We start from the raw sequence: 256,080 nt of genomic DNA, 5'->3' as shown, positions 1-256,080 counted from the left end.
CTCACCTCAGTAGTCCCGTTGTCTAACAATGAAGCTATTCTTGATATTTTAGAAGATATTCCCACCTGCTGAGGTATGAAGTGGTCAACATGATAAAAGGCTGATATGGATTCAGATATGGACAGAGCAGCTGTGATACACTATTATGTGAATGCTTAAGAGAGACAATGCTCACGTATATATCAGATAGAGCTGCTTTCTGGGCCTTTTGCACCTTCAAATTTTTAGTCAAGTTTTTTTAATTGACTCGCTCAGACAGAACTGTTTTAGCCTAAAAACTAAATGTGCTCTCTGTCCTTTAGGTTTCCCAATAAGTGATCACACACAAAGGGGATATTTACTGAGGGGATTAGTTCCACACATGACGCACCATTAAGTCACAGGTATGTATTTATGGTTTAACGTTTGCCACGGTGAGTCCCATGGAGATTCAAAAGAGTATTATCTGCTTATGCCAGATCATAGACTACAAGGCCGATATTCTCAGCGTGTTTCGTTTTTTGAATATGTATATATATATATATATATATATATATAAACATAAACCCTCAGTTTTCAGAAAAACGCCTCAAGCATGCAGACTGATAATGAGCCCTGTTCACTTACACCCTGTGTTTTTTCTCTCCCAGGTAGGATTATGTAGCTGACCAACAAAAACAAGGCCTGTCATTGTTGCTTTTTTTTTTTTCCTGCATGGAGATCTCATTCAGATGGTGATTCAGCATTTTTGTTCAAGGTTGTCACATGACAGAGAAACACAGATACTTACTCTTTCTCAAATTCAAAAGGCTTGAAAGGAATGCTGGTAAACTAGCATCTTAGTACAACCAGAACTGAGTACATGGATGATTCTTGTAAGTGTCATCTTTGTAAATGTGGTTTGGATTAAAGAGAACACTTTCCTCCAGAAATCATGTTTCTTTAATATTTATTAATATTTTTTACTGTTATCTGAGACTCAACAGGAGCCTGACAAGATGTTTTCAGCAAGAAAACTGATTTTCAGGATTTTTACATCTGATTCAATTTCATTTTCACGCAATTTCATAAAAAGAAAAAAATAATTAAAGTATCCCCAATGCGGGTTTAGTTTGAAGGTAAACATGATGCCACCTTAAGCTGACTCCACCTTCAGTCGTCAAAGCTCTATAAAGAAGGTGAAATCTGTTTCTCCCTCTCTTTTCTCTCTCACTAAACGTCTTACGCAGGACTTTGAGTCAACGAGATCCGATATCGCCTTCATCTCAGGAGGGTTGAGCCTGCGGACACAGAAGGCCTTCTATCCACCGAGCCCAGGAAGAGAGTCTTGTTCAGCTCCTTCTTCATCCTCCAACTATGTACTCTGCAGGCGTGGAGATCCTCGGGATGATCCTGGCCGTGGCCGGTTGGCTGGGGGTGATGGCGGCCTGCGGCCTGCCCATGTGGCGGGTGGCCGCCTACATCGGTCAGAACATCGTCATCTCCCAGGTGATCTGGGAAGGCTTGTGGATGAACTGTTCGGTGCAGAGCACGGGCCAGATGCACTGCAAGGTGCACGACTCCATGCTGGGGCTACCGGTAGACCTGCAGGCGGCTCGTGCCTTGGTCATCGTCTCCATGGTGATGTGCATCGTGGGCATCGGTCTGTCAGTGGCTGGCGCGAAATGCACCAACTGTAGCCGGGATGTGAGCAGCAAGCCACGGCTGGTGGTGGCTGCTGGAGCGACCTTTGTGGTGGCTGGACTGCTGCTGCTGGTGGCTGTGTCCTGGACGGCCCACGCCATCGTCCTGGGCTTCTACGACCCACTGCTGGAGGAGACAGGGAAGAGAGAGTTTGGTAACGCTCTGTACTTTGGCTGGGCTGCCTCCTGCCTGCTGATTCTAGGGGGGGTCCTGCTCTGTTGCTCCTGCCCCCCCAAATCGGCCACAGCACCGAGCGGTGGCGGCTCTGTGCCTCCCCGGGTGGACTACTCAGCTGTCAAAACCATGTCAGTCAATGGATACACCAGAAGAGACTATGTATAAACATGTGACATGTGAGTGCGGATGAAGATACACCAGATAGACAAGCGTTGATTAATCTGTGGTCAGTGGCTGGAAGCCTGATGACATGGATTTTAATGCAGCATATTGGACTTGAACATTAAGTATGCATGCTTCATGACGTGTCCTTATTATGTTGTCTTTATTATGTTTTTTTGTAGCGGTGGGCATCTTATGTTGCTCTTAATATTTCATTTCTACTATTACTACATTTGATTTGTAGATTTTGGATTTTTATTTTATTAAGATGTGTTTGGTGTTCAGAAATTCACACAGTTTCTAAGCAGGTAATTCCAGACTAAAGTGAGTTTTTACAAAATTATAAATAAAAAAACAAACTTTCAAACCTTCTTCATAGTGGAAATGCAGTTTGTAACTCGGCACTTTAATGCCACAGAGTCAGAAATTGATGCTTTAATTAAGTGTAACATAACCACCATTTCTGCACAAGTTCTTCAGTATGCAGAAAGAGGGGCGTAAGCCAGCTGTAGGGCTCAGCGCAGTCTGAGCGATAAGAGCTGTACTGGTGCACACCGAAATTAGGTATTTTATTTCAATGCAAATGGAACACAGGAACAATGGTGGGCTTGTTTTAGAAGAGCACCTTATGCTTCCCTTCCATTGTGGCCTGTCCTCCATTTGCGAGAGTGAAACTGGGTCAGAGATAAAGGACTATCTGCAAGGGGATGTATCCCGGACTGTAATTGAGCCCAAACGGAGCCACAAAGACCCGGTTAATCAGCTGGTTTGCAACTGTTTACTTTGCTTCCAAAATGGGATTCACTTAAATAAACATGTATCTAATTGCTCAAAGAGTTACTGGAAAATCTAAACAAAATCAGGTACTGTGGGGAAAATGTGTGATGTGATTGAAACCAACTATGTTAAAGGTTTTTTTTTTTTTGGGCACCTGTCCTATCCTGATTTAATGTCAACATTTTGTCAATATGCTGGAATATTGACATTCCTAATATTCCTTTTAAGACTTCTTAAAATCCCTGTTCAGCGACAGTTTTCAACAAATTCTACCTACAACTTATAGAAAATATGACTTGGTAATTCAGCACTCCTGGTTTGCAAGCAATATTAAAAAAAAATGAAAATTTAAGAAACAAAGACACAATTTGAAAACATTTCTTGCTTTCTTAACTTGCTTTGGCTTAAGCTATGTGGCTAATGATCTAAAGAACAGGCTTTTAATATACTGAAAACTGCAGCACTGTATTCCTGAGTCCAAGAGACAGCTCAGTCAGAAGAGAAGACAAACCACAAGATCTACCAGAAAAGGGCACCAGCTGGTCCGTGTAAGAAAGCCTGAATCATCTGAGATAGTTCATCTTGTGCATTAGATAATGTGTCTTTTGATACTCCTTGGACAACACAGATACAGATATTAGTCAGTTCGTAGCACAATGATATGAAAAGGAGCCAGTCCTCAGGATTTTACACATTTCATTTCATGTCGTTTAAGTGAGTTCAACTTTTAGCTGTGTGTATGTGTTAGTGTTGGCCTCATAGACTTTGTCTGCCCAACCAAACAGTGTCTGAATAATTTTCCTGCCCTGTTAGCTAGTTAATACTAGCTGTGCTACTTAGCTGTGTTTCCATTAACCTGCTAAATCCACAATTTGAAACTGCAAACTAAAAAAAACAATAAATGGAAACACATGAATTTTGAAAAAACTCTGAAATGTCACAAAAAGCGACATTTCGCACAACTGAAATGGAAACACTTTTTCCGCATTTAAGTGACATGACATGAGTAGTCACATGACATCCAAAAACATTGCAGACTATTATCTCCCATAAATCCCTGATACATATACAATATAAGGGTTTTGCTTCTCCGTCGTTACGTGCACCACATGCCCACGTCACCTTCAGTTAAATACTACAAAAACCTCTTGTGGTTTATGCAATCATAATCCCCAACAATTAGCAGATGCTGGAAATTCACCGTGTTTAATTGGAATGATTTTGCAAAAGGAGAAAACCCAGCTTTATTCACCGAACATAACTCAATGGAAACACTGACCATTCGCAATTGTGTTTTGTCGACTTTTCTGAACTGCAATGGAAACACGGCAACATTATTAAATGAAAATGTTACAGTCCTTGGGGTTAGTAGTGTTCTGATACTTAAAGGTCCATGTTTCCTTCAGGACTTTGAGTAGCTATCAGAAACCTTTTGACAGATGTTTAGTTTGTTGCATAGTCATCAAATCCAGGTCGTTTTTAAAGGTAAAGTACAGCTTTTGAACACCATTACCACATGATGTTGGTAAAGCAGCCTCTCGTTATGATTTAATTCAATTCCGATCCGATTCAAAATTCAATGCCGTGAAAGTAACATGAGAGATCGAGATAAAACTACTGGAGTTGAAAGTGTATGTTTAGGAGGAGCTTTCCCTGTGGCACGTGCAGTAGTTAAACTGAGGTTGAAACCCCTGATGCACTATGTGACCTTCAGGACAAGGACACTGATAAGACCACTGACCCACCGACCCACCGGTCCATGTGCACACGCACACAGACAATTGTTTCAGCTTCCAACACACTGGCCCACCCTCGCTTTGTGTGACTGGAATCACCATGAGAAGCATGTCTTTTTCCTGAAAGAAATACGTTATCAGTCCTGAATACCTTCTCCGTGCAGATACTGCATATTTAGAGGGGGTTTGTGTAGTTTGCATTGCTGTTACCGCATGTGGTCTCAGTTATTAACCTCCCACGGTAACCAGTGAGACAGATCAGTCAACTGAACATACTGTCAAGGCAACAGAGAAAAGCTATTTATCATCACAGATCAGCACACCCCAACGTTATTACGTAATATTTCATCATCGGTGTTGTTCTGAGATCTGCAGATTTGTTTTGAGTGGAGAGAAAAAAGTTTAGTTTATCATCATCAACATCCTCTCGTATGGGAAGGTACTTAGGTCAAGAGTAGTTACTGGAAACATTTTCGATGGTTCTCAAAGATGTCTAAAAGAACTTTTCTACACCCCCTCACCCACTCACTGCAATAGTTGGAGTCTGTAGATAACACCTGAACACTTCCTACGAATCTGCAGTTAAAAACAACCCAAACATTTTAGTTCTTATCTTAAGACGTTAAGCAATGCTGGTAAGCTACAGTAAGTGGAAACGTGAAGGCTAAGTTTTATCAAATTCACTGGAAAGATCCAGAGGCTGACACAGGACAGATAGGAATATACTCTTTGAATAATCACAGCACTCCCACCGGTTTCCAAAGAATTATCCCCTTTTCACCGCTGCCATCACGCCCCTCCTTTCCTCTTCCTCAGCTTCAGTTAATATAGTTCATATAAATAAGGTATAATTAAAGCAAAATATGATTCACAACCTTTGTGTACAACTCTTAATGTTAAACATCTGTCTCGCAAGTACAATGAGAAACCTGCAGCTCTTAATATTGTGCCTTCCACTTTCAATCATTCATCCAGAGATCTTTACCATGTCTGTTACACTTTAACTACTCCAGACCTTAGATACAGACCCTCTGTTTACTCTCCCCTCACCCAAACAGGTGGGAGTGCTACCGGGGGGCCGAGCAAGTTGAATGATTAAGCTGAGGCCATTCACATGCCAAGGCTGGCTTTTTTTGCCATTCAAACAAGGTGGGACAGATGATGATTAGAGCATGTTCCTGGCCAATAACCAAGTAACTCCACCTTCTGCTGTAGAGACATGCGCTGTTTATATCAGCAATCAGCTCCACAGAGCCCACTCACTCAATCAGCTTCCATCTAGAGAGAGCATCTGTGCACTTTGACTCACACATAATTCAGACATGCCTTCAGTGGGACTGGAGATACTTGGAGTGGCTCTGGCTGTCCTGGGATGGATCTCAGCCATCGTGTCCTGCGCCTTGCCCATGTGGAGAGTGTCTGCGTTCATTGGGGTGAACATAGTCACAGCACAGACCACCTGGGAGGGCATCTGGATGAACTGCGTGGTCCAGAGCACGGGTCAGATGCAGTGTAAAATCCACGACTCTATGTTGGCTCTAAGCGCCGACCTTCAGGCAGCCCGTGCCCTCACCGTCATCTCCATCGTGTTGGGCATTGTGGGAATCCTGGTGGCGATTATGGGGGCAAAGTGCACCAACTGCGTGGACGAAGAGACAGCAAAGGCCCGTGTGATGATAGCTGCCGGGGGGGCCTTCATCTTGGCCTCTCTGACCCAGCTGATCCCTGTTTCGTGGTCCGCACACACTATCATCGCGGAGTTCTACAATCCCGTCATCCCTGAGGCACAGAAGAGGGAGATCGGCGGAGCTCTGTACCTGGGCTGGGCTGCAGCTGCATTTCTGCTCATTGGAGGGGGCATCCTCTGCTCCAGTTGCCCCGCACAACCTGAGAAAAGGTACGGGCCTCCGTCGAAGATGGTGTACTCGCAAACCAGGTCAATCGCCCAGAGCGACTACAACAGGAGAAACTATGTCTGAACTTACACCTGCTCTTTTCTCACACCCTCTGCCGTCATGGACAAGACTGATCAAAGAGAACTGGAGAGTCATTTTTTATAAATTATACACGTGTTGTCTTCATGTTGAGATGGAGAAAAAGCTGATATTCATGTCACCATATGTCCCTTTGAACAAACTTGTTTCCCTTTGTTAATTTTATTGTGTGCAACTTTGTCACTGTTGGGAGCCGCGAGGAGAACAACTGTATGTTAGTGATGTGTTGTCACCTTTATTTTATACTTACTTTATACTTACTAAAATGAATTGTATACATTGTTACACAAACTTAGAGAAAGGTTGGTTCTAGTTTTTTGTATTGACTGTGTATGTGTTTCATGAAGAATTTCAGATTTGTTTGGAGGTATGTGAAGCCACATAATGTAGTTTTGTTATCTATACATTTTTTAAAATCAGTTCATATGAAATGTTTTAATGTTTGACGTGTTTTTTTCATTAAAGGCCTTGATTTTTTTGACTTAAGTTGTCTGTTTGACACATTCTGTATTTCAAAGTTTGAAGAAATTATATGAAATATCAGACCAAAGACCAAAAAAACTAAACATTATGCCCTGAATCCTACTGGGACCTTATAGGTGGCCTGAGCCCTCAAACTGAGAACCAGTGCTCTATTACACAGTCTATACTGTTTGCGCCCATAGTGAATAATTCAAAAAGCAGGTCATGGTAGATTGAAGTCATACGTTGTCACACATTCATCTATAATCTTTTCATAACAGAACTGACAAACATGAGGAAATTGGAACTGCACAATCCAAAATACATCTAGGACGATGTTTGCTCTGTATAGAAACAGGTGCAAAGAAAAATGTCTGACTCCGTGCACCCTGCATACCCCGCCATTAGTCTGACAACTGGAGCACCTATTCACCTGGCTGTCTCCCATATGTCTGTTGGGTCTGTGATAACAAGAACCACAGCTTTGTCAGCTGCCACCACACTCGACTATCTGCACTGCGCTCCCAAACAATGGACCCATTTCATGTCAGAGGGGGAGACTGGGTGAGTGGGGGGGTGGGGGTGGGGGTGGGGGTGGGGGGGTTGTCAACACTGGGGCCACAGAATGCTAAAGGAGGTCGGGGCATTTCAAGGGAGACAGTCCCAGCCTCAAAGAATTTCAAGGGCATTCTGCAGACAGACAGACAGAGTCGTTAGGGCCTATCAAACATAACAGGTCAGGACCTCGTAACTCCAAGTTATCATACTTTCCTTTAAAGTTTAAGAAAGTTCTTTTATCCGTGGTCTCAGGAAACATTTAAAAAACCTCATTGCATATATGTCAGTCAATGTGAACGCCAGATGTATTTCGGAGATTCAAAGTTTGCACCATGCAGCTCTGATAAGACGGTGAGGAGGCTGTTACTGAGAAATAGAGGTTAAGCATTCTTAAATTATTAGTCATTAAAAAAAAAGAAAACATCACGAGAGCTGCAGACAGAGACCTGAGCTCACGATGAGGAAGCGATCTATGAGGTACTTTAGTTTTTCAGTGATTAACACGTTCTGGTTCAAATGAGGAGAATCCATTCACAACCTGTTTCATGAGCACGATAAAGAAAACTGTTGATTTATAAGATAAATCAGCCGATCTTTTTGCACTGAGGTGTGTACAAATATGAACACAACATTACTAAATAAAATGAAATACCCACGTCTTCAATCATACAATAAGAGAACTGTTTTGATATAACAACACGTGCAAAGCTCGGTGCCCTTTCAGCTGTACAGGGCCTCTTTGTGGCCAGGCCCTTTGTGAAGCTGGCCATGTAAGCTGATAGCAGAGACTTCTGAGAGTGTCTAGGTCCTTCCTCCCCCTTTTGGTGATGTCAGCTCCCTCAGAGACTCCGCCCCCACACCTGATCTGCCTTATAAAGGATACTGGTGAAGTCGAGGCAACAGATCATCACACACTCACAGATGCGAAGCCTGAAATTAACTTAATTACTAGTTGGGATTACTGGTCTCTGGTCGACTCTTCCACTCAGCAGATTTTTTTTCCTGTGACTTCCTCACAGGTGTGACACACATTCAGCAGCAGGACAGGAAGGCGTTTCAGTATGTCTATAGGGCTGGAGTTGATAGGTATCTCTCTCTGCATTTTGGGATGGATTATTGCCATTGTGGCATGCGCCCTCCCCATGTGGAGGGTGACGGCCTTCATCGGCAGCAACATCGTGACGGCTCAGATCATCTGGGAGGGTCTGTGGATGACCTGCGTGGTCCAGAGCACAGGCCAGATGCAGTGTAAGGTCTACGACTCCATGCTCGCCCTCTCCCAAGACCTCCAGGCTGCCCGCGCCCTCACCGTCATCTCCATCCTGCTCGCCATTCTGGCCGTGCTCATCGCCATCGCCGGGGCCAAGTGCACCAACTGCATTGATGACGAGGCATCCAAGGCCAAGGTGGTGATCATCTCTGGGGTGTTCTTCATTGTATCCGGGGTCATGCAGCTCATTCCTGTCTCCTGGTCGGCCAACACCATCATCAGGGACTTCTACAACCCTTTACTTCCTGATGCTCAGCGGAGGGAGCTCGGGGCCGCGCTGTACATCGGCTGGGCAGCTGCTGCCCTCCTGTTGCTTGGCGGCGGACTCCTCTGCTGCTCCTGTCCGCCACGTGAGACCAGATACAACCCTTCAAGAATGGCTTACTCTGCCCCGCGGTCTGCAGGCGGCCCCGGGTTAGAAAGGAAAGACTACGTATGAACGAAGGTGAAGAGGGAAAAGACATTACTGAATCTCACACCTGCTCCCCCACACCAAGCTGAGGGCGTACTGAGGAAAAAAGGAGACTCCGCAATTAAGAATTTTTTGAATTTGCCTTTAATGTTAAGTATCTCTGAATTAGGCTCCTTGTTTTTCAGAGACTGAAAGGGATTTGAGTGGAATTTTGTTTGTTTCAAAACAAAACCAAAAGATTTTGTTTTTTAAGGTTTACGAGCGTTTACGACTGAATAGTTTTTATAAAGATCGCCATCACTGCTTCATGTGTTACCTTCATAATAAGGCACTTCTGTGTACAAAATGGAAGAACTGGATGTGTTAAACTGAACAGCAGCATTACCAACAGGATCATGTGTTGTAAATACTGTAATCTGAATATCATTGATCACCTGTAACAGTCACAACGACAGTAACTGTGTTAAGGGGGGGTGGGGAGGTGGCAGTGTGCACTGAGGCAGCACAAAAGCACCACAACAATGATTATCTTTGTGTCTTATATACCATTGCCGTACATGTATCTCACAAGTGTTTTTTTTGTTGTTTTTTTTAAATAAACATGATTTTTTTTTTTTTAAGATACTGCTTGTCTTGTCTTTATACACTTCAAGTGTAAATTACCCTTTAATTTGCTTATGCTTTAAGATAATGCTCCGTTTAAGGTTTTGTTTTTGCGTATTCACCTCAGCATGAGTCAGTAAACCGGTAACGAAAATGACGGAGTGCGTTCTATCCTTTGTAAGAGAACCCTGACATTCAATCCTGAGGGCCACGTTACCTCCAACTGGCAATTTAACCACATGCGCGCTAAACAATTAGCCACAGGATCAGTTAACGGGCAGGGGTGAGAAGTGTGAGCACAGAGGAGTGGAAGTCATGCTGGGCAGGTTACATGATTTATTTGTTTTCTCGCCCTTTTGACTTTAGTTATCATTGGATGCTTGGCTGAGCTGGCATGTTTCTTTCTAACACCCTGCCACATATTTATACAATTACACACATTCATTTGTGGGAGCTGCCCTGTATCACCACACACTTCTGCTGATGACTGAACAGGATGTACTGGTAAAATCAGAGGTGCCTTGCAAAAGCACAGGGTATTTTTAGGTGAAAGACCTTGTCTTCCAGGGAACCAGCCTAAACTGTTCCAGCTTGGAGCCTCCTGGCAGATTCCTGGATGTAACTTCCTTCCACTTTTTCACTGTCCTGTTTTACAAGCTGTTTCTAATGAGGAGATGCAGAAAAGCAGCACACAGTTCTTTAGACTCCAGAATATTCAAAAGACCCTATGAGCCAGAGTTTCCATGATAGACGTGAGTCGAGTCTTTCAGTCTTGTTCCAGAAACACATGCAGTCACACCTGATGACGGCAGCAACTTAAAAAATTCATGAACATCTCATAGTAAATATGGGAGAGGTCCCTTGCTGTATCACATTACTTTCCAACTGTTGTCTCTTACTCCAATATCAGTATCAGCTCTCACCAAGGACAAGGAACTGCTTGACATCTGGTCATCACTACAGTAACTACAGAGCATTTTAAATTGTAATGAGTATTGTTAGTTAGTTGACAGAACAAATGAGTTGGATGGAATATCTGACTTTTGTAACAGTCGTTTAGACGCATCAAGACAAAAAGATTTCCCGTTGCTGAGATTTTCAGAATTCAGAAACATTTTAATTTACACTTTTCCTGTGTTTTATTTGAAGTGTTGATCAATAAGAAGATATATTTGTGGTTTAAAGCATCAGAAACCATCTCAATGTAGTTTTACATCTCCTCTCTCAGGATTCTTGCTGGGAGCTCTAGTTACAACAGGTCGGTGAGCCAATCAGAAGAGAGGCTCTGGCCGTGCTGGGGGCGTGGCTCAGGGCAGTGAAGGTATAGTTGTGACATCACAAAGTTCCAGAAGTCCTGACGGCTGGTTTTAAGGCTCAGTCTCTGAATACAGGCTGTGTGTATTTCTCTGTGGACTGAGGCTTTGATACTTTCACAGTATTAAAATAGAACCTAGACCTGCTTTATAATCAAACTACACATGGAATACAATATGGGATCTTTAAGACCGTATCACAAATGAGGAAATATATTTCAGATTGGAGAATTGACAAAACAAGTTAATTTTTGATTTGTGTTCAGATGAAGTCAGAAAAAGCTGTAATGTATGTCATGGTAAATGCATAGCATGCTAACATGGCCGGTTGTGTGACCTTACTAAAACATAAAATGCATAAAATTGCAGCAATCTTTGAATGTATTACTAGTTATTAGAAATTCATCTGCTGAAAAAAATCTTCCTCTCACTTAAAATTAAACAAATGCTCCACATTTTCAAATCTTTACTGTTTGCTGTCTAATAAACTGTATGACGGTTTTCTTTTGTATTTTGTTTTGAGTTCTTTGAGTGAGAAAGGTCAAGATTTTCATGTTTTGACAAGAAACTCAAAAATCGTCAATCATGTACCAACAAAACTATAAAGCAAACAGTGACCACGTAAAAATCCCTGAGGCTACGATGAAACTGAATCTCATCAAATACCTAAACCTGGGTGACTGAGGAAAAGGGCTTTCTGTGAGTGTCTGTGGTCATGCTCCGCTGGCTCAGGCCAAACTCTGGTCACATGACCGATACTGGGGAATGTGAAGGGCAGAGAGGTTGCCTGGCACCTGAAGTCAGAAAGGAAAACCCCCCCACCCCACCTCCCTGAAAATAACACAGGCTCACTGTGTCCATTCAGTGGGAACTGAGGTTTCTTACCTGCAATCACAAGAAACCCGAATCCAAATCTAAACAGAGCCACAAAGGAACTGATCCAACAAATTCAACAAGAAGGTTTCACAACCATGATATTTACTGTTATGCGCGCACGCGCACACACACACACACACACACACACACACACACAGACACACCTGTATCACTCAAATTTTCCTATACTTGAATCTCTCCGTCATGTTTGTTCCTCTCTGAGACAGAGCGCTGTCTAAAAGTTCAAAACATTAAAACATTAACTGTAAAGTTTGTTTGTTCATAACAGCCACAAAACCGAAAGTCTGTCTAAGCTTGAAATCTGATCTGTGACTCTGCCAAAGGAAATACTGTAGGCACAATAACAGCAACAACACAACAGCTACACAACAAAGAAGGTATTGTTATTAAATTGAATTATATCATGCTATTTTATCCATTCACTTTAATTTGTCCATTCATTCTGACACATTAAAATCACCTTAATATTGTCATTGCTCCTAATGTCTTTAGCTGGCAAATGCAAATCTTAAATGCTGTGAGAATAACTCTCACTCAAATCTCTTCTTGAATAAGAATAAGTTTTGTATTGCATTCCAGTTATTTAATGGAATACATTTAAGTAATTATGTATTCTACATTCAATTTAAAGAGTACAATTAAAGGTGTGACAGACAGGATAACCAGATTATCAAACTGGTGTTTTTCTTTCAAGCAATTTAAGACAAAGAAGATATAACACTGAAAATTAAGATTTGTTTTTCTATAACTCCAAAATGTACAACATAATCTGTTCAATAGGAAGAAGCTGATCGGGAGGTGAAAACCCCATTAAATCTCTGAGGCAACCATCATTAGTCTTTACCAAAATACTGTGAGGAAGTTAAGGGAGGATGGCTGTGCAGAAAGGTATGTGCCACAGTATTACTTAGGTCAAGTTGTACTGGCAAAATCCGTATGTGTGTGCACGCATGTGTGTGTGTGCGTGTCAGCCTATTAGGTCATTGGTGAGGAAAAAAGTGAGCAAATGTACCTGCTAATAAATCCAGCTCCCTCCCTTACATTCCAGCACAGTGTTTGTCCAGCTGTGCAGAGATAAGAAACACTCACTCTCACCACCGCTCAGGTTTGTGGTAGAAATAGTAACGTTAAAGCTTGTTTTGGTGAGACAGGAATCTATGGAGAGAAGAGAAAAGGTGGGTTATAAGGTTGCCGGTTCAAAAAGTAACACCACCACATTAATGAGTATCCTTCTCCACTCACTGAACTGCTGCAGGCCGAGAGGAGTTCAGTGAGGCACCTTAAAAATGAAATGAATGTTAGGATATCACATCAAAAGATAAACACAGTGCATATATCAGACACTTTGACAGATTGAGGTCAATCAAAAAAATTCCTCCTCAGTCAGATTTGAAGGTCTCAATGTTACAATTCAAAGGAATTGTTTTATTTCTTTTATCGTATTCTTCTTAATTTTAAAATGACTGCATCAAAAGAGGAGAGTGTAATAAAACCTGCCTGTCACAATAAGGCACACGCAGGGGGATTTGTCCAAAGAAACAATCAGGGGAGAATATTCTGCTGCCCTCAGGTGGTTGGATTCAAAATCTGCAAGAAATCTTCAGTTGCAGCAGTTTAATGTAAAGCATACTACACTGGTTATTATAGGTTGTGCAATAAGTGACACAACTAAAATGATTAATTTAGACTGAAAGCACAAACTGTTCCTCTTCCGCTTTAAAATCTAAATCTCTTTTTCTGTGTCATTCGTTTTGTTTTGCAAAAATAAGAATTATGATTTATTTTGAAAGGGGATGATGAGATGGAGGAAGTGGCATAAGTGTGTTTAATGCATCCTGATGGAAACCTGAGATTTTTGTGATTCTGACATCTGATTATCTGATGATATAAAGTTTCTCCAGGTGTTTCAATTACTTTTTGACTAACTCTAATTTTGCATTCAAAAATCTAAAAACTTTTTATTATAGCACAATTGAAATACAACAGACAACTACTGGATCTGCTTTACTTGGTAATTACTTAATTTCAGATTACAATTTCCTGTTACTTTGATTTTACTCAGTATTTGGCTACTTTGAAGTTTCTTTCTTAATGTGTAATTATTGGTCTGTAAATTAAAGGGTTAAATTAGACATGGTACATTTCTTTGTATTTGGATAATAAAGAAAAATATTGCACTTGCAGATAACAACTTGATGCAACACCAATGTGTTAATACAGATGTAACGTTGAACTGTAGTTTATCATTGCAGACGCAGAGCTGCTGCAGGTCCTCACGACGCAGGTGTCCAACAATGTGTCTGTATCATCCATTGACACATATCATCTCTGTCTCTCGCGCACACGCACACGCACGTACGTCTGTAAAAGTCATGGCAACAGAACGGTGACGCTTGACCGAGGTGACGTAAGAGCTGCAGACCTGTCCGCTCTCTCATTTGCACTTGGACTTGACCTGAGTTAACCCCTTTGCAAGACTTGTGTGTTGAAAAGTTGAACTCTTGAACAGCGGATCCCCTGGAAGACCTCTGCAAACCTCCTCAGGAAAACAACCTTGGAAAACTACACAGAAGAGACACCTACAGAAAACTCCTGCAAATTTCATCTGCTGAAAATGACTTTGGATGGGACCCCCCATGGAGGAGCACCTGCTGACCCGCATCAGACGGTGGATCACCTCCTTTGCAGGTAAGACATCTTCTAATTTTATGCCAAATGCATTAATTAATCTCCCGGATCTAAAAGAAGGTGTTTTCAGTACAAAATTAGCAGTAAATAATTGTAACTTGTTGAATATAGAGATAAAACATTAATAGAATGTTAGTGGGTCTGTTAGGAAAACACAGTTTTTTTGGTGTAAAACTTTTATTACACAGTAAGAACGTGCTCAGTTTCCCGGGTCAGGTGTGGAGTGTGTTAATAATTGTGTGTTGACTTGAAAATATTGTTATTTTCGTTTGATTGCGCCAAGTTTCCAAATTTGGCTTCGAAATTTTAAGGGGAAAAGATGGCGACCGGGCCTTTTTTTAAAAAATGCCCCCCAAAAAATGTATTGTTGTGACCATGGAGACGATGGAACAAACATCGGGACGTCAGAACGTGCAGGCCGAACCAGTGCACGGTCCGCTCCTCTGTGTGGAGAGTCCAGTTTGCTTGTTGGGATTGTTGAAATTTAGCTTCAAATGTTTCCAGAGACATTTAAATTAACAGTTTATCACATTTTTTAACTAATTCTCCCAAAAACGCAGCAATAGATCAGTGTTGTAAGTGAATAAAAGTGTTATTGAACTGAGGCTACAACAACAGTCCAGTGATCAACTCTTACAGCTTGTACTAGATTAGAGAGGCATGTCATTTTAATAATTTATTGCTGTGCTATGCATAGCTGTATTGAAATATGATTTGGTATTTTCAGCACAGCAGCATCAAGAGACTAGTTGGTTCACACAAAAGTACAGATGTTTTTATGGACGTTGTTAATACATGATTTAATTAAAATGCCAGTCGTTCAGCGTGCGTAATTACACATGGACTTCTGGTACAAGATCACTCAACTGTCCACATCACATGCCTTTATGTAAAAAAATAAATAAAAAGTGGCATTAAGTGTAATTATCAGTCTGATATCTCAGTAATTTACTCATTATAAACCTAGAATACACAATAACATAAATACAATCATGTATGATAATGTGTATACAGAACGAGCTACATGCATGTTTATTCATATAATATCACATATTTAGCACTTCAAAGATTACTGGTCTGTCTCACTGATCATTGCTCTTTGCTCTGTCTCTCACTCTGACCCCTGAGCTGCTGTTCACTGACGACAGAGAAGGTGAGCATGAGCTCCTGACTTGGAAAGAAAGTGACTTAATCTATAGAATAGTTTATGATATGAAGACATAGTCATTGGTGTTAGTGCTAGTTTGTAGTATGGTCTACGATATGAAGACGTAGATAGAAATTTGTGTTATTGTTTATTGTGTGGACCTCTTTACTAAACCCAAGGTCTTTTCTTGTCTGTGTCACTAACTATTATTTATTGTTCTTCCTTTTTACCACCTGAGCTGCTGCTGTAAACTGTGATAAAGGACAATAAAGGGCCGTCCTCTCCTTTTACTCTCTTGTGGAAACATTATTAGAGAATAAAAGTATTTATTGGGAGCTTAACAGTGTGTGGACATACTCTTTTGTATACTGTTCAGCTGAAGGAAATGATTTGCCATCCAGCCTTAAATGTCCTTGTATTCCTAGATTTGAGTGTGAGGTACAGCTGTGAATCATCAGCAAAGACGTGACAGGAGATGTTGACTCCTTAAAGCTTAGATATCTTGTTACCATTTTCTTCTTATTACTTTGCTCGTGTTGAATCTACCCATGTATTTCAAAGGGAGGAATGTACATTACACTTTACAGGCAGTGGAAAGGTGACAGGTGACATTTCCAGTAGCTGCCACATCTGTCGTTCACATTTGGTTTTCATCTGTATCAACAACCCCTGAGAGGCAAATTAAATTCTTTTTCTCTGAGAAGATGCAAGAAAAAAAATTAGAAAAATTTCACAAGTGTAAATGGTAATGTTTGTTCAATACACCAGGAGTGTGGGTGTGGGTGCAGCAAGTCTCGTCACCTCAGATCTCTTTTCCTTTCTCTGCTTGGTTTCTCAATTCAACAGAAGCTTCTTCAGACTTTTCCTCTCGTTAGTCCAACTCCTGCCTCAGATTTGGTTTTGATGAATGCTGATCTATCCCCCTTATGATGTGGGGAATATCTTCTTCCTGTAATCCAGATGAGATTTACAGCATGATACAGCTGCTGCTCCTGCTGCCACCTAGTGGAGAAACAGAAAGTAAATCATTAGAGGAAAAACACCTGTTGCATAAACTCAAGACAAGAAGCATGTTTTCTGAGTAATTTGGATCATTTTGCTGAGTCCAGAACTACCTCAGATCCTGAGGATGAACCCAACTACAATGATCTATAACCCAGTAAAACTATTAGATTTGATGAGTATCAAGTTCATTCCTGTAGCTGTTTCCTTATGAGTTTTAGGTTCATTAGATTTCCTGGAATAAAAAATACTATGTAGGAAAAAGATTTATCTTCACAACTACTCTTGAATGGCAAAAACTGGAGCCAATTGTACCAATATGGAGATTGCATCAATACTGAACTACCTGACAAATCCTCACACACACAGTAAACCTGTTTTAAAAACTATGAGCTGAGCTGAGCTGACAGCTGTGCTCAAATCAGCTCCACCCTGTCACTGTTGAATCGAAGCATTATGTAGAAACATGCTCAGTGTTACCTGGAAACAGAACCGAAATTCCACAAACCAGACGTGCAACTGGTAAAATATTTACCTTCGTAAAACAGGTTGTTAATTCATTTCCTTTAGTCCATCCTGCTGTGTGAGGAGAATATGTCAAAACTGTCAGTGATAATTAAATCATTCCTTCTCATATGCCTTTACTTGGCTGTATAATCTTTGGTTCTTTTAATAACTATTACGAATTTATAGCAAATACAGAAACGAAGCACAAACCTAAATGAAAGTTATTTTTTTTAATTTGATATGTACAAACAAAAAATACTTTAATAAGTCAAACACAAACTGGTAGAAGGAAGGGCGGGGCAGAGGCAAAACCCTTATAAAAACACATTCAACATTGTCCCATATTACTCATCCATTATTTGTGCAAAGCTCACAACAGATCCAACAGGCACTGCCACATTTCATACACAGAGCTCATTTTGTTAAGAGGAAACAAAACACAACTAAAAAAAAAAAAAAAAAACACACACACAACTAGGTAGCATTTTGTTTTCAACAGCGTTAGCCATGTCGCTTAATTTTTTAGCACGACGGGCAGCAGACAGACACACAGACGGGATGTGCACAGTCAGTTGGGCCTCACAGCTTTTCCCCTGCATCAATCAGTGGAGTGTAAAAGTACGCAGCATCGTCCTCCTCATAGATGATGGCCACAGTCTCACCAGCCTCTGTCACTGCTGCACTGGTCTGTATGTAAGCCTGAGGGGAGGGGGAGACAACAAAGACTCAAGGCAACGTTTGACATTTTCACACACCAAAAATATACAAGGACACTTTTATTCTGTACAACACAGATGAACGGAGAATTCGGCGCCAGCTAGAGGAAACCTGAGAATAACAATCAGAAGTTTTATTTTGAAATAACTTTATTCGTGTCAGTACCCTCTCGAGCAGCTGCAGTCGCTCTTCGTTCAGCAGGTTGCTTTGCCTCAGCTGGCTGACCGTGTTCTCCAGACCCAGAAGTTTCTCCAGGTGTCGTCGGTGTCGCTGCTGCAGCACTTTCACCTTTTTCTGCAGCTCGGCCACAATCGCCTCCAGCTGCTCTTTACTCAGGCTGTTCTTATGGTAGCTGTTCATGTAGGAAAGAAACGCAAAGAGACTGTAAAAACTGTAACAGTGAGAAAATACAGGAGAGTAAAGCATGAATACTTGAACTGCTCTTCAGCAGTAATTTCAATGGTTTTATGTTGAGATGCACTTTTTGTGTCAGTGCTCACCAGTGCTCCTCCAGCTGGTGATCCTGCCTCTCTAGGCTATCGTCCTCTGACTTGTCATCATCTCCCTCTCCGCCGTCTGTGTCCAGTCTTTCCACAGTGAGAACCAGGGACGCGGGGGAAGGCGGTACATGTTTGGACACTATAGGCAGTGTGGATGTGATGGGCTTGGAGCTCAGAGCGGACGACAGCACTGTGTCCGGGGAGAAGGTGAACTTGGTGGAGGTTTCACCGGGGAAAACGTTTGGTATCGTCTCAAAGTAGGCGATGACCTGAGTTTCATGGCCTTCTTGGACATCTAAGAACTCCTCCGTGGTACAAGTCGCATCTTCAACACTGAGAGAGGCCGCAGCTTCATCCGCGCCGCCAAGTGTGGAGTCACTCGAGACCAGCCCGTGGCCCTGAGTTAAAATGGCAGCAGCGATTCCACTCACAAGCTCCTCTTGCCCCTCGCCAACGGCGCATTCAGACATCACTACCACCTCTGTGTTCTCTCCACTATTACTCAGATCATCTACTGTCTGGAATAAGGTTAAAGGGAAATTTGCCCCCGTTTCGAATCCGTCGAATGATGCCAGCGTGTTCAGATCTGTCCTGAGAGAAGAATCGGATTCTCCAACATCGCTCGGCTCCACCAGGCTGGCTTTGCCCTGCTGTGATGGGTCGACGGTGATCTCGTACAAGTGCACCGTGTGCAACGTACTTTCCACCTCCACGGCGTCGACAGCCCCCGTCCTGTCACCTGACACCATTATGCTTTGATTACCGTCAGCGCGAAGGCGTTTTGGCGTCTTCTCGCTTTGATCCGTGGCTTTCCGTTTCTAAAGAGAAGCAGCAACTTAAGAGTTTATTATTGTAAGAGCAACACTTTCCTACTGACTCAGGAACGTCATCAGAATTGGCCAAAGTGTGGTAAGTCTTTGTAAATTGCAAATGATCAATTCAATATATACATGTAAACATCATTTTAAGTGCAGAGAAATAAAAAAGAGGTGGTGAATTTACTGTCATTTTTTTTTTTAACTCACTCTGTTTAGAATAATAAAAACCTTCAAAAACCCTTTTCTGCCTCCTCTGGTTTAAGAGCTGCACATTTAACTGAGCAGAGAAAGAAGCTTCCATGCTGCATAAAGCTGCAAATGCTTCAGCCATTTCTTCATGACTTTGCTATTCAGCACAATAACACAGATATAATTACTTGCCAATCTTGTGCAGCCCTAAAATCTCAGTATAAGACTGTGGTAGGTCTCTTTGTTTTACCTCGGCCTCCTGGAAGACCGTGGGCACAGCGTCGCTCTCCAGGTAACGGATCCCCCATCGCACCTTGAAGCACGAAGGTGGAAAGTGTTCGTGGCAAATGTACTGATGTCGAGAGGGAGTCCAGTTCTCACGTCCCATGTTCCTCAGCCACTGCTGCAGTCGGACCGGGTCCTGTAGAGGGAACCTAAAAGACGATACAGATGTGAGACGCTGGTCCCACTTGAGCTCCTTCAAGTGAAATACTGCTGAGATGTTTGGAAATCGGAGCTTCAAAGCCGATGCTGCCATCGGGTAAGTGACTGACTCTGTGGACTCATCGCATTTCGGCTTGTGACACGGTACAGAGTGTAATTCAATCCAGCTCAGGCACTTTTGGGGGCAGTGGTTAGTAGTGATGCTGTATTCAAGTCAAGTCAGTTTCTATTTATGTAGCACCAAACCGCAACAAACGTTATCTACAGGTCTAACCATACGCTTTATAACATTGATTACAGAGACCCACCCATTCCCAATAATCCCCTGTATGATTAGATACACAGTACCAGTCAAAAGTTAAACCTTTCTAGTGTTTTGTGAGAGGTCGACAGAATATCAGAAAGACATTTTGAGATGATACTGACAAATACAACAAAGCCACAGCGCTCATCGTTCCTGCAGAGCTTGGCTACTGCATTCATTTTTATTTTATTGAATCCATTAAGCCTAGATGTTCACTATAGTCCATGTTGTTCTGCCATCAACATTACTGTAAACTCTAACTACTAAATGAGTGTCCAGGCTCTTTCTCTCGCTCTCTTCACTTCCAGATGTTACGGACCTGGATCTTCGTCCTCCGGGACTCCCAGCCTCCTCCTAGTTTCTCTTTCTCCAGCTGTGTGTTTGTTTCCTTCTCCTGGACATGTGAATGATGTGCTTGGTTTTGCCTCCTGTGTGTTTGTGTAGTCCGTCCTCTTTCCAGGTCTTCATGGTGGAGAGGAGAGTGTGTGACTCAGGTCCTATCTGTTGGCACCACCTGGGACTTGCTTGACGTCCAGCCTGACCATATTCTTCATTAATGTTTACAATCTTTAATGTTGTTATCCTAATTGTCCATTGTGTAAATCTACTTTGTTGTTGTATTTTGTACACATGACATCTATTGCATGTCTGTCTGTCATGGAGGAGGTAGAGACAGACTGTTGCTCCTCCTTAGGTTTCTTTTTATATTTTATTTTATATTCAAGTCAGGTTATTGAGGTTTAATTATTTCTTTGTTGTTTTCTAGATTGTTAAGCTTCAGGCAAATTTATGATTTTAAGTAATAGATCAAATTTGACCTGCCTTTACTTGACTGATCCAGCTAGAGGCTTAAGATGATGACATCACTACAATTTGTCGTGTTGATCGATAAACCATGGCTCAAATCCACAAAATAAAACTGACATTTCCAGTTGGCAGTTTATTAAGCTGCTTCACAGAGGTTTTGGTCAAACTGTTTGAGGTCACATGATAAAGACTGTGGTGCTGGTGAACTCTATTACATTACACAGAGGTGTTTCTGATATTTGGCCTATACTCATTGACAAAAACCATAGAAACTCCGGCTCCACTAACTGACCATGAAGTTGGAACAACACCTTAATTCAAAAGCAATTTCAATAAAAACTGCTTATAAAGGTGGCGATTATAGCTTTACCGAATAAACTGCAAGCTGAGTATGTCTTGAATTTGCCCGTCAATCAAACTGAGGCTCCATATCGTGATTGAATCAGGACTGTCAAAGATCAGAAGACACAAACGATAACGATAGCGACAACCAAGCGATCACACGGCGCGAGTAAATGCTCATTTCCTACGGTTGCCATGTTTCACTTCATATTAATGGGCCAAACTATTGTAAAACTCGACGTGGTGAGACAGCGTTTCTTAAAGTTAGATGATGCGTCTAGCAGCGGCACCTGATCAGCGAAGTGATCTAGCTAAAAGACTTTTTCTTTAAACTCAAACATCTTACTTGTAGAAGCTCTTCCTGTCGCTGCCGTTCCCGGAGTCATTCTTACAGTTTGGGACCGAGCAGTATTTCGGCATCTCGGGTCGGCGTCGTTGCGGCCGCTTCCTCCGCGTCCAACTGGGTTCACAACAAGGTGAAACTCGTGCTGTGTGTTGTCAACTCGTGGCGCACGGTTGACGACTGCCGATCAGCTGTTCAGACGCGTGACGTCAAATAAATGCGACTAGGAGAAACGCAACTCTGGCAATGACAATTATGTGTAATAAAATAACATAAGGTAGTTTTTTTTTTTTTTAAACGAGCATCTTCATAGGTAGAAGGTGAAAACATAAAGAAAAATACCAGCTTATTTCTAAAATCACAGGACTTGTTTTTTTTTTTAATTCAATAATTTTCTCCAAACATTACACGGAATCTTTAAATGATACAGTATATATACATATACATCAGTGTATTTTATCTAAAAAGTTGAGGGCCATTGGACAATGCAGCTGTGCGTTTCAAGACAGGATTGCATTTTGGACGTTTGTGTACTGAAGACATCCATATGGGGGGGTAATAAGTCACCAGTAATCGAGTGCCATCAGTGTTTGCCTTACACCAAAGCTAGTTTGGAGAGTAGACTGTGCGGGAGCTGCCGGGTGAGTGGCACAATGACGGTCAAGGATGAAAACATGGAGAGCAGCAGTATCTTCCTTGACAGGAAGCAGTGCAGCAGTGCAAAATAAATGTTACCAGCTACATGAATGAACCAGCTAAATACACCACTAATGGCAAACAGCACCTTTCAGAGTGTACCCAGAGACAATCCATCTCTTTTTTTTGGACTGGGATCAGAACATGTAATTATATTTTGTATTCCTGCAAAATAAAAAATAAAAAGACTGACATACTGTAGGATGGTTTGAGAAACACTGATAGACATGCTGCTCTTAACCCAGTTTACAATGCTCTAAGCTGTGTACACAGGCCAACAGTACAATGCTAGGTTTCAGAGTCACAAGATGCATCTTGTAAAAACTGAACAATCATTTTCATCACAGATCTTTGGTACATACCATCTGCTGAGTATAACAAATATTTAAAAACCAAGCAGCTCCAAGGAAACTCATCTCAAATTCTCAGGGTTGGTTTCTTTACCCAGTGATGGAACACATGAGCGAGTAAAAGGACAATAGAAATGCGGGGGTTTTCCAGTTTTAACTAATAACATGGAAGGACGTGTCCAGTTTTGGACTGGGCTGAGCTGGTCTGGTCTAAGTGATCTCTTCCCATTTGAACTACACCACACGTTTTCTGCATACAATTAGTGGAAGTTGGTCGGGGAGAGGGATCCCTTAGGCTAAGCATGAATGAGAGCATGTCCAAGCACTGGAGGAGTGAGGTGGCTGGGATGGTTCAGGTCAGATGGGAGGTCATCAGTGTCACAGACAGATTAGCGTGGCCTCTACATCATCCCCAACTGCATTAGCGTGTTGGCATATGCCATGGGCTTGACATTCGGATGAGGCTGTAAAGGAGAATGAGGGGAAGAGAAACATTAAATCTGACAGAAAATTATGAAAACAAGACTAATCTTAGTACAAAAACATATTTTAAATTAGACTCTTTACAGTACAGCATACTGACCACAGCAGTGAACTGGTGAAATTCTGGCTTGAGGTCTGATGCCCTGAGGTGAATATACGCTCCTTTGTTTCCCATCTGATCACTGCGGGAAGGCAGAATACAACACACAATAGTCAAAGTGAATGGCTACAGTAACAGTTGACTCAACACTTTTAAGATAGCCGGCGTGATCACGTACCAGTAGTTGGGTGCTGAGAACACGGTGATGCACTTCCCTGAGTGAGTGACCTCGTAGCCCTCAGCTTTGACCTCATGACTACGCACAATGAAGTCCAGCTTGTTCTGTTCCAGGAAGCGCTCCGTCACATCTGGCCCGAACTGACAACTCACGCCTCGCTTGCTGATCGACCGGCCATTCTGCATGAGGGAGAGAAAGAGAAATTGTTAATCCAAGATAAAAGTGGACTCAGTGCTGCTCTTACATAAACTACTGGATACTCTCAATCAAATCAAATACACCACATGAGGTGCTGGGTGGGTGGGAACTGACCTGAGGCTGTGGATCTGACCAGAGGAGGTCACACATGGGACCTGTGAAAAAGCAGAGGAAGGTGTTGAAATGTAGCCGTGCTCCTTTCTAGAGATGATTTCTTGAATACCAGTTTTATACTGATGGTACATTTGCAGTCTGACCCTACCTGAGTCTGGAGGCTGTCTGTTCCTGTCAATCTTCCTGAGGTCCTCCAATGTGACACCATCTTCACTGAACAGCCCCCCATGCATAACCTGAGATGGAGAATTTCATTAGTACTGTGTGTGTAACAGTACAAAACATCAAACCACTGCAGATTGCAAAAATCATATAACAACAGCTAGTGTCAGTAAGATTCAGGTAAATTATGGCTGTTTGTCAGTCTTCAGTAACAGTTGTGATATTTAAAGAAGACACAGTGATTGTAAATGAAGTCAACTTGCAAGTCTACTATTTGTCTGCCTTATAATGCATCTCTCCTGGATAACAAGGCATGCAAAGATAAGACTTGTTAGTGTAGTATCTTTACCACACCAAACTACTTTGAGGTAGAAAGAACATCTACCCTATTCCGAAACCTTTTCTGAAAAATAACAAAACTAAAATCTCTTAAAAAGCAACTTTAACTGTATGAATGTTTTCAGTGAAGTGACATCTACAGTTAATCATTTTTATAAGTTTTAGTCCGGAAATTATGAATTCCTATTTTAATGTTAAGTTAAATGTTTTGGCTCCATCAGACTTTTAATATGGAGAATTGCTTACCAGTACTTTGTTATTGATACACTGTGCAAGAGGCAGCCACTGGAAGACCTCGCTGAACAGCTGGAACATCTGGGCTGTGTACTTGGCCTTGACCTCCCCTTCAAATCCATACATCTGGTTCATGTTGTCCGTCTCATGGTTACCTGCAGGTACAACCCTGGTTATTATCGTATAATTCTGTTTAAACGACTTTGTACATAAATACAAAGTCTGTAATTCAACAGCAGAAACCAAGTGACATGTGCATGCAAAATGCCTAACAAATGAGTTATTGTGCATTGAACTTAATGCCCACACACATGTACTAAGTGTGACACACTATTATGACATACTCAGCAACATCTGCAGATAATACACATGCATTCATTCACTCATACACATGCAGGCAGTGAGTGCTCTCACCCCTAAGCAAGTGGAAGTTGTCAGGGTAGAGCAGCTTGAAGCCAAAGAGGGTAAGAATGACCTCAACAGAGAAAGAGCCGCGATCCACAAAGTCACCATTGAAGAGCTGAATTCTGTGGTTAAGAACTATGACGCACAAGTTCTCCATTTGGCTTTTGGCTTTTGGCTGTTGTTGTCATATTAGACACAGAATAGTACAAACACGTAGGAAAACCACATTCAACACAGATTTAAAGCCTGATGTGTGACCGTCTGCAAAGAGAAAGGATACATAAGGGTTGGTCTCTGAGGGTAAGCCGTTCAACTTGAAGATGTTGAGGAGATCGTAGTATTGCCCATGGGTGTCACCACAAATTGTTATTTTTTCTGTCTGTGGCAAAGAAAAACAGAAGACTTTAAATCAAGTCCAAATAAAAGATGATAACTGAAAAATAATATTTTGTATTTATTTACTGTTGTGCTGTAAGTCTATAGTATTCTAATGTTGCACTCAATGTTCATGACCCAATATAAACTTTTATTCACTTCACTAAAGACCAAGTCCTCACCTCTTTTAATGTGATTTCAACCAAACTTGGTAGTTTCGATAGAACATCTTTAACTTGCACCAAAATCTGAAAGAGTACAAAAATGTTTAATTACAGATACAAGCAGGTTTCCCTTAGTGAGTGTGCTGTATTTCATATGAACAAACCTGTTTACCTGATAAGCACACTTTCTGTGCAGCTTCTTCTGGTCTTGGAACCAATCCATCATCTCATTCATGAACTTCATTGAGACCTTCCCATCTTCCAGTTTGGGGCCAACGTAGTCGTCCTCGATCGCTGCAATACAAGGTCGGCTTAATATCAGATGAAAATATAATAAATCTCATCACTGCATTTTGTTATCCTTAGCTCCTGTTTCAGATTGTTAGGATTACAGATGATATATTTTTATGACTTACTCATGTTTTCAATGTCCAGTGAGTCAACAACAGATTTTTTTATCTCATCGCTGGCGATGGCTCTCTCAAAAGCCTTCTGTTTCACAATCTTGTTACATTCCTGATACTTCATCCTTGCATCCTTGTCATTTGGTCGAACTCTTACTACCTATCATCAGAACAGAGAAAAGACATATATTAAAACACACTGGTTCATCATGAATGGGCATTAAGGCAGACATAAGGGAATTCACTCAGTGTAGAGAATCAAATGTAAATGGTAATAAAAGTATATCAAGGATCTAATTTCTTTATTATGCAAACACTTTCTTCTGGATGAAAAATAATTGTCTGGTACTGTAAATGTACAACATTTCAACTATTCAGTTATTCACTGTACCTATATATTTTAGAATGTATGGGCAATCTATATGGCATTTAGTTTCAGTTACAGTCTATAAATACATATAAATCCAGTTCCAACCTCTCACAGCTTCATGAGGATTAACTCTCTGTTGTCATGGTGCTCTGTCTAGTTCGTACAATAAATTGCTATGACTATGGCTGAGCTTTAGAGGTCTTTGTTGTCACAGCCCTGGTATATTTACACTGCTTGTTATGAGACGGCACGAACAACAATAGACACCAAATTAGCAGCGTCTTTACACTGGATCTAATTGGCATCATGACTGGATTAAAGGATAATCCCTATTTTGGGCTGTTAAGGCAACATGAAGAGCCTAACTCAAGGTGACAGATCAACAGATGGAACTGGAGAGCTCCTTCTTTTGAGAAAACAGGGAAAAACATTTACTTATACTGTGAACATGCTCGTGTCCTGTATGTTCTCAGTTCAGAGTGCATGACAGCTAAAAGTCTGCACCTACTAATAGCCAAAGATCTTATATTTCTTACCGTCTCGTAGTCCTTAAGTGCAGCCTTAAACTTGCCCAGTGCCATGTTGGAGGTGGCACGGCGATAATACCCCTTAATGTAGTTCTTGTCTATCTCCAGGGCCTTCGTAGCATCCGCCAGGGCATAGCCATAGCACTCTGTGCGTAGGTATGCCAGGCTTCGGTTGCTGTAGTAGATGGCATTGGATGGATTGAGCTCCAAGGCCTCCGAGTAGTACTTGATAGCATTTTCATAGTCTTTCTCTGAAAAACAAATGTCACATCTTCACTGGACAAACATGAACTTTGTAGTTCTATAAAGTCCTTGTAAAAATGTCAAACATGCTGCAGAAAGTACAAATCACTGCCTGCAGTTTCACTGTTTACTGTCAATCATGTTTCAAGTGAAAGTACCAAACATTTCTTGGTATCTGCTTTAGTTTTTCTAATTTCACAACTAGAATTTGGGTTTGGGTTTCTGACATTGAGACAAAACGACACTTTGTGCTCTGGTGACTCGTGTTCAGCAGGATGTGTTTGATATTTTATGTACATGATATTTATCTTATTAATTCAAAGAATTGTATACATTGAAAGACAATGAAAATATGCCTTAATTGCAGCTGTAAGTGAAATAAACAATATCAATAATATGCTTCATTTAAAACCTCAAGATGGATAATTTAACAATAATCTGTATGATCTGTATGCTTTTATTAAATATTTAACCTACAGTATGGATGGGTGATATGGGCTGTGAAGAGTAGTAATGTAGAGATTGTTCATTTCAATCTGCTAGTACAGTCACAAAAACTGTATCAGTAAATCCAGGAGCAACATTTTAGGTATATCACAGTGTTAGACTAATCAAAATCATAGATGACATTTGAGGTCGAGTTACCATATCAATAGTTTTGTCAATAGATGCACAATATTTCAGCTCCAAGCCAAACACACTTACATCAGTTCCTGGACAAAAGGGAAGTTATGATACACAGTGAAAATCATCCTTTGATCCCATTAGTGAGCATACTGTAAGGAGGTAGCCACACCACTGCTAACCAAGTGCACTTGTGCTTAACAGCCATATAGTCTGTTCAGTGTGACCTGCTGTATGTGATGGAAAAACTGCAATAGCTTAGAAGCCAATATCACCACTGTGATGCATGTTATTCTTATTCCCACTCAGCATGGAGGACAACTCCATGTCCAATTTAATTGCTAAATATAACAATTGCTATTGTGTACAAAACCCAGAATGTTATTTTAGACATTTCCTGGATCAAGAGTCCATTTGTAAATTCAGCACACAGCTAATATGATAATGCACTTTGGAATGAATGTGCAATACTTGTTTCTACCCACTTGGGCGTACTTGATCATACTTGTTGATCTAATTTTGTTACAATAACTTTATGAACAGGTCATACACCTGCCTTTACCAACACACCACAAACTAAATCAGATTTTCCAATAATAATATGTATTAATATTTGACAATAAGCCAGCAATGCATGACTGGCACAGTTTTCAAGTTTGACATGATGAAAAATGTAAAATACAAAAAATAAGTTTTATATTGGGATAGGTGATGGCACATTCAAACTGCAACGACTCTGGATGATTATTAATAAATAGCTAACCTTGTCCTGTTTATTATTTTACTGTAGTAGACGGAGGGTAAGAATCCTGCCCATCCTACTACAGACAGCCTTTCCATTACATCTGCTCTGACTCATCACGGCGTCAGCCCTGGTAATGCCCAGGCCTCTAAAACCCCCAAACTTCACCCTACAGGAAGCATGTCATGAAGGCACACTCTATAACATGCCACTGGCAAAAAAACTCCAGTGTTTTGCTTTTGGGAGGACATATGGTTGAAATATACTTAGTTTAAGTTACAGGGCACCAACGGCAGAGGAGTTGACTATGCTATCGATGCTCCTCAGTCAAACTAAGTCTTGGACCAAAATGGGAGTTCAACGTGACTATTAGCATTTAGTTACCCTTTTCCCAATGAACTGACGTCTAGTAAGAACGGATACATCTAAGTCGAAATTTTATGCATTGAAACGCACAAGCAATACAACGCTGAACGTTACGAGCCTCGCTGCTGCTCACATGCGTCGCTGGCGGCAGAAATTTCTAGTTGTTGTATCTGAACCTCCCATAAAACTACACAATAACCCAACAGCACGACCGAATAAAAATAAAGGGGTCACTGCTGAAGCCACCAGAGAAGATACCAAATCTGAGCAAGTGCACAAATACAAGCCACGCGTGACCCCGTGGGTTAACAACGATGCTTTAGCGTTAGCTGAACTAGCTAATCCAATGAATGAGGTTTACAGCTAGCATGCTTTCTGAGCGATGTTAGCTTAGCTTAACGTTAGCTACCGGCTCCCGTTGGAGCGTGTTGCAACACAATCATGTCCTCCTGTAATTAGCGGTGACATCTTTATCTGTTACAAACTGCAAACAACAGCCACTGACTTGACAGGTCTGCCAAATTACCTTTGAAGTACTTATTCGCCTTCTCCTTGAGTAGCTCTGCATCATTACCTCCCTCCGCCATCTTCTTCTCACTGCCGTTTACTGATTCGTGCGCCATTGGCTCGACGGTCGCAAAGGTCGCAAAGTCTAAGTTAACTTTAAAGGATGAAAAAATGTCACTGCAAGAGGAAGATTACGTCTAAATATATGGAAGACACAAAAAGTATTTTTCATCCATAAGAAAATTATAATTACATGTAATTTTTTGAGCGTAACGTTTGTTAAAACGTTTATTACTTGAAAAATATAACTTTTATTGTTATCAACACAAAGAAACTTCAATACAAAGACAAAACACAAAAGACAAAGTTGAGTCTTTCTTAATTAATAAGCCTAATGCAAAACTACGGCAATAATACACCAGGTTACATTAAACTGCACCCTTCTGTTGTTATCTTGTGTTGAGGTTTCTATGCCTTAGATGAAAACTGTATGTTTTCATATTGACTGTGGCTATATTCCCGTGTTTCCCTGTCTAGCAGTTATTTTCTTTGGTGTCCCATTAGTTCAATTAAAAGTATGTATGTGAGGGACACTGACAATGTCATCTAAAAACGAAAGGTAGAAAACATCAAGTAGGAATATTTCCATTTGAGTTCTTTTGATTTATTACCCAGCAGGGGTCAGTATAGACCTTCACTGATATGCCCATGAAATGCTCATGAAACTGGGCAGCATAACCAGTTGAATTTGTGGGCAACAATGAGGCTGCTGATAGAGGGAACTACATTCATGTTTGGTTAACCAGAAAAATCTGCAAATGGTGAGTAATGAGTCATTGAATCATTAGTTAACGATTAGATTAGTGATCCATGAAGCCAAAGTTCCCTGGCTTATCTTGAATTATGGTTTTAATTTTCAGAAATAGCCTGTTCTCGAGTCTCGATCTCTCACTGAGCAGCAATAAATTTCCAATTAATTAAAATGTAGGCTTGTGTAACAGAAACCTTCAGCCCCACTTACAATTCTTCTTGGTCCTCTCCCAGATTCCTCCAGACAAGTTTCCTTCCATCTGAACACAGCAATGTTGGCCTCCGGAAAACCACAGCTACACCAGTGAGGGGACAAATATGGCACAGGTGCACATCCCCACAACTTTACTCACTCACACATGGCATCTGACGCACCCCAGCATCACATAACTGGTTTGCAAAAACATCACGCAACCTTAAGCGAAAACATCCAAGCTGAAACACCTTTCATTCACCAGAGACTCCACACTGTCTGTGGTCAAAAAGTTCTGTGGGATGGTGAAGTCAGGAGAGGGACATTTGTGTTGTGTACCAGAAAGGAAAAGTCAACCCTTTGAGGAATTGGTTTGTGGTTTGGTATGTTTGGGTTTTAGATGGTTAGGGTTAGAAGTTCAACAGAATAAGAGACGTTCGAGAGAACCATATGACACGGAGGATACAGCCCAGTCCAGTCTGCTGCCCTGACTCACATGCGACATCCCGCAGTGAAGAGTAAGAGGCCAAACAGTCGGGTGACTCACTGTGACCCTTGTCGAGCACTTACTAACCCCGGAGTGTGAGTTCACTTTCTCTTAGCAAGATTACCTATGACTCGTCTCTTTGTCTGAGCGTCTACGTCTACTTCTCTGATGGTTTTAGTAGTGCTTGAGGGAGGGGGGGAAAAAAAAAACACGGTGAGATTGAATGAGAACGAGCTGACGTTACAGCCTCAGCCCCACATGAGAGTAAACGCAGACAGTGAGTGGGAGAGACAGTGTAGGAGGGAGAGAGGCAGAGAAAATCTGGCTTGCGAGGCGAGGAGGACGGAGGAGGGAAATTGCTGTCCTCTTGGGTGTACGATGCATGAGCGTGGGCTTTGGAGGGGTCCTGAGAAAGTTAAAACAAACACAAATGGAGGAGTGCAGAGATATACGAGCAACCAGAGAAAGAGACAGATGAAGGTCAGGGAGAATGTGAGTGACATTCCAGGGCCGCGGGCCAATGAATGATGAGGCCTCAGCGTGAGTGGAGTATATGTTACATAGGCCTGATCCAGACCTTCTTACTATTTATTATCCTGTAGCATGTAAGACCATTGCATAGTGTTTTGAACATCCCCTTTTAGTCTTCTCCACCCCTTTAACTGTCATGCCAGTGTTTTGTAGAAGCTGAAATTGCAACAGAGTCTTGTTTCCCCTCCTCTGCTCCACTCTGTCCAAATAATTCACTAATGAGAGCTTGACTTCAGGGGGTCTGTGGGGGGTCGCACTTATTTGAACCACATGTTTTTCTAGTGGGCAGAGCAAAGGACTTCAAGCTAAATCAAAGATAAATTGAGAAAAAAAAACTCATCCTCTTGAGCCCCACCCTTCCTCCTTTTTCTTATTTCCCTCTATCTCGCTTGTGCTTGCTTCAGATATTTGGTTCAAGTGTAAGCTGGCATTTTTTTTTTTTTTTTTTTTTTTGGCTGATGGTCTCTGAGTCATCTACGAATCGCGGGGATTGCTCACATTATACGGCAGCATTACAAAGCCTCCCGTTCATGACCTAGTGGAACCTCCTGTTGATCAGTATAACCATCTGCCAGTGTGTAAATCAACGTCCTGAAATGACACATCACATGTTCACTGAAAGTTGTTTGCGCTACGGGGGAGTGAGGGGTTGGAAATTTCATGCAAGTGGAAAAAGAAACGTGATGCATACCTGCCTAAAAAGTCTGCTGCTGGCTTTACCTTTCCACATTAAACCCCCCCCCCCCCCCCCCCTTCTGTTTCCCCCTGTGTTTCTTGGACTTGTAACCAGGGTGGTTAGGGGTGGGGACAGGAGGAGGGTATAGAAAGCAATTGTGTTTATATTTTGTTGAGCGTCTGTTTACATTTCTCGCAGGGCTGCTTTAAGTTTAAAGTAAAGTTGTTACCTTCACTGCTCGCAATGAAAACAGTCGCAGTGAAAGTGCTGGTGAGCAGATATGATTTTATAAGAATCCAGATAAACATTTTTTTGCTTTATTTACTTCTTAAAATTCTTTTCTACCGTTTCTATTCAAACACACGACATAGTTAGACTAACAAATATGAAGTTATTCAATACAGTCTTAGTTAAGCGGTAGTGACTGATGCTCTATGGTGAACTTAAAGTTAACTAAGTGTAACAAACGACAATCCTCAATAACTTAACCCCACATTTAAGAAGAAGAGTGTTTATCTGTGAATGCTGGTATTCTGTTCCTTCTGTTTAGATAACAACATTGCATTGCATAACATTGCTGGAGTATTTGGAGATGTGCACGCTGCTACAGTCTAGTGTCTACTAAATCCTAAATAACCGCTCAGTTATTTTCTATACTTCATTATAATGACAAAAAATATAAGTTTTGCTGATATTTATCCACAGCTTGAGAAAACAGTGACTGTTTCTGTTGATATGCTGTTTCTCCAATAAAAAGAGGATTCATAAAACCTTTCTGGCAATTAGCAATAGAATAAATCACCACTTTTTAATTACCTGTCTCAAATGACTCTGCCATCCCTCATCATATATATTATTTTGTAATTTCAGCACTGTAACTTCGATACCCAAAAGCAGTGTTTCTGCCATATTTGCTGGTAGAACAGACTGTGAGTATGCACTGGCATGTGGTTTTATTTTTAGAGGATTTTCCAATCAAACAGGCAGTTTTGACTCATGAACTAATACAATAAGAATAGTTGCATTGGCCACTGAAACCACGACTCCATACCTGAGTATGAGCCCACACACAGCCTAAGTGGAGTCAATTCTTGATGGTGGAAATGTGAGGCAGACTATGGGAAGTTGTTCTTTTCTTTTTTATGGCACATACCGAGCAGCCCCCTCCTGATCGACTGGCACCACAGCCTTGTTAAAGGAAATTTAGAAAATGACCGACTAAACAGATAATTAGATTAAATAAAAACGAATTGCTATGGGAAGTGCGAACAGCAAAGATTACTTAAAAATTAGATTAGGAGGAAAAACGATTTTGCAGTATGAACTCAGTGTTTGGCATGAGTCTGGCCTTATTTGGCCATATCTGTGGACATTATTATAATTAACCACTTTGTATTTCCTACTTCTTTTTCCTTTGGTTTTCACTGTGTCATCAGTCAGGATTTTCCCTTCCACTGTCCTCACATGTTCAGCCTGATTGTCTCCACACACCCCCCTCTGGCATTCACATCTACTTTTGCCATCATTCCCTCATTTATATGCTTTCTGTGCATCCTCCTGGCTGTCTCGATTTCTCATTTTGAGCAGCGTGAGTGTTTGATGTGTGCTGGGCACGAGAACAAGGGATCGGATACACACCCCAAACAGGAAATGAGAAATTCAAGCAAATAGACCCATGTCTGTGTGCCTCGGAGAGAAAGAGAGAAACTCGCAGGGAGGAATGTAGATAGATAGAGCCGAGCAGACGGTGGAGGATGTGAAATAGACACACTGAACCACGAGGCTGTACATTTTCAAGGTGAAAAGGTTGTTTCATGCTGTATGTGAGCATGAGGAAAGAGAGAGGAGGAACACCCCGGGTATGATATTTATAGACAGTGACCACCCCAAACACTGCCCTACATCGCCCTATGACATCAACCATCCTACTGAACCACCAATAGTGACAAAGACTTCCATTTAACTGTAAATGTGATCTCGTCCAGTCATAGTACGCCTTTTTTTTTTTTTTTTCTTCAGCTACACTTTTTCAGTGCTCATTCTAAGGCTCTGGATGACACCCAGAGTCACACAGTGCAGAATCTGTTTGCTCATTTAACCTGGAGGTAACACCAGCTTTGTGACAGACAGGCTCTGCATCACAGCCAACGTGCACGCCAGCAGCAAAGAAGGAGAAGCCCCGGGATTATCTATCAAAGCGACAGTGGTGCTCAAGCAGAGCAGTTGTGTGACCCGCTGCCGCCCTCTCATCTGGCAGTGTGGTTGTTGTTTTCACGCCAGTTAACGGTAGCGACGACATGTTGTGGCAGCCGGTTTATTTTACATCACAGGCTGCGCTCCTACTGTTTATGAGCAATGAGCGATCGAGCACAGCACACATGGTCAAGATTTCCCACAGAAAGGAACCCGCATCATAAGTGACTCAGGATGTCTGGGTGCACACACTCTGACCATTAGATGACTATGGGACTTAAAAGGGGAAGGCAGACTTAAATAGGACTCTGCAAACAAGGTGGAAAGAGAAACGGGTTGTTGAGAGAACCGGCCCAGCCTCTCATAACGAGACTGAATTGTCTCAAGTGGCTTGGATAGCTGAGATCTGATGTGGCAAGACAACAATAACAAACAAGCAAAGCAGCAGACGGACAACTGTGTCAGAAGTGTTCACGACGAACTGTAAATATCTGTCAGTGTTACAACATTACTTTCCCAACCACTGCATAATGGTGGATACACACAAGCTGGAACACAGATGCTTTTAAAAGTTACTAATGAGACACTAAAACGTTTGCCATGTCACTACCAGCTGTGGAGCACAAATACAGACTCTAGATACCCTGCGCAGCGTCTGAAAATATCCAGTCACACATAGGCAGGCCATCCAGGATGTTGTGGGGGAGAGTTTCCTCTTCCTGTTGCTCTTACTGTTGGACTTTCCTGTCAGTTAGCATTAACTACTGACAGACCTTTGGGTGCCTTCCAGACTCATCCCGGAGTCTTTTTTTTTATCTCTAGGGAGTAAAAATTCTTTACTGTAAAGTATTAGTTCACATCCTGTACACTTGGGTGGCCAGGCAGGAGAGGCAGCGTCAGATCTAAGGTACTCTGTGAAGCCTCTTTGCACCTCTTTGCAGTGCAGAGACCAGCGGGTGTATCTTAAGAGAAAATGAGGACCACACTCTGCACATGTGTTCATCAGGTGGTGTGAACCAGAAATCAACCGCAGATACACCAACCTCCAAACTCTCACTGGACCTCAGTGGAAGGCGGTAGACGTTTTGATCTCCCTCCTTATCATCGCTGTGGTCACAAAAACGAATTAGAGATTGCTCAGATCCCACTAGGGAAAGCAGCTGTGTGTGGAGCTCTCAGCCGTTCCAGTGTAATGAACTTTAGGCTTTGTGATTCAGCAGTGTCAGTGGGCCAGACTGTGATACCGATGCTAAGATTGACCGGCTTGAATAACAGCCCAGTTTTGAAGTCTGAGTTCTATTATACCTGCCTTTGTGTTAGTGTGTTGAGCATATGCTACTATTTATAAGTGTGTGTATGTGTGAGCGTGTATGCCAAGTCTGATTTGTTTATTCGGTGCCTTAAAATGCAGGAGGCATGGTGTTTAAAAGCAGTGGTGGAAAAAGTATTTAGATGCTTTAGTTTAAGTGAAAGTAGCAATACCACAATGTCAGAATACTCTAATTACAACGACCTCTCAGTCTTGCATTTATAATTTTAGTGTTATAAATATAATACTAAAGTATTATCAGCAGAAACGAACTTCAAAACTTCACTATCAAAGGTAAAAGTAACATTCGGCATTATACTGTGTTATATCTGGTTTTGGATTATTTTTATTCACAAAGAAACAGATTGGGATAATTTACCTACTTTGTATACTGTAGTTTAATATATAGGCAAAATCTGCAAAGTTTACTCATATATTACGCAAATAGTTGAAAAAAAAAGGACGATCTGATATCTAACTAATGAGGCGTATTTGTGAATAAAATACTCAAGTAAAGTGCAGGTATGTCAAAATTGTACCATACTTTAAAATATGAAAGAACATATCAGATGAAGTGAAAAAGTACTGAGTAATAGTAAAGTTCAAAAATACACTGAAAGTCGATATTCTCAAACAGTACAGATGTGGCAAGTGACCTATTGCGTGTGCGGCTGCCAATATAGTTATGAGTTCATGTATATGCATGAGCACGTGTGTGCATATATAAACTGAACATTTATGCATGAGTGTGTTTGAATATGTTCTCATGGGTGTACATGTATAATGTGATTGCGTGTGAGAGTGCACTGAATGGGAGGAGAAATGAGGAAGCATTGCATAAACCAAACACATAATTTCACCCTGCTGCCCACTCCCAAAGTGCCCCGATCACAGGAAATGGGTGTAAAGGAATGACTAAGCTGGGTTTGACCTCCACTACCCCCCCGGCTCCCTAACACCCCCACCCTCTCCTTCAGGGCTGCTTTAATTAGAAAAGCAACTCGTTTGTTTTTCTTTGTCTCAACACCGAGTCTAGCCCCTCTCGATCTCTGCCTTTTAAAATGAGCGCATCCCAAGTTTGGTGATGACTCATAGCTTTCTCCTCCACCCATCGCTCTCATGCACTCTCCCTGTCTCTGTGTAATTCGATTGGCCTAGATTCTGCCTTTGGTGCAGAGATGTAAAAAACAGCTGTCACACAGATGCATGGCCTTATCATACCTGTTCAGGTGCGTCCGATCTCCAGAATACACTCACATCACTCATACACACACACTCCAACTTTGATAGTGTGATGCTGAAACGTTTATGTAGGCTCAGTTGCTCAAGGCTACTACACACGCACACATTTGTGCACCCATGCACATACACGTACACAAACACCCACCATGCTGCTTCAAAGGATGGCGTGTCATAAACAGAGGGACTGGGAAGGAGGAATGTGTTGTTCATTGGGGAATTCAGAGCCAGTGGGGAGAGGGAGGAGGGGTGGGGGCACGTTGACCTAATGTCCCTCTCCAGCGGAGGCAAAGAAGGAACTGGCTGCCGAGCGTTTCTCTCTGCTGTCATAACCCTTGTACGGCCATCAATACAGCTGAAAGCCCCACCGACACAGGAGGCCACAGATCATGGCTGACTAATCTGAAACAGACCCAGCACCAAGCTACCCTCGAAAACTTAACACCTCCCTAACCTCCCATTTATCCAATGAGAAGAGTCGGGTTACCATGTGATACAGAGTGTGTGTGTGTGTGTGTGTGTGTGTGTGTGTGTGTGTGTGTGTGTGTGTGTGTGTGCATATTGGGAATGGGAAGATGATATTTCATCCTGTCCACTGTGTAAGTTTAACACCGGTGTGTGTGTGATTTGTGACTTTAGTCACACCTCTCTTAATTGGAGTCAGCAGCCGTGCCCCTGCTTTTTACTCCGTGTGTGTGTGTGTGTGTGTGTGTGTGTGTGTGTGTGTGTGTGTGTGTGTGTGTGTGTGTGTGTGTGTGTGTGTGTGTGTGTGTGTGTGTGTGTGTGTGTGTGTGTGTGTGTGAGAGAGCAAGCACACTCTTAGATATACATATATATATATATACATGTATGGACAAAGGTGGCAGTTGAATGAGTAATAGAGCGTGATTGAATTTAATTCAGTTCAGCCAAGCTCACTAGGGGTTTATAGAGAGCTGAAGCCCCACCCCCTTTCCTAGCATGCCTTATGTGGCTTCTCCACGGCTGTGTCCAAAATAATTCACTATTAACTGTATAGTGCACTATGGAGTGTAACATTTTGCAGTGTCGTCCAAATGTCCAGTTAGAATTATCGTACCCTTTGTAGACAACACAGAGGATCCAGCAACGTCACATTCAAGGTATTTATCTCTGCTGACCAATATATTTTTAATATTTACAACAGTATTACAGCAGGTCATAATAACATGCAATTAATGATCATTAATTGGCAGCATGCTGGTGCAGTGGTTAGTACTGTTGCCTCACTGCAAAAGGGCTCTGGGTTCGAACCTGCCCTGCAAACCAGCTGGGGCATGTTCTCCTCGTGCTGGCTTCCTCCCACAATCCAAAGACATGCAGTTTACTGTCACATGAAGCAAAAAAAAAAAGCAAATCCTCTATAAATTTTCTGTTGATGAACTAATCAATTAATTGACCGTTCATTTAGATGACATCATGTGAAAAGGGTTTCATCACAGTTACAAGTCCACTGAGAATACTCTGAAGCTGTACGCAGCCTTTCAGCCTGTTTGAGCTTTGAGCTTTGGTTTAACCGACCCTGTGTTCAGCAGCAGGGAGCTGTTTTCAGCAAACTAAGGCTACGTCCACACTGTTACATTTTCATTTAAAAACGCAGCTATTTTGCTACGTTTTCGCCTCCTGTCCACACTACACCAGAATTTTTGAGCAAAGAAAACTGAGACTTTTGGTACCAATGACGTAGACACCCATGGTTTCTCCAGTGGTGAATACAACACGGTTAATGAATTACAAGTGTTACTGACCTCGTTGTCTTTGCTTGCAGATGTTGAGGAGTTCAATTCTGCATTTTAATGCTACAACTGTCTTTGCTGTTCCTTGTTCGTTGTATTTTTTGCATGGACCGGTGTGCGTGATTGCTCAAGTATGTAAGCATTTTCATGATAGCATGGATGGAGATAGTTTCTGGTACGGAGCGGAGACATCTAGACAGAGATCGTTTTCATTCTAAAATGAAAGAATAGTCATGTGGATGTAGCAATACAGAGCAAACAGGTTAGTGAGTGTTAGACTTGCGTAGAGTTAGTCATTAACAGTTTTAGAGTGACTCCCAGGTGACCAAAGCAAAATCAAATTATGCACATGTATATGTATAATAGTTGATTGACATTTTCAGTTTTTAATATGGACAAAAAACCCCAGAAAGATCTTCAGGGTTTTTACAAAAACAAACCCTCTAAAAATAACTCATTGAGTTACAGATGCTAATGTAATAGAGACTAGCAAGGGACTGCATAGCACAATCATGAGACCCTCTAACCTCAACCCCTACCAATTCTCCCCCCTCCCACCGTCACCATCACCCACAGGGGTATGTTCCTGAGAGATTAAACTGCTATTTAGGGGCTGACTCTCCTCTGGGTATAGTTCCTATGGATGTTGTTGTCTTTTCAGACCCCAGAGTAAAATTTATTCCTCTGTTTATTACCCAGGGAGATAGTAGCTGTTTATAGGGACATATTTGCCCCTCTGCATCAAGAGACAGAGACAGAAAGAGAGAAAGAGAGAGACTCTGAGAAGGAAGGAAACAGAGGGGCGGTACCGTGAGAAGGAGCCAGTCCAGAGATGTAATTGGTACCTTTCCTTTTTTAGAAAACATTTCTTACTTACTGAGGTCCAGCAAATGAGTCAGGGCGCAGCGTGCTTTATAGCCACACTCAGGCTCTCTCACATGGTTTATCATACTTTCCCTTTGTAGTTTTCCCCTTTGAAGAGGGTTTAAGTTTCTCCTCTGTTTTTGATCCTCCATGTATTAAGCTATGATGTTAGCTACTGGTTATGTGCATGACAATAGAGCACATCTGGTGAACAGGAAAAGAAAGATTGTCATTTTTAAATATGTTGTTTTTTCCCAAGACATATTTGCTAAAACATTTTAGCTGAATACCTAACAAGCAGAGGTGTGTGGTCTTTTATTCCACCTCTCCCTCATTCATTCACTCACGCACATCAGTTTTCTTCCCCTATCACATGCCTTGTTGTTTAGTTCAGGCGATAACTCAAAACGGCCAGGGGGTCTTCAAAGAGCCAGCAGGGGTTAACAAAAAGATGAGAGAGGAAACGAGAGAAAAGAGGCTGAGTCAGACTGTGATAACCATCTTGGCTTGTGCTGCAGGTGTGAAGTGAGAGGGATGGCAGTAAAGAGAGGACAGGTGGAGAGGGGAAAACCTGTCAACTCACCACTAACCCTTTGTGTATTCAGCAGTGCTGCCTTCCTGAAAACATATCAGTACTCAGTAAATCAGTAGGCGCTGTGGTGAAGTTCTCTGACCTTGACAGTGAGGACGTTTTCGCTGGTCCTCACGTCCTCAAAGAGCTTGTTTGAGGGTGAAGATCTGAAAACTGTTGATGAGACCACAATTAATTTAACTCAACAATAATAACAATATGGTTGTGCTATGGCTTCCAGACTAATTAAAACAAATTCAAATGTAATTACATAAAATAATGTAAACCTAAATAGATAAATAAATTAACACTGAAGGAGCTATTTGTAAGTTTTGCTATTGCTATATAGCCAGCATTAGCATGAACAGCTGTTTAGGCTACCTGCCGGTTTGCAGAGTGGTGAGTAAAGGAATGGCGTTTGATGCTGAACTGGAAACATTTCTTCTACACTGGTAAGTGAACAGCTGTTAATGCTACCTCTGCCTATATGTCAAAAGAAAACTTACAAATAGCTCCTTTGAACAAAATGAACAAATATCGAATTCAAAATCCAGGATAAAGCAAAGACAAAGATGTGTGAAAAGCATTTACTCAGATCCCTTATATCAATAGGTAGATTTCCCAACAATGAAAAGTTTACAGTGAACACATGATGTAATTTTAAAGACAATTCACTAATAAATAAATAATAAATATAAAAATAAGTCTTACGGTAAAGAGAAATGGCAGCCTTTAATCAAAATGTTAATTAATATGAAATAAATGAAATCACATTACAATTATAACTGGGTGTAGGAAGGCATGTTTGTTGATGCATGTGTATTTGTGTGTGCGTGTACACACAAATACACACAAAGATTCAGCACCTGGAGCAACAATGGCTCTGAGCAGCTGTGTGTTTGTGAAACTGAGCTGAGCAGCAGCAGGACACCAGGGTGTGTTATTAAGGTCATACTCAGCTCCGTCTGAGTCCACAGGAATTACACCAGGCCGCTTCACTGTTCCACTTTTAATGACCAGTTGTGGCAAAAGATCAGTGGACGTATAATTGCAAATGTCATAGATGTTGTAATAAGACAGAACCCAAAATAGCATTTCGAGACCGACGTCGTGGCAAATCAGCTTACATCCAGCACGATCAGTTTTCACTGTGAACTTGTTATAGTGCAACAAAGGGAAAAATGTTTCAGGCAGCATTACATGAAAAAGGGGCCTTTCATTTTTGCAGATGAAAGAAGAAATGAGAAGAATGAAACACAGCACATGGATGCAATTAAAGGGCCAATTATGTCAAAATTGAATGACTTACTTGCTCTGATAAAGTGCAACAACAGAACAATTTTCTGGTTACTCATGCAGTCGTATAAACTCGGCACGTGGATTGCGTTAGTGGTAAAAGAACACCTGCTTGACCTGGAAATGCTTCAGGCATCCATCTTCACGCTTTCTCTTGTATAACACTCATACATGAATTCAAGTGCCCCCTGTTTTTTTTTTCTCTGTGGATGGAGCGTTTCTGGGATGTGCTTCAGTCCGTGGCAGGAGGTGTCAGCAGTTTGTTTCAGTCCCATAAAAAGCCCGAGGGCTCGAGAGGAAGCAGCTGCTGAGAAATGAACATTGGTTAGAAGGACAAGCCTACTTGAGTTTGACTTCCCTCTGGGACTGTTCCATTAACACCATGATAGATTTATGGGCCTCTTGACATTCATACCCTTTCTTTGGTCATTACAGGGAAAGTAAAACAGGTGGAAGTGCTGGCGTTTTTAGAAACTAATTTTAATGATCTTGTCTCCTCCAACAAACCTCATGTTTTGCTTGTTTAGGTTCGGTAATGGTGCTGTTTTCTTGGAGAGAAAAAACCTTTTAACATTCCGATTACATTTTCCCTGCCAAGATAACACGGTACATATTGTGCTTGAGCACCATTAAAAAATCAAGACCTGGCAAGAGATCTGTCTAAATCATTTTGAGAGGTGAGACAAAAGGAGATTTAATTATGCTGATCATGTTTCATTTTACTTTGTTTATCTGCCTTTGATGAGCACTTTCCAAACAAGCACTTCTCTGTGTTGACTCGCAGGAGAAAAATTCCTGCACTTTCCAAAGGAACCCTGGGTAACACGACCAGCTTTGGAACAAGACAGCACAGATTGCTGTCACCTTGTTAGCATCACAAGCATCCCCCACACCACTCACTAGCACAAAGCTTATGTAAGGCATTTGACGTTGATGTGCGAGCCGCGGCTGTGTGTCAGTGGGTTCAGTGTTTTCATGTGCATGTGTACAGTATGTGTGTTTAATTTTCCATGTAGTCACTGCCCTTAAGTCTGGGACTTACTAACGGGTCTGGACCTGCTCTCCTCATTCCCAATTCAGTCTCATGGGCTGCCAGTAATCCCTTGAGTACTGAGTGAGAGGGGTGGGGCTGGCAGAGTGGGGGGTGGGGGTGGATGAGGTGCATTGAGATAGTAAAAAACATGGTGTGCATCCCTTCAGGTGAAGGCAGTGCCAAGAACAGGGCTGTGCGTCCGGGATTTCTGGTGCTGGCTCAGCCAACTGTGAAGCCCAGCAGGGCTTGCTGCTCGTCTTCAGTCAGTCTACAGTCGTCCAGTGTAAACAGGCGGCCAGTGGTTGCCCAGAAATAGACCACACGTACCTGGCACCAGCCACCCTTTTCCACTGGTAGGTCTCTCTTCTGATGTTGGACAGTCATTGCTAACAGCACAACCTGGATTCGTAAAAATTTTGCATCATGTGTGTTCTGTGCATGCTGGGAGAGGTAATGAGAGACATTTAAGTAGAAGAGTGACCTTGTACTGAAAAAGTGTGGGAGGAGAAGGTGGGGGGTATCTGTATTGAACTACAGCCTTGAATTACTTTGGCTTACTTTCAGTTTCCCACACATATCTCAGTTTTATACAAAATAAAGTTACGTTTTCAGCAAAGGTTCTTTACCTAAGCTAACCATACCCATAACTACTTGCAGTTACCATTCGCAGACCAAACCATGCCTAAAACTAACCAGAGGACCTTTCATTCACATTTTTGCATGTGTGCTCATTTTCTGAAATTACAAAAACACATACACATGCATGCACTGACAAGTGCAATACACACACTTACACAACACAGCCCTCTGACAAGTGGAAACATTGCATGTGGTTTTATTTTGCTCACAAAATCTTCCACTCTGACGTGATAATTTAACATCAATGTTTATTTCAGATTTTGAAAATATTTACAGATACAAATTTCAAAAGGTAAGTGTGCTATAAAATATGGTAAACTGAAAAAATGGGCTGGTTTTATTGCTAAAACAAATCATAGAAGCTGAATTAATTTGTTGTGCAAAAAGCATCACACTTCAGATTAAAGTAAAAACTTTCAAAATAAAAGGCAATAAATTGCCCCTAATTTACTATGGTAAAAAAAAAACAGCAAACATGTGTAAAACCAACACCACAACCACATCCCCTGACCCTCACCATCTAAAGGCTGGCTGTAAATCCCAAGAGGGAGAAAAACATGGTGTCATCACTTTTACAACCACTGATATTACTCATGGCTATAACAGCCCAAGGACAAGCTGACATTCAATTATGAACACAAACACAGGCATTGTAAAAAAAAAAAGAATCATGTGGGCTGAACAAACAAACAACAGCAAGTGAAACTGATGGACGATTCCTGTGAAATGTTCCTCAGTTGGCTGACAGTTCCAGCCTCTCAGTCGGAGGGAGATCCCCAGGTCGGACTGTCCCCGTGACTGTCTGCTGTCCTTTACGCTGGAGCTTTCTCCAAAAACACCTGCAGCATTATTGTCCAGGAAAACCCCACCAGCCACTGTTTTCCATACCTGGGATTTAGCACCGTTAACTATGACCTCTCTAGGAAGATGATGTGGCAAACAGAAATGTCCCAGACAGTCATCTGTAAAAACACAAATGTTCTTCCATCGAGGTCATTTTGGTCCTCTTGTCCTTTTCCATTGTCAAACTGACACACTTTTACACGTGTATCACTTCTTTAGAAATCTGTCCATCCAACAAATAAATTAATTCATTTCAAGACAGATAGTTTAGTACTGCAGGGGAAAAGTATATACACATAAAAAATATTATCTATCTCTATCAATATAAGAAGTCCATGGTTCGGTGTGCCTCCAACATCATAATGGCAGAGCTCGGGGGGGGGGGGGGGGGAGCTTGACCACAGAGATCCTGACTACTTTGAATATTTTGTTCCCATTGTCCACATTATTCTTGTCCTCCTTTATCTCTGTCAAATGCTCCTCTCTCAAGTCTCAAACATGACTTCTTCCATCTGTGTGCATGTTTGAGGGGAGGCAGAGCGGTGTGCTGTGTTGTATCTTTAGCTACACTTGCAGGACTTCACAATCATATTGGACAGCTGCTCTACCTGAAAGAAAAAATCAGCATCAGTGATAAATCATCTGTAAGTGTTCACATAAAATGTTGTGTAAACATTTCACCTCATAATGAATGTTACTTGGCTGAAGTATAGGTACCTTGTGTTGCCTGCCCACGTAGTAGAGGATTGGCAGTGGCTCCAGTGCCTGGGGGACGCAGCAGGGCTGGGCAGAGGCTCCTGGATTGTGATGCTTGTACAGGGCCAAAATCTGTAAACCATTAATATGATGGGAAATACAAGAAAACATCGAACTTAGCTCAACTTAGCTTGACATGTGCCAGAGCAACTGTTGACATTCAGCTTGTTAAAATCCAGGTATTAGCCACAGCAATTGTTGTTTGTTGAACAGTGTTTGTAATTGTTTAGAATAGTAGAAAGTAAAAGTAATAAATTCATTATTGATGGATGCACACTGTTTACCAGAGTTTCCTTAACAGTTGAATAGGAAGTGATATTTTAGAGGCTGTTCCATCGAAAACATAAATATTTCAGTACACTTTGTGAATAACTGTCACACACACATTATTCACACAAATGTTATGAATGCATGATTTCAGTTCAAGCCGAAGACTTTATATTAGTGGCTCTGTGAGGCTGTACATACACACAACAGTGCTTTGAGCTAAATATATCAATGCTAACATGCTGATGTTTAGCAGGTATAATGTTCACCATGTTAGTGCCTTTTATTAGCAAGCTAACTGTTGCTGACTATTGCTAATTATCACTGAACACCAAGTACAGCAGAGGCTGCTGGGAAAACCATTAGTTGTGCAGGTTTTTGCTCGTGACTTTGACCAGATTGTGGCGCAAAATGAAGTCAGGGGCTCATCAGTGTGATTATAATTCATCCTGAGGGGGCAATGAATGTGTTTAATATAATGGTAATCCATCCAACAGTTGTTGAGATACACCAACACTGTCTTCCCTAGAGCCATGCTGCCAGCGTGGCTAAAAGTTAGGCCTTCAACTAATTCTAACTGTCATTAATACTTAGTATGCCATTATTATGTTATTTTTCTGATTATTGACTAATTAATTGATTAAAGTTCCAGGTAATTGTGAAAAATTTTAATCTCAATTTCCCTGTTCCCAGAGTGACGTCTTCCAGTTGTGACCAATTATTAACAATGATTATTGTTTCAGCACTAATTTAAACCCAAGCCCCCTCTCTCTCATACAGCACAGACTTCACCACATGATGTGTTCAAACTAGCATTCAGATCGGTAACTAGGAACCGGAGAAAATCAAGTTGAGAGAATTCTTTTGGTCTGAGCTGCCAAACCACTCCCGAGTGCCTTATTCAACCACATGATCAGATGTGGATCATTGCACGCCGCAGTGAGGTGTTGCACTGTACCTGAGAATATTTGTTTTCAGCATTCCAGATGTAGGTGCAGGACCCCATGCAGTAGTTGGCATAGTAGCCTGTGGGCTTATGTATCCACTTCCAACCCAGATCTTTCCTGAAGTCAATGTACAAGCTCCGCACGCAGCAGGTCTCCGTCTGGCTGCATAAGAGAAAACAGTAAAACACCTTTTGTGAAATGGGGTGTGTGATGAGACGCCATAGATACTTTTAGAGCCTGGTTGCTGTAGAAGGTGCATTTTTAAAAGCAGTCTGCACTGAGGATAGTTTTAAGGTATGAATTCAAACCCATCAGCTCAATTCAGTTCCATCGCATCAGTGTACAAATTGCAGTCTTCCCATCCTAAAGAAGGCCACTAAGAGTTACAGCATTTGCCTAAATGAAAGTCTGCTGTCTGATATACCAGCCACTGTTCTGAGGCTCCCGAGGATCCAAACTTCAGTGTAAAACACAAAGAAGTCTGTCTTACAGCACTGAGCTAGTGCTCCAGTGCAGTTGTAGCTCAGAAGGTCGAGGGTTTTGGGTTTGAACCCTGGCTCCTACTGTCCACACATTTGAGTGTCCTTGAGCAATACAGAGCACCTCTATTGATCCTGATGGCCAGGCCATCTGCCTCGCTTTGCAGCTTCGCCCTGCGTTGGTGTGCGGGTGAATGAGAGGCAAACTGCTAAGTGTCTCTCAGTACAACTGCAGTCCATTCACCATGCAGCTATTAAAGTGACCGCAGACTTAAGGTGGATAAATGGGAACAGTTTGAGAGTTCTTTTACTCATCGTGGCAGGTAGCTGCAAATGGGTTATGTTGCCTGGTACAGCGTTAAAAATATCAGTGAAATAAAATACAACAGCACAATGTGTTATGTGTAGGATCGCTTACGCTGTACACGTATCCGTCGGCGTCGCTGACGTCGTCACGGCGCGTTTTTTGCGTGAGGTGACGCTGCTGGTGTTCTGAGGGATGGACATGGTCAGGATGTAGGGTGGTTGCTCCATCTGCTTTTGTATTTGTCCTGTGTCTCCTCTAACACCCTTGGTCCCAGATATTTCAAAATTGAAGCAACTCTCAGTACTTTGCTCGTTCTCGCTGCATCCACAGAACAGCCGCAGTTGGAAACCCTGCTCATCATCTGGTGAGACAGAAATTTACAACACATCTGGTTGGTTACTTCATCTGTGAAGGTAAATGTACCATCAGGATTGCACATGGGCTGAAGTAAACAGAGGGACAGGCCATTAGTACTAGATGTAACTCACCGGTCCCTTTGAGCCACTCCTGCAGGGTCTCAGTGACATCGAAGGACAACCATTTGCCTTTCCACTGGTTGGTGATGAAGCGGGAAGCGAGGTAGCGGGGCGAGGTCCCCAGACCCCGGTACAGCTCCACACGCTGCTCAGAAGGTATTGTAGTATGTCTGATTAACATCCGCAGCTCCGCACTGGTCAGCAGGTGGCTCTCCCCCACTTTTTGCCGTATCTCAGAGATGTTGAAGAACATCGGGATGCTTTTGGTGGTGTTATTTCTTCCTGTGCGAGTTAAAACAACCTTTTCAGACAAAGCAACTTGAATAAATGCATATGAGAAAGACACATGCGAAAAAGAAGTGTCCTATGAGCTGATCTGCTTGTAATTAATATATTATAGCTAATCAATTACTGATCCTTTGTGTATTTCGTACCAGCTGTCATTTAATAAAGTGTCTTGAAGGAGACAGGGAACCACTTTGGAGGGGAAGTGTAATTCAAATGTTTGTTTAAGTGTGAACACTGTGGTATGTGTTTTTAAGAGCTATATTTTTTGTTCTTTTGTTCAAAACTGTAGAAAGATAAAACTACTGAGCACTGTCCAGCTAGATTATGTAGGAAAATATAAATATTGGATCAGGAATCTGTCAGCAGATACTACATATTACACTCCAAAAAAAAAAAAAAGAAAAACAGTACTGAAAGGTTTTCTGTGGTCATGGAGGGGTGGTGGAGTTCGTGTGAGCTTGTGATCATGGAGCTCTGGTGTGTTTTTGATAGTTGGAAAACCACAATTATGGTCTATATTTTAAACTTTACACTAAACACTAAAAACATATGGTAATATCTCTTGGCAAAAGAGAGTATGACTTTTAAATAATGGAACATGGCAGTGGGACAAATGGGGAACAGTTAATGGGCATGAGGGTCAATCAAGTCTTTAAACTTATAAGTTAAGATTCTTTTAGCTATTTTTCTGTGTAACACTGTATTCAAAATGAATTTTGTATTAACTAGTATTTACTATATTACCTCTATTATATACATATACTTGCTGCAAACCGCACTGTAATTTACGGCATAATGTAATTCTGAGATGTTTATTAACCCGTTTTCCATAAGTAAACTTCATGAAAAGTTCTTTCAGACATGATTTTCCTGATTCTGCATGCACATTAATAAAATGGAAGAACCAAGTTCACAGGGTTACTCAATAATCTGAACTGCAGCCAAACATTCATCTATTCCAGCTGCTGTAAAGTTGACCATAGAGAGCGTTTTGTGTTCTTACAGTATTGCTGCCCATATTTGCAACTTTTATTCCTGAGCCTGCCCATATCATGACAGCAGGAACATTCCCCACGCAGAGCTCAACAGAAAACAGAGCCAAGCTACTGAAGGCTTTAACACCATAAATCTAGCAGCGTTACATTACAAAGGATTAAGTCAGGCGGAGACGTGCAGAGATAAGCGCAGGAAGGCAGATGATCGAGAGTGAAACGCTGTGTAGAAAGAGACACTGAGAGGAGGTGCGGGGGGGGGGGGGGGGGTGCAACTGGCCAAATGCAAAGAAAACAGCAAAGTGAAGAATGCACTTATATGAATATAATTCACAATTGTGAGGGGTGGAAGTGGAAGGGCTGGTGTGAGCGGGGGTGCGGAGAAATTGGAGATGTGTATCAATAGAGCCTGGGGCCTACTGACCGTCTACTGTGCCTGAGCCTGCCAAAGCACTACTCTCAAGTCCAGGAATTACTCTTTGACAGCAGCTACAACCCAGCCTCGCATACTTGTGCTGCATAGTGGATCCAGGCTGCGTCAGGATCCTCCATGTCACGGCTGCTTGTGTATCATTTACCACTATGACCATCTGTGTTGTTGCTTAGGTAGTGTTTCACCCCTTGTATTGAAGCCAAACTGAAACTGAAAAGAGCTGGTGTGGAGTGCAAAGGGAAATGAGATGACATTTTACTGGTCCCACCCAGAGCAGAGTCAAATGTTTAGTTGTAAGAGCACGAATTGAAACACAGAGCGTCACAACCCTGTACAGTAAGTGGAGAGAGGTGAACTGGAAGTGATGTACCAAGCAACACCAAGCACAGAAAGTCACAATCTCTAGCTAGTTTCAGTAAACTGAGATAAATGTGTTAAGGGTTAGAGAAGCGTTTACAAAACAGGAAATTAAGTCACTTCCCCTAAGAAGCATATTGGCTGCAGCACCACAATTAGGATGAAGCTTTATCCTCACTTCTACTTTCCAATTAACACAGCTTGTATCGCCTCTGGCGGATTATCTCCCCAAACTGTTCATGTGATGAAATTACAACACTTTGAAGGAACAAAGTGTGAAAATTCCTTCTCAAGAAGATAAGATAAGGCCTCGCTCTTCCAGACAAGAGGAAAGATAGCACCCTAGTCGGCGGACTAGCATGGGTGTGGGGGGGGATTTGTGTGTTGAATCAGGGCCTATCCGCAGGTAAGCTGGGGACAGCTGTTGTGACAGGTAGAGAGACAGGCCTGTAATTACCAGTGGGAGGAACCAGATTCCAGCAACAGGCTAAATACCTGCCTCCTTCATATGCTCGACTCCACCTTCCCACATCCCACTCGTCAACGTCTTGTTTCCCCACCTCACCATGTTTAACACACGGTGTCTGACGCCTGTTGCTACTCTTCTCCATCGTAGGGTGATAGCAGCTTTATTTACTCTTAAATATAGTATTTGGCCTGGTTTCCAAAAAGGAAAGAGTTCCCTCTATAAAACGAGCCAAATTACATTTGGACCAAAAACCATGTTAAATGCAAGAGGTGAATTTGTGTGGGCTTTATTGGAAGGATGTTACTTCTAACTGGCTGAAGGAATTTAGCCTAATGCCCCACACAATTACCATGATGGAGACTATTAGTATTAAGTTCTAAAATGCTCTGCACACAAATATGCATCCCTGTAGGCTGTTTTGGAGAATCAGGAAAGTGTGAGTCGTGCAGTAAAAAGAACCACAAACTGAAATGACGAATTGATAATGAATATTGAAAAAAACGTATTCTCCAGTGGAATTCTATTTTAATTACTTTGTTCAAATACAGAGCAGAAGCTGGCTTGTCTCACACACACCCTTGTATTGAGTGTGTTTGCAAAACAGTTCTTGCTAGGCCTATACACGTACACTTGGCGTTTACCCTTTCCCAGTGTCTGCAGGCTGGCTCTGTTTTAAGGAGCCACAGCGAGGGTTAAGACAGTGGATGGGTGTTCTCTGGCATTCCACAGAGGTAGGAAACACATGCTCCCCATGGGCACCGCTTGCACCGGACCTGAGTCACTCAAGATCTCAGTGGCCATCAGCCTGCCTTCCTTCCTGCCAAGCTGCCCTGTCACAAACACGCTGCAAACACACTGATAATAGGCTCAGGAAACCCAGCAGAGAGAAGCAAGAGGGGAGGAGAGAGAGGGGGGGGGAGAGACGGGTAATCAAGGGCAGAGAGACATGGAAATTAAATGGAAAATGGTCAGGACGAAAGAGAAAAAGATATGATGGAGAACAGGTGACAGGATAAGCTAATAAGGGAGAACCCAATTCTCAAGTTACAGGAAACCCCCAGTCCCTGAGGGACAGGGGGGGGGGGGGGTGAAAGAGAGAGGGAGGCAGGGTGACGGTGAAGGAGTACATTTCATGTCTACTCTAATCTTATTTTTCTATTTTCCCCTCCTGTTCTGTGGTTGTCATCTAAGCAGAACAAAATCATGCCCTTCATTCTCAAAGTTCCTTTGTTCTCCCTGTGCAGTTGCACACTCCTGAGCAGGGTCCATCCACTCAAGTCTTTCTTTTGAAGTGCTGGATGAAAGAGGGATAGTGTGGATGCCTGCCTGATGGAGTGAGGAGTATAGGCATGTAGAGAACAATGGAGCAAAGAAACAAAACCAAAAAAATATGTTTATCATAACAGTTTGAGAGTCATTGCGCAATTAAATCCAAAAAACCATTTGGCTGAACAAACAGCATATGCAGGCTAGCCAAACAAACAGCGCTAATAAAGCAGTAAAAATGCCATAGATACCACGAAAGCAACACAGAGCATCAGACCAGATGCAACACACAGTGCTGCTAACTTGTAACGCCTGTGATCTCTGAACTCCTGGAGCTGCCTGAAGATATTGGGTGGAGATCAGAAGAGGTACACATGTTGAGGGAATTTATGGATGAGATTGGAATTGACACCAGTCATCAGGCAAATGGTGATTATTTTGGGCTGTAGCTGCTAAGTTCGTCTATGTTAGCAACTATTTTAAGGCTTACTTATGCTGAAACGTGGGCCAACGAAATTACATGGATAAAAAATGGATTTAAACAACACTGTGTGTGTGTGTGTGTGTGTGTGTGTGTGTGTGTGTGTGTGTGTGTGTGTGTGTCTTGAGCAGTGTGCCTTACGTGCCTGTAAATGCAGGAGCATAAATCAGTCATACTATTACGTGACCCTCTCAGTGCTGTAGTTAAATCATCAGAAACTGCCTCCATTCTTGACAATGGGTGTTCATATGTGCACAGTACATGACTTATTGCTGCTCTGAGTTATCTGGTACTCACTGGTCGTGCTGAACTTGTGCAGCACCTTGGCGAAGTACTCCTCCTCCTCCTGCTCTGTGGAGATGTGTCTCTGGGTCTGAGTCTGCTGCTCCTTCAGTATCTCCTCGGTGCTGTTGTAGAGCGACAGCAGAGTGGACGGGATCTCCTCCTCTTCTCCAGCCTGATCAGGTTCAGGCTCTTTAGGTAAACGCAGTTTGCTGAGGATCTGGCTCCTGATGGCCTCGATGCGCTTTTTCTTCACCATCTCCAGGTCCACCGTCTTACATGTAGACATACCGCTTACGTTGCCCACCAGGTACACAACCATGAGCATCAGCAGTGCCAGCTTCATTGTACCAACCTGACTGTAACCACTTAGGTGCTTTAGTTCTTGGCTAATCCTCCGTCACCTTTTCTTTCACTGCCTGCCTCCAGCCAGGGATGCTCAGGGAATAGTGAATCACTCCGTGAAGAGTTGTGACTGACGCAAAGTGTTTACACACCACAGAACAATTAAAGTAGTGTGGAAAGTTCAGGACTATCCGGTGCCACCGCTGTCGCTACTGCTGTGAAAACCACCTAACACTCGTGACTTCTTTGCATAGAAGCAGGTGGAGAGAATCCCAGTGGGCAGACAGACATTGAGCGATGAGCCAGCCTCTGACTCAGCCACACAGGTAACACAATGACGTCCTAGACATTCAAGTGAGTCCAGAGCGGAGCTGTCAAATCCTCATCCGAACATGCACACAGACAGCGCCCCCAAGACTCAGAACACCTCTACAGCACCCATCAGTCCAAAACAAGCTACCAACACTCAAACACTCCACAGAGCCGGTTCTGTATTCACACACCAACTTGTGACTGAATTTTTTCAAGCCTCTCTTTACATGTCCCCAGAGACAAGCAAATCTGAAGGGGGCTGTACAACACTCAGAATGAATGAGTGGTGTTGGCAGAGTTTAACTTACTTACATTCGAGGCTAAGGCTTTTCAATGGACACAGCTTCCTGTCCTCTTCGACACACAAGGTTTCTTCAAAGATCACTCAGGACTATTCTGTTCATAGATGTAATGTGTACTGCCTCTGTTAATGTCTCGAGGGAAGAGAAGATAGCGATGATACGTCCTGTGCTGAAAGTGTAGAAAAGGCCTTCCTATTTCTCAGTTTTTGAAGTTTGATCAGATGACCTCTGGCTTCCCTTACAGCCGAGATAAAACTCTCAGGGGCTTTGTATCCACAGTGAAGGAAAAGAAAGTATGATGTAGTATTTAAAGATCTCACTTCCACTAACTTTCAAAGACAGTCACAAACCTATGCAGTCGCGAAGAAAGAAAGAAATTTCCCTACAGTAAAACATTTGACAAACTTGTACGCTCTCCACTCTGACTACCTCTTTTTAGCACTAACAGCATGTGATCTGTGTACAGCTGCAGTTCACTAGAATTTGCTTTCAACGCCTCCGACTCATGCCTACTTCACAGAGAGAGCAGCTGTCTCTCTATCTGTGTCATTCTCAAACACAATAATACGATAGTGTATCTTCTCAAGCCTGAGATCAGAACAGCTACCAGGAGATAAAAATACAGCAAAACTCTCCTTCTGTCAGCGAAATACTCTTCAGTAACAAAAGACTAAGTTTGACAAACCTTCCTTTTAAATGAGTGTACCATCCAGACACAGCAGCAGTAACGACAGCAGTAGCGAGAGTAACAGTCCCTCTTAGCTCACGCTGTTTTGGGAATCAGATTGCTGTCTCGTCTGGGTCCTCTCTTCCCTCTATCCATCCATCGGTGTCACCTCGTTTATGCCCTCTACAGCTCCGTCACACCTCCCCTCTTGAGCCTCCTCTGACACAACTCCCTATTCACACCTTTGTATAACTCCCTGCCTTTCTGCTTGTGCGCTCCCTCTCTCCTAGTGCTTGTCAGAGCTTGCTGGTGACAAAGTGATTTGTGGGAGCTCTGAGCACAGCTAACTTTTCTCTCGCACTCCCTCGCTCTGCCTCTTTCTCTCTCTCCCTCTTCTCTTTTTTTTCTGGTTCCTGTTACTCGTCTAATAGAGCGAGGAGCTCTCCGCCCAGGAAATGAGGGTAACGGCCGCAGTGTAAAACATCTGCTGTTTAACAGAGTTGTGCTGCCTGCCTCCTGTCCACATCAGGAAGCCAGGAGCTGAACACGCTGAATTAGTGACTTCAGAGGCACCAGTTCTCTCTCACACTCTCTAGCCTGTCTGAGATTGAGGCAATGATGACTGACAATGTCAACAAGCCCTGCACGGCACTAGTGTCTCGCCAACCGACCGCCACATTTACCTGGTGGCTGTGAAGGGTGAATGCCTGCCAGGCCAAAGAACTGAGGCACTTATGGGACAAGCTGGTCTAAAAGTAGAAGGGTGAATTTCAAGGGATGGAAAGCCAACAGGGCAGGACTGTGTGGTGCACTGCCCTTGGTCTGGGTGCTTTTTAGAGGTTGGATTGTGTATTTTCAAAAGGAAGGCCAGACTAAAACAAACCGGTGATGGTTTCAATCATTTCGTCTCTGTTTGAAGGATGATCCAATGCGGAGATATAAAGATAGTAAATTGCCATTGTAGTCTTTTTTTTTTTTTTTTAGCTTTTGCCCAAATGTCTTTCCCATGGTGTCTATTGTCGTCCATTCACTTGCACAGTTATGACGAATGAGCAATTCATCTACCACTGATAATAAATGGTGACATTAACATGAGGAAACTCAAGGCAAAAATCCCCCAAAACACCAGCTAGCTTACAATAACAACAGACAACAATGATTGTCCTGGAGTGAGAACTGCACTATCTCTCTGATTACCATCATGATAAGATGTTGACAGTAAAATTAGGGTAGCTATCAAATGTCAACTACTACAACTGTAACTTGTCTTGTTGTGTGTGTCTGTGGGAGCTTTGATGGGTGTGCACTGCCACCTAATGGTCAAAGATGGGATGTCATTTATAGGAGCTCATGATTTTTCCTTTTGTGGTTGCCGTCAGTCATCGACCTCAAGACTCATGTTTAAATATTTTGTTTATATTTTCTCATATGTTTGTATTTCTATCTATATATTCTTTTTTGCTCGCATAAAATAAATGTGCAGTACAAATGTATGCTGTCATTATAACAGTAGGATAGAGAATAGTCACAACAGACATAATTACAGATCTTATCCTTGTATCACATTGTCTCAAAGACAAAATAACATTAGCAAAATTAGAAACGAAAAATCTTGCACACACCCAGAGGCTTTTCCTTGATGAAATTAAACTTAAGGAGCATTTCCTCTTTCACTCCTTTAATCAGAGATGTATTCTGTGACAGAAATAAGGACTGTGTGCTGTCAGACAAAGAAAATATGAAAGCTATATTAGCCGAACAGAGGAAACCAGGGAACCGATGTACTAAATTTTGCTGTGACAACACGTTCCAAGTATATTATATGCTCTGACCTATTTTCTCTGTGCTCCACTGGTCTTTTAACATTGGCCTATGAACATAACAGGCATGAGCCTTACTGACTCCGTACAACCAACAGGTCTCACCAGTCTGCCATGCGGCATTTCATACCCTTCACCACAAGGCCCTGATGCCAGCACCTCGAGGTGTCTGTGTGTCTCCGAGCACAAGAGTGCAACAAGGTCTGCTTTCCCATCATTCACTGTGAAGTCCTAAATGTGTGATTCTGCAGAGGATCCCACAGAGCTGTGGAAAGCCCCAAAGTCTTTGAGCCAGACGAGCCGAGGGAGGATGCTGGGAGAAGAAATATTCACAGTCAACAGAGAGAACAGTAACAGTCTACAACTCATGTTACCACATCTGAACTGGTCCAGCATATTTAGGTAGGTTAAGTAAAAGTAGAAGTACACCAATGCAAAAAATACTCCACAACAAGTACAAGTCCTGCATTCAAAAGCTTACTCAAGTAAAAGTATAGTCTTATCAGCTAAATGTAAAGTTAAGCAGTTGAATGAATACTGTCAGTGTTATATTATCATATAACCTATTCTTAGATTATTATTTCATAAACTTCCAGCAAACCTCTGCCAAAACAGCATATCGTCAGTTAAAGGCTAACGGTCCCATGTACAAATAAAAATAAAAAATAAATAAAACAGTAGTGGAGTGAGACTTACCTGCGGTTCTGGAGTCTGGTGTGAACTTGTAGATGCATGGTCCAGATATGGATCCCGTCAGGTTTCTGAATGTTAATAAATCAAGCGCACCTTCTTGTTTTTTGTAGCTACTGTCCATTGTAGCACATAGATAGATAGATAGATAGATAGATAGATAGATAGATAGATAGATAGATAGATAGATAGATAGATAGATAGATAGATAGATAGATAGATAGATAGATAGATAGATAGATAGATAGATAGAGATAGATAGATAGATAGATAGATAGATAGATAGATAGATAGATAGATAGATAGATAGATAGATAGATAGATAGATAGATAGATAGATAGATAGATAGATAGATAGATAGATAACTTTATTTATTCCCTAGGGGAAAGTCAGGTGTCCAGCATTTATTGCGTTTCTGGCTACATTAGTCGGTCGGAAAACAAACGGTCGGGGTGCTTAACCACCTCACCTGTCGGCCACCTGTCTCCATGGATACAACGCACGTGTATTCGCATACGTTCTAACTTACGTAGTCAGCTCTGTGAATTGGTATCCAGTGCTGCGTCTTGTTGCTGTTGCTCTTTTCTGCGCAGTTTCTAAGGGGTAAGTCAAACATCGTAATGGGCGGCCGATTATTTCAGTGTGTGCAAATGTAGGAGACAGAGTTTCAGCACGAGGAGTGAGTAAAAATGAAGACTGAGACCGAGTGAGTGGACTGTACTGAAGGGAAATACTATAGCAGACAGGGTTACTAGGGGTGACGACGCACAGGACGAGGAGACAGCGGAGAGAGTGAGTAAGTGAGTAAACAGTAGCAGAGAGGGAGAGAGAGGGTGAGAGACCTCTATAACAATAATCCCCAGTGAAGTTACTGAAGTTAGACGTGGCTGCGCTCACATATATGTCGCTTTGCGGACTTTTGGTGGATTTAAATCACCCGCAGACTCGCGGCTGACTTGTCCATGAAGACCCTGTCAGATTGTGGACAGGTGAGTGAGCCTATCAGCCTTCAGGTTGTGATCGTGAGTAGGTTTTGTATACAAACAACACGCGTCTTCTGGACTGTGGGATTATCTCTCAGGTGTCACAGGTTTTGTCACACCTTTTGAAGAATAATAAAAAAAAATTCTTCGATCAGTTTTCTAAGGCGACTGTGTCCCAGTGGAAATAAACACCATAGAGGTGCATCTATTGATGTTATACTACTTTACTTTCTTTTACTTTTTTGAATGAAGTTTGAGAAAACTTTTTGCCTTTTGACAGGTGACAGCTTCTGACTGCCCAATGGAGAAATATGAAAAGCTGGCCAAAATCGGTGAGGGCTCCTATGGAGTGGTGTTCAAATGCAGACACAGGGATACTGGACAGATAGTAGCCATCAAGAAGTTTGTGGAATCTGAAGATGACCCGGTCATCAAGAAGATAGCATTGAGAGAAATACGCATGCTGAAGGTGAGCAGAGACTATTATCACCCTCTACTATCAAGTTTGTTCACACTGCAGGTGGACATGTGCAGGCACACAGGTACACATACATGCTGACACAGTGTCCATATTCTCTGTTGGTCCTGCAGCAGCTGAAACACGTGAATCTGGTCAACCTGCTGGAGGTCTTCAGGAGGAAAAGACGGCTCCACTTGGTGTTTGAATTCTGTGAGCAGACGGTCCTCAATGAGCTGGACAAACACCCACGAGGGTAAGTCGGCCAACACAACAGTGTGTGCAACAAAACTGTCACCTCCTTACATGTTTGTACGTATTCACTCTCTGTAAGCTGTTCTTCATTAGAACAGCAGTGACTTCTGGGAGATACTGAAGGGCCACATGCACAGAAGCTGAATATAATCATTCACTTTTCAGTCTCGGAGGTCTATCAGGTATCCTCTCTGAGAATCCATGACAAAATGTAGAAAGTAACCAAGCTCATTTCCTCAAGTACTAAAAGGTACTTATACTTTACTTGAGTGCTATCATTCTATGCTACTTTATATTTCTATTTGGCTACATCTCAGTGTTTTAGACCACTGCCTTTCTGTAACTTCTAGTTACTTTGCAACTAAGATTTTGCCTTTTGCCTTTATGCAGCCTTGCTGTTGCATAAGTGGTACTTTTACTTTTGATACTTTAATTATATTTTGCTGATAACCCTTCCGTATCTGTGCTGAAATACGGTTTTAATGCAGGATCTTTAGTAGTAATGGAGTATCTTTAGATTTTTATCTAGTTTTAATTCATCTGTTTACCCTGCAATTTAGCAAAGAACTCACTGTTTGCATTTATTCATTATGGGCACTGCCCAAACAGCAGCAGAAAGGAGCGGGCTGAATTACAAAGAGGGAGTAAAGACGGTTGCCAAGAGATTTCAAAGACATGGAAATGCCAGCAGCAGAGTCAGGGAGGAGCAGCTCAATCTAAAGCAAAAGATTAAAGTATTTAGGGAAAATGGTTCTTCTCTTTGCTCCATGCTTTGAGCACACCTCACTCCATCTATGGTCATAAGATAAGATTTTAGTTTTGTTTTTGTCATGTGAAGTCACATAGCAAGGCTAAGCTACAATGGCTACTTGCTGTCTGACCATTTTTCTTTTTCTCTCAAGGCTGTGCAGCAGAAACTCTAGCTGCGCCTGAAAACAAAGGCGCTGTTGCTGCTAGAGACAGGACTAGAGTTACCTAGGTGACAAGAGGGCTGTGTAAAGCACCACTTCTTTTTTTAAATTGTGGGAATAATAGATGAAGAAAACTTGTGTTTTGTTTCTCTTACAACAATCAGTATTCCTCTGTCTGTTGTTCTCTGCAGGGTACCCGAGGCTCAGCTGAAAAGTATAGTGTGGCAGACTCTGCAGGCTGTTAACTTCTGCCATAAGCACAATGTCAGTATATTTCATTATTATATTCTCTGGGGTTGTAATATAGGTTTGGGGTTTTCAGGACTAACTTGGAATAATACTCTCATGACATTACATTGAAGTTACTGGTCTCTGTAATCATTTCCTCCTCTCCATACTGGCCATTAAGTTATCCATTTCTAGTGTGACTACACAGTAAAAGATAGGGGACAAAGTCCACAGCTTCATGTTGGCTGAAGTTGATTTTAAAATGCATTTTCTTTTTACAGAACAAGTATTGTGAATTTTGTCCAACATATTTTACAGAGCAGTTGAAAAGGAGAAATGTCTCTAGGAACAAATGACTCTCTACCTCTGGCATCTGATTATTGTTTTATAATAGAATCTAACTACCTGAGCACTTTTAACCTGAATCAATGAAATTACTATTAATCATTATTATATCATGGTAATACTGTTTGCAAGAGCAATCTTATTTTAGTGTAGAGTGTATGTTGATATTATATACAGAAAGGTCCAAAAGTCTCAGACCACCTTCAGGCCAGAATGGGAACATAGGCATGTTTAAAATGAATGAGAATTAATAAGAAAAATATATATAAACATATAGAATTTTTATATACATGTTGTTTTAATAAACTTGCCTATATGAATTAAATATATATTGTTAACATATATGGTCACAACATGTTACACCATATAGAAATTCATCATATTTGTAATATATGTACATATAATAACATATCCCCTTATAGGGACATATATATCATACATTACATTTCTGTGTGGGTAGTTAACTTGCTCACTGTGGCTCCTTGCTTGAAATATGTTTAAATCCCAGAACTGTGCAAAACCAGCTTATATCTGACAGGCTCTTTTTTCAAAACAAAATATTAGCTTGGAAAACTTCTGAGAAGTGACTGAAGCTGTCCATCAGGAGCCCAGGTTTCAATATGAAAATGTGTATAGTTGCTATTGTTCTTCCACATTAATTCCTATTCTAGTGAGCGTTAATATAAGCCTCTTTCTGTGTCACTAAGAGTCTGTGTATCATGTTGCCTAAATCCCTGATCCCTAAGCCTTTATGTTGCAGTGCATCCACCGTGATGTAAAGCCAGAGAACATCCTCCTGACCAAAACCGGAGTCATAAAGCTCTGCGACTTTGGCTTCGCCCGCATTCTGAGTAGGTCATCCAGAGAGCCAGTGCTTTATGTGCATTTAGTGTTAATGCTCCTCTAATGACTTATTCAGCACGGAACCTTTATCATCTCCTGCTGATCTCCTCCTCACTTTCAGTGTTTCAATAAATGCATTGCAAAGGAGGAGCATCCAGCCAGTTAGTGCGTCTCTGTGTAGCGTGTCTCTGTTTACCCTCCCTGCCTTAGGTTTCAGTGTTATGTTACCATACATTAACATGTAGTCAATCAGCATGCCTTGTAATCCCTTCTTCTACAATGTACTTGTTATTTAGTGTTCATTATTCAGTATCTTAAGTGTGTATTGTGTCCATTCAAGTCATCTACATCTGTGTGTGTGTGTGTGTGTGTGGTTGCTATACTCAGCGGGACCAGAGGATGACTACACGGACTACGTAGCGACCCGCTGGTACCGGGCCCCTGAACTGCTGGTTGGAGATACTCAGTACGGGCCTCGTGTGGACGTGTGGGCTCTGGGCTGTGTCTTTGCTGAGCTGCTCCACGGGAACCCACTCTGGCCCGGGAAGTCTGACGTCGACCAGCTCTACCTCATCCGAAAAACTCTAGGTACACCGATGAATAATCTACCTGTGGATGCACTTGCACAAACTTACATGCATAATTATGAAGGTCACTATACAGATCACATGACATTACTTGACAGGTCCCAAGATTAGCTGATGGACTTACTCATAGCTCAGTTTTTAAATTCATGTTAGGATCACAAAAAAAAAAAAATCACACACTGCTGTGGTTTGATTCTTTTGCTTTCACACCACAAACAAACTGCAGCAGTTAGCTTGAGAAACAGATCTGCCTTTTCAAGCAGTCTTGGTACCGTTGTTTGGTCACCTGACAGCTTTCATAAGATAACTAAGACCTAACGGGAAAATGCAGCAGAGTTAGTTTGAACTGGACCAGTTAGGTTAGGTGTGAAAGAGCCTTTAAGAAACATGAGTAGGAAACTCTTTTACAAGGCTTCTACAATACAAAACTTCTCTTGTGGGTTTGTTGAATCAGTATAGAAATCAGGCCTTGCTATTTTATTTTGAGTGCACCAGTGACATGTACTATGGATGTTTTAGATCTCAGTTCAACTTTCGCTTAAGGTTTCTTAAGGTTTGTAAACCATTTACCACACGCAACCACTGATGCAAATTTTGGCAGCAGATGAAGATTCTGATTCTCTCGTTTCTGACCTCAGGTGACCTGATCCCTCGTCACCAGCAGGTCTTCCGCTCTAACGTTTTCTTCAGTGGAGTCAGTATTCCTGAGCCTGACACAACGGTACGAACCCACTGTTACAACTGGGAAGGAATGATGTTGTTACCGGAGAGGTGATGGAGTGTGGTGAAGGTGTAGTTACTCCCCATTTGTTTGTGCTCTTAGGAACCCTTGGAAAAGCGCTTCCATGGAGTGTCCCCTCACGCCCTGCAGGTTATGAAGGTATGTTACGTTTATGTTTAATAGATACGAACCCACTGGAAATGACTGGTATGCGGTATACTGTATGTTGGCCAATAAGTAATAAAAAGTACAGAAAAGCTAAACTACTACATGTTTTGAGGTATTGTATAAACAGTGCTGCCATTACATACTGTCACAATACTTTAATAATCAAAATTAAGGTATCCTTTTAGAAAAATATTATAGTCGTTTTTAGGTTAATAAAGGAGTATTTGGGTATTGTATCTGCCAATGCGTCGTGCTAACTCTGTACATCTCTGTGTTGAGCAGTCATGCCTGGTGATGGACCCGTCTCTCCGGCTGTCCTGCGAAGAGCTGCTGGAGCTGCCCTATTTCCAGGAAGAAGGAGGAACCAACTGGGTCCGCGAGGGTGAGCGCCCAGGAAGACGACACGACAAAGGCACCCGGCGCCGACAGGCAGGGGTAAGTATGAAACATGGTGGCTTCGGGTTAATCCTGTAAGAAATCATTTCCTAAACCCCAAACCTACACCTAACCTCCACCTGCTTTAAATCTGGGTCATCCAGCTGTACTCCACCCAAAATCTGCTTTCTTTTATCTATTATATATTATTATGCTCCAAACTGCTAAAGTATGATACACAGCTTACATTTGTCGGTAATCTGAGAGCTGCTTCCAACAAGCTACTTCCTTACTATTGCCATAGATTGAACACTTGCATGAGTTCAGACTGATCACAGCTGCTGATCTCTGAGATAGGAAACTACCAGCTTTTAGCAGCCACAAGGACAAGGACAATTCCTCTTACTGCATTTTTATCACTAGCCACCCTGTCCGAGCATCATCAATTAAAAATTGTTTGAGATGTGCACAGAGGATAGCTCATGTGGTTTACTCATGGGATCTTTCCCTCTCTCTCTTTCTAGGCGCAGTACCTGCCTCAGTTACCAAACAGCAATATCTCACCAGCACCAGATGTCAAGAAGCAAGTGAAGCATAAATATCACCTGCCCAACATCTAACAAAGCAACAAACTGGTCTACAAGTTTGTGCCTGAACTGAAACAACATGGACGCTTTGTGCAATTATCTGAATACAGTTTAATTTGAAAATACTTATACACTGGGTGTGAGTGAGAAAGTATTTTTAATTCTGTGATCGCGTTCACTTGTCCACAGACATCATTATTTTATATTCTTTACATAACAAACAATAGTTAGGGCAGTTGCAGGTTAGGCAACACACTACGATTACCAAAGAATGCACACTCCATGTGGTCGGTGCTGAAGACTGTTTGCACCAAACACAATGGGCGCTGCATTTTAACACCTCTATAAGGATCATATAAAATATAGATTAGAATCACCAGTGTGCCATCATCACTTGGACATGGATACTGGAGTTTTCTTGTTTTCTGCAGTAACTGATTCCCACACAGGTTCATACTGGCCATTGACTATGTAATACAATACTGTAGGATTAATCTATTCAACAAGCGAGTCAATAAAACACCATTTCAGTTGTATTTATGTTCAGATACATTTCATTATAAAAATATGATGATTAAATGCATTTAGCTTTAGGTTCAGTAAACATATTGTTCATTTTGTATTATAAAAAGGAACTGATGTGTAACTTCCTGACTCAGTCTTGCTAAGGTCTAATACAAGCTGCCATGAAGGCTGATACGCTACGTAATTTGATGGGTTCTAATCAAATCGCAGCCCCAGTCTTCGACAACGATCCCCGAGGTCTGACATGGACGTCCACTCTGTTGCTCAGACACAAGACAGTGATACACTGGAACATGCATCAACACACTGACAGCCTGACACACCGCTTGACTGATCACCTGACCTTGAACTTATCAAATTACTGACGCAACTCCTTGTTATACCTCACTGTGCTGAGGGCTGTAAACCTGCAGGTTAAGGCCCTACAGCTGGTCTCAAGACGATTGATGGAATTTTAGTAAATATGAGGTATTTCTTGTTTCATCAGTAAATTAAGCATGAAGATAACTGTATACTGATATATAGTGTGATTCATGCAGTTTTCTTCAAAAGCAAACTACCCCAGAAAAAGTACATGCAGTCAAATGTATGTGCACTGTGTATTCTGGGTGAGAAAAAAAAGAGAAGCAGCATAATGACAAACAGGAAGCGAGGTATTAAGTGACTATTACACTGTAAAATAAGGCACTGGCACATAGAATATGTGTAAACGCGAAGAGGACGTGGTCAGACAAGACCATTTTGGTGAAGTCATGGCATATGTCAAAGTTACAAGCACAGGAGAAAGAAATATTTGTGTTTGAAATTGTTTGGAATTAGGTCCCTTGGTATCCAATAATCAACTTTTCAGAGGTTGAGGGTCAGATGAAAGGCTGAAAACAGAGGGCCGTGCCGTCACCGAGGCGTGGCAATGATGTCGTACCTGCGAGGCACATTGGCAAAGCCACTGCACTCAGGGCTGAGGTCTACACCGTCAGGTCCTCCAGGGCAAGAGAAGGTGAAACGCTGCAAAAGTGACACCAAGAAGAGGAAGATCTCCATGCGAGCGAGGGACTCCCCGACACAGGATCTCTTTCCTGAAAGATAACCACAAACCAATGAGAATGAAAATTAAAATTTATTGTAGGGACTGGGTTTATAATTAGCCTTTTAAGCTCGGAGCTTAAGCATGACAACACTAACATCTGCTAAGCAAGCAGGTCCAATGTTCAGCTACAATGTCTTGAGCAAAATCAAAAGGGCAGTTACTGCATAATTTACCTGCAGAAAACGGCAGGAACACAGGATTTTTCTTAAAATTGCCATTTTGGTCCAGAAAGTGCTGTGGGTTGAAGGACCATGGGGTTTCCCACTGTTTTTCCTCTTTCAGCACAGAGTGCAACAAGGGAATAATCACTGTATCCTGTTGAGACAAGACGTCATATCAGATGGAACATGTTGTGTTTTCTGTATCAATAACACTGTGTGATGAAACTAGAATACCTTAGGGATTGTGTAACCCCTGAAAGAGATGTCCTGGAGGGAGTAGTGAGGGACGCTAAAGGGGGTAATATCCATTAGACGCTGAACTTCATGGAGAACTGCATCTGTAAAGGGGAGGGACTTCCTGTCCTCCATAAAAGGACAACGCTCCTGTCCAATCACAGCATCAATCTCCCGCTGCATGTTCTCTTCAGAATGAGGAAAACACAGGTATTTAACTAGTGCAGAAACACTTAATTAATCAATTAGTAAATCAGTTCTCATTAATCATTTAAGTGACTCATAAAGCAAAAACACCCTGCCAACATTTATTAATTGATTCTAGCTTTTATATTTCACACATGCTTGAAATTCATCTCTGGAGTGAAGTACAGTGAATGTACGTAACAGTAGAACACATGCTCATCAGCATTCATCAACATTACATGCAACCAATGACAAGAGCTACAATGTCCTGAGTCTATTAAAGAATATTTATGTGAACCTACAATGATCATTGTATAGTCAAGATGTGTTTAAAAGAAAGAAGGTTAAAAAATGTATTTAATGTAAAAGTCATTAGACCAGTTTCTAGATTCTCTTTTAGACTGGTTTCCCCTGGTTGAGACCTACCCTGTATTTTGGGGTATTTGATCAGCACAGTTATTGCAAATCTGATGGTGGAGCTGGTGGATTCTGTTCCTGCCAGGTACAGATTCAACACTGTAGACACTAAGTTGTCATAGTGGAACTCGGTTGTGGGAATGTGCTTTTCCTTAAAGGACAAAATAAAAACCATTTGACCGTTATGACAATACAACTTTACAGCAGGATCAACATTCAAGATGTTAAAACACACTCCGGTGAGTTCCTCTGTGCACACAGTGGTCTGAAGTTCTCTGTCATACCTGACCGAGTCTCATGAGGAAGCAGTCGATGTAATCTCTGGGTGAGCTGGGGTCCAGCGTGTCCTCATGTTCCTGGATCTTTTTCATGATAAACTCTCTCACCTCTTCAATTTTGGCAAACATATTGTGATGTCGACCCGGCACCCATTCCATCAGCCGAGGGAAGATATTATACATCTGTGATGGGGGGGGGGGGAAATCACTGAATAATGTATTAGCTGAGTAAGAAGTACCTGCCAACCTTTGGTATTTGAGGTGTTACATAGAAAAAGAAGCACTGACCCTCACTGCATGCAAACCTCAAATCATTCCCTAAGGGTCTGACTGAAAATAAATCACCACCAAAAAGAAAGTTTTTCTGTATCATGGCAACTGTACTTTTGCAGGAGGAATTGAACATAATAATGGGTTAAAGAAAACAGAAACAGGCGAAACACAAAGCAAACATGCTATTTAGTTTAACATATACTGAACATAACATTTAGAAAAAAAAACTGCAATAAAATTGAGCAAATTAAACAAATTTACCAATTTGACAACTGCAAACACAAACCTACAACGATGCTGCGCTTCAAACACAAAAGACTTGATACAAAAGGATTTAATAAAATGTAATGCTAGGTGTACAGACAGTATCTCCAACAGTATCTGAATGATTGGTGAATGTGCTTGTTGCTTGAGCTTGATGCAGCATGTAACATCTCTTTCTAATCAGCTATAGAAGTTATTGCAGTTATAAATGAGCTAATGGTGAGGTTCCTTCAGTATTAGTAAATATCAGATCATTAATTGCTCATTTAATGCTGGAGGATTTTACTCAAAAGCACAAAGGTTCACCCTAACCACCATCCCACCCACCCAACACTCTGCATCACATTCTCTGCACCACCTCCTCCTCTTACCTGACCCCAGGGACTGCTGATAACTTTCAGGACTTCTGAGATTGTCTGCAGAAGGTGGAGGAAGTGATCATCGTCATAGCTGAAGCGCTGACCAAACACCAAGCAGCAGATCACATTGGACACAGTGCAGCTCAAGAAGTAGGTTGGATTAAAAGGTGTAGCTGGAAAAAAGGAGGAAAAAGTGCTCATTAAATGTTCAGTGTGACCCGTGGCTTTCGACAATTAGAAAAGAGAACATAATCAAAATCATTTCACTACCTGGGAACAAATCTTACAATATCATAAACATATAATACTGCCATCATTAGGAAGAGAATCAGCAACTGATGAGATCATTCACACTTCTAAACTGTAGGTAAACCTCAGTGTTTTAAAAGATTTAATAGGTTTACAAGACATTTTATAAGATGGCTAATTTAATTTAGCATTCTATCGCACTAATAGGACACATATTAAATTATTAAATAAAATGTGCTCCTGCAGAGAGGAAAAGGATCAATTGTGGTATCAATAATACCATCGATAATCACATATTCATAAACTCTCAGTGTGATTTCAGTGAACAGATGACATTTCATCCTCCTACATGTTCTGCAGAAACTACCAAAAGATCACCATGTTAACAGTCAGGCTACTGACGACATAATAACACTGACTTAATTGTGTTACTGTGTTGCATAGACTTTCCATTTAGACAGCATATACTACTACACCATCAGCACGCTTGAATGAATAACTTCAGCTTGGGGAATCAACCATCAAATACTTATGTACGTGACAAAAGTATGATTGAAAGGTCCAGGACAGATACTAAATGGACCTTGTGATAAGATTGTAACAAATTAAATTTCAGTCTCAACTATATCAAAGTTCCTGTTTACAAGGATGGCAGTGATGAATTGGTCTCAGGCAAAACATCATCCCCTGTCAATACAAAATTTGGAGAATACAATCATTCAGTATGAATCTGCATCCCAGTTTGCCTCGTGGTATCACACACACACACACACACATTAGCTTGCTCTCAGTTGAGTTTTGGCAGTGAGAATAGAGAGAGAGAGAGATCTGTTCTTGCACATTTAAATCTGTATATCAGGGCTGTATATATATCAACAGAGCAAACACACACACAAGGCATGCACAGTCATTCTCACACATACATACCTTTGGTACTGTTTATGTGGGCCACCAGATGCTTGCTCTCTTCCTGGATCCACTCTTCCATCCCCTTCCGTCCCATTCCAAAGTCTCTTAGGGTTGTGAGGGTGAAACGTCGCAACTGCCGCCAGCGTTCTCCATTGCTGATTCCCAAACCTTTTTAAAAATGTAGAAACTCATTATAAATCATGATAAACAACTCTTGCCACATCCAGAAATGCTCAAGAACAGACAGGAAGAGGAGTATAGGGATCTGAAGATGGCCTTCAGTGAATGGGAGAACTGCCTCCTTCTGAACACCTCCAAGACCAAGGAGATGGTCATCGACTTTCGGAGGTGTGGGCCCACCCTTCAGCCAGTCAACACTCGAGGGAAGGACAGTGAGGTGGTGCACACTTATAAATACCTAGGTGTGCACCTGGACAGTAGACTGGACTGGTCCCTGAACACGGATGCCATCTACGGGAAGGTGCAGAGCCGGATCTTTTGCCTCAGGAGGCTCAGGTCCTTTGACGTCTGCAGTGAAATGCTGCACATGTTTTATCAGTCAGTGGTGGCCAGTGGACTCTTCTATGCTGCAGTCTGCTGGGGCGGCAGCATGTCAGACACGAAACCAAGTAGACTGGACAAGCTGGTAAAAAAGGCTGGGTCTGTGCTCGGGATCAATAAAATATCTATCTACCTGGCCTCCACCTACAGAAGAAGCAGGCAGTGCCCCTGTCTGCACTGATAAACAGTCAGTAACACTGTTGGGGCGGTAAGGAGCAACAGGTCACTGTCTTCCAACTTTAAGCCAGAAGAAATCAGTGAAACAATGATGCGCAGCCCAGTATTAAGGACAGAGAAAGTCCTACCATATTACCATAGCCCTTGGTGACTCTGATCAGGAAAGGAAGAGGAACTCTGCCACTGAAGTCCTCTGCCTGGTCCAGCAGTGCCTCCTTCACAGCATCATACCCCACCAGAACCACAGTGCGCTGCTGGCCCAGGTACACGGTCATCACGGGGCCATAGGTTTCACTGAGCTGGAGGTTAAACAAAGCAATAAATATGCACTGGATTCTTGACAGGGTGTGCAACGAGAAAGACAAAGCAAACACACCCAAAGTGCACAGCAGCGAGCAAAAGGGGATCCTGGGAATCTTAGCAAACACATATCACTGACACACACGTCATGCAAACATAAAACTATAACCGAGACTTAGTAAGAGAAAAATAAATCAGCTGAAGTACACTTGAAATACATATACTACATATATTTCTTTTGACAAGTGAGAATGGCAAAAACTGAACTGTGAGTCAGCAGAGTAATTTAGGCATTCAAGTAGTATGACTCAGTGTATTTACAGACAGTGGCCAGAACAAACGAACAGGACGTTACACACACAACCAAGGGCAGCAAAGCTAAATATTGTTATGTGCAGACAAGTAGGTGGAAAAACATGACAGAGCAGCCAAACCTCTCACTCTCACCTTTCGCAGAGATTTGAACGGAGCTCTTTTGTCCAGCTGAGGCAGATTCCCTACGACAGGCAGGCCTGGGGGTCCCGGGGGTAAACACAGCTGACTGCGGCTCTTCAAGCTCAACAGCCACAGCAAAGCAATGATTAGTCCCGCTAAAATCAGCGTGCCAGAGACCTCCATAATACTGCACAACAGGAGGCATCGAGCTGTGTCCTCACACACGTCTAACTTGTTGTGGACCGATTATGTAACCGTGTCAGCCGCCCAACCTTTGGCCTCATTTTTCTGTTGATTTATGGAAAGCGGCCTAGTAGGAAATAGAAGTTAGTAATTGTTTTTTTTTTCCTTGTTTTTTGTTTTTTTTTATCTTTTTTTTTTTTTTAGAAAACTTTATTTACACAGTGGACCATACAAGTTGCAACAACAGTAAAAAGGCAATGTGTGGTCGAGGTGCACAGATCATAATACGTAAAAAATAAATAAATACATTCAAATAAAAACATTCATTACATAAAGCTTTAGTTTTCACAGTTTTAGTGTAACAGTATTTTAATGTGTTCAGATATGATTTTAACATGTGCACCTGTTTCCATTTAAAGGTTCCTCAATTCAAAATATAAAAACTTCCAATGTTTCCCATCGGCCCTTTCACTTTCGGGCCATCTTTGGGTACTAATTTATTGTTAAGGTTGGTGCTATTTGCAGCACAGGCAGGTCCAATGAAGGAACTTCAATAGACTGATGAGGACCAGCCTATAACAGTCAGATGAATGAACATGCAGGTACAGACAACAGGTAACTACTCGCGGGTAGGGGAACACACTGAGACATAAAACGCTGGGGGGGGGGGGGCTGGTTAATGAGAAACTGGGAACAGGTGTGTAAGTGAGCAGGGAAACTCAGGTGATTAAGAAAATAGAGAATAGGTGAGCAAGTGGATCTGGAGACAGAAAGAAAGTCTGGAGACCTCTGGTGGGTGGATGGAATATGACAGTTGACAGTACTGGAGGGAGATGGGGTAGGGGGAGATGGCAGGTCCAGAGGAGGGAGACGGGGTAGGGGGAGATGGCAGGTCCAGAGGAGGGAGACGGGGTAGGGGGAGATGGCAGGTCCAGAGGAGGGAGCAAGAGAGCCCAGGCACAAACCACGACCGTTATGTTAGTTTTGATAATTCAATTTAGAGATACGTTAAGTAAGAGTGAATTATTGGGCTTCCAGTAAGCATTAACCAGAAATCTTTCAGAGTTTTTATATTAGCCATCTATCAACATGATCATTTACAGTAACATTGAAATCTCCTCCCGACATAATCTTCATACCCTTCATAAAGTTTCAAACAATTCCTTGTTTTTCTTAGCATTGTTAGCACCACAAACATTGCCAGTTAGAAAAACCTAGATTATTGTAAGAAAGAACCATGAGAATGCAGAGTCCATGCGGGTCAGCTTGAGGGAGGATGATCTTCCCACGGAATCTGTGTGTTTCTGATGAGTGCTGATTTCCAGGCAACATCCACAAGTCCTCCCCCCACTGTGATTATAATCTTCATCAACTGAATTATTTTCCCTTTTATTGCATAAAGGAATAATGTGTTTACATATATTGTCCAGGGCTTTCTTTAAACAGAATGACTCTCACTGTAACCTGAGAGCTGTTGTGTAGAAAGCAGAACTTATCCTTCTAGCTGAATCAGTTAGTGTTTCTCCTTGTTACCCACAAAGGCTCTCTCTTTCAGGTTTTTCACAATCCTCTGGAGTAAGATCCTCCTTGAAGCAGAGATGTCTTTGCTTCAGGTAATTCGGTGCTTGGACGTCTTCCAGACCATGTCAGAAAAATGTCTCATTGAGAACTGAAGGCTGACATTGAAGACTTGTGCTTTGGTTGGGTGTTTTTCTGCCAAGCCTGTGAATAGAAAAAAGTCAATCCCACATACTTCTCTTTATAGCCCAGAGCTATGTTTTGACATATCGCTCACCTTCACTCTCACCTCCTCTTCTTTTACAGGCAGATCGAGTAGACACAGATCCCTCCTCTTTTTTTTTTGAAGCGCACCACCTCCAAAACTTTGCTTTCCAAAAGCTGGACCTTTTCTTTGTCTTTGTATTCTAGCTTTTATGTCTTGCATGTCTGCGGAGAGAAAGTTCATTGAAGATTTGAGCCCCATAACAGACTACAATGTTGTCTGCTGTTGCTTGTTCCTTTTTCCTTTTTTTTTTTGATAAAGGCAATTTTGTAGGAGTAACAAGTGGGTGGCCTTCACTTTTCATTTTAGCTTTGGTATGTAATATTACTGCAATTCAGCAGATTATGTCTCTGATGTGGTTCTTTGAGTGCTTCTTTGAGCCGCCATCTTGGCCTCGACTTTCTCATTACCCAGAGTAACTCACGTTCTCGGAGTACTGAGCACATGCAGAGCCCTCAAACTGTTGTTATATAGAATTTTTCCTCTGCAGGAACAATCGTGTATATAGTGATATTTACATTTGTGTAAAAGTGGTTCATGTAAGGGGCGCCTCAGTGGCTCACCTGGTAGAGAGTGTACCATTAGGACTGGGCTCGAATCTGACCCACGACCCCTTGCTGCATCCCCCCCCCAACCTTCCTGTCACTCTCTCTCACTGCTACTCTAATAAAGGCATAAAAAGCCCCCCAAAAAAATAACTTTAAAAAGTAGTACATGTGGTAATAATAACAACAATACATTTTTATAGAAGTAATTTACTTTTGTTGTGTAAGAAAGCATGTTAATACAATTAATACAGGCACCAATAACTGATTGAAATATACACAAAAAGAAAAATACATATGAAAAGACAATCTTAAAAACCCTTCAAAATTGTGCCTGGGGAGTAGCTGTTCTTTAAATTCTAAGTCTGATGGGCTGTCTGCTATATCACAGAGGTAACAGCAAATATTCATCACCGCAAAAGCCATGTATGTTGTATAGAGATTCTTGTGTGTGACTCAGAGTGCTTTAAGCAATGACAGACGGTCTGAGTGGAGCTCCTCTTTTCACCGTGGCGTGGCGATGATCTGGTACCTGCGTGGCATATTGGCAAAGCTGCTGTACTCTGGGATGAGGTTTATACTGTCCGGGCCCTCGGTGCAGGATACGGTGAAATGCTGCAGCAGCGACACTATGAAGATAAAAAGTTCCATACGAGCCAGAGACTCGCCGATGCAGGCTCTCTTTCCTGTGAAGAGACAGTCACAGACAAAACATTGTATCATAAAAAAAATCTTTTCTTGTGATTGTGAAGGGCAGTGAGTGAGAGCACAAGGTAACATGGTTGTTAACATGCTTGGCCAGCAAGTTAATAGCATGTTAACTGGTGATTTGTAAACTAATTATGGACTGTGTTTTACCTGCAGCAAATGGCAGGAATGCAGGATTTTTCTTAAAGTTGCCATTCTGGTCCAGGAAGTGCTGGGGGTTAAAGGACCAGGGAGTCGCCCATTGCTTTTCATCTTTCAGCACAGAGTGCAACAAGGGAAGGATCACTGTATCCTGTAGAGACAAGATGTCAAGCATTTTTTTCTCCATTCAACATCATGTTAATCCATGCAACGCTGCGGGGTATAGACTGTGATGAATATGATATCTCAGAATCGAGAATACCTTGGGAATTGTGTAACCCCTGAAAGAGATGTCCTGGAGTGCGCAGTGAGGGAGGCTGAAGGGGACGATGTCCAGAAAACGCTGCACCTCGTGGATGACGGCATCTGTGAAGGGAAGGGACTTCCTGTCCTCCATGTTAGGGCAACGGCCTCCTCCAATCACACTGTCAATCTCCTGCTGCATTTTCTCTAAACAAGGCAAAGCAAAAATGTACTCTCTGAGGTTATGAATGCTGTTAGAGCGGTTTATCTACAGGCTTACTCAGCTCTTGACCACACTGTATTTACAACTGGTAAAATAGGATGACTGTGTCTTCTGTCGGGGGACCTACCCTGTATGTCTGGGTATTTGATCAGCACACTGAGGGCATATCTGATGGTGGAGCTGGTGGTTTCTGTTCCTGCCAGGAATAGATTCATCACTGTTGACACCAAGTTGTCGTAGTGGAACTCAGTAGTGGCAACGTGCTTTTCCTGAGAGGACAAAGTGGTAATAGTGCTATAAGATGCACCGCAGAGCAAAGATTCAGATTATTAAAATGCAGTTCAAGCAGAAGGTCTCTTTTTTTTTTTTTTTTTTATTGGATCATTTGAATAACTAAACAGCAAAATCAGTCACAGCTACACCAAGAAAACAATTCTTAGTACCCAAGATAATATTAAGGAATTATTTTAATGTTTTTTGATGAAACCCTTCAGATGAAAGTGATATTGCTCACGTTGCCCAAACAAAACAAATGATCCTGAAGTTCTTTCCAACCTGATTCATTCGGATGAGGAAGCAGTCGATGAAGTCCCTCGGGGAGCTGGGGTCCAGTGTTTCATTGTGCTCTTGGATCTTCATCTCGATAAACCCCCTCACCTCCTCAATCTGGGCAAACACAATGTGCTGGTGGCCGGGGAGACGCTCCATTATCCAGGGAAAGATGTTGTACATCTGTGGGAGGGAAGCCGACAGCACGCTACAGCTTTGTCTCTCAGGGGATAATAATGTGAAAATGCGTTCAGGATGTTGAAATGCTGTATATGCATTTTGGGAAATTATCACTCTCTCTTAATATATCTTGAGGACACCATATCGTCACCTTCCTAAAATAATGGCCTAAGTCATGTTTTGACAAAAATGTTTTTTTTGCCTAAATCACCCCCTCATGATGCTGGCCACCTCTGGTAAAATCGCCTGAATCCTCAGTTGAGGGGAACATGCAATTCTACCCCCGGTTGTATAATGGCCTATGTCAAAAGTGTGACTCTTTTGTTGAGTTTTTTGTGTTTCCTGAAAAACCTGAAAAAATGACTTAGGCCATTATTTTAACCCTTAGATGCATGAGTGACTGGACCCTACACTCTTCCATAAGTGGGTCAAAAATGACCCGTATTAGAATCAATGTGTTTTTATGCCATTTTTGTCATTTTGGTTAAGAATAATCCCTTGTATAATATTTAGTATTATATTTAGGACCACACAAGAATGATTTCATGTTTGAAATATCTTTATTTTTCACTTTTTAACATTTTTGAAAAAGGTAAGAGGCATTCAGGGTGGCGATGTCAATTAGGTTATACCACAACACCATGGACCACCTCTGTGTTTGGCGCTTGCAGGTGTAGGCGCCAACCATCTGGTCAGTGGTGTCTACACCTCCTTTCGTCTTGTTGTAAAATGTGATCACTTCTGTTTTTTTCTTTCTGCTATTTTCATCCACTACTTTGTCGTGGTGCATCGTGCTCAGGAGCACAACAGCTTTTCCTTTCTTTCTGACATAGCTGACCATGGTAAGGCTGTCGTTGAATCCAAACTCTGTGCTGTGAACCTCCCTGGACTTGGAAGGCTTCATCAGAGGAGGGATGTCTGGCTTGTTCTGACGTAGAGTCCCCACAATAGTGAGATCCTTCTCCAAGAGATGCTGTGCAAGAGGCACACTGGTGAACAAGTTATCCATGGTGATGTTTCGACCTGTGTTTCTAAATCTACTACACAACTGCTGGACAGTGTTTTCCCCCAGATTCTTCTGAACCTCTTCCCCTGGTTGTCTCCCTGTGTAAACTATACCATCTATTGCATAGGGGATGCGTGCATCACAAACCCAGAAGATCTTTAGGCCGTACTTGGCAGGCTTGCTTGGCATGTACTGTAGAAACTTGCACCTACCCCTGAATGGCACAAGCTGTCCGTCCACAGTGACACAATCACTGGGGATGAATCGCTGTCTGCAGTTGACCAGGAACAGGTCCCATACATAGCGGAAGGCTGCCATATGGTCTGTTTCCAGTCGGAAGGCTCTGGTCCTCTTATCGTCGAAGCGCCAGGTACGGCGAATGTCTTCAAATCTTCCAACAGCCATAGTGGCCTTGTACATGGGATCATGTAGAGGACTCCCAAACAACTTACGGACTGATACATCCCAGTTCTTCTCACTTCCTGCAAGCAGGGTCAATCCAATGAAGGCCATGAATTCATCTTTGAGGACATTTTCCATTCTTTTCCTCTAGCTGTTGCTACTCTCCGTCCTTCCAAGTTTGTGCACTTCATCACCTCTTGTATTATATCATTAGTTTTAGCTAGTTATAACGTAGGCTAATTTGTTGATAAATAATAATAACAACAGTCATGAAAGACACACACACAATATTATATGAAGATAATACTTACACGTATCAGCTCTTGCTTTGTAAAATAATCTTCCTGAGGGGTGACACTTCTGATATAGTCTGTGTGATCCAAAGTTAATTTATTCCTGACAGCCTCAGTTGATAAGAATCAAAGGTTCCCATTGGATTCCATAGAAAACGCATGCGGGTCATTTTTGACCCACTTATGGAAGCTTGGGGTAGTAATACAAAAACTACAATTTCTTAAAATGTATAAAAGGTAAGTTAAAAATGTAAATGGCATTATATCAAAAACATGTTTTTTGAGGAATACCTGGAATATGAAATAATAACAATTTTTCATTACGAAGATATTTCAAGAAAACAACCTCACCGGGTCATTTTTGACCCACTTATGCATCTAAGGGTTAAGAGGGTGTCGATATGAAAAGCAGAATAAAAACATTGTATTTGGAGGACCATCAGCCGCTCACCTGACCCAGAGGGCTACTACCGAACTTTAAAATCTCAGATATGATGTTGAGGAGGCGCAGGAACTGCTTGTCTTCATAACTGAAGCGTTGGCCAAATACCAGGCAGCAGATCACATTGGAGACTGTCCGGCTCAACAACAACGCTGGGTCAAATGGTGTAGCTGAGGAGGGGAAAGGTCTGTTAAAGGTACTAATCAAAAGAAAAAGGTGATATTGGAGAGTTTACAAAATTCACTGAGGGCATGTTTTTACCCAACATGCACATGTTTTTCTAACGCCAAAAGCAAGACGTGCAAACTCTCTCACTGGACATTTCAACAACCCGCTGTAATCAGTTTCAGAGCATCAACAGTGACCTGGGAGAAAAGTTTGCATCTTTAAATCTGTCTTTTAATCATTTAATTTAATAATTGACCTTTAATGGTCAATATTAAATGTTAAAACATCAATCAAATGTGTAAATTCACCTCCAGTGAGACAATTCACCACACATGCTATTTGTTCAGCAGAATGCAGTTTAAAATGCCCTGTTTGTTATCTTTGTAAATGAAGGCTTTGACCGAAGCTTCAGTGTTTTAGCTGGTTATGTAACATACTCAGTGGTTACTTTGCACACAGTGCTATCAGGCAGAGATAAAGATTAAAGATCGCACAGAGGAAAATACACAGAGCAACCCAACAGAGCTTCTACACTCTTCTTTCAGTTGCTGACCAATTATCTCATGTATCACCTACTTATTTTGTGTATGTTCAGTGTATTTTGTTAAGGCTCCAATTTGCTGTCAATTTGTCCTCTGCAGACACAATAAGTTTTTTGTTTTTTTTTTTTGGCTAGAGGTGTTTATGATTAAACTTTTATTTATTCTCAGTGTCACTTAGTCGTCAGATGTAAGAGTTAGGGCTGAAAGAACAAAGTAAACTCTGCTTGACAAGTTCTGCAGTAATCCTCTTTCACATCACCCCTGTGTGAAATACGTGCTCTTCACAAACAACAGCTGAACACACACCTTTGAATGTTCCTATACGATCCTTCATGTGTTCGCTCTCCTCCTGGATCCACTCCTCCATGCCTCTGCGTCCCATCCCAAAATCTCTCAGGGTTGTCAGTGTGAAACGTCGCAGCTGGCGCCAACGCTCCCCGTTACCGATCCCCAAACCTGACAAATGGAAGCGTGTGCTTGATGACCAACAGAGACATGAAATAAATAAATCACTGGTACCTGGACAGAGATGACAGATTTGAAGTGTTACCATAGCCCTTGGTGGCTTTGAGCAGAAACGGCAGCGGCCCTCTGCCTGTGAGGTCATCTGCCTGGTCCACCAGAGCCTCCTTCACTGCATCATACCCAACCAGCACAACCGTCCGCTGCCAGCCCAGGTACACTGTCAGCACAGGACCATAGGTCTCACTGAACTAGAAACAGACGTCATTCTTTTTAGGATAATAAACACTCTGATTCAGATTTCTGTTATTCAATGTGAACAATACCAAAGAGAGTTCCTGCACTCACCTTGAGAAAGCTTTTAAAAGGTGCTTGTTTGTCCAGTTGTGGCAGGTTTCCTATGAGAGGAAGTGCAGTGGGTCCTGGAGGCAAACGATACTTTCGACTGTTTTTTACACTAAAAAGCCACAGTAGAGCCGAGATTAGCCCTGCCAATATCACTGTTGCAGTGAAGTCCATAACGCTCTGCTCGTGTCTCTTCACCTGTCACTCTGTGACTGTCTCTCGTATCCTGAATATTTGCCTTTATACGTGACAGGGGGCTGGCAGGAGTGCTGCATTAGGCCACAGGTGAACCATGTGACTCTCCTGTGTACCTTATTACACTTTCACCTGATTGTTGTTTTTCATCAGCTTAAAGCCAGTGTGAAGCGAGACGGACGAAGCGAATTGTTTCAACATTTGAACTGAATTACCCAGAAGGAGAAACTTGTCATGCTGACATTGTTTCCCAAATGAGAAATCACACACACACACAGACACACTCACACACACACACACACACACACACACACACACACACACACACACACACACACACACACAAACACACACACACACACACACACAGACACAACTTCTCCCTACTGTCTCATTCATTGTTTACACTGCATAATTGCATTCTGAATACAAAGCAAGTAAACAACCACTGTTCTGAAATCTAAAGGACCTTCCCTTTCTTGTCATGCCCTATAACTAATCAATCCAGTCTTTGTAACAAATTGGTGTCACTATTTCTTTTCAGGGAGAGAGAGCGTTGGCTGTATTGGTTGTATTACAAATGCAGAAGCGTGTGCACGTGCCTTGAGATGGACCTGATGAAGCCTTTCAGAGATGGAGAGAACTTCTCCTGGACAGGTAACACGGGCTGATAACTTAGTTTCCCTCTAATATCTTGTTTTTCTTTTTTTCTCTGCCTGCACCAGCTTTAAATAGTTATGTAATATATGTATATTTTGCCTGCACTGCTATCAGAGTGAGAGAGGGATAAATGCACTGTGCAAATCCAACAATGCTTTCAAAGCCTCTTCCTACGTATATATGAAATATATGGATTAACAACAACAGCTGAATTGAATGTATTTGTGGTCCATAATGCGTTCCCACCAATCCCATAACGTTTTCTACATTTGGTATTGTTGTTGTCTTCTCATCAGTCTCAGTCATGCTGAATTACTATTTCTCTGTTTCTCTAGTATCTGCATTATGTTTTGTTTATATTTAACGGGAAGTTGGCAGGAGCTGAACTGAGGTGTGAAATAGTAACAGTTATAATAACAGCATGTTTTTTTTTAAATTCTACATAAAATATATAAAAATATAAGTTCAGTATAAACTTTAAAAAAGCTCTTGAAGTTAAACTTTGTTAGACTTTGGTCTGGTTGGCAGTCATGCCAATATTGAGCAACAAGGCTTTGAGGTATTTTATAGTATTCATAATATGAAAAACTTGAGTGCTGTTTGTGGTTAAGAGAGAGAGAAAGAAAGAAAGAAAGAAAGAAAGAAAGAAAGAAAGAAAGAAAGAAAGAAAGAAAGAAAGAAAGAAAGAAAGAAAGAAAGAAAGAAAGAAGGAAAGATTATTGGGCTTTTAAGCAGAAAGATTCACATTTGGAGGGGAAATCTTCTCCAGGATATCAATTATTTATTTTCATACAAGTGAAAAATAACGATTTCTTCTCAATTACAGTTTCATGATGACAGTCAGTTGAGTCCTTTTTATATTTGACAAAGGAAAACAGCAAGAAAGCATAATGTGATCATGCAGATATTCCACAACGCCTTCCTTGCCCTCAGTGGTTTGTGAGCAGGTGCTGGATGTTGATCTCAGCACATAAAGCTAATCCTGGTGCAAACACTGAGCACACACACAAACACATGTACACAAGTCCACATCCAGCCCATGAGCTTATTTTTGCTGTGAGACAAAATCTCAGATAAGCACACACGGCCATTCAGACTCATCATATCCCCCCTCGTCTGCAAATCTGCTCCTTCCCTCATCCCTCCTCTCCAAACGAGGGCCTGCTGTCTGCGCTGCTGCTCCACGCCAGCCAACAAACAGCAGACGGATCTAGAGAGAAAGACTCGCGGTCATGGTGACAGCGGGATTTATTTAAGAGTTCACCTTTGGACTGCATTTCATGTACGATGCTGGTGTGTGCGGCTGTTTGATGATGTGGCGATTTCTGAAAGCAGGGCAAAAGGAATTCAAGCAAAGTGACATGGAGAGAATGTGGATGAGGAGAAAATATTCACAGAGATCAAGTTATTAAAAAAGTAGAAAATGAACACAGTGATGAGACAAACAGTTGAGAAACACTATTTATATCATTCTTAGACTAAAGTTTCCTCATAAATAACTGCATTGCTGTGTGGAATCATTATCCCTCAACCTCAAGCTGTCCTGTGGCATGGAAAGAGTGATACATCACAGACAGAGTGTTCAGAGGAGTCAGGATCATGAATGATTTACCTGAGGAGCATGGGCGTAAGGCCAAGAAGCACACCTTCATTAATTTATAAATTAGACATATAGATAGCCCAACGAGTGATTAATTAATAACAATGCCTTTATATTATAAAGGAATAGCAACACAGGGATCTTTATGAGAACAAAACGTCTTTGCAACAGTTTCTAGTCACAACTAAAAAGCAAATCCTCCACAGTCGAATGCATCAAAGTCGGAGTCTCCTTCAAAGTCGAAGCTGTTGAAGTGCGGGGAGTCGACGTCCTGGCTGCAGGCGTGGAAGGAGCCTCCTGCAGGGAGCTCCGAGAAGCCTCCTGTGCCGTGGGCGATCTCCGGGCCTCTGCTGGCAAGAGGAGAGGACGGGGAGCAGGAGCTGAGGTAGCCCAGAGCAGAGGAGGCCGCTGCCCCCCCCATCAGCAGGCACACCGCCCTCACTGCCCGTGCATCGCTGCTGTTGCCATGGCGAAGACAATCTGACACACGATGAGGGGGGGCCACAGAAACACTTCGTAGAGGCCGCCGGGGTCCACTGGCTGTAAAGTCATTTGAATAACAATATAAACAACATGCTGCAATATAGAATAAACTAATACATCCATATTTAGAGAAGAGTTGGATAGTTGTCATATTCCCTGTTTAATGTGTAGCTTGCAGTTTTGGAGATTTTTACTTGTTTGCTCTTTATTTATCTTCTAGACTGATGTTAATGCTAACGTTGACTATGTAGCAATAGCATAAACTTACAAATAGCTCCTTAAAGCAATATGATTTATAATAACATTGAGTCAGTTTGCTATAAACCTCCTTCTCTGCAGCTGTCTTTGCATTTTTCTTTTTGCTCCCTGTTTAAACTCAAAGCAACAGAGAGCTAAACTAAGAAAGAAATGGCTGGTGAGGCGTGACCGGCATTTTCCACACAGATATTTATCACAGCAGTTGGTCTGCAAGACTATTATGAAGATTAGACTTAAATTCATTAGATGGAAACAAACATGCTATGACTCCAGTGAGATGCTCATGTTGTCTGCTGGATGTGTTAGCAGAAAACTACTTGATAACATGTTAAGCATAATAACGTGATGTCACCGACTTTATATCCAGATGTGTTTTTCCTGACTTTTTTTTTTTAGACTTCACGCTCATCATCTCACTACACTGAGGCCTTATGAAAACACAAACAGGATTAACTGTGGTGCCTGCAGATATAACTGTGATCCGCACATCTCTAATCAGGGCACAGGGTTCTGCACAAGAGCCTGAAAATCGTTTACAATGTCTTCTAAGCCAATTTTCACAGCTGTGTTTATTTCTGATCAATGTTCTGATTTCCCATGCCCCCCTGGATCTTAGTCCCTCTGCCACCTAATTTAAAAAGTCCTGGACTTGCACCTGCTCTCAGGCATTGTACTACATTCTCAAATGCAGTTCAACTTGTGATTTGCACCACTGCTACGTAACTACGGACGACCTGATAGCGGACCTTGGTTTTGGCCTCTGTCTCTGAAGGAGCCTCCCCGTTCAGTGACCTGAGACAGAGGAGGAGTGGCCTCACCGACCCTGGGTGACCCGGGGTCTTTGTCGCTGGAGGAGTCGGGCAGGGGGTCTCTGTCGGTGATGCAGGGAGTGATGCTGCGCTGTCTCTGAAGAGTCAGGGGTGACATAACACCCTAGGCAGTGACACAAACACATCGCAGAGGTATGTAACTATGTAACAGTAACACAAAAGAATAATATATTCTGAAAACACACAAAGAAGTCCTTTAGTTACATATTCTTCACTGTTCCAGATATTATTAGACATATAAACATAGTACTAGATATTAGAGGTGAGGTGTTTAGATAAAGACATTAAACAGGACTGAATGAAACCATGGCACAACCAGACTGCCAAAACTGCTGACTCACCTCTCTTACTTTTCTGATCAAGTTCAGCCAAAGACTGAAAGATAAACATGACAGTTTAGTATGTGGGACAAAGGAGACCTAAATTCACCATGTGCAGTTAAACATCTGATATTGAGTTGGGCAAAGGGCATTTGTGATCCAGTGTGTGTGTTTGTATAAGAGAGAGAGAGACGCACTTGCAGTCATCGGGATTGTCTGTAAGCAACAGGAGGAACTTGTTCTGCGGCAAGATGAGGGCGAAGCAGCAGTCCCTCCTGCCCCCTGGAGGCAACTTGGGGAGGTCAAGGATTTCCCTCCCCTCTGCGATGGACTCGCAGTTGGTTTGTAGTGCTACCACCTGATCGGGAGGGGATTCTGCATCGCGGCACACCAGCAGGCTTCCCTCCATGGTCAGCACGAGGTACTTCTCCTTCCACTGTTTAAACATGAAGCCCCCTGCAGACACACAAAGAACAGACAAAGGCATGTAGGTGGAGGTGGTCCTTTTATATTTTTGATGTAGTCAGGTAATAAATTATCTGAGGTGATTAATGGTAAAAGATAGAAGATAAAATGAGAGAGTGGAGAATCCCAAACTGAGAAAATATGAAGAGAAGAGTTTTTTATTAATACTACCAATGATCTTTGAAATTACTGCCAATTGTACAGCTGTCTGCATTTTGTCAGCACAGTGGAGAGTTTGTGACTGTTTCCCTCTTCACTTGTAGCCATTTGCTGTGATTCATTTTTGTTCAGCATGAAAAACAGCTGTCATTTTCACAACATTTTCCTGGTCCAGACCGCCTGTCGGCGTAAACATGAAGCCTGTCACCCTTTCTGTTCTATTAATATTTAATTCCCCTGTGTAGTTTCCCATTAATGCTGAGTCCTCCTTTAGATGTTTGTTTTTTCATGTTGTGCTTTGAACTGCACTCTATTGAAAAGTGTTTCTAATTCAGTATCATGTCCAACTCGTTAATATAATTGGATTGATATTACGATGAAATATTACAAATATACCAACATACAGAACAAAACAACAGCATCAACACAATGCAATTCAATACAACAGAAAAAACTACAGCCTTGAGAAATTACTTTTGAGAAAGATAAACACTTCTCTGTCAACAATAATACAAAACAGATGCATTGCGCAAATACAGTATTGTACATTACTGCATCTTTAAATGGCACTGACAAATCCATGTCCCTTCAGGAGAGCTCTCTTTAACAGAACACCATTGAAATTTAAAATTAGAGCTGTTCTAACCTTGGCACAATGTCAACAAGGACAAATAAGGCAAACAAGGGAAAAAATGCAATTGCATGTGGCCTGAAAATCACAGGAGAAATATAAACTAGAAATAGTCAGTAAGATGACAGCGCCCCGCGGCATAAATGTGTAAAAGTTACGAATAAATGATTATAACATGTAACTCTGCCTGTCCGTGCACCACTGTTAGTTACTCAACTTTAACCTTTAACCTTTCACCTGTAGAAACAAAAGGAAAAGCTTCTGTTTTTGGAACAAACTGAGTTTTTTCAGGACAGGACACACATGACAGCGCTAGACTGTCAAGTGTCCCAGACAGCCGTCCATTGTGTAATAACGATAATAGATGCAGAGCACATGTTGATGGACGGGGAATACTTGCTCTATTTCTCCATACAGAGGATTAAAGATGAACAGGTGGATTTTGTAAAAGGGAGAGAGAGAGGGAGAAAGAGAGAGAGAGAAAGAGAGAGAGAGAGAGAGAGAGAGAGAGATGTATAGGAGTTTAGATGGACTGCCTGTTCATGTACATGTACTTGGAAACACTAGATTTGACCCCACAAAGCATTACTGTAAAGGCATTTACTATCATTAGTTCTCACAGTTGAGAGAGAGAGAAAAGGAAAAAATTAATCTGATCTGCTGACATTGCTAGTAAACAGTAAACAGTGTCCTCTGCCTCAGTCCCCAGAGCCGGCATGACTCTACTATCAAATGAAATCGAGGGAGATATAAAACAGATGTAACATAAGCACAAAGACATGAAACATTGGCTGAGTCTGCAATCATAACTTGGCTTTGAAAATGAACATCTCATCATTCTGTAAAAACACATCTGGCAGCAATTATATCGCAGAGAGTGACTCTTAGACTGATGTCACTCATCTCAGAGTTGGATTGTCGACAGTATTCCTCTGCAGCAGCAGGGAAAATATCACAAGCAAAAGCTCATCATTTGGTAAAATAAGTCTAAATAATTGGTTTTAATTCTGATTGTCAATAATTTCCAAAGGTTTTTTGCTTTTCTGAACAATTTGAATGGTCAAAACTCTCCACATACACTAAAGAATTACTAATGAACTGCTGGACACCTGAATTACCCTTAGAGGACGAATAAAGTATCTATCTATCTATCTATCTATCTATCTATCTATCTATCTATCTATCTATGACATCAACTCTGCTCAACAGATTGTTGCACAGTATAAAACACACAAACAGCATGGCATACAGAGCTAATAGCACAGATTTGAAGTGCAGTCTGGAAACTGCAGGTGGATAAGTTAAGGAAACAGAACTGTGTGTCAGTGACCTCAAGCAAGTGCAAAGAAATCTACTAATCATCTTTGTTTATGTCAGTGCATTATTACAAAGATGATTAGTATGACCTTGGCCTCTGATTTATTCAGACAAATAGAGACACATCTGACATTTCTGTATGTGATGGCAGAGAACTGCATAGTGACGAGGGAATCAAAACAGGCCTACCATATTTCCTGAGGAAGCCTCGGTGAACGCCTGCTGTGCTCATGCCTGTGGTCATCATAGCAATAGGAATTGAAATGAGAGGCAGAGCATCTGATGCAGAAAAATAGGGTAAGAGAGGGAGGGAGAGAGAGAGAGAGAGAGAGAGAGAGAGAGAGAGAGAGAGAATAATCCCCACTATTTAGGCCTTCCTTCCTTAAAGCTGTGCTGTTGTGAGTGGAATTGGAGCCTGGCCCCTGCTTATGTGCACAGAAACATCATATGAGTGTAAGAGGCCCAAATAATCATAACAGCGATGGATAAATCCCACCAGAAAGATCCTTTGATTTTCATCGTGGCCATCAGCAGATGTCATGTTGGCCGTTCCCATACTGCTTCCTCTCTCGGGAACACGCACAGATTTAAGCCTCTATTTGCGGTCCTGCACACAACATATGGGCGATTCATAATAGCTTATCATTAAACTGTCATCAAACCTGTTTCTCAGTGTATCGCTGTGCCCTTGGATGGCCTCCGAGCCAAGGCTTGGATCACCTCCAGCTCAAGCAGATTAAAACAGAGGGATTATTATTCTTGCACAGCTGGAAGCCTGTTGATGCAGTGCTGTGGATAGGCCCAACCAAGATTTCAATCTGCCCAGACCTGGGATACCTCCACAATCTTTCTCAAAGCAACAACCTCCAAGATATTATCTCTTTTTCAATGTCATATATCCATGGGGGATTAAACACCAGTCACTGTCCAATCAGAGCTCGCTTATCACAATTAGAATAACATTATATAACAGGATGGATCTCAGAGAGACACAGCGGTTTTCACTTTGTCCTCAATCCGGGAAGTCAAAGGTCATGCTAACCTCAGAGATCCCACCTCCAGCTAAACAAGGAGCTCAAATCTGGGACTTCAGGTTGAGTAATGCTGGTCTTTAGGCTACTGAGACAATGGTCCTACAGTTGTATTCAGAGGCTGATAGCGGCTGATGACATTGTAATGCATTTACACTTTTATTCAGTAGAAATGATCCCTGATCAAGAAGAAGGAGCAAATCAAACGACACTGAAGACTTTCTATGTGTTAAAAGTCTCCATCTGCAATGACATGTGCAGGCAGATCCGGTCGCTTGACTCATTTGCCATCTGGGGTAGTTCATGCAAGACTATGGCCCTCACTGCCCTCCCCAGGTCACCAAGTCAAGTCAAGAAGACCAAGTCAAAAGTCAAAGCTCTTTGAGACAAGGGGAAATCATGAGTTTTCCATGTGCGTTGAATACTCGCCTTGAACTGAGCGTGTCATTACTGGTGGTACACACGGTTTAATGCGGGTGTGGTTTCACAACAAAACCATGTGCTGCTAACATACATTAACAAGACATGTCAAACCCATCACCCACATTATGTTCAATCATAAGGACAAAATGTTTGTCAGTTTATCTGAGGATATGAATATACGCAGTGCTGGAGAGCAGTGAGCTACATGTAATTAAACTAGTAGATTAGCTACATTTTGCAGTAGCTTGCTGCTAGTTCAGCTATATGTGCATGGTAGTTAAATTACTTTTTTGACATTTTTCTATGGTTAACAATAAAAACTACAACAATTTTATGCCATGAAAAGAAAGGAATGATTTTTTTGTTTTTCATTTTATCATTGCTTCTCTCTCTTCCATCCTGACTGCAGTGAAGTCATACCCAGGCAATGCATTTGTCAGGCAGCCACCACCACACACTCGACCTTTGTGTAGTGCATGTGCAAAAGCCAAGGGCAGGTGTTGCTCAGTGGTCGATCGACATCATCATCATGAATCTCAGCCTAAGGAAGAGTTACCATGGTTGGACTTAAACAGCTATTTTTTATGTATGGCCTGTGAAAAAGAAGGCACTTTTTGCAATGAACTGGCTTGTGACTTTTTGTGTTATATTTTCTTATAATTTCATATCACATGTACACTGTCAATATGATTATTTTTACAAATGTTTCTAAGTAGCTTAAGTTAACTAAACTGGATTTCTTCCCATGTAAAGTAATTGATAGAATTGAAGCTATGCTATATTCAAAGTAGCTTCCCCACCACTGAGTATTCGTGTGTGGTCCAACGATGGCTGGCTGTGTAGACAAAGCTTCCAGGTTCATGGTATCAGACGGACCCCACTCTCCAGTATGTGTTATAACATAACAATGAGTTAGTCCAGGCTAATTCAGATATAAGAAAAATGTCCTGGCAGAGGAACAGACCTTTCTAAAAACACGCTAACATCCCATAATGTTAGCTCTGTGCTCTGCACTCTATCACCATCCTGGCAAACAGGTCATCTGTTTGCCAGGATGGTGTGGTGACAGTGTGGGATATCTTAACAGGAAAGGCCGTCATGAAGTTTAAGGTCACGCCTGTTCAGCATGTTGGGCTCACTGCCATGTCATTGATGGACTGCAGCACAGTTTCCCAGGATGGGAAAGTGAGAATGTGGAACCTAAACAGTGGAGCAGAGTTTGCTGCTCTTCTTGTGACCGTGCCAAGGGAGGTGACAGGTATTGTCTACATAAACAATAGTATGTTTGGGTCAGGAAGGAACTCAAAGATCACGTTGAACCTAGATATGGAAGGATATGAGTGGGGCTGTGTTGAAAAAAATAAATTCTTTGACTCAAATCGATCTTCATTTGAATAATAAAATATCAATCTTTTAATATCTTTTACAGTCTCCTGTGGATGTTTGAAGCTGCAGTTATGTGTGAGCCTTCTCACACAACAAGATCTGGTCGGGAATGCAGATATTGTTATCTGGGACGCCGACACTGCCGAGGTTCTCTACTGGCTTAATGCCAGTGAGAGCAAACATGGCAGATAAACATGCTCAAGGCCGGACTGAGAGTCAGGCTGTTCAGAAGAAGCCAACAAGTGTCATAGACACTGGGGAAATTCCTCTACATGAAAAATCTACAGCTCTGACAGAGAAAAGCACTGGTGTGAAGAGTTGACACTGCCACACCGCTGACTTCTGCAGATGGCTACATCTACACTTCATTAGGAAAGTTCAGGGCTGTGAATGATGAAGGTGCAGTCATTAGCACAATGTCAACTGATGTCAATCAACAGATACTATTGACAGGGGACAGTACCAGAAGGATTAGTCTGTGGGACATTCAGGGATTTAGGTTTAAAAACAAGTGGACAAAGGGCCATTTGAGGATATTAATGAGTGGCGTGTGTGTGTGTGTGTGTGTGTGTGTGTGTGTGTGTCACTGTGTCCACCTCCACTGCTGGGTTCCTGGCAAGCTCATCTTACAGAGATGGTGAGAGTTGTATGTGATCTCACTTGTAAAAACATAATCACTACAGGTTTGGACTGCAGCGTCCGTGTCTGGACAAACACAGGCTGCTGCAGAGGACTCAATGGGATGCTACACAACACTAGAATGCTGACCAGGATCGGGCAGGAAAACCACACACAGCAGAGATAAGAAAACATTCAAACAACACTCCCTGGGTCTCCAATATCATCATCACCCACATCACAATATCTGACTTTACAGACCTCTGTGAAAGAATTAAAAAGGCAACCACAACACCTAAGATTATGCCAATACTAAGTGAAATATAAATGATAAAAAAATAAATAAATAAAAACAGTATTTTCTGCAAGTATTTAATTCATTTAACAGTTTCATTAACAGGAATGACTCAGTTGGCTGTTGTCCAGTGTTTTTGCAACACCGTACTGTTTGATGATTTGTCTAAATCACTTTAGACATCAAGGTGACTTTTCTTAGAAATAATGTCTGTACACTGTACAACCTCATCATGGTGTGTGATGCACCCAATACACCCATACATGTGCAACAAAACAACAAAACAAAGTTTATATTTACTGTATGTATGTGTGCTATCATATGATCAACATGTGGATGTTCACAAATGTTTTCCTCTGAAACGCTCAATATACATAGAGAAATATATACATGTAGCATATATATTGTGCCTTATGAAATCGGCCATCTGGTGATCTGGCACAAGCAGAACAACCTGGAGCTCAATGCACTAAAGGCAGTGGAGATGATTGTGGACATCAGGAAGAGCCCAGTCCCACTGACGCTGTGGATTGTAGGTAAAAGAAGAAATTGAATGAATCGCTTTTACATGATCTATCACCGGAGGCAGGATCCTACTATGAAAGGTCGAGGGACTATCTAGATTAACATATGCTGCCCTGTCTTTGCATGTTGCACAACTGCATCGCACACGTAAAACCATACACGTGAAAAATATCTTTAAATTGCTGTAATATCTAACAAGGAGTATTCAGTTCCAAATACAGAATGGGGGCTTTGCATTTGTTACCAGCAGGGGGTAGTAGAGCCTCTCCAAACATTAAGCAGTCACATGTCCATTATAGTCCTTGTGATGTATCATCAGGTTGGGGGAAGCACTTTATCTTTGGCTGCATCCAGGCTGCAGAAAGAGGATGAAGAAGAAGAGAAAGGCTAACTCATTATTAGCACCCCCGGGTGGCCCTGTAGCTGGGAGAGCAGCAGGAAGGTGTTTCCCATGTGTTGCAGCCAATAAGCACTCTCCTTTGAAACGAACAGGTTGTTATGTTTTGCAGGCAGTGCAGCCCAACAAGGATATTGGTGGTGTGTGCTGTGTTGGGACTGCACTGTGTCTGCCTTTGTGAAGGAACATAATAACTGGTATCCATGTAAGTCATTTTGCTGGTACAAGTGGCTTTGTGACTGGAAGCATGTGCTTTCATCTCTGTTAATCCACTAGCCTTATCTAAAAATCTCTAAATCTTTAAGTCTCGGTATTCGGCGAATCAGGTTTGCAGGATTTTGTTGTTGCTTAAACTTAAACACACCAAGTCCTGCAGCTGATGCCCACCACCCCCAGACTCCAAACATTCACTCCTTCCAGGTCCATGCAGCCCCCAAACCTTGTGTTTTTGAGCAGAACACCCCTCTTTCTTGTACAGGACCCCCTCCGTGACCCTCCACCCTCCCTCCCCGCCATTCTCTTTCTGTGCTTCTATCTGGGAGCAGTGAGAGCACCATTGCTCAAGCTCCTATTGAAAAGAGTGCATATACAATGGGGTCTTTCTCAGTCCCTCTCTGTCTCCATTAAAGACCCTGGGAACACAACACTGTCCACAGAGCCACTCTTAAAGGGCCAGTGGGACCCAGGTCTTCGCAACCTGAGTCCCAGAACCTCCCATCGTTTTCATGGGGGGAAAAAAAAGAAGAAGAAGAAAGAAAGAAATCTACGCAGCAAATCAATTATTCATGAATGGTATGTGAACTCTGTGGGGCCGTCTCATATGCAGGCAGAGAGCACCAGCATCATCCCTGTTCAAACACACACCTACCCTCAGACATTACAGTCTACAACAACACAATAAACCCCGCTCTGAAGCTCCTCTGTACATCTGATGGGAAAGAGGGACAGCAGCATTTGTTTAGGCTGCAGCTGATGATGCTTCAGTCTGTTATGGCTGAAACATGTTTCAAAAAAATTCCCAGACACTCTGATGACATAACCCTAGCGATGTGGAGTAGCAAAAAATACAAACACAATAGTCCGAGTATTTTTACTGTTGCTTTAATACATTTTTATTTTCTTGGCTGGCTGTCATTGTAAATAAGACATTGATATGCCTGGTTATAAATGAAGGATTAAACATTTAGCAGCAAGCTATTAAAAGTTACATTGTATTAGTAGAAGGCAGAAGTTTTTCCTTTCAAGAAGTCAAGGAACTATTTGATTTTCTTGATTTTTAATTAATTAATTTACATAAACAATGCAAATTAATTAACTATGGTGTTGATGGGGCTGTGTGATTTAGTTTAATTGACTCTGGGCATGATTTTGTTAACAAAAATACAAAAGCTGTGAAACAAATTATGCAAAAGATTTAAGACAAAAAGACGAAACACAGGCCCCCAGGCTGCCCTGCAGCATTAAACCAGTAGATAGGAAAACAAGTAACACTGACATTAATGTATCTAATGTGGGAATTCATTTAATAATCAAGCAAAGTAAGTAAATCACTTCTCTACTCTCTTACCACAGTGATGCTCCATGTATCTATAAGAAAACAGACTCATTTATTCTCTGCCTGGACACAGTGTTGTCTACACGCAGCGCACAGGTCTGTGTTTGTCACGGACTGACAGTGTTTCAAGCGGGAAACGGATAATTTACTGGGCTATTTACAACTTCTGGAGACCCGTGCGTAATTAAAGAGCGAATGGGGGATTGTGTTAAGACAATCAGCATGCCGCAGGGTTTCTCATCCTCTGAGAAAAGGAGGGAGACTCAGGAGGAGGCGGAGGAGGAGGAGGAGGAGGAGGAGGAGGAGGAGGGTGGAAAGAACTTGAGTTGAGGAATTTGAATCCTGTTTGAAGGGGGAGAGAGGGAGAAGAAAAAGCCAGGGGAATGTCTGAGTGAGTCTGAGGGAACCGGTGGGCAGGAGGGAGACTTTGGACGACAGGCTGCAGGAAACACTGGATTAAAAATACTCCCTCTGTTTCTAGAAATAGACTCGGCTTCGGACAACTTAATCAGCTGCTAAAAAGTCGCTGTGCGCTTTTCTCTGGTGACTAAAAGTTTGTCGGACAGCTCTCCGTGTTGGGATCAAACCAAAACAACAGCACAGGGGGAGAAAGCAACAAGACTTTTGAGCAGCGCAGACTTTTTTTTTTTTCTTCTTCTTCACGGTCTGTCTCCTTTGAAAAAGGGAACTGAAACGATCGGATTCGGCTTGCTTTGGTCCCATCTGCGGATAATCACATTTTCAGTATCTGCCGGAGTCAAAGCAAAACTTTTTTTGTTTTCCTCTCCAGCGCTCAACTTGTGGATCTGTGAGCAGCTGAGATGCGGTGATGGAGTCCGGTGATGTTTCCAAGATGACTGCTCTCCTCATGACGCTTATTTTCAGAGGTGATCTCATTTCAAGAAGAACCATGAGCGGGTTTAAATGGTCACTTTTACTCCTCGCCGTCATTTTCTCCGCTGTGAGGCCGGTAACCGCCGGGACACTGACAGGTAAGTTGAACTGGCACCGAAGCAGCAGCAGCTTTTTATCCAATCTCACTGTTGTTTGCCAACTCGAGTGCGAGGAAAACATCGTAATGAGCAATTAGCTCAGTCAGCTTTCTGCTCCTAGCTCATTAAAGCAATTTGCTCTGGAGTGGAGAGTGCAACCACAGCTGCAAGTGCCTCCAACATCTGGCCAGCATGAAGGAATTCATTACACTCGTAAAAAAAAAAAAAAAAAAAAGGCTTTTTAAAACAAGGGTATCAAAGAAAACAAATAAAAGATCACTTTTATTGGTGCAGTCAGGCTCAGGATTTTAGTGCTTTGGATTCAAATTCTGCTGATGTGGAGTCAGTGACAGCAGGTAAATGGTGATGGAGGCCTGGTTTTATTCTGGAGAAATGTTTTTCTTCACTGGCATCCAAAGGTAGAGTAAGGAAGGATAAGGATCATGTTTTGAGATCAGGTGCAGCGGCACCCTTCTGCAGAATTTTCTACTCCTGCTGGGACCTCATCCAAACCAGGTATCCAGGCCAGGATTACCAAAACTGAGAGATGTTAGAGATGTATTCCAGACAGGGTAGCAGTGAGGGCTTAAATACACCCTGTTGGGAAGTGAGAGAAAATCATGAAACTTACCCAAAGCATATAGGAAGGCCATTTTACATCAGGGCCACAAGTCACCATTCAGAAGTCCTTATCTGTTTGAAAAATCTACTTAACTGTTGAATGTTTTGACTCCATTAGCTACTGCAGCCAGTGGATGAAAACATGGAGTCCCTACAGGGGCCTCCACCTGTCAGCATGTGTTTTGACCATTATAGTCAGGCTTTCTCTCTCGGAGCTGTACCTCTGCCCTCAGTAGATGTATGACCAGGAGGGACAGAGATTACTAGACACTGCTGTGATTTATAAGCTCAGACTGACGGTTTCAAAGGAGAATTTTTCCCGATGTCTCAGCTCCTATTTGGATGTAGGTATGGCAGGGGCCCAGGAGTGAGGGGATGTGAGGGATGAGGAGGGGTTCACGGGGCCGAATGCTTTGGTTTGTGAGTCAGAGCTGCTCTGACTCAGACTCCAGCAGTGGAATGATGGATGGGGTAAGGGGGCAAGAGTGGAGGAGAAAGAGTAGGGAGGGGAGGTGGCAAAATGTGTAGCGATGAATCCGAAGAATGGCATGAAAAGGAGGCTGAATGAGAGAAGGGCAAAAGGCGCGGCAGTGAATGGAGGGGTTGAATTATGTTGCGTTAAAAAGGCAGAAAAGGGGGGAGTGAGAAGGAGGATAAATGCTGGGACTGTGTTGGGTATTTTTGGTATGTGCATGTCCACTGACATTTAACATCTGAGCGTTTTCCACGAGAGACAGAGAGAGAGAGAGTAGGAGTTGAGGCAGGGTGGAAAAGAGACAGATAATGAAAAGCAAAAAGTGTGGGACCTCAAGCGAATTTAGGGGACAAAAGGGAGGAGATAAGCACAAATGAATCCGTGGAGACAGGCCACACGCACACAAACTTACACACACACACACACACACACACACACGGACACAGTTTGACCTAGCCTGCTCTGTCTCTCTACCTCTTCATTCTCATAAAAGGTTTACGAGCGTATTATTTTATGAATGCAGCACTAAGAGACACAGAAAGAAAGTAGGGCTGTTTTTGTTCAATATGGCACTGAAAAAAAAAAAAAAACAAGTCAAGGCCACGCAGATTCTTGAAAAGGCTCAGCCAAGCTTAAAAATAAAGGGAGGAATGACTTTTAACGCCAAAAAGCACACAGAGACAGAGAGGCGGTGAAGCAGAGACTCTGCGGGCCCCTTCATTTATTGCACACTCCCAGTACAAGCTTTTTAAAAGCTGGGTTGTGTTTGTGTTTATGTGTGTGTATTACATGTCCATTTAAAAAATCAAGGGCATGTTCTACATAAGAGTAAAATAAGTGCTGCCAGTATGCGCGTCTTACTTTACAGATATGTTTTCAGTAGCTGAACGATGTGTGTTTACGTGAGATGGGTTGCAGTGGAGTCCTCTGGGGTCGCAGTGAAGGGGTCAAAGGTTGAAGGTTTGCCATGAAGTAGACTAGGAGGGCGGGTTGACAAGCTTGAGAAAATCTTTACAGGCATCACTCAGTGAAACAAGTGTGATTTATTCTTGCCCTGAGATTCAACAGCTCAAACCAAGTTGGAACATTCTCAAATGATTTCATCTTTTATCTATTGTATCAAGTGAAGGAGTGATTACTCATGCCTTGCCTTGGCCAGCTTCATGGATGCTTCTCATTTTTATTTGATGCCATAGAAGAAAGAAAAGCGATCCATATGCCCATTGCATGTGTCCTTGCCAGCTTTGTGTTTTAACAAAGCTCAAGGGTGTGACCGTCCTCCTATCTTTCAAGCAGCATGCATGCCTTGCCCTCAGCATCATCAGGAAGGAATCATCCTCTCACGTCTGTTGAAAGTCTTGAAAGTAAGCAAAGCCAGAACCAGGCCAGAGAAGTTTATAATCATCATATTTATGACGATTCTCCTCGTGTCAGTTTTTTGGAAGTTGAGCAGATTCACAGACATCTTGGCAGACAACCTGCAGGCCTACTGCTGTTTGAGAGAAACCCTGAATATGCTGAGTGTTTGTGTTGAGCTCTCTGTGCTCTGCCGGAGCAGCCGTCCTCTAACAAGGACCCTTTTGTCCCAGTATCAGCTCTGTCCTTCTCAGGTCAACCCCTCTATCAGTGAGAGACACAAGATAACCAGACTCACCGAGAAGCCGGTGTAGTGTTGGAGAAACTCTGGCGTTACCTGCCGTTATCATATTTCAGCGACGGCAAAATCAAGTCCAGCGTAAATGAAGATGTTTATCAGAGCGAGCACACAGGCAAATGAAGCTTTTAGTGGTGAAACAATTAGTTGATTAATTGATATGTCAGCAATAATTAAGTGTTTAATCATTCATTAAACCAAACAGTGCTAGTTGCAGCAAGGTTTGCTTCTTTTCTGTGATTTGTATCAGTATAAATTGAATATCTTTGGGTTTTGGACTCTTGTTTATTATTCAATAATAATTATTAGCTAATTAGTATTTAATCATAATAACTGTGTAGTTAGATGAGTAATTTATCAAATAATTGCACTACTTTTATGTATTTACCTTTAGTGGGGTTACGTTTGCTGTGTTCACAAGAGCATTTTTGAATAATATTTTTTGTCTTTAAAGAGTCCTTTCTATTCTAAAAGAAAATCGTTTCTTATTTTTTACAAGGAAATAAGGAATACAGCATTTTTTTGATGGAGTTTTCTGGATGTGAAAAACTTTATTGTGTTGTAAACCAACCCCTACTCCTTCCCTCTCTTCATGAAAGATTTGGAGTTTGAGCGGAGTCCCGCCACTGTCATCTCCTCACTGGGAAAACCTGTTACGATGCACTGCTCCCTGAAGGGCACAGGGGGTGAGGAAGAGGACCCCCCTGATGTTCTCTGGCTGAGAGACGGCGTGCCGCTTCAGTACGCAGACACAAACCAGTTCCAAGTTCACACTGGCAGCAACAGTTGGACGATCATGAGCACGCTGAGGTAAGCAGCAGTTTAGTTTTGTCTTCTACACTTATTAGTTGCTTCGTTTACATTAGTTGATGCATGAGATTTAATGATAATGATGATGAATGTTGTGAGGCGGCCACACCTGACCTAAATATGTCAGGCGTAATTCTATTTGTTTCCTGTTCCTCCACCTTATCCTTTCACCTAGCTTAACCAGTTCTGTGGCTGTATTACATCACCATGTTGACTTCCAGCCACTGTGGAGCACTTTGAAATTAAGTCTGAAATAAATGATATAACCCAAGCAAAATCCCATGCGTCTCTCCTGCTGTAGCTTAATGTGTTTAATCCCAGTATGATTGGATGGCAAAACCTGGAAGGAAAGTAATCAGGGTCTGTCTTTCTGCCTCTGTCTCCCACTTTTGTCAGTTTGGTTTGTCATTGCTTGATGTTTTATCATACCATTTTATGCACAACAGTATTGAGAAGGTCCAGCTTCCCGACATGGGCTCCTATCGATGTGCTGTTCTCTTAGAAAGCCAGCAGATTTTGTCTGAGGAGGGGAGCATTCAGCTGGAGGGTGAGTCTATCTCCAGCTCCCTCACATACAAAAAGATGAGCACACTCTGTTTTATTTGGATTGTTAAAAGAGCGGAGGGTCTGATTCAGCTGATTCTCTCTCAGGCCTTCCTCATTTTTCTGTGGAGCCCCATCACACGTCTGTAGTGGCCAACGTATCCCTGAGCCTGAGCTGCGTGGCCCACGGACCTCCAGAGCCAGTCAGGGTCATCTGGCTGCAGGATGGTGCACCTCTCAACACCCTGGCGGACCCGGTGGCCCTGTCGCCCTCCACTCTCAACCTCACAGGTATCATCTATGACTCTTATTACCTCAGCACTCAATGACACATTTGGACAGCTTAGTTGTAACATACTCACTTTGCACTGATACAGCCCAATATTCAGTGATCAATAAATAAGTCTGGGAAGCAAATGTTTTAGTCTTTAAAATATGAAGAAATACTTAAAAAGATGTCCAGTACATGTTGACAGAGCTGAAGGTGATATTTTTCAAATATTTTTTTCTCCAACCACCAAACACGGAGATATTCAGTTTACAGTCAGATTAAATACAAGAAGACTAGGTCAAAACCACGTATATGGCTGGACCATGTACGATCAAGGTGCAAAGTTGAGGAGTTGAAAACTGATGTCGTGTTGTTACATCATTGCATTCAGTCAGCCTAGTGTCTTTATCTGTTTGCTTCTCTCCTACTCTCTGTGCTCACATATACAGTATTTAAAAACAGTCAATATAATGACTGAAACGCAGCCCATTAAAACTACATGTTAACTTAAAAAATCCTGATTATATAAGCACAAAGTTGTCTGGTAAAATCACCAAACACATAAGTTAAAGACAAAGACTGTGCTGTGATTTCAGCTGTATTTACTGTAAAACGATCACTCAGAGAGAAAGTTAGAAACAACAGAATATCTGTCTTCTTCAGCCTCTGTCTGGGTAACAAACAGCTGCTCCACCTTTCTGCCACTTACTAACAGAATAGGCGCCAGAGAGAGGGCATTACTGGCGACTCTCTTCTAAGTAGCCAAGGTTTTTCCAAAGAATTTGTCACTAGATTTGTCACTAGGTGTTTTTTGGGGGAAAAAAAGTGTAAATCTAGTGACAACTGTGCTAAGTTGGCAACACTGCAGGCTGTAAAGACCCCCTAAACCTGTAAGCGCCAAGCTCTTTGGAAGAGCAATGGTCAATGGAGAAACTCCAACTCAGTCATGTGGCATTCGGCTGACCAATGATGGAACTATGATCACTCAACTCTCTCAGTCAGTCAGTCAGTCAGTCAGTCAGGGACACAGGGCTGGCCATGCTATTGTAGTCCAGCCAAAAGAACAGCAACTCCTCACATTTGAAAAGCTGGAACCAGAAAATGTTTGGCATTGCTGACCAACTGACTGATTAAGCGACTTCTCTTTTCAGCACGATTAGTCGAAGATGAAATTGGTTTCAGTTTGGGACCCAAGTAGCAAAGTTTTAAATTACTATAAAGAAGACAATTTGAAAATCCTTGGTTTTCATTTAATCCATTTAGGCTGATTATAGTGTACTCCTTCAAAAGCTACACAGCAACCATCTTCTATAGTTTCAAAGACTTCCAAATCCCCCCCTTTATGGTTTAAACAAAACCACCAAATAACTACCCTCCCCAGAGAGAGAAGGCTGGCTGGCACAGTGCCAGTGGATCCATTGAGGATGTACTGTCCCTTGTGGTTGTGTGGTTGATGGGTAAAGGCAGAGCAGCATGCACAAGATGGACTACTGGGAGATGGAAAATAAATGGGCTGAGGGCATAGAGAGATAAAAGAGAGAAATATTAAAAGGAGGAGGGGTCTGTTACCGCCTGAATGCAAACCACAGCTGCGTGCCAGATAGCTGGCCTGTATTAAGTCCAGTAGTAGGAGGACAGGCAGAGCAGGCTGAGTCAGACTGAAGGAGGGAGAGGCAAGCGGCAGCGGTCGGTTGAAGGATCTGGTTTGAATCATCAGAGTAGACTGCCTGGTGCTGACCAGCACCCATTTGACAGTAACGTACACTCACATGTCTGGAATGGACAGCTGCTCTGGCAGAAGACAGGTCCAAACCAAGGCAAACACAATAATCTTTCAATAGGCCCATTAAGAAAAATGGCATGAACCAGTAAGGAATCATGGACAACACATGCCCCTATACCTTCAAGAGTTTCCATCCGTATCTGACGGACAGAGTAGGAAAACCCCTTTTATTCCTAGTTCGCCAATTTTAAGGCCGAAAGCAATTGCATAAGTGAACATAAACCAAAAGAAAGTCCTCATGTTCTGTTTCATGTTCTTGCTTTTTGGGCCTAAAATCCCCAAAATCCATTGTGACTGCATGTTTACGATCACTGTCCTACTGAAGTCAGCACTTTTAACCTCATAGTTTCATTTCAACTCCAATAAGTACTGAACTGTTTGCGTCATTCATCAAGCAAGAATGTGGAAACACTCGCTGGCTCCTGCTTCTTATCGGAGGATTTGATACATGTCTCTGTCTCATGTATTTGCAAACTGAATATCTTTGCATTGCACTGGGTTGTTGTAGATAAAACTAACAACTTGAAAACATAACCTAGAATTTGTGATGGGTATTTTTCACTACTTTGTAACATTTACAGGCCAAATGTTTATGAAATGTATCAAGAAATTAGTATCTTAATCAACAGTGAATATGATACTTAAATCCAATAAGCTGGCGCACATAAACGAAACTATGAAAAGCACAGTGTGTCACAGTCCTAATACTTTTTGAATGGATGGTACACTATACTATACTGTGTCATTCCCAGCTGACATTAACAGTGTTGGTCAGAGCTGTGACGAGCTCAGGAGCTCTTCCTGTCGACCGACATTTTCAGCTGGTCAGGGGATGTTGTGTTGCAGTTTGCTGATGGGGAAGGAAAGAGACAGAAGGGCAAGTGGCGCAATCTCGAGATGGCCTGATGAGCAGTTCATTCACCCAAGCAGCCAGTGATCATCCCTCACCCCTCCCTCCCTCCTTTTCCTCTCTCACAACCCCCTGCTTCACCCAGCGAGGATCGTACCCCCTGTTCTTTTTCCGGCCGCAGCACAATGGAGGCATGGTGCCGTCAGTGCAGGGCAACACACTGCATGATTCTGTGTTTGTGGCTGATGGACAGTGTCGGGGTGTTAGATAACAGTGATAAAACTTGAATGTCACATGTTTCAGTGTGTGTGTGTAAGACCGTGTTGTCTTGTGGAAAGACTTGAGTGTGTGAGCACACTGTGAGTCACTTTGTGAGAGGACTCATTCACTGTTGAATGCGAGTATGTGTCACAGTGTTGTGCCCCCTTCAGAGGAGCCTCGGCCTCTTGAAGGCAGCAGCTCAGCATTTTACACCTGGACGCCAACGGAGCCGCTCTCTCTTTGATCTCACAACTACACTGCAAGAAATATTAAGATGCAACATGTTGCCAAGCAGTCTTACAGTCTGCAGGTTAGAGATTCTCAAGTTAAATCAGGAATTGTCACCCTGTAAGTGATTTGCAGGTCTAAAGACGAGTAGGCCCAAATTTGGTTGAAGGTTTTTTTAAAGGTGCTATTGTATACACACACACACACACACACATACATTGATATATGTTTTATATATATATATATATACATATATAAAATCAAACAATTTTAACAAGATGAGTATGTGTTGGATGGAGGGGTGGCTGAACTTTACCTCTGTATGGTCACAGCTGCTGATCTGATTTTGATTAAATGTAGCAGAAAGATGCTTGACACTGATTGTTTTGCTCTGGTATCATTTCTGCAAGACCTGAAAAATGTTATTGACAAAGAGATCACGTTACCTTATGGAAACTATTACCCTCAGTGTTCCCACTTCAGTTTGAACTTTCACAACATTTCTCACATCAACATTATATTCCAGTCAGCATGCTGAGCAAGGGTTCTAGGTTTCAAAAGACCTCAAAAGTTCCTGCTTCACACGTGCGTGTTGTTTCTTTTGTCTGTCCAGGTTTGAACACGACCAGCACCTTCTCTTGTGAGGCTCATAACCGCAAAGGTGTGGCCACGTCCGGATCTGGTACCATCACAGGTGGGTGTCACATTATTGAGGCACTGACACTTCTAACAGCTCTCTTCATTCAATTTGGATGAACTGTTCCTGCTTAAAATTGTTAATCGCGCAATACCTTGTTGTTATATCTCTATATCTTCTTTGTGTCTTTCTTTATTGTCTTTAGTTCTCCCATCACAGCCTCAGAATCTGAGAGCTGTGGAGATCACTCAGACAAGCCTCCGTTTATCATGGCAGCCTGGTTTCGGAGGAGACTACCCGATAATCCGCTGCTCTGTGCAGGTGAGACAACGTGAGATACATGTGAGAGGAGATACCACAACTAGCTGAGAAAACTAGCTTGGAAAAATCACTGCAACTGTTTGACCTGCATGTTAAATAAACTTACCACTCACTCTCTATTTGTGGGACTGTGCAGACAGACCACAGTCTTACCTTTCCCAAGCCCGATATTAAAGAAAAGAGAGCTTGCTTTTCTTTTCTTCTCTTAACTCATCCTCTACCCCTCCCTGCTTTATTCATGTACCAGTGGATCGGGTTTCACTCTGGGAAAGTGGCCTCCTGGACCAATCTTATTTAGCACCACTCCCTCTCTTTCGCTCTCTCTCTCTCTCTGTCTTTCTGTCAGTGTCTCTCTACCACTATCCTGCTCTGTGGCCATTACAGCTCGTCGCTGAGAGGAGGAACATTTTCTCCTGGAGAACGGAGCAGTGCAGCACCACCCCTAAACGTCTGGTTCTAATAAAGCTGCCCCTCATACCTCTTGCTGTTCTTGCCCCCTCCTCCCCCACCCCTCCCCTCCCCTCAGTCTTCCCTCACCCCCTCACCCTCACAAGGGAACAAGGCGAGGGGCCGGCTTCAGCAGAATGGGGCAGAAATCTGAATTTAACGGTTAATTTGTGTGGCGAAGAGAAACATGAAAAAGCCTACAGTGTAGAGAGAGAGAAGAAGAAAGAAAGAAAGGAAGAAAGCAAGAAAGAGAGAAAGAAAAGAAAGAAAGAAAGAAAGAATGAAAGAAGGAAAGAAAGAGAGAAAGAAGGAAAGAAAAGAAAGAAAGAAAAGAATGAAAGAAAGAAAGAAAGAAAGAAAAGAAAGAAAGAAAGAAAAAGAATGACTTAAAGAAGTCAGTTAAAGAAAACTGGAAGAGGCAGTGACAGCAGGTATTGTGGGTCTGAGCCATGTGGGGAGAATGCAGGCTGAAGTGTGACTCAGGGCTGAGTTGCACAATTAAATTAAACACACTTGTTTATAGGCTGGACAGTGATTCATCAGGTCAGGATTGACTCTCTCTCTCTCTTCCTCTCTCTCTGTGACTCACACACAGCCATTTATGCACTCCTCATTCATACAACTTAATATTCCATGAAATCAAACCATGTAACTCACATTATGAGGAAAAATGACTCACCCGGCGTCTGATATGAAATCTGAATTTTCCTGTTGTTTTTAAACTCATTATCTAAGTAGTACATAACAGCGTCTGCACATACACACACGCAGTAATCTGTTTGGCTGATCATAAAATTTTTAGTTTCATTATGTATACTTCTTATGTGTATGTATCTTCAGCTCTGACTGTGAAGCTCACTCTGTGAAATGCAGCCTGTAGCCTGGAGGAGCCGCTTTATAATGAGCAACGCAACAGAGAACAATGGTCCAGACCAGCAACTTTAATGTGGTTTTAAGATTGCTGCAATGAAAGATCTTTCTGCCTTGTGTTCCTCTTTAAATGTGTTTACCACAGAGGGTTTGCAGAGACAGCAGGTTTCTGCCTGTGATTTTTGGTTAATGACTTCTGCTTTCAGTGCACCTTGCTGAGCCCGAGTTAAATCACAAACAGCAATGAAGCAGATTTGACACCATTTTTGACAATTAGCACCCAATGACCCCACCACCACCACCACCACCATCATCATGCACAGACTCTTTCTTCCACAACACATCATAAGCAATCCTGTCATTGAGTGTGCATTAAGAGAAAAATAATACTAGAAAAACAACTTAAGAAAGTGTTTTTGATTGAAGAAAACAGTCATGAATTATCAAACTCAGATATATATAAACTTAAATAACTTTCTTTGAGAAACTGTAACATAAATTATTACAAAAAAGTCACTCAAAGTAACACAAATTGAGTTAAATATGCGTGACGCAAATTGAAACAAACTTTGTCAGATCAGCTTTTTCATCAAATGTTGATTTCCACTATTCACAAATTATTTTAACCCTTTATTCCCTTTATTAGATATTGATGATTAATAAAAGTTACCCCGTGGTTGGTATTAGTAGTGTTTATTAAGAACACATTTCCCATTTGAATCCAGTTGCTTTCTATCACAAATATTATGTTTCTGCATGTGGTCGCTCTGTACCATTGCTATGTATATGTATAGTGTAAGTCTTCAGTGGGTGTTTTTGGCTTTATTTAAAATTATGAACATGTTTGAAGCAACGTGTCCATTTGTTTTTCAGTTCTTCTTCTATATACCATTGCTAAAAAAAAACTTTCGCTGCATTTACACTAAAAGAACAGCATCCTCTTCCTGTTTGTGCTGCAAAGCAATAAAACACATTGCCCACCAGATCTGACGAGTCAATCTGAAATCCACTGTAAAAGCATGTCGAGGATGCAGCAAATTAAAGTCTGGTATCTCAATGTTCCAGGCCAAACATTCGGGAGAGTCCCTCACAGCTGGCCCAGATAAGATGATCCACAACCAGAATGTGAACATCCCACCAGCCACCCACCTCATTGGGGACCTGGAGCCTCACAGCCTCTATACTGTGAGGGTGGCCTGTCACAGCAGTCAGGGCCCATCTGACTGGTCGCCCTGGGTGGAGCTGCGCACCAAAGAAGGAGGTGAGAGCCCTCCAAGTGAGGAGATGTTTGTTTTCACCGTGTCTTGTGTGTGTGGGATCGCTTCCTCTGAAGTGAGTGGAGGTCAGGGCTGTGTTATCTGGCTACCGACTGAGGTTCAAGTCCAAGTCTCCTCCCATTCCCGCTGTGTGCTGTAGCAGTACCTAACTAATGCTACATAACAGCGAGCAGGAACGGCTGAGCCACTGTTTTAAGTGTTTTCGTCTGTACCAAGGATTGTTTTATTGAACTGTAAAGTAACATGTTTGCCCAGTTTGCAACATTAGAATTTAGCTATATTTGTTTACTGCTAAAAATACCAGGCCCTACAGAGAGGCATTTACCAAGGGAAAAGTCTTAATGCTCCTCTTCAAAGTCTCATTCAACCAAGTACAAGTACAAGTCATGTCAAAAGTCTTCATGGGCCAATTGCATCTTTTTCAGCTGCCTGAATGCTGACAGTTAGAATCATGCAGCTTTTGAACACTTTAAAGATGTGTTTTTATTTTTAGCTATTATAGCTATAGCTATTATAAGGTGTACAGATCTGATATTTGATTAACTATTTTTGCTCAGGATAGTTAAAGGCTGTGGCTGTGTATGTGTGTGTGTTGTGTGTGTGAAAGAGAGAGAGAGAGAGAGAGAGAGAGTTATGTTCTGATTATCTCCTATGCTTTGCGCTGTCTGTCATAAGCTCCTGGCTTAGCTGAGTTTAACTCACTGCAGGTCTGAGTCTTTTGACTGCTTTTTAGTTTTATTGTAAGTGAGTCAAGACTGGGAACATACTGTATGATAACAAGGAGTCAGAGAATCGAGTTACTGTGCACTATTAGTCATAATATTCCTTCCTGTGCCCCTTTAACTTAGTCTGTGTTTATGAAGAGCACCAGACTCGAGGCCCTGCACCTCTGTGAACCCTGCTCCAAATGTAAACTCTTACTTGAGGTAGAAGGCAGACTGGTATTGAAGGGACAGAGTAGGTGGAGACGGAGACGGTGGAAAAGGGAGGGAGGCTGGACATTAAATTCTCCTGAAAGGCTTCAGTTAGGATCGCAGCGATCTGTCCAGACTGTAATGCTAGGCTGGTGTGTGTTTGAGTTTAAACTGAGGTGGGATTTTCCATGCCAGCTCATGCTGTCTCTATCCCTGCATGAATAGAAATGGAAATAGCGTACACTAAGAGGAGAGATATGCCACAGGAGGGATGATGGGGGCTTTCCATGATGGAAGCTGCTCATAATCTAAAAAACTCTGCAACGCAGCATTTCTCACAAACAGAAGAAGGGAGAAGTAGCACTCTTTGAAATGCCACTGTAATGGAGAAGGATGAAACATGGTTTTTAGATGCTCTCGTTACAGATTTTCAAGTTTCATTTCTTCATTATAACATTCTTTGTTTCATTTCAGTGGAAAAATCCTCCTTTTATGCCAAATTATATAATTTCCCTTTGGACAAAATCTTTTTATTCCTCCTGCGGCAGCTCTTTCTATGCTCCTAATGAGTCAGAGTATGAACAAAAACAGAAGATGGGATTCAGCTGGTGGTCAAATATAGTTCAGGAAGCAACGAAGGTCAAAAGGAATGAGTGAATGAAGGGGAGAGGTAGACTGCTCTCTTCTCTTTCTCTGTAGTTTCAGTGCTGAAGACTGTGGCTCTGTGAGAAAACTTTTTCGAGTCTATTTCTGTTCCATTTGTTTCTCATTAGTAAGTTGTGCAAATACAGTATGTGCTGCACTAGCTCATGTGTCATCCTGGCACAGATGTCCCCATTTGCTACTCCTCTGTCTCCTTATTAATTCTTACATTTTACAATTCATTACAGACTCTCCTCCTTCTCTTGCCAGCATCAGGCTGACTCCCTCTCATTTTGTTACAATTGTCTTTTCCTTCCTCAAATCTTGCTGAGGAATTTATTTCCTGCATTTCCAAACAAGCTGAACAATTATTTTTTTCTGAATCCAGTCTTTCAACTTCTCTCCTTCACCCCCACCCCCCCACCCCACCCCCCTTTTTTTTTGACCTCAGATGACCTGTGACTTCTCTTTCCAGAGCACACAGCTAGGCACTGTGGGAAAAAAAAAAAAAAATAGCGGGCTGATGATGAGAGTAGGCAAGGGATGGATGGAAGAGCAGGGAAACGGGGGAAGGGGGCGCTTTGAGAAAACACTCATTTTGCTATTTTCCCAAAGCCCACTATTTTCCCCGGAGGATGAGAGCACAGAAAGAGAGGGGGGAGGGAATTGGCGGGTGGGAGAGGAAGCGAGGTGACCCATGTCGCCCATGGCCCTTCTAATCCTAAAGCGGCAATGAGATTATGTTTTACGTTTCCAGTCTGTATAATGCATTTTCCTTTTGCTTCCTAGAAAAGCTCCAGAAAAGCATCTTTCCAAAACACAAAACAAAGTGAAGTGAATGAACTAAGACTGGGTGTAACAATGTGGTTATAAAATACTTACAAGACGAGTATCATTGTGCACTTACACATGTTACATAGTTTGGTACGCTAAAAACACAACTGAGGAGCTCCTGATTTCCTCTTTACATTTGTGAGTCTGTAGTGACACGAGGATTAATCCAGAGTTACAGGACACAATACACACAGGTGCTTCACATTTGATTGTATTTAATGATACTCCCAGCAAAAATGCAACAGCAATCATTAAACGTCCCATATTTTACACTTTCTAGTGTTTTATTTTAAATTTGTTATCCATAAGAAGATATATTTGTGGTTTTAAGTAGAAAAAAACATCTCAATGTTGTTTTACATCTCCTCTCTCAGGCCTCTTCCTGGGGCTCTAGTAACAACAGGTGGGGAGGCTCTGGGCCTCTTTTCTGATTGGCTCACTGTTTTCTGAGTATTTAAAAAATAATAATAAATAAAAATATATCAGATTTCAGGAAAACACAAATCCTGCAAGGTTGGATGGTGGGTCCAGCTGGGCGGGGCTTGGTGCATGGCTGAGAGCAGTGACTGCTTTGTTGTGACATCACAAAGTTACAGATGTCCTGACAGCTGGTTTTAAGGCTCAGTTTCTGAATACAGGCTGTGTGCATTTCTCTGTGGACTGAGGCTTTGATACTTTCACTGTATTAATATAGAACCTAGACCTGATCTATAATCAAACAAAACATAGAAATCTACCTTTATACAATATGGGACCTTAAATTACTCTGTTTGTTAAAGACAGACAACATTATTTTCCGCCATATAAATTGATGCGAGGCGGATGTCAATAAAAGCTGTGACACTTCTGATGACACTAACATTCATGGTCCGACTGATCTGGGAAACATGTTTCCTGTGTAGTGCTGTGTTTGTTTTCATTTACGGAGAACAGACTCCAGATCCCAGGGTTATGAGTCAGTTTTTGGCTGAAGGATGACCCTTTTCCATCCACGTGCTGACCTATGCGGAGGCTCAGCAGACTGAGAGGACAAGATATAGCAGAGTAACAGCCGTGCCTCTGAACAATGTTTGACTATCAGACGCTGCTTCTCTAATCGCAGCATGCTACACAATGAGAAACAGTAGTCTGCCTTGGATGCAGATGTTAACCTTTGCTGTTGTGAACTAATTGTGGCTCAGAAGTGTTTGTTTCTCAGCCTACTGCCAAGCCAGCGCTGCTTTCATGTGGAAAACAAAGGAACTACAAGAAGCATTTTTTCTCTGTAGATTCCGCATTTCAGAAAAACAACAACAGCACACATCTCCTTTTTTTTTTTTCAAGTGAGACAGTTTTTTTTTTTTTTCCCTCCAAGTTTTACGTCAACAATTAACATTTCTGTTGACTTGAGCTCAAAAAAGAGAGAGGCATTACCACAGAGAGGGCAGCGAGGGAGAAGAAAACTTGGAAAGGAGGAGATGGAATCATGTTGGACGGGAGACAGGGAGGGAGAAGGAGATGACGAGGGGAGGAAAAGGAGAGAAAAAGATGAGTGGGTAGGCAACAAAAGAGGTGGAGAAGGAGGCAGAGAGATGACGGAGCATAGGTGGAGACGAACTGCTGGAACGAACTTGACTTGGAGGTTGTTTTTGTTGCCGCTGGAAGGCAGAGCAGGGACCACATGTGGAAACAATCACCCGCCAAACGCTTCCTGATAACATCATCCATAGGCTGGGCCATGTTTCCCAAACTCACACTGACTTGGTGTGTGTGTGTGTGTGTGTGTGTGTGTGTGTGTGTGTGTGTGAATGTGTGTGTGTGTGAGTGAGTGTGTGGGTGTGTGTGGGTTGTCCAGCCAGTTTGTGTGACTTTGTAAGCCTGTAGACCGTGTGAGAAACAAAGACAAAGAGAGCCTTAACTCAGACTCCCAACAAAGAAAATAAGCGCTGTCGCCTCCTTGCGAAAAAGGTTCTTCGATTTCTGTGCTATCCTGAGCATCAGTCACACACGAACACACGAACACACGTATGCACAAATACCTCATACTATTTCTGGCATGTTATTCAGCTAGGTTTTCTCTCCACTGGGTATTTTTTTTTTCGCTCTCTGCTTCAGAGAGCCAGGAAAGAAAGAGGCAGCCGAGAGAGAACAAAGCAGAAGTAGGGATGGAGTCGGGACAGCATGAAACAGGGAGACACAGGCCTCGGCATGTGTCCATCTGAGTTCGCCCAACCATGCCGACACAGAGAGGGAGCGCGCTGCCTGCTGAACTCAGCTAATCGCCCCTGTCTGTGGTGCCCTTAGCCTGCCTTTTTTGTCCTAATAAAGCTGAATTCCCCACATTCTCTGACATCTGCTCCTTCCAGCTGTTGTAGTTATCCACACCCTAGAGGCTCAAGGCTGTCAAAACAACACACGCCTGGCTAACCCCCGGCCTACTGGCCCCTGGCCGCTGAGCCCGCAGTTGCAACACTGACTCCTTCCGACTCCCAGTTCATACCCCAAAGTCTTTTGACACACACCTAACCTTACAACAACTTTACAGGTACAAATGTAACTGTGCGAGAAGTGAAACGCCTTCATGTCCTTTTGCGTTTTGTGCCTCAGTGCCAGAAAACCCACCTGTGAACGTGACCGCGGTGCTAAACGGGACAGAGGTGCTGATGGCGTGGGAGGGGCCTCCGGGGAAGCTGAACGGAGACCTACAGGGCTACATGGTGGAGTACAGCACCCCTGTCACCCAGCAGGTCAGTCAGACACATACCTTATCAGATACCGGCAGATATAAAGAAAATCTGTGCGATGCCGACGGTCTCACCCTCTTTTCTTTTGGTGACAGTTGGTGGTGGACACTGGATTGGACACCGAGCTTTCAATCAATCTGTCTGTCCCGCTGACCAACGTGTCTTTTCGAGTGTGTGCCTATACAGGAGCAGGGCAAGGACCCTGGACCCCCACACAGACCCTGACACTTATTGCTCCTGGTGAGTGAAAACTCATAACTACTAATATATATTACTGCTAAATTAATGTTTTAGGATTTAAAGAGTACACAGATTCTTTAAGATAACATTTCTCCTTCAAAACTGCTGTCATTTTGTAAAGAAAAATTCACAATAATACCAATTCATTTTTAACAAGAAGGCCTGAGATTTTCTTACAAATAAATGAATAGTGTAAGCATGTGTTATTTCAGGTTTTCTCATGAGAGCGAAAACACTGACATAAGCTCTGCTCTTCTTTTCTTCTGTTCCCCACAGAAATGGAGGAATTCAGAGGTGAGTAATGACCAGCGTTGCACATGCAAACCTATCAGCACGCTCCTCTGTGACCTCTGTGAGTGGCACGTAATGACACAGTGACAGTAGAAGTGAGCTCATGGTGTTTGTTCTGCCACTGGACTTCTCTTTCTCATTCTCTGTCACTGGGTTCCTTCATCACAGTTCCTTCCTGTGAATTTCAGAAAAAAGGGAAGGAAGAGAAAAAGAAAAAAGAGAAGAGAGGATCTCAGAGGGATGGGAAAGGGGAAGAGGGGTGTTGTGGGGAGGGGGTGAATGGAGAGACGCATCATAAATATTTATAACAGGCAGGAACAGTGCAGCATCTCTGTTTGCTTAGTCTAATAGAGCCAGACAGACAATTCAAACAACAAGAATGGCAGATAAAAAGAGAGGAGAAGAAGGGAGGAGGCAGGGAAAGTTGGGGGAGGATGAGTGTGAATGGGAGGAAAAGTTGAAAACAGTAGGTGGGTGGAGGATGTGAGAGTTTAGCAGTAGCTTCCAGGAGTGGCTGGGAGTAACTTTAATGTGAGAGATGGGACAGAAAGACAGAAAGAACTCATATTTAGTAACAGAACAAATATTTCGATTGAGCTCAACAACTATGGAGGGCAGGACCTAGTCAGGTTGACCGATTGTAATAATGCTACATATGTAAGAAGTGTACACTGTCTTATTACAAGCCTGTAAAACTGTTTAAATCAGTGTATGAACTTAACTGTCAATGTGAGGAGAGTTTGTCCAGCACATCCGCATGTAGGAACAATGGAAAGAAGAAGAGGAATTGAACATTGTACATTTGTATCTATTTACTATTATATTACACAGCAGAAGACCCCACCCCAAAAGTGACTTAATACATCAGTAGAAAGCACAGCCTAAAATTGAATTAGTGTTTCTGTCACTTTAAGAGCTCCATAATCCTGAACGCTGACTTCATAAAAGACTTACATTGCTAAACTCTCGTCTGTCTCTGTCCACACCCCTTCCCTCAGGTCCGTCATCGCCCCCAGCCTTTTCCTGGCACTGGTGGTATGTGGTGATGGCCATTGCCGGCGCCGTGTCCATAGCTGTGCTCATGGCTGTTTACGTGGCCAAGCTGCGGCGCAAGGAGACGCGCTTTGGGTGCGTAGCCTCGTGGGTAGAAGGGAGGAACTCGGTAGCTGTGCCAAACCAAAAAAGTTTTTTTTTTTTTGTTTGTTTTTTTTCTTCACTTTCTTGGCCTGGTTGAGCCACTTGTGCATGCACTCTGAAGCGTTTAGATGGAGTAGAATACGTCTGTTTTGAAATTCTCATGATTTATGGAGCAATGCCACGCTCTCAGCAGCGTTCACGTATCCGCTGCGCTGACCTCTCATTGTGTTTTGTGTGACCTGTGTTTGCATGTACAGAGAGGCATTTGAACCCATGATGGAGAGCGGAGAGCTGGTGGTCAGGTACCGTGCCCGCCGCACCTACAGCCGCAGGACCACAGAGGCAACATGTGAGTTCCTCTCTCTCTCTCTCTCTCTCTCTCTCTCTCTCTCCCTCTGCCCCGGCATGCCCCTCAAGAGAGACGACACTTGACTTCGTGCTGCACCTATAGCAGCAAGAGATACTGTAAACAGCATGCCCAAACCTGCGTCTGTCCTCAGGATAGATAACAACACCAAAAATAGCATAATAACACCTCCTCTCATGCCCTGGGACTGAGTCCACCAGTTCAGAGGAAAGAAACACCTCCTTGGCTTGTTTGGTTGATAAAAGGCAGGGCAGCGAACAGGAAAGGGTTAATTCATTCCCCACAGCTGTGAAAACAGCCCGGGAGAGTCCAGCCAGCTGACACAGCCCACAACAACACCGTGCCCCTTATACTATATAATGCAATCTTTTTATAGTCGTATTGATTATCTGTGCAGTAAATCCACTCGTCAAGTCGTTCCCTGTGCAATCAGGCGTAGACAGCATTTTACTGAGAAAGCAAAAGGAGGAGGGGCAAGGAAGGTGAAGCTTGAAGATAACAGCGTGTTGGAGAAGTGGGGGATGTAGGAAAGAGGATACAGTTACTTCAGGAAATGTAGTCTGCAGTGACTTGACAGTTCAAACTGACGCAGCCTGTAACAACAGATGAGGTGTCGCAACCACTCTGACCGGAGTGAGGAGGTCATCTCACCTCAGGGGAGTAAAAGCGGGTGTTTCAAGTCACATCCAGGTGGAGTGACAACGACGTAGTGGTGGAGTAGAAAGCGGTGGTTTGCAGTATGCTGTCAATAGCAGCCCCTGTGAGTCCTCATGATTACAGACGGAGATACGTAGCTCTAAACACAGCGTACAGACTCAGATTTCACTCAGCTGGGTCTCATTCAAACCCTTACATTGTCCCTGGCGTACACACAATATTTGTATAGACCTCATACACAAGTCTCAGCTTGCCACAGCCACAAAGAGGCCAGGGGGAAACTGCAGAGGAAAAAAAAAAGCCCAAAAAATGGATTCAGTGAGTAAAATGAGAGGAGCCAAGAGAAAGAGATGTGGAGATAATGTACTCTGAGTGAATGGTGAAAAGCACGCTGGGAATAAAGCAAGGGGTCAGATCGGAGGGATTTGGGCGGGATCTATGTCGCTGATGTCGACTTGTAATTTTGGCCAGTTCTCAGGACAAAGTCAAACCCTGGGGCTACGGCTATTGCATGCATTGGCTAAGAGCTGGTCACAGCAGCATGTGTTGGAACATGCCTGTGGACTGAGCACATTGTTGTCTGACGGAGACAGCAGATTGATAGTGTAGCAGCAGCTGGAGGGGGATCTCTGAGCATGTCCTGGCCTTGTCATGTCCTGGCCCAGATGTGAAAGCGGAGCTAACGTCTGTGGCGCAGTCTGTTCGCCAGCGTACACCTCAGTGACAGCCAGCTGGTCGAAGGGACTCGGAAATGTTAAAACCAGCTTAAATCCTCTGACCTCATCTTCTGACCCTAACCTGATCCCTGCAGGATCACATGGTCCCGCACCTGAAAAAATGACCTCAGAGCACAAGGAGGCTCCATATCAGATTCTGTCTGCATAGTGGACTGCCTTTATATATATAGTTATATAAAGTTATATATATATATATTATATATATATATATATATAACTTTTTATAAAGCTTTTAATTCTTATTTGAACTGTCCTTTTTTATTCATTATAAATGCCATTTTTCAAGATATAATAGAAACTGTATGTGGAACAATGGTTTTGAGTATTTTGTGTGTTGCCTTTTTTGTGAGCTTACAAGTAGACAGGATTGTTTTATTTCAGTTATAGTTTTATTTTCATTTTAGTCAGGCGATGTTTATTAACACTTTGTTTTTGGCTTAGTGTCGTGCGTTGTGGTTTTGGAAAAGCAAGGGAGGCTGCTCGGTACAATCTGGCTGTTTTTCCTCTCTTTTCTATGTTGTTCATTAAAGTGCTTTGGGCTCCAAACACCATTAAAAGCCTTTGTTTTTTCCTCCTCAGTGAACAGCCTGGGCATCAGCGACGAGCTGAAGCAGAAGCTCCAAGATGTGATGGTGGACAGACATAAACTCACCCTGGGAAAAACTCTGGGAGAAGGTACTGCTCTGTTTTGTTTTGTTTTGTTTAGTTTAGTTTTTTAGTTTTGTTTTTGTAAGTATGTGCAAGCCTCATTTCTAGGACAGCCTGGTGTTAATATGTACAGTATTGGTACAGGGAGTGTCTGACAAACAGCGAGGTGAAAAGGGCATTTGTAAACACTTTCATATGAGCGTTGGTACACAGTACAGAGACAGGACTTATCTGCTACAGCACCAGTGCATGCTGCTCACTTATCTCCACTCATTTCCTTTGACAGTATTATATTGTGACCCTGGGCATAGTGTCACAGTTTGCAATGTGATATCCTTACAGCCCTGTTCACTGCATGCTGAGGAAAGAAACCACTCTTCACTGCTGAATAAGAGATTTAATGTTGTTGCAGCGAAAAAGTGCGTCTGAACTGGGCGTTTGTTTGTGTTTTAATTTCTTTCTTCAGGGGAGTTTGGCTCGGTGATGGAGGGGCTGCTGACTCAGGAGGAGTCTGTTCTCAAAGTTGCTGTCAAGACTATGAAGAGTGAGTAGACAGTAAAAGTACTCAGCAATCACTACAATGAATCCCTTCATGTTGGGAACACAGGCCATTTGATAGACAGTCCCCTCGGGTCAAAAAGTTGTGTTGGGGGCAAAAATCTCAGTTTTTGATCAGAAAACGGACAAAGACACATCTTGTAAAAAATATTGGCAGTAGAGAAAGTTGACCCCACAGAGTATGTAGTGCCAAAGTAAAGACAATTGTAAAAAAGCTCCAGAGTTGAACTGAAAAGATGAATTTTGGAGGGAATCAGAATTGGGGCAATAAACAGCACCGCCCTTTTCTGATTCAGATCTCTGACCGTTTCAAACTGTGGTGAAGGAGTTCAAACAAACATGGTGGTAAAAAACTGCTACCATGTATAAATTCATAGTTTAACGAACTCAGGAGCCAAAACGTCTTCTTACCCTGGCAACCTCTCAACACTGGCAGAGCCCGCGCTGTGTGTTGCCCACTTAGCTGCACAAAACCACTTTGTCTCACCTCTGCACCGTCTGCTCTCCAGTTGCCATCTGTACCCGCTCAGAGATGGAAGATTTTCTCCGTGAGGCTGCCTGCATGAAGGAGTTTGACCACCCCAATGTTATGAGGCTTCTAGGTGAGTCAGGCTGCTCCCCTTACTCCTTACTCACGGGGTTTCTTAGCCCAAGTTTAGAGATAGAAATACGTTTAAGGGTAAAAAATGAAGAAGAATGTGTGCGGTCTGTGTGTATGACACTGAGCCGGGGTGTTTTTACAGGTGTGTGTCTGCAGACTGTGGAGAGTGAAGGTTACCCCTCCCCTGTGGTCATCCTGCCCTATATGAAACATGGAGATCTGCACAGCTATCTGCTATACTCAAGGCTGGGAGACTGTCCGGTGGTTAGTATGATTGCAAACAATGAACGCATCATGTCAGGCACACAAACACACACAAACACACACACACAAACACATATGCACACATGCAATCCCACACAATTTAACAGCTTATGGGTTCAGGGTTTAGAAGTTCACTCCAGTGTCTGTCAGCAAAATGGGATCCAAAGTTCAGCAAAGATGTAAAGTAACTGAGTCCCCACCCGTACTGTATTGGCAGCATGTACATTCTGAGATCATGAAAACACAAGATAAGAGTCTATCGTAGCTCTGTGCAGTTTTATTTATTAATGAATGAGGTGTTACTTGGATTCGATGACTGTTATACGCAATAAGTCCCTGAAGAGAATCATGAGCCTAATCAAAACAAGATTTTCGACATAATGTTGAAAACATCCATGAGTTCGGCAAACAATCAAAAAATAAAGTGGTGTTGAACCCTTTTCTTCCCGGAGGAGGAGGAGGGGGAGGAGGAGGAGGAAGAGGAGGAGGGGGGGGGGAGCCCTCAGTTCAGACCGATCACAGGTCCTGAAAGAGACGAGCTCTACTGCCCTCTACTGTGCAGAAAGTAAACACCAGCTGTAGTGGATAATGTGTGTGAATAAAACCTTTTTTCTCTCTCTCTCTCTCTCTCTCTCTCTCTCTCTCTGTGATGACCTGCAGTACCTCCCGTCTCAAATGCTGGTGAAGTTCATGACTGACATTGCCCGAGGGATGGAGTACCTCAGCAGCAAGAACTTCATCCACAGAGACCTGGCCGCGCGCAACTGCATGTAATCACAATCTCCGCTTCTGTTTTTGACTCTCTCAGTTCCCGTATGTGTCCTCCTTCCTCCTTTGTCAATCCTCTCTCTTTCCTTTTTTACCCTGCATGCAATGCTGAAGCAAATCTTTAAGAAGAACTAAGAGCAGACCAAAAGACTGTTTGGGAGAGGGGAAGCCCAAAATAATAAAAGCTTAATGTGATGCAGAAAGGCATGGCACATACAGACAAAGTAGAAAAATTAATACACATTAAATTATATCCTCCAAGATTATTGTGTGTTTACTATGTGATATCTTAATCTGTAATGTCACTGTAGCTGTCAAATAAATGTAGTGGAGTAGAAGCAGAAGAAGCAGAGGAAGTACTTCAGAATTGTGCAGCAGGAATTCCCCCTTTTCCAAATACCGTACAGCGCTGTAACACTCGTGTCTCTGCGCCTCAGGCTCAATGAGAACATGAACGTATGTGTGGCCGACTTCGGCCTCTCCAAGAAGATCTACAACGGAGACTACTACAGGCAGGGCCGGATCTCAAAGATGCCTGTCAAATGGATCGCCATCGAAAGCTTGGCGGACCGCGTCTACACCACAAAGAGCGACGTGGTGAGTTTACCTGCTGTGTGTCTGTGTTTGTGCTTGTGTGTTGCCTGTATTAATCCCACCGTGGAGCACGAATCTGCTCATCTTTGTGGGGTCTCCCGTTCCCACCTGGACAACTAAACAGTGGCTCTCAGAATGGTACCACTGTATTTTAAGTTGAAGTCTTGCTAATTCGGGTTAAAGCGTTTGCTTTTTATCCGTATGACACAGTGGTTAAAGTGATGCCGCACCTAAAATCTGTCTTTTACATATCAAGAGACTTAAAATGACGCTGAAACATGTATGACAGTTCTTACAGCACTCCTGCAGTATGATCCTCTTCTCTCCTGACCCACAGTGGGGAAGGAGACGATGCTGCAGGAATGTTTTATTAATTTTTTATATTTTTTTCCCCCCCGTCGAAACTGATTTTTATTGCCAAGGAAGAAAGTACTGTCCAAGTCTTTTACAGCCACCTGTGGCAGTTGAGTGTTTGATAATCAATAATAGATTATGGGTTACTGTTGCTTTGAGGTCACAGTAATGTGAAAGGGAAAGGAGGGGCCAGAGTTAGGCGTGTTACTAATAAGGTAAAGTTTGGTGTAACCCTTCAGGAAATGAATGTAAGTCAACACAATGTCCTCACAACTTACAAAGATAATTTGATGAAGATAAAGTTTTACGTAGTGGAGTAATATTTTCTGTACTGTTTGTCTTCCTGATAAATGGACCCATGAACGTAGAAGAAAATCGTTTCAATGTATTGACCTACACGTCTTCCATTTGAATTAGAAAATACAGTGATACCGCTGGATGTTTGAGGGAATGTGAAAGTGTGGTCATACAATGTGATAGGGTTGTGCCATCTTATCCATAGTCAGATCGTCCTATCGTCACGCTGTGAAATTGCCAATAGCCGGGTGTGGGGGGATCTCGGTGATCGAGATCACCATCCATTGGCACAAACCTACAATGTAAGCATTGACAATGACGTGTATTCTTTAGGAAACTATGCATGAAGTGGGATGTGTGTAAAGCCTGGGCAAACATGGCTGTGTTACTTCCGTAGGCAGTATTTGACAAGAGCAGATTCATGTTTGAGCAGTGTGTGGCAAGGTGTGTGAGACCTAAAGGAATTCAAAACTCCTTAACCCTGTAATCTTTCATCTCTCTCGCTCACTCAGTGGTCGTTTGGAGTCACCATGTGGGAGATCGCCACGCGGGGCCAGACTCCGTACCCCGGGGTCGAGAACAGCGAGATATATGATTACTTGAGACAGGGAAACCGTCTCAAACAGCCTCCAGACTGTCTGGACAGCATGTGAGTGTCGGCTCGGTCGCTGCACAATCCTCACAAAGCACACTGAGCTCATTACAAATGCCTGTTTTTTTTCCATAAAGCAATCAAGGCCAGAGAGTAAAGGCAGTTCTGGTCTATCAGCTTTTCAAGAGGCGCAGTTGATGCTCTGAATTTCTTCCATGTTTCTTAAAGATTCTTTGATAAACGCAGTATTACTGAGCCATTTTGTACCTTTCCCAATTTGGAAAGCTGGCTCGCTTCCTGGTATTAAGCGTAGGACAAAAAATATTTTTCAGATTTTAACATTTCTTTGCCCTCTCCAGCTACTCCCTGATGTTCTCCTGCTGGCTGCTGAGCCCTAAGGATCGCCCATCCTTTGAGTCCCTGCGCTGTGAGCTGGAAAAAGCCCTCGAAGATCTGCCAGACCCGCAGGACCCCGACGAGATCCTGTACGTCAACATGGACGAGTCCTCCATGGAGCTCGGGGCCGTCGGTGGTCGTGACCCCATTGGTGGGCCGTCCCCTCTCTGCCTGAAGGGCCTGGACTCTGTGACCACAGTGGAGGTCCATCACCCCAACCGCTACGTCCTCTGTCCCCAGCACGAGACTAACCGGGCCCTCTCTGACTCCCTGGAGAGCCTGGACATGCCGGTGTCGTCCTCCACAGCCACGTTGCCTCTACAGCCGTCCTGCCAATCCACTCCCAACCCCACCCCGGCTCCGACGCCAACTGTGGAGCTGCTGGAGGACAGGGAAGCGTCCAGGAAAATGCCCTGGCAGTGATGACTTCACTCTAAAAAAAAAAAAAAAATGACAAGACTAGTCACTGCCATAGTGTGCCACCCTTTTACCACAGTCCAAGAACGAGATCCAGCCTCCTGCTACTGACTGTAAGAAACCTCACGTGCCCCTGCAGACACGTTTTGCACAAACACACACACAGCCGAAGGCATTCCAAGGAAGTGAAGGATTGGGATTATTTCCTTTGCTAAAGCTCCCCTCTCTTCTAAAATGAGCACAATTCCAAGTGAGTGTAAACATTAATGTGTGATCGCTGAGGAACACTGTTACCAACAATAAACAGTGGGTGAACAGGTTTAGAGCACATGTTGATGCCCACACACACTGCAGCACAATCAGAGAAAATTAACTCCCAGGCAATAAAATACCAGATCAGCACAACTACCTGAACACAGCAGAGCGATCTCCTCCTCGTGATTAAGCTAAAGAAAAAAAAGAAAAGGAAAAAAAAAAGAATCAAGCGTCTCCGTGAAACCAGCTCAGACACTGCCAGACTGAACCTACAACTGAACAAACTCAGGAGCTTCAACTTTCCAGTGAGTAAGCGCTAACATGGAGGACTCGCTCCACCCGAGAGAAAAACTGTTCCTCTGACGGAGAGAAACCTCACCCACTGCTGCTCCTGAGGGGGACTGGTGGGGAGGAGAGGAAGCAGCCGAGTCTCTGTCATCTGGTGAAGACAGCTGCCTGCTTTCAGGTTATATTGAAGGACAGCACAAAGATTTTTTTTAAGGTTCAACTCGGCGACGTTGTTGTTGTCGGGGTGAAGCGTCACAGCTTCACCTGTCGTAGCTTCACCACACAGGAAGACTTTTACCCAACAGAATGAAATATGAATTTAAAGAAAATCACATCTGAAGAAGAAGAAAAATGAAATTTCGCTGTGGGCTTTAGAGACTTGTACGTGAAGCTGTTATGAATGAGGAACCTCCATCTTAACCTACAGCAATTTGTATCACAGCCTAATGTAGCGCTCTAACAAACCCCTGCATCTTCTCACCGGGTTTTACTGCTAGCTGTGCACGAAGCACTGTGAGCCGCTTGTAGTTCACACTCTTTCCTCACTGACGAGGCCTGATTCAGCTCGTCTACACGTCTTTGTCATAACTCAGGAACCTGAGACTTTGCTCTACAGGGACAGAGGTACTAGTCAAATCAAGAGGGTACAGATAATAAAAGGAAGGCAGGCGGACTGAGGGTCGGTACGGACATGATGGCGTTACCCGAGGCAAATGGCAGGATAAGCTCCTCACCTTTGTCTTTGGCGCAAGCACAGTGTTATTACACATTTTGTAATTTTTTTTTTGATGCTGATCTTTGTTTTTCTACAACTTTGCACTAATGTTTTTATATCAATGTATGTTTATAATTTGTATATCTTTTAAGCTTGTTTTAAATTTTAATTACCTTTCGTATATTCTCAGTCATTCTGTAGACACTTCTCATCCAATCTCTTCACATATAACAACTTGCATGTTCATGAAGGCAGAGAACGGCCTGTGAAGGCGTCACGGTGTGTTGAACTCTATTTAAGGGAGTCGTTTTTTTTTTTCCTTTCTGTAAATGAGCGCAGACTTGGGAAACATGACTAACCCCGTCATCTGACATCACGCTGCCACTCTTTTATTCGGGGGCATTTTTGTTTCTCGAGGTTTAGCACTGTAAATAGAAGTCTGTTACCAGCAGAGAGGAGGAAGAGGAGGAGGAAGAGGAGGAGGAGGAAGAGGAGGAGGAGGAGGAGACCGAAAGCAGCAGCTGAAAACCGAATGGAAGTGAAGATCTCTTCCAGCCCTCTGCTTTGAGGACGTTCAGCTGCAACTTGACATCATGCATGCACTTATTTTTATATGCTTTAGTTCATTATTCTGCCAGTGGAACAGACTTGACCATATTCCAACACACATTCTGGGAGAACAGAGTTTGTTTAAATTGTATACATCCAAGGTACTTTATATATGGGGCAGTATACAGTGGTATGTTATACCTGTAGCATTACTGAATTCCTTGTTTAGAGAGCGTGTACATTTCTTGCGATACCTTTGGTACTGTATACTGAGCGAGCAGTAGTCCTACATCGTTTGTGAACCACAGAAAGTAGTGCTGAGACTGAGGCGCTGGTCTAATTTGGTCTGTATGAATAATCACCATTTTGAATGCAGATACAGCTGCTGCTTTAAAAAAAAAAAAAAAAGAAAAGAAAAGAAAAGTATCTATCTGTGAACAAAAAGAAAAACTCCAGAAAGAAAAAACTGAAACTCCTTCTTCTTGATCACACTCACAACTTTACCAAGTGCCTTCAGAGAGCCAGTATTTTTGCATCGCAGTAGATGTGTGTGTGGATTGTGATTCTCCTGGTGTGTTGAATTGGGAGAAGACTGTACTATAATTGCCTTTATATTGTCACTGTCATGATTTGTAAACAAATTTTTATACAGTGCATACAGTATTTTGTATAAGAAATAAATGTGTCCATTTATGAATGTTGTCTTAATGTAGTCAGTATTGATCATTCACATCAAATGTGCTAGTAACATGTTTATTCATTCAGTTAACAGGACAGCAGATGATGAGGTAACGTTTTTTCATATTAAGATCTAAGGTGAAACAGCAGGGATATTAAGATCTGGACAGGAACATATCCATGAAACATGAAACAGTTGAATAATGTAGAGGGTTTATACATCAGTGCATGTATGTGTGTGTGTGTGTGTGTGTGGTCTCAGAAGTGGATGTAGGAGATCTGCACGTCGCCATCGATCTCCAGCATGTCGATCTCACTGAAGGACTGCAAGCGGTGGAAGAAGTCAAACAAGTGCTGCCCGTTCACAAACACCTTAAACCTCTGGTTCCCACAGCGAATCGACATCTGAGGAGCGCAGACACAACACACCCACAGGCCGTCAAAACCATCAACCAAACCACGTAGTAATTCATTACGACGGCTAAATAAACAGCATGAATGACGGACACCACTTACATCAAAGTACTGTCCCTCCATGAAAGGGTTCAAGCTGAGCTCTCTGTCCTCCAGGCCCCAGTTCCCTCCAATCATGCTGTTTCTCACCACGACCCCCTCCCTCACCCTGGGGTTCATGTGGAAAGCGATGTCCCGAGATCTGCTCACCACGAAGTTGATGCTGATTCTGAAGCGCACAGACAGGAGTAGAATGAGTGTGTGTTAGTGGTACTACGACACTGTAGTGTAATGTACAGTATACTGTATGCACGCTCACACACACACGCACTTGTCTGCTCTGTAGGGAACCATGCCTCTGATGATGATGGTCCTCTTAGGGAACATCCCTCCTGGGATCATGTTGGAGTAAGGCACAGGCTGAAAACACACAGCAAACAAGTTTCTGTTGTGGTGTGGCGTTTTACATTGTTGTGCATTTGAATGCATTAACATGATTATGACTATCTTTATTCATACATCTAAATAATATTAACAATCCATATTAACCGCTGTATTATTCTCAGCGAGGAATGTGTATGTGTAGGCTCTGACTGTGACCATGGAGATCAGTTATCATGATCATGATCATAAACACACAAGCAGGTCAACAGTCAGGTAGACATATTAAATAAATACAAATATCAATTATATTAATAGAAGCGGACTATATAATAATCATGAATAATTATCTTATGCTCATAACACACTGTTGACGACGTGTCATGGCAAAATTTTTAATTGCCTCACATCAAAACAGCAAAAAAAAAAACAAGCGACCACTACAAACAAGGCCTCATACACAAGTGTGAATCAAATGTTACTTACAGGGTTGTAGACTGGCTGTCCACCCATTCCCTACAATCAGATTCACAGATACATGAATTATGTAGAATTATCAGAAATATAACTTCGTATATAAGCACAAACTTTATCATGCAATATTCTTACGGGCAGGTTTGATCCGGGGTATCCTCCCTGACAGAGGTAAAGATAAACAAACATTTACAAATGTGACACCACAGTTCACTAAACGCAGAGTACTGATCGCATACAAACTGTTGTTTATTGTACACATGCACAACTAGTTTGGCTTAGTTCAGTATAAAATTATGAAATATGAAGATAACACAAAAAGAACGTAGAATATGATGTAATATGAATGTTTCATACCCCCATACCACCTCCCATGCCTCCTGGGTATCCACCCTGCATAAAAACACATTATTTTGTTTTGTTTTGTTTTATTCGGATTTACTGTATTGTATTTTTTAAATGTATTTCAATTTGAGCACTAATGAAGATAATAAATCAAAACTTTATTCACCCCCATGCCACCTCCTGGGTAACCTCCCTGTTGAAAAGTGGAGAACACGTTAAACACTGCTAAATGCTTTTTTGACACTTGGAGAAATATATAATATCACCATCCTTTCATGAACAAAGGCCTCCTAAGTATACTTACTTCCATTCCTCCTCCCATTCCTCCTCCCATTCCTCCTCCCATTCCTCCTGGGTATCCTCCCTGGATATCAGTAAGAAAAAGGAAGGGTCAGTGAAAATCTGTTCATTATTTCACTATATATAAATATATTAATAAATATTTTCCCAACAACAATGACATACCTCCATGCCACCTCCTGGATATCCTCCCTGTTGAGTGGTGAACATGTTAAATACTGTACAATACTGCATGTGTTGGTCAATTTTTACACTTTATTAGTGGCCAGGCACTTACTCCCATTCCACCTCCCATTCCTCCTCCCATTCCTCCTCCCATTCCTCCTCCCATTCCTCCTCCCATTCCTCCCTAAAAGACCAAACAAAGTGTAAAACTCAACAGGCAACAAACTATTTAACATGTGTGACATAAAGTGCACAGAGAGCGTTGTGTGCTTTATCAGGAAAAACACATACGGACACTCAAAGCTGCAGTTGTTGCTAATAGCACTAATTCATGTTCTACTACTGCTACCACTACTGTATTATTGGGAACACATTACATTACACCTTGTCATAACAACGTCACAGTAGGGAACTATATGTGTAATAACAGGGGAATAGTTGGTAATACAGCAGTAATAAGAGGACATTTCTTGGTAATAATGAGAATGTTAAAAAATTAAATCGAAATGCAGCAAAACAGAGCAAGAGCAAGCGTTTCCTTCATGCAATATAACATTCACTGTTTTACTCACTCCCATTCCTCCTGGATACCTATTCATTCCACCTCGAGCACCCTGACACAGGAGCAGAAAGCGTTAGCTGTTCATGATTTATTATTTAAAACTCTGTATAATTTCTTTGCCCCAGCAAAGCCCAAAGCATTAAGCTGAAAGCTTCAGGGGGTGAAGGTCTCACCCCTATGACATTAATCGTCTGTATGGACACATCTCCTGCAATCTGCATCGCACAAACTCTCTCCACAGGCACACGGTGTTGAAAGGTGTGGAAGTCATTCCCATTGACTTTGATCTGCAACAGAAACGTGAGTTTGATCAGAGGGTGCCACGTCATATACATTATATACATTATACATGTCATATACGTCATATACATCATTATGGTCCAGTTCTAAGTAATTTATATCAAACCAAATAGTGTGTTTGTGTTAATTAATGCATTAGTCATCAGCTATAACTCCTCCTGTTGGCACCAGTAAACGGAGGCTGGCGTATAAACAAATGATAAATGACAATAGTAACACAGTTGTATTAATATGTCTTCACAGGGGAATTTATACCTGTTGACAGATATTATACGTTTATAAACTGTTTATTAAATGTTTATATAGTGCTTGTAAATGCTAAATAGGTGAGGTTAAAGTGTTACCTTGTGTGAACTTCTACATACTAACTTCTGGTTGGTCTAACCTGGTAGCCTTGTGAAGTGACCATGATGACCATTTCAAAGGACTGGCCTTTGCAGAAGGGCATACTACGAATCTTCTCCTCAGACTCCCAGGATCCATTCTGACACGTGTTGAACACCACTTTGTCCCAGCCGTCAAATCGAGGGTTGAAGTGGAGGGCGATGTCGCTGGACTCAGACTCTCCACAAAGGAGGTTGACAAAGAATCTGCCAAAAGCAACGGCGGGGGAATCAGAGACATTATATCACTGAGTCCTGGAGTGACTGTTGAGTCAGTTGAGTGTTAGAAAACAGAAGAAATGCAAACACTGCAGGTGAGGCCGAGTGCACAAAAACCTGAGGGTCTCTCCCCACAAAGGAGCTACAGGTGTCATGATAGAGTCCGGCATGTGCAGTGTTTACTTTGGCTGCAAATGGCCTGTAAAAGTACCTTTGACATGTCAGATATTACTGTTTTGACAAGGGGAGGGACAAATGATAAAAGTGGAGCTGTGAGTGTTACAAGTCTGCTTTGATATCCAACAATGCAGAGAAACCTGCTCCACCCAGACTGTGATCACACAAGCGTTACCTCAGTTTTGGTTAGAATAAACTGTCGCAGAGGATATAACACAGTTGCCTACTTGGAAACGTCTAATACAAAATGGATTGATCACACCCATATGTATTTCACTCATAAGGAGACACTGAGTGAAGGACAACACAATGTGACGGATTCTTTTTTCTAAACTCACCTGGTGATGTCCTCGGGAATGGACCCCTGGAGGTAGATGGACGTGCCTTCCCTCAGGCCTCCATGGATGGGCCCCAGGTAGGGGATTCTCTGTACAGTGCATAAAGAAGAATCAACTACATTGTAGAAAGCAAACAGTCACATCAGACAGTAAACTGTCATTCACCAAGTGCGGTTCAAGCGGGACAGTCTCCATGAAAAATAGTGGAGCAATGGCTTGATTTCATTGTTTACTGTCCTTGGATGCAGAAATGGAAAGTACTCAAATACTTTATGTTCTTTACTTTAGTATTTTATGCTACTTTACACTTCTACCTTTCTATGTTTGTTTGAGTAAATAGTTATTTTTTTCAGATTAAGATTTCACCTGAAAAACATTTGATAAATCTAAAATGCATTGTTACAGATAAAACCAATATTAAAGTTAGTGGCTTGTGACAAAGAGTCATGTTTCAGATGTCTGTTGTTATGATTTCTAATCTTTAAACTTCTCAGATGGTTTCATTTAAATAACAGGTTGAGGTAAAATATTTCACAATAAAGCAAAAATAAATGAAACATCCTTGCTTAGCAGAACTTTAACCACTGGATTAAACTAACTAAATATTAAGGAGTTAAACTAGTTCCTCAACAATTCAGCAGCAGCCAGTGCAGATACTTACAGGACCGTAGATTGGCTGGTAGCCAGGAGGAGCAACAAAAGTCATGGCAGCGGTCAGTCAGTGAGGTGGACGGGCGGACGGAAACAGGAGGGTTTTGCCAGAAACTGATCTCTGCTGGAGGCCTGGTTTTATACGAGTGATGAGGGAGGGGCAGAGCAGGGTACCAAACCCAGGCCTGCATCACCCTGTTTACTTTGGAGGCAAAAAATGCACATTAACCTTTCACCCCAGCAGAGGAGTGGCACATTACAACGAAAGGCAAGAGTGTGTGTGTTCAAGTGTGTGTGCAGCGTGTTGAACGAAAAACCAACAAAACTGAAACATGTAGCTGCTATTCAAGCTACGGAGTATCCCCTCGACACAGAGGAGGAGGAAGTACTCCGACTCTTTACTCAAGTAAAAGAAGCAATTGCTGCAAAATAAAAGTACGCCGTTACAGATTAAAGTAGAAAATTTAGAGAAAATGACACCAGTGAGTGTTTTACTATTATATCATTGGATCATTATTACTGATGCGTTAAAGTGTAAGAAGCATTTTGCTGTTGTAACTGGTCGGGTGGAGCTGATTTGTTTTACAATGCTGGGAAATCTATCATATTCTATCAGCTCGTATGTATGAGCTCAATCTGCAAAGTAACCAGGTACTAAATCTGATAAATAAGTGTAGTGAAATAAAAAGTACAGTTTCCTCTGAATTCTAGCAGAAGTACATCAAATTTGTACTCAAGTACTATTCTTGAGTATGTCACATTATTTCTACAGAAAATTACAACTAACTGAATATTTGTTGTCCTTTTTGGTGACGGAAACACAACAGACTTTGTGAAAGTTGAAACGTGTGTAGGAGCCACGATCTCTGTTCAGCACATAACAGTATTTAAAAGTCATCAATTACAAGTTTTATACCCCTAGAGATGAAAAGAAACGAGGGTGTGTGTATGATTCAGAAAATTCTCAGAGGAGCCTGTCGACCAAAGGCAAACAGAAACACAAGTAACTCTTATCTCTCACCAGTCATAGTTCTAGTTCATTGAGGCAAAGGTTTTTCCAGCAAATGCTTTACAAAGTAAACATACAAGCTCCTCATATACACACACATGAACACACATAGACACACAATCTTTCAGGGAACAAAAGCTGTCGTAGTGACACATGGGTGTTTCCAGAAAAGTCTAAAGCACAACTTTGATATTTTTTATATTTGATCTGAAAAACACCATGAAACTCAAACACAGCCACTGAGAGGGGACATTTAATTTCATAAACTATAAAGTAAACAGTAGTATCACTTTATTACAGGAATTATATGGTGCAGAAGGGTATTTTCTTGTATAAACAGGGCGCTAAGGGGAGTTAAATTATAATTTAAAGCACTTTATTTATCTAATACTATTTCCATACAGTATCTACATTGCAACTATTATTGTTTTAATGTATTTAGATAGTTCTGCACATTTGAGGAAATACTGATGATCAGGTCAGTCAGAAAACACCATGGAACAAATAATGAAGACAAGATACACAAACAAGAGTTGAGAAATATCTTTCACCGATTCATATAAATGCAGTTAGTGAATTAAAAATCTATTTAAATCTGGTATATATGCAAACTAATGTTGATGTCCATGTCATTTCTCTGCAACATTTAATACTTTGATATACCAAAATACTTGAACATCTATACCTGTGAGGACCCATAAGCTATTCCCTAACCCACACCCTTAGCCTGAACATTATATCTTAAGGTATTTTGGGGGCAATTTTTATGCCTTTATTTGACAGGGAAAGTGGAAAGAGACAGGAAATACAGTAGAGAAACATGCAGTAAAGGATCCAGCTTGCACATACTGTAAGCATCCTAACCACTCAGCCGTCTGGTCACGCCAGACCCTCTTTCTAACCTCAAAAATATTTTTTAACAAGAGGCCCTTAGATTGTCTTGTATCCCACCATGAGCTTCATGGCAAATGACCACATGCTAACAGTTCTACTAGTAATATTTCATTAAAAAAAGCTGTAAAACATGTATATAAAAAAATATACACACACACACACACACACACACACACACAGATTTATGCAGCAAGGCATAAATCAGATCAGGACTCCATATGGGTACCTGCGGTGTAAATACAACGTTTCTTCAATGAATCGTTCTTAAGGGATGTTCACAAGTCACCGACATCAGCATGACAACATAATGTCCAGAATACCATATAACCAATATCCTCACACTCAACGTCCTTACAAAAAAACTGGTCCTCACAGAGGTAGAGTGACAGCAGCACGCGCACACACACACACACACACACACACACACAACACACACACACACACACACACACACACACACACACACACACACAGACATTAAGCTGATTGCATGTAAATGAGGACACATGTTCCAGTTCTCCTTAAAATAATCTGTTTATTCTGTATTGAAACACAGGGTTCAGTCAGAGGACGCTCAGTCCAGTGGAAAGTAGTGATCTCCATCTAGCTCCATACCATCAACTGCCTCAGTGAGGACCACAGCAGCCAACACACACCTCAGAGTCATCAGCAAACAAAACACTGCTCTGTCTCTGACAAAGTGAGTCGTAACATTGAACACAAGATGGAGAGTTTGTGAGTTTGTGAGTGTTCTGAAAGAGGCAAGGTGATACAGAACTGTCCGAGATCAACGCGTCACACATGACTTTTTTGATTGAGAAAAATAACTGATATGCTGGATTCCTAAAAATATCTATCATAAAAACCTAACTAGCAAAAACAAAAGCTAATTTTTTCTTCTGACTGCAAACTGGGCATTTACTTCAGTGTGAGACCGATTCTCTTCACCATCGTGGATTTCACAAACAGGACGCATGACAATGTTTGACAAAGTAGCACGGATCGTTGAAATTCTTCAAAGCCCTGAAGAAAAATAAATATATGTATCTATGATTTATGTAAAATATGTCTGTTCATCAAAAGGCCTCTAAGCAGCCTAGTCATTACCCAGTTATACAGATGACACTTTGGCCAAAATGTATACATTAAATACATTCATTACTTATTTTAATGCACTGACAAAAACTTATTTGTGCATAAAGTGTCATAAAACAGACTGTTGGCCAGAAATACAGACGGGCTAAAACGGTCGTCTTCAGAAGATCTGATCTGCATATAAACAATAAATAAATAACCTTGGCATCCTCCTATATTGTATGTGAGTGTATACATCATCACTACCTTATATGGCACAGAGACACCAGTGGAGATAGGGGACCACATACATCTCAGGGACGCGTTGTAAGACTTCAGAGTGCAAACTGGGTTTGTGTATACAGCTGTTTCACACTGGTATGCGTCACATACGCAGATGATAATCCGTTTATTATCTTGACAAGTCAGTCCAACAAGAGTGTCCGTACATGATCGCTTGTTTGAAGACAAGTTTGTAAGTCTTGAGAGAGGAAGAAAAGGAGTGAGGGTGGGGCCTCAAATGTTCACAGCTCCTTCAAGGATCTCAGAGGTACGACTGTGAGCTGCTGAATCATTTCTTTCCAAACGCTCTCTCTCACTGAAAACACCAGAAATCGGAAATGAAATACTAGATGGCAGCAGCCACATACAAAAAAATCTTCAACCTTACAAACAATATAAATAAAACATATACACTCTAAGTGTCAAAGCTAAAAATCTAAACTATTTGATCGCTAAAGCAGTGACATTGGTATAGGCACTGTAATGTTTACAGCAGTAGCGACTGAAACAGCCCATTGTGTATATTTCACACAAAAAAAGGCCATGTAGTGTATTCATAGCGGAATAAAAAGGCCCCTTGCTTCTTGTGTCTTTTTATGCCTCTCCGATATTATTATTCTGCTCTTCACAAATCTAATCCATCAACATCCTGCAGGTGGTACAAAAGTGCAGTCAAAGTGTGCATAGCTTCAACGGAGGAGAGAAATGTGCAGATAAAGGACAAAACTAAGACGTAGACGTGTTCGATCTCTCTAATCTTTCCTCACTCCGAATTTCCCTCCCCTCCCCTCTCCTCTTTTTCTCCTTCACAACGCATTGACGACGCAGGAGGTTATCCGAGCTGATCCTCATACTGCTTCCTGAAGCAGTCTCCAGCCGGGAAGAAGTCCCAGCATCGCTCTTGGTACATCTTCCATACGTAAGACTCCTGACAGTCAGAAGAGGAAATGACACAACGTAAGACAGGATGGTTAAAGAGGAAACAGAAAGACAAGTGAGGGCTGCACATTTAATTTATGTACCTCATTTCAAATTATTTTATATATACAGTATATGCTGAGTCACAACATTAAAACCAGCTACTACTGACCTGTCCTGTGTGTTCTGTTTCATCTTTATTGATTAGATACATCAGGAAGAACCTGAAAGAGAAAAAGGGGATTAGAGGGAAAATAGTGAAAAAATTAAGCGACATAATAACAGGGAAGCGTGTTTGGAGAAATTCAGTAACTTGTTATAGTATTTAGGGGAAAGAAAATACATTTTTCCCATTTGAGTCAAGAAGCCAAATTCATGAGGATTTCACTGAAGTGTAACGTTAACGGTGCAAATGTCTGGGATGAGAGCGGTGAGGGAGACTGAACGATTTGTCAACAGTAAGCATGAACAAGTTCAAAACAAGTGAACACATTCTGTATCTAAAGGAATGTAATTGTCACATCTGCACTTTAAATGAAACTCACATGTAGTTGGCTAAGTTATGTTCTTCTAAGGTGTGCGTCTCAAAGCCATGCGGCGTCGTGTCAAAGTAGTCACTTCCTATTCCACAGATGAAGCACTTTGTCTAGAGGGAGCAAGGACAGTTCAGATTACACACACTCCTGTCTTGGAAGTGAAGGGGAACTGAAGGTGGATTACGTAAAGTGACCAGTTAAATCTCTCAGAAACTCATTATCTTACCTCCATGTCCTCTCTGACCTGCTCCTGCTGGTCTCTCAGCTCTCCAAAGGCATCAATGATCAAACCTGACACACAGACACAGCATTATTTCTCACTGGACTGAAGCTCAGAGCGATTCACATCAGAGTTATTGTTTGTTGACGGAGGTAGGGGTGATTTCTTTGACAGGTTTTCCCAGCTGGTCTAGAATTCAAAACTGCAACCTTTTTCTTTTCTGACCTTTAAAATGCCTCTGTCTTCTTCCTGTATTTCTTCCTCCAAGCTTCAACCACTCCTGTTTATTCAGGAGGCTTGCCTATCTTTGTCATAACTTTTACAACTACACGCTACTTATTGTTTACATTTTATAAGCATAGTTAATTGTATATAATGTTTTATATGTATTTTTATTGTAGTGTTGTTTGAATTCTTGTAGCATATAATTAACGGCCACATTTGCGCCTAGTGTCAGACAGAAGAGAGCCACTTTAAATCAAGAGCAGTTTTCTCAGTTGTATTTACAGCCATTGTTACACAATGCAAGTGCATTGTAATGGCTTGATGCAGGAGAGTGTCTAATTATCCACAGGCAATATAATACACTTTTATTTAAGAAAATAAACCCTATGTCAGAGACAGGACTGTTCATACCCTGGATGATAGCCAACAGGATGACAATGACAAAGAAGAAGAAGGTAATGTCAAAGACCACTCGGTAGAGTTCATATTCATCCCCGGCCGGGTCCTCGATTTCATCTCCTATACCACCACCAGCACGCACGCCGACGTACATGTGGAACAGGTAACACTGCAGGGGGGAGTGAGCACAGAGGTCAGATTACAGAAGTACGTTTTACAACACATCAGAATAATCAACCCAAAGTAAAGCTGACCTCCCCTAAATCCTGCTCCATAACTGTAGCGATTAGTCCTATTACTGTAAACATGTAATTGCCCTCCACTCACAGTCATCATGTCATCACACTTCATGTCTGGTTCGTCCTCGTCCTCGCTCTTGTTGTAGAACTTGCGGAAGAAGTTGAAGGCCACCACGGTGTACAGGTAAACCACTACTGCCAGCAAACCCACTGTCATCATCAGCTGCAAGGGACAGATAGATATGTCGTTACTACAAGGTCAGTTTTGTCTTGAGTTCCTAAGGGAGTGCAGAAAGTCTCATGATGCGTCACTGTAGTGGAAATGTGCAGACCTGTTTGCCGTTGTGAGTAACGGAGGACAGGATGGTGCGCAGGGTTTTGACACCCATGGCAATGTCCAGAAGATGAGCGGCGAAGAAAAAGTTGTTGTAGTGTCCGAGCAGAGACATTAACATGTACCACACCAGGTAGAGGAAGGTCTAAAAGATTAAACAGGGCTGTCAGTAACAGCATACTCAAAACAGATTCTCTGATTGTCTAAATTATATCACAAACTACTTCCTCTACTCACATTGTCAGTGAACACAACACCAAACTTCCAGATCTGGTACTTGATGTCAATAGATGTTATCCTACAGAGAGAAGGACAGGTTTGTTCTGCAGCATTTTGTAAACGATAAACCTGTTGATTACATTGCCTTTATAAAGAATGAACACTACAAACCAGCTGAACATCGAGGTGTCTGGTTCAGGCTTCTTTTCATGCGTCATGGCACTGACATCTAGAGAAGCCAGGTCCATACCGAGCAACTCTGCAATCCTCTCTCTGCCGTAGATGTCACCGTATTTGTCCAGCACCTGGTTATCACACACAGATGTCATTTTCCTGCAAGACATATCCCTGCAAAAACATGCCTGACATTTTGGACCAAAAACTGTCTGAATAAATCATGTCTCACCTTTCTCTTCACAAACTTGTCCCAGTAATTGTTGGGGAAAGTGCTGTATTAAAAGAGACACATTTCACTGATAGTTATTCACAGTTTCTACTGCTGTATTTTAGAGGTCTGCACACTGACCCAAGTATGATTTGCAAGTTCAAGCCTCATTCAAGGTCATTCTCATATGAATACTCAGGGTTTGGGTCAGGTTCAGGTCTAACATTAAATATTTCATTAATATCAATATTAAAATGGTAAAAAGTTAAACTATGAATACTGATGATTTTTTTTCCCCCTTGAGTTTGTCATTATGCATGTCTCACCCTGACACCCATGCACCAGGATTAATGCCAAGAGGTCATGACTGGCCAGCTAGCATTAGGTAATCATTATGCTGTGTTGGACGAAGAATATTTAAGGAGCTATATTGCTGCACAGCCAACGTTAGCATTAACAACTTACAACTTCATTCCTTTACTCAACAAGAGCTGTCTCCAGCAGTGGAAAGCAACCCTCTTGGTTTTTGCTTCTATTTTTAACACTTAATTTCTTCTAACAAACTTAGCATGCTAACCAGCTAGCTCCAGCCTGGTCGGAACATCTCAACATTTTCTGATACCGAGTCCCCGTGCACTGAAGAAGTAGAGCTGCTCAGAGGGCGTATTACCACCTCCTGTATTGTAAACACAACAATGGCTGAAGCCCTTGGCAAGGAAGGTAAGTAAACAGCTGTTAATGCTTACGTTTGCTATGTTATAGTACAAATAGCTCCCTTAAGAGTGAAGATTTTTCAACAACAGGTTGTGGATGTCTGTTCCTTGTTAATTTAGCAGATTTGTGAAAACTTGGAAAACTGTTGATATTGCTTTCAGTCATTATATTCTTACATCGAGAAGAGAACTGAATAAATGATAAATACATAATTGATAAATAGGTTTATCATTCTCAGCATCTTAGGAGAGAGCTCTGTTGCTAAATGTTGTTGATGGAATTAAACAGAGTGGGTTTTCAGGCCTGTTCAATACTCTATTACATATCCATCCACCTATCTGATAATGTAACAGGGGCTTACGGAGTGTTGAGCACCAGTCTGTCCCATTGGCCCTTGATGTCATCATCCTCTGGCTGCTCAGTGACATAGACTCCATCAAACTCCAGCTTTCTGGCCAGCTCCTTCTCCCTCTTGAAGATAACCAGAGGGACCTGAAAGTACAGGGGGAACAGCCGAAGACATTAGTCTCAGAGGACGATTAGCATTAAACCTCCAAACTAACACAAGAACACAGGTGGATCTTTGTGGAGCAAAGCACAACCAAAACCGGGTACCTTGAGGCAGTTGTAGCCGATGATGCAAAGGAAGGAGATGATGGTGTGGACGATGCCGAGGAAAGCCATGGCTGGTTCCATGTAACCCGTGCTCTCCTCTAAGAAGTAATACATGGGACCTTCTTCATCATCATCTTCTCCTCCGTCATCTAATCCAGATCCGTCCTCCTCAGCACCAGAGCCTTCAAATAAGCCAGAGCCCTCAAACAGACCAGAACCCTCAAAGTCCTCCTCGCCTGGAGGACTGTCAGACACCTGGAAACATCACACACGGAGTAAGTAACCAAATTTCAAAATTTCAAAATTGTAAAGGACTGTTGCAAAAATAGATTTGTCATTATACATTTAATGCTACCCACTTATTTTTGGAGTTAACTTTAATCAAGTCCAGGAACATTAGTGACGTGTATAATGTTTGTAAAATTATATGCGAGTCTGACTCGTGAACAAAAGTTAGTGTAAGTTAATGACAATTAAATCTATAATCGAGTAGTGGCAATTCCTGCTGGTGAAATGGCATCAGATTTTGCAGGATTGCTCAGAGTTGACAATGTATGTGTTGTGTGTTGTGTATGTGTATGTTTTATCTAAGGGTAGAAAAGCACAAACCTTGTAGAAGAGCAAGATGAAATTGAGAGCGAAGGCGATGAACAAAGCCAAGAACCGAAGGTTGTAGAAGTTACGAGAAAGGTAGTTCTGGCGGGTAGGAAATAAAGAAGTCAGTAAAACTTGAGTATCATCCCAGCAAAGCACAAAAGCCACATTTTACTCAATGTTTCCTCTGAAATGGATTAGCTAAGCAATAGCACGTCATGTAGTTGCCAAATATCTTGCACGGGTTAATTAACAGGAAACAGGCTATTATAACAGATCATTTTATAAAAAACAATGTTCTGTGTACAACACTACACTACCTCCAACTAACTGGCTGAACATTTCCAGCAATTACATTCCTCACAATACAAGTATGTCACAGCACATATCAGACTAAGGCACCATGTGGCAGATAACAACATATATTCAAAAATGTGCAGTTTAACAGAGAACTGCTCACCATGAATTTGATCCTCTGAATCTCCAGCTCATTCCACAGCTCAAAGCCCTCCTCAGCAGGTTTCTTGTCCTTCTTCGCCTTGGCCTTCACTACCTTTTCCTCCATCTCCTCCGGCTCTTCCTCCTTCACCTCAGGTTCAGGTTCTTCTTTCTCTGCCTTCTCTGACTTCTCTCCATTCTCAGTGCTGGAAACGACAGATGAGGAGAGAAACGTGTGCTTTTTTTCTCTTTGTAAACATAAAAATATTCTCCAGACTCAGGACCAGCAGTATAATGAACATTGAAATGTCTGGACACATTTCTGTACAAAAAAGTGATTTGTATCCATTTTACATCCGATATAATCAGCAAATGACAAATCACATTTAGACATGTATAAACTCAAAATGTGTATTTACTTGTAAATTTGATTTAAATGTGCCTAGTTGTAATTCTTCCGAGCTGAAAGTGGTTCAGTATTAAGACACATTATCTTTAACAGAAGCTGTTCAGTTTTGATATTGACAGGCAGACAACTTACTCTGCTTTCTCAGTCTCCTGAGGATGCTCTTCTTCAGGTTCAGCGCCTTCTTCCTCGCCTTGTCCTCCCACTGCAGCAGCCAACTGTTTCAACAACAGTTTGCGGTTAACTAACTTACTAATGGAGTGCATACACATTACACAACAGTAAACCACCATGAGACAGAACAGCTCACCAATTTCCTCTTCAGCAGCGGCGTGCCCTCTGGAGTTGGAGGCTCTTCAGTTGTCGTCTCCCCAAAGTCTCCGAGTCCCCCAGGAGCATTGAAACCAGGCAGGCGTCCACCTTCCCTGTCCTCACTGTCCTCCTCTTCCTCCTCTCCTCCCACAGCATCTAAGTGTTCGGCCGCTCCATCTGCATCTTGAACCTCTCGAGCTCCCGGTTCAGGTGGCAGATCCCCGTGAACTTCATCCTGTGTTGGATCTGGCATACTTGCAAGGATCTCTGTCACTGTTATCTTCTTGGCGCCCTCCACCAAGCCTCCGCCGAACAGCACCTTCCATATGAATGTGAAGAAGCCCTTACATATACTATAGACAAACATCAGGATACCCATCACGACAGTGTATATAAATGTAGCCAGGCCGACCACCATCTCCTTCACCGTCATTTTTCTTAGCTTGCGGTAGCGACGCCGCAGGTTACGGAAGGTGAACATGTTGAAGAAGTTAACCACGCTCTTCAGGAAGTCTGCAAATGCTGAAGTTGACTCTGGAGCTTCACCTTCTCCATTGCCTTCCTCACCTTCTCCAGACTCCGCTTCTTCTCCTCCACCCTCCTCTTCTTCCTCATCATCTTCCTCTTCTGCACCATCTCCCTCAGGCTCAGAGATAGATGCAGCAATGTTCATCTCAAAGATGGTGTCCTCACAGAAGTTCACAAACAACTCCATCTTCTCACTCTCGCCACCCTCATTGACCACATCAAATATGAACTGCCGTTTGGACTCTCTGACTTGTGGCATTTCCCACTGGTTGCGGTTCGCCTCGCTGATTTCAAAGTAAATGCGCTCAATCTTCCTGCTGGCTCCCATGATCTCAATGCGGCCAAGGAAAGGGCGGAAGTAGTTGAGCACGCTCTCAGCCTGCTCCAGGAAGTTCTGTAGGCGAGTATCATGAGGTACGTGCTCTGACAGGTTTGTGAGCAGAACGGCGATATTGAAACCGATGTCTTTGGCCGGCTCCTGGAAACGATCAGCAAACTCCTCAAAATTGATCATCTCATTCTCGTCAGCCTCTGAGCAGGAGAGGAGGAACTGGATTTCTGAGGGGGAGTATTGCTTCTGGCTGTCCATAGCCTTGGAGAAGTCCTTCTTGGAGATAAGCCCACGGGGGTCGGATACGTAGTCTCGGAAGGCATCAGATGCCACTATGTCCTTGAGTTTGAGGAACATGTCAAAGAACTTGAGGATCATCTCCACGTTGCTGGACGACTCCACCAGCATGTCAACCATCTGCCTGGCAATGGTGCCATTTACCACATTGCCTAGAGAGGGGTACAAGGTGATGGGGGTGAGGCAAATATAGAAACTATGTGACAAAAAGAGCAGGACATCACCAGACTGGGGTGGACATCATACCTTCAAGCAAGGACAGAAGCATCACCACCATGTCTTTCTGCAAATCCAACAGTTCCTTCAACAGTCCAATTTGACTGGAGTCCTGCAACAAAGCCAAACACAGCAAAACACAAACACACAGTAGAGAAAACAATATTCTTAAGATGTGCACTGACTGAAAATTTCAATTTCAATATATCACAATTAATTTGAGAGGATATGTGCTTCTTTCTGAGACATAAAACATGGAAGACGCTACCTCAGAGTGTGCTCTACTCCAAAAATGATCCTGGGTTTGCATTTTTAAATAAAGAATACGCATTTTTAACATCAGAAATAGTACACTCAATGTGATGGAAAGCAAGACAGACACTGGAAGACAGGTATAAGAGGAGCACCGCCTTTCCCCTTTATCTGAAAAAGTGGCTGCAGCATGGGAGCAAGAAAGACATCAACGCATTTGGAGACGCTGATCTTAGCACTCCTGAAGACCTGCACCAGCAGATAACAAGAGCCACAAATATTTTAGACGGTCTAAAGTGGTTGTCAGGCTGGTGGAGATCGAGAGGAAGAGGGTGTCAGGACAGGCAAGCATCAACCATCAGTGAAATCACAGTGGTACCTTCTAATACCTCTACAGAAACAAGACAATACATACAAAACAACCAAATACAGCTAAATGAACAAAAGCAAAGCAAGATGTTAAGATGCTTGAGGGAACAACGTGAAATAAATCAATCAATAATCTTTTGCGTGAAAGACTCTTCATGATCTAACCCAAGAGCAGTTCAGCTACTTAATATTATATAGGCATATACAAAATGGAGTTTTTCACCTCTAACTAAGGAATAAGAATTTTCAAAATGTTGCTAAACCGTCACAAATTCTGAGTGCAATTTCGTACTTGACTTGTCCTTGTCAGCATTTAGTCAAATGCTCTGGATGGACGGGCAGTATCTGGACCTGCTCTACAATTTCCCTGTCTTCAAGGACGATTTATGACTGAGTTGATGGCTTGTTAGAAAAAAAAAAAGCTGGTAAACGCAAAGGAAAAACATGAATTGCTGCAGATGGAATTCACAAAGAGGGAAATGATGCATGTTGTTAAGCTGCGTAATAAAAAATATGGTGAAGCATGGGATCTTTAAAAAAGCATGAAGGTCTAGAACATGAGATGGCATTCGCAGAGAGACACAGATTCTTACGCCATTTCGTTGTCCAGGATCGGGGTGCATCTAACAGGGTTACACATGGAAATAAAAATGTTATCCATCAACATTTTTACTTCATTTTTGTATTTTTTTTTTGTATTTGATGTAAATGCTACTTTGATAATTAAATTCTAAACTACAAGCCCTGCCTCTAATTATAGTCATCAGACCAACGTTGGAAAAGCTTTTTTAACCTTTTTGAATTTCAGAGTCGGGAAATTAGCACAGACGTTTTATCATCCAGTACAGAACATGAGATATGACATATAGATGATATGTTATCAAAGCATATGTTAAAGTAAATTCTTCGGTGTAAACACAGGGTTTCTGGAAGCCTAAAAATGACCACAACTTTGTGAGTACTGTTGCAAAATCTACTCTGTCTTTTGCTTTGTTTGAAAAACAAACCCTAATAACCTAACATCAAAAACATATTCAGGATATTGCAATACAAAAATGCATTTTAAACAGCAGCGTCAGTAGCAATCAACACTGTCACACAGAATTAGGCTGGGCAGGAAACACTGCAGCTCCTTGTTAGGTCAAAGCAGACACACATTATTCAAAGCAAACACACGCTTGTCTAAAGCACAATCAAATCCTAAGCACTGGTCAGTATGAAATGAATAGATACTTAAATTAGACGAGGTGGACTAACTGTATTATACAGAATCAGAAAATGTAAAGAGAGAGAAAATCAAAGGGAGACAAAGGAGGAGTAACTGTTTTTCCTCAAATTATTTCTGCCATCTTTACTCGAGCTCACGTTGACAATCTGAATCAGGTGAACTGATCAGGTCATTTGGGAAAACGTAATTCAAAAGTTGATTGGTATATCCACTTTATCGATACAATTCACTTTTTATGCTAATGTAGTAACCAGTAAACAGTAACCACTGCAGTTTTCAGAAAGAATGTTATCTGAAATCTGAAATCTAAAAAGTCAAAACATATTATTTCATTATTCTCATATTATATCATTTATTATTACATTAAAATGTCAAATATACCAGAATGTAAATGTGAATCACAGAGGAAGATAACCCATAGGTATCTCTATCTGAGCCCAACTACAACATGACATATACAGTGTATGTCATAAAGTATTTGAACTTTATATTCTATAAGCTATCATCACCTTTCTAACCCTGAACATCCTGTAAAATGGCTCAGTAAAGAGGCAGAAACAATCTGACAAAGAAAAGAGGGGGAAAGCTGGTTAAGATTTAAGAACAGTTTAATAAACAAAAGAATAATCAAATAAATACATACTTTACTCTGCAGGAACCATGAGAGAGACAGTTCACAAAATTAGTATACTCAAAGTGGACAAATGAATTAAAATATACTAAGTTTAATTTTTAATGGTTGATTTTATTTTGAAATTTCTTTGATTCATCTTTTGGTCAACTGTAAAAAACACTGAGAAATTATTTTATCATTCAGAATCAGTTCTCTACAGAAATTATCCCTGAAATGGAATAATGAAATACACAGAGAAAATGAATATATTTATGAGGATATCTCTTACCTGAGCAAGTTTCATCATCATATGAGCAAAGACGTGCAGGAAGCCCACAACAGCGTCCCACAACCTGCTGTGGGCCAGAGACTGCTGGTTACCGGTGCAAGGACCCTGATAGAGACATCAAGTGGAAAATTACAATAATAGTCGAGTGCTTTCATCATTTTGGGAGATAAATTTGTCTGGTGCGTCAAAGTAAATGTTCTGACACAAAATCTGTGTATGTATTAGTATTTGTATCAAATAGGGAGGATGGTTCAAACATTAAGCCACAGCAGATTAAAATCTAGCTATGTTGTCAGTTTCATTTAATTGACTTCAGTGACTTTGGTTTGTAATACACATCTCCCAACATTAAAATACATACAGAGAAATAGGCTTTATAGTTGATAAAATATAGTGACAAGCACATGATCCCTCACTGGCTTCCCATCTGAGGTGTCCCCTTGAAATCATGTCTCGTATTATGATTCAATATTTAGTCTGTCTAGCATTCATACAGAAGCTTTCTCACCTGGATGTACTCAGTCAAGCTGTTGAAGACCTGTTTGGCCACAGTCATTGCTTTGGAGAAGTTCCTCTTACCAGGCTCATCGATGATGTCTTTTCCTGAGTAGTACCAGTAAAAGTCACTGATCGACTCCTGCAAACAGACAGGAAGAGAAAGAGTAAATGATGTTACCTCTTCATTCTATCTTAATGCTGAACTGCCCCAAGTAAAATGTTAATATATAATTTGAATGTATGGACTTCAAGTATATTTATATATATATATATATATATATATATATATATATATAATATATATATATATATATATATATATATATATATATATATATATATGTTTTGTTCTTCTTCATGTACTTTCAAACACAGTTTTTAAGTACTTTAGTATATTTAACTAAAAAAATGCTGAATTTTCTGAAAGAATTTTATGTGATGAATAAACTAAAAACAATTCACATCAAAAATCCTACAGCAAAGGAAAAAAACTCTGAAATGTACTGCATGACAGGTCTGATTTTCTGATGTATATGTTTGAAGACTTGTTTCACTCTGACTTTTTCAGTTTTTTTTAGTAATACCCTGGTGTGTCTGCTGTGGGGATAAAAATCACCTAAACAAAGTTGGTCTTTGCAAAATCTGTGTATTAAGAAAGGAGGCTTGGGTCAGTCAGTGGGACTAAGATCAGAGTATCAGTATATCAGAGTGACCTGTAGTCGAAGCAGGTAGTCCACAGTGCAGATGATGATATTGATGGTAGTGGTGCTGCCCGTCTGAGTTCTCAGGTAATTCTGAAAATCTGAACACAGGAAAAAAAAGCAAGATTCACTTTAAACTTAGTTTCCAACAACTGAAATACCATAAATTCTTAAAATCTGGGAATGTCCCAAAACAGTCAAAGTCGACCTTTTAGCATGTAGAGGATAATAAATCAGGTGTATGTACGGGGGAATATTACTAAGTTAGTTTGAATATTTATAGTACAAGCACTGAACTGACATTCTTATCTCCAGTTTAAAAATGGTGAAGAGAAAGTGGTTCATTGCCGTTAGCAAGAAGGTGAACGAGCACTCTCCTTACTGGAAGTTCACTTGAAACCAGCATGATGTTTGGAGAACAGACTCACCGTTATTATGGCCCTCACAAAGTAGCTGCAGGAAGCGGAAGAGGTCACACGTAAATTCATCGTCTGCCATCACTTTCTCATCTGGGCAGAAGAACAAAAGAAATGCAAATGAATCTTTGCAAAAGAAAGTTTCAACAGTCCCAGTACACAGTATATGTGAGCTCTGTAATTTTGCTGTATCACTCTATTAGAATACAAAGTTATAACAAGGGATTAGGTGTATTAAAAGAAAATACCAGTGTATTTTTTGACATAGTTCTTAATGACTTATTTTCTCCTGCATCACTGTGCTCATAAAAATTGAGCATTGTTTTCTTATTTTCATGGAAGATAACTTTATATATATTTATATATATTTATATTACCTAACATTACCGTGCAGAAAAAAGTAATTAAAAAACATTTCACCAAAAAAATTTTGGAGCAAATTATAGTTCTACTATTCCTACAAATTCCTACAAAGGTATATTCAGTTATCACTAAAAGGATCAACAAGGTTCTTGCAATAAAATAATACACTGGTATCAATCTTAATCTTAACAAGTCATTTAATCTATTTTTAGGTCCTAAAACCATTATTTTCACCAATTTCAAAGACAAACAGTATCAGTATTTTTTTCTGAAACTACAGCAGTGACCTGCCTTACTCTTTATGAAAATCTGGATTCTCATTCCTTCCTAAAATAAAAAATCTTTTGACAAGGAACTGTGTGGAATGTCCCCATAGTTTTCTCTTCTTCTCTGATTAATAAGTCTAAATCCCAAACCAATGACTTGTTAAGAAAGATTGTTTGAGCAATCTACAGTAACAGATTTGATTTTTAGGCCAGTCATCAACTGTGTTAATTAATAATCAATACTTGTGAAATGATGATTACCATAATCCAACCTTACATTCTACATATACTGACACACACCGAACACTGCAAAATGCTCCGGTGCAGAGCCAGCTTGAGTATTAAAATGTGTGTGTGTGTGTGTGTGTGGGTGTGTGTGTGTGTGTGTGATGACACTGAGGGACAGTGATTAGTGCACTTGTATTGTACGTATGCTATGTGCCTGTTTGTATGCATGTTGTCTGTGATTGTTTCATGTACAAACATCTGGTGCAAGAACAGTAAAATTGTTAGTACAGTCACCTCATACCACTCTCCTGCTTTCATTAGAACGTGTTAGTGAAAACCACAAAGACCTCTGAGTCCCTGTCCTCCTGTCAGCAAGACGGGGAGACTGAGGCTTCCACACTGACTCCATTTTTGTTTTTTCAAACTTTACCTCTGTTTAGTTCTTCATGTATTCAACAAAACTCAAACAAACAGCAGGTCACGTCATATTCATATGGGCATGAAACACATAGATAAATGAAGACAGGAAACCATCAAACAACAACAACAGACACGTACACATACAACTGAGGAAACACTTGTGACACAAATGTGAGAATGAACACAGAAATAAAGCGATAACTTCACGGCACACAGCCATGCAGGACAGATCTACTGAACTCTGCAAACTCCAATAAGCTATGAGTATGGATGTTGGGGGAGGAAAAACACTCAGTCCACATTAATGTATATCTAATGCTGGAAAGTGCAGAATCGGCAAGTTAGTGCCTGTAGTTGTCAGGATGGAAGTAAAGAATGACAGCTAATCTTCTCACAGGAAGCTTCTTTCATTTCTTTACATTTTAAATCCCATCCATTGCAAAATACACAGTTTATGTATCTCCAAAGCATTCCATCAGAAAGTGGCTACTTTAAAAAACATGTCTTTATCAAAAATGCACAAGCATGCTCGATTGAATCACGACAGTACATAAACAATTTTTTTTTAAAAAGGACAAAACTGGGCGGTGATGCTGGGTTTCATATTTTCCAACAACAAACATGAACACGGTGCCAGGGGTAAAAACTGTAACCACAGTGACTACTGTTAAATAATCCCACATCTGGAGCAAGCAAAGGGGTGGGACCACATACAACAGAGTCGACAGGTTATGAGTACAAAATACGTAATTACAGTGTTGGTGATTCAGCAACAGTTAGTGCTGGAAAACCTTCTGATTTCAATACCAGTAGTTTGGACTATCATGTTGCGCATTATAAAAATTATGAAAAGTTAGGGAATATTCTTATGGAGAGCAAGGATTTATATGCAGTGGCGTTACACAGACGGTGTAAGATGTGTGGCTCTATCATTTGAATGTTGTGAATTAGAGAGATACAGGGCTTAGAGAGTTCCTGCTCCTGCTGCAAATCATTTCAGAGTTTCTAGGACACACGGTCAGTGCGGTTCTCTATGATCTACTTATTTAACTAAGTGGGAGAGGAAGAATGAGGTTATTGCTTTTCCTTCCCATTGATCAGTCTCAAGACTGAGCTGTCAGAGTTACAGCAGATCTGTGATAAAACACTCAAGGATGAAAAGTAAACTTTACAATCACTTCAAGAGGAAAGGTCAGAGATACAATGCACGAGTATTGCTACAGCAGCATGTGTATCATTGTGAGCTTTCCATTGTAATGTGAGCAAGTGAGTGTAAAGCTTGATTTCACTGATTCTTTGAGTGTGAAATGAAATGCATATTAAGTTCACAGCAAGGAAAAGGCTAGTCAGGTGATTCAGAGCTAAAAGAGATAGAGGACAGAGAGGAAAGAAAGAAAGAGAGAAAATATATGACAGCAAAGTTTCATTTACCACGTTCTAGCTTCATATCTGAGAACCGCGAGAGCAGCAAATTGATGAGTGGGAAAGACATGGGTATGAGGGGTAAAGGGTTGAAACGGGCAAAGTGAACGAGATGTGGGAGAGAGAAAGACAAAGAGAGACGCAGTGAGTCCAAAAATCTCATGGCTGTCAGTGGATGATAAACAGTTTCATACATCAACAGTCAAAATGCTGTCGTGGTTTTTGACATTCTCAACACACTTACGTACATGAAAACATACCTGCAACCAGGCATCCGTGAACAGGCAATCAGACACACACAGATGCACACAAAAAGAGACTAGACAGAACAGCTACAACAATGTCAATTACATACATAGATACATACATAGGACGTGTGAGATGTGTGAGATGTGTGTGACGTGTGTGTAAATATAAATGTCTGTATGGCAGTGTGACCAGATACTAAGTGATACTCACTGGTGCCTTCCTCTGAAACCATCCCAAGTCCTTCTGCCTTGTTCTGCCTCTCAAACGCATTCAGATCCAAAACGCTGTCAATATCAAACACTCAGTCAGTTTAACAATATCCAGCCCAACACAGTTTTCTTCCACTAGGACCTTCTCAAAATCATGTTTACAGTACAAGCATCTTACAAATCTCAAATATCAAAAACAAAAGAGGTGAACAACAAAAGTGTTGCATATGAACTGATCTCGTTACAGACCTGCAGGTCTGCATCAGAGCCTGAACGCTAAGGAAGAATCCCACATCCTTTTTATCCTTCAGATAGTCCAGCATTCTCTGCACACAGAAAAAATGACAGAAAAACAACACTTTTCTTGTCAACAGAAAACTGCAGAAAAGAGTCTTTCATTTATTAGACTGAGAAATATATTCTTTTATTTAGCTCTGTATTCCTGCTTTCTCATCAAAATATAATCCCCTAAATTCTGTGCAAAGCCCTCATAGGCTCTGTTTACCTGCTGTACATTACTGTTGCCTCCATTGAGGATGGAGATTCCCAGTTTGAGTGTGGAAGAAACCATGGCTCCTGGTTCACCTGAAACAAGTCGACACATCAGAGGTGTGCAACAACTTCTGACTCAACAATGCGGTCAGATTAGAGATGGATCATCGCTGACATCACAATAAACATTTCAGATACTGCTGATGGAGAAAAACTGCGCATCGCATTCCTCTGTGCTGGCATTTTTTCAACTGAACTGCCATACAACATTACAGCATTTATTATCATTTATCAACATTATTTACAAAAACACCCGGGGAAATGATCTCCACTGAGAGTGTGTGTTAATTCATATCTTGAACGCCACTAATCTAGTTGGGGAAAGTGCTTCATGTCACATTAGGATTCAAGCATTTAATGTTACATTAACTGGCCCAGGGGGCAGTGTAATGGGCATATGGCTAAATATGACATAATTTATAATTTGTGGGTATTTACATTATTAATGTTATTTGTTATAGGGTTGAAACATCATCTTGAGTTGTGCTCAGGTTGCAGTAAGGTATGTAACAGTTATCGCTAAAATTAGGGCAGCCTTTAGTGACATAATTTAAATAATAATTTAAATATCCTCACAAGTGACAGAACATGTGTGTGTGTGTGTGTGTGTGTGTGTGTGCATGTGTGTGTCCACTACCTTTACAGGCACTGATCATCTGCAGCACCATCTCTGCAGCCCCACGGTCGTGTAGACGGGACTGCTGGTACAGAAGCCTCTGTTTCTCCATCTCCTTTTCCTGTGGAGCAGAGCAAGAGAGACACAGCTGTAACCCTGCCAACACAGACTGCACTGCCCCCCGCACGCACTCACTCATACACTCACACACTCACAAATAAACACACACACACACACACACACACACACACACTTCTTCATAATTATTTCCTAATGACCATCCATTGGCTGCACATAGTTTCAAGGCATTTCTAATGGAGCATTGACATAAAATACATCCCAGTTTGCTGAGGTAGCTAGAAGGTTTTAATCAACAGCATTATTAATTTAATTATTTTCATTACAGTCATATTTCTGGGATGTGTTAGCTTAGCTTAGCACAAAGACTAGAAACAAAAAGAAGCAGCTAGCTCAGTTAGCAATACATGATAATTTTAGGAGCAGTTGAATGTATAAAGTTATTTTCTTGATAAATAACCAGTGCATTTCTTCAGCCCTGCCCCAGCAGAGGGGGTCACCAGGATTGGTACTGTGACACCTCCTCGCGACACATACTGTTGGAGAGGTGCAGGTGAACAAAAACATGGAGGTTATGAGGAAATATATTAAACTACTAAAAACACACTTTTAATTTCTACATATAACAAAGCTTTTTGAATGTGCATTCTTCTTAGAAACAGAGTTAGATTTGCTGCATCTGATCGTTCTGCTAAGTTAAGTTAAAGTGGCCTGATTCTCAGTCTTTATACTGGACTTCGGCCAAGATGACGCACATCTGTATTTGACCAATGTCTGATGTTTAAAAAACGTTCATGGTGCCTTCCTTTTATGACCTGGCTTGCTATGTCACTAATTTGTAACATCTGGAGAGGATAAGATATTCTGTTTCTCTTCACTCTACAGCCTTTGATATACTGTGGCAACCACTTCTGTCTTATTTATCGAGAGTGGTCTAAACTATCTGTGTAAGGAAATGTATGTTTGTGCATACAAATGTGTACACATGGTATATTTGTATATGTACTGTATATGAGTATATATATATATATATATACTTCTCTTGGTAAATGTAATAAACTGTACTCATCCATTTTCTGGCTGGCACTGATTGTTATGTTAACTGTAATGCCTTGTAACCTTTAGGAGCAGGGGTTTTTTCTCTTTTCGTTTTTCTTTCCTTTCCTGTCTTTGTCTCCTGGAATGGTAAATCCCCTTTGTATTTGTGTTAATAATTGAAAACTTACAAATAAAAAAACACGTTCAGGGTGATGGAAATACTTAAAATCAGACATTACTGCTCGGATCTTGGCCCTTATTCAATGAAAAATAAATCTAAAAGACTAAAATCACACACACACACAAACACAAACACACACATGCACACACACGCACGCACGCAAGCACACACGCGCACACACACACAGACACACGCACACACACACAAAAACACACACACACACACACACACACACACACACACACACACACATTCTCTTCCATGGGAACACAGTGTATATTAGTGATGGTAATTGTTCCAGCTGTTCTGATCTTCCAGAAAAAGCAAACATTTGATGGCGGCAAACTTTCCTTCCCAGAGCATAACACACACTTCACACACTCTTCCAAGGAAGCAACAGTAGTTGTCTGAGTAACGCTTACAGCATGCAACTCCTGCTTCCAACACGAAGTGCTGCAGCAACATCGTGTGGTTCTTATCTGCTTTTCAGTTTAACTATAGGACACACTAAAACTGTGCCTCTATGAACAACCATCCTGTTGACAAAAGAGGTTAGATTTGACCCACCCACTGCAGACCATGCATAAAGCCCCACCCAAACTGAACCTACCCTCCGCCCCCCTCCCTCTGAGCCTGACTGTTATGTAGCAACTTTCCTCCGGTTACAGAGGCTCTGATCGTCTTTGGAGCAAATTGTGTGGGGCGTTGTGATGAGTGAAGAAAGATTGTGTATGTTTATGAGTGTGTGTGTGTGTGTGTGTGTTTGTTGTGGATGTGTGTGTCTGTGAGTCAATGCTTGCATGAGTGCATGTGTGTTTGGGTTTGGGAGAGTGTATGTACGGCTGACTGTGCAGGCTTTTACTGTAGTCCTTGGTGAGCACAGAGAGGGAGACTTGTTTACGTTGTCCAATTCAAAGTAAAGACAAACAAAATCAGTCAGTTGTTAGATCTCGAACGAGAGTTATCGGGTGAGTCCGTGTGGGTGAACACAGCCCAATTAGCAGGTGAGTACTGGAGGTTGTAAGTCAGGAAAGGGTGGTGCAAGTCGGGGAGAGACTGACCACAGACACACAAGATCAGCACAAGAGAGCTGGTTCTACTCTTACGAAACCTGCTGCATGGTTTGACTTGATAACTGTTATCAAAGTTTCCAAGAATAGCTGCTCAATTCAGTCTTGAATGGCAGCATCACGTTGCTGTGCAAATACCACATACCAAAAAAGGAAGAGTAATGATGTTCCACTGATTAATATAACCTGAAATAAAAATAAACTTTGAAGGGATTCTTACAGTACAGTCAGGAATTTGCACTGCAGATGGGTGTAATGCTACCCTCCAGGAAAAGCCAGGGGTCTCTACAGCTGCAACATTACAGTGCCCAAAACTGGCCTTGAAGGCAAAAGAAATCGGAATATTTACTGCTGCATTAATGTTAACAATGCTGGCAAAGTGATAGGTAAGTGACACTGCAAAAAATTGCCTGTTTTGGCTGTTTGAATATTACTAGATATGTTTACAGCAGCATTTTGGCCAAAGTAATACAAATGTGTATTTTACTTTTGAAAACTTAGGAGCCTTGCGCACATGTGCATTTATTTAACTGCTGCTGTACTTTGATATATACTTAGATATATATAGATAAGTATTTAGTAGGTATGTTAAACCATGCTGATAATTTGAGGTCGACATAGTCAATCAACCCCTAAAAATTTTGAAGCACATCAGGATTTTGAAATAAACCGCTGGCAAAAACCTAAGTTTCATTTTGTTGTCTTTAGCTGCACCATCTCTCTGCACTCAAGTCATGCAATTTAGGACATAAAACAAATTGAGTCTGCAACATTGAGACGACTGTTGGGCCGAGTCCAGCAAAGGCATGCACAGGTCAGTCCACCATAGCAGGAAGTAGACAAGTGGTGTGAGTGAACGAGAGAAACGCCAGGAAGAGAAGAAAGAGAAATGTTGGGGTGGGGGGGTGTGCCGAGTGTGATGGCGTGGTGTGGTCACTCAGTGCGCGGGGAGTTGCTTCTCCGCTGAATCCCCTGTCTCCCTTCCCCTGGTCCCCCCATACCATCTCTGTCTGTCGCACCTCAAAGGATGGCTCCTCCCCCTCCTGTTCTCCCCCTTCGTCCTCCTCACCAATGTGGCAGCTCTGGAGGGAGATGACAGCAAGTAAGCGACAAATGAATCCAAACAACAGATTGAACTGTAATTCTCAGTTCATGGGGCTCTCGTGCACAAAGCTTAGTTCGCATAAATGTTGAGGAATTTAAATGATTTCAGTCAGAGATGCGAAATCTGATGATGCTGATCAGCAACCATCCAGAAGTCTTACCTTTGCCATAATATCAGCGTATGACATATAAAGATGGTCAACGTCAAGCTTACTGTAATGAGAAAAACATATGACAGAAATCAGTCGGTCACACTGAAGAACAGGTCACAAAGTCGAGTCGCACAAGGAGCTCAGGACTCTTACGTCTTTTCTGTGAGAGCTGTGCGGCTGAAATGAAGAATCAGCTGATGAAGGGGGTCAGGCTTCGTCTCGGTCTCCTCTTCCTCTTCCTCTTCTTCCTCCATGGCTTTCTAATTATTGTAAATAACATGAATCAATGTGCCACAAATAAACCAATTGTGCATTTTAGAAATAAAGGGAGGATGACTTACTGATAAATCGTCAATCATCTTATCCTCAAATTCGTAACCCTCGGTCTCTAACCAGTTGCGCTTGTATGCATCCAAGAACATGTTGGTTGCCCTGTGCCTGTAAGACAAGACGTCATAGAGACTTAATTATGCAGGGTTGCAACGTCTCATGAAAGGTCCTCTGATTTTATTATAGATCTTTTTTAAGTGAGTATGAAGGAACTTATTACGTGGGGATGTTGTACAGGGGCGTCATCCTGAAGCAGGCCACCACTGCCCTGCGACGCTGTTTGGACAGCAGCTTGTGCCACACCATTTTCTTTGACTTGAAGGGATGTTCAGTCTGAAGCAAGAAAAAATGTCTAACAATTAGGCTGCTACTGACAACCAAGTAATCCTTTTCAACTTGTATGTGCATGTCATGTGTGTTTAGCATCTAGGACTTGAGTTTGTGTCTATACTCACCACCTCAATGTGGTAAAGGACAGCAGACACCTCTTGTACCCTTTTGACCACCTTCTCAGGGTCCTCAGCATCTTCAGCCTTTCCAGACATCTCCTTATAAAGAGACATCTGCCAACGCATAGCTGGGTCTTCCACCTGAAACCAAGGATCATATGTGTATAGCCACATTCAAAGAAATCTACAAGAGAATTTGTATATTTATTCTTGTCTTTAATTTGTAAAACAATTAAAACGTCTACTCACTTTGCCTTGAAGGTGCAGATTGTTGTGCAAGAACTCCCTCACCTCTTCATCTGTGTCTTTCTACAAGGGAAGACAACAACACATTCCAAAAAATGTTTTTCCATTCAAGACAATCAAAATATCCTACAGTTTACTAACGAGCAGTAAACTGACATGTATATATGTATCTCAACAAATTCTTAATAGAAAACTGAACTGATCAAATGTAACTTAATAGGAGATTGTTTTATATAAAATAAAGATTTTAAAAAAATGCATTATCTCATATGAGCCAGTTATTCCATTTTTGGACAGAATATAGTCAGTCAGTTGGCTTCAAATACATCAAAGTACCAGCGAGTATCTGATCTTGGCAAGATTGATGAGCTCCTGGTCTGCAGGAGAGCACATATTGAGGCCGATGGGAAGCATCTTCTTTAATGCTGCCACAATAAGGGAGGTCTGCACAGAGTAGCGATCCCCCCGGCGCTTCTTCTTGGTACGCTCCTGCTCTGAGCCTCCAGACTAAAAAGAGAAAGCAAGTTCAGACCAATACATCACTGTCTGGGATAAAAGCCCCAACACCTCACACACCACAAATTTTCTATTCAGACAATATTTTATGACATCAGAGGCTTTTGAGCATATTTAACATAAAAATATAAACTAGTTCTGATACAAAATATAAAAGGAAACTGAGACAATGAGATGGCAGGAACCAGCTCCCAGTAACATTTTACACAATAACATGCTGATACAGTGAATCAACAATTAAGTGAAAATAATTATACCTCGGTTGAAGACAAACCAACAATGAATTTTTCTCGTAAACATCAACCTCTGATGAGGTTTCAGGTGCTTCACTGCTGCATCAGCTAGAGTCGTTACACACAGTGCAGCCTCACTGTTAGTAGTGCAGCGGCCAGACAGGGCACATCCTGTCCATCAGACAGCACATAGAACAGCACAAGTCTATGGGGCCAGCTCCATCGCTCTGGAGCTCTTCTCACACACTCCTGTCCTGGGGCTGCCAACGCTCATTACTGACTGTTGTCTGGCCTCACGGCACCCTCTTTGCCCTCAGTGTGGGTATGTGGGTAAAAACTTTGGGCAAAGAGAGGTGTTGTGATGATCAGCTAACAGAAGCTCACTTCAGTAATGCCCATCTGATAGCCAAGGAGAGGAGGTTTTCTTTTTTTATCTTACAGCAACCATGTAAAACATCAATCAAACAGTGATTAGATATTCAATGATTTAACAATTAAATGGTGTCAATGAATTAGACATGGAGTGGCGAGTCCAGTTAGTAAATATGATGACAGCCATCTGGTGATATCGAGCTAGCTTCAGTTTCCCAGACAGTCCCAGCTAGCTACGTATGCTACAGATGGACCAAGAAAATGTAATGGTAACAGCAAGGGATAGTACGGCTTTTGGTGTAAACAGGTAGCGAACACGAAGCCAATGATAATATTGAAAAGAGAAGAGTCCCCCGGTGCAGGAATCTTTACCACAAAAGCTGAAAGAAATCCAAGCGTCAATAACAACATTTCAACATCACAGATGGCACAGTAGCACGGGCTCCACAACCGTATCCAACAGGGACGATATAAAGACAAACTGTTTATTAATCAAACAAAAACAGAGTGATGGTGCTCGGCTGCAGGAGTGCACAGTACAAGTGAGATACACAACTGCCCAACCGAGCGCCATGAAACCTCTCAGGCCACTACCATCTACTGCAAAGACCTTTCATCAAGCCGCTCCAGACCCCTACTCACACATATACAAACACACGTATAAAAACATAGCAGCACATCTCTATACCACACACACGCACGCACACACGCACTCATACACGCACACATAAAACATTCTTAACATTATATCTACATTATACATTGCATCATTTCACCCTTAGATATGCATTATTATAACACTGACATTACTAAATGTCTGATACTGTGTGTTTATAACCCTGTGTGTGTGTGTGTGCATGTATGTGTGTGAATATTGGGGTCTGTGTGTAAGAAGTGTGGTAGTCCGCGGGTGAGCTTGATGAAATGCCTCCCCAAACTCAGGGTGCCATGCGATCAGCACAGCGCTCGTGCACAAACAGTCTAACCTCTCCATCTCCGGCCTAGTGGCCCAGCGTCCAACCCCGACACAGGATACAAGGAGAAAACACAGTTAGCGACACTCCTACCACTGCCTGAACGCTACATACTGCCACTTAGATTGTCCTGGAAAAGGATGTTATTAGTTATGTAATAGCCTATTACTATAACATTTATTCAAAATTCTTATTATTTACAGAATAATCATTTACCTGACATTCTTATCCATAGCAACTTAAGGGAAAGAAAGGAAATTATGGCTGAGAATAGATAAAAATGGGTTTAATCTTTCCCTGATTGAAATGGGTGGTGTTAGTGAAATATTAATCATTAGAGTTTAGTTTCTTAATGAGTTACAGCTCAAGATATGTAGTAAATGATTAAGACATCTTATTATGTAACAGCTATGTTTATCTTGGCCGTTCATCTGCTTGTCCACTCTCACCTTGCTCATCTTGCTCTTACTGTCAGCAGTCAGGAAGGACATGTTGTTGATCTCATTCATCACCACAAAGTTCTGCTCCTCCCTTTTAAAGTTCTGTCATAAATTACACAAGAAAAGGGTTAAATGGCAAAGGACGATCAGGAATCACAGAATAGCAAAAACAATTCCAGAAAAACACCACAGACACCAGAAAACTCACATGGGATTTGGACCAGAAAATGAAGACCTCTCCCACCATCCTGAAGAGCTCTTCTGCATCTGGATCTGGGCAGGTCAGCCACCTCGCCCTACAGACGAAGACAGCAATGGCAGAAATAGATTAACTATCAAAGTATCAAATAGGTACAAACAAATACTGGATGTATGATCTCCTTTTAACTGGCATAGGTGCTTATGCTTGGCAAGGTTGTTGTTGCTATCTCTTGGTTAGAAGTAATCAACAGTAAAGCTTATTTCATGAAATCTGAAGCGTTGTCACTCAAAGAAACGATTTGATGAAAAGTAGTCAGGTTAAGCACTGGACACTGACACATCTTTTATACCAAGAGATGTAATCACTCAGAACAGTAATCAGTAATCGTGTTTCCATTAAACTGTTCTCAAAGCAAACAGTGTTAATTGATTATACGTTACTCAGGAGAATAGTGTCATCTAAATTTTAAACTAAATTTGAATACAGCTACCTGTTGTTGTCCACGTAGCGGATGAGCAACGGGTAGAGAGCATACAGGTCCCGGCACAGCACAGCAAACTCATCTCGGATGGTCCCGTTTTCACTATCCACCTCTGTCTTGCCCTCCATGCGCAGGTGATCCTCCTCGGCCACCACTTTTCCTGAGCGCTTCTTCAGCTTTTCCATCGTAGGGATGAAATGAGATTTAAGCATCTCTGGTTTAGCCCTGCTGACAATCGGTTGGGCAAACACTGGACAAGGGGTACACAGGAAACAACTGTCATCAGTGGTAATAATAGTGAGCATAATTCTTTCTAAATATTAGATGTACAAAATGTGAAAATGTACAGTATAATACGTGTACTACTTGCATGCAAACTAAAAATCACTATGAAAGCCTATTTTATTAGTTTTCAGACCCAACATTGCAACATTTGGGATTCACAAATCAATGTAGTAAGGGAGCATTAAAAAAATCCTTACATAACTATGAAAAACTCTAAATTAGACCTCGTTAATGACCAAAGATGAGAAGCCAGAAGATGTCTAACATCACCTGAAAGCCCTCTGGCTTATTGTGAAACCTCACCTGCCAATCTCTTCATCCAGGAGGCTTCATCTATACCCAGGTTGTTAACCACAATCTTCATGATGCTACCCAGCAGCTGGTTGAGATGCTCGGAGGTCACAGATGTGCAGATCTGGTTCTCCAGCTCAGGGAAATTCTCTGGGCCCCTCTCCCACCAGCGTGGAAGATAGTTACACAACATGGGCAGGGTGATCTCAATCACATGGGGCATTTCTGTGTAGCGAGCCCCAGACTCAGCCAGGTCATGGATGTCCTTCATCAGGATCTCCAGCTCTGGGATGTCAGGGCACAGCTCCTCCACTTGGTTGGGAAGACCCAGAACTGAGGAGGGCGAGAACAGACGAAAAAAAGATAAGGAAACAATTAATTAAATACGCTCTAATAATTTCATACATGAATAATCAAATGTAAAGGTAATTTGCTTGGGAAAAGAAGATAAAAACCCACTGGATCTCTCTCTGGGAGTCTTGGTGGTGTAAACAGAGAATGTGTTGAACTCATTCAGCACTGGCTCAAGGAAGGCTACTGGCATTGCAGCTGCTAAGTGGGCCAAACACTCGCCAAGAGCTGGTCGCTGTCTGCACAGGAGAAAAATACCACACAATCTTAATAAAATCCCTGCTTAGAAACTTCTAAAAGTCAACGGATAATCAATCTCTAACAGCATATATTTAGCATATTTTCCTGTTAAAGGTTCTTCTAAGGATAGAGGCTGTTCTATTTGTAGAAACGTCTGATTTTGGGCTAAATAAATGGAATTGAATTGACTTGAAATCACTCATACAAATGCAAATTGTTGCAGGAAACTCGTTTACAACTTGTTTTTAGACTTTCATAGATCCACAGAGATCTCTACTCACTTCTCTGCATGTGGTGTCTTCACAGTGCCCAAAGAGTAGATACTGCACATTAAGCGATAGCAGGATATTTGCAAGTCGTCCACTGAGAATGTAGAGAAGAGAAGCATTACGTGAGCTTTGAGTCAGTCCTTTGAAAGGCAAATGACTATCAAGTAATTCAGCGGAGAGAAGCACTTCACTCACTCATGACATCATCTCCAAACTGGTGCTGGGCAATATGGTCAAACAGTGAAGTGAGGACTGGCAGCAGGGCGGTGGTGGTGTAGTTAATGTTCTGGGACACACCCTTAACCTACGGGACCATTCACACGTACACAAATACAGATATCAGCTCATAGGATAAATGAGTGTAGAGTGTAAAAACAATAGTGTGTGTTGCTGTCTCTGACCTGGTTTCGACTGGACACTTTGCCCAGTTTTAGATTTTCCACCATCTTCTCAATGTCATCTGCAGCACTCTCAAAGAACTGACGCAGGCCAGCCTTCACAATCTCAGGGCCTGATTTCATAACAGTCCTTGAAAAGGTGAACACAAAAGAATCGCCAAAAAAAGACAGATAATGTCAGATGGTCTGTTTCTATTTTCTCTCTGCTTGGGGAAGTGACGGGGATGTGATGTGAATAGATCGTGAGTTTACCTGGCATCCAGAGATCGTGAGAGAATGTGCAGACAGTTTACCACTGCACCTGCATCCGTTCCTGAAAACAGCACAACAAAGATGTGTTGTCAGGGCTGTCTTTCTGTACAAATCCACTTTTTACAGTGACGGTCAGATTTATTTTAAGAGGAATTACGCTTAAAAGCTTTATTTTTAAAAACAGAAAACAGAGCATACAGTTACAGTAGAGCGTGTTAGAAAACATTGACCGAAACCAAAACCACATTAAAACCGTTCATTTTAACTAGTAACAGATACTGTATGTTAAATAACTTAAAACAGGCAATTATGGAACAGTTGAACCATGGGCTGATTTCATGAGTGCTACGCCACCACTGTGCAGTTTGATATGGGAACTTTTTAATTGGTAGCTCAGATACATTGGTGCACTTTGACTGTCATGTACCATGTGGTACCAGTGAGCCAAGCTAAAGGGCACGGGCTCAGTGCGAAGAGCTTGTCAGTGTCTAATGACCACTGGATACATAAGAGTGACTGACTATTAAAGACACGTGGTGGTGGGAGGAGAGGAGAATGACGATAAAGCATATAGTGTTTCATATAAGCCAGGCTGAAAACACATCACAGAGCTGCAGTACAATACCATCCGTGGTTACCTGACACCACTACAGACATTCATGCTCAAATCACTCTCTGTTTGTGAGTACCAATCTGAGTCTAGGCCTTAAATGCAACAAGGACAACTTTTAAAACACCAGATTGCAGAAAACATCAAAGCCAAGCAGAAGCTGAGCTAAGAGGAGAGAAGCATTAGAGGAGGAGGTCCAGTAAGGAGGGCAGAGAGAATAAGAGCGTGGGAGGATAGACTAAATATGTGATACAATGCTCATTAGTATGTAAATGAGAAGGGAGGAAGGAAGAGGAAGCAAAGAAGATCTGGACAAATAAAAAGAAATTCGACAGGAGAACAGATACAGAGGGACAGAGATGGTGACAGGGCATAACGCCACCATGCAGATTCCTTACCAAAGAGAGATACTCTGTGCCTCACCAAAGCAGCCAACTTACAGAAGATACTGAGGTAGGAGGAGAAAAGAGGAAAGGGAGGGAGAGGGGGGGAGTACAGTAAGGGGAAACAGGGAAGGAAAGATGTTTGAAGTGACACAGAAAGCAAAAGGGAGGTCACGGAAATAAAGGATATTGCACAATAGGAGAGAGATGAAGAGACATGGAGAAGGAGAGGACAGACACTATCACACGAAAGTACTGTGCTTAAGGAGAGTTACATGGTAAAGTCACATAATTCAGAGAACAAAGCAGTCTTTTGAATGAGCTTTTACTGCACACACCTTGCAATCATCTCCTTCTCCTTGTTGGAGGAATGCCCTCCACTACCCAAGACCTTTGCAGGAGTGGAGAGGAAGTACAGGCAGTGGTTCTTGAAGTACTGATTTATCAGTGGCAAGAGAATCTGCAAAAAAAAACAAAAAAAAAAAACAACTCAAGATGTATTCATTTCATAAAATAATAACTTCCTCAAGCAACACACTGTCTTGCCATCAAACAGGCCCCTTCTCCATGTGCTCATAAAGAGACAGCAGAGAGATGAAGAAATGATGAAGAAAGACGATTCCACAAACAACCAATTTGGGTTTCAATTCAAAGCAGCTCACCTTGGCAAAGAATTTGATCTCTTGTTCATGCGGTGACTTCTCCACTCTACCACTGCTAACCACAGCCTCTGTTTAAAAAAAACCAAATGAAAAATATGTCAGGCCCTAGTCAAAATGTATACATTAGCACCGGAATATATGACAATGAGAAGCCTTTGTCTCTCAAACCACAGTACCGAGATGAGCGATGAACTCCTGGGCGATGTCCATCCATTTAAGAAGCTTCTGGAGGAAGCCATAGGCGAAACGCTTCTCAATAGAGGAAATGTCCTGCTCCATGTCCTTCAGACCCCTGGGGACGCAGAGATGGGGGAGTAACAGAGAAACAGAGAGAGAGACATGAACAGAAGTAGCCAGTTTATGGTCTCTCAGAACCAAGTTCTTTACATGTGCTGTCCGACCACATCAGAAATCGAGTGTTTGTAGTTGTTCTGACCGGCCACAGTGGATGGTGAAGTAAAAGCCAACCGTCATAAAGAGGGAGATGGGGTATAGTTTAAAAACAGGGATAACAGTGAACATTTTCAGACAGTTTCTCCAGGGAGAGATTCATAGTGTGACATTCATACTGTACACATGAAAAGTGGCACAAATAGCTGAGTAACAAATGAAAAACGACAGCTAGAAACACCCGGCTTCTTTCCTGCGCACAGCTGGCCAATCAAGCCATGAAGTGGGTGTGAATATCAAATCGTCATTTTTGGAAAGTCACAGAAATGGTAGGACACAGAGTCCCCAGATCTGACGTCGGAAAGTTGTGGGGGAGGGGCTCATGGAGTTCATGGAGTTCACAAGGAGTATAAATCTGTTTAATCCTACCACCGAAAAGGTGAAATGTCCCGCCTACCTCGTCACAGCGTATCCGTTGAGCTGGAGGAACTTGAGCAGGTCCTGGGCCTTCTCCCTGTCCCTGGCCTTCTCCTTAGCCGTCAGGGTGTCATAAGGAACAAGCAGTGGGTGGGTGCCGCCGCCTAACAGGAGCACAAATCATTTTGGCAATCAGAAGACTGCAGACTAGAAACACGTAGAGGTGTGTGTGATAAAGCCCCGTCTCACCTTTGGCCTGTAACTCCAACTTCTTCTTCCTGCCCCAGGTGTTGTGATAGTTTTCTGCCAGCTGCTCAGCCATAGACTGCATGAAGAGGGTACGAAAATCAATCTGTCAAGTTCCTGACAAATGTCTAACCAAAATATGACAGAGCACTGACAAGTGAGAGAAAGATACATACCTGCAACTCTCTGGACAGAGCCATGCCTGAGATGTCTACTGGCTGAGGGCTGTAGCCATGACTGGGATCATAAGTGGCCTGAAAATAGACAACACAGTAGAACAGTGGCTCCTTGTGAGTTTTAGGGATTGCTAAAGGATTCCAGGAGGTTCGCAGAAATAGTGGACAGCTTTAATTTGAAGAGTTTCACCCATTTAATTTGAGAGAATATTTGAGTAAGAATGCTGATATCAATCGAATATTGAGTCGCTCTAGACCAGTAAGAGATCCATCAGTGCTTTTGTGTACCCTTTTGTAGGAACAATCCTTTCAGATATGCCTAAACAGACAAGATGGCCTCAGATTTTCTGCATAATACTGATTGTTGTTCTCACTCCTCTTGTACCTGAGCAGTTTGGGAGATCTTGCGGGTGGTGGTGGCGGTGGTGGCAGCCTTTTTCTCGATATCTCCCTCCCCGTCCCTGGCTTTCTCCAAGGTCCACTCCCAGGCCAGCATGGCTTTGATGGACTCTTTGATGGGCCAACGATAGATCTCCTTGTCCTGAGAAACATATATAAGAGGATTTAAAAATTCACAGTAAACAAAACATTCAGACTGTCTGTGAAAATCTCAAGAGGCAAGGAATTATATTTGAAAAGTTCACAGCTCAGGTGTGCTAGTTTAGCAGTACTGGCTGTAGAAGCACACAGGGCAAAGAAAAAAGCTTTGTTACAGTTCAGCACCTGTGTGCAGATTATCAGGTTTCAGACTAATCAGAAGGTGACAGATGATTACCTTTTCAGAGAACGTTTTGTATGGTCGGAGCATTGGGTGAGTCTTAGCATTCTCATCTAACACCTCTCCATAGGTCCAGTTGTTCTGAATCTGAAAATTGATATAACCATTAAGACAACCATTACAAGGTACAAACGATTTCAATTTAGAAACAGGAACTTAATTTATATCTGAGTTACAGTTTTCATAACTGACCTTTTCAAAGGCCCATTTGTCGTGAGTGTGCTCTGCATACTTGTTCATGAAAACATCCAGCCTCTCTGGGATGATGGTGCTGTGAATAAATGAACTCATATTTAATACTGCATAGGTTTTGAATACCACTCACTATAATATAAATGAGCATTTTGAATTTTATTAGCTCGTACTAACTTGTGAATTTACCTATGGAAAATAGTAATAATTATTCTCTGTAAGAGCTTAGGTCACTTAAGCCCATCTTCTTTACAGCTGCAGTTACTGGGGTTTTTAGAATGATATAACAACATAATGTCAAATCTGGTGTTAAAATTTGATTTTAGGTTTTATGTATTATGTTTTCCTGTTGTATGTTTATGTGCATTAAATAACATTAAATGTTTTAACTGTATGTTTTATGTATATGAAGGTCTGTTCACATTGAAGTACTGTTGTACTGGACATTTATTTTCATCTATGTTCTCACTTGGTGGTTTCCACTGGTTTTGGGTCAAAGTTGCCTTCAGCATCCACAGAGGCCTTTTTCTCAGTGTGTGAGGAATAGCTGGCATCCACATAGTCAGGAGGGATGGCTCCTGCTATAGCACAGAGGCAGGGCATGGCGATCTTGAAGAGTTCTGCATCAAATTTCTAGAGTTTGGATAATATGAGAAAAGTCAAGTTAATAATGGCACAAGCTTTAACCCCTGTAACACTGTGGGAGGACACCAAGAGATTCATCTCTCACCTTGTGCGCCAGCGATTCAAAGATTCCCCAAAAGAGTTTACGGGAAAGATGCAACTCTTCCTCCGAAGTCACCCCGAAATTAGCCCATCCGTTAGGCAAGCAGTAATACTTCCAGCAGCGCTCGTAGTGATTAGTCAGCAGCTGAAATAATCAAATTACAGAGGTAAATCAAGTGAAAGATATCAGCTAATAAAATGAATAATATCTGTATAGGAGACATAGGTAACCGAGGAGGAGCACAGTGTGTGTGGGTGTGTGTGTGTGAGGCAGAGGGAGTGGTTCAGGTGGGAGTAGGTGTGTGTATAAAGGTGTGCACTTACCAGGTGATCAGATGAATGAGAGAGTCAGGGTTGGGTAGTAGCCATAATTTTTGTTGACCGCAAACGCTAAACTTTATCCATTTATCCATTAATCTCACTTTTGTATCTGTTTAATCTGTTATTATCATTTTTTCATACATCCATCCTCGCTACGCTGTGATAGCTCTGTACTCTTTTTACGCAATAAATGCAACGAAAGTATTTTGGATCTCAGCGTATCTTGCTTCATACCCTCCTGGCGCGTCACAGAACTATGAACCTGAGGACCCAACCTCATACTCTCAGCGGCTCATAGAATTATAGCCGCTACATTTTGTCAACAAAAAAGGCGCACATGAAATCAAAAGAAGACGTGACTGAAATTCTTTCACATCTGAACAACATGAATGCACTGTGTAAAAAGGCCACTGACCTGCATAATGAATTACTGCCACTACTACCTGATGATGAACATAAAAAACACAATGACTGGTTTTGCAGCATTATGGAATACAGTGATGCATTCAAGGAACAAGTGGAAAAATGGAAACAGGAAAATTTGCATGAAAACTCAGATAAGTTACAACTTCAGACAAATACTTCTGAGCAACCATCAAAGGAAATGAACCAGGTAGTGCAAGTCCCTGCAGCTGACCCTCCAGTGCCTGTGTCTACTGTGCAAGACCCTCAGGATGAACTTTTGCCCTGTGACAGCATCTCAAATGTAACAAAGAGATCACGCTCACACTATTCCTCATCCTCAAGCTCATCTGCTCGCTTAAAAACAGAAACAAATCTTGCAATTTTGACAGCAAAACGAAAGGCATTAATTGAGAAACACGCATTGGATGAAGAAGAATTACAGCTACGCAAGAGAAGAGAACAGCTTGTACTAGAGAATGAAATTACAGAGGAAATGGCAAAATTAAGTGTTATAAAATCACAAAGAAGTATTATCAGTAAATCAAGGTCAAAGGTTACAGATGGGATGAATTCATATTATGAAAATTCACACTCAAGAAAACAACTTAATGTCAATGCCACTGAATTTTTCCCATCATTGCCTGATAAAGTAAAGCCTAATGCAGTTGAAACTATACAGACAGCTGTGAAGTCTAAAGTCGCTCACTCATCTGACATAAAACATCCCCCAGGTCCTTCTTACACGCTCCAACGTTACCTAATGGCTCCTGAAAATCCTGTGACCAATGTTACACAAACTGGCACATCACAAAATGACAGTGTGCTGGACATAATGAGGAAACAAAACGAAATTACAACACTCTTATTGCAACAACAATGCCTCTCAGCACTCCCTAAAAGAGAAATTCCCATGTTTGATGGTAATCCACTTAAATACCATTCTTTTATCAAAGCTTTTGAAAATGGAGTTGAGCGAAACACCAACAGCAACTGTGACAGACTATATTTCCTTGAACAGTACACCAAAGGACGTGCAAGAGAGCTGGTGAGGAGCTGTCAGTACATTGATTCAGACAGAGGATATGTGAAGGCGAAGGCTCTATTGAAAGAGCACTATGGCAATGAGCAAAGGGTGGCAGCAGCATATATGGAGAGAGCTTTGTTATGGCCCATTATTAAAACAGATGATGTGAACGCCCTCCAGGAGTATGGCCTCTTTCTGCGTGGATGCTGCAACGCTATGGAGGATGTGCAGTATTTAAATGATCTAGACACACCGACAAATATGTTGGAAATAATCAAAAAACTGCCATACAAACTTAGAGACCGCTGGAGGTGCCACGTATGTGACCTGCAGGAAAGGTTTGACAGAAGAGCAAGGTTTATGGACATTGCCAACTTTGTTGAAAAACAAGTAAGAATTGTGACTGACCCTGTGTTTGGAAACATTCAGGACTCTGCTATACCAACCAAACAAATGAAACACACACCTCACCCTCACTCCAGCATCAGAGGAACCAGCTTCGCAACCACAGTAAATCGTGTGGAAAGAACAGCCCAACATGTGAGCAACGCTACGGATATAAAATCACCAGCCAAAAAGATCTGTCTCTGCTGCACTGGAGGACACACATTGGATGTGTGTGCACGGCTGGAAAAAATGGCACACAAGGAGAAAATTGACTTCCTGAAGGAAAACGGTGCTTGTTTTCGCTGCCTGTGTGTGGGGCACGTCAGCAAAAATTGCCAAAGGAAAGTTTCCTGCTCAAAGTGTGGCCAAAAACACCCAACTGTGCTCCATAAGGACAGTTTTACAACTGTAGAACCTGCTGAGAGAGGTGTCCAAGTTACGGTGGACGGCACCTTGGTTTCCAGTGGGCTTACAGGGGCTGGTGAGATGAATTGTAAGCTTCCTATTGTGCCAATTCAAGTTAAGACGAAGAAGGGCAATAGAATTATTCTAACATATGCTTTTCTGGACCAGGGAAGTACTGCAGTGTTTTGTACTGAGAGTCTGATGCAGAAACTCAATTTGTCTGGGAAGAGAGCCAACATTCTTCTCAGGACCATGGGGCAGGAGAAGGTGGTTAGCAGCTACATTGTGCCAGAGCTGGAGGTGGCAGCACTAGAAGATGATAGCTTCATAGAGTTGCCAAAGGCTTACACTCAGTTGTCAATGCCAGTCCACAAATCAAATATACCTGCAAATAAGGATCTGACAAGGTGGCCATACTTAAGACATATCTCCTTACCACAGATTGAGGCTGGAATTGAGCTATTAATAGGAACAAATGTCCCAAAAGCCATGGAACCGCTGGAAGTCATCCGTAGTGAGAATAATGGACCCTACGCCATAAGGACGGTGCTGGGTTGGACAGTTAACGGACCACTGACAGGAAACAGTGGAGAGGCCGATTACTGTGAGCAGCCAGTAACTGTGAATCGTGTGTCCATTGTAAATTTGGATGAACTGTGGCAACAGCAATTCAAGATGGATTTTCCAGAGTCTCCTGTGGAGGAACAAGTGGGTCCGTCCAGAGAAGACCTGAGGTTCATGGACATGGTCACAAAGTCAGCCAAGCATGTTGATGGGCACTATCAGGTGGCCCTACCTTTGAAAAATTCAAATGTCAGCATGCCAAATAACAGGAAAGTAGTGGAACAGCGTCAAAACCATCTGAAGAGGAGGCTCCAGAGGGATCCAGTGTTTCACAGGGAGTATAACACCTTCATCAATGATCTACTAAGTAAAGGCTATGCTGAAAAGGTTCCTGATGCAGAGCTGGAAAGAAGAGATGGCAGGGTCTGGTATATACCACACCATGGTGTCCACCACCCAACAAAGGGAAAACTTAGAGTTGTGTTTGATTGTGGTGCCAGTTACAAAGGACAATCCCTGAATGAAGAGCTGTTGCAAGGGCCCGATCTAACAAGCTCACTGATTGGAGTTGTGACCAGGTTCAGGAGGGAACCTGTGGTCATCATGGCTGATATAGAAGCTATGTTTCACCAAGTGCAAGTGCCCCCAGATGATGCCGACCTGCTACGATTCCTCTGGTGGCCACAAGGAGACCTGAGCCAAGCACCATGTGAGTACAGGATGAAGGTACACCTTTTTGGAGCAACATCATCCCCTAGCTGCGCCAACTTTGCCCTCCGGAAATGTGCAGAGGATTTTGGACATGAACATAAGGAGGAGACGTTGGATAAGCTGCACCACTGTTTTTATGTGGATGACTGTTTGGTGTCAGTTGCAACAGAGGAGGAAGCGCTGACCCTCTGTCATGACCTCATATCTCTGTGCACTAAAGGAGGATTCTGTTTGACCAAGTGGCACAGTAATAGACCTGAAGTTCTTAAGGCCATCCCAGAGTCCCGCAGAGCTAAAGGCGTGAGGCAGTTGGACTTGGATTGGGAGTTTGCGTCCATTGAAAGAGTGCTGGGTGTAGAGTGGTGTATCACATCAGACACCTTTAAATTCAAGTTGGTGTGTAAGGACAGACCACTCAACCGCAGAGGCATCCTGTCGACAGTGAGTTCTATTTATGACCCTCTGGGCATGTTAAGTCCCCTTGTTCTCACAGCAAAAAGGATGTTGAGGGATTTGTGCAGAAGAGGAGTTGGTTGGGATGACCCCATACCAGAGAATGTCTCTAAAGAGTGGCTGAAGTGGATGCAAGGGCTCCACTTACTGGACAACTTTGAGCTGCCCAGATGTTTAAAACCTCTGGAGTTTGGAGACGTTGTTAGTGCACAACTACACCATTTCTGCGATGCTTGTGAGGAAGGCTATGGTACAGTCACTTACCTGTTGTTGCAGGATGAGCACCTTCAAATGCACAGTGCTTTTATCATGGGAAAGGCTCGTGTGGCCCCACTGAAGACAGTTACAATTCCAAGAATGGAACTGATTGCTGCAACAATGGCCAGCCGCATGGATTGCCTGTGGAAGAAAGAGCTACACATGAGTCTTCAGGAATCTGTGTTTTGGACTGATAGTGTGTCTGTGTTGAAATATATCAACAATGAAAGCTCCAGATTCAAGGTGTTTGTTGCCAATCGTGTTTCAGAGATACTGAAATCATCTCACCCTGCTCAGTGGAGGTACGTGGATACATCTTCAAATCCAGCAGACGCAGCATCTAGAGGGGTCAGAGTGGAGGCGTTTCTGAAGGACAGACTCTGGTTAATGGGACCTCAGTTTCTTTGCCAACCTGTATCAGAATGGCCTGTGAATCCTGAGCCTGTGAGCCATCTCTCCAACGATGATCCAGAGGTGAAGAAATGTGTTGTTGTCAATGCTGTACAAGCTGGAGAGGATCCCACTACTCACCTGATCCATCATTATTCTTCATGGGTCAGACTAAAGAAAGCTGTGGCATGGTGGCTGAAATACAAGGAATGGTTGTTATCCTGTATCAGGAAGAAAAAGGAGCTAACACCCAATCAGAGTGAACAGAGCAGGAAGCAACAAAGAAGTGAGAATCAGGAACGGTGCATGTTTAAAGGCGCAGCTGTCCTGAGAGCTCTTACCGTGGAGGACATGGACAAGGCTGAGCTGACCATAATCCAGTTTTGCCAGAGGAGAAAGTTTTTGGAGGAGCTTTCGTGTCTGGAAAAGGGGCAAAATGTCAAGAAAGGTAGTCACCTGTATAAGTTGTGTCCAAAGCTGGAGGATGGAGTCCTGCGTGTGGGAGGACGGCTCAGTAAAGCAGCACTGCCTTTGGAGTCTAAGCATCCTGTCATTCTGTCAAAAGATCTTCATATTTCTACCCTGTTGCTGAGAAATATACATCAAGAGGTAGGACACAGTGGTCGTAACCATATGTTGTCCAAGCTCAGGGAGAAATACTGGATGACAGGAGCAAGCACTGCCATTAGGAGGGTTCTGTCCAAGTGCACCATCTGCAGAAGACTTAATGCCACTCCAGTTTACCAGCAGATGGCAGATTTGCCCACAGAACGACTCAGGCCTGATGAACCTCCTTTCACCTGTGTGGGGGTTGACTATTTTGGACCCATTGAAGTGAGGAGTAGGAGGAGTATGGTGAAAAGGTATGGTGTCTTGTTTACCTGTCTTGTATTGAGAGCTATTCACATTGAGGTGGCACCTGCTCTGGACACCGACTCCTTTATAAATGCCCTAAGGCGTTTTATCTCCAGAAGAGGACAGGTCCGTGAGCTGCGTTCTGATAATGGGACAAATTTTGTGGGAGCAGAGCGTGAGCTAAAGACAGCAATTGCTCAATGGAACCAGGCACAGATCCATGATGTGTTACTTCAAAAGGGCATCAAGTGGACGTTCAATCCCCCTGCTGGATCACATCATGGAGGAGCATGGGAAAGGCTGATCAGATCGGTGAAGAAGGTCTTGAACTCCATTCTCAAGGTACAACGATTGGATGAGGAAGGACTCCACACAGTTCTCTGTGAAGTGGAGGCCATTATTAACAGCAGGCCCATCACCAAGGCTTCCACGGATCCTAACGACCTGGAAGCGCTGACACCGAACCATCTGTTACTGCTTAAAAACCAGCCTTCATTACCACCTGGGGAGTTCCAAGTAGCAGACCTGTATGCACAGAGAAGATGGAGACAAGTCCAGTACATATCTGACCTTTTCTGGAAGCGCTGGACAAAGGAGTACCTGCCTCTGTTACAGGAACGACAGAGATGGACTGGGGTGCAGAGAAACCTTGTCATAGGAGATCTAGTTTTGCTTATGGACAGTACCGCACCTCGTAATTCTTGGATTATGGGACGTGTCTTGCAGACCTTTCCAGATCGCAAGGGGTTTGTGCGTCAAATCCGGATTAAGACAAAAACCAGTTGCTTGGACAGACCCATATCCAAGGTGTGTTTGTTGCTGGAGAAGGAGGAGGCAGCATGAGGACGTTGCTGATCTCTACAGGGACTTTGTGTTATTAGATGTGAGCCGGACTTTTCACTAATCGGTCATAGAGATGACCAGAAGAAGGAATATTCTGTGTAATGGTTTATTCATGGACTTGAGCAGTTTAGACATTCTTTATTGCATTTTGGAATTGATGTGATTTATTATGTCCCCTATTGTGTTTGAAATGTGAATTATTATGTGAGACTTAATAATTCAGGGGCTGGTGTATAGGAGACATAGGTAACCGAGGAGGAGCACAGTGTGTGTGGGTGTGTGTGTGTGAGGCAGAGGGAGTGGTTCAGGTGGGAGTAGGTGTGTGTATAAAGGTGTGCACTTACCAGGTGATCAGATGAATGAGAGAGTCAGGGTTGGGTAGTAGCCATAATTTTTGTTGACCGCAAACGCTAAACTTTATCCATTTATCCATTAATCTCACTTTTGTATCTGTTTAATCTGTTATTATCATTTTTTCATACATCCATCCTCGCTACGCTGTGATAGCTCTGTACTCTTTTTACGCAATAAATGCAACGAAAGTATTTTGGATCTCAGCGTATCTTGCTTCATACCCTCCTGGCGCGTCACAGAACTATGAACCTGAGGACCCAACCTCATACTCTCAGCGGCTCATAGAATTATAGCCGCTACAATCTGTATTTAACAACTATTAGTGAACACAATAATCACTGTAATTTACTTTCCATAATCCACCCAATCAGTATTTACACTACGAGCAGCGTGTGGATACACTGTTTGTGACCTTTATTTCTATTGTTGACATTCTGTTTTATTCTGTTTCATTTCTCTATTCTTATACAATAGGATAAAAAAAACAAACAAATACAATAAAATTAAATAGTAGACAAACCTTAAGAGGCATCTTTGCATATTCATTGAGGATGGGCACATCAAATACCAGCCGTCTAAGCAGATGCTGCAGCATGGAGGGTCGAAGGTACCTATGAATACATCAAAAAGGAAGGTAACTTTTTAAAATAAGTAATGATATTGTTTTTTCAGGTCTTTTGCGTCCAACTTTGTATATTGTTTCCATGTGAATGTAGGTGTTTGGCCATGTTTGCCATTCTTGTTTGATCTCTCTTATAAAAGAAATAATATATCTCAAGAGACCGGTTTGGTTTTAGTACTGACTTGCAGAGCGACATGAGGCACTCCTCAATGACATCCCTCTGAGCCTTGGTAAGGGCTCGGCCACGGGACAGACGGTAGATGGTGTGGAGCATGGAGTCGATCATGATGGCGCGGTGGTCTGTGCCAGCAAACAACGGGGCACACTTAGTGAGCAGAGGCAGAACAGCCGAACAGAGGTAGCGGTTCAGTGCCAGCGCCATTTCAGTCGTACTGAATGCCACCTATTGTCAGAGAAGAAGAAAAATCATTTATCCTGACTGTAATACTTTGGAGACAGTAAATCTCATCAACATATAGGCTTCCGGAGTTAACAGAAGTGACATTTCATGTGTCTTTCCCGACTCACCGTGTCCAGAGAAGCTGAAGCTCTCATGTCAGGCAGGAAGCCAACCTCCAGCACATGAAGCAAGAACTCCTGGTTATCAATACCGTACACTCTATCAAGGAACAGGACCATGGACGCCTTGTGGTCTGGCACAAAACTGGCTGACATCTTGGGCTCAACAATCTGACCATCTGTGGTTTGGACAGAAGAAATCATAAATGGCGGAAGATGCCACATTATCCCCCTTGCTTTTCTTTTTTTTTTTTAAAATTGACACTATGTTTACACACAATCCCAACTTTGTATCTAACCTTTGCCATGGGCAGGGATCTGCACAGGCAAGCTGATGACTCCCACCAGGTCCTCTATGGGCACCAGAGACCTCAGGATGGCCCTGATTCTTAGAGCTTCACCCTTGCCTGCTTGGATCAGCTGTAGATATAAACATTTAAGACATTGTGAACCCCTGTTCATCAACCACCTACTTGACCACTGTTTCTGGAGGCTTAAAATGAAATGGTGTGAAAAGCCATTGTACTCACATGCATCTCAGGGGCACAGCGGCCCAGCAGATCAATAAGGGCTGAGTAGAACGACATGATGGCATTTCCCAGATGCACACGGTTCTCCTCCTGCTGTTCCTCACCACCAAACCTGCCATTCAAGAAAACATCTTTCTCTCTAACTGTTTGCGCCTGGCAATATTATAAAGCAATATAATACACAACAGGGTCGATTAGTTCATTTGTAAAAGTTGTTATTTATTGAGTGAGACGGTGCAGGTTGATCTAATTTTACAATTACAAACTTAAAGGTGAATAGCCTGTATACGTGTAAGTATCACATCTACTGTGCCGTCACTCACATGAAGCGTCTGTCCTTTTTGACAGTGGGTCCATCCCTTGCTGGATCCTCTGAGATCTTGATGGCCTCCTCCATGGCAGCCAGCAGACCATTCCCGCCCTCTCCTCTCAGGGCCGGGCCAAAGCACTCAGGTCGACGGATGAGCAGACGGACCACAACATTGGCGTTCTCCTCCACGCTCTCTCCTGTGAGGAGCACGTGTGCAAATATTAGTGAAAGCTACAAACAACTCAAAACTACAAATGTCAGCGTTGTATGAGTGGGGGCTGACCATTGACGAAGACAGCAAATCGGAGGAAGTCCAGGTATCGCTCTCCTCCACAGGGGTTCCAGCCGATGTCAGGGTAACCCTTAGACATGAGCATTGGGCACATCTGCAGTCCGCAGCCTGCCAAGTACGTCACCACCTACATCACCAAGAGAGATTATAAGATAAGTTCACTGTACCTTTTCGTGTGTTTCATGTTTTTCTATCTTGTCATTTTTTATTTTCTCAAACCATTTCCAGATCCTGCTCTTGCAAAGCCAAGGCCAGCTCATTGTTGTCAATGCAGGAGGCAGCGGCCACGTCCAGAGGTGTGGACCCACGCATGCCTGCAAATATAAAATGAACACAGTCTGTGTTTGTTTGTTCTTTGACTAATTTACAAGCTTATCATTCTAGATTTTTCAAAATGAAAATGTTTAGACAAATTTATCTTCATTTTTCCGACTTCTCGTGCATTAAAATTAGTGTCACTGCAGTTTAACATAAACAGGAACTCTGGTGATCTTTACATTTTATCCTGCTTTTCAATATTCAATTTTAATACAGATAAATCCACTTCTTAAAATAAAAACTGAAAAAAGTTTTCCACATGAACAGTACAGCAAACTGTACATAGGTGGCTGACACTGACCCAGGCCGATGCCGCTGTTCTGAAGCAGGTAGCTCAGATGGTCAAACATGGAGCGCTGGTTCTGTCGGCTGATACGACAGAAGTAACACAGGAAACGACAGCAGTTGGTCACCATTTGAGGGAATCGAATCTCCTGGAGAGAAAAAGTAAAAAAGACACTTTCTGTTTACTGTGGTATGTGCTGTGCAAGGCAAGTGTCCAACGCACCCCTCAATTAGTCTGGTTAGACTGAGTGACATAATTAAACAGAATCCCCAGATACCTTTGAGTCTCCTCCTCCGCCCAACACATTGACCATCACCTCCATGACGGTCTCATGCATACCGAGAGCTCTCATCAGATTGGGGTGTTGGTAGAACACCTTGTTGTTCATGATGTTCCTGAATCAGAATGAAAAATACAGAAGTCAGATTATTTGAACTGTTTAAGTTCTGACAACATTTTAGAAAACAATTGCAGATTGAATGAAATATCATAGATCCAAATCACAAAAATAAAATGACAGCAGCAGTAGTTAAATTAGAACTAACTGAAAACTGCTGCCACAAGCATAAATAACTAATATATTATTGACAGGAAAATATAATATCACATCTCACATCTTTATCACAGTAAGAGATGCGTACACTACAGGGTTCAATGCACCACCCCCACACTGACCCGATGCTCTGGATCATGAGCCGCTCTTCTTCTGGGCCCATCTGGACAATAAGCAGTGAACGAATCTGTCCCAGACACTCAAGCAGGTCCATGGTGTCCTGAACAGACACGGCATTGATGGAGTAGGCTTTGGGCAGCGCCCGGATCAGCTCGCCCAGGCCATCATACTGCCTGTGGAGCAGGCTGAACATCAGACGCACCAGCTCAGGGTTCTGGATGAAGGACTCCTGCGCCCAGTGGATCATGGTATGGGAAATCAATTCCTGAAGGGTGCCTTGGTGAAGTAGAAAAATAAGAGTTTCATCAAGTTATATTCAACTGCTTTGATTTTTTTAAAAGGTGAGTTTGATATTTCTGATATTTTTGTACTGAAGCAGCTGATGGTCCATTTTCTGTAAAGTCTCTATCTTTTGTTATGAATATTGTCCCTTTCCATTTCCCAAATTACTCAAAATCAGCTGCCCCATAATTTTAGGGTGGAAAGGCTCTGCAGCAGCATTTAGGCCACAAAAATTGCAGTGAAAACCTGATATAAAGTAATTGAAAGTGAACTATTAAAGAACAAAGGTTGTCTGTGAGAAATGCCAATCAAATCAAAATCACATATTTCATAGGTAATTTCATAGGCTGTTAATCTTACTGGGTTTCAGCTCCTCCTCAACTTCTGGCTTCTCCTCCTCTTCTTTCTTGCGCAAGCTCTTGATCTTGTCCACCAGACTGAAGAGTCTGCCACTCAGCGAGGTGTCCACCTCCTCCTCTTCTGCCTCCTCCTCAACATGTATACCTATGTGTAAAAAGGCAATACTGCATTATAACCCCACGTAAAAAAACATTTACATGTGCAAGGTAAACAATACACAGGATCTTTAAAGAACTTCTCACCGCAGTGAAGCAGGATGTCATTGTGGAACTCTCCCAGAGTGTCTCGCACCTCCTCAGGTACTGGACACTCCTCATCCTCTGGACCGTGTTTAAAGTTGGTCAGCAAAAGAACCTTGAAGAGAACCACAGTAAGGCAAACCATCAGCATGTTTTGTCTGTTTTTTCCATCTCTTTGTACATGAGGCATTTTCGTTTACTACCTGAGGTTTCTAATGGTCTTTCAGACAACAGAATGTGTTCAATATCAGTTCTCAATTTCCTAAGAAATCTGGGGTCAACGTATAACTTGTGGGAGAAATATTATCCGAATCCATCCAAAATTCAAACCCCACACCACATATCTAGTGAGTATGAAGACGGTTCTTGGTTAAAATAATTAGTACCTGGTCTTGTGGTGGTGAACGGAACTCGCGGGTCTTGCGTGCAGTCTCAGCAGCTGACATGGTGAAGGCTCTCATTAACAGGTTGTAACGAATACGTTGGTTGCTCTGAATATCGTGGACAAACTGGTCTGAATAGGCCACAATGGCTTCCACTCGGTGCCGCAGCTCACAGTCGCAAAAGTATTGCAGGAGCGTGCACATCTGAGAGAGGGAGGTTACATAGCAACAAGAGTTTCAAACTTATAATTAGTAAAAATGTAAAAGATATTTTAATGATATGAATTCTGTAATATAAAATATTAGCAGACATTTTACAGATGGACAATGGTCAGTGTTTAAAAGTCAGACTGACCTGCAGTTTGACAGACTCGGGCAGCTTCATCTGGAGTAATCCTTCCTCCAGACCCTCCTCCTCCTCCTTTAGTTCTGCCTCCACTGCCTCTGCCTCCTTCTCCTCCTCTGCTTTCTCTCCGTCCACTTTTTCTACTTTGGCCTCTCCCTCCTTCTCCCCCTCTTCTCCTTCCTCCTTAGGTTCAGCCTCTCCCTCCTTACGCTCTGCTTTCGCCAGATCTTTCAGCTCCTCCTCTTCCTCATCACCGACCCCTTCATCCTCAAGCTCAGCCTCAGATGCCTCCTCCGTTTCCTCCTCCTTCGCTTCCTCACTTTCTCCTTCAGCAGCTCCACCCTCCTGAACTTTCTCTCCTTCCTCCTCCTCTTCCTTTCCACTGAAAACATTGGGGTCGATCATCTTGAGGATGTGCTTGGTGTCCTCATCATTGAAGATGCCCATAATGAGCAATGTACTAATTAGTTTCAGGATTGGGACAAAGTGGAACTCCACACTGCCTCCTACTGGATCGCGCATGGCCTGGCTACCGTCTAGCACAGCTTCTGTTAACATGCTAATCGCCCTGGTCTTCAGCTCCTGTGGAGGAAACATAAAAATAAGCAAAAAGGGAAATAAAATTTTATCGATGCAATGCAATCTTTCTCGTTTCTTACTTGTAGAGGGAAGATAGGACTAAGGGTGTACAGATCAGGGTCGGTCCCGACAAAGTTGACGTATGAGAAATGCAGCTTGGGCCGTAAGCAGGTGGTGAGGCCAACACCAGGGAGAGAATGGGCCTTATTTGCATCAGGATAGAGATGGATGGTGAGAGTCTCCTCAGTCATGGGGACGATAAACTCCCTGTTGGTGCCCAGACGTGCCCGTTTGGCAGACTCCAGGTGGATGCTGATGAGCAGGTCATAGTAGCCGCTGCGGAGAGGTCCAGGCAGGTAGGTGTTCTCGGTGGCATAGAAAAGCTGGGATTCATCCACATGGCTGCACAGGGCATGGGCCACTCGGTTGTTGCCGAGGGCACACACAGCGCAGTAGAGCATGAGGGTGTGGTAGTGGAACTTCATCAGGTCATGACGCTCCGACAGCTCCAGGATGTCAATACACCTGAGTAAAAAAGACACAGACTCAAAGATCAATACTGATTAGGTGTCTCTGGTGAGTACATAGTAAATATCGTAATCATGATAAATATTTATATATAACCCATATCTATATATATAATTTCTCTCCCCCGCAAACTCAAACAAAATTTTGAAAATATCTGGGGGTTAGTGAATCTGCTGCTAACCTGCAAATTCTTGACCAAAACAAATTACTTGCAAGAATCCATAGGAAATGTTGGGAGCCAATTCCTGCCTGCTGTTAGACTGTCTCTGTTCTCTACCTGTTCTCCTCTGGGATGTGCAGGGCCATCATGATGAGAGGTTCAGTACACTCCACCATCCAGCCCAACCTCTCACTCACTCTGCCCACCTCCGGGTTGAGGAAGTGATTGGGCATACGACTCCAGACGACCGGGGTCAACATCTGGACATCCAGCCTGGGAGGGCACTGCGGGACTGGATTATTACGCTCGCTGCGGAACATGGCGGCCGATATGGGCATGATGTTCTGATACGAGCGAGAGAGACAGAGGAGGGGAGGGTTTAGACAATCATAGAGAGAAGAAAAGGACGAGTAGACACTTGGATTTGAAAAAGGAGAAAGCAACGGATGATGGAGGCTAACATGACAAACAGGACAATAAAGCAAGTACAGGAAATCAAAGCAAGAGGCTGACGTCCCTATCATTCACTGTCCCAGTTAACAGAGACTCCAGTCAGCACCTCTGTTCCATATACTTAACTGATAAATAATAAATCATAAAGTTACACAGAATTACATGAGGTAAGTGCAATAGCACTCAGTAGAGAGCATACCTCCGCCAGGGGCAAACCTTTTTTTCCACCAGATTATTATCTGAATCTGCACCAAATTTATATACCTCTGATTTTATACATCAAGATCCAAATATTATTTCCTGAGAAAATTACAAAAATGTGAAAAAAATGCTCTATATCACAATGCGGAAAGTGATAAAAAAAATTCCTGCATCTGCCCCTTTAACTGAATTGCCACAAAGATTTTGTGTTTTCCCAGCCCATGTCCCATCCCTTTAGTTTAGTACTTTTTATGTAATCCTGCTGACAAACCAAGAATCAAATAAACCAACAGACAAGCGTGAAAACATAACCACAGTGGAGGTAATTACCAAAGTTAAGTTTCAATTTCACTTCTCTCCTTACGTCCACACACACATTTTCTCTTCCTTGCCCTCACATGTGCCTTTTATACAGTCTCTCTCTCTCTCTCTCTCTCTCTCTCTCTCTCAGTCCCATATGTCTTTGTGTCTTTTTTGTCTTTCTCTCTCTCTTATCGATGTATGGTTAAATGAGATCTAAACATCAGTGCCAGTGAATTCATTTTTATCCCAACAGAGACACTAAGTCACCATCAAGCTGGGCCACATCTGACCCACTTTCAAAACAGGTGAGGAGGAGAGTCACCTGTCTGAAGGGGGGAGGAAGTAAGCAAAGGTAGCTGCAGAAGCATATGAGCAAAAGAAGTTTCTGACCTTGAGTTTGCCCAGCTCCACCTGCACCATGTTCTGATTGGAGGGCTGAACGAAGACAGCAGGGAACAGCTTGGTGTTGGGCTCCACCTGAAATAAAACACCTCCGGCTTTACAATTCCACAGTAACATAAGCAATCTCAACTAGTTTGAAATCAAGTCCGAAAAACACGTACAAATACATAAACAATCTGTACTGTGACTACACTTACCTGGAAGAAGGTGTTTATCTCCTTTCCATTGGCTGTAAAGGTCATGAGACCTGTTGCCAGGTCAACCAGACAGCCAACCACCATGTCCTCCTGGCTGAAGCGGGTCTGCTGATTGCTGACCAGGTCCCCTCCCCACACCATGTAACAGTTACTGTGCTTCATACTGCAAAGAAAGAGCAAACACACTTTTCATTTCAACTCATTCTTTAATAAGGCAGTTGAAACACTATGCAGCTGATCCAAACTGCTTCATATCACAGAGAGACAATAAAAGACAAAGACAACAACGATATTTCTTTGTCATTTCTCTCTGCCGTTTGTCCTTACCACCAGCAGTGTATGAATGAAACAGCAAACCTAAATCACATTACTCACATCTCAAACCAAGAGAAAAAGAAATAATAACTATATCAGCTTGTAATATTTGCCATTGCGCTGGAAAATAAATTGCTATTTACACGTAGGAAAGACTAACCTGTCGTGTATGTTGCCTCTGTCATCTCCCACGGTAACAGTGACACTGCGGACTTTGGAGAGGTCAAAGGATGGATCATACTGGTGGTAGTCAGGACTGACCCAGCCAATCCACACACCTGAGGGCTCCTGCCCAGCAAAGATCCTCACAGAATAGAAATACTGAAAATACAAAAAGACCAGGGAGAAAATAAGACAACTACAAGAAGAAAATATCTGAGTAAAGGCAGCAAAGGATTACAGATACTTTCATAACTTTGGTAGTATGACGCAAGCTAATGTTAACACCCAGTAGGCTTATTCAGCAAATCATGCCAGCCTAATCCCTGGATTTCTGCCACACTGGAGGGATCATTTTGACAAGCACTATAAATTTAGCATCAGCAGAACATAATGTTGGACTCACAGTGGTGGTACTTTGGATGATCTCAGGGTCATCTCTGTCGTCAGGCACCACGTCTTCCACCAAACGCGGCACCGTTGGAGGTGCGGGAGGAGGGGCGAGAGGTGTCATGGCAGCCTTCTTAGCCTTGGAGAAAAATCTAATGCACGCAGAAGATAAAAGAGTTTTGTTTAGTGACAGTTAAATCTTAAGGCTGCACTTAGCAACTTTGCTCACTGCCTGGTAATACTGAAGTCATTTTTGAAGCACATAGACCGCATAATGTCAATCAATGAACTGGAAAAAAAGAGAAAAGAAATTGTCTATTGCTGAGTTGAGTCTAGCTGTTGCTGGATGGAAGACTCATACGATGCTGTCTAGGAGACAGTTTGTAATTCAATATCAAGTTTTAAATTATCACTCCCTGCAGGCTGAAAAATAATCATAACTGACAGCCAATTGAAAAACTCCTCAAGGTCTCATTTAGTAGGACTGGGAAGCTCTTGTCTGACCAATGTTTTGCTTCACACTGAGAAAATGGATGAATTATTTACATAATTATCTGCACCTTTAACCCTGTGAAGGCTGGTTCCTCTCCTCTAAAGAAATAACCTTCCATGCTTACCCTCTTTTCTTTCCCTTTTCTGACACTGTGTCTTTCTCATTCTCCACAGAGATCTCCTTAGGCACAGACGACTCCTTCTTTTCCTCCTCCTGCTCCTTGCGGCTGGCAGACTTCTTAAGAACTTCAAACTCTGAGTCGGGCTCCACCACTACCACTTCCTCCTCTGGGATGGTGAGGGCACGGGTGAGAGGGGTGGTGCCTGCTGGGATCTTGAAGGTCTCGTGGAACTGGACGGGCATGCTGAGTCTGAGGAACATCATGTCGGTATTGGCGTTCTGTGAGCCAAAGGTCTTATGGGTCAGCTTCAGACACGGGGCACTGTCCACAGTCCCATCCACTCGGGAGACCTGATAGACAACACATTTAAAGAAAAATAAATTATCCAGTTTTAAGTTCTAGCTTCATTAAACATTAAAGATGTCACTGAGTAGTTACCTCAATATGATTGTGATCCGTAGGTACAGGCACAAACTGGGGCAAACTTTTACTGAACCACATTGTGATGTCTCTCTTCATATTGATGCCAAATGGTTCAAATCCTTCCTGCAGGCCACAGATGGCAAAGTAGCGCAGGCTGCTGACATTCTGACCAAGATTAATCCTTCCAACCTGAGACAAGCCCAGGGCACACACCGGGATAAAACCTGAGGGGTAAAATCACAGTAAAGTAATTGGTTAAAATATTTTGAAATTGCTGTTAAGGTGTCCTGATGTATGAAATTTATATCAAACAGTTTTTATGCCAAGAGATACTGCCTTTCAATTACTATAATAATAATGCGGATCCAATAAGGTCAAACGACCATAAACTCTTACCTTCACCAATTTCAATGTCTTTGAAAGCCATTTCCGACCCTGAGTCACTGATCAACATCTCTCCATTGAGTGTGAACATGATGTTCATCTCAGTGAGGTCAATCATACAACCGACCACATCACCAGACTGCCACTGGCGACCAAATGGTTCATTGCCAATGTGCCATCTTTGAGCCTGGAAAGGGTTTCATCCAATAAATTACCAACAAACTATAACTTCAAATTCAATAAATGATCTATAAAATACAACTTCATATTTCCTTTCAATTTGTCTTGGTGCAACTCGACTGAATGTTGACTTGACTTTTTTCTAGCTATCTAAACATTGAGTTTGGTTTATTTCATAAATGCATCATCATCATTTAATAAATACCTCATCTATCTAACTCATATAACTAACTCTACATAACTACATAACTTGACAAGCACTTTATTAAACTGGACTGGTGCTGATTTAAGATGAACCTAAAAGATGCAGACTTACCTTATTGCCATTGAAGACATAGGCCAGTTCATCTGCTCCCAGTTCGGTGTCAGAGCGGACATTAGGCCGTGACCAGCCCACTCTCATCTCCCCCGTGGTCACTGCCTCAAACTCAAAGTACCACTTTCCTTGGGTGACAACGTTCGACTTCTCTGCCCTGAAGATTCGTACTTTGTCCCCGCGGATGTTCTCAAGGCCATGGCCAGCTGCAGGGAAAGAGAGGGAAAGTTGACAGATAAGATTAAGAACGCTGGAGGTACTGGTGATGCCCTGGGATAGAGGTTTGCAATTGCATGATATTCCACATTCAACACATGTTATGTGAGGTAAGCTGACTTACTGCTCTCCTGATCTGGAGGTTCAATGTTGTAGCCATAGCCAATGAGAGTGCGGACAGCGTTGTTAACACTGTCTCGGTTGGTTTTCTTAGTTCTCTCATCCAGCAGGTTGTAAGGTACCAGACGAGGGTTTCGCTTATTTAAGATGTCCTGAGGAGCATAAGGGAATACAAGTTGATTACAAAACTTTTTTTTTTTTTTTTACAAATGGTTATGATTATTTGTCAAAGAAAACATTAGAAAGGCAGCATGGCTTAACCCCATTTGGATTATACACAGTTATTTGGTTGATATTGTTAGTTAATACAAATTAATTATACAAAGTCAACTCAAGGCTTTCCCACAAAAAAAAAAAAGAAATAAAAATATAAATAAAGGATTTATTAAGGATTGGAAAAGGATTGGAAAATGGTTACCTGCACAATACTGTAGGTCCATCCTTGTCGTACCCGATCCCTTGCCCAAACATTATGCCCATTTTCTGCCAGTTTTTCTACAAGCTGGTTCTGGTTTGGTGTCAGTTTGACATGGCTGAGGTCAAGGGGGGCAGGCTTGTAACTATTGGTCATCACATAGCTAGAGAAGAGACCAAAGAGTATATTTAGATATACATAAAAGATAATGCAGAAAGTCAGTTTATACAGACAGAAATATCCTTGTCGCCGTACGTCTTGGGTAGCTTGATCTTCTTGAGATTCTCTTCTGCTTTCTCGTCACCCATACCAACATGGCAACCCAGTGCCAGGAGAGTCCTGTGGGACAACAAGGATACAGGTATCACCAACAGGGTCCAAGGAAATAAAATTCCTCCTTTGACCCTCACATCTCTCAAAGTAAAACCTCTACAGAACTTAATTACCAACTTACTTCAGAGTCTCGCCAGACATCTGCAGGTTGTAATTCCTCTCTGGTTCAGGGAGATTCTGGAAGTCCACCAGGCAAGGATGGAGTTTCTTGTTGTCATCCCTGAACTGTAGAGGAAGATGATGGTAGGTTACTCATTGGTAAAAAAAAAAAAAGAACTCACCAATTAATTTAATTCAAAAGACATTCATATATCACAGTTCACAGGGAATGTAATTCTCTTTCATTTCATCTCTCTCGTGTGTCTCAGGGCTCTTGTTGCGTTGTGTTATATGTGTTATAAATCAGTGATATGTGTTCTTATGCAACTATGTGACCTTTATAGAAAATGAAAATAAATATATCCACCATATCCACACTTCTGTCACCTACAGTACATTTATTTCATCCTAAAAAAGGGGTGTGTTTCAGTGTCCCTGTATTTTTACCAAACTATTTGAAATGGGTATAATTCAAATTGTTCTCATACTTTTTGTTACAACTGAAGACATTAATCACTGAAGGTTTAAAATTCAAGGAATAGTAGATAAAACACAATGATAACACTGAGTTACAAACTGGGCCCCTGAAATATTTGTGATATTACTCAAGAGCTACAAATCATCTAAATCAGGTTGTCAAATCAATATTCCTACACTGTTGCTTCTGTATTGCAATGCTGACTTCATACTCACAGTCCCGTAGGTCCAGCCCTGCTCAATGCGAGTGACGGCCCAGAGCTCGTGAATATTCTCTGCCAGCTTCTCTCGGATACGCTCCAAGTGGGGCGGCAACACAATCTATACAGCAACAGAAAGTCAGCAAAGAAAAAGAAACTTCAAAGTTGAAAGTCTGATTTTAGGTTGTGAGCTTTTACCTGGACAGTGTCCACAGGGCAGGGGGTGAACGAGGTGTGGGTGAGGGACTGGGTGGGACCCAGCAGGTTGCGGACGCCACTGAAGTCGTGCTTGTATTCCTTGATGGGTTCGATGCGCATCCTCTCTCTAGGCAGCAGAGCCTCATAGCACGGGGCATAGCCAGGAGGGGGCATGAACTTGAAGTCTCCATGACGACCACCAAGGAGGAACCGAGCCCTGAGGTGACAGAAACGCAGTCAGTACCATTATCAGTTCCTTTATCCCTTTGACAGAGAGATCTTTATATACCACTGAAGCACTTTATGGAAACAGCGTCTTGATCTTTATAAGACTCATAATAAAGAAAACATTGATTTCCTGTGCCGATCCCTGAGCCTGTGTTTCCCTCCTTGCTCTCATAAGTCAGCGTAAGCCCCATTTCAGCACTGTCAGGAACGATTACACACAGTAGCTGTAAAATCTCTTTCGGGGGACAAGACAAGACACTAGGTTTTAGAGAGATTATTTGGAGGATAATTTAAAGGGTTTAAATCATAAGAATTATAGAATTAAAATGGAAAGAATTAATAGTTATTTAAAATGCAGAACTGTTTTGAGCATTATCAATCATCTGAAATATTCTGCCAGTTTTAATAATTTTTTGGATCATTTCAACGTTCTCTGTGTGTATTCCCACATTCGTCAGGCGCAAATTGGAATTAAATCACGCAATTTTAAAAACTGACAACCTTGTGCGTAACAGGTAAATCAGCCTCTACCCCTGCATCATTTCATTGCATTTTTACTTGTTACAGTAATTTCCTGTTGTGTTGGTTAAATAAAGAAATTAACATGCAAATTGATTAAACTGATCAACAGAAAACAAGACAAAAATTGAATACAGGAACACACTTTATTTATGTTTCACACTTACTTGACTCCAGCAGAGAAGCTGATGACAGGGAAGAAGAGGCCATCCACATTGAAGTTTTCAAACATGCCCTGAACTGGGTGGCCATTGATACGGAAGGAGATACTGGGCACGCTCAGATCCAGACAGCAGCTGACGACATCATCAGCAGCCAGGGTGTGCGCGCTGGGTGAAGCCACCTGCCGGGCTACGGTACCTGAGCGGCAGAGCAGAGAGCAAGGAAGCCATATAACAAGACACAGAGCATCATGGTGAATAATATAGTAAAACAAGTAAGGGGACCTTAATCTTACCTGACCATAGATGAAGTCCATCAAAGCCATAGGAGTAGAGGTCATCTCCCACACCGTTTCCTCCCCAGCCTTCTCCTCCTCCAGGGTAGGGGCTGTAGCCCTCGGTCATAGCCCAGCCCACACGCAGGTGGGTGGCCTGTGCCGTTACAAAGGGTTCCACATAGTCTACCATCATCTCATAGTACCACTTCTTATACTGCGTGGATCCCTCACATGTACCCAGGAAGATATTGGGCCTTACACTGCAGAGAGAGGAGAAAAGAAATCAAAATTAACTTTTACAGACAACAGCCATTTATAATAATAATTGTATAGATATAGGACTTTTCTTAACAAAGTTACAGAGTGCTTCACAGTTAAATACAACCAGACAACAGAGAAGCCCAAAGAGCCTGAGCAAAAACAGTAGAAGAGCATAAATCATAAATCAAAATTATACAAAAGGATCTGATAATAAGTTAAGAGACAGAGAGTTTAATGACTTTTAAATTTAGTCTTAGAATTTTATATTAAAAAACAGAAAAGACCGCTCTGTACTTTCTGTACTGTAGAGCAAGTTAACAGAAGTTTAAGTACCTGGTGACATAGTTTACAATGTTAGTCTGCAGCAAGAGCTCACGACCCGGAAGCAGGTTTTCAGTGATGAGGTTCTGGTTGGACCTCACAGCGACACCGTTACACACACACAGAGAGCGCAACACATCCAGGACCTGAAAGCAGGAGCGAGACAGACATTACAATCATCTTTATGTGGCAGAGCAGACAATTCATACTTTCATCCACTGGCTACAATCACTGATGGAATTACAAAACAAAACGTTTTTATTAGGCAAATACAATTTCAAGATGCTGCAACATTCAAAATCACCACCTACAAAAGTGTCTGGTAATGTGGGAAAACCTGTCAGGTGAAGCCAATTATTTTGCTGCCAGCTAATGTTACCTTCCCACCCTGTTCCTGGCAATGAGAAACGACAAACCTTGTGGTTCCTTCCATGTTTGTCCAGGAGAGAGATGATAGATTTAATGTGGTTTTCCTGGATGATATTCAGAACCTCAGGGCTTTCAATTAGCACACAGTACAGCACCTCGAGAATACCTAAATGTATAAAGAGGAGATATGACAAATTCTTAGCATTTTCTTAAGAGGGTTACGTGTAAAAATGTAATGATGTGAGTAATTTAAGACGTATCATGAATAACAATATGGTTCAAAAGAAAAAAAATTGCTAGAAAATAAATTACTACATAAAACACTGCCAATTAAAATCAGTGCAAAAAGATTCACCCAAATCATGTTTGGTCTTCAGCCTAGACATTGGCTGACAAGCTCACAATAGTACAAAACGTTGAAGCTGTATCTAAAACCTACACTAGATGCAGCCAACCCTTAACAGCAATTAGTCAATTCTAAAGAACAACTCTAATTCGTGGCCAGTGGGTGTATCAGTGAGTGAGTGAGATGCATCTGATACCGGAGGAGGCCTCCAGACGGTCCAGTTTGCTGACCAGCCAATCCAGGTTGTCACAGAACAACGCGCAATTAGAGCGGTTCCCCCTGATTAGAGAAGCTGTTCAGTGGACACACGGGGAGTGAAATAATGTTACTTCGTTCAGTAAAGACAGTATTTCATTTTATTACATTGTATTGTATCTACAGAGTTTATAGTAATTCTTCTACCCAGAAGCTCATAAAGGAGGTTGACAATCTCTTTCCAGGACTCTGCAGCTTCCTCCCCGGCAAATTCAGAAAAGTGAGCAGCGGTGTTGTACACATTCAGGCGGTCAATGCACTCCAGTACGATGGTGATCATTCCCTGAGAGTAAAAACACAGGGACCAGAAAGATTGTGCATACATTATTATTCTGTTTCTTTGTGTTATTTCTTGCTGAATTTAGAGTTGAACTGTACTTGGCTTGGATTTGGCTAAAGTTAGATCAAGGTTTAGCTTGGCAGGATAGGTTTATTATCGTGAACCTACAGGGAATAAATGTAATTAAGCACAAGTTATAAAAGCAAGTACATGTTTTATGTGCATGAGATGTGTGTTTGAGGTCACAAATGTCCTCAGCAGGCTCAAAAGTGCAAGTTCCCTTTTGCAGAGTGAATGTATCTTAGTAACAGGAACAGACGGTAAAAATCAATAGATATAGAGAGTCTGAGGGTGTGTGAGGTTGTGCAGGCAGCATGCAGATTACCTCCTCTTGGAAGAGATTCTGCCGGTTGCGGAGGGAGCGGAGCTTGGTCTGTTTCTCCTCGTGCTCCAGTTCCTCCTCAGGTGGACGGAAGTAGAAGATGAGATCCTGAAGAGAGAGGATGACCCCCTCCAGAGGGAGCGACACAGGCCCTGGTGACTTGTTCTTCCCACTGAGAGAGTCCAATCCCCTGGAAGAACAACAGCAAATTAACAAAAATCTAAAACTTTTAATATTTTTTGACACTCTTCATAGTTCCAGATAAAAAATGCAGTTACAGTGCTGTACCATAAACAAGTAAGCTCATAGTGAAGATGACAGGTAACTTCTGGTTCATGCCCACAGTAAGACATAAATAAAAATCAATGCATCCAGTCACAAAGAGGAATTTTTCTTCTCACCTCCCTGCATTTGAAAATGTTCTTACTTGATGAACTGCCTGAAGAGGCCTGTAGTGCTGTAAATCATTCGAGCAGCCTGAGACTCTTCAGTCTGGGAGCGGGACACAGTCAGGGCATCGTCCATATGACCCTCCTGGTGCAGAATGGCCTGGAAACACAGACACATAATAATATTACAGATGAGTTCTCTCTGTCTTCTATTCTCCTTATGTAACATCTATACAATGTTTTTATCTTGTCCCCTGTTGTTAAGAATCTGAAGAGTCTGAAAGTTATTACTACAACACCACTGTAGAATTACCCACACTAACTCAGCTTTTATTGCTATTTTACGACAGTATTTATCTCTCTTCTATTACCTTTCTCTTCATCATTCCCAAACGAGCAGCTTTGGCATCCAGGGCCGCATATGTGAGCCACAGGCCTGTGGAGACATGCTGGACGAAGCACATGGACTCTCCGTACTTTATCTCTGGAATGCCCATCCCCTCAACATCACGCTTCTGAGCCACCTCCACCTTCTCCTGCTCAGGGGAACCAGGAGGAACAAATAGGTGGGAGAAAATGACAGCGAGTTCAGTGAGTGAGGATATCAATGCATAATAACAGAGTATCAAAAGGCAAGAGTTCAGAGAAACTCAATCTGTTCATTTTTGTAATTGTTAACCTTTGAAGCACGGAAGCAGAAAGCAGATAGTTTGGTGTTGGCCCTCTCTGGGTCGACCACCAACAGGCCCTTTTCTTCATCCAGACACAGGTACCGGCCTGTGGTGATATGGCGAATACGGAAAGACTGCCCCCACTTCATGTGGCTACCGCTCCAGCTGCAGGAAGAAAGCAAGAAAAAAAATACAATTAAGATGCCAAAGTCTTTTAATTTCTACTATATAATAATATAAACAAAAGTGATTGTTGTTAAAAACCTTTTAAGTGTGTGAACAGGTAACCAAACAGACACCGTTAGCACCGTTAATCTTCATTATGTAAAGGCCTTAAGGGGACAATCACCTGATTCTGAGAGGCTCCAACCTCCACAGGGATCGAGCCTGGCTGCAAACAGTACCGCCTTCATAGTGACCCATCCTGCAGCAGAGTCAGGGAAGACACGTACACAGTCATATCGGATTCACAAGATATTTTATATCTTCTTTATATAGTGTAGATCTTTATATCTCGTTCTTCTCACCTGCGCTTTTCCTCTCCTTCCTCTGGCGTGGAGATGGCCAAACACTCATCCATGTGCCCGTGGAAGAGTCTTAGAACATGACCTCCTGTCAGAAACCCTAAGAAGAGGACCACACATCACAATGAGTGTATATCGTGTATATTGTGTCTATTGTGTGAATATGTGTGTATGAATCTGTGAGTAAATTTCTCTTTATGTATAGTATATGTTAAACACACACTGGCAGATCCCCCCCCCCCCCCCCCCCCCAAAAGTACCTTGTTCTGGATTTCATATGCTCACAGTTAAAATTCTGTGACTATGAAATGTGTAGATTATCTACGTATAAGTGTGTGTGTTTCTACATGTGTGCGTATGAACTGTGTGTTTCCAAAGTTTAAGAAGCAGGTTGTACCTTCAGCTAGTTCACATCCTGAACTGATTGGGTTCATGTTCCACAGAGTCTGCATGAAGGAGGCATCCACCATCAGATCTCCACTGGCATAGGACAGATGCTGAGGACAGGGGACAAGAAAAAGATTGGAAAAGAGCAGAGGTTATATTATGGCTAAATCCCCCCATTGTGTAACAGCAAAGTGGACAGAGTATGAGGAGTCTTACCAGGTATCTCTCAGAGGACACGCTGACAAGGATGAGGTCGTCACCCACCCTGACCTTTTCACCTTCTGACCTCTGCTTAGAGGCTGGATGAATGGTCCACCAACATGCCTCACCTGCAAGAAGAACAAGAGCACAAACCTACCTAAATTTCCCCACGGAGATGGACACTTGCAACTGATATGTTCACTCAAAGTATCTTTAAGCAAAAAACCAAAAAAGTTCACTAATATGTTTAAAAAGGATCTCAAAGTTTGGCTCTACCAATGGAATCTTCTTGTAAGCCCACGTCGAAGGCCAGCTTGTCCGTGAGTGAGCGCGATGTTGTCAAACAGCTCAGGTACTGGGGAGAAAGTTTTTATTCAGGACGTGACCAGAAATTTGTCAAAATTTTTTTAACAGTAAACAAACTGGTAATTAGCAGTCTTACCATGCTTGAGTGGTGGTGTCTCAAAAGGATGGCATGACCGTACAGGAGGGTACGATGACCTCCACCTTGGGACGACTGGAGTGGTAGAAGACAGAATAATATTTAATGCACCAGCCTGATATGACTGACTATAGTCTTTAACTATACCTTGATCATAAAGGGAGGAAAACAAGAAAATATTTTTGAAGGTCCAGGAGTCAGAAGAATACATTAGGAGTTCAAACGGACAGTAACTGTAAATGACTGGATCACAACAAATCATCACCAACTTCTGTTGACACGTTTGTGTTTGTTGAGACTGTACTTTATAATTCTATGTTATATGTAGCACTGTGTGTTGAATTTAACATTGCTGTATGTTAATATTACTGTTTATGTTGCATATGAAGCATACACTGTGTACTCCAAGTATATCCCTTATCTATTCTCTCAGACGGGCTAAGTGTATGTGATTAAAATGATTTTCCAATACTAATTAAAGGCTTCACAGCCCTGTACAGTAACTTTTTTCCCAAAACAGAAATGATACACAACTTGTTGGGTCCATTCTTATACAAATAGAAGGAGAAAACACAATAAGAACCGCATCATTAACAAAGCAGGGATGAGATACTGGTGAAACTGGGACAATATTTTGCTGTAAATCACAATTTCCAGAGAAGGTATCACGATGATGTGACTGATAAAGTCTTACACAACGAACAACAAACTTAAAACTTTGAATCTAGTCATCACACATTACAATCTCACACAAAGGCAAACACATTAAGCCATCCTACCTTTTCTCAACATCCAGCAAGGATGAAACAAGAAAACACAATTACTGATGGCAGTTGTAGATAGGTTAGCCAAAACAACTATCAAGTTCAGGCAACAGGAAGATAACGCTTAGCCTTTATGTTGCGTTAAGCACCCGTAATCCACTGGGGCGAGTCAGGGGCAGGTATGTCAAGGAGTTGCACTATACCATTCGCCCTGGTCCATATTAGCACTAGGCATGATTAGGACAGGTGGTGGTGGGGTGCGTGTGTGTGTCTGTGTGTGTGTGTTTTATGAGTTAAACAGGCCTGTCCAGAGTTCTGGGGTATCCAGTTTCCCTCTATCCAGATCCTCTGCTGGGCTGAATGCCATGCTATTCTCATCCTCCTGCTCACCATTAGAAAGTTCTGGCTCATCCACATCTTCTCTTCAGGCCAAACTAGCCACAATAATGCAGCTAATAAAATGCTGCAATTAGAGAGCATCTCTTAAAACTAGCTTAAGTTCCGCTAACCTCAGCCAAATGAGGTTTCTTTCATCTGAAATATGATACTGATATTTTCTGTCCATATTCTTCTAAAACTATACGCGCCAACAAGGTACTAAAATCTGACCATCTGGTAGACTGGTATACAAAGTTAACTATTATGCAAAGTACGGACAATCTGAGAACTAAATGCTAGTGCCATCTTTGACTTCTGAATTATTATATTTCCTCAATAAGTTATCTTAAATACTGTACATTGTTGCACTCACATTCCCTGAACTTGCCTGAGATACTTTTTCAATTTGTGCTTTCCAAAATATCCCAGAGTGCCTGCTGACAATCCCAGAGGGTGGGTATCAATGTTTTGCTATCAACTATGTGTGGAGAGGGCAGTAGTTGCAACATAATTAACAAGAGGGTTTCTTAGAAAAGTGAGTTACACCAAAACACAATACATCTTGGGTCTGCCTCACATTGTTGTTGGTTGAGGGTCGCGTAGGTTGGTGAACTGATAAATATGCTGCGATGTGTTCTTCTAAGCTGGATTTCTCACTATCTGATTGTTGAATGTTGATAAAAACAATTGAGAGCCTACAAAAGCTGGGTCGTTGATTCAGAGGGACTAACAGAGTGAGCCTGGATTGATAGATGGCTGCAAATACATCAGAATTATATGATATGACCTACGTTCGGCTTGTTGTCCACCAAACAAGTTTCATCCATATTAAGAAGTTAAATATAGTGTGGATTTCCATGTCTGAGCCATGTTAGATGAGTCTTGCCTGATAACAAGCCATCAGTACCATCATCTAACTTGGCTTAAGAAAACACATTTTGTCTAAAAGGGGAAACAGAACGTCGTCAAAGACTAACGAAGAACAATGTGCTGAAACAAAAGGTACATCAAGCAAGGCGGGGTCATATTTATGATAAGGGTATAAGGGCTGTGCTATTTCTGCATGAAATGCAAATGAACGATGCATTGTGACACATGGCTAGGTCTGATATTCTAGGCTAGCTAATTCAATCATAGGACAGATGCAGCTGTAATTATTAGAAAAAAATACATAAATGTATAAAATCTTGATCACTACAACAATACAACATTTTTTTAACAGTAAGAATTCTGTTTTGGTAAATAAAGAACAGCTCAGCATAAAGGAAAGCTGTAAAGATACTATAATTGTTTACTTGGACCTCATCAGTTACTGTTGCTAAAAATGAATAGCAAGTGCACAGAGCAATCGCCACCTTGAGGTGAGGGCTAAACGGATATGATCAAAACATTTGAACAACACCACCACTATTTCATTCAGTAGGACATCCAGTGGGCAACAGGACAGGAACGAGGACAGTTGCCAGGTTGTTTGGGACACAAGTTACAGGAAATAAGACATGTTAACAGACATACCCATTTGTCCAAATCGACTGTCTGCTTGGCAGCGAGCAAGAAGGGAAGGGGAGGGGAGGGGGTGTCAGATAGCAAGTAAAAAAATCATAATAAAATAAAAGCAAAGAATAAGTCCATCTATGGTGCTCACATAGACTGAAGGATCATGATGCACCTTATGCTGTATAATGAACCTCTAAGCCAAATTTGGTATTAATGTTTAAAGGCCAAATCTGTGATCCATATGTAAACAAGGAAGTAGCCCAACCAAAGAAAGTCATGACTGTAACCAGATATCAAACCCAAAATAACAGACAAATCTTTTAATACACGGGCTAATGCTAGATAGGTCTCTCATGTTTTGGATATGTTTCAGCAGTGTTAGTAAATAATATTCTAAAAACAATCATACATTTTAAACTATAATCAGAACACAGACTCCTTATCTATCGTCTGTAAATAATTATAATAATGAAGAAATAAAAAATGTGTTAAAGAGCTACAGTATATGAGCTGCATAGCTGGGGTAAGCAGATTAAAGCTGATAAAAAATAAACTTTATCTTTTTAGGAAATATGCTTGGTTTCCCTATTACCAACAGTCACATGAGAGGAGCAAAAGCAAATGTATATATCTGTGTCCTAGTCTGGATTCAGAGGAGACCCGCCTCTGGAGGCTAAATGTGCTGAATGTTATTTGTTTTAAATACTGCACAAAAAATGACAGTTTTGAAAATTTTGTAAGGCCCTTTTGCTCCTTTTAGGTGAAACACTTCTTTGTAACATCCTGAACACAAAGATTACATTGGTGTTCATTTTCTTATGTGACTCTGAGTAAGACAGCAAACATACATATTTCCAAAAATGTTGTAATGTTCCTCTCAGTGAATGGTACTGAGGAATACTACAAAAAGACTGTAGGCCTCAACAAAACCAGATTCATTACATATCACAAATCTACATCAGCGATCCCAACTGAAACTGAAGAACTCTATCCTGTGACGGTGAAACCGACGGGAGACAGGAACAGCAGAATACATCGTAAAAAAGAATAAATACATTTTTTATAAGTCAGAAAGGAGGGGGGAAAATCTCCCTACCAAAGTCTCGACCATTTGCCATTCGTAAGTCATAGTCCTCTTAAGTGCCTACTTGACCTGTCACGTCCATAGATTCCTCTATCTATTACTCATTTCTTTATGTCTGCATTTGACTCCTACCTCGGTCATCTCCACCGTGTTGGCCAGCATCTCCTGCAGAGCACGAACCGACAGCGACTGCTCCAGAATGAAGGTACATATGGCCAGGTCCGGGGGCACATTCTGCAAACGTATACACAGCACGAAACGAAGTTACTAAAAACAAGATTACACACAGAACAAACAAAAGGGAGGGAGGAGACCAGCATCTCACCTGAGCGTTGGATGTGGTTTCCAGGAAGCAGAGACGGTTCCCGAAGCCCTCGCAGGACAGACATAGCTTAATCGTCTCTTTCAGGACGGAGGCAGTGCACTGCAGAACGACCTGGTCGTCCTGCATCCAAAACACAAACACAGGGTTAAGAACACATTCACTCAGTGGCCTTTCACTTACACACTATTTTATGCTCACTATGAATTTAGGCTTTTAACCACACACTTATTAGCCTCACATCTGATTTTTTTCTGCTGGCTGACCCTGCTGTGCCTGCTTTTTCATGTGTTAGTAAAAAGTTTTTAAAGCATCGAATAAAACTGACTTGACATTTGTAGCAGGCATTGTTATTTAGAAAACTGACCTTTTATTGACTAAACTGACACGCTTTATAAGTGCAAAAGAGGAACTTGCTATAGCACATTTTTTTAAAAAGACACTTGTATGTGTACACACTGAATAGTACCCAATGACTAAACCAAAATAACAATACCAGTGATTATATATGTTTTACTGCTACTTTTACTACAAATCATTAATACTGTGCAGTGCTGCTGAGGCTTTTGCGAATTATGGTGCACTGCTCTGAACAAATTTTCTTACTTTTCAGGTAGCCATTGGCTTTCATTTATTTCCATACTCTGCTTTATCTAAATAATCTATCACTGTGAATGTTAACATCTGTATTAATTTCAAAGTTACGTCAATGTTGCACAAAACAGTGACAATTTTTCAAATCAATTTGAGCTTAAACTGCATTGCCATCATGTTCACTGTGCTGGATTACACAACTAAAGCAAGAGCCTCCTAATTGATGTTCATATCATACCTAAGTGGATGAGAACCAATAGTGTATTGAAAAATAGGAATAATAATTAATAATTGTAATATTGGCTGCAGTAATGTATACACACACACACACACACACACACACACACACACAAACATATATATATATATAAATATGTATATATATACTATTCACGGTTAAGAGGGAAAAACTGGTAAAACCACTGATATGGTCTTTGAAGTGAGAAGCTGAGAAGACTGCAAACAGCAACTCAAAGTAAGGGGCGGCACAATAGATACATGCAACTCCATTTTACAAGCAGCATACTAACAGACAGTAATTTGGTGCTCCTCGTCAATGCCTGGACCCTCTAGAGACTGGTGTAAATACAGCAATAAACACCCCCTCCCCTGCGTAACCCACACCTGACACTCAACATTCTCAGCTGCTCCTTCTACTCAGTCATTATGCAAGTGGATCCATCACTTAACCTGACTGATATTCCTCTCTACACTTCTGGACAGCTTCCTGTCTTTCCTCCCGTCTTGTCTAACAACTAATGAATCATTCTGTCTTCTCATTCTCGACTCGCCGTTGTGCCCTGGTGATTCTGCACCATCGATGTGTCAGGACTTACAGTATTGTTTAGGATAATAGGCAGGCACTTTAAAGAGAGGCAGAGGGCAGCACAGGAATTTGCATGTCTATGTTTATGGCACATTGCAGGAGTATAGAAAGTGATGCAGATCAGTGACCTCATAATATGTACTCCCCTCTTCCACCGAGAGGCCTCTAGTGTTTCTTTGGCTGAAGAGTGTCCCCTCTTCTGATGGCGGGGCTATCATCTATCTCTCCTCAGCCTAGAAATGTCTCCTCTGTCCTGTCCTCGTGTTCCCTGCTTTGCACTCCAAAAAGTGGAGCAATGTGCCCTCTCTCCTTCACTGCAGACATGACCAACACCACTCAATATGAAACTCAAGTGCTACTAAAACTGTATATACATCATGAAAACATGAATTTTTTGCAAAATAAGTGAATCTCAGAGGTATTGCAAAATAGAAAACAAGTTCTCAATCATGTTAAAAACAAAGTGGTGGAATATCTTTCCCACCTCCTTTGTACAAAAACAATACCTTCAACTCACACCACTTCAAAGCTGAGCCTTCGAAGCTGAGCTCCAGACCAATAACTATATGCACTACATGGATCTTTGTTTTATCAAGGCTGACCATAGATTACAATGAATCCCAGCATCATCGCAGAGAAGTCATAATGTGACAGAAAAAGTGATGCTGAAATGGGATAGGCAAGGTTAAAATGGGCTAAACTGGCTATGTTTTGAGGACAGTGCACACAGACTGAGACTGCAGTCCCCATTAAGGAAAAAGGGCTGAGCTTGTTGGTGTCTAAAAGCAGACCGAAGGAACCTAGTGACTCATTGCACCGAGACAAGATGTGCGATCAGATGACAACCATAGACGATATATGCCCCAACATTATACAGGAGTCCTACCCAGTGGCTTCCGTACATTTCTACAGTCACAAGTCGTACATAGCAGACTTAATGTGCTTCATCACTCTAGCTCTATAGGCAAAATGAAAAAGTAAGAGGAGGCTCAGGAGGACTGTGAGACCTCAAGGATTCAGGCACTTAACAGGCAACTCAAATCTCATTGCCTTTATCTTTATTAATTTTTCAAAGTATCTCAAATGTAAAGCATTTTGCACCAATATTCTTGAAAGTGCTACAAAAATAAGGGCTATCATTATTGCTAATAACAAAAACAAAAGGTTTTTGTGAAATAGGGCATTTTATGACTCAGTAGCCAACATACAAAAATTATTGCAAGGAAAAAGGAACCACACTATTGCTTTAAAAACCCACAGAATTGATTCTAACCAGGTATTTTACAGTTTTAACTCGCATGTACGATATGAAGCACAAGAGAGAATCTTGAGAAAATGGCTGGTTACCTGCCAAACTGGCAGGTGGAGCAGAAAAACACAAAAGCCTCAGCCAGCATTTGCCAACACTTTGCTGGTACATGGTTGGACTTGTTGTTCCAGCCTTAATGTTAGGGCACTCAGACTTATAATAGTAGTCTATCAAGTGCATTAGCAACTACAGAGCCGTGTCCTTCTGAGAGTCACACAGTGTGAATCACTTCCAATCTGACCATGTGAAAAGCTGATTCAGAGACCACAGAAACCCCTGGGCTTAACTCAGCCTTTTATTAATAGAGGCAGCTTTCAGGATGTGCAACTGACGCTTTGTTGTAAGCCAACCACAACGCTTGATTATTTGTTAATCTCACATGACCTTATTTGATGGAGCCAAGACAGGTGGGCAGCATTGATTGAAATCCAGGATGTGCTGGTTATCACCCACCTGACCCACTGCACTTCTACCTGTGCTGTGGGCAAAGATATGTGGATGAAACTCATTTGATGTCCCATCAACATGGTGGGTGTAGAGTTACAGCCAAACCATGTTTGGACTTGGCGGCTGAAGCATGTGGGCTATGTGGATTCTCAGGGTCAGAGGGAGAAGTAGAGACAATTGGATGTAAATTGACAGACACAAACAAACACACTAGTGTGTGCAAATAGAGGTGTGTAATGCAGCAGAGATTTACAGCCAGAGGCATAGATAGCGCCTGAAAGCAGACACCTTTGTATATTCTCTAGGGACATCTGATGGTGCACTTGCAGACAGAGGATAGCCAGGGTTCCCCAGACAAGCAGGCATGGTGCCCCCCCCCCCCCCCACCTCCCACCCCCCCCCACCCCCCCACAGGAACCAAACAAGAAAACACATGCAGAATGGTGAGAGATATGTGTTTCCTACGATCCTCCCACGCTCTCCTAAACTATGTGGTAGGACAGGATGGGCACATGACATTCTTCAACCATACACATAACTGATACTGTCGCTGTCGGCAGAGTGTGTTCGATCGTTAAGTTTATCTGGTAATTTATCTCAATTGGTGCTATAATGGAACTTAATACCAGCATCCAGCTAAGTGCTAATACACTGTTAAAATGTAGTTGGGAGGTTTGTCTTCTCCACTTGCAGGTAACCGGCTGGTTCAGGTTTTGTTGTCTGTTCAAAACTTAAGTAACATAAGTACAACATTAAGTACAACACAACTATGAAACTGGGGCTGGTGGCTGTGTAATTCAGTAATCACTGTTGCAGTGTCCAAATAGTTAACTCTAGCTCTAACCCTCGACCTTCAACTTCATGTCTAACAAAAAACAAACTTGAAATTTTTTTAGAACATATTAACCTTCCTATTCATTACCAAGAAAAACACAAACAAAAAAGGCACATGGCATGTGACCAACATGAAAAGACATGTAATCATCTGGTTTTAGTTTTCATGACAAATGGCTATGGTTATTTGAATCTATATTTTCTGAGATATTTATATATTTTCTTATCTCTAATACATGTTTGATGTGGAAAACATATGCAGTATATAACAATAATAAATACTGTTATATACTGCAGCATTATCTTAATAATGTCAGTATTCCAAATTACATGGTAAACTTATATTTATCTCCTTGATTCAAATCCTTTGCATTGACAGCCATTAATATCTTATTTTTATTTACTTTGTTTTAGGTCTGAACAATCAATCAAAACATTATTAAGACAATATCCAAGTCACAGGAGCTGCCATTTTTTTGATGAAGGTAAAATGTGTCACAACAGACCATAAGTGAACCATTGTGGTGCTACAGAGACGCCTACAAATCATATTCTCCAGACATAAAGGAACATCCTTGTTTGGTGCCCCGACAAAAGTAACATCATCATTATTTTTATACTTTTTTCAGTGAAAATGAAATGCAAACATGACCTGATTCAACTGAAATTGTGACTCATATCGCGATCACAATATCGGCTAAAATAATCACAATATGATTTCTTTGCCCTGCTTTGTTCGCAAGTTAACAGGGCAGCTTCAGCACAGTCTGAACTTTTACACTATGATTTGTTTAAATGCTTATTTCAGTTCATGATCTTTTGAATATTTTCATCTCAATATTGATTTACTTCTTCAGCCATTCATGCCACACTCTCAAATTCATCCATGCCACTGAAAACCTGCTCAGTAATCACATCACTCTCAGCAAATGAATAACACATCCATTCTCTCTTTACAGTTCGAGATTTGTTCGAGAAAGTGTGCTGATGCAGGCCACCCCAAGACATTGATTATATTTCTGCAGACATAAAAAGAGTGAGGGACAGCACATTGCACAGTATGTGGGTGGGAGAGAGGAACAGCTCAGTAAGGTAGAGGGGAGAGTGGTGATGGGGTTTCCTGTTGAAAACTAGAAAGGACTGTACAGGTGCACTATCAGCATCCTCCATCACACTGCAGTCTGAGGGGCACTGTGGCACGCTCACTCTGGTAAATCACGTGCTCTCACTCATGTTTTCTCTTCTGCTGCCTGAAATGTCTCTCGAAACAACTTTTATCCCTGACGCTTTTGTTTATTACATTCCTGTATCATCGTTCTTTTCAATATTTCAATTTTTATGAAATTGTTATTTTTTCACAATTAATGTCTCTACAGCATTATAACATTAGGCCCTTTTCATGGTCTTGATAAAACTGTAGACTGAGGGATTATGGGTCTGTGCTACCTGAGGATAAAGATCTGGAGAAACATTTAGTTTATATACAGTACACTCCAGGCCTACACACCATCTCTAACATATCAACTCCAAAATAGCAAAACCATCTCCTTAACTCACCAGTGTCAACAGATACAGATTGAGCACTGCACAAGTCACAAGTTTCCTTGCAGATAACTACCTGCATCACAACACACTGCCATTAATTTACCATCTTTAAAGACATTAAGTGAAAGGAGGGATGGTTAAGAGGGACCACTGTTTGCAACAATCTACAAAAAAAACATTGTGATGGAGGTTTATGTTAGAGCCCGACCGATAGTAGATTTTTGGGGACGATGCCGATACCAATATCAGGGAGTAAAAAATTCTGATATTGCTAAATTGGGAATTAAATAAAATAACTATAAAAATATAATATATAATAATTAATAATAGAAAACATAATAACAAATATGTATATATTATATACATATATATATATATATATATATATATATATATATATATATAACTTGTATAAAAAATACATAATATACATAAAAAGCTGTCTATATGATTTGACTTGACCCGAGCATTTCCACTGCATTATTGCTAATAAAAGTATTCATATCACCGCATATCAGTGAATATATATATATGCGCCGATACAGATATAACTGTGATAGGCCAGTATCGATAAATCGCTCAGGCTCTAGATTGTTCTATATGAGCTTTATGGGGTGAATATACAGTACATTAAAAAAAAAGAAAAAAAAAAGTAACAGACAGTATCTCAATTTGTAGAGAAACAACTTCGCTAAAGTCTCGATAAATCTCTTTTCTTCCCTTATCTCTGTCTCTCTCTCGCTCTCTCTTACAGCTTATCTCTAACAACACAGATATTTCCAAACTTAATTCAGTGAGTCATTTAATACTGTGGTGGTAGTGCTCCCAACGTCCACTGAGCAACTTGCAAATTGCCTTTTATTTGTCATTTCACTACAGTTAAGGGTTCAGTGATGGCCCTGACAGAGTGTGATAACCCTACAGTCCATTAAAATCTACACAAAGTTTGCAAAAGCTTGTACTCTGCTGCATCAAAGGCAAAGCTTCTTCCTCTCTGCTTTGGCATCACAATACAACACAGTTAATTAATTCCTACTCAAACACTCTGTAAATCCCAAACTTTTAAGTTTCCATCTTCCTGGTAAAAGTGTTGATGAACTCTATCCTGCCTCAAGCGTCACACTACAACACAAGAGAAAAAGCCCCTGTAGACAGTGGGACACCAAACAACAGAGCCACAATTATTTCATTTATAAATAATTTTATGATTAAACAACATAAGCTACACACTTTTGAAAAAATCCTGGGTAAAATAACAAAATGTTTGCTACTGCTGCAGTAATGCAGGAGTCATTACAGTCCCATGAGTGTATCTATGTGTGTGTGCCTGTGCTCTGAGTTACATGTCTAATGGCATGTCCGACTGGGTTTTACAGATAAGTTATGATGCACAAAATTTACAGGGAGCTTGAGACGGAAAAGCTTTTGCTGCCGTCTCTCTCTGTCTCTTTATCGTGCTCAGTCTCATTCCACTCTTTCCTTTGCTATACTCTCCTCGCCCACATTTTCCCTCTGTCCTCTTATTATTTCATTGCCGTCCTCTTTTCTCTCCCTTTTTCCATTACCTCTACCGCGCTGCCCTGGGCCTTCCCCCTGCACTCCTCTCCTATTTTAGGTGGCTGCACCTGTCACTATCACATTCCCTCCTTCTGCTGACCAGCAGATACTTAGAGGTCTCACTTGGAGAGTGAGCCAACAGAGACTCTTGCTCACAGGAAAAGCACTGAGCACAGGAAAACTGGTTGATAACTTCTACTTCTGATGAGCAAAAAGCTCTGTAAGTAAAATCAAATTGAGTAAAATCAACCAATCACTACCCCAAAAGGAATATTATACTTACTTATACACTCAGAAATGTCTTAAAGCTCAGTGGGTTATACTGCAGTTATAAAGCAACACTGATAACACAGTTAGGGTTCAAATCATTCATGACTACTTTGCAAAAAATCCATAAAGAAAGATGAGATCAAGTTGCTAAAATGTAGGTTAATGAGAAGAAAAACAACTAAATAGCATGAACATCGTATCTTATCTCATTGTTTTCATTCATGACTACACTCCTGGCTACTCTAGACTTTAGCAGTGATAATTCACCACAAGATTCTGAGAAACATTATAGGTGAATTTCATTGACATGCAGTGTTTTGACATCCTGCACACATTGGCTTCAATCCCTTCTGGCTCAGTTAAACTGCTACAAACTATCAGACATCAAACATTAAACAGCCTCTGCCCTTTGAAAGACGATAAGTCTGGCAGACAGCAGCAATTCAAAGGAAAACACTGTTATAAATAAATTATTTTAGCTGGCCTAAATCCAAAATTCATCCCAAAAAAAAGTCCATTTGCCTTAAGAGTAAAGTAAAGTACTTTCCTGATCAGCGGGCCTGCATAAAACCATGTGTAATCCAAAAATTGAATATAGGAGTGAGTTAAGGCACAGAGAGATTTATAGTGGAGGACAAGCACCATCCCATAGTCCCCAGATGAAACTAGCCTCAGAAAATATAATTGAAAAAAAAAAACTGAAATGTGAAATATCGCAGCGTATATAGAGCCAAATAGAAGAGAAAACCTCAAGTCAAGACACTATTCAACTTGTGGGCAGTTAAAAGAAAGAGTTAAACATTAAATTTCAAATATCCTTCACCAACCTCCCTTCATGTTCACAAAGCACATGAAGTTAATCTTCATAGTTTTGTCTCTGATTTAGTTAATAAGACTACAGGCTCTGAAAAAAATATTGTCAGATTTCTCTAGACAGCTTTTGCAACATAATCCAAGTGCCTCAAGCCAAACGTGTGCACAGTGGGTCCAAAACAGTCCCATATTTACCTCATCATCTCCAATATTTTCCTCAATGACAAAACTCAGACTGCACACACATTCTGAAAGATTTTGGCATCTTGAAACGAAGCATTGTCAGGGAGCAATGTGGAAGTAAACATAGGGGCATCTGGACTTGTTTAGTTACAAATCACTTTATGCTGTACTCGCTTCTAAAGGGCTATAAGGGACCAGATCATTTGTTTTGCATATTTTAGACGGTTTAAAACAAATCACATTGAATTTCAAGACTGTGCTGCTATGTTTCAGAAAGCTGATCTCCATTCATTTCTGTAAGAATGATGAATGATCAGAAAATGTATCTGATGTATTATTGTATTACTAGTATACTTTATCATTACTGATTACTAGAAACTTGCCTTACTGTAGTATATCACAATGACCAAACCCATATTATGTTTGCCAAAGTTACATTATGGTGAGAAGTAAAGCAATGCAGACTTTTACCAAGTACGAAGCTATGATGTGATAGTGACACAAACTAATGTGATTCTGATGTTCAGTGTGATGGATTATGCAACATCATGAAGTATCAACGTGGACAGGACCATAGGGAACCTGCATGCAGAAAAGTTTCCTAGATCCTTTAAGCTATAAAGTGACAGAGCTAATCAACGCCTCTGCGCAAATGCACGCAATCGCACAAGCACATGCACATGCGCACACAAACACACATATAAACACACACACACACACACACACACACACACACACACACACAGCAGCAGCAGTTTACATAACAGTTGTGTCACTTTGCTTCTGCAGGATCCCTCTCTCTCTCTCTGTTTCTATTGTGCCTAACAGAGTAGACCAGACCACCTGTTTATTGTGTAAACTGCTGTGACCGAAGCAGGCAGACTAACAGGTGCTGTATATGTATGTATGTATGTGTGAGTGTGTGTGTGTGTGTGTGTGTGTGTGTCTGTGTCTGTGTCTGTGGCTGTGTGTGTTTTGCTGTCCCGCTGTGGACGTGTTCATCTCCTGGGCTCAGCACTTCTAAAGCCCTGCTTTGCTCGCACCCTCCCCACCTCCCTCACCCTCACCCATCATCTGCTGCCATCCCAAAATCTGCTGCTACTGTAGCTCACTGATGTACACAGTCTGTGTGTGTGTGTGTGTGTGTGTGTGTGTAAACTATAGCAACAGAGAGAGAGGGAGGACAAAGACAATTGGGATGAAAAATGGGGAGAGACTCTGCGTCTCTGTACAAATAAGCAGCAGTGCAACAATAAAATATGTATCATAGCTTCGGGTTTCCACAGTCTATGGAGACCAGTGATAGACAAACAGCAATAAGACTACAAGGTCAAACAAAGAAAGAGTGAGGGAGCAAAGCAATGAGGAAAAGTGGGGATAATGTTTTTGCAAAGTTAGTTAGTTAGGGTTAGTGATATAAAGGGCAATGTTTGTTCAAACTGCATTTTGATCGTGTCATCCCTGTTTTTCATTCAATTGCCTTTTGATAAAGGCAGGTCAGGGTTGTGTTTAACTTTAACACTGAATTTAAGTAATGAAACTGATGAATTAACAAGGGAAAATCTGACACTTGTTTTTAAAAAAAATGCTCTGTTAATTGAATAAACTGATACAAGATAAAGATTTGTCGCAATAGAATTTATTATGTGTAACTTTTCCACACTAAAATGTCTAAAAATGACTAGACCTATGTTATATATATATATATATGTTAGAGTTGTGTACTTAAATTATCCCAAATGTTTCCAGCAATTGTCAAACCAAAAGAAATACATAATTTTAATGGTGTTAAGGGTCTGTGTCTATGCGCATGGGTCAGCATAGTGGTTGCCTGCCAGAAGCTCAAAATTGACTTTTATCTAGTTTATGCCATATACACTTTTTACACCTTGCTTGTTTAACTATATATTTTAACCAGATGGATTTTAGTCATCAGAGAAAAAACTCAGGCAGCTCAGCTCCCAACCGCTGGAGACATCCTGTCCTGTGTCCGTCGAAGAGCTTTGGCGAATTTTTAATTCCTCGCTCAGTTTGTTATGGAGAGGAGGACACATCTGCGGATAATTTGGTTCCTGTACGTCTGGTTCATAAGTTATTAAAGAAACAAAGGTAAGCAGTCTCAGTTTCAAGCTAGTCCGGGTCCGCCAAAGAGCAAATCAGTCATTTTTAAAGTGAAACTAATTTATGGGTGTTTCTACCGGTTGTAACCCTCCTCCATTTGTTAGGAAGAAGAGGACACCTCTGTGGATAATTTCGCTGCTGGTAAATACCTCCTGAATGTCTGGTTCATAACTTATCAGAGAAAACGATGAAAACAAAGGTTAGCAGTAATCTCAGCTCCCAGCCCTTCCCTGGCACCCTGTGTCCTCCGTACAGCATCAGCGAAACACTGACTTTAAACGTGAAACTGCTTCACTCTGTGTTTTTAACAGTTATAATTAGAGGCTTATGGCAATGGTGGTGAGGACAACAACCCCCATGATCCCACGCTGTTTCATGACATCACCCAACGCGGTCTTTTGTTATTGTTTTGATTGAGAGACTCCGAGCAAGAGAAGTTACATACAGTGTGATTAGGAAATGAGTCTATTACAGCAACTTGGACCTGAATCCAAACCAGACCTGGCTTTCACAGCCCAACCCCTGAAAGCACCATCAAAGAAGTCAAATGCAGGGTGTCCAATAACTGAGTGTGATTGAGACGCATAACATATAACCACGACATCAGCTATCCAGCCAGGAACCGTTGCTGCATGTCACGTCTCTCTCTTTCTCCCTCACTGCAACTCTCGTCTGTATCTCTACAAAGGCAACAAGGCAAAACACAGTCACTGGCAGCATCAGAAATGTAAAGTCCTTCAGCTCCTGCACAGGGCACCTAAAAGCCAGTATCCACCCAGTAAGCAATGAATTGTTCATTTGCAGGTCAAAAGATGTCAAGATGTCTGCATCACCCCTGAGGTCAACTTTGTTGAAAACTAAAAGACATCTAGTTTGCAAATAACCATTGTTTCCACTGCATTTCAAAGACTTCATTTCAATGTGTGGTTGAACCTCTTTGACATTGAAATACAGTGTAATTGTTCCACAGTTGTATTTAGCCTGGTTCTAACAGGGGCATCAGTCGCCATTTAACCTCCAAATCTCCAAATCAGTGCTTCTGCATGATTGAGATTCCTGTCAAAGGTTACTATGGAGTCCAGGCCACAAATGTCACAATTGACTGTGACAACAATGAACAAGATCTCAAGTTCACTTGACGCACACGCAAACACACTTTCACATCTACGCATACACACACACACCATGTCTCCCAAAGGATGCTGGCAAATAGGACACTGAATCCTCTGGTTTCTCCCTCCAGAGTGTGTGCACTTATAGTGGCACACTATAAAAAGAAACTGCTGTTATAGACTGGAACTCAAATACCCCTTCAAACTCACTCGCCTGTGCGATTCACACCACAAAGGTGGCATCGTGAAACAGTGACACAGCTTTTACCTTCACCAGCAGAGAAACAGGACCATTGTATGAACTCTTTGTTACCTAATGTAGACTCTGGTGTGTTTGTAGCGCAGGAGACATTTCAGCCGGCTGTGGCTGTTGTTCGAGGCTTTCTCTAAAGAGAAAAGGAGAGACTGCTGGCTATTGCAAGCTAAGCCAATCTCTTGACAGCAAATGTGGGGGCTGAATGCTTGCAGGGTGTTTTTTTTTTTTAGGTAGGAGGTTGAATACTAGACACCGGTAGTTCAACAGAGGGCATCCACTCTGTTTGAGTGGAGAGAGAATTTAAGCGACCTGCTACTGTACAGCAGGTGGCACGACTAAGCCCCACTAGCGAGTGTAGACTGTACAACTATTCAAGCCATACTGTGATCACTCAGCGCTATGAGTCACAGGCCTGGACCGTATTACAATAACACAATAAAACCTAGAATAGAATAGAGCAGCACTGCTGAGTAATCTGTGTGTGGCCTTTTGTGATGTGAAAATGATCACTGGAGATATGTTGAAGATGCCCAGAACGCATAACATTTTCTTGTGTTCCCATCTGTCACACTGAGCAGCTTTCAGCATTTAAAGGATTTAATCTCCTCTTATTTCCTCCTATTATTAAACAAAACCCCCATCTGAAAAAACACTATAAGCAGCACTGCATTACCTTATTCCCAAACTCACACCCCCACAGCTTTTCTTCGTATTTGGATGAGTCTCAGCAGGGGTGAAACACAAGTAAAACAACTGAGAAAATCATAAAAGTGAAGGGATGATGGTTTTTTTTTCAGCCCCTTCCTCAAATAGACAACAATAGGCTTCTCAGTTTGCAGGAGCACCTACATACTCTCAGTTACTCTCACAAGGGAGGAGGGCGGCCAGAATAACATATACAGTGTTGTGTTGTCTGTTACATGTATGCACCATCATCACACTAAAGATCCTCGTGATGGACATGAGGAGATATTGATCATTTTTAAAATTGTGGGAATCTACAGTTAAATTAAAAACATTAGCATTATGTTTATTGTTGATTCCATACCTTGTAAGCATGACAGGTTAATCCATGTACAATCACATAGACAGCAAAATATATAGAGCAGCTGGCATGATGAATCATGGCGTACAGTACAACAAAATGGACAAGTTGATACTAAGTTAAACTAAACCTTAAAGGACACAAGATGGCGTTTCTGATGTGCCATTTGAGTCCCCAAGATATCACTAGTAAAATCCTATAAAGCAAATTTATCTCGACAGCAGTTTCCGCGTCAGCCCTGTCATGGCCGACACTCACACTTCCTCCTTCGTCTTGTATCATACAAGGGTATTCATTAAAGTTTTGAAAAGCTTTCCTAAACCAAATTTAGGTAGCTTAGGGCTAAACCATCTGGTGTCAACTTATTATACACACAGGCAAGATGCCTGTCAGAGAGAAAACCTATACCAGTTAAAAAGCAAGTTTTGGATGATGTTCTTCATTTCGCATTTCCCAGGAATTTTACAATCTTTGTGCATTCAAAGGAGCAAAACTAGTGCATTGTAGGAGAGAAATCTAGATTTACTTGGCACCAGTTATTAATGCAAGTTAGAACTAACATAAACTAAACATAAATGTTAGTCATACTAGACACTGACGTGATGAAAACTGCATATCTTTTATCTTCAAAATCTAATTTTGCTCAAATGACTCCAATGATTTCATTAAATAGTTGTGAGATAACGTGATGGGCTGCAGAAACAGAAAGCCTTCCAAGGGCTGAGCTAAACCTCCTGCTGAAAAGTGAGCCTTGGCACACAGGCTGTGAACCTGCATGACAGGTTATGTAACTGCAAAAAGATTATATCAGGTAAAAATATGACTCCTGTCTGCTGCCCCAGCCGGTCCAGGTAAGAACTCCTCTGTGCACACACTCGTATCACACCTCCCACCTCCAATATAACCCAGGGAAAAACCCCAGCTGAGAGAAACAGCTGACTCACACGATGCCTCCCATCACTAGCCACTAATTAAAAGAGAAAAGACCATTTGGTGGATGCTTTAATCCAAAGAGCCTTACAGCTCCATGAGCACTTACATTTTTAGCCCTGTATTGTGCGTGGGGATTGAACCCCTGACCCCGACAGTGATAGTGTCAAAGACAAACCCATTGAAGTACACGAGACATTAATAATTCACATAGAGCTGCATTGTTTTTTCCTTTTGAAGTGTTGGTGTCTAATAGTTTCCTCCTAACTGAACCTCTTGAACCAAAGGACAAACCCACTGAAGGCATCCAAAGTGTTTCGCATTTGTCTTTCACAAATCATTTGCCAGTTTCTGAAGATAATTTTTAAAAAAAAAACACTGTTTATAGTTGTGTAATATAAGCAACAGCTGTGTTGCTCTGTAATGCTGGCTCATGGTTATTATGAGCTGACACCACAAGCTTGATAGGAACCCTGTCCATCATTGTACATTGCTTGAAGTCTGTCTCTATGCCGCTGTCTGGGCTCTTTTGTACTTTAACTGTTATTTCACAGTTAAATAAACACTGCAGAAATGGTAGTGGTAGAGCTCCGCTTTAACAAACAAATTTCACTGTCCGTTGTGTGAGGATTTGGCTTTTGGATTATGCTCTTCTCAAAGACAAAGTAAGTGTGGAGGGATGAGTCTCTTATTTGAGAACATTCCAGCATCTCACTTAATCGTGGATGGAAACAAAGCCAGGCAAAAATGATTATTATTGTTTACTGACTTTCATTGGAATTGTATCATGTTATTTCTTAACAACAGTTTTTTTGTCTACATTTATGAATTGTTATTAAAAACCAACACAATTAGTGTTTCATGAACAAAATGTTTCACGAACACTTGAATCTGCTATTCAGGAAAAGAAAAATCAAATTAATGTACTTACACTGATTTCATATTAATATCTACAAAATATTCTTTTGATATTGATTTCAACCAAATTGTGTTGCTCTAGATGGAAACACTAACTGAACCTGTGATTTTCCAGTTGAATACTGGTGGCAATAAATGAGTTTCTCAAGGCTTTTCCTGATGAACTTTTTAGGTGCAGAAGTTGGTTGAGTTTAGGTTCAAGCGCATGGAAACAGCATGGATTAAATAAAAAAGATAGTAATTTCAGACAAATTTGATTTAGTGTTATTCTCATATACTGCGTGCTACTCGCTCTCTCTCTCTCTCTCTCTCTCTCTCGCTGTCTTAGGTTAATTTCAGGGTCTTCAGGTTCCACTGTGTTTGAGACTGTGAAGTGCATATCTCTATACTGTAACTGTGTGTTAGCTTCTCCGAGGAAGACATGCAGCCTTTGGCCAGCTGTCCCCTGCAGGCTCTGGGTTGCTTGTTGCTCTGCCTCCTCACCCGACACTGACAGGCTCTACTTTCCTCAGATATAAATAGATAACGATGCTAACAGATGCACCAGCCCCTGTCTATCTATCTGTGCTCTCTCTCACACCCACGCACGCACACACACACACACACACACACACACACACACACACACACACACACACACACACACACACACATACATACATACACTGATACCCACCTATTCTTAAGCCAAGAACACTCTGGAAGTAATATAAAAGAGAGGACAACGCATTCTAAAAAGATCAAAATATGATCATGTAATGTAGGTTAACGACCCGAGATTTGTGCGCTCGCAAGAGATTGAAGAAATCAATTACCAAGTTTAAAGAGAGCAACTAATAAGCAGGTCATGGCACATTCAGGACGCTGCAAAAATAGTCAACTATATACAGAAGCGGGCCTTGGCTCTGACAACTGCAACTTCAGATTTGATTTAAATATCCAATGCCAGGAAAGCAAAAGTGATCGGAGGACACTGAGGGAGCAATAAAGTTGATGCTGGAAGATCATGAGGCAGTTGTAGGTCAAGAGTAAAGAGTATTAATTAGTTGCTGCTCTAATCATCTCATTTCCTTTCTCAGTGTTTTAATAACAACTCCCCATCTCCTTCTACACCTCCCAAACACCTCCCCAGCAGCCAGTGCAGGTTAGCCCTCCTGAAAAGGAAAGTAAGCAGGACTCACCGTTCGCAGGAACTGAATCTCCTCCTCTCCCTCTCCCCCTTCTGCCATCCTTCACCGAGGGTTATTCGCAGCTCCTCGGGAGAAAAGAGAAAATCCTTCTGTTTTCTCTCCTCAGGATTTGGATTTTTTTTTTATCTCCTTGGCTATGTCCCTCCCTCTCTCCCGGTCCTTTCTTGTTTCTATAACCCTCTCTCTCTCTCTCTCTCTCACACTCTCTCTCAGTGTCTCTCGTTCTCAGTGCTAGTGTGTGTGGGTGTGCTGGAGGACAGCGTGAGTCCTGTGGCTCTCACGCTGTTGTGAGAGAGAGTGACGGGAGGCGAAGCTCTCCCTGGCTCCTCTCTCCTCTCGCCTTGCATCCCCCAACCACTGATGAGGGAGGGAGGGAGGGAGGGAGGGATGGTGGACGGGTGAGGGAGGGGCAGACACCTTGTTACACATTTACATCGCTCCCATCCCACTGTGCCACCATGTTTGTAGAAGTGGGCCACTCCTTCACACAGGCTGCCCCCCTCCAACACACACACACACACACACACACACACACACCTCCCTACCCTCCTTCCACATGTCTGAGGCTATAAAAGGAAAGGGGGGTGAGGACTAGCCTTTAGGGAGTGTGCAGTAGGAACAGATGCACATACACACACCTTAACTCCTCAAAGTGAATAAGTCCGCCGCACTGTACCTTAAAACCTTCAGAATCAGGGCATTGACACTGTATTAGGTCCTCTGCGCTCTTGCAGAGCGCAGAGGACAAATTAGATGTCTGTATCACCTGACAGTCAGCTGATGAGGATGTACCATTACACAGTATTTGAGTAAGAACAGCAACTACTAACTTTACTTAGGGCTGATTATATTGTTTTATAATTGTTAAATCAATTGATTAAACTTGATTGGCAGTAAAATTGACAGAATGGTCAATGCATGTAAGTGCTTCCAACATTGATACATCCATAACAACTATTAACCTTACTTTAATCCAGTGAGACATAACATTAATATAGGGATCTCTAACTCTGTAATGTAACAATGTGTTCACGACTGCACCACTTTTACTGAGTAGCTAATTAAGAAAATAAGTTAGCAGGGCCTTTAATTGATTAAATGCCTCATTTTGCATGTTTTCAGAGCCCTACTTTATGTCCTCAAATTACTGATGTCTGAATTACAGTTTAAAAACCAAGGGGTTTCATTTCAGTATTTAGCTTGTAAAGTAAGTGGATGCTACTGACGCTTTCTTACAGTCCAGCAACCAGAGTCCAATCAATAACAGGGGGAGAAGCTTTGCACAGACATTATGTCAGGCTTTAATTAGCTCTGTGCACTTTCACACTTCCCCATAATTTTGTTTAACAGATTTTATGCTTCAGTATTAGCAAAGGTTTTAGTTGCACTAAGAACAGTAATTAATTACTAGCCTTTTATTTTTTAACATCTGAGTCGCTTAATTATAATAATATTGCTGTCCACAGCCCCCAGAGATTTCTGTGTACCCTCTATGCACACATGTGAAAAATCTTTGTAGTGATTTAACAGGGACGAACTGTCACGTGTCTTAATGAATGGACATGAATCCAAAAAGGTCATTAAATTGAGACATTTCACCAAAAAGAATTGTATTTAAATCTATTTATCTATCTACTGTTAATAATGTCAGATGTGAGATTTGTCGTTCCTTTAAGGGTGGTAGTGACTAATCAACAGAAAATTGATTTTCTCTCAATAATTGATTGTGTAAATGATTCTCAAACATTTTCACGACCCTAAACTGATGCAAATTACACCACAGACCCCCATCCAATAAGATTTTTGCTTTTAGATGTAATATTACAGGAAGTGTTTGATACCCATGAACAAATTAGTCACACATTATGTCATTGTGTTACATATGGATGGAATTATAGTGAAAATAAGTAAAAAATAAATTATTCCCCTTTTTGCTGGGGACCCCTGGGAATCACCTGAAGGAACCTTGGGGGTTCCCAGAACCCACTTTGAGAAGCACTTGAGTACATCACTTATCAAAAAGACAATTGTTGGTTCAATATTCTCAAATGTATGTATGTTTACTGACTTAATCTGTTTTATATCATTGTAAATTGAATATCTTTGTCTTGTTGTGTGGACACCTTGGACATGGGTATTTCCTCTTATTTACAATTAGTAAATAATAATAATCCTGCAGCCTTAGTTAATAACATCCAATTTAATCGAACTGAATATTATTATAATATTATTATTAGGTTTCTATCCAGCTTCCCTGTCAGAGTCCTTGCAGCCAGTCCTTCCTTTAGCTCTGAAGACATATTACACCTTGACACAAAACTGCTAGTTGATAATGAATAAACAATGTACCAGAAAATTATCTTTGCAGGCCAATCAATATCGCGCCTAATGACAGACGTAAAATGCTATCTTGTAACAGTATCAACAGCTGTGTGGACAGCCTGATGCATTCGTGAAGGAAAGCTGTGGATCTGCATGAGTATCAGGGGCACACCCCTCCTGGTCATATCAGGCAGCGGGGATGCACCAGACAGAAAAGCTGGAAGTCTGAGCGGAAAAAAGGGCATCACACACAATCACACAGAAACGGTGGCCAGCCTTCAGATGGTGTGCACATACACAAATCCTTACCTCCCCAGTCTCCATCTGGCATCCTTCGGCATGCTCTCCTTCTCGCCCATTTCCCACTGCAACGGCAGCTGGCAGCTGATTAAGCTGTTTTGGGACGCCGCTCGCTGGGATACAACTCTGTCCAGTAGGGAAAAAGAGGATGGGAGGCGGAGGAGGAGGCGATACGCTACTGAAGCAGAACTACCATGAATTCTGGGAGTGCGAGTCCTGATTCAGAAGTGACCTGCTGCAGCCTGTTGTGTTTTTTGCCAACTCATGAATCCGCCTCAGTGTACGTGCAGTTGCGACGCCGCGCCTAAGGGTGGCGACATTGCACCAACAACTGAACTCAAATCTCTGACCAATGACCTCCGACTCCAAAATGACCAAGAATTAGCATTAGCTTAAATTCAGTCGCGATAAAACAAAAAAGGTAAGTCTTGACTGATGGTCTAATGCAGCATCTAATATTGGTCCCTTTAAACTTAACTAAATCAAAATATATAATATGATAGCTGCAGTACTGTAACGTAACGCTAACGTTACGCCAGTTACATTACTTTGCTAACAATGACAAAAAAAAAGTTTAAAAAAAAACGTATAACATAAAATAAATCTCATTCTTAATATATACGAAGTATCCTATTTAAATGTTTTATTCTGCCATGTCGTCTTAATTTAACCGAAAAACAGCTCCGTGAGTTCATTTTACCTTTCGTCACTGTTAAAACTACGTCAATACCATCAATCTAAGAGACTTCCGTTTTTACAAGAAATAACAAAATAAAAGCCTGAAAATAAAATGCACAAACTGAACAGATTAGTCACAAGCCACACATGGTGGTCTTTAAGACTCACAGCGCCAATGCAACAGCTAATATTTAATTTCAGTGTTGAATTATAATAAAGGTCGATAGCTTTTTATTCTCTGTGTCAAATGTCTTGAGATTTACCAGCTGAGTTGATTGCAACTCTTCCTGTTTTAAAAAAAACTATTGCTTAAGATTACGGTAAGATTACAACATTACTTGTTTTCTCCTTTGACATTTCTATGTACCATTTTTAAGTCTTTTAGTGACCTTCTTTCTAATGCAAATCCAAATGCATTTTTAGGAGTTTTAGATTTAGCATGCAAGGACTGCAGGAACCCTGCTCTGTGCATCTTTCCCTGCTTTTGAATGCCATATCACCCACTCTCTCTGCCAGCCAGTCAGCTTCCTGCAGAAAAGAAGCCACCTCTGCAGACTTGGGGACATTAATGTCCCCTGTTTGATCGCCTCTTCCTCTTGGTGTGTTAAAACAAGGATGCCTTTGAGTCGCCCTGTCCAGCTGCACAGCCACATTCACGAGCACAAACACTACCTCCCTGTGTAATCACTTGCTACCCTGAGAAATGACAGAGTGGGTTAAAAAAAAGAAGAAGAAAAGGAAGAAATCAGGATGATAAACGTGATTTGGGGGACCCTGGAGACACTGGATGAACAAATCGAGGAGGGAGATGCGTGCCATGATTCAACAATGTTATCAGACAGCTAATTATTTCTTTTCAGGAACTGATTCTTTTGCCAAGTTCAGGCGATGCCCCAGAAGACTGTTTTAAAAGGTGACATTTAGGTGTGGCGCATTTCTTTCTAAAAACTCTAAAAAGAGCCGCAGATGTTGCTTCCTGGAGTACACTGATGGTGCTCAGATGATTGCTCATCACTATCTCTCTCTCTCTCTCTCTCTCTCTCTCTCTCTCTCTCTCTCTTGCTCTCTCTTTCTCGCTCTCCTCTCCCCTCCCCCTGGTGCACACGCACACACACCACATACACACACACACACACACAGAAACTAATGTGAGTTCCCCTATCTGTCAGAGCCAGTTCCTCCATTTAAGATGCTGACTTGTTTATAGTTGAAGGGACAAGTGAATGACTTTTTTTAGCACTTGCACTCTACTTTGAAGCTTGTTTAAGCCTTTTTCTTTTAACATGTCTGCTTTGTTGCAGGCACGGGGAGCGTGAAGTCTGTTTTGATGCTGATTTGTGGTTGATAGATATCTTCAGATAGCGGAGAGAGAGAGGTTGACTGACACACTGAGTGGTTTGATAAGCAGGGCGCTAAACTCAGGGAGCCGAGCCGAGTTTAGTCTAGTTGATGACTGGTAGGTGAGCAGCCCTCAGCAGCTCTCCGTCCTGTGCCCGCTCCTGCTGTCCTGGGCACATAAACACATAGAGGACACAGAAGAGGAGGAGGAGGAGCAGGGTCAACCATGGAGCTGTAGGGACACGCTCAGATGTCCGTGTGGATCACCAGTGGAGGAGGAGTGCTGCCGAGGAGAAGAGCTCTACAATGAACAAGACCAAGAGGTAATTCAAAAGAAAAGAAGAGGGTGCATCAAAACTGAGAGTCTGGTGCACTCAGACCCACTTGCAGCTCAGTTTCTTAGCAAGTGTGAGTCTGAGTATGTGTCAGCAGCATGTGTTTCATGTGCAGCAGAGATGTGTGAACCTTGAGGTTATATCTGAGATGCAGTGTGGTTTGTGCAAAAGCTCTTGGCAAGTTGATGAGAAAGGAGGGCATTTACTTTTTATTTTCCATTTGATGTTTGCGTGTGCATGTTGTTTGCCATTTATTTGAATCTGACAATGAGTGGAGAGAAAGAGAGGCTTTGTGTGAAAAGAAAAGTTGCAGACACATATCACACATAACACAGTCACAGCTACTGTCTTTGACCTGAATATCAGTGAAGGCTATCAACTTCTCAAATTATTTGTGTTTACTGCACACACACCTAGCCCTGACATTCAACAGTTGTGTGAGCCTGTTGAGTGCTGTCTGCTCACCTTTCCATGGAAATGTGTTCTGCTTTTTCTGTTCTGTCCCGCCAATCCCCATTTACATGTCAGCTCAGGCATGGTTGTTGTTTGGTTTTTTTTTGTTTAGTTTTGGGTTTTTTTAGCATTCGATGTTAGATACTGCTGAGAAACAGTATGTTGTGTGAGGTACTTTTTTTACTGCTGTAGTTGTGACCGCAGCTCTTATCAGATTGCCTGGAATGAAAGGATTGTGTGTTGAATGTTAAGGTAGTCAGATGTGTGTTATGTGTAATTTAGCTACCTGAGTTTAAGGTGGACTGGGACATCCGTCAGCAGCAAGGTTATCTTGAATGAGTTGTTAGAATTAACACATTGTGCCGAGACTGGGTTTTGTGAAGTTGCGCTAAAAAGAGAAAAAAGATAAAGATGACAAACTTAATCAACATGAAATAGAATTTTGATGAACAAAAGAAGGGAAATAAGTTGAAGCAGAATTACTGATGGTGTGTGTGTGTGTGTGTGTGTGTGTGTGCGTGTGTGTGTGTGTGTGTGAGTGAGAAAGAGAGAGAGATCACAGGTGTGTGTAGTTGCACAGGTATAATTTCACAGTCTAACAGATTCGTGGATGGAGTCTCAAACACTTGATTCTTCACACAGACCAGGTGAAAAGGTTCATGGATATTTGCTGTAGATTCTCTGGTGCTAACTGCAATGTACAGTAGCTTTAAGTTGAACCTAATGATTGAATTACTCAGTGCAGTAGATGCATCTCGTTGATGTGGAGGGAAAAAGAACGCAGGTTGTGAGAGGGAAGAGCAAGAGAAAAAGAGCAGCTCACAAACAAGGCCTTCAAAGGGCCCTGGCTTCAATTAATCAATTAAGGAAAGAAAGAGAGGAATTTGCATATCCCCCCGCCAGTGTGAGAGCGAGAGAGGGGAAAAAGGGAAGGGGGGGCAGGGGGGACTGGATCTGTGGCCAGGAGTCCTGACACAGATAGGAAGGGGAGTGAGAGGGGTATTTCCAAAGAAAAAAAGGAGAAGCTGTTTCCTGAATGGCTTGAATAGAGCAAGGATGAAGGAAGAGGAAAAAAAAGTGAAGAGGAGTCGGAGAGGAAAAGGAGGTGTGGGAGGTCTTCTGAAAACAAAATCAGTAATATGATGGACCAGACCCAAGTTCATTAATGACTACTTGGGGTTTTTTCCTCCATTGTCACGCACACGAGGATTCTCTGTTTCAACGTCAAGTTTAGGCAGTCTTCGGTTTCCATGGAGGCACTGTTAAATAAAGAAGGCTAATTATTATATTTACCCAAGCTGTGTATCTCACTATTGGGAAAAGGTGAATGCAAATACCTAAACAGTAACTCCAATTGTGTTCAGATTTGCATGGGAGTTCACCACTCTATTTACCAACAGCACTTGGTCTCTTCAGCTGGCCATGTTCGTTACACAGAACAGAGATCACTCACTGCTGCGCTGTGTGTTACCTGCTCAGCACTCTGTGGGAATTTCCCTGACAAACGTCACAACATCAATAACATTTCCCCATCAGCACTTCTGTTTGTAGTAGCGACAGTGTCTCCTCATATGTGTGACACGCAGAGCTGGATTCACTCTGAGTCAAAGAGAGAGATGACGAGTCGTAAAGGGCACGGAGATAAGAAAAGCATCGATCAGAAGTCAGAAAATTAACTGGCCAAATGTGCGATAATGGATTCATCTTTTATGTTTTTGATTTTAGTATATTTACTACATTAGTTTGCACGTTATATGATATCTAAAGGATATATCTGGAGATATTCATGTATATTTTACAGGACAATATAAAGAAATGAAAACAGGAAAAATCATTTGTCAAGCAAAAATACAAAGCACACACTTGTTCCAGCTTCTCAAATGAAAGTATTTGTTGTTTTTCATCACTGTAAAACACAACACATTATGGACTATTGGTCACGTAACTGTACACATGACTCTGGGAAGATATGATAGGCAGTTTCACAATCTATTGATGTTTTCAATCAACAGAAGAATGAATATATTACTCTTTAATGGAAACAATAATTAGCTGAAGACCTACAGTGATAAAAAAATAAATTGTATAAAGGCCAATTTGAAACAGTTAAGTGTGGCCCAGAGTCCTAATGGGTAAGGCATCATGCTCCAGAGCTGGGGATTGTGGGTACCAGTCCCACCTGGGTTCTGAACGTCAAATGATGTATAGTGTGCACTCTTGAAGAACAAAAAAGTGTTAATTGAAATGAATAGGAATCTGCTCAATGTTGCAGGATTGTCATCTCACCATCTTTCTGAAATGGTTTTCAGAGCTTCATATTCTCAACTAACATGGAAGTCAGAGTGAGTCCTAAACGTGAAGTCAAAAGAAAGTGATTTATCCTAAACAAGGACTTCACAGAACATGTAATGAGATGCAAGGACTTCAGTGGAATATATTGCGTTCAGTGTAGTAGGTGACGGAGGTATAAAATGAACCCAGGCACCTTTATTGTGTCCTTGTTTGGTTTCTCCCGCTAATGTCTCCATGTGTTGTCGGGCTTACCTAAATTTAATGTAAAACAGTTCATGGTGTACATGCTGTGCTGTTCAGTGTTAGTGTTTTGAGTTCAGTAGCCAGCCGGTGTAATGAGGCGAAGAAGAGGAGGAGGAGGAGGAGTTTTGTTGCCAAGCAGGTTTCCAAACCAGCCGTCTGGAACTGGACTACCGGGATCCAGAGAGATGGGGTCGCCACTGACATCCCTCCATCAGGGTTTCTCGATCTGGGCATGAGTGAGGAGGGAAATGTGTGGTGTGATAACTGTGACGTGTGAGTGGAACAGCACGTACAGGGAGGAGAGCAGCTTGTGGTATAAATAGATCAGTGAATGTCACCCCGTACGCCTGTATGAAAATGTGCATCCATGAGTGTCCGTTTATGTGTTGTACATAAAGAAAACCAAATGCTTTTATGTGACTGGAGTGTGGACGCATGTGTATGTTGAGTAATGCATTGTATGCGTGTGTTTTGTGACTGTGAGTGGGCTGGGGAAATGAACTGCACAAACAAACAGAGGTTAACAGAAGGGGATGTAAGTCTGGTCATTCAGGGAACTTGTCGCCAGTTCTCTGAACTCACAGTGTTTCCTGGTAATGTCATCACATTAGCTGCAGTATAGAGACCAACGGTTACGCCACGCTACATGGTGCACAATTTTTGGACTGATACATGAGGATAAAATCTGAAACACCCAAGTACAAAATTTTCAAGTTTTACCACCTTTTTTAGGGAACACTCACAAAGATTAAGTTTCTTCTGAACTTTGGTTTCATTTAAAATTTGGGAGGAGGACTGTTTAGATCAAATCTCTTTTGCAGAACAGAAGCAAAGATACCAGTTTAAATGAGAAAAAGCATGAGAAGAATCAGTTATTGTGAAATTCAGTCAGACATTGCTAAACTGAGCCCCTGAGCTGAAGAGGAAGCATTAATCGCAAAATGAAACATAGGAGTCACATTTGTCTTTTCAAGGGGCATTTGAAAAGCCACGTTAACACTCTAAGAAATAAGCGTTGTTCATTGGCCTTCTCTGGCGGAAAGCTCTTTAGCACTTCTGACCACACTCATCATCAGCCCAGCTTCACTGATGGGTGTGCCCAAAGGTGTGGTCTATGTGCTACAGTGTGTCTGACCAAAAGCAACTTCTGTCAGCACTTTTCAAGTCCATGTTGCCAGCAAAGGAACTACAATCAGCATCAACATTGTCTTACGTCAGTGGTTCCCAATCTGTTGGACGTAATGGCAATCCCTAAAACAAAGTGATATTTTAACCCCTTCTCACTGGTTGCATAGTGTGTGTCTATGACCTGTGAGGAGTGCTCTTCTTTCCCTCGCAGGTAGATTGTTTGTGGACACCTAAATACATTGAATTATTCAGTATTTCACAAGAAGAACAAAAATTTTGTGGTGCAGAATTTTTTATTGCATTTCTCCGAAAGAGTGACCAAAAGGGCGCCCCCCCCACCACCACCACGACCACCACACACACACACACACACATACACACCCCATCCATAATGTATGTAATATGGCAGTAAATAATACCATAAGCCAGCATGTGTGCCACAAACTGTGCTACTTTTTGTGAACTCAGATCAGGTGTTTTCTGAGGAAATACTGAAGATATACAATGACTTGCAAGTTAGTATTGCTGTACATGTGCGACGTTTTGCAGCCTACAGCTGACCTCATCTGTGATGTAATATTGTACTGTTTCAGCTTGACCTTCAGATTTTTCAGGGTACGCTGTAGCTACTGTTTAAAGGCATGTATTAATACTACAAAGGCAATGGCCGAGTGATAGTAACTTACACCAGAACTTTTGTTGCTCTGAAAATGGTCACCGGCATTTATTAACACTTGAAAAACAAAGCTGCATTGCTATATTTTTGAAACTCATGCAAGGAGTTACAGCAGTCGCCTCATTAAATAAAACATGTTAGTCCTCTCTGAGCACTTGTTACCAAAGCCAAAACAAAATGTGCAATACTCCTCGATAAAAAGCTTCTGAAAGCACAGAAAAGATAAAAATACGGTGCACCTGTCTGTAACTAGACCAGTTCTTTCCATCAAAACTTGCAACTGTGACATTTACAACTAGACTAAAAGAATGTGACCTATTTGTAATTAATAATGAACATTTTCTGGACCGTTCCACCATTATCTGTCTCTGAACTGGCTTCAAATAGAGAAACACACTAAGCTGTGTAGTTGTTTGCAGCTTCTCTGCCTGTGCATGATGTTTCAGGCAGCTGCAGCGCTGTAGCACAGCTTATCAGATGTGGGGAGCTGCATTTCCTCAGATGCTGACCTGCGCTACCTCACCACACTCTGCTCTACTTATTTCTAGGCTAATATACACCCTCTCTCTGTCTCTCTCTCTCTCACTCAGGAAACCCAGTGAGAGCCCTGGTGTGCTGAAGAGCAGGAAGCTGGTCCCACGGAGGAGGAATACATGTCCCAGTCCTCAGGACATCAGCCGGGCCCTGCAGAGCCCCAGCTCTGCTCCCAGCGCCAGTGCTGCCAGCCTGGATGAGCTCATACAGCGCTGCCTAAACTGCTTTGGTCAGTCTCTGTCTCTGTGTGTTTGCATGCATTCCCAAGGTTTGTCATTTGTCTTTACTCTTTATCACAACCAGATTATATAATGAGGGGATGAGGGTGAGTGAGGGGGGAATCCAGGGTGAGAGAGACTGACAGGGAGGGAGGGAGGGAAACAAAGGGCAGTCTCATACAATCAAGCTTTGTTCTGTTGGGCTAGAGAGGCCAGTGAGCTATTCCCATGCACTGTTAAACTACACAAGTCTCTCTCCTCTCCCTCTCTTTCAGTGGTCTCGCACTCTTCATTGGTCAGTTCTCCCACATCACAAAAAAACATGCCTATACTATCTTACAGTGCCTATAGGTGCGTAGCATACAGATAGTTTGTAATTTGTTGAGAGTCCTGCCGCCACCACAGCAATGGTGAATAGAATTTGCAAAAGACCCAGCAGTAACACGTCTAAACAGAAGTGCTCTCCTGGTTTATCTGGTTTTTCCAGGGAACTTTTTTTCATCTATAATAATAGACGTCAAAAGTGGACAAAGGAAATAAACAAATGAGCCCAAAATATCTGAATATTCAGATACCCCTAGGAGGAAGTGGAAATTTGTTTGTTTGTTGTAGAGGGTGGTGGTTTGGTTGTACTCACGCTTTTGGCACATCATTCTAAATGTATCATTGAAGTAATACCTATACATAGCTTTCATAGCAAAGCCTAACACAGAGTATAGTACTTTGATTTCAAATAGCACTAAGTATTAGTATTAGTATTAGTATTTTACAGTCAGTTGTTGTGACTGACAACTTCTGTGATCTACTACGATCCACTTGTTCAGGCAGATCACATGCATGCACATGTTTCATTAAACAGAGAGAGAGAGCTGCTGCAGGCAAATACGTGCAATAAAGCTTTATTTTCTACATGTGGGTGTAAAAAGGATCAAGAGCTCAAAATCTCTAGTGTTGCTTGTTTTATTTGGTTGATTTGTCAAAGGTGAGAAGTAGTGATGTCCACACCCACATGCCATTCAACCATATCTCTGGCCTTTGTCTCCTCTTTACCAGCAACCTTAAATAACCCTGTGAGACACAATGACTAACACTGGGTTGCACTCTTCATGTCCAATGGCTGCTACAGCATGGTTCACGACTGACCACTGAGCCACGCTGCACATAGTTTTTGTTGTTGTTGTTTTTAACCACACTAATCCCTGTTGTGTGAAACGTGCTGCTGTGTTTTGGTTGCAGATTCAGAGGGGAAGCTCTCCAGCCCCAGAGGGTCCCAGCTCGTCCACATGATGCTGATGATGCACAGCTGGGTCGTGCCATCTCAGACATTCGCCCAGAAACTTCTAACCCTATATCCTCCACTGTCGCTCAGTGCAGCACCCTGGTCCCACCGGTGCACTGCTCCCAATCACATGTCCACAGTTATTAATCAGATCAGGAAACAGACATGGCTTTGTTTTACACTCCTCGTCAGCAAAGCAGATTTGTATACAGTAGATCCGTGCTGGTGTGTAGTGGTGCAGGAGTGTAATGGTGTGTTGAGATCCTTGACTCTTTCTCTCACTTATAAGGATTGTCCCTTGGACAAGAGAGGACTGAGGCGGACACAGATCTGCCACCTTATCAGGTGAGTAAGGACACCAGGCACATGAACGTGTTGTCTGACAGTGTATGTGACAGAACTGGTTATACTGCTCTATTTGCGGGTAGTAAACATATTTTCTACCCTGCTTCGTGGCAAGGCAGTGGATCAGCCAGTTTCCGGCAGTGTTCGAGGCAGGCCCCCTCCTCGAGCAGACCATGGGGGACCTGTGGGCGCTGGTTCGGTCGGACGGAGAGGAGACGCAATCGCAGCTCATCGACCCCTCCTGCTTGTGAGCCATGTTTTGCTATGATTCACCATTATGCCCTGCAGGAATTGCAGTTTGCTTATTTGGTCACAACTCAAACACGTTTTTCTATAAATAGAAAAAAAAAAGTCTATTTTTATCCTGTTGCTTGGGTTTCTTTTCCTAGAAACCCTCATGGGAACATATCCCAGGCACCCTCACCCTCTGTGAAGAAGAGGAAGGTGTCTCTGATCTTCGACCACATGGAGCCAGATGAGATGGCCAAGCATCTCAGCTACCTGGAATTCAATAACTTTTGTAACGTTTCAGTGAGTTCAGTGAACAACTCGTCACTATTTGCTGTTCCTGCTTTGCTTAATGAGGCCTCATCATGTTGCCATGGCTTGCAGAGATGTCACAAGACAAACACTCACATAAGTGCATACCATGAAGATTTTATAACATGCTTAACTGACCACATGCCAATTAAAATACCAAATGTCATTTGGCTGATCCCTTTATAAAGAAAGACATGATACTGTACCAACAATTCATAGCAAAAACCTAATTTTACACAATTTTACAGAAATACTCTGACTACCAAGGGTTCGGTAGAAATAAGGAGACAGTTGTAAGGGGACTTAATGGGCCACACCACTGACATAAGTTTTTTGATTTAATCTATTTGTAAAAAGACCTTTTTGGTTGCAAGACCGACGAAATGGCTTTGGCTGGTGTATAATATCTCCAGTGGATAGTTTGACCACTTACTGTCTGGAAAAGAGTTAAAGAGCATCTGTAATATTCACTTATTAATACCTACACCACCAGACTCAAACCCACAATAAAGTATGTCTTACTAGAAAGTTTCAGATACAGCTTTCTTTCTTCGTTGTACACCTGAGTAAAAAACACTGCTGAACTCTTGGCCATGTTGTTTCCTGCCTGACCACCTGACTGTCTCATTGGCCAGTTCCTGGACTACCACAGCTACGTGGTGCGAAGTTCGGTGAGGGACAACCCTGCTCTGGAGCGGTCGGTCATGATGTGTAACGGAGTCTCCCAGTGGGTCCAGCTGATGATCCTCAGCAGACACACAGCTCAGCAGAGAGCCCAGGTCTTCACCAAGTTCATTCACGTGGCTCAGGTAAACTGGCTGAGGGATCAAACTTCACACCGCTTGGCTAAGAGGCTCAGAGGGATTTTTGTTTAGCTTCCAAAAGCTGTTCTTGTTTGAGTTATGATTTTGGGGAAAGGAGGTAACGTGCTGCTTTGTACCCTGCAGACATTCACTCTGCTCTTTCCTCTGTAGAAGCTTCGGGCTCTGCAAAACTTTAACACTCTAATGGCAGTAACTGGAGGCCTCTGTCACAGCTCGATCTCCCGCCTCAAAGACACTTCTAACCTGCTTACTCCTGACATCACTAAGGTATTTGAAATATTACACATCACCACGAGTCAGGCTCTTGATGACTGCCTCACCACAAGCCTGTGATGATGAAATTTTACTGTCTTGAATCAATCTCCTTCCTGAACTTCTCTATGTTTTGTTAGGCGTATTTTCTTGCCTCTGTCTTCTCTGGAATTATCTGAGTTTGGTTAGAAGACTGAATTTAATTTTCAGCCATTGCTATGAAACAAGGCGACGTACTGGTATCTGTATCTAAAAGCAAGAGGAATGATGTGTTCAGGTATAACAGCGACTTGGAGAATTATTCGGTATCGGTGACATTTTTACTTCCTGTTTTCCTGTGGGGGACAACATCTTCAGCTCCCCTCTTCAGGTTTCTTGTTTTATCTTTATAGTAATTCTTTCTTCTCTTTTTTTTTGTTGTTAAGGTGTTCTGTTAAATTGGTTATGATTTAATATATATTTTCATCTGTTTACAAACAGCTGTTACATTGAAGATCATTGGAGAACAGCATTTACTGTACATACAGGATGCCATACATGAATGGCATGTACAGCTATGTCCTTAAACTCATGCGCTCTGTTTAGAGATTGCCCAAAAGATTCAAATTCACCGTTTATAGGCTGAAATAAGAACAATGTTGGAATAAGACCGTGTTGTTAATCCACTTTTTTATGTGCTGACAGAATATTGTTGAGCCCAGATGTTATTATGTGATCACTTTGATTACAAACTGACTACAGAAACACATGTATCATCCATCTCTTGACGTTTCTCCTCTTTCAGGCCCTGAGTGAGATGACAGAGCTGCTCTCCTCGCGCAGCAACTACAGCAACTACCGGCGGGTTTACAACGAGTGCAGCGGCTTCAAGGTGCCCATCCTGGGCGTGCACCTGAAAGATCTGATCTCGCTGAATGAGGCCCTGCCAGACTACATCGACGAGGACAAGATCAACCTGAGCAAGCTGCAGCACCTGTACAGCAACATAAACGACCTGCTGTCCATTCACAGCTGCACACCGCCCTTCGAGACCAACAAGGACCTTCTGCACCTGCTCACGGTATGAGACAGAAGGAGGTGACTTTTAAGATATTGAGATAAAAAAAGATTCCACGAGGAACATCTTAAATTATGTTCTTTTAATGCTTCAGCTCTCTCTAGATTTATACTACACCGAGGATGAGATATATGAACTTTCGTACACCAAGGAACCCAAGAATCCCAAGATCCAGGTCAGTGGAGCTGCATTCGCCTGTTTGAAGTTGAGCTTAATCTAACGCCATCAGGTTCACGCTTGTTTTAACCTCTTTTCACAAGAGGAGGGACAGTTGTGCACTTTCTGTGGGTGTGACATCTTCTTCAAAACAAAAGCACTGACTCCGTGCTGAAATACATCAAAGTCAGCCACATCAAAGTGCTATACGTTAGGGAAGCGTGTTATGTGGTGGGTGTGCTCTCTTTTTTTTTTCTTGTTTTCTTGTATGCTGTCCTTCTTGTCTCATCACTGCATCTGTCGGTCCACAGCCTGTAGCTCCAGTTAAAGCACCAGTAGTGGCAGAGTGGGGATCAGGAGTCACCCCCAGGCTCGACCCTGACACCATATCTAAACACGTCAAACAGATGGTGGATGTGAGTATGTGACTCTGCAACAACCTCCTGTCTTTCACTTCCTTATTATTTGGCAGGATTAAGCAGAACTAACCAACAGCTTTCAAATGCAACTGACTGTCTGATTGCTCTGTTGCCCCCTGCAGTCCATAATGAAAAACTACGACCAGAACCAAGATGGCTACATCTCACTGGAAGACTTTGAGAAAATAGCAGCCAACTTCCCCTTCTCCTTCTGCACTCATGAAACTGACAGGTGAGGAAGCTGCAGCACACACAAAGGCCTCTCACCATGACGTGGCTGCAGAACAGAGAGAACATGATACATCATGAGTTGTTGAATGGATTGTAAAAACCTCGACTCACTTACTCACTTTTGTGTTGCACTTTGGAAAATTTTCTGCCCAGGGAGGGACAAATCAGCCGTGAAGAAATCACCTCTTACTTCATGAGGGGAATGTCTATATGTGCCAAGTTGGGCTACAACTTCAAAGACGTGCATAACTTCCATGAAACCACATACAAACGGCCAACGTTCTGTGACACATGTGGAGGCTTTGTTAGTATCCATTGTTTTTCATGTTTGTGGTTTTATGTTTTTTTTTTTTTTTTGGCCAATCAAACTGTAATATGACATATCATGTCTGCCCTCTTGTAGCTGTGGGGAGTCATCAAGCAGGGCTACCACTGTAAAGGTAAGATCATAAAGACAGAAATTAAATTCTAATATTACAATCCATGTCACGTCATCATTCAGCGAAAAGTAATCGGCTTCATCAGGGCAAGATTTTGCCTGATACATGGTGAAATAAGTTAAAGGTTCAGGTTCAGGTTCAAAGAAACATTTTGTCACCGACCTCCAAAAAAGATTTTGGTCCAGGTTTTGACACCTTCTGTCTCTGAGATTTCTTCTGCCATGTCAAAGTAAAGTGAAAGTCATTTGGTCCGTGGCGCTAAAAGCATTCAATTCACAGACCTCCTGTAATTTAAGTGAACTGATCCTTTAAATAAAAGCGCTTCTGTTAAAGTCTGAACATTTTCTCTGTCTCTCAGACTGCGGGATAAACTGTCACAAACACTGTCGAGATCTGGTGGGGATGGAGTGCTTGAAGAAACACAAAAACACAACGGGTTCCTGCCCGTGCACGCCCGCCCCTGACTTAAGAACCAAGGGCAACAGCTGGAGTGCGTCCTTTTCTCCATCATATACAGTGCACAAAACACACACATACAATTCCATCCCTATAAAATGACTTTTAAACACAATGCACTAATGCGTATTGTTCTCCGCCAGGTTCGGAGGAGGAGGCCTTCGTTTTCCCACAAAGTAACGAGACAGAACACGAAAAGGGCACTTCGGTCTGGAAAAACAACACCAGTGATTCAACGCTGTCGGACCGCTCCACTCAGACAGATCCTGGGGTGTGGACACCTGAGAAAAAAGACAAGAGGCGAAACAACCACAACTCTCTATATTCGTCCCCAGATAGAAAGGTGAGACAGGACACGAGTCCCTGCAAATTCATCCCTGCAGGATTTCCTGACCTTGTCTGACCTTTTATCCTATTTGTACGTCACAAAGCTTAACTTAACATCAGTGTGAAAGTCCAAATCCCTGGTGTGACCCCATGTGGTAGAAAAAATACACAGTATGAGCTTCCAGTACTGATTCACATCAGTGAAACACTGAGTCACTCACCAATACTGGCAGCTTGGAGAGTATAATTACTACTTTATATGACTCTCATACCTACTACTGTAATTTTCCTGTAAATGTCAAGCACATCCTAAAATCTGTAGTTTAAATCTGACTGGTGTGGATTCACTAAGTAGCAGAAAGTCATTCAAAGCCTCCATGTGTAAATTCTTTGTATGATGATGGCATCTCTCAAATGATTTTGACAGAAAACATTTTGTCTTTAGAACTAACCCGTTTCAAAGCAACAAAATTTCTGTCAAAGTCAGAACATTTTAAACTCTACACACTGAGGCTATAATTTTGTTTTAAGTCTCTTTCCCTCTTAACCTGTTACCAGACATCACCGTTTTTGTGCACAAGCTGAAAAACAATGTACCCAAAATAAAAAGGTAGCTGTTCTGCAATCCTGTTGATTGCACTGGTCTCCTCCGCAAAGTAGCTTCACATTTCACAACCAAAAGGTCAGAACACTGAGCCAAGATTACAGACACAAACAAGGTAGAAATGTAATTTAAAAAGGGACTAAAGGGACTATAAGGCCTGTACTACTAGCTTTAGTGTAGAAAACACTAACCAATTCTGTGTCAGCAGCTGTTGCATTGATATCAGGGGTATGATATAATCCTAGAATGCTTTGCACAGATAGAATCAAGAGACTCTTCAAGTAATGTATCATCTGTCGAGTGTAAGGATTTGAGTCGTGCTCCCACGACCGAAGCATCTCGCAGGTGGGACGGTGTATTTTGTGTTTTCACTCGGTGGCTGATCCACGTTGTCCGTTCTGAAAGTAAATTTGTTTCATTTACAATAGAGAACTGAGAAATGTAGCCTTAGCCAACTCACCCCTACCAACAAACATTCCAAGCCCATAGTTTTGGTTTCCTTTACTGAGTTTTTAAGTATAAAGGAGAATTCAAAGACTTCAAGAATTACATTTGACTAATTCAAAGGTGAAAGTACATTTTATTTACGCCTAACAACACACAGTAAGAGATACAATACAAGTGCAGGGAATAAAATACTAAATAAATTAGAAAAATATAATTGCATGAAAATAAATATGATAAACACTGGTGTTGGAGTTGTGAGAGAGGTGTGTTTTGAGGTGGGATTTGAAAATAGGAAGAGAATAAATATTACAGATGTCTTGTGGAGGACAGTTCCAGAGTCGAGGGGGCATCACGGCTGAAGGCTCTAAACCCCACGGTAGTTAGATGGGCGGGAGGTACGGAGAGCTTAATGGAGGAGGAAGATGTAAGGGTACGGGCAGGTGTGCAGATGTGGAGTAGCTCAGAGAGATACGGAGGTGCTAAGTTGTGAAGTGACTTAAAAGTGAGAAGCAGAATCTTGAAATCAATACGGTGTTTAACAGAAAGCCAGTGCAGCTGCTGGAGGACAGGAGTAATATGTACTTACTTACTAAGTACTTTCTCAAAACCTGCAAAGTTTTATAAAGGGGGACAGGCTGGATCATGCAGCTCAGATAATTGGTCTGTCCTCTGACACAGCAGAAGGTGCAGCCCTGAGTGAGGTTTGAAAGAGAACAAAAAAGCTAAAGCAAAAACTTTGCGTGGCTCTAAACCACTAGTGTGAAGTAAGATTTATTTTTTTGGGCAGATTTTTGGTGAACCTGTCTTTTATACAATTTTCTTGATGTTGAATTTTTACCTTTTCTGTTTTGCAGGTCAACACGTTGCCTTCAAGAGCCCGAGGTTGCTCGATGCCTGTTTCCTTCTTGCAGGAGAAGATGGAGGAGCTGCATCTCTACAAAGACAAGAGCAGAGAGCCGGACTGAGCACGCTACTGTCTAACATTTCCCCACATGGACAAAAACATTCAGACGCCATCACGTTTCTGACAGAGCTGTGTCTGACTGGTTGAACTGATGAGATTTACTGGCCATTCACTTTAGAGTGCCAGCGATTATAAATGGACTCCTTCATGTTTCAAGTATGCCTGTGACTTGTTTTTAATTTTATTTTTGTCAGTCTTATTAGTTTGGCTTATTGTTTAGGCTCTGAACATTGATTATACTGTAATTTATGAACACCTCATTTTGTTTTTAGAACATGTGCCTTGGTTCTCTGGTGCTAAGATTCTACACAACCTCAATCCACAAGGTTTTCCTGATCAAATATACTCATTATAAATGCAGGGTAGGAAATTAACACTAACCTCAATACAATTCTGGTTCATTTTAACTTTGGCAGCTACAGTATGACAACTTTGCTCATCAATTTGGAAAGTAAGCGGGTAAAAACTAAGAATATCTATTTGTTTGGCTTTGCATTGGGTGATATGATGGTTGTCTAGTTGTTCATTATCTCTAGTTTAAAAGGCCAGACAATTTTCCATATCATCGAAGCCCTGTCTTTATGGCAATCTTGGCTTTATTGGAATTTTGCATTATTGATTAGCTACCTTGAGTTGGCATTCTGGTTTGTTTCTCAGTTAAATTATCCAGAAAGTTTCTACTGCTATCAAAAACAATGTAAATTTATATACAATGTGACTTAAGACTGTCCATATCACCCACTCCTAGTTTGGTCGGTAAATGGTGATGGGAGCTTGTGAAGCCATGGTAACTAGAAGAAATTGTTTATTTCCTGCCCTGACTACATTTGATTTTCAAATATCTGCAGAAGTTCATTCAAGGTTCAGCAGGACTGCACTGGAACTGTATGTATGCTCCAAAATGGTCATATGGTCAATGGTTATTTTTAACTAAATGCTTCGTTTTGTCCTTTGTCCGTGATTTCAATTTTGTTGAATATGAAAAAAATACTCCAACAATGATAAATCATGCAGTATGTATTATGCTTGAAAAAAGGATCATATTAACCGCTACAGGCGTATACAATTGCATTTATTGTATAAAGACAAGAACACAGCTTGGGTAACTGGTCATAATCAGATTTTCATTTTCAGGTAGAAAAAAATGGGTTTGAAAGAACAGGATTTAACTACTGGACTCAATGAACAGCCATCACAATGTGATAAAAAAAAAACTGCACATACAACTACTCAACAAGAGTGGCAAAATATTCTTTTCAAAGACTGGATTAACGCTTAAATACTACATTATCAACACCTATAAAAAAAATGTTCCATAATGTTCAAATTCTATCAGAGTAAATAAAACGTTCTCATTCGGTAACTGAAAAATAAAAAGCGAGATGAAAGAGGGTAATGAAGGTAAAAAGCATGCATTTTGTTCTTTGTTAAGCTTCTCGAAACACGCAAAATTAATCAGGCTTTGCTGTATTTTTCCCGCCCGGTCTCTTCTTCACACTATGCATCCTAGAAATATACAAATACCTCCTCAATCTGTAGGAAATGTGGAGTTTGCAGTTCAACAGACATCCACATTCAATGCATAATGATAACATTCATTAAATGTTTTGATACCTATCATCTACCACCTCACAGTCACTGCTTAGAGTAAGACTTCATTCAGTAAAAAAAAAAAAAATGAAAAGACATCAAACTGTATACAGTTTAGGTGTACATTGATTGGTGAGGAATAAAGGATACGATGTTAAACCAGACAGAGACAGTTATGGTTGATGACATAAGGTGGAACTGTACAAAAATCGATTTTCTGCAGAGGTCAGAGGTGTTTAGGACACAGGTGGATGCAGGTACAGATGTAGGGCAAAGCTACTGGGAACCAGAAGATGAGCCTTGGTTGCCCTGTCCAGGGTAGCTGCCGTACTGGCTGTAGTACTGGTTCCACTGGTTCTGGTTCTGGTAGTACTGCTGCCACTGCTGAGCATACTGGAGGGGAGAAACAGAAAGAAAAACATGTTAACATTTTTTTTTTAAGCGAACTGTCACTGCATTTCTATTTTGTGCAACGCAGCAGGTCATTTTCAGCAGAAAGAATACTCCACCCTAAATCTTATGAGCATGAAACATTAAACTCCTGCAGACTTAAAACTTTAAGGTGGCTTCAAAAGGTTTGAAGAAAGCGTGCGTAGATTTCGACTCCCCATTCGTCTTGTGTCAAATGTGACAATCAGAAAATTAAACGAGAGCATACAGGATATAAATTAGAAAGGTGCAGCAGTTTTGATACATTTTTCTACAGTGAAAAATAAATAAAATAAAATAAAAAAAATATGATCTATTGTAACTGCACTGAATTCATGCTGACCACGGTCACTGCCTTGGTTTTTTTTATTTTATTTTTTAAAACACAACACAAAATGGCGGGTTTGGTTCTGTGTCACTGTCCATAGTGTTGGCAAGTCAACTGAGGATCCTTTTGACCTAGCTTAGCGCAGAGCTGTACCCTCTGACGGCCCCATCACTCACTCCATCATCCCATTTGGGTTGGCTGTCATTACTCTTCAACTACCTGCTGATATTGCTGGTTGTAGCTCTGCTGTTGCTGCTGCTGCTGCTGTTGCTGCTGCTGTGGCTGTGGCTGCTGCTGCTGCTGCTGCGGCTGCTGCTGGTGGTGGTTGTAGGTCTGTGCAGTGGTAGGTGTCTGGCTGTAGCTCTGGCTGTATCCTGGGTACTGACTGTAGTTGCTGTAGTAATTCTGGTTGTAGCTGCCTTGGTTGTACCCTTGATTGTAGCTCTGGCCGTAGCCCTGGTGAATAAGCAAAACATTCATGAGGATAGATTAGTTTAAAATTAAAATTAGGTTGTTTAATTTTAACATTGCTCAAATTTTACACATAAAGGTGATGCCCAGTACCTGGCTGTATCCTCCCTTGTAAGGGGCTGGGCGATTATAGCTTCCTCCCGACTGTTGGTTGCGGTTATACCCACCGCGTGCATCAGAACCTCCATCACGGTAACTGTTGCCCCAACGATTCTGATTATAGCTGCCACGGTTGTAGCCTGCCAAATAAATAGACATTATCTTGCAACAGTAATACACATAGGTTCAGTGTATACCAACACACACGCCCCAGTTACAGCCTTACCTGTTGTTAAAGAACCTTCAACACTCATCTTACAGGACAAAGACATGTAGCCATGTGACTTGAATGTAACCAACATACTATTGCTTTAAGTGATCAAGAACAAACATGGTATGAGGTATGCCAACTGCCTCACTCACCTCCTCTGTATCCACTGCCACCATCTCCACTGCGGTTTTGGTAGCCACCACGGGACCCATCACGGTTATCATAACGCTGGAAGCTACCGCCGCCGCGGCCGCGGAACCCAGCCTGCCTGTTGTCAAAGCGTTTCTCAGGGGGCGGGCCAGCCTTGCGGCCCTCTTCATTGTATTGCTTTAACAGCTTTTCAGCCTCATCTCGCTGCAGCTCAGCGAACGTCACCGCCTCCAGGAAGTCGCAAGCCTCGGGGATAGTAAAGTTGGCTTGAAGATTGACAGAGGTGACCACAGGAGGAGGAGAAGAGAGAGACAGCCCATCCAGCAAGAGATGGATGGAGAGACGGAGAGAGAGAGGGGTAGGGGGTTGTAGTGAAGACCAGAGCAGCCACACCACCGGAAAACAAAATGAAAAATAATTACTACCATACAGAGGCAGTGGAAATCATTGAGAAACTAAGAGCAGATAGATGAAAGCAGAGGGCAGGGTAAAGGGAACAAACATAACCTCCAGAGGAACATGGAGGAAACATTTGTTTAAGCAGACACAGGGAAGGGAGGAGACTTCAGTAGAGGTGGGGAGGGGGACAAAAAGGACAACTAGAAGGTTGGTGAGAAGAGGAAACAGCACTGCAGACCAAGGTAAGTTGATGTAATGCTATTACAAATTAACTTCCAACAACTTGAGCATGTGACTGCTTGTAAGCTTGCCATTTGGAAATATCATTTTCCGGGAAGCCAATTGTGCAATAATGGCTCTACGATTACATGACCTCAACAAGGCCCAAGTCTCAGTTTGCAGTGCATTAGAAGTAAGCTGAATGGCAAGTGGCAGATAGAGGGCAAAAATAAGGAAGAATCAAATTCATGTGGACTGTTTAAAAATGTCCAAGTCTGATATCTGGCCAAAGGCTATGATAGGGGAAGGGGGTAGGGGGAATCTTCCAAGTTTGATTTTAGAGACAACACATAGAAAAAGTAAAAAGTAGATCTGGTGTTTTATTTGTTGTTTCCACAGCATTCCTACCTTTCATTTCTAAAACAGCATGATCGGGCACATCCTTCCCCTGCTCATTGGTTTGCTTTAATGTTCGTTCTTTTAAATCCTCGTCCGTGGGACAAATTACAATAGCCTTGCGTTGAAAACCTTCAAAAGGACGCATTTTTCGTCTCCTTGCTGATCCATATACATTTGTCTAGCAATGGTGACAAGAAAGAAGTAGAAGCTTGTTTGTTATTGTTTACTTGTAATGGCTTTCCACTGGAAGGAAGCTGGAACCCTGCAATAATGAAGTGAGAGAGGTTTGGCTTGGATGTCAGTCTACGTTTTTACTCAAGTGCTAGAGGCCTCTCGTCACTCCACAGACTTACCTCTGTCTGTGCATCCAGGTACCAAGTGACTGCTGATAAATGGCAATTATGGACATAGAGGGACCCCAAGAACATCTAAACTGACTATACATATTAGACAAGTGAGTTTTGACCATTCAATCATAAAAACTGATATTTACCTAGTAGCTTATTCAATTATCTCTGCAAGCTGGGACAATTTGCTGTATTGTGAACATGTTTGAAAAAATGTTGTAGTTATTACTTGATACTGATACTGTGAGCAATTGCCAACGTATGAGGTGTGCCTTTTGTCCAAATGCTACATCACAAACTATGACCCAAGCTATTCTGCCCCTGCAGAACAAAACAAACAATGTAAATGCAAAGTTAGATACAACATGCAATGTTTTCCAAAGGTGTCCTGCAGTACCTACACATTACGGTTACTCTTTATACGCTGACTATTTGGGTAAGGAAAATATAAATGTATATTTTATATATATGGTGAAAACAAAAAACACTACACACAAACTTAAATGCCATTTCTCATAAATGAAAAGGTTTTTCATGATTATTGTTGGTTACATGTTGAAATAAAGAAAATAGATTCTGTTTACCTTGCCATGCCATACTTGATTTAGTCTACTTTTACTATTAGCCATTTTGTAGCATTATGAAAACTGGGAACATTTAAAGTGCTGCATTCTTATACTATGCTCCATGATATGCTTCATCGTGTTAGACAAACTTCCTCCATAAAATTACATGAAGTGGAATTTATGCATAAACTCCAACATCTTGTTCTATCACTGCTGCTATTTGCAAAGCTTAACCACACTTCAAAGTACCAACTAATCCAGCATATCGTGAACTGTACATGTTCACTGACACATCCGAACTTCACTTTAAGAAATTGATATATGGACTCAAAACACTTAACACATCAGTGAGTGTTTTTAAATCTGCAACTGCTTCCACTTCAGAACTTGATCTTAATGATAAACCCTTTCTTATGCTAATTTAGAGGTTAAGTTCAGATTTCAAACTGCTGCAGATCTACACACATGCAGATAAGAATAAAGTGAGCATCATGCTGCGTCATGTTATTCAAACAGAGGATGTGCTGTCACCAGCAGTTATATACACTTTACCACACAACAGCAAAGCTTCTGAATGGAAAAACAACAAAAGTACCACCTACAATGAAACGATAGCTGTTCACTCAACAGTAACCAGCGGTTTCTACACTGACCAACGAGACACTAGAACACTATTCATTCTTAGTGTAGTGTTATGCTAATGTCACACCAATATTTATTTGACAACATCGGAATAATAAGGATATTAAATGATTTCTCCAAATATCATGGAAATGGTTTTACAAAAGTTTTACAAATTCAGTCACTAACAGCATCTGACAATTTAACAGTGAGACTCGTTTACCTTGTTTAACACCTTAAAAGGTATACCAACATTACAAAGAACTTCAAAAAATATTGCATACATTTAATTTGATTCCCAATGTTGCACCCTACCACCAAACTCTACAGCCATCTTTGATACAACATTATCATTAACAACATCTACAAATAAAACCAAACCAAGCAATTCTTCAATTCAACAGAATATTCTCCCTCTCTGAACTGCCATTATGCCACAATCAATCTGATACACTACAAAAGCATGCCACATCAAAAACAACTTCCTATTCTGACGGGTCCCTCCAAACTTACCTCGACTTACCTCATCTTCATACGGATTCTAGTCCCACTCAAGACAACAACAGACAGATATAACCTACCTGCACATACTCACAGTATCCACTGAAAAGCCACAGTCCACTGCCAGACCCACCTACCTTTTCTCACTTTTGCTGAGCACAAGGATCTGAAAATCTAAATCCTGTTAGTCATTACTTACCTTCAGGGTCAATTTATTAAAAAACACACTCAAAAGTTCCATGTATCTCACTTAAAAATAGCTTTTAAAAAAGCTATCAACTCTGTCTTATTAAATTAGCAACAGAAGGTGTTTTTCTTACTCACCAGTCAGAGCTTACTTGTTTCTCAACATCTTTACATAGTCATGGTTTACTTGTACATTGTTGAATTCACAAGACAAACAATACTGTATTATGACAAGAAATAGCAAGTGCAAATATACTGAGGAATGAAAACATGAAATATTCTGTCACTTATGAGAGCCATTAATCATTTTCTTTAACAATGCATGACAAGCAAGTGACAAGAGGGTGAACAATGCTTCTTCTACTCTATAATACACAGAGCCACCCTGAAAGATAAATAAATAGTCCATTAGAGAGAGTGATCATCAGGGCACATTGACTGACTGTGGCGATAATCAAGGCAGAGTGTGGGTGGGAGGGCAGTACCTGGTCGAGGATGTAGTTGCGTCTCTTGCGGGCAGCAATCTCAATCAGCCTATTCAGACACTGGGTGGCCTGCTGTATCAGAAGATCCCAGCGCCCAGCGTAGTTCCTCTGGCGACGCAGACCCATCACCTGCAGAACGAACAGTCACAAGACAAAAATTATGGACTGTAAACCCTTTTGTGTATGTTTGTTTTGTTTGGGAGTGGTGGTCAAAACCAACCTTCATCTTGTCCATGATGGCATTTGTGCCCAGGATGTTGTATTTCTTCTCAGGGTTAGTCTCTGCGTGCTTTATGGCCCAAGTAGTCTTTCCACAGGCAGGCAGGCCAACCATCATCAAGATCTTCAACACATTAACATAGATAATTAACTCTGCATCAATTTTTGCTTCATAAGTCCAGTTCCCATTACAATCAATCACAAATGTGTGTGATCTAACATTTATTTAATCTCTTTAAATCTAAATCTGCAAATCTAAATGTTGTGATTGATGGCGCTATGAACAGGTGTTTACTTTCCAGTCTTGCCAAGAGCTTCAGTGTGCATCAGATTTACAGTGTAAGAGGTAATAATACGCCGTGCAGCACTACTTCTTCAGGGCAGACTGGAAGCTACATTGACCTGGTATTGGAAAGTCACAAGACAGTCCTGTCGGACCAGCTGGTTAGCGTCTAGCTTTAGTAGATTGGTGTTGCTTTCCACCGCTGGAGACAGCTCTTGGCGAGAAAAGGAGAAAAGAACTTGCAGTTCATCTAGATTGGTAAGTTAATGGCTGTTAATGCTAATGTTGGCTATGTAGCAACAGTAAACCTTACAAATGGCTCCTTTAAGATCAGTTTACTGAGATGTATTCCAACTAACATTATGGTATTTTTCTGTGCCAAAACAAAATTCTGATTATATTTTCTATGATTAATATTATAAAAACCAAACTAAAAAAAGGGGAATATAAGTTTTATAGAATATGTGCCAATTATCTGTATCAATTTTTTGTGGGCAAAAAAGGCCATAAACATTTAATTTCAATGCTGCTCTACCTCGCATTCAGATTTGCTGGCAGGTCCTTTCGTGCCTCTGATCTTGTCCTCCATCCCTAGATTGTGGATGTATGTGTATCCCTCTGGTGGGGGGAAGTAAGGCTCCCGCTTCTGTCCAAAGTTGAACTCAACAGCACAATTCTTCACCAGCACATGAGGGAACAGGGCACGGCCTGCCAAAGCCTCCTTGGTTGTCCGGAAAGCCACTCCCAACGGCACACCATTCTTAGAGTAGGCTATCTCCACCTCATCACCACTGTCAAAGTCCTGAAATAACAGTCATGAGGCACAAAGTAGCATCTTAAGTTTAACTTGTTAATAGTATACTGTCAACTACATGGACAAAAACAAGCACACATATTTGTTAAAACCACAAAATCAATTATGAATTAATCAAATTGATTCCATATTATCCATATATGATGCTATATTAAAAGAAGATGAAGTAATTGAATCACTGTTGCCAAAACTTACAATGTAACAGCCGATGACGTCGTTTTCACCAAACTTCTCCCCGAAGTCTGCAAACTTACAGTCCGCTGATTTCTTTCCTGTTCCTCCGTATCCAAAGGAGAAGGCCTCCTCGCCTACAACATGACAACATGAAATGCATTTGTTTCTATCTAAGACCACAGTTCTCTGTTTCAACAAAAATTCATCCACGCAAAACATCTTGATTTTTCAGACAGTTGCTCCTCTCACCAAGCTGAGTGCCGCAATAGTTGAGGGACCATCCAATTCTGACCACATGGGGATCTGGCTCACTACTGGGCAGGTGCTTTACTGGAATTTCCTCGTTGATCTGAAGAATGGAAGACAAGTCAGTTCAAAATCAGGCCTTGAGAAGACTTTCATCTAATATTTAGTGCTAAAAAGGAACAAGTCATAACACTAGTAGGTAGCTAACAAGCTTTAATGCAGTTGAGTTTTTTTAACAAGTAAAATTTCCATAATTGTGTAAAATAACAGGGTGTTAAAACTGAGTTCATTGTTAGACAGTGTGGGATATTATCTCCTTTCTTGGTTCATCTGTATAAGGATGATGGCCTATATTGTTTGAAAGTCTTCCCAACCTTGCTAGTCTCCAATAGTTCACATATGGTGTTTGCATAGACATCAGTTTTAAGGCCTAAAGAGTAATGTGAAACTTAAATGTAAAGATACTGTATGTTAATAGTAGAAACAAACAAATTGCTCATACACTGTTTCAAAAATAACAACATAGAGCCTGTCTCATGTATCAGGATCCACTATGTAATGTGTAGACATAGTATACAGAAAAGGATTCTTTAAAGTTGCTCGGTGTTTCACCAGAGGAAACTCTCCATTAGAACAAGATTCTATGACATGCTGTGTATATTACCTTCATCTCATAACACACGCGACCCTGGGTGACACCATGTGTAGCTCGTGCGCCAGCCCACAGGTAAGCAAAGCCTTCAATGGTCAATGGATAACCACTGTAGCGATCCCGGGACACTTTGAAGTGCAGATCACAGTTGTCTGAAAAGAAGCCAAAACAGATAGTAAATGTATGTTTGTAAAAACTGGCACCACATATGCATAATTTTAAATGCAAAACGTGACATAAATATGCATTGCTACAGTCTTAACTATGTGACTGTATGGGGCAAGTAGTTACTTGAACAAGCTTTGACACTAAAATGCTTCTTTACAATATGCTTCTTTCTTTCTAAAGTCAGTGCTTGCAGTGCCTAAACTGCAGCCTTAAACATCTGTGTGATACTTTCCATGTACTGATGTGATTGTAAAATGTGCAAACATGTTCAAAAGAGATATCTCTAAAGCAGATGTCTGGCAATACACTAGTAGAAGGGGCACTGGAGGTTTTGGAGCATGTTGGGGTAAAAGCATCTGTCTACAGCTGTTGTTAAGGAGTTGTGAGACGCAAGACCATTCCTGATTTCCCTTCTCTTCCTCTGATAAATGGTGTAAACAGAATGTTTACTATCATTACAGGTTGCACACAACCCATGGCTTGTCTAAATACAAAACACTGTGGTCAGTTGATTCGCCAACTAAACAGAGGTCATGATTGATTGATTTTAGGTCGTCGTGGAAAATATTTGATAGTCATGGACCTGACCTTTGGAGAAATGTTATTATTGTATGATGATATTAATAAGTGAATTGGAATCTAAAGAACTAAACTGAAATTAAATTGTGAAGGCAAATGCTTGAGGAATAGAAGGCAGTCAGGACACAGCTAGAGGGCTCCAGCTGGGACGGCAATTCTTAACAGCTGTGACTACATTTTTCGCAAGTCATCTGTACTTGGGCAGAGATCTATTTTATCCTCTTACTTACATGTATCAATTGTGACAAGAGTGTCATCTATGTTCTCTTCTTCATCTTCAGCAGGGGGTTGCGGTGTGCGGGATCTGTACAATATAAGGGAGGTAAGAGGTTAACAGCATTTACGGTGACTTACATTGACAATGACATGCATTTCACTTATTGTACAGTTAGTGTGTTGTCATGTTGTGCTTATTTGGAACACCAGATGGAAGCCTAAATGCAAAATATCACAATTTATGATGAGCATACCTCTTGTCCTCACGGTGTTCATAATAGCCGTAGCCTCTATTCTCCTCATATGGTCTCTTACGGCTGTAGTGCCCAGCCCTGTCAGCTTCCACTTTGACTTGCTCAGCCTGACCTGCGCCATCTTGCTCACTCTGCTGTTCTGTCTTGTGAATATCCAGCTGTCTGTCTTCAGCAGCCTCAGCGTCATCTTCCATTTTGACCTCCACTTTTATTTCTAAATGATAAAAGTACAAAAACAGTGAGCTACATGTTCAGTGTTACAACTGTCAAGCAGTAATAAGTAGGTCATCAAAAAGAGCATATCTGCAATAAGTCATTGTGATAACAGTGTAGTGGAGAGATGTTTCTGTGCCTTGGGCTAGACACGACATAAAAACCACCACTAACTACAGTTGAATGGAGACTTCTTTGACAGCATCACAAAAATTTGAAAATGTGCTTAACCTTTGGCCATGTCGTGTTCCTGGTTTATTTCCCTTTTTACATTACGTCCCTGTAACCTCTGCTCATTTCCATGATGAATCATAGCAGTATTGCTTAAGTTGTGAGATAATATGAGCATCTATGACTCTGCAGACAGACACTCACAAGGGGCCCTATGGAGTTTTCTTATAAACAGACAAAAGCTATGTTTCATTTAAATATAGTTATGTTTGTTTACATCCATGTTCACTAGCTCGCAGTTTTCTCCCCTGCCTTTGCTGGTGCACTGCAGCATGTCTTGGCGTGTTAGCACCAACTGCTGATCATGGAATGGTGTGCCATGATTAATGGGGCTGTGTGTTGTGTCACCTGTGCCACATATGCATCCTGGTGCACATGCACGAGAAACAAAACAGGGACCCACTCATAGGGAAAACAACTACGTAATACTGCTAGAGGTCTAGAACTCCGCACTGAAAGACAGTTATGATGAAGTTATGTCGAGCAATGCTATGAATGACGTGACATCACCTAACTATATGTACTCATAAGAATGATGAAGGTGTAAGTTATTCCATATCAAGGGATGTTACAAACTAAAACTAATTAAAAATAAATCTAATCGGGAGAAATGAGTGAAAACACATGGATGAGAAGACTATGTGTAGGTTCTTTGATTTAACAGACCTTAAGTTTGTTAAATTCCTTTGCAGAACTACACGTGAAAGCAGTTTAATTTGGAAAGTCTTAGCTGTTTTAACTGTACTGTTATTCTTGGTTTAGTTTGGATTTCTAAGAAGCTGTCTGTTAAGTCTGAGATTGTTAATATACATCTTAATGACTCAGGAGAAGAAGGTAGCAGCAAAGCAAACTGCACACCAACTCCAACTTGCTCTATGAGGTTACAGTAACGAAGTAAAGATCAAATCAAACCATCTTATTTTGTAAAATAATATATAAATAATAATAAAAGTCATAAGTTTTTGGAATTTACAAATCCACAAAATGCACCTGTAGACAAAACACTTTGACTACAGGACATGATAGGGTTTCATATTGCACCTTTAGCTGATAAACTACTGAAAATCACCTTGTCTGCTCTCAACTTTCTCCTCTGGCTCCAGCACAGGCTTATTCTGTTCCTCGGGCATCGTATCAGATTTGGGTATATCAACATCTGCTGTGAAGTCAGGCATGCTGTGACCCGAGTCTGAAGTGGGTTGACTTTCGTAAGGCTCGCCCTCTGGCTCCTCCTCCTCATAGTAACCGCCTGAATCTCTGCCCTCGTCTTCTTCTTCAGGGAGATCACCTTCACCTTCCCCTTCACCATCACCGTCACCATCACCATCACCGTCACCATCACCGTCACCATCACCATCACCATCACCATCACCATCCCCATTCCCATCATCATCGCCATAATCATCAGCTTCTGAAAATGAAAAGGGGAGATTCAAAACTTTTAGTTTTCCCTTACATGCATAAAAACAGAAACGTATAAACTCAATGCACTATTGTGGAACTTATCACTATAACCTTATCATTAACTGCAAGTGCATTTTGACCTATTCAAATTAATTAAATACTTAAATACCTGTGAAGTGAACAATTGTTTAATGTGAGTTCTATGAATGGTTACAAAATGTGGTTCTTAAGTTAACTTTGTCACAAGTCAGTAAAAAGAATTTAAATCTAAAATATTGGTCCGATGCAGCTTAGTGTGTGTATAAAATGTGCACACATAAAATTACACATAAAATGCAAGGTCTGCCAATTATTGTATAATGTTTAATTTATAATTTAAATAAGGGTAAAGACAACGGACTGCTTAGTTTTACTATCACACATATAATCAAAGTCAATGTCTGATGGGAGAGAAAAATATCTAAAGAAACTGAATCAACACCTTGTCTCACTTGGGCATCCTCTCCATCTCCATCATCCTCATCTTCTTCATTGTCTTTTTGGTCCTGGCTGTACTCCTCCTCCTGCTCCTGCTCCCCCGGCTCTGTAGCATCCGCCTCAGCTTCTGCCTCCAGAGCGGCTTTCAATCTCTCCACCAAGTCTGCCTTTAGGCCCCTGGTGTCCAGGCCGCGGCGCTGGAGCTCTTCTTTTAATTCGTTCACTTTCAGTTTCTTCACGTCAACACTCATTTTGTTTCAGATGCTTTTCGTCTAGATTTGTTTACTGAGAAAACAGAGAAGTAGAAAATTGTCAAGTACGGCTAACAACACTGCCTCTTGCTAAGTTTCAAATCGATATCTGTTGCGCGGCAGTCTCAGCCAAACAGCCTACATTAGCTGGTTAGCAAGGCTAGCAGCGGTGGATTTACAGTGCAGCATTATACATTGTTCCACTACAGATCTATAAACCATGCAAGCCGAGGTTTATGACTAACCCTCGTCTGTTTAACTATTTGCAAGACCAAACTATCACTAGAATATTTGTTATGAATGTTATTAGCTTCTGGTTCTCGCTATGTGGCTAACGCTGGTAACCTTCTTAGCGTAACGGTAGCTAACGTCCCGCCAAATGATGCAGGACAAGTAACTTTAACTCCCAGAATATTCTAGCTGCAATCGTTACTCAATTTCTGCATGGAAGTTATGTAGTCCATGCATTGTTTGTTCAGTTTGTAAGATAGTTATGATGCAAAATAAGTTTAAAAATAAGATTGAGGCCTACCTCTTCTCACGCTAGTTGCGCGGGTCAGCAGTGGTAAAGATTGAAAGGGTTGCTTCCGCCCTCTAGCGTCCGAAACTCTAACCGGACGTTTGGAACAGTTCAAAGTAGGAAGTAGTGTAGTGTTTACGTTGAAGGCATGCTGGGTAATGTAGTGTCATAAACATAGCTACTGCCATCAGCTGAAACGGGATTTCATATGGTTTGTTGTTAGCTCACATGAAGTGATGAGAGTGGGGTGATCTTAATTTGTGTGCAATGTGACACAAACTCCATCAACAGACAGCATACAATTTTATTTTACACCTTCCTTTTACAATTGCCATCACATCCAATATACAAGTACCAGCAAAGGGATACACAGTGTAAATACAATGTGACATGTCTGTGAAACTGCATGGGCAGATATTGTCAAAAACAATCCACTGTTGTGACCTGATGTTTTTGAGTTGCATTATATAATCTAGACTTACTCATAACTGAAGCCGATCAAGCATGAAAATATGCATTTCCTAAGTGATTATGGTCCATGAGGATCACTGAAATAAAAAGTAATATGCTGTAGCTGTTATCAAATATATTAACTTTAGGGTCTAACCCTGTGTTCATATATAGTCAAGTCTTGTAATGGACATGTGAGATGAAACACAGAAATTCACTATGAATATCATAGCAATCCCCCTTTACAACTAGTTGCTCAAAACATGAGCTCATGATACCACCCAAATGTACAGCGCTTTGATATGCTCAAGTCCACCTCTTCCACCCTACTTTATGGGTTTAGGGTGCGTGAAGCAGGGTGGTCATATGGCAGCACTATGTTGGTGCACTCTTATTCCATCACACACTGATCAACAAACAATACCATGCCATATAGCAAAGAACTTATTTAATCACTTATTGGTGGGAGCAGGAAAGGACAGCACTAGCCTGTTGACCTCTTTCAACCGAGCTTCTAGAGTCTCTGTGGTTAGTGTTAGTTCTGCTAGTTCAGTCTGTAGGCTTGTGATGGTCTCATTCAGCTCTTCCTCTTTGCGGCGGGAGTTAGAGGCCTGCCTGCTGTACTCCAGCACCATACATCCACCACCTATGAGGAAGATGATTGCCTCTCCCAGCAACTCTGCGCCCAGCTCTGCAGCTGCGTCCTCATTCAGTGGCTTAATGGTGGAACCCCGAAAGCCCATTACCCGCATCTTTGCTCTCATCTCAATCCAGTGGTAAACTGTGAACACAATGAGCACATAGTACACAAGCACATGAAAATTAGGCTTTCAATATAAGATTTGGATCTTGCTCACAATGTGCCAGATGATACACATGAGAATGCATTTGTGATCAGAGATAGTTGTGTTCACATAGGTTGCAGTACGTATTGTGAATGTAAATGCAGCACTAACTGCCCTGTAGGATTCACAAGACAAATTTGTAGTGAGTTTATAGCACAACAAATTTCTCAAGCACGTTTGTTTGCAAGACTCAGGTTTTCATTCACACTTTCACTTTCTTTTTAATGTCTTATTCTTTGTTTACATTGCTGTGTATCATTTTGTGTGACTGGTGTAAATGTTATGAAATTAAATAGTTAATACTTCGAGCTAGGTAGGTTTTTCTTGTGAAGTCCTAGTAGAAAAGTTTTCTGGTACAGTACAGCACATATAGTATATTTAACATTACTTTACCTGCCATTTCATCAGTGTTTTGAACCACTTATAAATGTCTAAATAACAGAGCACGGTGCCTGATCTAAGACATTTCCATCTGATATTATAACCTGAACGGGACCTGGGGAAAAAAAAACATTCAGATAATTGTCCTGTCCTGTCCTAATAAAAGCAAAGGCTTCACTCTGTAACCTGTTCAATGACAAACAAGACCCTCCCTCTTTGAGTGTCCCTGGCTGCTATTGGTCGACCAGATAAACCGGTGAAAGTGATTGGGTAAGCGGTCTTGACTGATGCAATCCCATTGGATGTTGTAGCGATCCCCGCCCTATCCACCGTCCGGGTGTCTGACACTGAAATCTAGCGGTCATTAGTAGCCGTTAGCTCGGTTACTTACGCTGTGCCGGCGGTAGACATATGTAAGTTTTGAAGAACTCGCTTCTCCGGGCTCCCGCTTTTATCCGATTCGCTACAGGCTTGCTCATCTGCCTCACTCCGAGGTACAGGAGCTTGGCGATAGGGAAGGCACCAACAACCATCTTGGCGGAAACGCTTCACCAGTGTGGGGTGGAGCACGTATAGCTTACGCGATGACGTTGGGGTTTTTTTACGTTAAATGATTGACGTTAAGGTTAAGGGTTAAATGATTAACAAACCCGCCCATTTGTGGTTCACTTGGATCTGGTCGACCTAGGTAAATGTCGCAATCCGAAAAGAAAAAAGATAAATAAATAATAATCCGTGACGTAGCAAAAACATAACCTTATAGTACATATAATGGATATCTATGGCCTCTGATTGTATTTTATGCTCGTAGTCTGACTTGGACAACACCAGCATGAATCAGAATGACAGAACATACTGATACTTTTTCTAAAGGGCCCTATCTGGCACAGAAATTGACATGAGATCCCCCTTGAATCAGCTCTAACAACAACAGAATACAACTTAAAAAACTTTGCCCCCACATTTAAAGGCTGAATGCGTTATAAAATCTGTACTGAAGATGCTGTAAGTATGTAAAAAAAAATATTACTCCTATAGATGTTGCATTTTTCACATTAGTCAACATAAATGTATAAAAGAATAATTGTATTCGAATCATATTCTTTGTATTCAATGCTTTCATGTGGGCTACTTCAAAGAAAACGTCAATTGAAAATGTCAGGTCAAACCTGGTGGCATATTTTACCTGGGCCAGCTGTGGTAGAAACACCTGGCTCGGGTTACAGTGGCGGAGAGATCCAGAGGGGCTGGACTCTGAGCCAAAATAACTCCACTCGGTACGCAGCTATGACTAAATGTCTGGAGCCACTGACACAAGAGGCAAACACAGACTAAGGAACCCGACTTCAGGAAGACAAGAAACTTTGACTAGGGCTCAGCTTTTGTTTTTAGTCTGAGACAAAAGAACTAAAGGACTCTCATTCTTGAGGTAATGATTTTTTCAATCCGCTTCGTAACGTAGGCTACGCACTTCTGCGTGAGATTAACTGTATGAGTTTGAAGACTCGTGATGAATTACGCTTTATAATACCATGTTTGTGGCGTACGATTGGTGCGTCGTTAGTGTCTGTTCGTAGCACCAGTTGTTGGGAAAACGGATTTTCCTCTTTAGTTCTTTCCACGGTTTTCTCGTTCATTGTGAGGGGTCTTGTTGCGAGGAGGAGCTTCTTCTTAAACTAATGAAAATCAGATGTTAGGCTACCATCTCTGCCTGGCATGCCTCAGAGTCTACGGCCACAGAGTGAAGCTGAAGTGCCACAGCAAAGCTGCTGGACATTGATAGACCTGTGTGCAGCCAGTATTATAGTCATTATACAGCTATTTACAACCTATGAGGAGTTACTATCTACAGGGACCCACGAGGTATTATGCTTTTATTAATAGTGATCCTATCTGGTTAAATAGTGTTTTTATGATATTTTATGTAATATTATTATTGAATGTTCAGGATATTCTGACCTGTCATAATTGAATGAATTAGTGGTGATTTGTGATTGTTGCTGTCCTTACACGCCCATTCTTATTCAGTTCAGTTCAATGCAAAACACTTGATTTGTTCCTGAGGGGCAATTTGCAGAGACAGGTAGAGTAGCAGCACAATACAGTAAATTTGAAAAAAAAAAAGCTGTACACATTGTGGTACTAATATAATAGTATAATACAAAATGCAAAAATGAGCTGTTCACGTTATGATAATAATGATATGATAATATTAGTGAATGATGATATTAGTGCAACGAAAGTATAGTGCCATATAGATAGTATGTAATGATATGGGAATTTTGTTGCAAGTTAGGAACTGAAATGTGTTGGCAGGACTGATTTTGACACAACTGTAATTTGTGTGCAAACCAAACCTTCCTGTCAGAGCAGGATTTAGATGGCATTCATCCAACTTGTGTGTTCTGTACCGGTTCTCAATCCAAACCAGCTGGGTTGCATTGTGTCATGCATTTGCAGATACCTGTTTCCTAACAAATTGTTCATACTATCACCAGAACACCTTGTAATTTTACTCTCCTCATAGTGATTCAGTTCATACATGTACACACATGCAAACAGACAGCCATAGTATTTGTCCTCTCTTGGTAATGGCCCTGCTTTGTACACCTTTTTTTTCACTCCTCAGCATGAGCATGACACATTGCAGGCATTAGACTGAGCATGTAACTTGCCAGAAATGTCTGTTATGTTGTGTAGCACTGAGAGATTCCTAAGTCACATGCTGCGGAGAACACTGTGAAGAGGGTAACTAGCATAGTGCCAGAGGCCACTTTGCCAAAGGAGAGCCTGCAGCATCATGAGTGTGCTGCACACTTGTGTGTATTTACACAGGTAGACAGGCTAAGCATTTCAATGAATTAGTAGGTTGGGCGTAAGCATTATAAAAAGTACTTTGGGTGGAGTTTATGTATGTGAGAAGCTTATGCTTGATGAAAGCTGGGAGTAGAAGACATGAGTGATCTATGAGCTATTTATGGATGGTCATAGGTCAACTCATCATTCAACAGTCAAATTTAACTCAACGGCTTATGTACAGTAGCTGGGAAAAAAGTCGATACAGCTCGAGACCTGAGGTGAGGTGTCGTAGATACACTTTTCTTGGAAACACTTCCTGTGGTGGCAGGTACTGAAGGGGAAAACCATAAATGCACCAGATGATCTCCTTCCTAGAGCTCTATGACACAAATTCCTGGTGTCTTATGCAAGAATTACGATGTAACTCCCACCTGCATTTGCACATTTTGCACCATGACCTTAATCTCCAGTTAGAATCCAGAAATACCAGCTGCTCATTTTAATTGACTCCCCATTATTCGAGATTGTGGTGAGCCAGTGTAAACATGACACCTTTGTTATCTTTGACCTTGGACTTCTGCCATGAAAACACTTCCAGGTGAACTCACACCAATGATATTCTGGATATTTTGAATCAGGCTCTATGCAAGAGCAGTTAAGAAAGCTTGTGAAAATAAGATTTTAAAAGCAATGTGTCTGTTTTCCCTGGAGCTTAAGAGAGTGTATCACCGCAGCCATGTGAAATCACAACTGTGGGGATTGGCAGCAGGTTTATCCACCAGTGGTAGTTTTGTGGTAATTTAGTTTATGTTGTGTGCATGATGACTAACAGCCAGACTGAGATTTTAGAAGTCCTTGACAAAGAAAGATGAAAAGCAAATCATAAAGGGAAGCATCAAGTTGTAATACAGGAATTTTCTTATCATTCGGTCTCAGCCAGGTTCCCTGCCATGAGGGAACATAGACAAAGCCAGACAGGTCTGGAGGAAGGATATGAATGAGGCAGCCACAATTGTGAAACAGGAGAGGAAGGAAAGGAATGGACGCCTAGATGAAAATGAGGAGTTCAGCAGAAACTAGAGAATCAGTTAGATGCGTAATCATGGATTGTTGGTGAAGTACTTAGAAGGAATGGGAGAGAAGGAGGGACTGCGTGTAGTCTCGGTCAGACACACCCTGGCATACTGCAAAACTAATGATTATTGTCTTTAATCCTTAAACCTCCTTTCTGCTTCCCACAGGATCTTTCTGCTTTTCTGAGTGTCCATTAGCAAAGTTTCTGAGTTGCCAAGTTAAGGAGTTAAGCACTCCCTCATGTTTTTATCTTGTGGTTTTCATCTTGACTTTACCACTCGAGAGAGCTAATTGAGGTATGTTAAAATGGTCGAACCAGCTGCCATTGTAATCTAAGCACTGGAAAGAAAATGTTTATGACATTTTAAAGAAACTTCTCGTGAGAAAGTGACTGAAGTGCAGCAGCAGGTCAGCAAGCCTGGTCCAGAGAACAGCATCGCCGCAGCGACCACAATCTGTCAGTCCACGTTAAATTTTGAGATGATTAATGTTTCTGTTCCTGAATGCTGAAAGGGAAAGTCTAGCCTAGAAAACAAGTTCACCTTACTGTATTTGCACAATAGTAAAATATGCTAATAAGAGTGAAGAGAAGATGCAAATTACCACTGATGTTTTTAATTACAGTTTTCATTTTATTAAGTACTCAATGTTCACTTACAGCACTTTCACATGTAGTTTGGTGGTGATGTGATAACGTGCCAGTGACAACACAGCACACAGAAGCGTTTCACAGGGAGGGGAGAGGCGGGGTGAATGAATTACAGGGCAGGAAGAGGGAGAGTTGAGCGAGCGAGCGATCGACCTGACCTTTGTGAGTCAGAGAGAGTTTAATCTGTTTTTGTGTGAGCTGCCGTTGACAGAGATAAGCGTCCCAGACATTGTGAGGTGGATGCCTCACTGGGAGGAGTGGTAAGGAATGTGACCCTGTCGCCAGAACGACAAGTCCCTGCTACAGCACAGCACAGCACACATTGTGAAGAACATTTATTATCTGACAGTGCTGTGCACTTCAATTTGATGACCTTATGTGACATGTTTCCTTCTTGTCCAGGCTAATGTTCAACTGTTGTTGGGGGCTTATCCAGTGAATGAGAAGGGTGTGTCAGATGTTGTAATAGGGGGCACAAAAAGGGAAAGAGAAGTGAGAAAATCCTTTCAACACCTCCAAATCTGTTTTATGTGTATCATATCTTGTTTTCTGTTTCTGTATGACTAAACAAAATACAACTAGAGAAGACAGCTTTGGAGATGTTGTAAGGCTTATTTTTCCACAGTTGAAGAAATACATTCAATAAATGAAGGTTACCATTGAAAAAATAGGGTATTTCTAACTGAAGAACATGCAGGACGGGGCATTCAGGGCCAGCAGTAGGCACAAAGAAACCAATACACCTGTTATACACTGCACATGATGATATAATACAGTTTAAGAGTAGCCCTTAGTTGGTTTTTGAAGTGGGAAACGTACCAAAACAGCTCACAGTAATGGTAAGTGGTCACACAGCAGGCCTAGCTGCTGAATCATCAGGGACAGAGGATTCCTTGTTTTCCACAGCCAGAAAGACTGACTTCACTTTCCATATGCCTGTGTTACTAAACATGAATGGCATTATTAGTTAAAGCAGGATTGTAAATGGGAGACAAGTGTGTGAGGATGGTACAGTACACTTTGATAAACGTATGATTTAAATAAAATGTATGGATATTTTATTATTTCAGCCTCAAAATGCACATATTTACTATCCAATGGAAATAATACAGTATATTGGGTTTAGATTAACATGACATATATGTTATCTAGGTGTACATGAATATCAGGACTTTCTGGTCTAGATTTAAGAATGCCATGAATGAAAGGTTCTTTACAATATCAAAGGTCCCGTATTTTACTCTTTTCCTGTGTTTTATTTGAAGTGTTGATCCATAAGAAAAAGTATTTTCTTCTCTCGGGCTCTAGTGAGAGGCTCTGAGCCTGTCTTCTGATTGGCTGACTGTTTTCTGAGTGATCAAATAAAGATATAGCAGATTTTAGGTAAACATTTAGAGAAACCAAATCCTGCAAGGTTGGAAAGTGGGTCCAGGTGGGTGGGGCATGACTGAAAGTGGTGACTGTTTTGTTGTGACATCACAAAGTTAGCTAGTTAGTCCTTATGACTGGTTTTGAGGCTCAGTTTCTGAATACAGGCTGTGTGCATTTCTCTGTGGACGAGGCTTTGATACTTTCACAGTATTAATATAAAACCTAGACCTGCTTCATAATCAAAAAAGACATAGAAATCAAATTTTATACTATATGGGACCTTTAAGTCTTTACAGTGCTTAAACAAGAGTGTTTGTATTTTAATTTTGTGAGGAAGGTGCCATGGACTAATTTGCTTTTCTTTTTTTTAATCCCCTATTAATGAAAATTCATCAAAGCAGTGAACTCTCTATTTTTTCTTTTAATTTAATTAAAACTTGTGATACTGTTGCCCAAAAATACAAATTGACAACTTCTTGGCCAAAGTCTTCCAAAGTCTTAGTTTTCTCAATTTTTGACAGCTGTTGTTGTCACATGTAGAGTATATGGATGAGCAGAAATCAGAAATTATTCAATGACACATTGGATGTCTTTTCACACCCAGACTTGACTAACTGACCTGTCGGCATACGCAACTGTCTGGAGTAGTAGTATAATCTGTCATCCACTTGCACTGTACTGTATGTCTGTCTGTGTGAAACTGGCTTTCAAACAGACTAATCATAGGTGATGTTAGCTGAAATACCTGGCGTCACAGATAATTTGGTTGAGTCAGCGAGTACTGCTGCCAGCTCACCTAACACAAAGGGTTAAGGCTGAGATTTATCTATTTATTTATTTAGTGCATTCACATAAATCTTTTGCTTACAAGTGCTTTTTTGTTGCAGTTGCTAAAGTATAAGCAGATTTTGGGTTGTTTGGACATGAAGAGCATTCAGGTTAACTGTTCACAGACCTGTGGAGTGCCTGAGGGGATGAGAGAGCAGGGAGCTATGTTGCATGTTCAGTTTGAAGACACAGCAAGACTAGACCTGGACTAGAGTCAGAGGCTTAGTCAAATAGAATGGCAGAAACCAGCTTGTTCGTATGAATCTTTGAGCTGTAGTGTTTTACCATCGGCAGGAGCCGAGCCGAGTCCTGTAAAGTGTCCATGCTGAATGCACATAAAAGATTGTAAAAACATTGTTAGTTGAAGGTGGTGTGGAGACTTTTCTCCTAAAAGCTGTGGTGGTTTTGTTTTACAGGAGCAGAACACTGCTACCTCGCAGCCATGAGTTCTCAGACAGGCGTTGGCAGCGGCATGCTGTGTGAGTTTCCACAAACCCTTGATTTGTCCTTTTGGCTCAGTGTCTTATTTGTTCACATGGGTGTAATATCCTTTGCTAATTGTCTGTGGTACTTCTGTGGTTTATATTCAGTCCAGACCATAAATGATGACCTAAATGCATCGCTGGCTACAGCGGACGAGTTATCCAGAGAGTTTAACTCCCTGCTGAAGGAGGCCTCCTCCAACAACAACAATACAGTGTCCGAGCCTCAGGTACAAATACATACAAACACACTCAACAAACACAGACCTTGAGTACTGGTTTCTTCTTTTAGCTGTTAGTTTGCAGCAGTTTGTAACAGTCATATTCTTTGTAGTATTTGAAGTATGTGTCCTGCTTTAGTGAGCTGAAGTCCTGCACCCTCTCCTAGCTAGCCTCTGTCGTGCCACTAGCATCTGGTTTTTCCATTTGAGGGTTTGTTTCATTATTATTTCTTTTAATCTAAAATGTGTTCCTGGGGTTTACCTGGCCACATATTTAGCTAAATGATCCACTACTCCACTGACCAGTAAAATTTAAACACCTTGTCATATTAACCAAAATAATTATTTTGTCAGTATTCATCATAAATGTGTCCTGTGAGTCGTAGCCGTGTGACTCATGCACAGTCATTTTTGCAAAAAAAAAAAACAATTTAATATTTGATCTTTGTTGAAATAACACAGTGCTCTAATTTTACTATTCAGTAGTATAGTATAATATAGCCTTTACGTTAAAATTTTAAGTTTATAATGTTTTCCTTGCAGACCAGCCATACAATCACCCCAGAGAAGCCTCAGTCCACAGAGCTGCCCAACATCTGCGTCTCTACAAGGCAGTCAGGTAGCAGCAGCAGCAATGGCAGCTCCGCCTCTATGCCTTTCTCCCCGAGCTCAACATCTTTCCGTTCTGTGGACTCCATCATCTCCAGCAATAAAAAGGCACCATCCCCCCCTGTCTTCACCACCAGCCCACGCTCATCCCCCAAGAGCCACAGGAGGGCAAACTCTCCACTTCCTCGAACTGGATCCGACAGCTACTTGCACGGCCAGTCACCTCAGAGCCGAAGACGCAATTCCCCCTCTCATTACGACAGGAGCCCACGAGGTTCAACGAGTTACAAAGATAGAAGCCCTTCCCCGAGCCCCAAAGGTTTTGACCAGCCACCTCACTCTCCTTCACTCCACTCCTCCTTCAAACTGCTGAGCCCTTATGACAACAGCCCGCAGGGCCGCAGGTCGCCTCGGCCGGACAGAAGCCCCTCTCCTTTGTCTTTCAATCATCCAATGTCCAACACTCTCCCGAAAAATTTTGGTATCAGGCATTCTGGTGAGTGGCTGTAGTTATGCAGCATTAATACAGTAAGCTGATAGTTGTGGGCCAACAAAAATATTTAATCATGGGATTAAGTTCACTTTATTTGCATTGTAGTCATTTTGAGTCAACATCAGATGCAAGGTGGGAAACTCCCTGAGAGATTGTGAGACTGTACATAAACGAAACATGACCTCAGCATGCAGTTGAGGGATTTGCGCTGTAATATTTACAATATGACAAACAGTTTCAGTTTCAAGTGGATGTTTCCGTTACAGATGTCATTAAGTGCTACACAATCATGAAGCTGGTGGTACTAAATCTGAACTGTCCCTCAGTGTATTGCTGGACAGCTGTTGATATTCAGTATTTACCCTATCTAATGGTGTGTTGAAGTGATGAACAGGGTATTGTATTGCTGAACATGGTGTTTAGATATTGTATGTTAGTCACAGTAAAAGCTCATGAATAATCCTACTGTTATGTTACTGAACCCCAAACAGTCTGTTCATATTAGGGTGGGTGGAAAGCACTGGAAGCTGACTTTTGGTGTAACTGAACTTTGGCAAAAACAAACATAATGCTACCAGTGGGCTTCATAGAAATACAGTATGGTAGTCCTACCTGTTTGACACAAAAATAGAAAAATACTGCAACACATTTAAACAAAAAACAACTATGAAAATACACTGCAACCTATCAGTGAAAAAGTGGAAAAGTGATTTGTGTCACCATGCCAGCCCACCCAAAAGAATTACATTACGCTTTAAAATTGAATGTGAGTTTAACGTCACAGTGCTCTTAAGAGATCCTTCAACTCTATAGATAAAGTACCTTTCTTTTAAAACATACTTTTGTAATTTCTCCTTCTTTCTAGCACTTCTACTCTGCTTTTGTGTTTCTTTTACTTACTTATTTTCATTCTCTATCTGATTCATTCTCTCTTTCTCTCTCAGATGAGGGTGTGCAGCGGCAAAAGAGTCCTGGCAAGTGGAATGAGACGGATCTGGATGTGTCCTATGAGAGAAAACCTCACCACACCTATGACAGTTGGTTGATTTCTGATCCATATCTGTTATGTTTTTTTTTTTCAAATTTCTTTTTGGGTGTGAAGTCATGGAATGAATTGGTCCTAAGAGCACTGGTTCTCTGCCTGGGCTCTGTTTCTTGACTTAACACTTTCTTGTTGCAGAGACAGATTGGCTGCGGCGATCTGTGCCAAGTAGCAGCTGGAGAGAATCCAATCTTGATGGACCTCCTCCAGCACCGAGCCCCAAAAAGGTGCGTGCTGCTAAAAGAGACATGCAAATTAGGTTCAAAATTTGTTCCACGTAATCTGCTTTTTCATTGCATGTTAATTGTTACACCACTCCCTCAAGCGCTTGAGAAACCACAAATATTCACCTAAAGGAAGATACAGCAATTACCTAATATTGTCGTTCAGTTTCGTCAACAAACTGTAGGTGTTGATAAGATTCATCATTTCTAGAGAACACACACCTCATTGGATTCTCGTACTCAAAACTCTGTCATAGTGTTTCTTTTTTATTAGTTCAAATCATCAGAACTGCCAAAAGCTCAGCCAAACACAGCTAGCAAGTTCAGTTGTGTCAGGAAATACCTGCATACTTCCACATCCGGCAGACACATGGCAACATTATTGTCCCGTTGAAACCTTGTTTCTTTCCACCTGACCTCTGACTCTCTACTGACCAGGTCTATCAGAGCATTTTGCTGCTAGCAGTTGACAAGTGGTTGCCTAATTGTTGATACGTTGATGAAACTGAAGCACACAATAAATTAGCCAGCAGTAATATTAAAAAAAAGAACTAAAAGAGGCTTAAGAGCTCCATAGAGCTGCAGAATTAACGATAATCCTCTGTGATTTGGCTCTATGAGAGACCACTCACATTGTATCTGATACTGTGGTTTGGGATGAGGAAGAATTTATCCCTCTTTATTTTCCCTTTCCAGGATCCTCGCTCTCCATCTCTCCCGTTTTCCCATGGTTCTCTTCCCCGTAACACACGCATATCAGTACCTCCAGATGTCACATCCCCAGCCCACTCCCCTTACTACCCTCAGCCCATCATCTCCCGTATTTCTATTCCCCCAACTTCTACTCAGTCCCGTCAGCGCAAACCCATCCCTCTCTCTGTCATCATGCGTCTCCAAAACCCTCATTGGGGAGCTATGGCAACCCGCCACCCCAGAGTCCTAGGAGGAGAAGGGGACATGCCCCCTTACCAACCTGCCATACCCATGCCCAGGGAATTCTTCCACCAACCTGTACTCCAGCCTCTGCAACACCCACCTGAGCTGAGACAGCCAGCCATATACAGCGATGGTAAAACACATTTAATATCTGCACATTGTCTGTGTTCACAGGATCTGTGTTCAACTAACATGTGGTGTGCTATCCATCTTTGCAGTGCTGAACCCAGGGGATATAGATGCAGAGTTAGAGCGGATGGACTTTGTTCATCACATCCCTGTGATTTGTGAGAATCCCAGCATACCAGGGGGTGGTATTGAGCAGGGCATGCCGCTTGCTCCCCGGCCCCTGAGCCCCACCAGGCTGCAGCCAGTCGTGGCCCCTGAGGCCCAGTCCCAGGAGATCCCTGACCTGGAGGAGCTGCTCCGTATCCGGGCAGAAATCCCCCGGGCGCTGAAGAGACGGGGCTCCGTGGACCAGTCACAGCCCCTGAAGAGGGCCTCGCACTATCAGCCAAACCAGTACAAAAATCTCATTAACAAGCTTTTTCGCAGGAAGGATCGCCGGCAGAAGGGGGAGCAGGGTAGCGAGACCAGCAGCTCCTCAGAAGGAGAGGACAGCGCTATGCCTCCTGCCCCTCTACCTCAGACATCCTCACTGATTCCCCATGACTTCAGAGTAAGAAAAGGCTCGTAGGAACATAATCATGAGCAGAAAGATGTCAAACTGTAAAGGAAAAAAAAGATTTGGCTGAAAATTTGATGAAGCCAGTTCATTTAAAGGGAACATATGAAAAAAGAAAAGAAACATATAGTAAATCACCAGAGGATTAGATAATAGAGTCAAATAATAATGGGATTAGAGAATGGGAATGTGTTATTATGCTTTCAGTGCATTGTAAAGGGCATGTTTATCTTTCTACTGTACATTATCTGGCAACAGTTTTCATTGTTAAACGGCTAATGTAAGGTTAGTTTGTGGAAGAGATTCTCTGCTGTCAAGTGTTTTACTTTATGCAACTGACCATCCTTTCTGTCCCTTCAGAGCTACCATTCTATTCTGCGGCGGTCCAATCGGGAGCGCAGAGGTACCGGGAATCGAGCTCGGCTCAGTCCACTGGTCCTGCTGCTGGACGGAGCGTTGGTCGGAGAACTGGAGACAGTGCAGAGAGCAGTGCAGGAGGTGTGTGTACAGCTACTACTACTACTATGCTGCTACTACTACTTTGACTGATAGTATACCCAAAATACTACACCCATAACATCAATGGTTATATAGATAAAAAATATATTTTAATACATTAAGCTATGATTTAGTATTCAAAGCAAAATCATAGGGGTCAGATTGATTCATAGAGACTGAATAATGGTTCACACATTAAAATGCAGGCAATAAAGCACTTTGCATTTGTCATTTTGGTTATATTGTTTGCCATATTTATCATCAGTACTAACTCCACATCTTCCAAAAACACTTGAAATTCTTTTTAGCTTGTATCAGCATCCTCCATAATTACATTTTATAGGATGGAAAGTCAAACCAGTCTAAAATGAGACAGTAAAGCATAGTGGCAAACTTGGTGCACCAGTTCTGAATTTGGACATTAAGAAGCAGTGAAAAATATGTTATATTTAACTTACATTGTCTCAGGGAAGGAATGCTGAGCACGCAGGCCCTTGTTTGTTCAGTACAGCTCTGCTTCTCAGTACAACAGCTTCTATTTCCAGCCACGAGCTGGAGGTTAAATGCTGTGAAAATGGAAGAAGCCGGCTACGACAGAAACATTTCTTTGTTTAGCATCACACTTCTTGTAATGCATTTAATTGCAGTTTAACTGATGAATTGTGTTAAATGTTTTCCATAGATGAACGACCCCAGCCAACCCAATGACGAAGGCATCACCGCCCTTCACAATGCGATCTGCGGAGGCCATTACAATGTGGTGGATTTCCTTGTTCGCATCGGAGCCAATGTCAGCTCACCAGACAGCCACGGCTGGTAAATATTTACTTATTGTTTTACACATTTATCTTCTCTCTCATTGACTGTGGCCTCCTCGGAAGGCTCTGTGGCGGTAAAGATAGCAGGATAGGTTTTAAGTTTGCCAAGGTGAAGGCTTCGCTCATGACACTGTGAAGGTCATAATAAATCTTGGATATTTTTAGCACTTAACATTGTACCCTTGATGTATTTAATTAGTGCTGTTTTTTTGGCCCACAGGACTCCACTGCACTGTGCAGCCTCCTGTAACGATCGTCCTCTGTGTGAGTTTTTGGTGAGGAATGGAGCCGCTGTCATGGCCATGACAGAGAGCGACGGCGCTATTGCCTCCCAGAAGTGTGATCCTTATGCTGTTGCATTCGAGGAGTGTGAGAGTTTCCTAAAGGGTGAGGCGACTCACCCACACATGCACCATTACACACAAACACACACACACCCTATGACACTGCAGTATTAACTGCTAAAAGTCTTTCATGATAGAATGAATCATAGGATGACACCAGTTGACATTTGTTGCATCTGACGCCCTTTTAACCTCTGGTTAAATGTCCCGTTTTTAAGGGTCTCCTATCAGTCATTCACACACATGCACATAATACAGCTGATGAAACAATAAGTTTACATATATCGCTCTTAGTTAAGATTAGTAACATAAAGGGAACAGAGAAGGTTCTGATGTTTTATTCAAAGACACCTCAACAGGACAAATTGTCATAGCAAGTATAAAAATATAGGATTTTTGTGTTATTTTATACTAAATCTGCATTTTTGCCAACGATGTGAAATGTTGTTTAGAACTTATTACACTCAAACTTTGCATGTATTCACTGGTAGATGAAGGTCTGGGAAACATGAGGATTTTTATGTGGGAAAAAAAAGCAGCAACACAGACTGATTTATATATCTTCTATATTCTTCGTGATATCAGGTGTGGAGGAGGCCATGGGGGTGGAGAACAGTGGGGTGCTGTATGCTCTATGGAGCTACCCGGCTCAGGCGGCCGATGAGCTGAGCTTCAGAGAGGGAGACATGGTCACTATCCTGCAGAAACCTGAGGGGTCGGGGTGGTGGTGGGCCTCACTCTGTGGAAGGGAGGGATTTGTTCCAAACAACTACTTTGGGGTAAGATGTCACCTCCTAATGAACAATTTAATCTTCATTTCCTGATTTTCTCACCACAATATGTTTCACAATGAAGAAAAATAACATGATTGTCAATGTTTTCTTTTTTGTTTTGTTTTCAGCTTTTCCCGAAGATTCGACCAAAATCTCTCTGCTAAGTGGTCTCTTGATGATCAACCTTGGTCAAACTGGTGCAGAGGACTGTCTCAAAAAGAAATCTCTGTGTGTTACAGCTTCACACTGTTGTTTGAAAGGACCGTGTCTGTGCGATTATGAAAGGGCTGTCTCGCTGCAGGGCATGAGAAATGTTTTTGATCTGTCATTCAAGGAGAGTTGAAGGAGAAGTCTCAGTATTCACTTTAGCTGTACTGACGAGGATAAATCTTTATAGGTGACATCATTCGTACTGGCTCCTCTGTAGGATATCTTTTCTAGTAAAGCTGCACAATGCTGCACCGTGTCGGGCTGAGCTATGTGTGTCCGTCCAAGGGTTACAAAAGGGCCATGTTCCCTGCTGTTCCAGTAAGTCATTGGCTGGTTACTAATCAGAACGCAAACAGTGGCTGTTGGTGTTCGGCCCATTCATCGGCGAGGTCATTGTAACTGTATGCTGTCAACAAACATGAACCACGATTGCTCAATTTAGAAAAGGACGGCTTCATTCGGAGCTAAACCAACCCACTCATTACGGGCACGGGAGTTGTCTACTGCTACATCAAAGAAGCGTTGTGCACTTTTTGTGAAAGAGAGTCGACATGGAGCTTTTATTCTTTTATAATATTTTCTCTATGTACTACATCTACACTGTTTTTGCTGATAGATTCATAGATGTTAGTGTTAGTCTCCACGGTCACTGGAACTATTGTGTGAGGCAAGGTTTATTGATCCTAATACACATTCCTGACTTTACCAGCCGCATATAATGTTTGATATTTGACGTTTTCCTACCAATGTGCCTGTAGACTTTATAGAATATTTTTTTAAATCAGCCGCAGCACGACTTCGACAGCATTTGGCTCGTTTCCACTTGGCTTTAGTCTTTACACACACTGTTGGTCCTCTGCTATATTTTTTATGCTGCCTATATAAATTAATCCTGTTTGAAAGAGAACGTGTGTTTTCTATGACAATGAAACTGGTCACGTGTGTGATGTGTTTGTATTCACTGAGGTAGAATGAGTATTCGATGATGCGTTTGTTTTTTATGTTGTTCATTGTAACAATTTAGTGGGACAGCTGTGCACTAAACCTGTAACCCGTCACACACAGGGGCACACAGCGACCAAATGTTTAGGTATTCATGAAATAAATGAGTTACATGTTTTTTGGGTTCCACTGAAAACGTTTGTTATGGTCATGTGTTTGAGGCTTAAAATGAGACTGTGAAATGTCCTTGACTGACCAGCAGATGACACTGTATAATCAAGTATAAATTCACCACCAGCATAGGAATTTACATTTTACAACACTAGCATCTAATGTAAACTAATATACAGGGAAACACCGTTTATCAAGGATGTTTGTGCAGTATCATTCCTCCGTGTCGTGCATTGTATTAAATCTTAATAGCACTTTGTTCATACCTCCTTGAAGTTATATTTATTCTTATATTCTCTCTCCCTCTCCTATTCTGTTACACCACAGAGCACCCAGGCGACTGCTGTGATTCTTAATGAATCAATTAGCTTCACTATTATGCATAAGTGTAATTACTAAAAAAAAAGACTACACACATGATTAATATTTTTTTAATTAAGTCTGACTCAAGCCTTTTGATCTGCTGACTATCTATACCCCACTGGTATTAAGCAAACACCAACACTTGTGTGCTTCATCACAATCCCTGAGGAATATTAGTGTCAATGTTGTTTGAAGCAGACTGCTGTTCCCCTTTAATGTTTTTCTTCTTTTTTTTTTCAATTTTATGTAGATTACAAAAACAAATGATGATGACATAAACGGAGACACAGACACATATTAAAGATTTACTCACACACAGTGTGGTGAGTAGCTGTGGCGAGCTAATGTAGTGTTTTAGATTTTCTGGTGAATAATTCAGCAGATTTAAGTGGACTGAGCTGTCCACTGGCCTGTGGCAGCATACATAATGTTCTGCTGAAATAGATCTCCTCCCGGCCTCGACTGGAGCGCCCTGGTGAAGAAAAGGAGCAAACACTGCAAAAAATGCCCATGTTAAGTCTCATCTTTATTCATAAAGCATTATATTTCTTGATCCAAGTCAACAACTCAACCAAGGAGGTAAGATAAAGTGACTTATATCACTGTAGCTTCTTTCAGCAGGTTTCTGGGACGAACTGCCATCTCGCAGAGAGGTTGAATAATCAGAGTCATTTCAGCAGATTGAAGATTATTTTTAACTCTTGTTATATGATAAAAAAAGATGAGTTGCAGTCATTTGAATCAATGGTTTCCAACAGGGCTGTCAGAGATAAATCTGGAGTGGCCATCAGATGATAAAAAAAAGTTTATTTTGGCTTTACAGATTATGTTCATTTTTATATTATATTTTTTATATAATATTCATTTTTATTTTGAAGTGCTGGTGCATTTAGCTTCCTCAGACCTCTAACAACTATTCAGATGAAACAGTGTGAAAACGAAACATCACACTTTGGTGCAAGTGCATAGATCTATGAAACCTGTGACACTGGGTCTTGAGAAAACATTGCTACTGTTTAAAAAGGACACAAGCCGAAACTGTAGGTACCATATGTTTAATGACTGCTATCAAAAGTATTTGAATACTTGCAGTAACTACTACATTTGTGAAGTGTATTGTGGGGAATGAAAATTAAACAATTCCTCGCTCTGCTGCATAAGAATTCGTAACACTGTGTGCAGGAGTCTCTGTTTTTTCTGATCACTGATTCTCAGACTTGCTCCCATCTGCAACTGCAAATGCACATTTTCGTTGGGCCCACATGGCCACAAACACTCTGTCATGCTCAAGGCACTTTTTCTCTCGCTGTTGCTCTTTGACACTGCTGCACTGGAGAAAGAATTGTATCTGCAGCAGTGAAGAGTTTTGCGCTGAACAGTGATTCTGTTCGAGCAGAACTCATTTGATGCCTCATTGAAACCCCATTATAACCACGATGGAGCAAAAATGAACCGTTATTGACGTGGTCTGCAGCCAGCTGGTTCAGGATGACGGGGGAGTGCGGTTGCTCGCCCAGTCTGCGGCATGGTTGCACATTTTTATTTTTGTCTCATTCTCATTCTCCTCACTGCATTCAATTCTGTCTCCCTGCCCCCACCGCCCCCACCTGCACACATACACGCTGTGATTTCAGACATGCTGGTCATTATCGGAGGCAGCCTCTTTGGCCCATCAGGGTTTGAACCCCACTTGACACGATAGGCCGACCCTCGACTGCTGCTTTCAAATAAACACGTAAGAGCACTAAGAGCAGATGGGCTTTAGTGCCATGAAGTAAAGAACAGAGCTGTGGAGGCTGTACAGAGAAATGGGAAGGCTTAGACGGTGACATAGTGGGATGGCAAAATTGAATGAAGAGAAATAAAGAGTGTGATAGAGGGAATGGAATACCTTTCTGAGTGCACCACACAATTTTCTTTTTGATGGGATACCTGCCAGAAGAATGCAATGATAATCTATAAACTTCTCAACCATGTCAAATGTGCTCCATTATACCTGCCCTGACTGACAGCAAGTAGATTCAGCTATTACAATCTGATGTTTGGTCGTGACCAAAAGATGAAGAAGCATATATTAAAGAGGAATTTATTTCATATTTTTGTTTGTGGATATGGAGTTGAAATCAAAAAAAAGAAAAAAAAAAAAGATGGAAACCATCTCGTATCCTTTCACACAGACGTTGTTGCACACATGACTGGGGTATATGATGCCTCTGTAAGATGACAACCAGAAGACCCACAGGTCATCAAAGTTGTATGTTTTTGCTTTTTAAGTATTGAACAGATGCCCCTCTCAGTTCTACTTCTGAGGAGATTGGTTCTGTCAGACCAGCAGCAGGAAAGTATCTCATAATGTGATCTCAGCAAGAGCTATGCTTCATTATTCAGGGACAACAAACGTGTGTATGTGTCTGTCTTTGTGGCTCTACATGGCTGCGACAACAGTTGGGTGACGGATGCAGTCATAGTCCATGCCATGTCTGTTCTCCAACAGTGCAGACCAGAGCTGGACTGATGTCTCCCTATATTTGTGAGTATTGTACATGACAGCCAGCAAACTGCCTTGGAGGGAGACCCTGTGTGTCTGTGCGTGCGTGGGTGTGTGTGTGTGTGTGTGTGCGTGTGTGTGTGTGTGTGTGTGTGTGTAGTCTTATTTGCGTGTGTGCACGTGGGTCTGCATTTCTGCATGCATGCTCCACACTCACTCAGACACTGAGGTGAGCAGACAGATCCACGGCCCTGCAGAAACACAGAGCTTCACTGAGCTCAGCCCG

General features: G+C 41.8%; 16 protein-coding genes and 1 long non-coding RNA gene across 43 annotated transcripts; 7 read left to right on the top strand and 10 right to left on the bottom strand.

Annotated features, from left to right (window-relative positions):
• The first annotated feature begins 1,121 nt into the window (after nucleotides 1-1,121).
• LOC130167901 (claudin-4) lies at nucleotides 1,122-2,759 on the top strand. Its single transcript, XM_056374435.1, has one exon. The coding sequence runs from the start codon at nucleotides 1,336-1,338 to the stop codon at nucleotides 2,002-2,004; it is 669 nt and encodes a 222-aa protein (XP_056230410.1). The 5' UTR covers nucleotides 1,122-1,335; the 3' UTR covers nucleotides 2,005-2,759.
• A 2,978-nt stretch (nucleotides 2,760-5,737) lies between these two features.
• Nucleotides 5,738-10,001, top strand: LOC130167539 (claudin-3-like). The gene is made up of 2 exons (XM_056373824.1): nucleotides 5,738-6,327; nucleotides 8,580-10,001. The coding sequence occupies exons 1-2, from the start codon at nucleotides 5,837-5,839 to the stop codon at nucleotides 9,235-9,237; spliced, it is 1,149 nt and encodes a 382-aa protein (XP_056229799.1). The 5' UTR covers nucleotides 5,738-5,836; the 3' UTR covers nucleotides 9,238-10,001.
• Nucleotides 10,002-14,862: 4,861 nt separating this feature from the next.
• On the bottom strand, nucleotides 14,863-22,018 carry LOC130167537 (THAP domain-containing protein 5-like). Its single transcript, XM_056373822.1, has 6 exons — nucleotides 21,835-22,018; nucleotides 19,842-20,025; nucleotides 18,585-19,402; nucleotides 18,250-18,436; nucleotides 17,951-18,066; nucleotides 14,863-16,860 (listed from the first exon to the last, which is right to left on the bottom strand). Exons 1-6 carry the CDS (start codon nucleotides 21,906-21,908, stop codon nucleotides 16,713-16,715), a joined length of 1,527 nt encoding a protein of 508 aa, XP_056229797.1. The 5' UTR covers nucleotides 21,909-22,018; the 3' UTR covers nucleotides 14,863-16,712.
• A 171-nt stretch (nucleotides 22,019-22,189) lies between these two features.
• On the bottom strand, nucleotides 22,190-29,546 carry ppp5c (protein phosphatase 5, catalytic subunit). Its single transcript, XM_056373823.1, has 13 exons — nucleotides 29,432-29,546; nucleotides 26,940-27,181; nucleotides 26,046-26,193; nucleotides 25,802-25,923; nucleotides 25,648-25,713; nucleotides 25,371-25,469; nucleotides 25,100-25,205; nucleotides 24,698-24,840; nucleotides 24,099-24,186; nucleotides 23,951-23,991; nucleotides 23,639-23,817; nucleotides 23,461-23,542; nucleotides 22,190-23,341 (listed from the first exon to the last, which is right to left on the bottom strand). The coding sequence occupies exons 1-13, from the start codon at nucleotides 29,526-29,528 to the stop codon at nucleotides 23,279-23,281; spliced, it is 1,476 nt and encodes a 491-aa protein (XP_056229798.1). The 5' UTR covers nucleotides 29,529-29,546; the 3' UTR covers nucleotides 22,190-23,278.
• Nucleotides 29,547-43,237: 13,691 nt separating this feature from the next.
• Nucleotides 43,238-54,373, bottom strand: tgfb1a (transforming growth factor, beta 1a). Its single transcript, XM_056375052.1, has 6 exons — nucleotides 51,666-54,373; nucleotides 47,095-47,364; nucleotides 46,718-46,967; nucleotides 45,832-45,982; nucleotides 44,568-44,678; nucleotides 43,238-44,458 (listed from the first exon to the last, which is right to left on the bottom strand). Exons 1-6 carry the CDS (start codon nucleotides 51,994-51,996, stop codon nucleotides 44,411-44,413), a joined length of 1,161 nt encoding a protein of 386 aa, XP_056231027.1. The 5' UTR covers nucleotides 51,997-54,373; the 3' UTR covers nucleotides 43,238-44,410.
• Nucleotides 54,374-56,064: 1,691 nt separating this feature from the next.
• LOC130168305 (cyclin-dependent kinase-like 1) lies at nucleotides 56,065-62,783 on the top strand. Of its 7 annotated transcripts, none has more exons than XM_056375058.1 (10): nucleotides 56,065-56,390; nucleotides 57,051-57,239; nucleotides 57,362-57,483; nucleotides 58,585-58,657; nucleotides 59,727-59,817; nucleotides 60,197-60,397; nucleotides 61,035-61,117; nucleotides 61,220-61,276; nucleotides 61,568-61,720; nucleotides 62,185-62,783. In XM_056375058.1, exons 2-10 carry the CDS (start codon nucleotides 57,072-57,074, stop codon nucleotides 62,278-62,280), a joined length of 1,044 nt encoding a protein of 347 aa, XP_056231033.1. In that variant the 5' UTR covers nucleotides 56,065-56,390; nucleotides 57,051-57,071; the 3' UTR covers nucleotides 62,281-62,783. The 7 variants fall into 7 exon arrangements, with proteins under 7 accessions (XP_056231033.1, XP_056231029.1, XP_056231031.1 ...); XM_056375054.1 differs by lacking the exon at nucleotides 56,065-56,390 and adding an exon at nucleotides 56,397-56,579; XM_056375056.1 differs by lacking the exon at nucleotides 56,065-56,390 and adding an exon at nucleotides 56,397-56,583.
• LOC130168303 (cytochrome P450 2F3-like) lies at nucleotides 62,386-68,980 on the bottom strand. Its single transcript, XM_056375051.1, has 9 exons — nucleotides 68,675-68,980; nucleotides 68,064-68,226; nucleotides 67,208-67,357; nucleotides 66,044-66,204; nucleotides 65,142-65,318; nucleotides 64,867-65,008; nucleotides 64,255-64,442; nucleotides 64,033-64,174; nucleotides 62,386-63,848 (listed from the first exon to the last, which is right to left on the bottom strand). The coding sequence occupies exons 1-9, from the start codon at nucleotides 68,843-68,845 to the stop codon at nucleotides 63,667-63,669; spliced, it is 1,476 nt and encodes a 491-aa protein (XP_056231026.1). The 5' UTR covers nucleotides 68,846-68,980; the 3' UTR covers nucleotides 62,386-63,666.
• Nucleotides 68,981-69,175: 195 nt separating this feature from the next.
• Nucleotides 69,176-71,247, top strand: LOC130168306 (uncharacterized). The gene is made up of 3 exons (XR_008827411.1): nucleotides 69,176-69,460; nucleotides 70,401-70,458; nucleotides 70,670-71,247. It is a non-coding gene; the product is annotated as an uncharacterized LOC130168306 (long non-coding RNA).
• A 118-nt stretch (nucleotides 71,248-71,365) lies between these two features.
• LOC130168302 (cytochrome P450 2G1-like) lies at nucleotides 71,366-77,075 on the bottom strand. Its single transcript, XM_056375050.1, has 9 exons — nucleotides 76,881-77,075; nucleotides 76,621-76,783; nucleotides 76,377-76,526; nucleotides 75,370-75,530; nucleotides 73,044-73,220; nucleotides 72,616-72,757; nucleotides 72,285-72,472; nucleotides 72,032-72,173; nucleotides 71,366-71,859 (listed from the first exon to the last, which is right to left on the bottom strand). The coding sequence occupies exons 1-9, from the start codon at nucleotides 77,049-77,051 to the stop codon at nucleotides 71,678-71,680; spliced, it is 1,476 nt and encodes a 491-aa protein (XP_056231025.1). The 5' UTR covers nucleotides 77,052-77,075; the 3' UTR covers nucleotides 71,366-71,677.
• Nucleotides 77,076-78,491: 1,416 nt separating this feature from the next.
• On the bottom strand, nucleotides 78,492-84,040 carry si:ch1073-83n3.2 (uncharacterized). The gene is made up of 5 exons (XM_056374559.1): nucleotides 83,985-84,040; nucleotides 81,421-81,679; nucleotides 81,245-81,278; nucleotides 80,820-81,006; nucleotides 78,492-79,872 (listed from the first exon to the last, which is right to left on the bottom strand). Exons 1-5 carry the CDS (start codon nucleotides 84,037-84,039, stop codon nucleotides 79,517-79,519), a joined length of 891 nt encoding a protein of 296 aa, XP_056230534.1. The 5' UTR covers nucleotide 84,040; the 3' UTR covers nucleotides 78,492-79,516.
• Nucleotides 84,041-90,319: 6,279 nt separating this feature from the next.
• Nucleotides 90,320-118,596, top strand: LOC130167524 (tyrosine-protein kinase receptor UFO). The gene is made up of 20 exons (XM_056373791.1): nucleotides 90,320-91,017; nucleotides 94,367-94,577; nucleotides 95,024-95,124; nucleotides 95,229-95,411; nucleotides 99,127-99,207; nucleotides 99,356-99,471; nucleotides 101,854-102,049; nucleotides 107,042-107,181; nucleotides 107,274-107,418; nucleotides 107,695-107,712; nucleotides 108,708-108,837; nucleotides 109,104-109,195; nucleotides 111,187-111,282; nucleotides 111,722-111,799; nucleotides 112,323-112,415; nucleotides 112,557-112,678; nucleotides 113,339-113,448; nucleotides 113,884-114,043; nucleotides 115,204-115,340; nucleotides 115,643-118,596. The coding sequence occupies exons 1-20, from the start codon at nucleotides 90,855-90,857 to the stop codon at nucleotides 116,100-116,102; spliced, it is 2,832 nt and encodes a 943-aa protein (XP_056229766.1). The 5' UTR covers nucleotides 90,320-90,854; the 3' UTR covers nucleotides 116,103-118,596.
• Nucleotides 118,597-118,787: 191 nt separating this feature from the next.
• On the bottom strand, nucleotides 118,788-123,515 carry LOC130167525 (galectin-4-like). Its single transcript, XM_056373792.1, has 13 exons — nucleotides 123,340-123,515; nucleotides 122,679-122,767; nucleotides 121,947-122,151; nucleotides 121,435-121,548; nucleotides 120,812-120,883; nucleotides 120,700-120,726; nucleotides 120,401-120,427; nucleotides 120,255-120,282; nucleotides 120,025-120,047; nucleotides 119,902-119,931; nucleotides 119,366-119,454; nucleotides 119,098-119,263; nucleotides 118,788-118,986 (listed from the first exon to the last, which is right to left on the bottom strand). The coding sequence occupies exons 1-13, from the start codon at nucleotides 123,382-123,384 to the stop codon at nucleotides 118,840-118,842; spliced, it is 1,062 nt and encodes a 353-aa protein (XP_056229767.1). The 5' UTR covers nucleotides 123,385-123,515; the 3' UTR covers nucleotides 118,788-118,839.
• Nucleotides 123,516-125,747: 2,232 nt separating this feature from the next.
• Nucleotides 125,748-206,387, bottom strand: ryr1b (ryanodine receptor 1b (skeletal)). Of its 17 annotated transcripts, XM_056374778.1 has the most exons (110): nucleotides 206,170-206,387; nucleotides 203,530-203,603; nucleotides 187,592-187,711; nucleotides 187,399-187,500; nucleotides 186,201-186,221; nucleotides 183,544-183,618; nucleotides 183,378-183,456; nucleotides 183,117-183,229; nucleotides 182,911-183,010; nucleotides 182,517-182,613; nucleotides 182,339-182,413; nucleotides 181,998-182,154; nucleotides 181,690-181,854; nucleotides 181,357-181,478; nucleotides 180,933-181,119; nucleotides 180,415-180,550; nucleotides 180,209-180,304; nucleotides 179,714-179,832; nucleotides 179,310-179,443; nucleotides 178,734-178,975; nucleotides 178,444-178,636; nucleotides 177,530-177,746; nucleotides 177,348-177,452; nucleotides 176,677-176,780; nucleotides 176,478-176,561; nucleotides 176,226-176,385; nucleotides 175,812-175,959; nucleotides 175,472-175,677; nucleotides 174,988-175,162; nucleotides 174,607-174,815; nucleotides 174,172-174,518; nucleotides 173,571-173,706; nucleotides 173,166-173,326; nucleotides 172,691-172,853; nucleotides 172,482-172,568; nucleotides 171,252-171,478; nucleotides 170,527-170,971; nucleotides 169,877-170,449; nucleotides 169,525-169,725; nucleotides 169,142-169,253; nucleotides 168,900-169,043; nucleotides 168,260-168,533; nucleotides 167,862-167,979; nucleotides 167,600-167,732; nucleotides 167,200-167,294; nucleotides 166,972-167,107; nucleotides 166,702-166,885; nucleotides 166,379-166,490; nucleotides 166,148-166,268; nucleotides 165,858-166,027; nucleotides 165,512-165,732; nucleotides 165,228-165,318; nucleotides 157,742-157,882; nucleotides 157,481-157,644; nucleotides 157,012-157,090; nucleotides 156,817-156,906; nucleotides 156,427-156,582; nucleotides 156,042-156,119; nucleotides 155,869-155,944; nucleotides 155,660-155,783; nucleotides 154,989-155,104; nucleotides 154,813-154,880; nucleotides 154,489-154,610; nucleotides 154,166-154,215; nucleotides 153,158-153,218; nucleotides 152,909-153,035; nucleotides 152,703-152,811; nucleotides 152,520-152,601; nucleotides 152,107-152,237; nucleotides 151,660-151,980; nucleotides 151,081-151,321; nucleotides 150,597-150,684; nucleotides 150,398-150,490; nucleotides 149,961-149,975; nucleotides 148,190-148,360; nucleotides 147,857-147,916; nucleotides 147,614-147,748; nucleotides 147,379-147,491; nucleotides 147,170-147,266; nucleotides 146,982-147,088; nucleotides 146,838-146,889; nucleotides 146,574-146,654; nucleotides 143,227-143,326; nucleotides 142,543-142,622; nucleotides 142,287-142,363; nucleotides 142,039-142,112; nucleotides 141,589-141,606; nucleotides 138,893-138,973; nucleotides 138,477-138,565; nucleotides 137,774-137,902; nucleotides 137,266-137,370; nucleotides 135,729-135,758; nucleotides 134,783-134,812; nucleotides 134,545-134,626; nucleotides 133,141-134,450; nucleotides 132,966-133,048; nucleotides 132,447-132,630; nucleotides 132,002-132,088; nucleotides 131,393-131,647; nucleotides 131,139-131,269; nucleotides 130,085-130,127; nucleotides 129,850-129,983; nucleotides 129,697-129,757; nucleotides 129,458-129,604; nucleotides 129,214-129,348; nucleotides 128,899-129,055; nucleotides 128,269-128,333; nucleotides 128,052-128,152; nucleotides 127,679-127,730; nucleotides 125,748-127,516 (listed from the first exon to the last, which is right to left on the bottom strand). In XM_056374778.1, exons 2-110 carry the CDS (start codon nucleotides 203,575-203,577, stop codon nucleotides 127,421-127,423), a joined length of 15,324 nt encoding a protein of 5,107 aa, XP_056230753.1. In that variant the 5' UTR covers nucleotides 203,578-203,603; nucleotides 206,170-206,387; the 3' UTR covers nucleotides 125,748-127,420. The 17 variants fall into 17 exon arrangements, with proteins under 17 accessions (XP_056230753.1, XP_056230755.1, XP_056230759.1 ...); XM_056374780.1 differs by lacking the exon at nucleotides 206,170-206,387 and having other exon boundaries at nucleotides 146,592-146,654; nucleotides 203,530-203,882; XM_056374784.1 differs by lacking the exons at nucleotides 134,783-134,812; nucleotides 206,170-206,387 and having other exon boundaries at nucleotides 203,530-203,882.
• A 1,176-nt stretch (nucleotides 206,388-207,563) lies between these two features.
• On the top strand, nucleotides 207,564-223,350 carry rasgrp4 (RAS guanyl releasing protein 4). Of its 2 annotated transcripts, none has more exons than XM_056373440.1 (17): nucleotides 207,564-208,499; nucleotides 213,894-214,105; nucleotides 215,292-215,403; nucleotides 215,617-215,679; nucleotides 215,795-215,926; nucleotides 216,069-216,210; nucleotides 216,855-217,028; nucleotides 217,194-217,310; nucleotides 218,080-218,355; nucleotides 218,447-218,527; nucleotides 218,820-218,924; nucleotides 219,050-219,159; nucleotides 219,312-219,462; nucleotides 219,562-219,598; nucleotides 219,957-220,088; nucleotides 220,198-220,397; nucleotides 222,287-223,350. In XM_056373440.1, the coding sequence occupies exons 1-17, from the start codon at nucleotides 208,483-208,485 to the stop codon at nucleotides 222,395-222,397; spliced, it is 2,172 nt and encodes a 723-aa protein (XP_056229415.1). In that variant the 5' UTR covers nucleotides 207,564-208,482; the 3' UTR covers nucleotides 222,398-223,350. The 2 variants fall into 2 exon arrangements, with proteins under 2 accessions (XP_056229415.1, XP_056229416.1); XM_056373441.1 differs by having other exon boundaries at nucleotides 207,567-208,499; nucleotides 213,894-214,066.
• A 97-nt stretch (nucleotides 223,351-223,447) lies between these two features.
• Nucleotides 223,448-236,202, bottom strand: hnrnpul1 (heterogeneous nuclear ribonucleoprotein U-like 1). The gene is made up of 16 exons (XM_056373439.1): nucleotides 236,111-236,202; nucleotides 235,332-235,612; nucleotides 234,516-234,857; nucleotides 233,003-233,216; nucleotides 232,763-232,836; nucleotides 231,798-231,937; nucleotides 231,137-231,236; nucleotides 230,909-231,021; nucleotides 230,435-230,701; nucleotides 229,618-229,740; nucleotides 229,398-229,526; nucleotides 226,701-226,869; nucleotides 225,677-225,940; nucleotides 225,308-225,453; nucleotides 224,963-225,199; nucleotides 223,448-224,379 (listed from the first exon to the last, which is right to left on the bottom strand). The coding sequence occupies exons 2-16, from the start codon at nucleotides 235,576-235,578 to the stop codon at nucleotides 224,263-224,265; spliced, it is 2,682 nt and encodes an 893-aa protein (XP_056229414.1). The 5' UTR covers nucleotides 235,579-235,612; nucleotides 236,111-236,202; the 3' UTR covers nucleotides 223,448-224,262.
• A 182-nt stretch (nucleotides 236,203-236,384) lies between these two features.
• Nucleotides 236,385-238,347, bottom strand: opa3 (outer mitochondrial membrane lipid metabolism regulator OPA3). Its single transcript, XM_056374362.1, has 2 exons — nucleotides 238,166-238,347; nucleotides 236,385-237,329 (listed from the first exon to the last, which is right to left on the bottom strand). Exons 1-2 carry the CDS (start codon nucleotides 238,305-238,307, stop codon nucleotides 237,001-237,003), a joined length of 471 nt encoding a protein of 156 aa, XP_056230337.1. The 5' UTR covers nucleotides 238,308-238,347; the 3' UTR covers nucleotides 236,385-237,000.
• Nucleotides 238,348-239,018: 671 nt separating this feature from the next.
• On the top strand, nucleotides 239,019-252,949 carry ppp1r13l (protein phosphatase 1, regulatory subunit 13 like). Of its 4 annotated transcripts, none has more exons than XM_056374850.1 (13): nucleotides 239,020-239,203; nucleotides 244,912-244,974; nucleotides 245,086-245,207; nucleotides 245,742-246,303; nucleotides 247,245-247,337; nucleotides 247,481-247,569; nucleotides 248,263-248,635; nucleotides 248,721-249,181; nucleotides 249,548-249,685; nucleotides 250,368-250,501; nucleotides 250,724-250,890; nucleotides 251,433-251,626; nucleotides 251,749-252,949. In XM_056374850.1, exons 2-13 carry the CDS (start codon nucleotides 244,938-244,940, stop codon nucleotides 251,782-251,784), a joined length of 2,406 nt encoding a protein of 801 aa, XP_056230825.1. In that variant the 5' UTR covers nucleotides 239,020-239,203; nucleotides 244,912-244,937; the 3' UTR covers nucleotides 251,785-252,949. The 4 variants fall into 4 exon arrangements, with proteins under 4 accessions (XP_056230829.1, XP_056230825.1, XP_056230827.1 ...); XM_056374851.1 differs by lacking the exon at nucleotides 239,020-239,203 and adding an exon at nucleotides 239,310-239,637; XM_056374852.1 differs by lacking the exon at nucleotides 244,912-244,974.
• The last annotated feature ends 3,131 nt before the right edge of the window (nucleotides 252,950-256,080 follow it).

The sequence above is a fragment of the Seriola aureovittata genome, chromosome 4 (assembly GCF_021018895.1).
Source record: "Seriola aureovittata isolate HTS-2021-v1 ecotype China chromosome 4, ASM2101889v1, whole genome shotgun sequence".
Lineage (NCBI taxonomy): Eukaryota > Metazoa > Chordata > Actinopteri > Carangiformes > Carangidae > Seriola > Seriola aureovittata.
The sequence above is the reverse complement of the archived record's forward strand: the minus strand, read 5'-3'. Positions and strand labels throughout refer to the sequence as shown.

Bases quoted from the DNA above. Each gene is read 5' to 3' on its own strand.
- opa3 (XM_056374362.1), bottom strand. From the start codon at position 238,307: ATGGTTGTTGGTGCCTTCCCTATCGCCAAGCTCCTGTACCTCGGAGTG. The intron at 237,330-238,165 runs GTAAGTAACCGA...TTGTGTTCACAG, and splicing joins ATGTCTACCGCCGGCACAGC to TTTACCACTGGATTGAGATG.
- hnrnpul1 (XM_056373439.1), bottom strand. From the start codon at position 235,578: ATGAGTGTTGACGTGAAGAAACTGAAAGTGAACGAATTAAAAGAAGAG. The intron at 229,527-229,617 runs GTTGGTTTTGAC...TTCGTTCTGCAG, and splicing joins CCATCATGGACAAGATGAAG to GTGATGGGTCTGCGTCGCCA. The intron at 225,941-226,700 runs GTAGGAATGCTG...TCAATCTTCAAG, and splicing joins TGCTGTTTTAGAAATGAAAG to CCAACTTTACTATCCCCGAG.
- LOC130167901 (XM_056374435.1), top strand. From the start codon at position 1,336: ATGTACTCTGCAGGCGTGGAGATCCTCGGGATGATCCTGGCCGTGGCC.
- LOC130168302 (XM_056375050.1), bottom strand. From the start codon at position 77,051: ATGGACTTCACTGCAACAGTGATATTGGCAGGGCTAATCTCGGCTCTA. The intron at 73,221-75,369 runs GTGAGCGGCTGA...TCCCTCCCACAG, and splicing joins GTAGTAGCCCTCTGGGTCAG to ATGTACAACATCTTTCCCTG. The intron at 71,860-72,031 runs GTAAAACACAGT...GTCTCTTCACAG, and splicing joins ATTCCTGCCATTTGCTGCAG to GAAAGAGAGCCTGCATCGGC.
- ppp1r13l (XM_056374850.1), top strand. From the start codon at position 244,938: ATGAGTTCTCAGACAGGCGTTGGCAGCGGCATGCTGT. The intron at 247,570-248,262 runs GTGCGTGCTGCT...TTCCCTTTCCAG, and splicing joins CAGCACCGAGCCCCAAAAAG to GATCCTCGCTCTCCATCTCT. The intron at 249,686-250,367 runs GTGTGTGTACAG...TGTTTTCCATAG, and splicing joins TGCAGAGAGCAGTGCAGGAG to ATGAACGACCCCAGCCAACC.
- rasgrp4 (XM_056373440.1), top strand. The intron at 218,528-218,819 runs GTCAGTGGAGCT...GTCGGTCCACAG, and splicing joins CCAAGAATCCCAAGATCCAG to CCTGTAGCTCCAGTTAAAGC. The intron at 220,398-222,286 runs GTGAGACAGGAC...TCTGTTTTGCAG, and splicing joins ATTCGTCCCCAGATAGAAAG to GTCAACACGTTGCCTTCAAG.
- ryr1b (XM_056374778.1), bottom strand. From the start codon at position 203,577: ATGGCAGAAGGGGGAGAGGGAGAGGAGGAGATTCAGTTCCTGCGAACG. The intron at 135,759-137,265 runs GTAAGAGATATC...TAACCCTGTTAG, and splicing joins TGATGATGAAACTTGCTCAG to ATGCACCCCGATCCTGGACA. The intron at 134,451-134,544 runs GTATGATGTCCA...ACCCCTCTCTAG, and splicing joins GCTTCTGTCCTTGCTTGAAG to GCAATGTGGTAAATGGCACC.
- LOC130167525 (XM_056373792.1), bottom strand. From the start codon at position 123,384: ATGACTTTTGTTGCTCCTCCTGGCTACCAGCCAATCTACGGTCCT. The intron at 122,768-123,339 runs GTAAGTATCTGC...TGCACTGTACAG, and splicing joins ACCAGCCAATCTACGGTCCT to AGAATCCCCTACCTGGGGCC. The intron at 120,727-120,811 runs GTAAGTGCCTGG...ACCACTCAACAG, and splicing joins GAATGGGAGGTGGAATGGGA to GGAGGATATCCAGGAGGTGG.
- si:ch1073-83n3.2 (XM_056374559.1), bottom strand. From the start codon at position 84,039: ATGACCACAGGCATGAGCACAGCAGGCGTTCACCGAGGCTTCCTCAGG. The intron at 81,680-83,984 runs GTAGGCCTGTTT...GTGTGTCTGCAG, and splicing joins AGGCTTCCTCAGGAAATATG to GGGGCTTCATGTTTAAACAG. The intron at 81,007-81,244 runs GTGAGTCAGCAG...GTCACTGCCTAG, and splicing joins TGATCAGAAAAGTAAGAGAG to GGTGTTATGTCACCCCTGAC.
- LOC130167539 (XM_056373824.1), top strand. From the start codon at position 5,837: ATGCCTTCAGTGGGACTGGAGATACTTGGAGTGGCTCTGGCTGTCCTG. The intron at 6,328-8,579 runs GTACCTGGGCTG...CAGGACAGGAAG, and splicing joins AGGGAGATCGGCGGAGCTCT to GCGTTTCAGTATGTCTATAG.
- LOC130167524 (XM_056373791.1), top strand. From the start codon at position 90,855: ATGGAGTCCGGTGATGTTTCCAAGATGACTGCTCTCCTCATGACGCTT. The intron at 95,125-95,228 runs GTGAGTCTATCT...ATTCTCTCTCAG, and splicing joins GGGGAGCATTCAGCTGGAGG to GCCTTCCTCATTTTTCTGTG. The intron at 112,679-113,338 runs GTTAGTATGATT...GATGACCTGCAG, and splicing joins GGCTGGGAGACTGTCCGGTG to TACCTCCCGTCTCAAATGCT.
- ppp5c (XM_056373823.1), bottom strand. From the start codon at position 29,528: ATGGCGCACGAATCAGTAAACGGCAGTGAGAAGAAGATGGCGGAGGGA. The intron at 25,470-25,647 runs GTGAGGACTTGG...TCTTTGCCACAG, and splicing joins TTGAAATCACATTAAAAGAG to ACAGAAAAAATAACAATTTG. The intron at 24,187-24,697 runs GTAAGCAATTCT...TCTCCATCTCAG, and splicing joins GTATCAATAACAAAGTACTG to GTTATGCATGGGGGGCTGTT.
- LOC130168305 (XM_056375053.1), top strand. From the start codon at position 56,750: ATGAAGACCCTGTCAGATTGTGGACAG. The intron at 58,658-59,726 runs GTCAGTATATTT...TTTATGTTGCAG, and splicing joins ACTTCTGCCATAAGCACAAT to TGCATCCACCGTGATGTAAA. The intron at 61,721-62,184 runs GTAAGTATGAAA...CTCTCTTTCTAG, and splicing joins CCCGGCGCCGACAGGCAGGG to GCGCAGTACCTGCCTCAGTT.
- tgfb1a (XM_056375052.1), bottom strand. From the start codon at position 51,996: ATGAAGCTGGCACTGCTGATGCTCATGGTTGTGTACCTGGTGGGCAAC. The intron at 47,365-51,665 runs GTGAGTACCAGA...TAACTCGCACAG, and splicing joins GCACAAGTTCAGCACGACCA to GAAGAAATAACACCACCAAA. The intron at 45,983-46,717 runs GTAAGCGATCCT...TCTCTTATGCAG, and splicing joins CCGACGGATACGTGTACAGC to CCAGACGGAGACCTGCTGCG.
- LOC130168303 (XM_056375051.1), bottom strand. From the start codon at position 68,845: ATGGAGGTCTCTGGCACGCTGATTTTAGCGGGACTAATCATTGCTTTG. The intron at 68,227-68,674 runs GTGAGAGTGAGA...TTTAACCTCCAG, and splicing joins CGTTCAAATCTCTGCGAAAG to CTCAGTGAAACCTATGGCCC. The intron at 64,175-64,254 runs GTATTCTAGTTT...TTGTCTCAACAG, and splicing joins GGGGTTACACAATCCCTAAG to GATACAGTGATTATTCCCTT.
- LOC130167537 (XM_056373822.1), bottom strand. From the start codon at position 21,908: ATGCCGAAATACTGCTCGGTCCCAAACTGTAAGAATGACTCCGGGAAC. The intron at 18,437-18,584 runs GTGAGCACTGAC...CTACATGAACAG, and splicing joins CACCAGCTGGAGGAGCACTG to CTACCATAAGAACAGCCTGA. The intron at 18,067-18,249 runs GTACTGACACGA...CCCTCCCCTCAG, and splicing joins GACTGCAGCTGCTCGAGAGG to GCTTACATACAGACCAGTGC.